Here is a 244,284-nt window from a genome sequence, read left to right as displayed (position 1 = left end):
TTGTCTTTTGAGACAGGGTTTCATTACGTAGCCCTGGTTGTCCTGGAACTCACTATGTACAGCAAGCTGGCTTTGAACTCATAGAGATCCTCTGCCTCCTAAGTCCTGGAATTAAAGGCATGAGCCACTACACCTGTCCCCGTACAAATTTTTGTAGAAACACGTGCTTTCAGTTTTCTCAGTTTGCTAGGTCACAAAGAAAATTTACATTTAATTTTAAGAGAACTACCAACCTCTTTCACATGGTGGCTACACTAATTTTATCCTTACCAGGAATGGAAAAGGTTCTCAATTTGTCTTAGTCCTCAACCAAACTTGTTATTCTTTGACTTTTATTTTATTTTATTGAATGTAAAGCAGCATGACATTGTCATTTTGATTTGCATTTCTCTAATGATAGATGGTGTCAGCCATATTATCACAAGGGTTGTATATCCTTTTAGAAAAATGTCTGTCACCTCCTTGGCATATCTGTTGCTTTGTCTCCCAGGTCCTGCCGTGAATTGTGTGGATTTTTACTCATCTATTGTTCTCTTGTGGCCTCTCGGCTTTGTTTGTGTGTGGAGTTTTTCTGGACTCTGTTCTGTGGGCTGTGGGTAGTTTAGGCAAATTCCACCCAGCTGGGTTGCTGGCTTGCTGGGTTCCCACAGGGTCAGAAGTGGCGGGTGGCTTCACTTTCCCCCACTGAGACACTGAGGACTTCCTGACACTTGACAGTTTCTGACAGAGGGAAAGAGTTTTCTTTATAGATGAGGCCCCTGGGAAATCCATCATGCTGCTTTTGATGACCCCACCCAAGTGGATGGGCAGCACAAACTAGACACAATGGGTTATTTAAAAAACAAAAGACACAAAGAGGGTCAAGAAGTGAGGAGAGGATCTGGGAGGAGTAAAGGGTGGAGGAAAGGGTGAACACGACCAAAATACAGTGTAGGAAATTCTCAAATAGTTAACAAAATATATCATAAAATAAAGGCATCTATTCAAGTACTCTGACCACAATTTGATTGAGATTTGCTATTTTCATTTTTAGTTTTTAAAAGTTATTTACATTTCAAATATCATACCTTGCCAGATATAAAATATGTAGGTATTTTCTTCTATTATATGAATTTAATTTTTATTGTCTTTTTACTGGTTTATATGAGACAGGGTCACACTATGTAGCCTTGGCTGGCCTGGGGCTCTTTATATAGACCAGACTGGCCTCAAACAGAGATATTCATCTGCTTAGGCCTCCCAAGTGCTGGGATTGAAGGCATCTACAACCACTACAGGACTTCTTTCAGTCTTTTTTTCCCTTCCTTCCCTCCCTCCTTTCTTTCTTTTTCTTTCTTTTTTCTTTTCTTTTCTTTTTCTTTTTTCTTTTTTTCTTTTCTTTTTTTTTTTTTGTGTGTGTGTGTGTTCTGAGACAGGATTCTCGGTTTTAGCTCTCTCTCTTTTTTTCATTGGCTGGAACTTGCTATGAAGACCAGACCAACCTTGAAGTCACAAAGATCCACTTACCTCTGCTTCCCAGAGCTGAAATTAAAGGCATACACTACCATACTATGCTCCATTGTTTTTAATTTTGATGTATACACTTTCATTCCTTTCCCCAATAGGCCATCTGTGTATAACAAGTCAAATCTTAATTTATAAAAAAGTAGCTCAAGGGACTGGAGAGATGGCTCAGTGGTTAAGAGCACTGGCTGATCTTCTAGAGTTTCTGAGTTCAATTCCCAGCCGTCACGTGGTGGCTGACAACCACTTATAATGAGATCTGCTTTTCCCTTCTGACCTGCAGGTGTACATGCAGGTGGAGCACTGTATACATAATAAATAAACCTCTTTAAAAGGAGCTCACATTACTCACTTATTTTCAATATCATATGAAATTTATTTCTATATTGTTGTTCCTTTTATTGTCATTATTAACATGAATTATACACTTTCATAGTTTGAGTCTGTAGCTCTAGATTAATAATTATTGCCTTGTAAAGTGTTTTATATATATATATATATATATATATATATATATATATATATATATATATTGGTTTATCGATACAGGGCTTCTCTGTATAGCCTTGGCTGTCCTGGACTCACTTTGTAGAACACTCTGGCCTTGAACTCACAGTGATCCACCTGCTTTCGCCTCCCGAGTGCTGGGATTAAAGGCATGTACCACCAAGCCCAGCTCATAAAGTTATATTTTAAGTAATATTTTTAATAATAAATATAAACTAAGCCAGTACAGTGGTGCATGCCTGTAATCCCAGCACTGGGGGAAGCAGAGGCAGGCAGATCTTTGTGAGTTCAAGGCCAGCTCAGTCTACAAAGCAAGTCCAGGACAGCCAAGGCTAAACAGGGAAACCCTGTCTCAATAAAAACAACAAAATATAAGCCAGGCGTGGTGGCACACACCTTTAATTCCAGCACTAGGGAGACAGAGGCAGGTGGATTGCTGTGAATTTGAGCCCAGCCTGGTCTACAAAGCAAATCCAGGACAGCCAAGGCTACACAGAGAAACTCTGCCTCAAAAAACAAACAAACAAATGACAGAAAGAAATACAAATTAAATTTATACAGTTTTTAAATATTTACCCACATAATTATCGTTACCTGTGTTCTTTATTTCTTGTATGCATTTTAGTTCACCCTGGTGTCCTTTCACACCATCTCAAAATAGTCCTACGGCAACTTCTTATTTTTCTTTCACTTAAAATGTTTAAATTAATTGACTTTATTTTTGTGATACCTTTATGAGGTGTACTGTGATGTTTTCATTAACGTAACATTGAGGAATGGTTTTGTTGTGTATAGAATGCTTAGGAGATAATTTTTGTTTTTCACTGTTGACTATATTAGCCCCCTGCTTTCTAGTTTCTTTAGTTTCTGATGAAAATCAAGTTGATTATACTGACGATCATTTCTTTTTGACAAGTTATATTTCTCTAAGTACAAAATTCCCTTTTTGTTTTACACTTTTGACAGTTTCACTATAGTGAGTATAGGTGTAGATGTCTTGACTTTATTCTATGTGGGTCTTAGAGAGCTCCTTGAGTATAGAGTTTAAGTTTTTTCACTATATTTGAGGAGGTTTCTGTCATTATTTCTTTAAATATTTTTTTCTTATTTCTTCTCTCTTTTCTTTCTGAGACTTCTATTGTTCTATATCTTGATACATTTAATGATGTTTCATATTTTTCTGAGACCTATTTATTTATTTATCCCTAAATCTGATACCAGTTCATCTATTTTCAAATGTGCTGGCTGTTAATTTTACCTCATTAAATCCGTTATTAAGCTCTGTAATGATTTTTTTTTTCATTTTTCTTAAAGGATCTTGCCTCAGGTTTATTTGTAAAAACAGCACGGGACACTGGTCATCTGTAAATAGTGTGTAGTAGGTGTGTCACACCAGTCCATCTGTCCTCATGTAGGCAGAAACCTTTTCTATGAGGCCATCACAGGGGCCTGGGCACCTTTGGGAGCCTGAGCTGCAGTGAACCTGGGCCTTAGCTGGCACGGCGGCCTTTGCCTTGGTTTGAATTTTGGGCTGTGGTTGGCAGAGCCTATGGCCCTTGGTCCTGTAACTTCGAATTTGCTTCTAAGCTTGAGATGAGCGATGAAAATTTGCGGCCGGGGCCCTTTGGTATCTTGGGCTTTACGGCCTTAGGCTTCACAAGGGCTTTAATGGCCTCTGCGCGCACACTCATTGCCTTTGCGTTGTTTGCCTGAATCTTCTTCAGGCCTTTCTTGCTGTGCTTCTTGGCAAAGCACATGTTCCTCAGGAACTTGGGGTCAACCCCCTTAAGAGATTCGTATCTTTGTGACTGGGGTTTCTTGATGCCATTTCTGTGCCATTTGCGGGACTGGTTATGTGTAGTGTGGTTCTTGGATTCGACCATGTCTGCATGGTAATCCACCGCTCCTGCAGTACCTGGGATTGGAAGAGCTGATTTTTCATTTTTAATTGAGAGTGTCTTTGGGTCTATTAAATAATTTATGCCTGCTGATATTCTCTTTACTAAGATCTTTTTTTTTCTTATTTTCATGGCTTCATATTTTCTTTGGAAATTGTTTTTTTGTTTGTTTGTTTGTTTGTTTTTAGATTTGAGAATATTTAAAGTAATTGTTATAAACTCATTCTCTAGTAAGCCTAACTTCTTCCTCTGGGAAATTTTCTATTGATTTTGTTGTTGTTCATGTGTGTAGGTGGTGCCTTTGTTTTTCTTTTCACACCTCATACATTTTGGCAAAAACTAGATGCATCAAATATTTATGTGTGACTTTGTTGTTTCTGTTCCTTGTTTGTTTGTTTTAACAAGTGTTTTAGCTCAATTAATTTGGTAGTATCTATATTTGTTGTCATGTGTAACCTCTAAAACTTTGTTTACATTAACTTAGTGCTCAATTAAAAATGGAAAAATTCATTGAACTTTTGGACCCAAAACCAAACAAACCAATAAGAAACTTTTAATATTTGCATAGGGGTTCTCAGTGTCTCCTACGGTATGCCTTCAATGTAGCATGGGAGTTTCAACTCCGATTTTGTTGTTGTTGTTGTTGTTGTTGTTTTGTTTTTCGAGGCAGGATTTCTCTGTGTATTCTTCACTGTTCTGAACTCACTTTGTAGACCAGGCTGGCCTCGAACTCACATAGATCCACTTGCCTCTGCCTCCCCCAGTGCTGGGACTAAAGGCGTGTGCCACCAAGCCTAGGACTGAGATACAGGGACTATACCCAGCCCTGAGTATATCTGCCTGCTCCTCTAGATTCATTAGGTTTTCTTGGAGGCAATCTAACCCTTATGTGCATCTTCTTTCTAAGCCTTTTCTTCCAAGATTCTTGATGAGTCTATTGTCTTCTGAACTGTTGCCTATTGCCTCAAGCAGCAGTAACTAAAAGAACAAATGTTCTAAACAAATTTCTCTCAGGAATTTTAGCACTGGGTTAAATCCAAGCAGCAAAATAAAGACAAGCTTTTTCAGTGGGTCTTCCAGACAGCCACCAGACAGATCAAATAAGGACAATTCTTTGTGTATGCAATCCATTCAGCTCCCTCTGGTATCAAAAATATGGGATATTTTCAAGGATAGCCTGAGCTGAAGGGTGTAAGATGGAACTGGAGTAAAATATCAAAAAGCTTGCTGTTCTTACTCAGATTCAGCTGCTTTTCCTTGAATAAATCTTTCTCTATTGCTGAACATCTTTGACTGGTCTCCAGCTTTCTGAAAATATTAATTCTTACAGTGTTTTGCTAGTTTCTGAGACTGAGGCACAAAATTTCAAAGTATAAAATCTGCCGACACCTCTCATAGAATGTTAAAGTGAAATTATCTTCATCTACCTAGGAAAGATTTTATTACTGGACAAGTCAAAGCAATCGAGTTCATATTTTGTTCTAAGGATGCAGGTGTCCCCTTTCTACACTTTTAAAATGTGGATATATAAGCAAATCAAATGTCAAGGGGTATACAGCAACTTGAATCCCTTTGTCTCAGTCTTCAAGTGGCTGGGGTTACAGGGTCTTGTTCTCTGGATGTAAGAATCCACTTAGACAAAAATAGAAAATTTGGTGAGGCATTTGTGGTGCACATCTTTAATTGAAGGCAAATCACTGAGTTTGAGGGCAGCCTGGTCTACATAGTAAGTTCCTGGCAAGCCAGGGCTAAATAGTAAGACTCTGTCACACACACGCACACACGCGCGCGCGCGCACACACACACACACACACGCACACACACACAGAAAGAAAGAAAAGAAAAAATTACCTACCCACGGGATAGAAGCTAATGCTATTGTGCTGGATAGTTTTATGTCAGTGTGACATAAGCTAAAGTCATCTTAGAGAAGGGAGCCTCAGTTAAGAAAATACATGTCTCCATTAGGTCAGGCTGTAGGCAAGCCTGTAGGGCATTTTCTTAATTAGCAATAGGGGAGGACCCAACCAGTGGTGGGTGGTGCCATCCGTTGGCTGGTGGTCCTGACTTCTATAAGAAATCAGACTGAGCAAACCACAAAGGACAAGCCAGTGCAAACGCAGAAATCCATAGCCAAACATTAGGCAGAGCTCAGAGAATCTTGTGGAAGAGTTGGGGGAAAGATAGAGGTACCTGGAGGGGACAAGAACTCTACAAAAAGACCAACAGAGTCAACTAACTGAGGACCATGGAGGCTCACAGAGACTGAACCACCAACATGAATGGACTGGACCTAGGCCCCCTACACATATGTAGCTGATGGGCAGCTCGGTCTTCATGTGGGTCCCCTAGCCATTAGAGTAGGGCCTGTCTCTGACATAGACTCTAGTTCCTGCTTTTGGATCACTTTTCACTAGCTGGGATGCCTTGTCAGGCCTCAGGGGAAGAGGATGAGCTTAGTCCTGATATGACTTGATGTGCTGGCGTGGATTGGTAGGGGGCTCCCCTTTTCTGAAGAGAAGGGGATGGGGAAAGGGGAATGAGGGTGGGAGGGTGGGACTGGGAGGAAAGGACAGGAGGGGGTTGCAATAGGGATGTAAATTGAACAAATAAATAAATAAATAAATAAATAAATATAGAGGATATAGAGTCCTTTATATACCCAAGAGTTCTATGGCTAGATCCTGAAAAAAGATCTACTTCTTCACACTTGTTTCTATAGTTTCCACAAGCAGGAAATAAGTGTTCCCTTCTTCCTACATCCATATCAGCATTTATTATTCATTCATTTGGTTGGTTGGTTGGTTTTTGAGACACGGTTTCTCTGTATAGCTTTGGCTGTCCTAGAACTTGCTCTGTAGACCAGAGTGGCCTTGGAACTCATAGCAATCCACTTGCTTCTGCTTCCTCAGTGCTGGGATTAAAGGTGTGAGCCACCACTGCCCAGCTAAACTAGTTCTTATCAAAAACAATGTGCAAATGAAAGCATGATACAAAAAGAAGATTTTCTCATAAGGTATGAGAGATTCAGTAATCTATGCATATAATGAAAGTTTTTATTAAATGGTTCAAGATTATGTTCATTTAGCAGAATAATAGTAATAAGTTCTGGTCTAGGGCCTGTGACCTATCTAGTCACAGGTTCTTGGACCCAGTAATGGTACCAGGTATATGTCCCATCTTGTGGAGTGAGCCTTAAATCCAACTTAAAAATTGGTTGGTATTTTCATGACATTCATGCCACAGTTGCACCAGTGGGCATGTATTTCCAGACTGGTTATTACTGTAATTTACAGGGTTCAAAACTGGATACAATTGTTGGTTACTTTTTTCTTCTGGTAGCATGCATAGCACCTTCCAGCACTACAATACACACCCAGCAGAGATGAAGGTTCCAGGTCAATACCAGCTTCATTTCTCCATGTCCTATGATTCAAGAAGGTATTGTCTTCAGCAATAGGGTCTTACTGTCAAATTTGAGAGGGTAACCAAGAGCAGTGACAATAATAGTCTGTAATATTTGGTGGTCTATGCGGCCTGGCCTTCCTCAATATGCTAGATTATATCCTCAAACTGTGAACTAAAATAAATACTTCCCCTCTCAAGTTGCTTCTTGTCTAGTATTTGGCCAGAATACCATGAAAAGGGCATTGGGATTTTGATGGAGACTACACTGAACCTAAAGATTGATTTTAGTAAAATAGCAATTTTCAAGATATTTGTTCTTCCAATACATGAGCACAGTGGTCCAAAGGTTTTGATCAAGACCATTGCTTTCTTAAAATCCTGCAAGTATTACTTCATTTTCTCATGGTCTTCATAATGATGCTACTCAAGTCTAAGGCATGATCTTTTCCAGTTTTCCTTTTCATGGGATGGTTCAGCCATTCTGAACTAGTGTCACTTTCCTAAGCATGATCCTAACTCATTTTTAGGATCTTTCAAATCTGATGTATCTCTGAATGGAGTATTCTCACTTTCTATTCCTACTCCCTCACTTAAAAAATTTTCTCTTTAACCGGGTGTGGTGGGGCACGCCTGTAATCCCAGCACTCAGGAGGCAGAGGCAGGCGGATCGCTGTGAGTTCAAGGCCAGCCTGGTCTACAAAGTGAGTCCAGGACAGCCAAGGCTAACACAGAGAGACCTTGTCTCGAAAAACCAAAAAAAAAAAAAATCTCTTTAGACTGATGTGTTAGCCTACAGATAATGGACTCTAAGAAGCACTTTATGATCCTAACAGGCTCCCCCCCCCCCCATTTCTCCTATGTGCTTCCATAGCATCCTTAAATATTCTACATAGCCATCGGATGGATAGTAGTAGACAACAGGAGAATGTGTGTACGGCCCAGGTACTGCTGGACACCCGGGGTCTGTGCTTGAGAAGAGAAAGTCAGCTCCATATTGCTGTCTTTAATACCAAGTGACAATAGCCTTATCAGAAGAGCCAATTTCCTGAGAGTTGCTAACATTGATGGAATTTCAGTATTTAAATACCTTGGGACATTCAGATAATGTGCAGTTCATTATAGCAAGGCAAGAGAAATCTATATAGCTCCTTGCCAGTCAATAACTGAGAAGATCTTTTTTTTTTGGTGTCATTTACCATCCCACTATTTTTGCAATGATCATGCCATATTAAAATTGGTTGTTATGTGTCTGTAACAAATATGGGTGACTTTTGAGGATGGGGACTCTGTTTCAATGACTTTTATATCTCAACCACCTAAACAAGTTTTGAATACTTCAGCTTCTTTGAATGAGTAGAACAGCTTCAAAATTAGACTTGGAAAGAACTGTTAAACAAGCAACTTAACAGATCCTTCTCATATGTGTTATTTATGTCCGAGCCTTTAAAAGAATGCCTTGTCGCTAAGAAATAAATGAGAAAAATATCAGAGCTGGCAGAACTCCTTGGGGTTATCAGGGCGGAGACTCACATTTCTTTGACTCCTTCATTTTTGTGCATGAATACTCCATCATTCTTTCAGCCACAACATGGAGGATTAGAAAATATTTACATTGGAACTTTCATTGAAATACTTTGGGTAGGGTTATCAGTTTTAAGCATAATTCCTGACAGCTTACAGATAATATTTTTAAATGGACTATTCAGTGCAACGAAATCCTCCTTGGGAATTGCTTTAATTTTTTAATGCCTCTGAACGTTTCTGAAACATGCTGCTGACGTTCTATATGCTTAGTTAAACCAGAAAGCCATAGCAGCAGAGGAACTATTTATTTTAGTGCAGCATCATGATATTATATTTTTGAGACAAGGTTTCATTGTGTAGCCCCAGCTGGCCTAGAACTCCTCTGTAGACAATGATGGCCTCAAATTCACAGAGGTTCACCGACCTCTGAGTCCAAGGTGATGGGATTAAAGGCATGTGCCACTCAACTCATCATGGTTTTGAGTCATCTTTGTGTTATTATTATAAAAGCTCCAAGATAGCATATGTTTTAATTACTTCTGGGTGAAACAACAAAGTCTACCTATGACATAGTCTAGGAAAGAAGGCCCTCGGTCTGTTTTGACAGCCCCAGGGGTTCTCCTGGTCCTGTTAGCAATCTTAGACTATCCAAATAGGTGCCAGCTCATCAGGGAAAGAGAATGGATTAATAGTGACACTTGGACTCTAATCAGTTTCAATGAGGGGTAGCATGGAATTATTCAATATACAAAGTGAATGCATGAATATTAAGACCCACGTTGAAGAAGTGTCTCATCTGCAAATTGGCTAGTGAAACCTGACCCACTTTATTGAGAGAGATTTTTGCTCTTGCTTGAGAAAAATTTAATTGTATATATTTACAATTGCATTTAGTGAGGAGAAATGCTAAGTTAACAGTAACAAAGCAAGAGCCGGGGCTACATCTCAGCCACAGTGTGTTTTCCTAGAATACCCAAAGCCCTAGTTTTGATCCCCAGTATGGCAAAGCCCCTCCAACCAAAGGGATCCAAAAACAATGAAGTTAGTTTAATGAAATTTCAAGTTCAAAAGAAATGACATTTTTTTATATTCAATAGAAGTTTATTTTGTTACCCTTTTGTTACACTGGGAATCAAAACCACGGCTTTGGCAACAAAATCAATCTTGTCCTTTCTAAGCCATGAACCAGTAAATACTTACAATTGATTTTGACAAGAGGGCCAAGTGAAGTCAATGGTGAAAGAATGGTATTTACAACAAATGGTGCTAGGACAATGAAATATTCCTGTGCAAAATCCTAGTATTTGGTAATAGAAATTTACTATATATCTGACCCTCGTTCTGTCTGCTGACTCTCGTTCTAGAGCCTTCTTAAGACTCATCTGGGGTTTTAGAAAAATTCAATTGGAATTAGTGGTTATTATTTGATTATTTTTAGAAATTAATTTTGTTGCTGCTTGTTTTTAATTATTCATTTATCCATTTATTTTTAAGTTTTTTTCACATTTATATATTTATATTGAGTATAATCCTTTCCAACCACCCCATTTTTGTGTTCTTCCCCCTCCTGCTAGTTTCTCTTATCCTTCTTCTTTCATAGCATGTATATGTTTTTAATATACATGTACACATTTTTATATATACATGTATATATTATATATAGTTTCTACACATGTATGTATACATTTTATATATACATTTTATATACATGTATACATTTTTATATATACACTTTATATATCCAAACAAAATATGGACATCACAAACATGTAAGTTATTTCTTATCAATGTGGATCCAGACATTGCAAATTAGATGTTAATTGTTGAAGATGAGGTTGTAAATGCAAAGTATTATATCTCACTTAGAATGTTATTTTGGCGTATTTTTATTTCACTACTTTAAGTTCAATCTCGGGGGCAGGGGAGATGGTTCAGTAATTAAGAGCACTTGCTGCCCTTACAGAGGACTGGTTTCTGGCACCCATATCAAGTGACTCAAAACTACCTGTAACCGGTTCATGGGGCTCTGACACCCTTTTCTGGCATTTTTAGGCACTCCACATAAACAGAGCACATGCAGACAAGCAGTTACATAATACACAGAAATAAAAAGAAATTCAGTCCTGAGACACTACATACATACAGGTGGTTCAGTGCTTAAGAACACATACCGCTCTTCCACAGAACCTTACTTCAGTTCCTATAATTCATACTTGGCAGCTCACAGCCACCTGTAACTCCAGCTCCCTGTGGAATCTGATGTCTCTGGCCTCCACAACACTTGCACTCACCTGCACGCACCCCCCATAGAGACACACACATGTACACATCATTGAAAAAGTAATAATAAATGAAATAAGCCGATTCAGTCACTCATATTTTCCTTGGAATCTGTTATCATCTTGTTATTTTCCACAGTAACAATTTCAATAATCTTTGACTTGTTCATTATTTCTTAAAAGCTAGAAGTGTTATGTCTTTATTATTCATTCATTTTGGTGTGGCAATTCTCCACACCCCTGCCTCTGTGCGTATGCTTCCACTGTGCATGTCTAGCACCACAATAGTTTTGTTTATAAACATTTTGAAACCATACCACATATGTGAATGAACATGACTTATCTAAAAAATGAATATATACACTTCCATTCTAGTAGGTATATGACTTTAGAAAATTATTGTAAGACTGTGTTTCCTCCTCAAATTGCTGGGCTTTTTTTTTTCCTTTTGGACTCTCCCTTTACTTCATTTCATTATCATACCTTGTAATTGCCCTCGGAGCTTTTCACAATTACACAGTGCGCGATGCTAACACCTAACAACAGCCCTGAACTCAGATTTGCCACCTGCTCTCTGAGTTCCTTTTTTTTTTTTAAACCTAGATTTCAAGTACAGAGTGAGATGCAGTTGTCAAACTGTCTTGCTTTCTTTTTTTTCTATTCTATTTGTCGTGTGTTTAATGCCCGCTGTTTTGCATCATTAATCTTCTAATCAAAACATTTGTCGGTTGAATTTATAGCATCTACACCTCGGCGAGCAGCATATTCCTTCTGAAGTCTTGAAAGTTACTCCCTTTACACTATTAATCTTGTATCAACCCTGAACCTCCCTGATCCTCCCAAACTGCTTTCAGGGTCACCAGCTGGGAGCTGGGCCTGCAGGTGTATGGTGTCTCCTCAAGACACCTTCAAGGCTGCTTACACTATTTATCTTGTATCAATCCTGAACCTCTTCCAGCCTCCCAGACTGCTTTCAGGGCCACCAGCTGGGAGCTGGGCATGCAAGTATGGTGTCTCCTCCAGACACCTTCAAGGCTGAAGCCTTGAAAGAGCAAAGGGTCATTTCCAAGGGGTAGGTTCCTTTTGCTCTTCAGTAACAATAGGGTCATGATCATTATTAAAATACATCAGGCATAATAATAATAATAGCCACCAATAATGTGACATCATCCTCATGGGCAGCTCTTGCTCTAGGCACACTGGTACATGCCCTAAGTAAATCCAAGTCAGAGAAAGAGTTTATATTATTAATCGTTATAAAATTATGATACCTATCACTTATAAAGAATATGTGCTAATGAAATTTAGTTTAAAAGATCAAGGACAGGGCCATGGATCAATGACAGAATGCCTACCTATCTATGCAAGGCCTGGATTCAATCCTTAGCACTACAAAAACAAAACAAACAAACAAACTGCTCCATATAATGAAAAAGATAGTTATAAAGTAGCTTTTTTTCCAGTGAAGAATTCTCTTTGTTCATTAACAATGCTTTCTCCCCTTCTTCGTGGAAGCAATTTCTCAAGAGTTTACCAACTATTCAAATAACTTGTCACTTGCATCCTGGCATCACATTTGTCAAAAGAAAGGCCTACAAGAAATTCCAGAAACACCAATTTACTCTTAAAAGCCGTGTTTCAGGAGAATATTTCTCTCACTTTCCTGGCTTTTAAAATATTTGATCAAAGAAATATTATTTCTATATGGTTCAAAACATCATTTTACTGAAATGTTACTGTGGTTAGTTTTGTCAACTTGATACAGTTTTTAGAGTCACTCGGTGAGAGAGTTTCAGTGAGAGATTGCCTAGATCAGATCGCCCTGCGGGAGATTATCTTGATTAATTTAATAGAGGTGGCAAGATCCACTCACTGTTAGGGAGCATCGTTTCCTGGTCAGAGATGCAGAGCTGTGCAAGGGTGGAGACTAAGAAGCAGGCACTAGCGTGAATGCACAAAATCACTGCTTTTGTCTGTTGACTGGACAGAATGTGACTAGTTGCTTCAGGTCCCTGATGCCTTGACAATTACACAATGATGGACTATATCACCTGGGATGGGGAGTCCACTAAACCTTCTCTGCCCTAAGTTGTTTTTTTGTTTTGTTTTGTTTGTTTGTTTGTTTGTTTGTTTTTGAGACAGAGTTTCTCTGTGTAGCCTTGGCCGTCCTGGACTCACTTTGTAGACCAGGCTGGCCTCGAACTCACAGTGATCTGCCTGCCTCTGCCTCCCAAGTGCTGGGATTAAAGGCGTGCACCGCCATACCTGGCTCCTAAGTTGTTTTTGTCACACTTTTTTATCATATCAATAGGGAAATATGATATTCCCTTTTCATACATTTATATACATGTTCAGTTGAGGTAGAGATTACCAACTCCAAAGCTGTTCGTAGGCATTTTTTTGTTTTGTTCACAAGGTCTGAGAGCTCTTATTCCACTTCCTCATCATTTTTCTACTGCTTATGCCAATTTTGACATCGGTGACTTATCATTGTGACTGTAATACAAAGTTCTCTGATAACTACTAACAGCACATGCTCTTTAATGTACTCCTCAGTCATTTTCATATCTTCTTTTGTTTCTTCAAGTCTCTTGTCCATTTTTGTATAGATTGCTCTGTCTTTTTCATGGTGATTTGCAGGAATTCTTTCTTCTGTATGTGAGTCCATTCATCAGTTATATACATTTATAAGTATCTATTCTTACATACTTGTCTGCCCTCACACTTTTTTTGTTTTTTTGTTTTTTCTGTTTTTTTGAGACAGGGATTTCTCTGTGTAGCCTTGGCTGTCCTGGACTCACTTTGTAGACCAGGTTGGCCTTGAATTTACAGTGATCTGCCTGCCTCTGCCTCCCAAGTGCTGGGAATAAAAGCATGCACCACCATGCCCGGCCCCTGCTCTCAGACTTTTAAAATGAATTTTTGCACAACATACAATGGAATGGGTTTCACTATGACATTTTAATACATATAGATGATTAAATTTTCCTTACATATAAACTTAAACCCATATTCTGCATATAAAGGAAAATATATGACATTTATCTTTGTTTGGCTTATTTTCCTTATTTTGATGATTTTGAGTGCTCTCAATTTTTCTGCAACCACCATAGTTTCTTTCTTCTTTACAGCTAAATAAAGGTCCATTGGATGCATAAATTATTTACTCAGTCATAGTGAATGTGATAGCGCTAATTTTCAACTAGAGAAAAATCTAGAACCTCCTGGGATATAATCCTCTGGTCACGTATGTGGGGAAATTATCTTGATTATGTTAATCGTGTCTGGAAGACTTGCCCATTGTGGGTGACACCATTCCATGTCTGTGATCCTTGCTATAAAAATGGAGCAAAAGAACCAGCAGCGTGCATGTATTCCTTGCTCTCTGCTTCTCGGCTGTGGATGCGATGTGACCAGCTCCCACATGCTTCTGCCATTGTGACTTCAGAATAACACTTCTCTTTTTGTCAGAGTATTTTACCATAGCAACAGGAAAAGAAACTAAGACAGGGGCGGGAGAGATGGCTCAGTGGTTAAGAGCACTGTCTGCTCTTCCAGGGGTCCTGAGTTCAATTCCTAGCAACCACATGGTGGCTCACAAGCATCTATGATGAGATCTGATGCCCTCTTCTGGCATAGAAGTGTACATGCAGATAGACCATTCATGCACTAAATAAATAAATTAATTTTTAAAAAAGAAACTAAGACAATAGACCTACAGGCTGCTTCCATATTGTGTGTGTGTGTTGTTGCTGTAACCACAACAACAAAAAATCTGATAGAAGCAACATAAGGAAAGAAGGGTTTGATTTGGCTCCTAGTTAAGAAGGGGTAAAATTCATGACAGAAGGAGGCTGGTATTAGGAACATGAGGCAGTGTGTTGGTTTCAACAGGAATGGCTCCCTTAGGTTCACTTAATGATGGACATCAGGAAGTGGCACTACTTCAGAAGGCTTAGGAGGTGTGGCCTTGCAGGAGGGAGTGTGTCACTGGGGGAGGTGGGGCTTTGAGGTTTCAAAAGCCCAAGGCAGGCCCATGCTAGGCTACCTCTTCCCGTTGCCAGAGGATCTAGATGTAGAGCTCTCAGCTCCTTCTCTAGTACCACCTCTGGCTGCCTGCTTCCTGCTATGATGACAATGACAATGGACCGAACCTCTGACACTGTAAGTAAGCCCCAAGTAAATGCTTCCCTTTAGAAGAGTTACTGTGGTCATGGTGTCTCGTCACAGCAACAGAACAATGCTTAAGACATGTAGTCACCCTCCCCTTGTTGGGGAGGCCTGGTGGCACTCAGAGAAAGGATCAACAGGCTACCAAAATGAGACTTGGTAGCCTGTGACCACATAATGGGGGAGGAGGTCCCCCTCGGTGGTCACAGACCTAGGGGAGGGGAATAGGGTGAAAGCAGGATGGGAGGGAGGAATGGGAGGGTACAAGGGATGGGATAACAATTGAGATGTAATCTGAATAAATTAATTAAATAAAAAAATAAAAGTCATCTTTAAAGGCTGAAAAAAAACCACATGCAGTCACATTGTGTCTGCAGTGAGGACCGAAGGAGAAAGGGTGGGAAGGAGGGAGAGAGAGAGAGAGAGAGAGAGAGAGAGAGAGAGAGAGAGAGAGAGAGAGAGAGAGAGAGAGAGAGAGAGAAAGGTTAATGCTCAACTCGCCTCCTCTTTTCCCCCTTTTTATTCACTCTTGGACCCCAGCTAACGGGTTAGTGCTTTTCACGTGAAGGCTGGATTTCCCCCAGTTTTAAGCCTCTCAGGAAAGACCCTCATAGACACAGCCTGAGGTATGTCTCCTAGAGAAGGTCACATTGAGAATGAAGATCAACAATCAAACTTATCTTGGCTATTGTGAATAACGCTGTAACAAATATGCATCTGCAAATACCTCTCCGGGACACTGGAGAATCCTTCAGGAATAGAATCTGGAGTGGTATAGCTAGACGGATCATATAGGAGTCATATTTTCAGGATTCTTTTTGAGAAATCTCTGTACTGGTTTTCAGAGTGGCTATCCAGTTTACATTCTTACCAGGAGGGAGTAAGAATAATCACTAGCTTTTTTTTTGTCATTTGTTTTACCTTTCAAACTTTGGTCTATCATGCACTTCTGAAGTGTTTCACACAGGTATGAATTTGGGGCCAAGATTCACTTCCTTTTTTAATTCCTTCTATTGATCCAGCACAATAAATTCCTCTCTTCTCTGCAGTGTTGTCAATGTCATAAATCAATACCTGTGTGCGCTGGGTGTATTTCTAGACTGTATTATAGTTTGTCTCAGATTTTAAAAAATAGCACTTTGGCGTTGTTAATGTAATTTTTATAAAAAATGCTATCTGATGATCTCACTTTTCCTTTTGTTTGCCTACTTTTTAATCGGCTTAGCTATGCTTGGTGTCTTAATTTTTTCTCTTGTGATAAAGGCATTGTGATCAAAGTAACATGGGGGGACAATGGTTTGTTTACTTTCATATCCTGATTACAGGCCATCGCTGAGGGAAGCCAAGGCAGGAATTGGAGCAGGACAGGATACTGGAGGCCGAGGCTGATGCAGAGGCCATGGAGGGGTGCTGCTTACTGGCTTGCTCTGCTTTCTTATAGAACCCGGACCACCAGCCCAGGGGGCAGGGCACCATACCCAGTGTACCAGCACTTGGACATCAATCATTAATCAGGAATTTGATTGGAGGCATTTTTTCTCAGTTGAGGTTCCTCTTCCCAGAAGACTCTGGCTGACACAAATCTAACCAGGACACTTGAGTCTTTACATTACTCTGAGCATTTCACAGTCATGTTGAAAATTTCAACCAAAATAAGAAAGCTCATTGAGATTTTGATTCAATTGTATCACATACACAAATCAACAGGAATGGGACTGAGCTCTTCGGTGTTCAGTCTTCATATCCACGAACTTATTTTCTTTTTTTTATATTTGCGCATATTTATTAATAAATCAGTTTTTCTATTTTCATTGTTCCATCCATGGTTTAATTGCACTATAAATCACTGGCAGCTGGCTTCTTCCTCTTTTTCTACTTCATGAACTTATTTTTCCATTTCTTTGTTTCTACTTCTCTCACTAATATTTTGTAGTTTCTTTTTAAAATTGTAACTTTTATTTGTGGGGTGTGTGTGTGTGTGTGTGTGTGTGTGTGTGTGTGTGTGTGTACATGTCGTAGTGCTGAGATGGAGGTCAAAGGACCACTTACAGAGATAAATTCTCTCCTGCTATATGGATCCTGGGAATGAAACTCAGCTTATTGGGTTGACAGCCAGGGCGTTCACCTACTTGGCCTTCTCACAGCCCCTCCTTTTTTAATATACAGTTTCTTATGTAGAGGTGTTCTAAAACTAATTCCTAGATATGTTATTTCTTTCATGTTTTTCATTTTTAATTATTTTTTGCTAGCACATTAAAATTGATTTTTATTTTTTGAGCCAGGGTTTCTCTGTGAGACTTTGGCTGTCCTGGACTCAATTTACAGACCAGGCTGGCCTCAAACATATAGAGATCCATCTGCCTCTGCCTTCTGAGTGTTGCTGTGTGCCACCAACCTGGTCTAAAATTGATTTTTAATACTGGCTTTTTATCCAGTGAAAATTGCATAATAGCTTGACAATTCTAAAATATAACTGCAGGTTCTACACATACATGTATGTAGTCTAATAGTCTAGGTATGTTCCGAGACTCCACTAGATGTCTGAAACTATGAATAGAACTAATTTCTGTATGTTATAGTATTTGTATATACATATCTGTAATAAAGTTTAACTTATAATTAGGTATATTAAAAGATTGACAAAAATAACTACAAATAAAATACAGTAAGTATAATATTTTTGGGTTTTTTTTTTTCAAGACAAGGTCTTGAAAGGTCTATGTAGCTCTGGCTGTTCTGGAACTCACTGTCTAGACCAGGCTGAGTTTGAACTCACAGAGGTCTGCCTGCCTCTATTTCCCATGTGCTGAGATTAGGTGTGTACCACTACACCCAGCTTATAATACTATCCCTAAAATAAAGGTTATATAAATATGGGGTTTCCTCTTTAAAAATATATAGAATAAGCATATGATTTTTTCCTTTAGCTAAAAAGCTTTTACCACTGCTGTGTTTGTATGTGAGAGTATATATATGTAGTCTCCATTTGATTGCTTTAAGACAGAGAATCTCAATGAGTATGGGATTAGGAAAGCAGCCAGAAAGCCTTAGCAATCCTCTTATGTCTACCTCTTACCTGCAGTGCTGCCTTTCTTCCTGGGTGCTGCAATCTCACCTCAAGACCTCTTTTGTGTAGTATTCCATTGTGTAAATGTACCAGTTTCTTTATCCAAGGCTCGGTTGAGGGGCATCTAGGTTGTTTCTAGATTCTGGCTATTATAAAAAAGGCTGCTATGAACACAGTTGGACAAATGTCCTTGTTGTATGGTGGAGCATCTTTTGGATATGTGCCCAGGGGTGGAATAGCTGGGTCTTGAGGTAGAACTATTCTCAATTTTTGAAAAAGCACCAGATTGATTTCCAAAGTGGTGTACAAGTTTGTATTCCCACCAACTTTCTCCACATCCTTGCTAGCATGAACTGCTATTCATTTTATTGATCTTAGCCATTCTGACAGGTGTAAGATGGATTCTCAGTCATTTGATTTTAATTTCCCTGATGACTAAGGACGCTGAGCATTTCTTTAAGTGCTTCTCAGCCTTTCGACATTCCTCTGTTGAGAGCTATCTGTTTAGCTCTGTACCACATTTTAAAACTGGATCATTTGGTTTGGTGGTGTTTAAGTTCTTGAGTTCTTTATATATTTTGGAACATTAGCCCTCAGTCAGATGTAGGGTTGACCTTTTCCCAGTCTGTATCTTGAAACTTGCAGGTGATGAGTTGGCATGTAAAGGGACCCCCCCCCAAAAAAAAAGAAAAAGAAAAAGAAAAAGAAAAAAAAGACCTATTCCAGTTGCCACTTTTGCAACTAGTCTTGGTACATTTGAGTTAGCAAGATCACTGCTCTTGTGCTTGGAGGTCACTATTAATTAATTAATAATTAAATTAATTAATTTGACATGTATATGCACACACACACCACAAATAAATGTTAAAACTATTTAAAAAGAAACAACAAAATATTAGTGAGAGAAGTAGAAACAAAAATGAAAAAATTAAGTTCATGGATCTAAAGACTGGATACTGTCAATCTCAGTTCTATCTATGTTTATTTGAATATGTAGTACAATTCAATATAATTCAAATAATTAAATACATTGAATTAAAATAATGGCTAATTAAATTGAAACTATGACAATGACATATGACATATGTCATATGACATATGACAATGACTCTCAGACTGAGAGTGGGTGACAAATACGCTGTGGATACACTGGACAAAGGTCTGAGTCACATCACAGGCCAGATGGCCTGAGATAAAAGGAAACTACTGTGTAATTTTTCTATGCCAGTGTGTGTGTGTGTGTGTGTGTGTGAATTTTTAAAAATGTCTATAGGGAAAACATAGCAAAAGGGTACCTCAGGTATGACTACCATTTAAATTAGTTACAGTTATTACTTAGCATTCACGCTCAACGTTATTTATTTCCTGGCTCCCATTTGCCCACTTCTGCTGCCTTTCAAAGTGCTCAGGAAAGCCTCAGCATTGACATCACATATAGTACAAAACAGACAATTGCTATATGCTTAGAAATGCCCAATATTTGACATATCAGACCTGTTTGGGGCTGCATAAAAAAACAAAGAAAGAGCTTATGTACTCTGTTCTCCACTACGCTTCCCGGCTCTAAGTCTAACTGCTTATGCTCAGTTTCAGCGCCTTTAGGAAATGTTCCTTGAGCTTCTGGCTTCCTTGCTGGTCACTGACCACAAGAGGTCACTCAGTGCACAGTGCTAAGGACACATCATCCTTACCTCTGTCTTCTTGCTTCATTTCTTTTTTTTCCTCCTCCCAGTAAAACAAAGCAAACAAAAACAAATCTCTCATACTTTAATGGATGGAAGTAAATGGACGGACAATAATATGTGGAATGTGTATAAAAACAAAACAAAAATAGACGAAAGAACACATAGTGAGATTCCAGTCAGATTTTTCTATCCATCTAAAACAACCATAAACAAGAGAAAATATTGAAAATATTGGTTTTCTTCATTGAAGAAGCAGTACAGGGCTATTATCTCCAACAGAAAGAAAATAACAAAGAAGCAGGCTCTTGATTTTTCCCCAACTGCCTGTCTGATAATATCTCTGAATAGAAGATACAGAAGATTAAAGGCTATCAAGATATGGCGAATTTGAAAGACACAGTACTAGAAATGAGAGAACCAAAAGGGTAATGAGGTGAGATGGAGGTGGTAAGTAGAGCAAAAATGAGGAGGGAAAGTAAGTGGGTAGGAAGAAGGATGAGATAAAGAAAAGAAAGAGGCCAGAGTCACAGAGGGAGATGAGGAAGGAGAAGATTCCCCCAATTTTTAGCTGACTACTGATTATTCTATGTTATTTGCTTTTTACTAATTTTATTTGTTATATATAGTACATAGTTTATTCTCATCATTTTAACCTCCTTTCTCTTCTCTCACTCCCACACCATGTTTTATGACACTATTCCTGGGAAGCCAGGAACAAACATCTATAAACCAAAGTAAGGGTAGCACAGAAGTCCAGCGTGGTGAACCTACAAGCTTTAGTGGAGCTACTTATAGGAGTGTAGGTAAGGGGTTACTTACAGGAGCAGAAATGACTCATAGGCATCTGAATCACCAAAATCCCATGCCAGCATGAATGACAGCTCTTGAAACCAGAAACCAGGAGTGCATTGCACAATCCACAGATATCTGAGCAGTTTAGAGTCCTTTTCAGGTAGCTCGGCTGCTCTGAACCTCTTCCAGGTAGTCTGGCCAGTCTGAAACACTTCCAGATAGCTGAGCTTGTCTGAAAGAATCTCTCAGCAGTGTAAAGTTTATATATGCTTGGGAATAGAGGGGTCCATTGCATCTGGTCAGTTTTAGTGATCAGCTTCCACGAAGCTACTGAGTGGTTTACTTCCAGAGTGTAATGTGCTTTCCTACGGGATGGAATGTCTCATCTCCCCCCAAACCATTCTGTTGTTTCACTTCCCCTTAGGACATTCTGTTGTTTCACCTTCCCTTAGACCACCTTGTTGTTTCATCTTTCATTAATGAGCTTTCCTTATCTTAATTCCACACGACACCCCTGTCAAACCCCCATCCCATTTTACAGGTCTCTTTCCTATGTTCATGCCTTGTGGTTTTGTTTCATGGCCCACTGAGTTTTAACCAGGGCTGGCCTATGTGACCATGGGTTTGGAACTATCATATGGAGCCTGGTGGGCTCACCAGTGGATACACAGGTGAAGACAACGACTTCTCCCTCAGAATCTATCAGGAAGCAATAGCTCAGCAGGGAAGGGTTGAACCATGTAAGTCCCTCCCTCCTTCATCCACAACATTGACAAGCTCAGGAAACAATAGCTTCTGTGAATTCGTGATGGCACCAGCGGTATCATGCCATTGCATGAGGCAGTATATCCCAGCCCTTCTCCGTATCCTCTGGTTCTTACATCCTTTCTGTCCATGATTCCTCCATGTTTTCTGAGCCTTCGCTAAGAGGAAACGGTTAAAAAAAATCCTGTTTTGGGAGCAACACTCTTCCCTCATTCTCAGCACCTTGAGAAGTCAGACAAGAGTCTCTACAGTTACCTCCCATTGTTCAACGCAAAGAGAAGCTTCTCTGATTAAGGCTGAAAGTAGTGTCTTTCCTGTGGGTATAAATATATTCAGAAGGCAGTTTGGTGCCATGCAAATTCAGTTAAACAATAGTAGTAAGGTCACTCCCTAGGGCCTAGGGCCTCCCAATCCATAAGTTTTTAATAGTCTACAGTACTGAGCACAAATATTTTCCTATGGAGGTGGTCTCAAAACCAATCTAAGAGCTGTTGGTTTCCTCAACAAAAGTTGTGCCACCATTGCTCTAGCAGGCAAACTTTTCCTGACAAGATAAGTTTCTAAGGTTCACAGTAAAGACTACTCATGCCTTTTATTTCCCAGCAGCCTGCGTGATACCTACTGGCACCTTCCAAGTTAGGAGGAAGTTTCCAGCTCAGTATCCACTTGATTTCTCTGTATCTAGCAGTTAAGGCTTGTAGTGTGTTCAGCAGTAGGGGTCTATTAACTAGCCACGTGGGCAATCAGGAGAAATGGTAAGAACCAGTGTTGTTTTCAGGGCCAACAACTCATAAAGAGGTGTCTCAGACCTGGCACTTGGATTTTTGTTTAAGCACCCGTGGAACTAAGCTGGGAGATGGAAAGAAATTGGAAGAACAACCTTTAGCACACTCTTGAGCTAAGGGATACTTTGTACTTCTCCCAGGCACAGTGGAAAATTCCATAATTCTGAGCTATAAGATTCAGTGCTCACAAACATATTACTTCAGTAGTGGAGAAAAACAGCTCTAGAGTAAAACCCAATAAAGTTTAAAAGCAGTCTCAGAAGTATAACACAAAATCAAATTAATTTTATAATACTCTAGAAAAAAACTTTTAAAATTCAAATAGATTTTAAGCATTCATCATTCACCAATGAAATGACATGATGGCTGATATCTAATAAAAATTATGAGACATTAAAGAGAGCATAAAAATATGACACACAATGAGGATAAAAGTGAATCAATTAAAAGACACAAGCCAATGAGATAATTACTAGGCATAAACATTAAAGCATATAACTTCTGTGTTTTCCAAAGATAAACATGTGAACATGACAAGAAGATGTGTAGAAACCCTGAGGTAAAGGTTTGAAAATCTGGGATGAAAAGCACCCCATGCATAGGAATAATACTAGATTTGTATTGCAGCGGAAAGACTAGCAGATTTGAAGGCAGCAAAAGAAAAATCCTTACTGAGATACAGAAGAAAAAAAAAGGGTGAAAAAAATTAATGCAGTGCCATTTAGCTCTGTAAGACAACATAAAGCAGAACAATATAGTTCAATGTGAGTACAGAAAAAATGTCGGAAAAATAATCACAGAAACTACATGATGACAAATTTATAAATCTACAAATCTCAAAAGCTCAATGAATCTCAAGCAGAGGAATAGGAAGAAAAATACACCAAGACATATTTTTCACTGCTTAAAACCAGTGATTAATGAAAAATCATAAAAGCAGCCAGAGATCACATTAACATACTGAGACACATCACTTACAGAGGAACAAAGATAAGCCCAACAGCACATTTTTCATGGAAAACAATACCAGCTACAGGAGTGAGGAACAACATATTTAAAGAACCAAGAGAAATCAAATGTAAACCTATACCTATGCAATTATCTTTCAAAGTTAGTGAGAAATACAAAAATGTTTGCAAGGGCTGGAGAGATGGCTCAGTGGTTAAGAGCACTGCCTGCTCTTCCAAAGGACCTGGGTTCAATTCCCAGCAACCACATGGCAGCTCTCAACTGTCTGTAACTCTAAGATCTGACAGAGTCATACCAATGCACATTAAAAATTAAATAAAATATTTAAAAAATGTTTGCAGACAAACAAACAAAACCCTCAAAATTACACCACCTATCATTCAGTTAGTCAAGAACCATCAAGGAGGAATCCTTCAGATGTGACCAAAGGGGCAGAAAAGATAGTTCTAAATAACCAATTCCATGGAAACGTTAAAAGAGACAAAGAACCCATCTAATATAGATCTGTCGGAAATAACTTCATCAGAATTGTGGAAATCAGCAAATTCTTTAGAGAAACCAAGTAAATGGTGAATCAAGAAAAAGGTAACCTTTAAATGCTTTTTGGTGTTTTTACTTCTTCTCAGCCCAATCTCATTTTCTGTTAAAAAATGGTCTTGAAGACAAGAAGCCATGTTTCCACTATGGAAACCTGATCTATAATTCCAAGGAGAACAGAACAGATAGACAGATACCATTCACAAAGTATTGCGGGTACTTTTGATCCATAGAGCCAATGAATTAGAACCTGGAACTTGTCCATCATAGATAGGAGAGATACATTTGCATTTTTAAAATTAATTTTGAAGGCTAGATTACAAAGTAGTAAGTTTCATCATGGTATCTTCATACATATGTATCATTACACCATGTTTTAATTTATCCCCTTCCCAAATGCCTTCCACCATGGCCTTGCCTGCCCAGATGGTTCACTTCATTCCCCCTGTCCCAATTTGCCCTTATGCTTTTATAGGACATGTATTCATTTCATTACTCTTTCTTTCTCCTTTTAAGATCTCTGTACTCCCTCTCATGACCCACCTTGTATTTGTGTCACACATGTAACTACACATATGGGCACACACACACACACACACACACATACACACACAGAGTGTGTATACTGCACCACATTTTCTTTATGTATTCATCTGCTTATGAATATCTAGACTGGTTCAATTTTCTATCTACTGGGAATAGTGCATTAATAAACATAGACATGCAAGTATCTCTATTGTAAGTTGACTTAAGAGTATAGCTCCAAGAATAATATAGCTGGGTCATGGTAGTTCTAGTTTTAGTTAAAAAAAAAATGCCCATACTTACTATTTACATAATGACTCCACAAATTTATATTCTCACAAACAGTACGTACAGATTCTTTCCCCCTTATATTCTCATCAGCATATGCTGTTACCTGTTTACTTGTTGATAACCATTCTGGCTGGAATAAGTTAGGAATTCAATGACGTTTTACATTTCATTTCCTTGATGGTTGAAGAAGTTGAATATTTCTTTAAATATGTATCGGCCGTTGTACTGTTCTTTGGAGAACTATGCACTCAGCTAATTGGCCCATTTATTGATAGAATGATTTGTTTTCTTTGGTGTTTGATTTTTTATACCTCTTTACATATTCCACACAATAATTCTCCCTGATGTGTAGTTGGCAAGGGTCCTTTCCCATTCTGTGAGCGGTCTCTTCACTTTGCGAATTGTTTTCTTGGCTGTAGAGAAGCTTTTTAATTTTGTGTAGTCCCATATGTCAATTCTTGGGCTTATTTCCCATGCTGTTGGCATCCTTTCCAGAAAACCCTTGCCTATTTCTGTACCTGCAAAGGTTTTACCCATTTTCCTCTAGCAGCCTCAGGTTTAAGGTCTTACATTAGGGTATTTTGTTCATGATTTCTTTATTCTTATCCCACTCTCCTATCTTATTTGTGCTTAAGGTTTTCATTTTTACTACTCCAAATTTGGGCCCTTTATTAACAGTGCATATTGTGTTTTAATGATTTTAGGGATTATTCTAGAGCAGTGGTTCTCAACCTTCCTAAGGCTGAGACCCTTTAATATAGTCCCTCATGCTATAGTGACCCCCAACCATAAAATTATTTTCACTGCTACTTCATAACTGTAATTTTGCTACTATTAGGAACTGCAATGTCAATATCTGTGTTTTCTGATGGTCTTAGGAGACCCCAAATGGCTTGAGACCCACAGGTTCTCAGACATTGGTAATTTTGCCAAGCCATAGGACTTTGGCAATATCTGCAGGTACTTTTTGTATTCTTACAGGGAGGTACTAATGGCATCTACTATAAAGAGGTTAGGGATTCTAACTATACAGAAAACAGACATCAAGAACAAAGAATCATCCTCTACCACAATCAATAGTGATATGGTGAGAAACCCTGTTTTAGAAACTCTGACTCCTAACTTAACTCTACTTCATCTTAAGTTCATACCTCCCTATTTTATAAATAAAAACACTAATGATTCCATTATCTTCTCTTGCCAAGTGCCCTATCCATTTCTATACATACCTCTAAAGTCACTGCTACAGTTATTGAAAATAACAGAACAGATGTCTTCTATAGTTGCCCACATGTTTATCCTCTCTGGTGCTCTTCAATTCTTCCTAGAGTCTCAATCTTCAAATAGTCTCATTCCTTCAGCCTAAAGACGTATTACTTTTGTTCACAATTTATTCTCTTGACTTTTTCATTTCCAATGGCTTTGGGGTTCCGAAGCTCCAAGCAGAATGACAAAGTTGCCAGTTTCTCATCCTGAAAATGTACAACTGACCATTTTTGATATTTTCTACCTCACAAAACTTCCAGTTAAAGAGGAAGATATGAAACTCCTAGTCTCAACATAACTAACTGTGCAATTAGCTGATTTTTCTTCTGTCTGGAATTAAAATAATTCAGGCATGAAGTTTTTTTCCCCCCACGGAGAACAGTAATAGCTGCTTACAGAATTCTACAAACTAAAAATAGGAGAGATGTTTCTTGCTCAGATAAAGTTTATATGTGTACAGCAAGCATCACACTTAATAGTCAAGTGTTTCTTTCCTCTGAGACTGGGAATGAGATAAAAATACTGAATGCCACTTTTATTTAATACTGAGTAGAAAGAACACAATAAAACAAGAGATCAGTATGGAATAGGAATGGCATAAGAAAAATAAGTACTATGTATAGTTGTAGAAAGGAAGAAAATTTCCATTATTTCCACATACTCTCCTTATAGATGTAACAACCTAATAAATAACGAGACATAACTACAGAGACTATGTCCTTGGTTGGATATAAAATTAGGCTACAAATATGTACCTAAAAGTCAAGTTCAATCTTATGTTTTGAGCAAGAGAATTGAAAAGAAATGCAGTCATCAGGCTGGGGAGACGGCTCAGTGGGTAAATAACTGATGATAAGTCAAACTGATCTTAAAACAATTCTTTGTATACTTTTTACAGGTAAAAGGAAATTTGCAACTGATGAGATGGTTGGACTTAATCACTTTCAGACAATTGAATATCGTCTGGACATTTATTATTTAGGAGGTATTCTTCAGAGTGGACTGATATTTTGACTAATGCAGAGAACACTTTATTACATATGTACTACAAAGGCATGAGACGTATATTTAAAGCCATTTCAGAAATTGTTGAGTTCTGTCCTAATTAATTTAATGTTTTATTTAGGAATCTCAAGTAAACAACCAGGCAGTAACTTTTAAAATTAAGCATTCTGATGAATACAATCCAAAACTATGCTAACATTATACTTAAATGTTGAGGAATGATGGTAGGAAATATTGAAAATCTATGCTTTCCATAACTAAATCTTCAATGACTGCTATTCTACTCTTCCTCTTCCACATATGAGAAAAGAAAACATAGTTCCATTTCTGTGAATGACGTAATATCTTTCATATATGTTGCCGTGAACAGGAATTTATTATTTTCATGTGTGATTAATATTCCACTGCACATGTGGTGAGTTCAATAGAAATGGCCCTTGTGAGCTCATATACTGGAATGCTTGGTCCCCAGTTGGTGGAACAGTTTAGAAAAGGTTAGGACAGTGGCTCTCACCCTTTCTAATGCTGTGACTCTTTAAAACAGGTCACCATGTTGTGATGACCCTGCTCACCATAACATTATATTTGTTGTTACTTCATAACTGTAATTTTGCTACTGTTATAAATTGTAATGTAAATATCTGTATTTTCCAATGGTCTTTGGTGATCCCTGTGAAAAGGTCATCTGACCTCCAAAAGGGTCACAACCCATAGGTTGAGAACCACTGTATTGGGAGGCACAGCCTTGTTGGAGGAGGTGTTTTACTAGGGAGGGCTTTGTGGTTTCCAAAGACTAGCACCATCTCCAGTGTGCCTTCTCCCTACCTCCTATTTGAAGATCAAGATGTGAGTCTCTTAATATAGTACTGTAATTATTGCTTTTGTTTCGTTTTGTTGTTTTGGTTTGGTCTTTCCAGACAGGGTTTCTCTGTGTTATCTTGGCTGTCCTGGACTCACTTTGTAGACCAGGCTGGTCTTGAACTCACAGTGATCTGCTTGCCTCTGCCTCTGCCTCCCGAGTGTTGGGGTTAAAGGCGTGTGCCACCATGCCTGGCTTGTAGTTATTGTTTTAATGTGTTTGCTTTCTATTCATCATCTTACAAATATGCTTTCTTAATGCACCCTGCTTATAATATTAGAGCTTTTGGATTTTGATATTCACTCCTATCAGAGAGTTTTATACCTTCCTTGTAGGACAGGTGTGGTGGGTAATGCTACTTCAGCCTCTGTTTGAGATTGTCTTATCTTTCCTTCATTTCTCAAAGATGGCTTTGTTGACTATTCTTTCTTGACATTTTTCCCCCTCCAACATTGTGAAGACCTGATTTATCTTCAATTGCTTGTGAAGTTTCAGCTAAGAATTCTGTTGTGCGGATGAAGACACATTCATAGAAACTGAGCAGATAAGAGGTGCTTGCCCTGCAAGCCTGATTCCTGCACCACGACCCCCAGAACCTATGGATGCATTAGTACAGATGTCTCCCTACAATAACATGAGAGGCAGAGACAGGGCAATCTGCAGAAGTGCGTAGACCACCTATCCTGAAACAAGAGGGAAAGTCCTTTGACCTATATGTGAGTGTCATGACACATAGGCTCACACTCACACCCAAAAAGATGCCTCTATGCAGTCTTCATGCAATATTACAAATTTGTATTATTGTACACTCAAATTGCTAGTAGATATGTTCTAAATTGGCATAGTTATTTATTATATGGCCATGAAAAATGTGTGTCTATTTTTAATACTCTTGGCAATACTCAGTGTCACCAATATCCTACTCAAAAAAGGTATGGTTAGGAAGCATTATTTGGCCTGGAACTCACTATGCAGATCTGGCTACTCTTGAATTTGTGGCAATTCCCCTGCTTCCGTCTCCCAGAGTGCTTGAATTACAGTGTGTGCTACCATATCCCACTGACATTATCTGTCTTTACATTTCATATTCTGAAACTTAAAAAAAGAAAATGACCACCTAGCGTCTAGATCTTAGTTTCTAAGATCCATTCTCCAATTAAAGGAAGCATGGACCTATGAAAAAATGATTATCTGCCGGAGTAGGGAAGGTTATCAGATGATTCTGGAAAGCTTGTGGAGTGAGAAATTCAAAGGTTTAGGGGTAGGTGGAATAAGGTCATGTCAAAATGACAGAAAGAAACTACCTGTAGGAGCTGCAAATGGTCAAAGATAGAACAGTTTCAACCACAAAATTATATTACTATTAGGATATAAACTACTGAGTCTATGCTGATAAGAATAAAGGTAAAGAAGTTGGGCGGTGGTGCCGCACGCCTTTAATCCCAGCACTCGGGAGGCAGAGGCAGGGGGATCTCTGTGAGTTCAAGGCCAGCCTGGTCTACAAAGTGAGTCCAGGACAGCCAGCGTTACACAGAGAAACACTGTCTCGAAAAAAAAAAAAAAGAAAGAAAGAAAGAATGAATAAAGGTAAAGAAGTGGAGATATGGTATTTTATAGAAAGCTGAAGTTAAATGACTATAAAAGAATTAAAGAACTAGGGAAGTACAGGCACAGTTGGGAAGGGTATTTACAAGATGTCTCTGTTGAACTTTTTGTCAATGTGATAGTATTTATAGGTGTGCCCTTTAGGAGGTCATTAAGTCCTGAATGTGGAAGATGGAATTTAAGACCTTACAAAAGAAGTATGAGGGAGTTGTTGCCTTCTTTTACCTTTTGGCCTTCTATATATGGTACCAATAGAGAACCCAGAATTATTCTTCTCTACAGAGTACAGAAACAAGTTATAATTTTGACTGCAGAGAGAACCTTCACTAGAAATCAAAGCTGTTGGTACAATGACCTTGGACTCACCAATGTTTCAGAACACTGAGAGAGGGGGAAAAACCCTCTCTATTCTGTATAAGTTAGTCTCAGACATTTTGTTAGAGTGGCACAGACTAAGACAGTCACCATTATGTATTACAATAATAATTGTTACCATTAAGAAACACTGATGAAAGTTAAAATTTGGGGAAAGGGTCTGGTAAAAAAAAAATAGAGTATTTGGTCTTGATGCACTTCTGGAAGACATCTAGTCATTGTAAAGGGGGCAACTTTATAGGGTAGAAGCCCAACAAACAGCATTTACCCCAAATGACCTATAACTGCTCTCCTTATATGACACATGAACAAAGACAAAAGATCACTTCTATGGTTTTTTTTTTAACAAAAATGCAAAACTTCACCTATTTATGAGAAAATATCTGACAAAACCCTAGTTAGAGCCAGAAGTGGTGGTAGATGTGTTCAATTCCAGTGCTTAAGAGGCTGGGGCAGGAGGATCTCCGATTTGAGGCCAGGTTAGGCTACATAGCAAGACTAGAGAGAGAGAGAGAGAGAGAGAGAGAGAGAGAGACAGAGACAGAGACAGAGAGAAGGGGAAGGGAGGAAGGGGGAGAGAGGGAGGAAGAGGAAGAAAGAGTGAGGGGGAGAGAGGGGGCAGAGGGAGAGAACATTAAACAAAAACTCAGGCAAGGAAACTTCTTTGTTGTCACTTATATTTGCTTTTATATGTTTTTTTTAACCCACTCGGGAATTTAACTATTGATTTTGCATATAGTAGTTGCGTTTGTGAATCTTATCAACGTTGGAGACTTCTATTGAGTTTATTAAAGCCCACTTTTGAAGTGTTTCATGTTAGAGTATTTCCAGGGACAATTAGTATGTCAAACAACTAAGAGAAGAAGAACAACCATCAATGATGTGAAGAGCTTGGGTTAAACAAACACTACAGCAGGACTCATGCAGCACACTCTCACTGTCTTTCTGCTTCCGGGCCACTGTGAGGTGGATAGCTCAGTCCCATCACTTGAATCTCACCACCTGCCTTACCTAGGGTCTAAAAGCAACAGAGCAGCCAACCATGGAATAAAACCTGTATTGTGAGGATCAATAAGTCTCCTTTTAAAATGGTTTATCTCAAGTATTTGTTATGGAAACAAAAGGTTTGGCATAATACAGTTCTCTCTTCTTGGTAGCCTCAGTTTTCATGGTTACAGTTATCAGCACTCAACAAAGTCCAAAAATATTAGATAGAAAGTCTTGAAAATATACAACACATACATTTAAACTATGCCCTCTTCTGAATACTGTGATGAAATCCCATGATATTCTACTGAGTATAATCTACTTCATTCTGCACACACCAAAAGGGATGTGAATTAATCCTTTGTCCAGGGTATCCACATTATATATGCTACCCACCAGCTATTCATTTAGAAGTCATCTCAGCTACCAGCTTATCACAGTACTCATGTTTAAGAAAAAGCTTTATCTTATTTAATAATGGCTCCAAAGTGCATAGTCCATAAACTATGGAAGCACACATTAACTCTGGTAGGATATGGTAGTATTTCAGGGTATTTAGGAGAAAAACAAAATAAAAATCCAGCAGATAAAGGACTTGGTACTACCAGTGACTTGCTTTACTAAAAAAAAAAAAATTGCATGCAAAGGATATTAGTTCTTGGGGCAACAAATGTATTTTGTAGGTTTTTTTTTAATGGTAAAACTGTATGCATATACAGATTTTTTGGGGAAAAGTTATTTGTAGCATAGTCTGGCTTGTAACTCACTACATAGCTCAGGTTAGCCTTTGTCAGCAATCTTCCTGCTGTTTGATCCTGAGTTCATGCACTACTGTATCTGGTTCATATTTTAAAATTTAAATTTTAGGCAGTACTGGGGATTGAACCTAGGGCCTCATGCATGCTAAACAATTGTAATACTCCTGAGTTTTATCTCCAGCTATAGAGAGTGGTGATTTGAATGAGACTAGCTGTCATAGGCTCATATGTTGGAATACTTAATCCCTAGGTGGTGAACCTCTTTGGGGAGGATTAGGAGGTAAGGGCTTTATTGGTGCATGAGCTTCATTAGGGGTGGATTTTGAGGTTTTCAACACTCACCCAATGCCCAGTCTGCCTCTTTGCTTCTTGTTTATGCATCAGGATGTGAGCTGTCAGCCACTGCTTCAGTGTCATGCCTTCCTACCTGCTGCCATGCTCCCTGCCATAGTGGTGATGGTCTCCTTTCACTCTGGAACTGTGAACGCCAACCAGATCCTTTTTTCTATAAGTTACCTTGGTTACAGTGTTTATCACAGCAACAGAAAAGTAAGTAATAAAAAATTTTTGATTTAATAGCATGGACTCACCTATGAGAAGCAAAAGAGAAATAGAGTGGCTTTGGGCTTTTGTAGCAGTAATCAGAGATCACACAATACTTATACTAGTCAATGAAATGATTATCTTTTCAAATCTCTATTTCGTTAAAAAGTACTTTTATTTTTTTAAAAATTCATACATTAAAATTCATTCTTTTAATTTTCTGTGTTTTAACAAACACATACATATTATAACTATAAACAACATACAGAAAGTTCCATTAAAAAAAATCCCTTGTACCAACACTTGGTATCTACTGCTTTTTCTGCCTTATTGCTTCACTCTCTCCAAAAAGCACACAAATAAAATATAACAGTAAGCAGCCGTTTGAGTCTGGCTTCTTCTACTTAGCAAAATACATCCAAGATTTATTTATCCAAGTTGTTGCATATATGGTTCCTTAGTTTTTATTGCTGAGTAGAATCTTATTGTCTGGATACACCAGTCTCTATCTTTCTGCACCAGTTGAAAGGTGTCCTCTATTTTATTTTCTCATGCTTTAAGTGGTCTTTAGGTCTAGGAATGAGGAGGTAAGTTTTCCCACCTGAGAGGAAGCAGTCCTTTCTGGGAAGCCTGGCTGAGAAGTATGTCCAGGGCAACATGTGCAAGAGGCTGTAACCAGGATCCGTCACTTCTCATCCCTTAAACTCCATCAAAAATTGGAGCATTAATCACATAAGCAATATAGCAAATGAATAGAAGTTTGACCTGAGTAAAGTCAGAAATCCTCAGAGTAGGTCTGACAAATATTCTGGAAGCCAAGTGTTTGTAAGAATATTTAAAAATTGCTTTAATTTAAAAAATAGTGAAAAAGGTAAAAACCACTCCAAATCACACCACCTAAAAATGTTTACAAGGTGAAGGTGTTTTTCAGCTCATACAGACCCACTTCCATGTTTACAGCTTATATATACATTCCCTATTTCTTTCCTACATTTGTTTTGACATTATCTCTACAAACTATACACATGAACTATTTGCTTAAAAATGTGTCCTTACTACACATACATCTTATACATACATACATCTTATTTTAAAACTTAATACAAAAGCTTAGATATGAGTACAGGCCAGTATAATTCATAGATATAGTCTCCTGTTAGAAGGGCTTCATAGTATCCCATTAAATGCATGTGCCATAAGTCATAAGTCTCTCATGTTAACAGATGGGCATTTGGATAATGTCCAAGTTCCTTTTTTTTTTTTTTTAGTTTCACAGAGATTTAATTCACATACCAAAATTCCTATATACCAAAATACCAACTTGGTATAATCATTGTTATAGAACCATTAGTGCAATTTATGAACATTTTCATCCACTTGCAAAGAACTCCTATCCTCTCTAGTTTTCCCTACCTTCTTTTTATCACTATATATGTATATGTGTCTACATATACATTATATATATACACATACATATATACACATACATACATATATGGACTCTACATATACATAGAATTCTACAATCTGTCACCACCAGTGGCTGGTTTCTTTTACTGAAGAGATTCTCAGGGTTTTTCCATGTTGTAGTATATCGCAGAAGTGTTCTCTGTGTTTTTTTTTTAAACAGCTTGTGTATAAACTGGTTTTCTGATTTATTAAACACTTAGTAGAATTCTAGGATTCAAATAAAAAGCAACTTAAGTCCTGTTATCTTAGTGGGTATCTGTCTTGTTTAACCTATTATTAGGTCTATTCTGACTTCCTATATTTTGTTTTGGTACTTTATTTTTCTAGGAATTTATTCATTTTAAGTAAGTTATTTTATTGACATGAGTATAACAATATTCCCTCATATGCCTTCTATATATCAAAGGTTAGTAGCAATATTCCCTCCTTGAGTTCTCATTCTAATAATTAGTCTACTTTTCTTGCTATTTTCCTGCTTGGATTCATTGCTTTTTCCCTTTTGTATTCTACTCTCTCATCTATTTTGTATGTTTTCCCATTTTTCTGTTTGTTCTAGGTATAGTTTACTATTATTTTCCTACAGCTTAAGATATAAACAGAATTACTATCTGATCTTTCTTCTCATTAAATAGGCTTCTCTCTAAACATTTCCCACAGAGACAAAGGTGGCTGTAAACCACCTGTTGTGGGTGCTGAGAATCAAACTCCGGTCCTCTAAGAGCAGCAAGCACTCTTATCCACTGAGCCATTTCTCCGGCCCTTCTTTTCTGTTTCTTTATTGGCCTACTTGCTATTGAAGGGTCATTAATTTTCACTTATTTGTGAGTTTCCCAGTTTATTGAGACTGATTTGTGACTTCATTCCATATGGGCGGAGAACATGTTTTACATTACTTCAGTTTGGATTTAAGGCCTGTTTTGTGGTTCAGCTCATGATTAAAGCCTAAAGGTGTTTCATATGCATGGGATGAAAATATATATTCTAGCATTGTAGGGTAGTATGGTCTAGAGCTGTTTTTCTGATCTATTTGGCTTACAATGTTGAAATAATCTACCTCCTTGTTTCTCATCTGTAGCACTTTTATTACAAAGGAAGCACTGAGGATCCCAACTTTTTGGAGAATTGCCTATTTCTCCATTCTGCATTTTGCTACTTTGCTTCAGGTTATTTTGGAGTTCTGTTGTTCAGAAAATATGTGATTAAAATGGTTACATCTTAAAAGATTGACCTTTTAAACAAAAGAAGTGGATCTTTCTTGCTAGTACTTTTTCTTTCCTTTCCCTCATACTTTGAGGTATGACAGTTATACAAACTATTTCTACATGTTATAGGGCTATCAATACATTATAATTATCACTTAATATAATTCTAATACTTTTAAGAAGTTGAATTATGTTTACAGCCTTGTAGAATGTAGCCATCTAATTTCTCCCTTTTTTTGTTCCTATGGATTTATGCTATTTTAAAATAAAATATAGCATTATTTCCTACATTTTTGTCTTGTTATTGGCAAATACATTGATTTTTATCGTACAGCAAATACAGTGCAACTATATACAACTTAATACAACTTTTAAATATTAATTAACAAAATTCTAGCACTGGGGAGGTAGAGGCAATCAGATCTCTGAGCTTGAGGCCAGCCTGGTCTACAGAGTGAGATCCAGGACAGTCATGATTACACAGAGAAACTCTAACTCAAAAAACAAAAAATAAAAAATATATAATCTTGCCCAGGCAGTGGTAGTGCACACCTTTAATCCCAGCACTTGGGAGGCAGAGGCAGGCAGAGCTCTGTGAGTTCGAGGCCAGCCTGGTCTACAAAGTAAGTCCAGGACAGTCAAGGTTACACAGAGAAACCCAGTCTCAAAAAACAAACAAAACAAAAAGATTAGCTAACAGAATAAAGAAAAAAGTATTCCAGGTTTTCTTTTATCATCACACAAGCACCTTTGTCTGTTCTTTAAGGCCACTTGCTTTCAGTTTGACAAAGGTCCTTTTGCATGTCTTGTGTGGTCTGCTGGCAACAAATTCTCCAGCCTTTAATAGTTATGTAGACAAGACTTTACCTTTCACTGTCACCTCCACAATTTCTAAGATCTTATTTACATCAATTTTTCTTGGTTTTGGTTTTTGAGACATGGCCCAGTGCTTTCCACAGACTGGTTATAAATCAGGGCTCAATGCCTGCCTCGGCTCCCTGAAGAGCTGAAAGTTCAAGAAGGTACCCAGGTGGCCATCCCTTTCTAATGAGAAGTTAGTTGTTCATCTAGTTAGAGGTCTATGACAAAAAACTCATCAGTTTTCTTGGGTTATTGTCATTATTTTCTATGTCTTCTGAGTTTCAGTTTTTTATTATTATGTAGCTATTGTTTGCATGGCTTTTGCAATGGCTGTATCTTTCTTGCTCAATTTGAAATATTTGTAGCTATTATTGCTTGAAGTGTTTTGTAAATATGTATGTATGTGTTCGTGTGCCTGTGCATGTGTGTGCATGCATGTGTGTGTGTGTGTGTGTGTGTGTGTGTGTGTGTGTGTGTGTGTATGTATGAATATGCTTGTGATAGTATACTTCTGAACATCTTACTGGTATTGGTTCTTTCCTTCTATCATGTAGGTCCTAGGGTATGAACTCAGCTCTTCCTGTTTGGTGGCAAACGCCTTTACCCACTGAGCCATTTTGCTGGTCCTCCAGCAGGATTTTTATATACTCTTCTTTCTTCCTTTTTAAATGGAATTCTTATCCTATGTTGTTTGATGTGTTTAACACAGTTTCCTATATTTCCTTCATTTTTTCCATTGTTCCTTACCTTGGATAATATAATCTCATATAAATAACCCTTACTTAGTAAATGAGATAAAATGAGGCTCAGCTTAAGTGACTTTCTAAGTTTAGGATGGTAAACATGGGTGACTATGAGGATCCACAGGTTTGACTCCAAAGCTGGTACTACCTCATCTATACCATATTATTTGTCTATTCATCAACTCTAAACAAATCATCGGGCATTTGAGGCAGAGTTCTTCTGAAGAACTCTCTTCTCTTGTCCCTGTAGTATTCTCTGCTAGTTCATTCCCTCTCAAAAGTTCATATGCCTAATATTTAATATATATTAGTGGGTATTCCATGTTTAATGTCTATTGTTTTGAATTCAGTAGTATCAAGAGATTAACAATATTTGGGCTTAAAAGATATCAGAAAAAAACATACATTTTGAGACTCTGAAAACTCAGTGTGGAAGGAACCATTAAATATGTTGATAAACTTATAAATCTACCAACTAAAACTATTGAAAGTTCTGACAAAACACAGTGAGTTCTAGTAAATAAATAATTTAACACTGGATTAGTTTTAAAACTTTGTATACAGGAAAGGAGTCCTAGAAAGTGTTATCTCTAGGACTAAACACTGAAAACTGGAAAAATGTTAATGAATTTTCAGAACCTTCAGGAACAATCCTATGTAATATATCCTGAGAATTAAAGGTTTTCATATGACCATAATACTCAGGGTATTATCTGTCCTATATAGTGTTTAATATAATATATTCATTATTTTTAATACTCAGGGTAATGTCAGTTTAATATAATCTTTTTCTATCATATACAGTATTAAATTATAGAAAATATTTTTATTAATTTTCTCCAAATGCTAAGAGCCATTGTCCTAATTTCTGTCTTTCTAATATTTCCTCTTCAATTTTAAACAAATCTCTCTCTCTCTCTCTCTCTCTCTCTCTCTCTCTCTCTCTCTCTCTCTCTCTCTCCCCCCCCCCCTCTCTCTATATATATGTGTGTGTGTGTGTGTGTGTGTGTGTGTGTGTGTGTATAAGAATATGATAAAAGAAAGATCATCTGAGTGTGTGTTTTATACATACACATATACTCACTCAGATGATCTTTCTTTTATCATCTATGTATGTATGTGTGCGTTGATATGGATTTCTAGCTACCACTGATTTCTGTACTGCTATTCGTAGCAGATGTTATAAGGGAAGCACCCTGAACAGCTGACTCTTGCTTTTTCTTCTTTCCAAATTCTATCACCAATATTTTCCCATGGAGTTTATATCCATTTATTTGATGCAATGCTTGGCATGCTATGTCTTTATCTGGAAAAAAATAAGAAAAAATGCATCAAATTACATAAAACTTAATCACTTATTTTATTACAAGTTTAAGTTAATTAAGCTTATATTTAAATTTAATTGCAAGTATAAAAATCATACTGATGTTTGATATTTTCATCGTACCCACAATCCTCAACTTATGTATGTTAGCAAGATTAAATTAATGGGTAATAATAATAATGACAAAAGACCCTCAAAAAGTGTATTTGACTTAAGGATATATAAGAAATAAGGGTACTCCCTATGTAGGGAGTATACTGAAAAAATATAAGTTAAACCTAACTACAATCATGCCTCTACCTTAGATATATTACAGATATGAGAAGTAAATACAAATAAAAGAAGTTACCACATTATTGAACACATTAGCTACTTTTTTTCTTTTGGAGAGAAAGCGGTTGTAGGAATCCTTACTGGGATAATGAACATTTCTTGAAGGTATTTGGAAAAAATGTATATGAAAATATATATAGACAGCAGGAATAGTCAACATGTGAGTCTCAGAGACTATATGTAAGAAATAAGGATGGGGTAGACTTTGGACTAGAGTCTATGTTATTATAAGCAGACGATGCTGTCAGACTGAGATCATTTTGTCTCAGATATACTCCAAAGTTTCAAGTATGTACTGTACCTGTTGGGATTAGTGAACTAGCTCCAGATTAAAAAGTATAAAGCTGGGACTGAAGAGACAGCAATTAGCAAAATGCTTGCCATGCAGGCATGAGGATTTGTGCTCAGGTACCCATATAAAATTCCAGGTATGGGAGTATGTATCTCTAACCCTAGAGGTAGGGAAGACTTCCTGTAGCTCATGGGCCAGCCAGCCAGCCCAGCCACATCAATGAGCTCTCAGTTCAGTGAGAACATTAAGGTGGAAGAGGAACTGAGGAAGACACTGTAGGATAGCTTCTGACTGCCACATGATGCATACAGGTGCACACACACGTGTGCAAATGACTTAATTAATTAGCTTTACATCATTTACTCTTAGATAGATTGGGTGTAAGACAAATATGTATTCTGATCACAATACCAACATATCAACTAAGAATAATTCTATTATTACATGCAATAGAAATAAACAGTACTGTCAACAAAAAGAAAGTAAGTATTGGTAGGTTAGGAAGGAAATGGCAAAAAATGGCAAAATGAGGACACCAAGGTAAGGTGGTTATATAGTATGCACAGAGAAGAGGAAGTAAGTATAGGACAGAGGATCTAGAAATACTGCAAATATATTTTCCTTACTTGCCCCCTTCCATGTGCTAAGGCTGTATCTCATGAACTGACGCTGCAATGGAGTGATTACCTAGATGAAGTTACTTACTAGGAAAAGTGATGAAAGCCTGTCCCCTCATGCGTCCTGTCATCATCTGGAACTGAATTGGTGGTCCTTTTTTCTCTTGGAACCGAGCGAATAATGAGATAAGGTCCCTTTCTTTCACCCGAGGACTAAGGTTCTTCAGATATAGCACCTAATACAAATTGAAAAGTGACAGATATATCACAGAAGGAAAGCAACTTTTTCATCATGGCTTGAGTTACTTTCAGATAAAGATGGGAGACCAAATATTCATGTAATTCTATTCTCTCCAGAAAACTCTAAAACTACAAGGCTCAAAACAACAAGGGAAAGAAGGTAATAGCAACAGTACTCTGGAAGATACAAAATAAATGCAAGAGTAGGAACTAAGTACACCAAAGAAGGCTCAATAGCAAACCCGTAGGGTGGAAAATCCAAGGCCATATTCAATCTTCCTGAAAAGTCTTCAAAAGTCAGGTGTGGGCTAGGGAGGTGGCTCCCTGGGTATAAGTGCTTGCTGTACAAATATGAGGACCTGATTTTAAGTCTCTGGCACCTATGTAAGAAGCTGAGTGGATCCCCAGAGTTTGCTGGCTAGTCAGTCAGTCTAGGTAGTTAGTGATTTCCGAACTTAGTGAGATTCTGTCTCAAAAAGTAAGGTGGCAAGCAATAGAGGAAGATATGTGATGTTGACTTCTGGTCTCTATGTATGTGCATGTACACACACACACACACACACACACACACACACACACACACACGACATTGACTTCTGGCCTCTATATATACAAAGATTTAAAAAGCCAGCACAACGGTAAGAACCTATATTTCTACCAGCTAGGAAAACTGAATTGGGACAAGATTCCAGTCTGGGTAACAGTGACACCCTGTCTAAAAATTAAATAAATTATATAAAAAATAAAGGATGCAAGAAAGAAAGCATGCACAAATAGCTCAAGAATTGATAGCTTTGGGTGCATCCACACATAGATGTAATTAGATAAGGTTAAAATGAGGATGGTAAGTTTAAGGCAGTTGTAAATGGAATTAAATCTTTACCCCCTTCACAATTATAATACTGGGTAAGGGCAATTCACCAATCCTGGTAGAATATTGAAGGTTAATTGTCAGAAAATGTGGAATGTCATATATAGCTGAGGTCAAGAGTAGTGTTTTGGAAAGCAAGGAGACTGCAAAATGTATACTAAATACCAGGAACACTCACGATCTGACAACCACTCTTCTGTAGAACACTGGTAGTTCTTTTCCAAGAACGCCCAGAAGCAGTCACCTGTAGGGGAACTAAACTCCAAGATAGACAAAAATATTGACTTGGGGTAGGGGAATTCTCCAACAAACTATCCAGGCAGATCATCTGGTTTTGTTATTGTCATTTGGCGACAGAGTCTTCCCATATAACACAGGATGGCCTAGAACTCACAATTCTCCTGCCTCAGCCTCCTATAAAACATCACCTTGAATTCAAAGTACACAAAGGCCATGATCTCAGGGCTTCTAAACTACTTTACATTCCTTGCTCAGAAATAACAACAGGGATTATCAAGCACAGGAGAAAGGCTTCTAATATGTAAGCTAGAAAACAGGGGCAAAAAAAGCAAATGATAGAAAACAGAGAACATGAAGAAAACAACGAAAAATCAACAAAAAACAATTTGTGACTAATACTCTCAGGAAAATATTCTATCAATTAGTAATAGGATGCAATTGAAATTTTAATAGATCAAAATATTATTTCACTTACATATTATCAGCTTAAAGCGCCATTTTATTTATAGTAATCACAAAGAAAATACAGAGTGAAAAATGAAGGAAATGCCCACTGGCAAATGGAGAAAGAAAAGGTAGCATATATATAGACTAGAATCTTCTTTAATCTTTAAAAGGAAAAATCCTATTGTGAATGGGATTTTCTGGAAAGAAACCAGATCTTATGTTGAACCCTGTGAAAGGCTGAAAACTAATTAGAACTTCAGTGACCGTGGAGGGATTGGGATGATGCAGGATCAGGGCCTAATTATAATTGTCTTGGGCTATCTTAAGCCACCCCAACCAAATATCCCTTCCTTCCGCACCCCTGTCTGATGTAACATATTTGTGATTATCAGGTGAAATTTTTTTCAGGTGAAATTTTTTTATATTAATGTTACATTCATAACGTTTTGGCTATTTGTATTTGGCAAGCTTGAAGAAAACATCTTTCCTATCTTGGTGAGTCTAAAATTCTGAATGTAAATCAATTATCTATCATATCTAATCTTTATCAACTTAAAACATGTATCTAGACCTAAAAACATCTTAACCCCTAAACGACTAAGCTTAACTGTAAAACTAAACTATCTGGTCTTCAACCCCATCAGAGACATATATTAACAGATTACTAGCTTCCACCCACGGAAACGCTAAGAATGTCATCAGAGAACGTATGAGGCCTAAAGCAGAGATATCTCCAAGTCCACCAATATATTTGAAAATGCCTTGATTTATGATTTTCTTTGTTCTGTTATTTCACAAAACTGTTACCATGTTGCAACATGGATTATTGGGTAATCTGAATCTATGTTACCAGGCCATAGACACTGATATTTGGCTCAATAATAAACTATCCCTTACTCTTTTTGAGGTAAAAGTTGTATTTTTTTCCATTAACACTATTATATGCTATGACAGATGAACTTTTAGTATATGTCAAATGACAGAAGGAAGAATATTACATTACTTTACTCAGAGCATTTAAGTAGTCCAACTTACTGAAGCTAAAAGTATAATGGTGGTAAGCTATTGAGGCTCGAAAGGGAAAATGAGGGGGTTGCTTCTGTCATGGAGGATGACAAAGCTCCATGAGCCTGTTTGTTAAATAACACCATGCTAAAGCCAACAACAGTGTTTTGGATACTTAAATTTTTCTCAGGAAAGTAGATCCAATGTAATCTTTAAACAATACAAAAAGAATGGAAGAGGAAAAAAGAATTATTTTAAAATATTTTTAGCTAAAGCTAAAGAGTTTAAACATTATTAAAATTACTAGGTACTAGAATCTTTAGCTTTAACACTTAACCACAGAAAGGAGTGTGAGACTTAAGAGTAGGCCCAATGCCCAGCAGTAGATGACCCAAACGAAACAAACTCAATGGTATTTTTGTCCCATATTTCTTTGGTTATTTAAAAAATATCTTGACAGCCTTTGCTTATATATTATAGTTTCTGATGTTGTGTTTTGTTTTGTTTTTGTGTGGTGGTGGTGGTGGTGGTAGTGGTGGGGTGTGTGTATGTGTGCATGTAATATGTGAAAAGAAATTATTTTTAATAAAAAATAAATTTAACAGGCTTAAAAGAAGGAGTGTGAGAACAGATTCCAAGTTTCTCAGCAATTACGAAAAGGTCCTCATTGACTTCCTTTTTGACAATATATTTTTATTTTTCAATATTTGAAAATATTTTATGTGTATGAGAGTTTTGACTGCATGTAAGTCTATTCATCACGTACACGCACTGAAGAGGGGACAAGAGCTCCTGGAGCTGGAGTTACAGATTGTTCACCATGTAGTTGCTGGGAATCAAATTTAGGTCCTCTAAAAGAACAGCCAGTGCTTGAACCACTAAGCCATCTTCCCAGGCCCATGATTTAAAAAAAAAAACTTTTTAAAATTAAAAAGGGCTTCTGCCCAAGAAATTGTCTTTAAACTTTCTTGGTTCCATATTATCTGCTACAAAATATGTACATATACCTATATGTGCAGATATATGTACCCATATATCTACAACATACACCAGAAGATAATTGGGAGGCCCTAAAACAGGATAAACATGCTTAAGAAAAGAAAAATTAATCTCCTGCTATCACTGTGTATGTAATAAGTAGTTTTGATTGCACAGTCTGAGCTTTATATAGTTTATATTCCCTGCATTCACTTTTAGCCCTTTTTAAAAGTCTTGTAAATTTGACTTTACTGTTACAACAATTTCAGATGTAGAGAAAATGGAGATTAAGTATAATGTCCTTGTGCTGCATATCTAGTTTCTGACTTAATATCTTATATTCATTAAAATTAATAAACTACTGTTGTCGCATTATTAACCGGAGCCTTTATTTATTTTCCTTAGTTGCTACCTGATGTTATTTTTCTGTTTAAGGCATTATCTAGATTACTGTATTTCTTTTAGATGTCATGTAACTTTAAGCTCCTTTTGCCAATTTTTTTTTTTAAGATTATCCTCATTTTTCATGATCTTGAAAATTTTAGGAATAGTGGTCAGATTTTTCTATAGGATACCCTGATACTAGAATTTTGCTGTTGTTTTTCTTAACATTAGACTAGAGTGATGAGTAACTGGAAAGAAAACTACATCAGAAAATTCAGTTTTGGTCACGCTGTATCAAGCAGAAGTGCTAAGGTCAATGATTTAGGACTGGTGATACTGGTTTCCATCACCTGGCTGAGGTGGTATTGGTCAGAGTTCTCCAGTACTTGCTTGTTTTCCTTTCCAGATGGTCCTCTTGGGAAACAAGTCAACACAAGCCACTCACAACTAATCACCAGGAAATGACATTCCTAAGATTGATCGCTTCTCTCCTTCTTAACTCTTAGAAGTGGTATACAGACAGGGATATTCTATATTTTGAATCACTATTCAAAGTTAATTTGTTTAGCTTGTTGCAGAGATAGTTGTAGCTTTGATTATTGTAGCTCTCCTTCAGTGCCTGTGTTTTATGCTGCTGTTATTTTACTTTGGGTACAGAAAGATGTACAAGGCTAATAATCTTGTATATTTCCTGCCTGAGTAATAGGAGCAGCCATTTATTTCTCCAGAAATCTCATTACATTTAGTAGAGAATGGTATTGGAAGCAATCCATCCTGAGCAAGAGCAAGTTTGTTTCATTGGAGCTTGTGCAACTCAAAGAGGAAAAATATGTTCATATTAACCTGTGTTTAAACACAGATAAATACTTCTACATGTAAACTACCTGTGTCTCCGTTAAGTTAAATATGAATCCATAGTGATGCTCCCAAATTTAAGCTATGACCACGTAGATCATTTTAACTCTCTCCCTTTACTTATCTACAAATTCCAACAATGAGAACCTTAGCTTTTACTATCTGCCAACCATTTCCTTAATGATGCATGTACAGCAGCATCAGTACTGTTAACCAGGAGACACAACCTTAGTAACCAGAGTGTGGTGCTGATGTGCACTTCCCCTGTACTGTTAGTCTTGTGGACTGCACACTTCCAAAGCCACTTAGGTCAGTACCCTTTCTCCTATCCCTTTAGTGAGATCGTCTTATATATTTGTAGTGCAGTAAGATTCTCTTTTCACAACCTTTATTCTTTCCTGAAAGTCTCTAATCACTTAAGTGATTTTTAAATATTTGCACACATGAATAATCTCTTCAAGGATGTCAAATACAAATAGCCAAACACTAAGAATGTAACATTTATATAATTCCTGATTGTGCCATGGTTCTTGTTATAGGTAATGTATTGGGTATATATGTGTAATAATATAAATGTATATGTAAAAAAATAAAAATTAAAAAAAGAAAGAAAAGAATCTCTTTATACTATGTAGTTTTATATATTTTGTCAAATGTACAGCTTGCCTTCAGCATTTCAGTATCATGTAGAATAATTTTATTCTCCAAAAAATGCTCTATGCTTCACTTATTCTCTCCTTTCCCCCAAACTTTGGGTTCTCAACTACCACCTTGATGCCTCTCATTCTGAGCTTTTCACAATACTGCAGAATGAAATAATACAATGTTTTATTCTCATAGTAACATCTTATATTTACTAATAAGCATCTAAAGTTTGTGTATCTCTTTATATTTTTGATAGCTCAAACTTCTTTGTTGCTAAATTATATTTTATTGCATCCATCTGCCAAATTGATCTATTTGGAGGACAATTTGATAGGTTCTAATTTTTTTTTTGGCAATTCTGGATGAAGCCAACACAAACATTCACATCACACACACACACACACACACACACACACACACACACTCTCACGCGCGCACACACACACACACACACACACACACATACACACACACACACATGAACACACATGGTTTTCAAACAGTTGAACAAATAAAATTTCTGGATCACAGGGTAAAACAATGTTTTACTTTGTTTAAGAGACTTTCAAACTGGCTTCTAAAGAGATTGTAGCATTTCAAACTTCCACCTGCAATGACTTGTTGCTCTACATCCATAATGGCATTTGGTATTGTCACTTTTATTGTGGATTTTAGTCATTTTAGTAGGTGTTTAATGGTATCTCGTTTCATTTTGCAATTCCTTGATAACAAGTAATGATAATATTCAATTCATAGGCTTGTCGCATTATGATCTTCTTTGATGAAGCATCTAGTCTTTCACTTTGACCATTTTTTAATGTTGAACTGTTCATTTTTATCAGTGTCAAGTTTTAGGAGTTCATTATATATTCTAGCTATAAGCTCTTCGTTAGATATACATGTGCTTTGAACTATTTTTTCTAATCTATGGCGTATTTTCTGCATATTTTAACATGTCTCTCAGAAAAGTTTATAATTTGAACAAAGTATAATTTATCCTTTTTAAAAATATAAATTGTGCTTTAGGTATAAAATATACATATATGGAGAGAGAGAGAGAGAGAGAGAGAGAGAGAGAGAGAGAGAGAGAGAGAGAGAGCACCAAAGACAAAGCCATTTAGATTTTCTTCTAAATGTGGAGTATTGCTTTTATCCATGGATCTATGATACATTTTCAAATAGTTTTTATGGTAGAGGAAAAGTTTGTGTCTGGTTTTGAATGTGGATATTCATTGTTCTCATACCATTTGGAGAAAAGACTATCATTTCTGCATTGATTTATCTTTGTCAAAGTTCAATTGAGTATATCTGCATAGACCTAATTCTGAAGCTTCTGTTCCGCTCCACTAACCCATTTGTCTTTTTCTCCACACTATACTACATTATAGTTAAGTCCTGAACCTAGGTAGTATCAGTTGCAATGCTGTTCTTCAGTATTGTGTGGGACATTCCAGAAAATGTCTCTTTCAATATAAACTTAGAATCTGTTTGTTAATATCCACAAATAGCTTGTCAGGTTTTCTAGGGGGAAGATTGTGTGAACTCTACAGACCAATTTGGAAAAACATGATATTTTTAACAACATTCAACTTTCAATCAATGAACCCAAAGTTTCTCCGCATTTACTATCTTTTGTTTTTTTCATTAAAGTTTCAGCTCTCCTATACGCAGATCCCACGCTTTGTAAAATTATATTTACATATTTTATTTTTTCTTTTTTGATAATAAACATCTTCAAACTAAAAATCTGAATTATTTATTTCCTATATATAGGTAGAAAAACTGACTTTTTATATATAAGACTTGTATGATCCAAACTATACTTACTTAATAGTTCTAGATTGCTTGATTTTTTGTTGATTACTTGGGATTTTTAACAAAATTACCTGTGAACAGTATGTTTTCTCTTCCTAATCCATGAACTTTCAACTTCCTTTCTTTGTCTTAATACACTGGTCAATACTTCTAGTACACTGTCAAAAAGGAGTGGGTAAAAGAGATATTCTTATTTTGTTCTGAACCACAGAGAAGAGTATCTACTTTCTTCTATTAGGTATGATACACGGTAGAGTAGCTATTTGTCACTAACAAAAAGATGTTCTCTGTTCAAAGCTCACTGAATTTTAAAACATGAATGAATGTTAAGGCATTTTTCAAATACTTTTCCCACATCACATGAAACAAACACATGACTTTTCTTATTTAGTCTATTGATATGGTAGACTACATTGATTTCTAAATATTGAATAAGCTTTGGATATGTATTGATAATGATGTATAATTACTTCTATACATTACTAAATTTCATTTGCTAATATTTTGAGTTTTAAATAAACATATTAATTAATTACATATTACATATTAATAAATTAATATTATTAATTACATATTAATAAATATTAATAACATATTAAAGCATAATATGAGAACATATTAATTAAAGCATGTAATTATATAATACTGGATTTCATTATGACACTCAAAATGTTTTGACTTAGGATTTTTGCTTCTATACACAAGATAGAATGTTGTAATTTTATTTTATTGTAATGTTTTTAACTAGTTCCTGTAATAAGTTTCATCTCATAAAATGGTTTTTTCTGCTTCTGCTTTATAGAACGATAAAATCACTTTACGTTCGTGTATTCTTTCCTCCATGTTTTTTCTTTACATAAATGTAAATTATTAAGCTTCTTAGTTCTCTTAGACTTTGGAGAATAAATTTATTACGACAAATTCTCTACCTTCTTCTTTGAGAAATTGTTACTTTGCTTCAACTGTTTTGAAAGGGTAGGTTATCTGGATAGACTTCTAGGTGGGTAGGATTTTTTTCTATATATAAATATTTCAATCCATTCTCTTCTTGTTTGTATAGCCTTGTGATAAAGGCTGATGTAATTATCTTTGATCCTATACAAAGTATTCCTTTTTTCTTTGTCTTGTCTTTCTATAATTTGACTATGTTACGGTTACATTTCATTTTTGGTATTCATCTTGCTTAATGTTCTCTGAGATTCCTGACTGTATGGCTAGAAGTCTGCTAATAATTTTAGAAAATACTCAGAAATTAGTAGTCCAAATAACGCTCTTCTTGGTTCTTGTTCTCACACATCACACACACTCACACACATACACACACTTTAAAATAAAACTTTAAAAATGAAAAATAAACCTTATAAATAAATACAGAAAATAAAAATATCAAATGATGGGCAAAGAAACAGAAAGTTACCTCACAGATGGTAGGAGAATGGCTAATAAATATAAAAATACATGTATATCTTCACTAGACATAATGAGTATGCAAATTTAAAAAGAAATTACCTTTCCAAACTATTAGGTAAAGTAAAAAGTCTACTATAAAGTCTTGGCAAAGATATGAGGGGAATCTCTGCAATACTGCTTATTAGTTGTGCAGTGGTGGCACTTTTAATTTAATTTAATTGATCAATTGATTGATTAATTAAATGCTTTTAATCCTAGTTCCCCAGAGGCAGAGCAGGCAGATATCTATGAGTTCATAGCCAGCCTGGTCTATAGAGCAAGTTCCAGGAGCAAGTAGCCAGGACTACATAAAGAAACTTTGTCTCAAAACAAAACAAAACAAAACAAATAAACAAACAAAAAGAAAACACAAACAAAAAAAAGAGGAAGAGGAGGAAAATACAAATATCCTGTGTCATATATCCTGTATCATATTAATTTCATTGCTAGGTATGCAACCTAGACTAGCAATTCTACTCTTTGACCAATACTGTCAGCATTCCCTGGGAATATGTTGGAAATGTAATTTTTCATAACCTTCTCCAGATCCACTAAATCAAAAATCTGGTGGTGAAGCCCAGCAATCTATGTTTTAATAACTCCTTCAGGCGATTTTCATGTATACTGAAGTGTGAGACACAATCAAGAGGGATGTATTTCCCAGTATTTTGCCTGAGATCTACAAAAGAACTGCATTAAATACCAGGGCCCACATATAATATTCTTTTCATCGTACTCCCTCATATATATGCATGCACAAAATATAAATGTTTTCAGAAACAGTTATTTATTTTGTGGAATACAATTGTATGGGACACACTTTGACCTGTTATTCTATTCTTCCAATTCATTTACTTAAAAATAAACCCTGCTGGTGTGAACTATGAATTGGAACTTAAGTTTGAAAAATATTGTCTAGGAGGAATGTCTGTACATAGGCAGTAAGAGATGTGCCTGGTAACTACAGCCTAGAATCTCAATTATTTGAGGCCAAGACAGGAAGATCACAGGTTCATGCTTTCTTAGGCTACAAGTAAATTTAATATTAGCTCATGCAATTAGTGAAATTCTGTCTCAACATAATATTTAAAAAAGAAGTCTATGGCTATAGCTCAGTAGTAGAGAGTGTGCCTAGTATTCACAAGGGTTTAGGTACAGTAATGAAAAAAAGATATGCACAAAAATGTTTGTCACAGCTTCATCTGTACTAGTCAAATAATTATCTAGAAAATGAGCAAATAAATTATAGCATACTTCTATAATAGAATACTAAATAAGTCCTTGTAACATTAGACATAAAATTTTAAAATATTGAGTAGATTGAGCCAAAACAGAAACAGAAAACATATGTAGAGTATGACATTATCTATATAGTTTTAAAATGTATAACATTGTATTTATGAATAGCTATGGATATTTATGAATAGCTAAGATGTATCTTGGGTTAAGACAGGGTCTTATCTTGATAAATCCGTTGTAACTTAGAAATATCCTAAGTTGGAAATGCACTTAATATATGTAATCTGTGGAACACTGCAACTTAGCAACCGAGTACTCTAGAGTGTTAGTGGTTTCCCTCACGATATATAGCTGATGACCTGTAGCTGTGCTGCTCAGAATCTTAATAAAATATCATAGCACCACAATGCATATTGCTGGCTTGACAAAAATAAAAATAAAAATTCAGAATCTAGAGTATAGGTTCTACTGAATGCATATTTTCTCAAGCAATCATAATGTAAAGGAAAGTAAATTTAGCTATCATTAGTTAAGGAAAGCTGAATACAGTTTTAGGTAGTAAATATACAAAAATACCCACAGGAACAAAACTAGCAAATTCAAATTAGTGGTTAAACCTGGAAAGAAGAAAGAATGGGATAGATGAATATGTGAAAATTTTCAGGTATATTGATAATGCTTTACTAATTTTTAAAACTCAGCAAATATGAAAAATTATTAAATCTTTGTAAACATGGCTAGCTAAGTATACAGATATTCCTTAATTTATTCATGAAATATTTAGTAACAGCTCATGACAAAAAGTAGGCTACCTACCCTTGGGACAGGAGTAATATAACAGAAAGTCACTCAAAATACTTCAGTATCCCTCCATTTTAAAATAAGGGAACGTTGTTACTATTTTGATTCTGTATCCTTAAACTAGACAAAGATTAAGGCTTTAAGGATTGTGCTGTTAATGCTACCCACAACAAGGTGGTTATTTTTCCTATAATTCAGAGCTTCTAGTACGTATGAGCTAAATCTCATCAGGATGTTTTTAAAAATCTGAGGGGACTTTAGAACCCAAGAAAGGCACACAGAACATGGTAGGAAATAGGCTACTTAAATAGTATGCAGAAAATGATGGTTCAGGTCTAAAACAAACAGAATCAGTATACCTATGTCAGACTGTTTGGCATAATCAATGGTAAATGTAAAATGCTATGTTACTTAGAGGTAAATAAAAGTGAAAACAACCCATGTTGTTTTCTTGATTTGGCCTATACCTTGTTTGGTTCCCCTGGATTATATGAAGAAAACATAGGAATGTTTCGGATCTCCTCCTCTGACAAACGATTTCTCTGGATCTCATCTTCTGGGATAAATTCTATTGGTTGCGTCAGCTTCTTAGGCCCAGTCCAACATTGCTCAGGTGGAAAATCAATAACTTTTGCCACATGGAGACTGGGGCCTTTACCCTGTGCTGCCTGTTTTCCCTTGTCTTGGAGTAGTGATGTGTTCTCAGCTGTGCCACTATCACCCACTGATGTAGCTGAGAGCAGTGAGTGGGAAGCAAAGGGTTCACCTCTCATAAGTTGGAACTCTTCAAGACGTTTTTTCATTATAGTCTCGTGGTAAAAACTTTCCAGGTTGTTCATGGGATCACCTTTGTTCTTCTTTGGGGGTTCATCTGGATCAAGACAAAGAGATATGGAAGTTCTACAAAGCCTCCCCAGTAAACCTTTAAAATTAATAAAAATTAAACTCTGGATCTCAGATACAGAAATTCTTTTAGGAAAGGTCTTTATGTAGCAAATACATGTGTGTGTGTGTGTGTGAGCATGTGCAGCACACCCATGAGTGTGCATGTGTAGTGTATCTTACGACTGTGCATCTCTAGCAAGGCCAGTACATGGCAAAGTGAGTAAGGCACCCAGAAACCTCAAGCTCATGCAATTATACGTACCTCTAGCTCACAAGGACATTTGAAGAACAGAACCAGGATGGCATTTTCATACTTGTGAACTTAGTAATTCCTGTGTATCACTTAACTCCAAGGTTATATTTGAATTATCTTGATTAGTTCAGTGATTTTTTTTAATTCAGTGATTTTTAAATGTTTATTTAATCAAGATCTAAATCCATTTTGGGCTACTATGGCTTTTATATAATTTTTCTGTCCCATCCCTTCATCAACTTTTCTCCTCCATCCATTGATATTATAGAACCATTATCTATTCTATGAACAACTAGATTTAATGAAGTGTTTTCTTATAATTTCTTCCTAATTTCTTGTATTTCTTAATTTCTCGACAGTTAAATCTAATCTAACACAGTATCCATTGGTCACTTGTACTTACTTTTTTTTTTAAGTCAATTTGGGTCAAATTAATGCATTTCAAATTCCCAACATATATAAAATTGCTCTTAGATACCAGATTATCCAGAATGATAAAAACCATTTACAATATTCTAAAAGCTGCATTAAATATGGTTTCTGTAAAGACTTAATTAGATCCATGCAAAATTTTTCATATATAGTTGTGTATTTCCTATTGTGCCCTATTCAAAGGCACATACTGTCTACTGGGCACATTTTTAGTGATGCTGAAATTAATCAGTGAACGTAAGTGGGGTTTGTCATATCTCTCAATTATTATGTACTCCATTCAATTTTTACCTAATGGTCTTTATGTCCATTGGTGATTACTGTTTAGATTTACTAACTTACTATAAATTTCAAAATGGGGCTTCCCTGACTCTTATTTCCTTTTTTATTTTAATCTAAAATCATAATAATCAACTCTTTAGTTTTCCTGAATATAGTTTATATAAGAAAAGCAGCCAGGCATGGTGGCACACATCTTTAATTGGAGCACTCAGGGAGGCAGAGGCAGGCAGATCGCTGTGAGCTTGAGGCCAGCCTGGTCTACAAAGCAAGTTTCAGGACAGTCACAGCTATATAGAGAAACCCTGTCTTGAAAACAACAATAACAACAACAACAACAAACAACAAACAACAAAAAAGGCAGGATAAATGCTTGACTCTATCTCTTCTTCATTATTTATGAGTAAGAAAATACTACTTTAGAAATACCTAATGGTGACCAGTGGCTATTTTTCAGTATAATTATGAAATCATGTATTTTTATATAATGCAGGTTTTTCAGTTAAATATGTTGATTATTTGTAGTCAATGTCCCACTTAGGACCCATAGGTGTCCCAAGTTTGTCTTGCACATGTTCTAACTTGAACCTGGACTTGAACAATGATCCCTTAATTCCTTTTAAAGAAAAGTACTTGGAAACTACTGTTGTTTGGCGTGTTCATTGCTGTTGCTTCTAAACCTTTGCAGTAGACAAAGCTGGGATATTTTATAGGAAAAAAATAGATCTTAAATTTATAACAGCATTTCCAATTCAAATTTAATATGACAAGGTTAGTTTTTAAACTCTGATTTTAGACTTATATCTTTTTTTATTTTGTTTGTTTGGAGGGTTGTTTTGAGCTATTTGCCTTCTAGGTGAGTACTCTACCACTGAGCTCTATTTCCAGTTCCTCAGACTCTAATAATATTATCAAAGTGCTTTATTGGCTTTCTCTAACAATATACTCACATAATTGAAAATTTCACAAGCAATACTAACAACAATAAATGTACAAAACAAATTAAAACAAAAAACCAAAATAAAATACTAACAAAATAACAATAAAATGATTGAATATAATTTTATATTTTCACAGTCCTTAGAGTATATGTTGTTAGCAATAGACATGTGTTACTTTAACGCCACTTCAATAATTATTTTGTGTTGTTATGCTACCAACTATGATTATCATTTGTTTTGGTTTTTTTGCTTCAAGTTGTTTTTAATTTTACAGATTTATTATCTCTTGAGTTCTGTGTGCATAGGATTCTGTGGAATGAATCCAGGGCTTAGTGCATGCTAAGCAAGCACTCCACACTGAAGTATATCCCCCAGCCCTTCTCCCTTTTTGATGAAAGCTTTTATCTCACCTGTAATCACACAAACATCTATATGGCTCTAAAGTGAAAAGGGTTATACAGTACCTTCATGGAAGTAGCATTCCATCTCTGATCCCTTCACTTCATTCCTGCCCTTCCCCATAAGTACTATTTCTTATTAAGTTTGACTTATGGTTCCAGGATTTCCTCTTTTTAAAAACTGAAATGCATTAATTATATCCTTTTTATATAAATACTGGTCTGAAACTTGCTTTTTTGGATTTAATAATATATTCAATAAATAATTCCATATTAATGTAAAAATCTATTCTCTTGCCTTCTTACAGTCACACAATACTTCACTGTGTGTATATATACAATAGCTATTCAGATACTTTCCTACTAACAAACACTAAAATATGGTCTTATATCCAGTCTTATGCTGTTCTGAACCATGTCCTAAAAATTAGCTTTGTGTGCATGTCTGTGCACACGCATGCATGCATGCGTGCACACGCGCACACACACACATACACACACACACAGAGACATACACACACAAACACACACACAATTTGGTATTTTTCAAGCATTTCTTTAAATAAATTCTATGAAGTGAAATTGCTGAGACAAAGAGTAAATGTACATAGTTTTCATATGTAAATTTCCCCTGGTAGAAGTTGTACTATGTCTGTATTTACCTCTTAAGATACAAAAAGTGAACTCAAGAAAAAAAGAGCCATGGACTGAAAGCAAAGGGGAAATACATGGAAGAGGATGCAGAGAGGAAGGGGAGGGGGAAATGTATAATTATATTTTCATTTCCAAACTAAAATGTATTTTTAAAGGGCACATAAGGTGTAATCATTAAGGAAATGACTGCCCAATATAGCTGCAGCAAAATAAAAAATTCCCGATCATCAAAAATATTTTAAAAATGTGCCAAAAATGGCTCAGTGGGTAAAGGCACTTGCCACAAAACCCGATGACCTGACTTCCATCTCTGGGGTCATCCTGTGACTTCTACACACATGCCATGGCACAGGACACCCAATAAATAGAAGTAAGAAAGTTGTAAATAGATAGAAAAACCATGGGATAAGATATTTACTATACGGACAACTGTTAAAGAGCATGTATACTGAATTTATGAAATTCTATATATATATATATGGATATATTTGTAAGAAACAGAGGTAGGCAACCAAGGGGAAAATGAGCAAAAGATTGGAGAATCTTCCATAAAAGAGGAAAAATACATAACTAATAGATACATTAAAAGTGTTGGATCACATCAGAGTTTGGTGAAATGCAACTCAGATAAGGAGTGAGAGCCATAGGAAAAAAAATCTGATGTTTGAAAATCAATAAAATTTCTGGGCGTGGTGGTGCACACCTGTAATCCCAGCACTCTGGAGACAGAGGCAGGCAGATCTCTGTGAGTTCAAGGCCAGCCTGGTCTACAAAGCGAGTCCAGGACAGCCAGGGCTACACAGAGAAACCCTGTCTTAAAAAAACGTAGTAGTAGTAGTAGCAGCAGCAGCAGAAGAAGAAGAAGAAGAAGAAGAGGAGGAGGAGGAGGAGGAGGAGGAGGAGGAAGAGGAGGAGGAGGAGGAAGAAGAAGAGGAAGAAGAAGAGGAAGAAGATTAGCAATGAGGCTGCAGAACTACTGATATTCTATGAGCATTCTAAATTATATACTCAAAAATACTTATGCAGGAGGGCCTACACAAACTGCTGTACCAACCAAGGACAATGCATGCAGTAAATCTAGACCCCCTATTCAGATCTAGCCAAGGGACAGCACATTCTCCACAGTTGTGTAGAGAGCTAGGACTGACTCTGACATGAACTCTGGTCCCTCCTATTTCACGACTTCCCCTTGGTAGGGAGGCCTGGTGGCACTCAGAGGAAGGGCAAGCAGGCTATCCAGATCAGAACCGATAGGCTGTGGTCATATGGTAGGGGAGGGAGTCCCCTTCTGTCACAGGCCTAGGGGAGAGGACTAGGGTGAAAGAGGGAGGGAGGGGGAACAGGAAGATACAAGTGAGGGGATAACAATCAAGATGTAATCTGAATAAATATTTAAATAAAAAATAAAAAAATACTTATTCAATGACCATCATGGAGAGATCAATAAGCAGAGACCCTAGGAACTGAAAGATGGGAGGAACTAGGTGGGGTGGCACAAATTTTTAATCCCAGCACTCAGGAATCAGAGGAACACAGAACTCTGTGAGTCTGAGGCCAGCCTGATTTATATAGTGAGTCTCAGACCAGACAAAGCTACAGAATGAGATCCTATCTCAACAAAACAAAACAGAACAGTCAGAAAAAAAAGTTGGTGGATAACACTTAATGATTTTGCCCTAAAAATACATCATAATGAATAGCTATGAAAAAACATACAGTGAAAAAGACAAGAAGATATTCCTTCCCCAACTCCAAGCACATCAGCCTGGAGAGAGAATTAAGGCCAGGCCCTGCCACAGTGACACCTTGTGCATGCTTCTGCCTGTAGGCCAGTACCTGTGGACTACAGCATGAGAACTCCATTTGGTTGAGGTAGATGCTGTTCCCAAAGCCCTTCCTCCAATCTCAGGAGGCACAGTAAACAGCTGGACTCTATCTGTCCACATGAAAATTGCACAGGGCTTTGTCTCAGAGTTCTGTGCCAAGCCCATCATTGTGAAAGACAGTACTGAGTAGAAACTAAAGGCGCCAAACATAGTTTAGAGTTCAGATGTATACTCTCTAGATGCAGTCCCACATCAGGTATAGACCTGCACATCTAAATGGGAGATACAAGTTTCCACTGTATCAGGTCTGGGCTTGGTGTGGAACTGGGGTCCTCTTACCCAACTTTCAGGACTAGATGAGCCCTGGCAACTCTGAGGCTCAATGTGACTCACCTTAGAATCAGCTTTAGTGGCCAAGGGACTATCTCTACTAACTATACCCAAACCTTGGGCACCACAGCTATCACCACTCCAGTTAACTCATGGCAGCTCACTTCTAGGTACATGCACATCAGTGTGGCAGACTTGTAGTTTGCTGTATATCACTGACACATGCGCCCTGAAGTACCTTAGCCAGGGTGGGCCCTTACAGCTGTGAGACTAAATTGTGAGTAGCTTAGCATGAGTCTAGATGGCTAACAGTCTACTTAGGCCAACATCCTTCCAATCTCAGGCGCCGTAAGATGGTGCTAGACCCCATTCCTGTGGATAGGATTTTCCTGTGGCGCTTACTTAGAGCTAGGCACATAAAATACCATACAAAGTACATCCTATCACCAGGTCTGCCTGTGGTTTCTTTGGAAATTTTAAATGACAAATCACTTGCTAACACACACACACACACACACACACACACACACACACACAAAAAAAAAAAAAAAAAAAGAAAAAGAAAAAGAAAAAGAAAAAGAAACAAAAGATAATCAGAAGAAAAGAAAAAAATGACTGAAATTATGAACTAAAAAAGAAGCATCACCAATTGTGGAAAAGTGGTTATATAGAAATACTGTGAAGAACTTTAAGTCATCGAGATAGAAAATTTATATGTATTGACAAATTCATAGATATAAAAATTATCATTGCAGATTTCAAAGAGGTTTTACCAAACCTTTAACAAGAGGTTGAATTATTAATCAGCTAGCTATCCCAAAGAAACAACCAGGTTCAGTTGGATTCATTGGTGAATTATATCAAATATCTAAATACCCAATACTAATCCTGCACAAAAACTTAGCAGAAGAAGGAATCTGTTTCAATTAATTCTATTAGTAACATAGTCACCAAAAGTAAACAAGGATAGCAAAATAAAACCACAGACCAATGCCTCTCATGAACCTAGATATAAAAATATTAAATGTGATGACATATGTAGCAGTTGGAACACTGTTTGGAAGGGCCTTGAGCCAAAGAATGCTAGTGGTTTCCAGAAGTTGAAGAAAGCTCACCTAATCTCAAGAACCATTTTTAACAACTCTATCTTAGGACTTCTGTCCTTTAGAACTATCCTAGAAGAAATCTCTGTGGCTTTAGGACAGCCTACCAGATGTGGTAATTAATTTTAATGACTGCAAGAAAGCAATGTACCGATCAGAGCTGATACAGAAAACCTAGAGCTAAGATGAATGGTTAAAAACAGATGTTCCTCCCTGAAGAGAACACTTGCTGCTCTTCCAGAGAAGTGAGTTTGGTTCCTAGCACTTACGCCAGACAACGCAAGGCTACCTGTAAGTCCAGCTCAAGGGGACCTGACCCATCTTCTGGCTTCCATAGACACCTTCAAAAACATGAGCATACACACACACACACACACACACACACACACACACACACACACACACACGATAAGATAAACCTTTTCTTAAACAAATTGACTTCTGGACACGACAGGATGGCTGCATTGAGCAACTCCCAGCAGCTGTGGCTACCTGCATAAGACCTGCCCAGCATCAAGTCAGTCAACAGCCGGAAGTCAGTCAGCATGACATGCAGTAGAGCATTTGGCCCCTATCCTTGAGAAGCTACTGACAGCTGATGGCTTCTGTGGGAAGTTAAGTCAGTTTTCTTTAAGGGAAATTAGGAGGGAGTGGAGAGGTAAGGGTGGATCTGGTAGAAATAGAGTAAAGGGCGAATATAATTAAAACATAGGCTAACAGTATTTAAAATTCTCAAAGGATTAATAAAAATATTAAGTTAAAAGAAGATTGGGCCTGATGGAACACTCCTTTAATTCCAGCATTCAAGAGGCAAAGGCAGGTGGACTGGATCACGGTGCGGCCAGCCTGGTGCACAGAAGAAGAAGTTCCAGGAGAGTCAGGACTGTTACACAGAGAAACAAGAGCCAGGGGTGGGGGGTGGGGGCGGAGATGGGAATAAAGCGAAGACACTAACTCTAGTTACTTCCATCCAACAATGTACTGAAGATTCTGGAGAATAGAAGGCAAAACCAAGTAAAGAAACCGTTTCCAGACTAGAAAATAAGTCAAACAGCATACAAAAAATCCAAGCTATCCATAATAAAACCATTAGAACTAATAAAATAATCAGTAAAACGTGTAATTAGATCATGTTAGACTAATATAAGATCAACACAAAACTGAACTTATTTCTGTATTCTTGCAGATAAGAATCAGAAAATAAAACAGAATGATTTTATGTATAAGAGGATCTAAATGAATAAAATACTTAGAAATACATTTAATACAAGAAGTATAAGTTTGGTACACTACAACATATAAATCGCTGAATTAAATTATAGATGGTCTGAATAAAGAAAGAAGCATTCTGTGTTCATAGACTAGAAGAAATTGTCTCTTAAAAATGACATTATTTTCTAAATTAAATGATAGACTCAATCCAATCTCCATTAAGTTCCAGCATTTTTGTAGAAGAAAAAAAAAATCAACAGGGTGTTAACAAAATTTGCATGGATACAAAAGAGCTAGCATAGAAGAAATAAAGTTGGATGTATTACTCTTCATTGTCAAACTCACTATAAAAGTCTACTAGGGATTTCAGACAAAAGCACAGAGATATGGATCAAAGGAACAAAACTGTATAAGGAAATTCAATGGGAAAATGAGTCTTTGTATGATAGTGTTAATTAGTTGATAATCTTCACATGAAATTAAGGATTTAGATCATATAAACAGTTTTCCATGCATAATAAATAGATCTAAGTACAATAACTACAACAGTGCGTATTCTAGAAGAAGACATAGAAGACTTTTTTTTTTAAACTTTGATTTCAGGAAAGATTTCTTAGTTAAGATACCCAAAGCTTAAATCACAACAGAATACATTTCTAAACTGAACTTCATTAATATAAAAACGTTGTGCTTCAAGACACCATTAAGAATATAAGAAAAGATAAACTACAGACCAGAAGAAAGTATTATAAGGGACTTGTCTTCAGAAAACACAAAGAAATCTCAGTATACAATGCTAAAAATACCAATATCCCACCAATATAGAAATGAACAAACACTCACTAAAGAATACTTTTGGTGCTGAGTAATTACATAGAATATGTTTGATAGAGAAAGTATAAATTCCATGTGAAGCTCCACAGGTTCAGAAGGCCTATTCTTACTTACTGGTCACTGTATAGACTTTGGGTGTTGGTTAGAATATCTATTTGAGGCCGGGCAGTGATGGCTCATGCCTCTAATTCCAGCACTTGGAAGGTAGAGGCAGGAAGATCTGTGTGAGTTCAAGTCCAGCCTGGTCTACAGAGTGAGTTCCAGAACAGCTAGAGCTGTTACACAGAGAAACCCTGTCTCAAAAAAAAAAAAAAAGAAAGAAAGAAAAGAAAAGAAAGAAAGAAAGAAAAACTGGAACTCTATAATGTCTACATAAATCAGTTCCAGGTAGATTAAGGACTTAAATAAACCTTTAGAACAGAGAACAATACCTCTCTACTCTCACGAGGGAGAACTAATTAACTGAAACACAAAAAGCCTTAAACATGAAGAAAATATTAAAACACTTTATTCCATAAAGATAGAGAATTTTGTTTATCAAGAGGTATCATGCAGACACTGAAATGATTAGACAGAAAGAGATTGGATACTTTAAACACATATAACCAACAAACTAATTCTTAACTATAATGATAAGAATTCATACAAATTTCCGTACACTATAACTAGAGATTTGGAGATAGAATATTCAATACATATAATGCCTAAACAGTCCTAGCTTCCTCCTTCCAAGCTGAAGCTTACACAACTGGAGACCACTGACATCTACCAAATTCAAGGAACCATGGGACTGAGCTACAGTTTTGATACAGGTTTAAAATGATTTCTGAACCAAGACTATATGAGACACAGGCACAAACATACACAAGAGTGTTTAGAAGTAAATAGTCATTTTCACATTTATTATACAGACAAGTAACTCAAGGCCCATTCACAAAGAAGGCTGCTCAAATGGTTGGTCTCTACAGTTGTGAGAAGCTGCCCCTCAGCACTAGAAAATGAAATTTTCTAGAAATTATCTAGAATACTAAATTAAACACACAATGAAGCAAATAACATAGATTTGAACTCCTGAGAAGTATAAACGTCTGGAAACAAAACAGTATTTAACACAACACACAGACACAGACACACAGACACACACACACACAGACACACACACACACACACACACACCAAATTAAATGCAATGTGTGATCCATGATTATACCCTAGATAAAATGAGAAATCTGATTATAAAATGTATATTAGATAAAATTGTAATAATAACAATAATTTTTCAAGGATGATATAATGGTTGTATAGGAAAATGCCTTTAGGAAAAATATAATGAAATATTTAAGAATAAGCCCTATAGTCTAAAGTGATGGCTCAGTGGTTAAAGGTGTTTATTTCTTTTGCAGAAGACCTGTATTTGTTTCCCATCATGCTTATGGAAGCTCACAGTTGCCAATAGTTATACTCCCAGGAGATTGGATGCCTTCTGGTATCCATGGGCACCAGGTACACACATGGTACACATGCATACAAACACGTGAACTACTCCTACACACACACACATACACATACACACACACAAATCCTATTTTCACCTGATGGTTTTTTCAAATATTTATCAGGTATTCTTTTAATTTTTCTCCATACTGAAAAAATTTCAAAACAATAGGTTAAAGAAAATAACATTTGAAAGTATAAAACCTAATACTAATGATGTTAATTCTTACCATTATTAAGGGAATAAAGAAGACAAGGAAACATAAGTAAACATCTATTAGATTGGTGTCTAACAAGACCCAGTGGATGAGGACATGGAACAGCCCAACCAATCTTCCATGAGTGTTGAGATGTTGACAGATATTAGTTAATATTTATTAAAGTGGAGGAGGATTTGTGAACTCATCACCTCTTAATTCCATCCCAAGGTATAAGCCCTGAAAAACTCACGCATGCTTCCCAGGGTTCCTATCCAAGCATCATGCAGCAGAACTGATACTGATGCTCCATCCAAATGACAATACCCCAAATGCCCAGTTATGGCAAAATAGAAAAAGATCAATGTTTATATAAAGGAATATGACACTTCAGTGAAAATGAATTTACTATAGCTCCAAACTGTAATGTGGATGAATCTCACAAATACTAATATTAATTAAAAGAGGAAGACCCCGTATAGGTACAGTTCAGTTGACTGAAAGAGTATTTAAACATGAGAAAAGTAAAGATTGTTTCTTTGATGGATATAGAGATAGAAGAAAAAATATAAAGAAAGTATTATTACAAGTCAGTTCAGTAGTTACATCTGAACAGAAGGGGGCTGTGATTTGTGAGGGGCATACAAAGGCATTTACAGTTTTTCACTGTCTATTTATTGATCCCATTGAGTCAATGTTTGAAGTGCTCTTGAGAATGATCAATCTTATTACTTGAAAAATGCAGTTTGTATAAAAATGAATGAGAGATAGGGAAGTGGCAGTAATAAACATAGTGGATTGAAGAATATTCCAAAGCCTCAGAATTTAACTTCAAATGAGAATGAGGTCTTTGCAGATATAATTAATCATGATGAAATCATAATAGATTAGGGGAGGGCCTAAGTCCAAAGACTGGCGTTCTTATAAGGAGGCAAATGAAGGAAAATATCATGTGATAACGGAAGTAGTGATAAGAGTGCTATGAGCCAAGGTTTGTCAGCAGGAGTTAGGAAAGAGGCCTTTCTGCAATGGATTTTCCCACAGAGCCTTAAGAGAGAAGCAACTTAACCAACTCCTTGCCATTATACTTTCATACCCATGAGACACTATATTCCTGTTGTTTTGTTATGGCAACCCTAGGAAGCTAATACACGCTTTGGATTAGGAAATGGAATGATGCTGGAAGAATTTTGATGGTTTTCATAATACAAGCCCAAATTTCCTTCAGGAGACCACTGGCAGAAAGGCAGATCTTAAAGCTTCTGGTAAAGTCTTAGACAAAAGTGAATAGAAGAGAAAGCACTTGTAACCCTATGTATATGTATGGATAATTGCACGCATATATATTTATCATGAATACAATGTTGCTACAGATATAAATATTAACATTATTTCTAGAGAAGCCTTAAGGAAGGAATGGTGAACATTACTTGGCACTGGAGGAAAGGTGTTCTTTGTTATGCATGCTCTATATTTGGCTGAAGTGAGTTCATGCTATTGGGGGGAAAACTACCTTATACATGACAAATTTAGATGTGTAGCTGAGACTTCCCAAGTGTAGACAGTAAAGGCTGTTTCTTCTTGATGCTCATAATAAAATCATAACATTAAAGATATAAACTAAAAATTTAATTATTAAGAAGAAAGAAAACAGCATTTGATAATCCGGAAAATCCTACGTCTATCCAGACAGTGTGCTCTGAAAAAGGGACCAAGGCTCTGGCTAGGCAAACCTTTACTGAAGATATGGGGAGTATGACTCATAGAGTCAATTAGCAGCAGGAGCCAGAGTTAGAGACAGGATTATCTGAGAAGGATTTGCAGCGAGCCTCAGGTCTAACAGCATCAATCTCTTGACTTCCTGAAGGCTGACACAGCATCTGATAACCCCACACCAGCAGAACCAGTGGTGGCCTGGCCGGAGACAGGCATGGGACAAAGGGAAGAAAGGATGACTCCAAGAGCAAAGGGCACAAATGCAGAGGCCAGAGGCGCTTAGAATGTGACTAAGGAATAAAACTTGCCCTGTTGGGTGATTAACTTGCTTGGTATCTCTTTATTCCTTCTTTCTTGCCCTTTTAGAATGAGGCTGTCTATCATATCACTGCCCTACTAATACATATTAGAAAGTATGACTTCTTTTCCAAATACACTCGTCTCTGGGTAGGAGATAGAACTTCATCCACACCTGATTTAGATTATTTGGGGGTTGTGTTTAAAGACTGAGTTTCTCTGTTTCTGTAGTCCTAGCCACCCTGGAACTCACTCCGTAGACCAGGCTGTCCTCAAACTTAGAGATTCACCTACCTCTGCCTCTAAAGTGCTGGGATTAAAGGTGTTCACCACCACTGCCAGGCTCAGGTGGTTTACATAATGAAATGTGAGATGTTTAGAGTTTATATGTAAATGCAGTTCGGGATAGGTTATATGTATCTTGCATTACTGGGAAGAATCTAGATTTTTAGAGGGTAGAGGACAGAATGTACTGTGATGCACAGAATACCTCTAAAATTTATCTCTCCTTAGAACCTCAAACTTGTATTATTTAATAGTATAATATTTATGCCAGTTGTTAAATTACTGTAAGCCATACTGTGTTAGGGTGGGTTCAAAATCGAATGACTACTATACTCAACAGGTAAAGACTCAGAGACAGACAAGGAGAATGTCATTTTGATGACAGAGGTAAAGAATGGAATGACGTGTCTACATGAGTCACAGAACATCACAGAGCACCAGCACATACCATAGGCTAGAAAAAGTTATACTATGTGCTAATGAAAGAAGAAAATCTAAGTGCTTTGTTTTTTCAAGAACCTAAAATGCTGAAGGACCCCCCCCCCCCACACACACACACTCTTCCACTTCTCCTGTTCTTTAGATAACAGAAATATGTACTCAAGGGGAAGCTGGCAAATGATGCAGTGATTATTATGTTGAAGTCTTCAAAGGAAAAGAGGGATTACTGAAGTCCCTTGGGAGATAAGGAGAGAATTCAGCACTGGAGTATAAAGATAAGCACTACATAGTCCCCTATCTCTCTGTGAAGTGGGAAGAAAGGAAAAGTTAGCAGGGTGCAGGAAGAGGAAGCAGATGAAAGTTCTTGCTGCTTTGAAATTGTACATAAAGCTATCTGTTAAAAATAATAAAAAAGAGTGCACTAGGAAAAAGGAATGAGTATCTGCAATAGTCCTGATAAGGAATGCAATAGAGAGCTGACTAGGGAGAGAGAGAGAAGGTCTACATTAGATGGCACCAGAGATGAAGAACTTAGTGAAGTACTAATGAATAAAGTGACATGATTTTTCTCCACTAGAGCTTGCAAGGCTCAAGGAAGTCAACTAGTTGAGGCCTAGCTAAGGAGGTACGGCACACAGACAAGAAAGCAAAGAGAATGGCCCCCTGAAGGTGAAGCTGAGCGAGACCAGGCAAGAAGAGGAACCGGGCAAGAGACGAGAGATTACAAAATTAAAAGGGAAAAGAACTAGAGATAGCAGCAGGACTGAAGACATGGTATAACAGGCCGAACAGAAGTCTGAGAGCTGGTAAAGTAAGAAAAGGATTGCAGCTGGCCAAGGCAGTGCATGCCATAATTTCAATACTTGAGAAGCAGAGATGAGTTGACTGTCAGAAGTTCAAGGTCAGCCTGGGCTATATAGCAGTACCAGGCCTGTCAACATTGTAAAGCACGACTCTGTCTCAAAAAAAGAAAAAAAATAAGAAAACAGAAAAATCATGGTCAAAGAGTGTATGTTAGAGTTAATTTCAGAAGCATATTCCTAGAAATAATGCATTTTTGTTTTTCCATGAATTTGATTTTAAAATGATGTTACATAATTCAAAAGAGAGTATGTCTTAAGAGTTGCTCAGTGGCAGAGCAAATGCCTGATATACAAGAAGGCAGAACTTCAACCTCCCATACTGCAAAAGAAAAAAGAGGTTGTTTCAACATACGACCTTTTGAAATCATATACATAAGTGCCATGACCAAAGCATCACTGAGTTTTCTGGAGTTGGCATATTTAAGGGACAGCACAGCTAATCACAATTGTGACTTAGGGAAAGTCACTTATTCTCGTCAAAAGCTCAATTTTGTCATCTGTAAAATATGTGTAACAGTGCTACATCTTATAGAGCTGTCACCAAAATTCAAGGCATCAGTTTGAAAACAAAAGTGTTTATTACAGTAACTGGCATAAATAAGTCTTCACAAAGTACCAGCTGTTAGGGCTTCTGTTTCTAGGTAAGATGAAATAAACACCCTTTACTCTGTCTATCCCATGAAGTACAGTTAAAAAGCTTACCTTGTCTAACCCACAAAGTTGAGCTAGGAAACCTGGCGAGAATATATGGTCCATTTGAAGACTGTCATAAGAAACAGTAACAGCTGGCTAATTGGTTAACGGCCTAGAATCGAAACTAAAGAACTCATTCTCAGAACACATTACATTGCTGAAAACAGAAAGAAAATAAGACTTAGCGGCTTAATGCCAGTACTTGAAAGGTGGAGACAAGAAGAGCAAATGTTCAAATTATCCTTGGCTATACAGTAAACTCAGGGCTGGCCTGGACTGTACATAGCTGTTACCAAATACAACAAGAAGGAAACAAACAGAAAGAAAAAAGTTAAAAAATTGTGTTTTTCTACAATTTAATGTGAAATGGCAGTCTTTTCATATGTAATGGCAACTGTACATATAATCTATGTATGTATGTTATATATATACATATACATACATACATACACACACATATATATAAACACATACATCAGATGAATGTAAATCTCTATCATATGCCAAAGTAATTCAAAATAGTTCATAGACTTAAGTGTGTGAGCTAAAATTGTAGTCTTTTAGAACACAGGAGAAAACTGATATGACCCTGAGTTAAAAAGACATCACCATAGCCTCAAAAACAGTAGTCCTAAGAAGCAGTAGCTTACATGTCATCAAATTCACAAGCTTCAGAGTTGTGAGCTATGCCATTAAAACAATGCCAAGAAAAACAGCAGAGGAGGAACCTTTCAAACATCTCTTCCAAAACGGCAAGAAGAAAATTGTCAGAACCAACTCTTACAATTCTAGAAAATAGTCAAAGGCTTATAACAACCTGGGGACAATTTCGTAGAAATAGCTGGGTCGCTGCAACAAGAACGAGTGTTTCCAGTGCTTTAATCTGCCCTACTTCTATCACCATTCCTATTTTGGTGGTTAACCTCAAAAGCTTATGGTTTGAAATCAAAGAGAGAAAGGAAAAAGAGAGAGAAAGAGAGAAACCAAAAAACCTAAACCAAAAGTAGCAACAGGGCCACCAAGGCGGGGGGGAGGGCAAAGAATGAGACAGCAGCCCCTTGGGAGTACTATACCCAGAGAACTGTCACACTTGGCCCATCTGTTGGCCGTTGGGAAATTCAAGGGACACTGTCTTTTTCTGGGCAAACTCAAAGCTCAGAAAGTGGTAACAACTTGTTATTCTAGGGAACTTTTGGCAAAAATGTTCATAGGAAATTGCTGAATTTCACAACTATCCGAGGTAGAAAACATGGGTTAATAAAAAGCGTTTAAAAGGCAAAATCCAAGCTAAACCCATCTAGCACATGTACAGGCCTACATATCCATACACGGATGTAGCCTATACAAAACAGACTTAGGTTTGGACATGCCCAGGAAAGACCCAAAAAAGCCATGTAGTGTCACTTTTGAGTAACCACGAGGCTTTGTGCAAACAAGAAATGGAAGCTGGGGCTGGAGAGATGGCTCAGCTGTTAAGAGCACTGTCTGCTCTTCCAGAGGTCCTGAGTTCAATTCCCAGCAACCACATGGTGGCTCACAGCCATCTGTTTATACAGGGATCTGATGCCCTCTTCTGGCCTGCGGGTGGAAATGCAGATAGAGCACTCATATGTAAAGTAAATAAATACATCTTTTTTTTTTTTTAAAGAAAGAAATGGAAGCTGAGATTGCAAAGTACATGGGTAAGGGCTGATGATGTTCTCAGCATGCATACAGAATCTCTCCAGAAACATTGGAAAAAACTAGTTCTGGACATAAAGTTCTAGACACAATGAAAACATTACATTAAGGTAGAGAGCACCACCTAGTACATGAATCATTTATATAAAATGTCTCAAATAGGTAAAGCCATAGGAATGATATTTTCTCAGTGGCTGTCCAGGATAGGAGTATAAACAAGGACTGATGGCAGTCTTTGAGGTAAGGGAAATACCCTAAAACTACACTGTTGTTATGGTTGATGTGCTCTATACATCTACTACAAATCACTGAATTGTGCACTTAAGGAATGAGTTTTATGGTATGCAGTAAATGCTAACTCAATAAAGTGGAAAAATGACCCAACTCCATGCCATAAAAGCTCACTCTTTCCCAAATGTAATAGTATAAATAGGATAGAGGTAAAATGATGGCAAGAAAGCAATTCTGGAATGCTAGAGTGAAAATATCTTTAAAAACTGTATCCTAAAAGCAAAAAGAACATTGAAAAAAAAGTCAAAATCAATTTTGGAGGAAAATTAAATGCTTGCAATAAAAAAGAGAGCAGGGTTTCAAAAAAAAAGTAAAATTACTAAGGTTTGTAGCATTTCAAGTGTCCATAATCCCTTCCCTCCAGCTCCACAGCCCTAAAGAAACAAAACAACATTCCTGCCATTATAGAAGCTGTAAGCCAGCATGGTAGCTGACCCAAGAGGAGTAGAACAGTTCTAGAGCATTTTTTAAAAGCCTTTCCTCAGAGAATCTGTACTATTTCATGTGCCTGGCACCCCGTGGGAAAGCTAAATGCTACATTTTGAGGACTTCTCTTTGATCTGACGGATATCCTGCACTGTATGAACAGTTCATCCTTAGGGCATCTGTCAAAATTAATCAGTGAGAGTTGTATACAGTACATCTGCTTGAGATGGAATTAACAGTAGAGACTAACAAGGGGCCAACAAAAAGACAGCCAACATTCTAGTATGGGGGAGCATGGGAACATGAACTCCCATCCCGAGCTGAGGAGTTGTGGGCATTTTTAATGGCTGTTAGGGGAGGGAAAGTCACTTTTCTTAAAGGGTGTGGCTTCGAGGATGTTTCCTATGCTCTAGCACACAGCTCTCTATCAATGCACATATGAGCAGCAGCAATCAAATTCAATGAGGTTATTCAAAAACGAGGGCATGAAGATGGGATGAGGAAGATGCAAGCAAGGAGTATAGGAAGGATAGGAGGGGAGGCACTGAGGGGTGGCTATGATCAAAATATCCTGAATACATGTATGAATTTCTCAAGGAATATATAAATTAAAAAGTTAGAAACCTAAAAAGAAAAACAAGTTTTGAAATACTCAGATGTGTTCCCAAGAATATGGAAGGCAATGAACATATAGACAGGACAACTGGGATCTGAGAAGACTCTAATATGTCACTTTGGGTTGACACTAAGGCTTAGCATGAGTAGCATGTGATATCAAACAAGCAATTGCGTTTTGAAGTGCTCCAAGCTACATACACATGGACCCTTAAGCAAATGATGATAGACAATCTGATTCAAGACATTTAAGGAAATTCCCTTCAGTCATTAGATTATTTTGCTAAGGAGGCAGAGAGAAGACAATTTTTAGAGTTAAATACAAAGGAAAATTACTAAACAGTGGCATCAATAAATCCATGGGGTAGTGATGACGGTAGATTGATTTTCAGACTAACTACATTTTATTATTTAACTCTCTAATATCCAAAAATACAACATATTATAAAGAAAGCAGAAAATACGGCCCATATACAGGAAGAGAAAATCAACAGAAGTGTGTTAGGCTAACTAGACAAAATATTTTAAGTTATTCTAAGTTCTTTAAACAACTGAAAGAGGGAAAAGTCCAACTATCTGATAAAACAGAGACTAAAAATAAGTAGGGAAATGAAAAAAAGAGGCCCTAGTAGAAACTCTCAAGTTGCACATAGAGTAACTGTTAGGAACACTTACTTAAAAACGGGTTTGAGACTCCGCAAACGTGAAGAGAGCACCACTATCTACTCATAGGACAATAATCCAGTCTGGGAAAGGAAAACAAATAAGGACTAGGAAAAATCAATAGCCTCCGAGGATGAAGCAAATGATTAACCCTCCCAGACAGCACAAAAGATCACAGGAGTCACGGAAGTTCAAAGGGGGCAGAAAAAACATTTTAAGAAGCAATGGCTAGTAACATCTCCACCTGATGAAAAACATTACACATCAAAAAAGCTCAACAGAATCAAAGTAGAATAAACTCAAAGAGAGATACACCTAGATATATATATCCAAACTGCCAAAGCAGAATGCAATGTGTGTGTGTGTGTGTGTGTGTGTGTGTGTGTGTGTGTGTGTGTGTAGGGTACATGTGATATAGAAGTTTGTATATGCACATAAGTGATCATACACATATAGGACACAGCACAAACTCATTGATGTGCCTCAGGAGTGATCCACTTTGCTTTTTGAGACAGGATCTCTCATTGGCTTGGAACTCTCCAAGCAGGCTAGGTTGGCAAGGTAGTAAGACTCAGGGATCCACTTGTCTTTGCATCTTCAGACCCAGGATTGCAAGCACGTGTCACTATGCTGAGCTTCTTTAAGTGGGTTCTGGGGTTTGAACTCAAGTTCTCATGTTTACATGGCAAGCACTTTATTGATTAAGCTATCTCTCCAGCCCAAGAAGGAATCTTAAAAACAGCAACTCAAGAGAAGAGACTCATCATAGAAAGAGATTCATGTAAAATTAACAACTGACTTATCAGAAACCACAGAGGCCAGAAGCAGTAAGATGGTATCTTCAATGTGCTAAAAGAAAAAAAAGCTGTGAACCAAAAGTTTTCACCTATCATCTTATGTACATAACCTAATACTTTAAAATAAGCAAATTAAAACCTCAATCAAAAAGGTATGAGGAGCTGTACCCATAAGTTGCAATAATATGGTTGCCTAAACAGACCTGTATGATAAAACCACCAGGTGACATGCCAACCCTTTGTAACACTAAATGGGCTGGGTAGGTTTTGCGTGTGTGTGTGTGTGTGTGTGTGTGTGTGTGTGTGTGTGTGTGTATGTGTGTGTGCATACACACACACATTCACTCACATATCAATTAATATGTTTCTATATAAATGTTGGCAACACTAAGTGGACTGAGGAGGTTTGTATATGAACAAATGTACACACACACACACACACACACACACACACACACACACGCAGAGTCATGAATTTGAAGGCAAATGGGACTTAGTTTTGTTTGTTTGTTTTTGGTTGTTGGACACAGGGTTTCTTTGTGTACTACCCCTGGCTGTCCTGGACTCACTCTTTTTTCTTTCTTTCTTTTGGTTTTTTTTAGAGAGAGGGTGTCTGTGTGTAGCCTTGGCTGTCCTAGACTCACTTTGTAAACCAGGCTGGCCTCAAACTCACAGAGATCTGCCTGCCTCTGTCTCCTGAGTACTGGGATTAAAGGCGTGCGCCACCATGCCCGGACTCACTGTTTAGACTAGGTTAGCCTCAAACTCACAGAGATCCACTTGTCTCTGCCTCTTGAGCACTGGGATTAAAGGGGTGTGCCGTCGTCATGCCAGGCAGGATTTAGCTTTGATCCACTCATTACATTATCTGGTAGCATATTTATAAATTTCCTGTCTTATTGATATTAATTTTCTACCTTTATTCTATTTTAAATAAAAGTGGCGAATGGCTATTTTTACTTTTTCTTCTCTTGGTGACAAAATTTCTGTCTTTCACTACTATTGTATTTTTAACTATTAACACATAAATATGGCCAAATAATTTCTGAAAAAATATAAAGGTAAGTAAGTAGGAGAGAGGATACTCATTTGAACAGCTAAAGCATTCCTAGGCAAGAAAAGTCAATCTCACTCTAGATCTCATATATAAAAATATCAAGCCAAATGGATTACAGGTATACATATATAATGTATAACCACAAGAAAATACCAGAAAAAGTCTTTGATATCACCAGGTATTAGGCAGACTTCTTAATTCTTACAAAGATGTATGTCCACACATACGTTACTTAACATGTTCATGAAAGAAACAAGTGATAAACTGGATAAGAGCTGAAAGCATTTTCTCTGAGGTGGAAGACCTGTACATTGAAAGCTAGAAAACATAGCTGAAAGAAATAAAAAAATCAAAAGATACATAAATAGCAAATAAGCATTTATGATCATTTAGAAGACTTGATATGGTTGAGGAATGGACATTAGCCAAAGCTCTTTTCACTCCCTACCAAATGTCAACCATATAATTTTGTAGAAATAAAACATTCTATTCTAAAATCCACATGGAATCTCAGGGGACCACACAAATAACCAAGGCAGTGTGGAAAACGTCCTAAGTAATACAAACTATTACTTCCTGATTTCAAAACTTACTACAAAAATTAAAAGAGCACTCTACATGCCAAGCATGGTGACACACACCTTTAATCCCAGCACTTGGGAGGCAAAAGCAGGTAGTTATCTGTGAGTTTGAAGCCAGCCTGGTCTATAGAGTAAGTTCCAGGAGAGCCAGGGCTATATGGAGAGACCGTGTCTCAAACAAAACAAGACAGCATGCTATTGGCATAAAGCCAGACACATGGACGATGAAAGAGCCTGGAAATAAAGTCTCATGCATATTATAAATGATCTTTGAACAGAACAGTAAGATCATTCCATACAGAAAGAACAGTCTTCAGAAAATGGTCCCATGCAGCCAGGTGCAGTGACACACTGTAATCCCAGCACTGGGGAGGCAGAGGCAGGTGGATCTCTGAGTTCAAGGCCATCCTGGTCTACAAAGCGAGTCCAGGACAGCCAAGGCTACACAGAAAAACCCTGTCTCGAAAAACCAAAAAAATAAATAAAATAAAATGGTCCTGTAAAAATTGAATAGCAACTAGTGTACTATGAACCTGGATCCTTATCTTATGCCATATGCAAAAATTTAACTCAAAATGGATCAAAGACCTAAACAACACAACAAACTATAACAGCTCAGATGGTAACATAGAGGAAGTATTTCTTGATATTGGATTTGGCCATGACTTCTTAGATATGCTAACAAAAGCACAGAAAGAGGAAGAAAAAAAATAGCTGGGTGGTGGCGGCTCACACCTTTAATTCCAGTACTTAGGAGACAGAGACAGATGGATCCCTGTGAATTCAAGGGCAGCCTGGTCTACAGAGTTCAGGACAGCCAGGGTTACATACACAGAGAAACCCTGTCTCAAAACAAAACAGAAGAAAAATTACAAAACTCTGCATTAAAGACTATTATGAAAAGTAAGAAGCAGATCTATAACAAAAGAAAATATTTACAAATCATGTGATTAAAATCTAGATACTTGAATGGATAGTTATTTATAAAAGATACATCGTCAAATAATATATGAAAAATATACAGGAGCATTAGGTAGGAAAATGCAAATCAAAACTATAATGAGATAAGTCATGCCTTTTAAAGTGGCAATTATCCAAAAAGAGTCACTCCCCACCCCAAAAATAACACGGGTTCCTGCGAATTTAGATAGAGAAACTGGAACTTTTGTGCATTACTGGTAGGAATGCAAAATGGCAGTCTTTATAGAGAACAGTAGGGAGGTTCATCAAAAAGTAAGTATAATAATTATTATAAGATCCAGCAATTCCACTTCTCTATATATGTGCATAAAGAACTGAAATCAAATATCAAACACTTGTACACCAATGTTCACATCAACATTACTCACAACATCTATAAAATGGAAGTAGTTGAAGTGTCCACTGATGAATGAATTGATTAAACAAAGCAGTATCTATATACAATGGAACATATGCAGCCTTAAAAAAAGGAATGGGATTCTGACACATGCTATAATATGAATCAGCAATGAAGACATTTATGCTAAGTAAAATACTCCCATCATCAAGGATAAATATTGCATGATTCTATTTATATGAGGTACACTGTGTAGTCAGATTCACAAAAAGTAGAATGGAGGTTCTAGAAGGCAGGGGTGTGAGGTAAGATAAAGCAGCTTTTAATGTGTTACTTTAAAAGCTCTGGAGATGGACAGTGGTAATAGTTACAGAACAATGTGAATATACTTAACACCACAGAAGCAAATACTTCAAAATGGTTACAACAGTGAATTTTATGTTATATATATATTTTAACACAATTAAAAACATACTGCTAAGAGAATTAAATGACAAGCTCCAGACTGTGAAAAAATGTTTGTAAAGCGCACATCCGATGGAGGACTGTGTTTAGCATATATAAAGGAATTGCAAAAGTCATCCGGAAGGAAAAACAATCCAATGATAAAATGACAAAGATGTGATCAGAAACTTTAACAAGCAAGATACAATGATGGCACAAAAGCAAATGGAGAGATGCTCAGCATCATTAGCCACTAAGAAAAGGCACATTAAAACAACAGGGAGGCATCACTTCACACCTATCAGAACAATCACAATAAATACTGACAATACCGAATGCTGACAAAGATGTAGAGCAAGTGAACTCTCATACACCATTGGTAGGAATGCAAAATGGTACAGCCATTCTGGAAAATGGTTTGGCGGTTTCATATAAAGTTAAATGTGCACTTACCATATGACCCAGTAATCCCACTTCTAGATATTTACCTTAGAGAAATAAAAACTTATGTTCACACAAAAACCTGCACAAGAATGTTAATATCAACATCATTCATAAAGACCATAACCTGGAAAACCCAAATCCACTTCAATACATGACTGGATATGGCATATCCTATCCACACAATGAAATGGGACGCCACAAAAATGAATGAGGTATTGATATAAACAATAACTTGGATGTGCTCAAAAGCATTATGCTGAGTGAAAGAAGCCAGCCTCACAATGTTACACACTGCATGATTCCATTCATATGACAGTCTCTAAAAGATAGAGCAGAAGTAATGGAGCTAGGGGAGTGCCAGGAACTTGGGACGAGCAATGGGAGGGCCTCTAAAGGGGATAGTATGAGGAGAGCTTGCCTAAGTGATGGAGCTGTTTCCTCTTGACTGTGGTGGTGGATACATGAAATCTACATGATTTGCAATTTACAGAATTGTACACCAGAAAAGGCCCCATGCAAGTTTAGTGTAAATCCATTTCAAAATAAAATGCTAGTTTTGATATAATTATTATCATCATCACCAATAGTTATACTGATTAATGATATTCAGAGTTATTTGTGCAATGGGATCTAAAATTCAGCAAGGTCAATGTATGTCTGGTACATTAAAGCTATAGAAGTAAAAACAAAACTAAATGTAAAATCTTGACAACTTCTACTACCTCTTCTCTTCAATATTTCATTTCATATCAGGATCATTTCCTACAAACATTATCATATAGTGAATATGGAATTAAACAAGTGCTCAACTTAGAAGCCTGGGACCCTAGTTTACATTCCTAGATCTAACACTGTAAGAAAACTCTCGACTTGCCTTTTGTGCCTAATTTTATCTTCCTCTTCATTGAGGTCATGTACTTGTCTGCACTGTGGTATGCTGTGAAGGTTTAAAGCAAGGAGTTTCAAAGATAGGAAACAGAACAGAGACACACACACACACTCCCACCCCCCACCCCAACACGAGGCACTGCTCTGATCTCCACGTATTACCTCATTTAATCCTCCTAACAAACGCCACAGCACAGCTACTATGGATATTCTCAATTCACAGAGGAAGTAACTGAGGTACAGACAGGTAAAGTGATCACCACTGCACAGCTAGTAAGGGGGGGGGGGGAAGGCAGGAATTTCCCAGGCAGTCTGCTTCCAGAGCCTGTGTTCTCATATACTATGCCATATCTCTCCACAGAAAGCTGTTCATTTGTTCTTTTCATCCCTCACCACAGCTCTACCAGCAGTATAGCTTGTCTTTAACACACCATTCAAGTACTCATATGACTTTAACATCAAATCGAAGCAGTGATGAGTCCTAGCTCCATAGACCCACTTCTGAGCTCTCTCCTCAGCTTCACTATTTCACTTTGGCTAATCCCACCATGCTCACAAATTCAGCCTGTTCAAATGGAACACACCTTCCTTCCTCGAAATGGCCCCTGAAGACTTCATTTTACCAACTGTTAACTTACACAGCCTTGAAAGATCTGAGTTATCTTGCCGTATTCCTCTCTTCATTCTCAGCCAACAGGGTTTAGCAAGTCTTTTGTCATATCATGTACAACTAATTCCATCTCTCAATTCCACTGCTGTCTTTCCAGTCTAGATATTGATAACTCAATGACTATGATGCCATTCTCTTTTTTCTCTCTCTAATTCTGTTTCTTGGCCACATTAATCATTTCCAAGTGCATTTTTTATCATCTTTCTAAATTCATAGCGCATTAACTGAAAAAAATCAACTCCATATACCTTTGTAATATCAACAAATAAGAGGCAAAAATTTTGAGCCACCTTTTCAAGCTGATCTCTTAAAATGCACCCAATTAACAGTGCTCACAGCAATTACTGCAACTGAAATGCTATTTCCTCTCCGGTCTAATAAGTAAGCTTAAAAGAATATTTAAATCTTACCTCTTCTGAGAGGCCTTCCTCAGTCACACCAATAAAACTCTGAACTTCTGTGGCACCGAGAGCCACTATATCTAGCACTCCTGCTAAAAGGTACATATGAACATCTCCAAGCTGACTAGTACAAGGCTAGGAACCATTTCTTAAACCCTTCCTGTGTGCCTTCCACCACGGAGAATACAAATATCTGCTAGACAAATTCTTTATGGTTAAAACACATACTGTTTATGTATATATATTTTGCACCTCTTTACAGTTCAGTCTAAAGATGCATCACAATCTAGCTTTATTTCCCTTTCGGGAATCAGACATCATTCCTTGCCATACCCTGTTTCGCTACCACACAGACCTTCTCACTGTTCCCTACATATACCAGGTCCTTTCATCATATGGCTCAAATCCACTCACTAGCTATAACGTTCTTTTCCCTTTACATTAAAAAAAAAGCCCATTGCCCTATCAAGCTAGTACAAATGTCAGCTTCCGACTCCCCCAACTAGATTTGGATGCTCTGTGCTCTATACCACCTTGGCATTTGATTAAATTCTCTATAATAACATTTCCATGTTGCCATGCAAGTAACTGTATTTGTGTCTCACTCACGGGACTATGTATTTCTCAAGAGTAGTAATACCTTGTCGTTCACTAATGCCCCATATCTAATGCCCTGATGTCAAATCTTCCAGTTAAAGAGCATTTCAGAGTCAGTGAGAATCCTGTACCTTGGTAATAAAGAGCCTTAAGGAAGGAGTGACGATCAGTTCCCTGAAATAAAGACTTTTCGATCTCCATTTCTCTCCGGGTCAGCTGTTTGCTCTTTGAAAACCTCTGTGGCAGGCAAAGGATGCGCTGGCGCTCTGAGATCCTTTCTTCAATGTCTTGAAGCCGTTTCTGTACTGCTTCAGGAGTTGCCCTCAGCTTTGTCCTCTAAAAACAGGGAAATAAGATGCTTTCTATCAAAAAGGACACAGCACTAAAGTGAATCCGAGAGCTCACATAAGAAAGAAGATGGGAGACAAGGGAAGGGATGGGATAACAATTGAGATGTAATATGAATAAATTAATAAAATATTTTTTTAAAAAAAAAGAAAGAAAAAGAAAGATGAAAAAGGCCCAGACACTCGAAGTGTTTGTGGAAGTTTTAGTTAAGTGTTAGCCAGCAACTTCTCTTTAATCAATGTTTCCATCGTAAAAACCAAAGCAGATTCAGACTCAACACTCAGTTTTCATGAAATAAATGAATATCGGTTCTCAATGACAAAATGAAGCAAACACTATGTTGGGGAGTTCAGCTGCGCCTGCTTGCACAACAGCATCCCAAATCTGGTCAACAGTTTACACACCCCAGCATAGAAGCACAGAGTGGAGCATGAGATTTAGTTCCTGAGCATCCTGCTGCTCTCTACCAACTGGCAATGGTATATGTGACCTGGGAGAGGGGCTAGAGTAGAGTATATATAGAGACCACAGAACACTAGCAAGGGGCTTGTGGCTTTGAGAAAGCCCTCACTGGTGTCCGGTAAGGCTTTCCAGGCATAGCTTGTTGAGAGAGGCATGCCTACACCCCTGTAGGTAGCCCTTTACCTACGCTTTGTAAGGAAGCTCATGAAATCACTGAATCCCCAGAGTGACTTTTGGCAGAACCGTGCCTTAATTTGCCGGGATCTTAGGAGATGGGGTAGATGCTGCTTTACATCTCCCTTAGAGAGAGAATCTTATCAACACGGGCACAAACATACATAAACGAAAATAAATATTTTTAAAGAAAACAGCTTTTGTTTTTACCTTTTCACCTGAAACATGGTTTTTCCAGATCAATATTTCTGTTTCATTGAGCCCTAGTTCCCTGAGAGAAGCAATTTCCTGGTCTTTTTCATGTAGTGTCTGGAACTGGGACAAAGTCATTGTCCCAGCTGCTTCTTTCCCAAAGGGCTTGTACATAGTACTAGGGGCGAAACTCTCTTTCTTAGAGACACATCTGTAAAACACAAAGAAGAGAGTAAGAACAACTTGTGGTTACAATTCACAGTGATGGGGCCTCCTATTATAACAGGCCCAAAGAAGCTCAGAGGCAAAGTCTCTCTCATATTCTACTGCCAGGAAGCACTATGGCAACAAAATGGAACTCCACATACAGCCCCGAAACATCCAGGACTGACTGATAAATGACTAAAGTAACAAATGTTTACTATGTAGCTGCTATGCATTAGATACTATGTTGTGTACTGAGAGTTAACAGTAAAAAAAAAAAAATTCAAGAGGCTAGAGAGATGGCACAACAATTAAGAGCTCTTATTGCTCCTGCAGGGGACCTGGGCAGCTCACAGCCATGTGAAACGCCAGTTCTAGGGGCGCCAAAACCCTCTGGCCTCTGCAGGCACTGGCACACATGTGATTCACACAAATTAAACGCCCCCTCCCTCGCATGCATGCGCAGGTATGCACGCGTGCACGCACACACACACACATACACACACACACACACACACACACACACACACACACACACACTAAGTCTTCTATAAAAATATCAAAAGAGCTACCTCTATAAAAATAGCAGAATAGAGGCAAATAAAAAGTAAATGACCGGAGCTGGAGAGATGGCTCAGAGATTAAGAGTACTATGGCTGCTCTTCCAAAGGTCCCGAGTTCAATTCCCAGCAACTGCATGGTGGCTCATAATCATCTTTAATGAGATCTGGTGCCCTCTTCTGGCCTGCAGGCGTTACATGCAGGCAGAACACTGTATACATAAATAAATAAATCTTTAAAAAAAAAAGTAAATGACCACATAGAATTATAAATGTCATGTTAGAGGAAATGCAAGGCACTATAATAGTAGGATAGAGTAAAAGTACTTAGCCAGGCTCAGTAAGACAGGAAACTTCCTACAGAAAGACACAAATGCAAAATCTAAATTCATATAAAGAGGTCTTTCAAAGAAAGCGGTTGTGTGGAGAAGTGCTCTGATCAGGCTTTAAGAGGGATGCCTAACCTGCAGGGGAGGTCTATTATAATCTCTATTTACAAATCAATACTCACTCTTCAATGGAGACAGAGGTATCAAGTTGATGTTGAAGGAGGCTCTTCAGCTGCCTCTCACCTTCTGTTTCCAGTTCCTCCAGGGCATGTTCTTCATTTTTTACACAGCTATTTACCCTGGAGCAGATGTTTTAAAAACACACACACACACACACACACAAAAAAAACAAAAACCATAGGGAAAAATATGAAAATATATTCCTTATCTATATTACGTATCAGTGATCCATTTGTTCTAAGACATTTATTTCTTCAACACTCTACTGCCTTGAATACTAATTATACGAACATTTGCTAAATGCCTATGTATATACTAGGCACTGTCCTAGCTACTTGTACTGGCTAGCTTTTAGGTCAAATAACACAAGCCATAGTCATTTTGGAAGAGGGTACCTGAGTTGAGAGAATACCTCTACTTTCTTGGCTGATAATTGATAAGGGACGAGCACACTCACTGTGCCTAGTACCACCCCTGGGCTCTTGGTCTTGAGTTCTATTTTTTAGAAAAAGGCAGGCTGAGCCAGCCATGAGGAGCAAGCCAGTAAGCAGCACTCTTTCATGGCCTCTGCATCAGACCCTGCTTCCAAGTTCCTGTCCAGTTTGAGTTCCTGCCTGGACTTCCCTCAGTGATGGTCTGTGACTTGAAAAAATTGTAAGCTAAAATAAACTCTTTCGTCCTAAGTTGCTTCTGGTCATGGCATTTTGTCACAACAATAGAAAACAAAGACACTACTTTGTAAATTAAAGATGTTCAAGGCATAGTTTTTATCAAAAAAAATCTGTAATATATTTAAGGAGAAGTCTAAACACTTGTGCTGTGTGCATGTACCTACAAAGAGAGGGAATCAGGATAAAGAGTAATAGAGAAACAAGCTCAATTTAGTAAAACATTAAATAAAGGGGTAAACTGAGAGCTAAAGTAGTAAAGAAGACTTCAGAAAGGGATTTTTAAACTAGTATTTGAAAGGCTGGGCGTGACAAACAAATGGAGAAGTGGGAAACCAAATATAAAGAGGCAGAATACATACTGTGGGCTAACTGGAACTTCTATTTATACTCAGGCTTTGACTAGCCTTAATTACATGAACTAAGGGATTCTGGACCAGACCTGAGCACATAGGGATTAGAAACCAATTTATCAGGCCATTAGGTGTTGAAGAGGAAGCAGTGTTTTAGGCCATGTGGATCAGAAGATACCTAGACTAACTAGTTAGGAAACTGTTGAGGTATAAGGCAATGAAGGTCCAGACTAGGGCAGAAATAGCAGAAATACAAAGGAAGGATTAAATGACAGAGGTCTTTTGGAGGATCATGTTAAGAAAGTAAAATAAATGAATAAATGAAAGATTCAAATTTCCTTTCAGTTGTTTGTTTGTTTTTCAACACAGGGTTTCTCTGTGTAACAGCCCTGGCTGTCCTGGACTCACTTTGTAGACCAGGCTGGCCTTGAACTCACAGAGATCTGCCTGACTCTGCCTCCCTGAGTGCTGGGATAAAAGGCGTGCACCACCATGCCTGGCCAACACTGGCATGAAGTACACTTCCAAGATGCCGAATCTGAAGTAACAACAAAAGGGGCTAAGAGGAAAGTGAACGATGACATGTTCTTACAGGGAGGACAGCCTGAGGCCATTTGTGCACAGAAGATCCGATGCCATCAGAGAAGCTGTTCTGCAGGAAGAGCAGCAAATACGAAGAGTGTGCACTAACAACTTCTAGCCTAGATGCTCTACAGTGTAGAAACCTGGATCACGGCTGAGAGCCAAGCTCAAGTACCAAGAAATAACACAACCATTTAACCATGCAATGACAGAGTAAAGAAAAACCCACAAAAATGAGTTTAATCCATGAGAAAAACAAATATTATGTTTCTTACAAAACAGACTTTGTCTACTGGGTTTTATAATATAGAAAAAAATCCTATAATTATAAGATTCCTATAAAGACCTGGATCTATGTTGAAGATTTCTAAAATAACTTTGGGACCAAGTTTTTAAAGACCCTTTTTTAAAAAATTATTTTATTTATTTATTTTTTATTATTTTTTAATTTTTTAAAGACCCTTTAAGCCTCTCAGTCTTTATTATTTAGAATCCCAAAAGTTATTGCTAAATTTAATTCGTTAAAAATGAATAAGCATATCTATACACATGAATCTATAGAGAAATGTTGTGTTAAAAAAGCTTGCCACAAGCCGGGCGTGGTGGCACACGCCTTTAATCCCAGCACTCGGGAGGTAGAGGTAGGCGGATCACTGTGTGTTCGAGGCCAGCCTGGTCTACACAGTGAGTCCAGGATGGCCAAGGCTACACAGAGAGACCCTGTCTCGAAAAAACCAAAAAAAAAAAAGAAAAAAGAAAAACGAAGAAAAAAAAAAGCTTGCCACAGAAAAAGAAAAATGATATGTTCCCATTCATATAAGGTTAAAAACAGATGAAACCAGGACTATTTTGTTCAGGGATTAAACTCATATGTGGAAAATGTATTAAGAAACAAAACAAGCCTGGCGTGGTGGTGCACACCTTTAGTCCAGCCCTCAGGAGGCAGGGGCAGATGGATCTGTGTGAGTTTGAGGCCAGCCTGGTCTATAGAGAGAGTTCCAGGACAGCCAAGGCAACACAGAGAAATCCTGTGTCAGAGACTTAAAAAAAAAAAAAAAGCAAGGTAATAATTGGTACAAAATCCTAGATAGAAGGGGGAGAGCCCAAGGAGCTTTTAATGGATTTAATATACATAAAAGATGTCCCACCGCTTACACCTATACAACATACTGCCCTTTGTGATTATTCTTTAAGCTATACATTAGATCCATTCTTTTCATGTATGAGGTATGTCATCACAGAATAATTACAATGTGGTTTTAATTAAGGCAGAGGAAACTTAAAAAACGACAACAACAGAAAACCTTTAAAGGATTCGGGCACTAAGAAAGCAGGAGAAAGCAAGCCTAAACACGTGAGTTGTGCAGCACTGTCCCAGAGTGAAGATTCTCCTGCAGAGTGAATACAAAACTAAAGTAAACTGGGTCCTTTCTGAAGGCTTCCCATCCTGTCAGTAACTGTGACATTCTGGGTCTGAGCAGGGACCATCCCGGCGTCAAGGCCCCCCTCCCCCCCCTCCCCCCGTTAACTACAGAACCTTCCTTCTCCCAAAACACATGGCGCCAGTTTTGTGCTCGATTTGGAGAAACAAACTATCCCTCTTTAACTTTGAAGGTCTCAAAGCACTACGGGGTGTGGCGAGCCGACTATGTCTTTAAAATCCAGGCGATGGACATGACCACCCTGAGACCCTCTGGAGGCTGAGATGCAGATGCGGGGAGGGCTGGTTAGGAAAGAGTGGGCTAGCGCGTCTCCAGAGACAGGAATGTGAGCGCCGGAGCAGCTCCAGCCGCCTCTGCCCCAGGGAAGCATTCCTATGGAAACCTGCTTGCCTGTGACCCTTTGAGAACTTCACCCAGCAGACAGCTCCGGCAAGCCTTCCCCGCCTCCCTTCTCCTTTTCTCCTTTGTCTTCTAGCTGGAGAGAGAACCCGCCCTTCAAGAAGGTGACACGTCCCAAGCAAATGAAAAAAAAAAGAAGCCATTTTCAAAATAAAAGATAAAAGTTGCCATTAGCAACTCGGACATGCTCTTACCTCTTCATATTTCCGCAGGCCCTTATCACGAACTTGGGTAAATAGGCCCCAGACCTCAACTCCCAGAAATACGTGCGGCACACTCGAAGGGCAAAGGAGGTGGAGCGTGGGACTCTGGGATTTGTAGTAACACAGAACTACGTGGTTATGGAAGGAGGAAGTAGGTATTGGGTGCCTGCTATATTGGAAATTAAAATTTTCTAGTACAAGCTAAAGGTAACACCAAAAATATAAAGCTTATAAGCCTAGGATTCGCCTTTGGCTTCTTGGCTCTTCCTCCCAGCACAATAAATCCTAGATATTTTCTAATTGCCTTCTAATTGGTTGTCAGCAAGGCATCTCTTTCAAGGATTTATCTGGCCTACCTGTTTTTTTTTTCCAGACAGCCCTCTGGTCTGACCACATCTCTTGCACTAATGCTTCTCTCTTAGCTGTATTAGATTCTTCTAGGTTCCCTTAAAATCAGAATCAGTATGTACCCAGGCTTTGGAATATCTTGCTGATAAAATACATCGAATCAAGAGGTAGACAGGCAGTTCACAATTGTCTGTAACCCCATTTCTTAGGATCCAACCTATTTCTGGGACGCCAAGCACACACACGGTGGACATACATATATGCAGGCAAACACACTTATATACAGAACAAAATTTTTTTATGCTTCATATAGAATACCTTAAAAGCATTGGTTCTTGGGCTTAGGGATGTAGCTCTATCTGTAGAGTGCTGGCTTGGCATGCACAAAGCCCCAGGTTGGATCCTCAATACCTCACAATCTGGGTCTGGAATACTTGTTTGGTTAGACACTGAGTTCAAGGTTAGCCTGGACTACATGAGATGCATTAAAAAATTACAATAACACCAATACAAAACAATAAAAATGTGTTTTAAAAAAAAAAAAAAATATATATATATATATATATATATATATATATATATATATATATATATATATATATATATATATATGCTCTGTCTTTACACACACACCAGAAGAGGGAATCAGATCCCATTACAGATGATTGTGAGCCATTATATAGTTTCTGGAAATTGAACTCAGGACCTCTGGAAGATCTCAGTGTTCTCAACGTCTGAGCCATCTCTCCAGCCCCAAAGTCCGTGTTCTCAGTGGTCAAAAAATGGAAATGTAAATATTGCTAAACATGAAAAGGAAGGTATTAATTTATAAGATGGAAATTTCAAGCGACATTACATAGTTCAAGGCAAACCAGGTCTACATAGTTAGAGATTCTTTTGCGGGGGCGGGGGGGGGAAATGAACAAAAACTGTAAAACAAAGAAGGACTACCATCACTCCTCCAAACTATCAAAGCTGAATAAAAAGTTCTGAGACTCTGTCACATCTGTGAGAAAACATAAGAAAGATAAGAACATTTGTTATCACCTTGGTGGGAAGCATGGCCGTATCCAGGCAGACATGGTGCTGGAGAAGGAGCTGAGAGTTCTACATCTTGAACTGCAGGAGCAGAACAAGACTGTGCCCCACTGGGCATAGCTTGAGCATAGGAGACCTCAAAGTCTGCCCCTACAGAGAGAAACTTACTCCAACAAGACCACAACCATGAATAGTGCCCCTCCTTATAGCCAAATGTTCAAACACATGAATCTGTGGGTTGCGGGGGGCATTCTTAATCAAAACATCAGATTCCATTCTGTGGTCCCCACAGGCTTGTAGCCATAACAAAATGCAAAAATGCATTCAGTCCAACTTCATAAGTTCCCATAGTCGATCACAGTCTTGACTTGTAGCTCGTTGGAGATTCATGTAATCTCTTAACTGTAATCCTCTTTAAGATCAAAATAAAAAAGTGGAGCACATACTTCCAACATATAATGGCATAAGATTGTAGGATCCTGAAACAAATAGTAAGTAAATGTAAATAAACTATACTTTTTTATTTAATAAGGTTCATTAAATGTGAAAAATATACTGTGCTGCATAAGATGTTAACACTAAGGGAAACAAAGTGGAATGTGTATGGAACAGTAGAGTATGAAGCTTTTATATAAACCTAACACTGTTCTAAAATAAAACTTGCTTTTAAAAAACTTACTATATAGGAAAAGATATCGAATGACAATACGTTCATTTTGTTGACATTCTGGTGAAATGGGCACTCTCATATTGCTGGCAGAAGGATATTTGGCACAACCTCCACTAAGAGCAACTTGATATCACTATTGAAATTTAAATGCACATTTTCTTTAAAGTGGCAATTTAACACATCTACAAATAATACCCCAATACAATAAATCCTCAATCTATGTGCATTACTGTTTAATTACTGACTATAGCAGAATACAGGGGTGGGGGAGATCTTATATGCAAATGCTATCAATGAGATAACTATATAATGATAAAAAGGTTGTAAAGTCCTCTGGATTATTACAATCTTGAAAATATGCCTAGCAAAATAGAAAGCTTCAGAGTAGCATTTGGTATAGCTCCATTTGTGTAAAAGGTGATATGTGTGTGTATGTGTACCTCAATGTGCATGAAGTATTTCTGTGAAAATATGTGACAGCGAATGTGTCAGTTAACAATTCAATGCTTGAAGGACAAGAACAGAAAGAAAAAAATACAACTCTTCATATGTTTTGTCCCTATTAAAATTTTTGTCATTGTATTGATACAGAGTTTTGTATGTAGCTTCAACTGGCCTTGAACTTGGGATCTTCCTGCCTGTGCCTCCCAAGTATTGGGATTGCAGGTGTGTGCCAAGCAATCCTTTGAAGTTTTAACTGTATGACTGTCTCACATAGTTGCTTCTTTTTTAATTAGATAAAAAAAATTCTTATATCAGGATCCAGGTAAGAGAAATCTTGTAGACTTTGGGGTTCATACTACTTGGGTTTAGATTTCAGTTCTCAGTTGCTGACAATATAGCATAAGACGGTTGTACACGAATCTGGATGGTGACTTTTCTTTTGGTATTAGTGGGATAGGAATGTCAGCAAATTTCTTTGACTAGTTTCATTCAGCTTCCTCTTCTGTAAAAGGAGGATAATTCAGCCGTTCTCAACTTGTAAGTTGGAGACCCCTTGGCGGTGGACCAACCCTTCTATAGAGGTCACATTATCCTCCACATCAGATAATAGTTATATTCCAGTTCATAATAATAGCAAAATTACAGTTACGCAGTTTCAACAAAGAATAATTTATGGTTATGGGGGGGGTCACCACAACATTAGAACTGTACTACAGGGTCACAGCACAAGGAAGGGTGAGAACCACTGCTTCAGAAGCATTGGCACCATGGTTTTAAAACTTTTCCATGACAGGGTCCTTATTTAATTAGTCTAAGGTTGTCCAGTTAGTTGACTTGCTCAAGCTCCTTGATAATACCATATACAAGGCAGCAAAAGACCAAAGAGCACCTAAAGGAACAAAACGAAACTTTATAACTGTATACTTCCTGGGAACTTCTAGGAGATTTAAAAGATCGTGGCACGTATGAACGTTAGCTGAAACCTACCCAATGCAAATGCCAGGGCTCTAGAAGCATACCAATAAATAAATGCAAATAGAATTACCCATCGCTTTGTAGCTTTGCTGGAGAATAAAGATTGAAGGTAAGTCTTAGCAAAATATGGGTCACATCAGTCTGGGTGGTAGGCATATTCTTTAAGGTGGTGGAGCTTAAGCCAAACTGTCTGCCTGATGCATTTGTCAATAGGGAAATGGAAAACATAGCAAGGTTGTCAGTGTGCTTGACTTCTTGGACGGATGGAGCATTTTATCACCACAGTAAATTTGTCTAGTTCTAATAAAACTGTCTATTGATACCAGAGTACTACACACACTACATAACAAATCTCCTAGGCGGGATGAGTGGAGGATGAATGGCTAAAAGACAGTTCCATGGCAGTGGAATTGCAAATGGAAAGTAAGGTTGTGAAAAGTGTGCTATGTGTCTGTACATAACTGCAGACAACACAAGTGGTAGATCAGAAAGGGATATCTGGAAAATTTCTCTAGAAGGAAATGCAGTTGTACTTCTGGCTTCACCAAACTAAGGTGTATTAGCTATTCCGTTTTCACAGCATCCCTTTCCCACCTTAAGAGTGTATCCGAGTGGAAAAAGCTTTAAGACCTTTGCCATTACACACCTGATTGTGAGTGAATTTTTAAAACTCACCTCTCACTAGGGGAGGGAGGGAGCGGGTATGAGGGAGGGAGGGTGGAATCAGAAGGCAGGGGCTACAATCAGGATGTAAAGTGAACAAATTAAAAATTAAAAAAATTAAAAAGAAAATAAAGCAAGCAAAACCCCCTCCCAATTCGCCTCTCAAATTTATGACAATCTGAAAAGTATGAAAATCTACAAGATAATATTTTTATATCAATCTACAAGATTAATTTAATTGAGCCAAAAGTTCATTAACAAATGACCCATTTTTAGGGTACTTCCTAAGGTGCTTTGTTTGCTATAAGCTTCTGATGAATACATTAGGAAGCAATTATATTTCTGTCAAATAAGGCTGGAGAGATGGCTCAGAGGTTAAGAAACACTGGCTGCTCTTCCAAAGGTCCTGAGTTCAATTCCCAGCAACTACATGGTGGCTCACAACCATCCATAATGTGATCTGAAGCCCTCTTTTGGCCTGCACGCATACATGCAGGCAGAGCATTGTATACAAAATAAATAAATCTTTAAAAAATTAATTCTGTAATATGAAAAATGTTAAAAAATCAAAATCTTCTCTTGATCTAATATTGAGAGCAAAATACTGCATGGCTTTTAAATTACGTGTGTGTGTGTGTGTGTGTGTGTGTGTGTGTGTGTGTGTGTGTGTGTGTGTGTGTGTGTGCACGCGCGCGCGCGCGTGTGTATTCACTTTACAGACTGACCACAGCTCCCTTCCTCCTCTCCTCCAAGTCTCATCCTCACAACACCTCCCTCTATTCCCCTCAGAGGAGGTTGCCCCCTATGGGTACCAACCCACCCTGGCACATCAAATTACAGCAAGACTTAGTGCATCTTCTCCCAATGGGGACAGACAAGGCAGCCTAACTAGGGTGTAAGGGATTCAAACTCAGAGACAGCCCCTGTTCCAATTGTTAGGGGCCCCACATGAAAAACAAGCTGCACATCTGCTACATATGTGTACGGGCCCTAGGTCCAGCCCATGCATGTGCTTTGGTTGGTGGTTCAGTTTCTGTGAAGATATGCATGGTATGTACTCACTTATAAGTGGACATTAGCCCCAAAGTGCAGGATAACCATACTACAATCCACAAACTCAAAGAAGCTAAGTAAAAAGGATGGCCCAAGGGAGGATGCTTGAATCTCACTCAGAAGCGGAAATGAAATAGACATCTGAAATAGATGGAGGGAAGAAACTGGGTAGGAGAGGGAATGGGGATCAGGTGTGGTGATAACAGGGTAGGGCAGGGGGAGAGAGAAAGAAAATTGATGGGAGGCATCTCTGGGACAGGGAGGCTCCTGGGAGGCTATGGGGAGTGACCTTAGCTGAGACTCCAAGCAGCGGGTTGGGAGTGTTATAAGCCTGAAGTGGCCACCTCAATTTCCTTCTTAAAGTAGAAAAAAATGGCTATGTGTTGAGAAGGGGCCATGACATTACAAATAAAAGTGCTTTCCTTCAGCTAATATTTGAGCAAGGTGACAAAGGTTCCCTTAGCATTGTTCACAAAATGGGGTATTTCTGATCTTTAAAATTAACATTGATTTAAGCAATGTCCTATCTTTTAGACAATTTAGAACCAGAATCAAATATACTTTAGGGGATATTTAGTGTAAGGCTTCAAATTTCAGACAGTACACTGGGGTTACTGGGTTAATCTGGAAGTTACTTACCACTTTCCAGGATCTTTTATGTACTGGGAGTCAAAAATACTACAAATTCCAGTAAAGATAGTGAAAAAAAAAAAACCAGTGTAAAAAGACTTTAGCTTCCTTTCTATAGAGACAATTTGCAATAAAGCCCTCTGCCAGTATTTAAAAAGCAATAAGCCACAGAACTTTGGAGACTTAAAAAAAGTTTATTCTCGGGCTGGGGAGATGGCTCAGAGGTTAAGAGTACTGCCTGCTCTTCCAGAGGTCCTGAGTTCAATTCCCAGCAACCACACGGTGGCTCACAACCATCTGTAATGTGATCTGATGCCCTCTTCTGGCCTGCAAGTGTACATGGAGGCAGAGCATTGTATGCATAATAAATAAATAAATAAATAAATAAATAAATAAATATTTTAAAAAAGAAGCCTGTGCCTCCATCTTTAAAAAAAAAAAGTTTATTCTCACCAAGCAAGGTGGCACACGCCTTTAATCCCAGCACTCAGGGAGGCAGAGGCAGGCAGATCTCTGTCAGTTCGAGGGCATCCTGGTCTACATAGCGAGTCCAAGATAGCCAAGGCTACACAGAGAAACTCTGTTCTGGAAAACAAACAAAAATTTTATTCTCACAAAATGGTTGCCCTGATGAACCAATTTTTCCTTTTTGTAGAGAAAATGCTGCTGCCACGGTGATTTTTTTTTTTTATCTCCAGCTAATTAGAAGAATAGAAGTTTAAAATCAGAATTCATGCAAAGCATTATATTCTCTCTGCTGAGTATGGAACCTCACTTATAGGTGGGCTATTATACAAGAGTTTTATCGGTGGTGGTGGGGGACAATGATGGCTTTTGTCCTTGTCTGGGACATATTGGTAACACTGAACACAAAAAATTTAGAGATTACTCAAGATTCTACTCAAAAGCTGTGCTTGCCTTTAAATGTTTACAAGATTTAGTAGTCTGCATTATTTGCTCTCATAACCCCCACCACCACCACCACCACCCCCCGCCATTCAGTATTAAAGACTGAAGCTGTGTGTGCCAGGACAGCACTCTATGACAGAACTGCAGGCCCAGGCATTGTTTTATTCTTATTTAGTTGAAGTCAGCCTATAACTCAGACTGGCCTTGCTTGAATCTGTGATCCCTCTGTCTCAGCCTTCTAGGCGGCTGGAATTATAGGCCTCTGCTACCAGGTCCAGTTCTTGTTTTATAATTTTGAGTGGTAGCAAAAACTTACCGCAATAACTAGGTATTTCGTGGAAACGTTGGAATAGGAAGTGAGACCATTAAGTTCTAGTATTTATTCTATTCATAAAACTTACCATTACCAGTCATCATTTAAAAAACAATTTTTTTTTCCTGTAACATGAACCCTTCCATGTGGTCATGTGTGGTCTGGACAACAAAGTTCAGTTCAGTCACTTAAAATCTTTTAATCAGTTTATTTTTATTTTTTATTTTTAGGATATCACATTATTAGCGACTTAAATGAAGCAGAAGAGATACAGATGGTTTAAAGCTAAGAAGGAGGCTGGTTTTGCTGAAAAACATTAAAAAGGTTACACAAAACAGGCGTAAATCCTATGCTAAAACAAAATGAATGATAAAAACCACCAGGCTACCCAGGTGTGGTGGCACCTGGAAAACTGAGGCAGGAAGATTTTAAGTTCCAAGCCAGCCTAGGCTATATAGTGAAATCTTCATTAAAAACGAAAACAAAAATGAAAACACTGAGGTATCTATATATTGTCAGAAGTGAGCGAATCACTGAACCCTTGCCCTATATGTAACATAATTCACTGCTGGGTATATAATCCAGTGTGGCACACGTTTGATCTCTAGTACCATAAGAAAAATAAAAGCCCTAATTAAATCCTTAATCCATAAAAGCGTATTACCTTCTCTGAGTTCCTGAAAGAAACTTGCTGTAACTCATGAGACACTTCCTTTCATTGCCCATATTGTTATTATCAGATAAAAACTGTATCTTAAAATTTATATATCAGAGTAGACTGAAATTTTCACTTGATACTTTGAGGTATCCAGCACTTTAGGTGAATGGCCACAAACGCCCAGCAAAGACTGGGTGCATTTTGGCAAACATCTTCCCACAATTAAGCTGCAGTAGGAAGTTGGTGATTAAGATATAGATTATAAACACAAAAATCAATACCTAATAGGCAAGAGCCTGGGCAAGGCGGCTAATGTACCTTTTACTTAATTCTGGGTAAGCCCTCTACAACTCAGCTATGCCCTCAGTCCTGATTTTATTTCATTCTGAAAGAAAGACAATCGCATACTTCTCTTCACATTATTTAAATGGAAAAAAAATGATCGAACCCATGCACAAATTATTGCAATCAAATGTAGATGTAAACACTACTCTATTTAATAGCATCAAAATTCAGAGTAAATGAAGAATCCACAAGGAGCAGGTCGCAGCGATGTTATTCAAGGGTAAGCTTCAGATTATACTCCCGCTCCTTGCTGCGGAATTCCTCAAAAGCCTTAGTGACCTCCTCTACCTTCATCTGCATTATGCCTGCAGGGGGAAAAGCATAGGATCCTCAGTCAGCGTCACATGCCAGGAACATGGCCACACACCCTCCCTTCAACGGTGACCTATAAAACCTTAAATCTGTAATTTGAAACTGTACTTTGAAATATTAAATTGAATTTAAATATAATTTAAAATAAAAATTGTAATAGAAAATGTGAGAGAGAAAACTCATCTGAAAACTGTGAAAACAGGGGGCAAGTATAATCTTTATTTGTTCTCTTTAACTTTGGGGCAATAACCATCTACCTTAAATTTGTGCTTTGTTGGAGGGAGTTTTAACCACTTGTTTTTACTCATTAATGCCCCAAAGTACAATTCAGGGTTATCAATAAATTGGATGTATACATTTTGGTAGGTCTGAGCTATCTATAAGACACAAGTCTTTGGCAATATTTACATTTCTTTTGTTTTCCAGTGATTTATGTATATTGGTGGTTCTTAAATTTGCTCAGGGGCAGTATACTGAAAAATGCCATTAATAGTTACCATATCAAATAGAACTTTTCTGCCATGAAAAATAAACTATTGAAGGAAGCATGTTAATCAGAGATTTTCCACAAAAATGCACAAATAGAACTGGTCATTAATGTTTAGTAAGGGATAAATAGTGGTTGGTACACTAAAGGAAAGAAAAGCTTTGCAAAATAAAAACTAAAATGTAATTGATATACTTTATTCCAGCCAACCAGAATACACTCTCTCTCTCTCTGTCTCTCTCTCTCTGTCTCTCTCTCTCTGTCTCTCTCTCTCTCTCTCTCTCTCTCTCTCTCTCTCACACACACACACACACACACACACACACACACACACACACACACATCCCTACCCCCCCCCCCCCCCCCCGCTCATAGTCATGGTTTCTCTGTGTAGCCTTCACTGTCCTGGACTCAATATTTAAACCAGGCTGGCCTTGAACTCATAGAGATCCACCTGCTTCTGACTCCTGAATACTGGGATTACCAGCCTGCGCCACCACAGGCTGGCTCAGAACAGTCTTTTTGTTAACTCAGTTTTTAAAAAGCATAGTGCCTCATCTTGTTATATGAAGTGAGTACATTCTGCAAGATCACACTCTAAGAATGGGCAATTTAAATCATGGCTATCTGCTGGAGGGACAGAACAACAGTGAATAATGATCTTGACAAAACAAATCTCTTTTTGTTGTGACAACAAACTGCAGGGTGCAGATTCCCCCTGAAATAACTGTTTTAATGTGATGGAAGTATAAATGAGCACTACAACGAACCATTAACTTCAGACTACAGATGTCAGCCGAAGCACAATGTACTAATTTGCTGATTGATACATACTAAGTACAAAGGAATAATTTATAACAATTGTAAAAATCAATAAAATATCAGGGAACACAAGTCAGCATTATTAAGAGAGGCTTACAATGAACATTTTGCCATGTCTTCTAATTGAATTCCCAGGACTATCTCTGTATTAACTCACTTTAAATGTTTTAGGCCCTTCATTCATTAAACAGTGCACATGGTAGGTACTGCCCAGAATTCTGGCCCCGAGACCAGCATCATCGATTGATTTCTGTCAATATATTAAGTTAATACATCACAGTAGAAGTAAAATTTCAGTAGTAGTCACTTGAAAGAAAATATACCATGCACGTTTTTGCATTATTAAAAATATATTGAAAATAAAAATTCTATTGCCCGTTAACAAAAGGTGAGCTGTCTACAAAGACAAGAAGTAGAGTCAAGGTTGCCTGAGACTTAATTGGGGTAGGAATGGACAATAACTACAAGTGGGCCAATAGGAATTTTGGGAGCAAGGAAAATGTTCAAATATTGGAATGCTTAATGTTTGTACAGATCTATCTAAATGGTCAATAGCAAAGACTATGCATTTAGGCATGAAATCTCAACAACACATAATGATGCATAATGATTACAGGCCTTGACATGCTAATGTGGACTGGGAAGATGTCCCAAGACCACACCACTAGATAAAGATCTATAGGCAGCCAAAGGCTGGTGAGAGAGGGAGAGTTTAGTTTTCTGTAGGGATGAGCTTGTTTGATAGTTAATCCAATCCTAAGTGGCCAGCATTGAACACATGCATATAGGAGCAACTCTAAATCAACTCAATAGGTTTTATACACACACACACACACACACACACACACACACACACACACACACACACACGAAAGTTTGCTTTCTTTAACATTCTAGGATCACCTGCCCATGCATAGCATCTCCCACAGTAGGCTGGGTACTGCCACATTAATAATAACTCAAGAAAACATCCTATAGACTTGCCTACAGGAAATCTGATGAAGGCATTTTCTCAAATAAGGTTCCTCTTCCCAACTACTAGTTTGCTACCGTTAAGTTGATGACTCCCCCCCCCCACCTCCTCCACTCCCAAAATAACAACAACAGAAATGGGGCATTTCCCCATCAAAACATTTTGGTAAAACTGCTTCCAGCCCACCTCCTGATTGACTTGGGGATATGTTTTCTTGCAACTTTGGCTGGATTGCAAATATTTTAGACAATGATGTTGAGACTTTCCTAGAAGGTTATAAAAAGAACAGATTCTGTCTTTAAAGTCAGACAGTTTTTTATGTAATTGATATTTTGAAGATGTATTAGTTACACATAAATATTGGCTATTATTATTAAATTCACTGTTGAAGAAGAAACCGTACTCTTGAAAGCATTGTTAGAGAAAGATAATTGGGGCAGTGGAGGAAAAAAATGTACAGGCAAATGGTCAGAAGTACAAATAGGGTGGCGTGCAAATGACTCACAAATATTTAAAAATACTCATCACAAGTAACCAGAAAGATACAACTTAGACCGGAGAAATATTTTTGCCTATAAATTTTGTCAAGAAATGATGGCAGTATTTTTGCTGGTAGTTACAAAGATAATAGTAGAAGGAGTGCAGAAAGCGGGTCGTCTAATGCGCTGCTGATAGAAATGCAAACTAGTTGCCCTTATCTGCAAGAGCACACCGGAAGCTTTTAAAACAACACTGCTTCTGACGTAGCATTTTAACTTGTAAAAACTACATTCATATCCTCAAATCATAGTTTGTATTAAAATCACCAACCGAGGAGCTGGAGAGATGGCCCAGTGGCTAAGAGCAGTTGCTAAACATCCCTGTTTAGTTTCCAGCACCCACAGGGTGGCTCACAACCATACGAAACTCCAGTTCTGGAGTTTCTGACCTCTTTTGGCACTGAATGCTTATGGTGCACAGACATACACACAGACAAAACACTCACACATATAACCTTAAAATAAAATTCTAAATTATTGATAGGTACATTTACTGCAGCACAATTTAAAATAAGAAAAATGTTGAGAACTTTTAAGACTTAATTATGGGGTGTAAAAACTCTTTGTATGTATGTGCATATATACATGTAAGAACAATTAATTTAAGAGGTCATGAATTTGAAAGAGAGAAAGGAAGGGTATATGGGAGATTTGGGAGGAAGGAAAAAAGTGGGGAATGATGTAATTATACTATAATATCAAAAACAGAAGAAATAAAAATAAACACCATGGCATATCCAAATTTTAGCAGTCACTAATAGCATGGAAAAATATCCATGTTTACAAGTTTGTCAGCTACCAGCTTTGTAAAAGCTGAGGGATTGGGAGGGCAGCTCGGTTGGATGAATGCTTGCTGTGTAAGCATGGGGGATTGAGTTCAAGTCCCAACATCCTCGCAAAGGGTGCTGCAGAAGTGAAGAGAGATGGATTCTGTGGGCCTGTTGGTCAGCCAGCCTAGACTATGAGCCCAAGGTCTTAGTGAAAGATCCTGTTTCAAAAGACAAAGTAGTCAAAGGTGAGGCACCAGAGTATGTGAGAAAGTAATATCCCACTCTCCACTCTACTGTGGAGAGTGCTCCGTCCTTTGGCTAGATCTGGTATATACTCACTTATATCTGCATATTAGCCCAAGGGGCATGTCCCACGAAAGCCTTCACTTACCAGGAAACTGAGACAGAGGAGAGGACATTCTAGTGGGATTCTAGATGAGAGAATCATGGGAGAAAGGCAAAGTAGAAGGACCCAGAGGGTCCTAGAAGCCTACAAGTAGAACATTATGATAGGCAGATTTGGGCAGAGGGGTCCCGCTCAAACTAAGGCACCAGCCAAGGACAATACAGGCGGTAAACCTTAAACCCCTACCCAGATCTAGCCAAAGGACGGAACCTTGGAGGGGGAGACCTGATGGCACTCAGAGGAAGGACAGCAGGTTACCAAGAGGAGACTTGATACCCTATGAACATATAGAGGGGGAGGTAATCCCCCTCAGGAACAGTCATAGGGGAGGGGAGTAAGGGGAAAATGGGAGGGAGGGAAGAACGGGAGGATACAAGGGAGGGGATAACCATTGAGATGTAACAAGAATAAATTAATAAAATAAAAAAAAAACAAAAACAAAAACAAAAAAAAAACAAAAGACAAAGTAGACTGGCTCCTCAGGAATGACACTGAGGCTGACCTCTGACCTACACACACACACACACACACACACACACACACACACACACACACACACAAACGCCCGTGCACCGGCACAGGCACACATACAGAGCCATAGCTTCCACAGCAATAGCAATAACAACAAGAAGTTGAGTATATACTGTGCTGGCCACATGTGTCTACTAAACGCTAAGGTCACAGCTACATTTTGGAAATAAAGAAACATTAATGCATAAATTTGATGAAGAAGTTAGAAAGTGAACTTGGTATACCATGCCCAAAACCAAAAATTTATTACTGGAAAATCAGGAAGCGGGGGGGCTTTAATAAAAGCACAATGATTTCATGAGTATCATTCGGAGAGTAGTGTGGAAACAAACTAAAGCAGAGTGAGAAGAGATAGGGGAAGAAGAGCATTCAGGTTTCTACAGTCTAAACCTATACACCCATAAAATATGACTAAAGACTTTTTTAAAGGGCGTAAAAGAGGCAAGCACTAAAACATTAAGGATACAAAGGAGCAAAAACACTTTTGAAATTGTAGTGAGTTTTGCCATAGAACTATGACATTAATAGTACGAGATAATTCCAAATGGCGTTCAAAGGGGAGCTGAGAACGGGATGTGTGCGTCAGAGGCTCACCCTTCCTCTCCTCCCTATCTCAGCTCTGGGTGATGCTCCCTAGTCAAGTTCTGCACAAGAGTCTCCTTTAAAGACTATGAACAAGCTAAGCTCTAGATCACAGATACCAGACCAAGACAAGGACAGGCATGATGTCCTAAAATCAAGGATTACACAGAAGTCTCTGAGAACCTAAGTGTATACCCACAAAGGAGCTCGGAGGTCTACTTCCTTCCCTACAGCTCTAAGAGCACTGGCTTAGCACTGGCCTTACTAATCTACAGCCAAGAACTGCAGATTCTTCTCCAGAAACGTTGACCTGCTAGACAGGAATTCTAAAGCTAGTGGATAGCAGTCCTTCAGTGAAGGGGGAAGGGAGGAATCTAATCAGATTATCCCACAGTAAGTTAACCAACCCAGCTACAAATTGTTTCATGTATCTTTCTCACATGTAAGAATATTTGAGGGAAACTTAATTTGAGAGAGATTGAAATGAAATGGAAAGCTGAAAGCAACAAATTAGGAAGAACAAAATATTATTTGAAGAAATTTATGCCCTCAGGGACGATATTAGGTCTAAGAATCATGAATGAATGCTACTAGAAGCAGACACAACACACATGGCTGTCATGACAGCAAGCTCTTGCAATATAAAAGTTATGGCAGCAAGGAAAGATCAACAAAACGTTTGGAATAAAAAGCACATCCAGAAAACTTAACCAAAATAAAGAGACACTAGGAAAGAATAGAAACAGACATCAGTTCAGGGAGTCAAACATTAGATTAAGTATGTTTCCGGAAAGTGGATCAGAAATAACGTAAGCAAAGAAATTAGCAGAAAGCTCATTTAAGAACAGCCTCAAACAGAAAGAAATGAATTGCTTGACTCACTAATATTATACTCAGTAAATGAAACAGATTCACATCAAAGCATACCATCTGAAATGTAAGTATTCTGCAAAAGAGCTTAAAATTTTCAATAGAAGGGGGGGAAAAAACCAAAATGAAGACGTTCAAAAAAGGTTCAGCATCAGAATGGCCCTCAGAGTTAGAAGACAACGGAACTGCTTCTGCACAACCAGTCAAGTGAGATGGTGGAATACCTATCTTTTCCAGAGATGAACAATATCAAAATATTTACATGCCATACACTCTTTCTGGAAGCTGCTGGAATATGTGCTCTATTAGAAAGAAGGAGACAAATCAAGGTCTGTTAATAAGAGGCATTAAAGAAATGTGTCAGTACGATAACAGTGTAGAATGGGGGGCTTGCCTCAGGAGCACTGCAAGCCAGCAACAATTTCAGAAGGTCCAATAGAGAAGGGCTGAAGGTATAGCTCAGCGGTAGAGCATTTGCTTAGCAAGCATATGCTCTAGGCTCAATCCTGGCACTACTACCACCACCATCACAGGCCAAATCAACAGCCCAGAAAACCATCAGTACAGTAGAGATTACACAGCTATGGAAGAGACAACTCTTGGAAGTTGAACCAGATAATTTAAATCAAAAGCAGGGATTTGGGTACAGGCTTACTGATAAGTATACAGAAAACTAAGCAAAAAGATACAAACAAAAATCAAAAGTAAACAAAAACTTGTAAAAAAGAAAATATAGGGGCTGGAGTGATGGCTTGGTGGTTAAGAGCACTGCCTGCTCTTCCAAAGGACCCGGGTTCAATTCCCAGACCCCAAGATATGACACCCTCACACCAGCACACATAAATTAAATATTAAAAAAAGAAAATATAGTGTGCTAGGCTGTGAACAACACCTGAATGATCGTAATTAAAGTAATAATGATCAAAGTGAAATTTATGATACATGTTTATTGTAAGTTGGTAGAGAGACTTAACATAGGAAGGCTAAAAGATAGTTTTCAACAAACTTAATTTAATTTGAGGTGCCTTTGGCATATCTATTTGCAAATGTTTGTTTATGCAGAGTTTTGACAATGGAAATAAAACAGTCATTCATGAAAGTTATGGCTGGAGATGACAACTGGGGTCAAGCATACTGCTGGCTAAGAGAAATCCCTTTTTAAAAGAATACCATTAAAAACAAGGAGAGGTCTCAAATTAATATTCTAAGTGCCTACCTTAGAAAACAGAAAAAGGACAAAATTAATACAAAGCCAACAAGGAGAGGAAATGATAAAGACAAAAGCAGATAGTAACAGAACTGCAAATAGTATCACCATAGAGGGAAAATCAATGAGCTAAAAAGCTAATTCTTTGAGAAAAAAAAGTCAATAAAATTAATAAACTTCAAGCAAGAGGGAGAAATTTAAGCACAGAAAACATAAATCACCAGCAGTATGAAAGAAACAGGATACACCACTATAAGACTATAAAACTACTTTCTACTTACAACTTCACAGCAATGTACCAATTCACTGAAAAACAACAAGCTTTTACATTTTAACCAAGGTGAAATACACAATTAGAATGGTTTTTAGAAACAAATGAAAATTTCTTCCTATAAAAATAACCAGGACCAAAAATTTCACTGATGATCTGTCAAACATTCAAAGAATTAATACCATTTCCCCACAAATCCTATGAAGTAGAAGATAGTGCTAACAACCAAAACAAGACAAAGACAGTACAAAATCAAAAGAGAAAACTACAGACTAGCACAGCTGCAGAACCCTCAAAGTATTAGCAAAACAGAGTTTAGAAGCAGAGTATTAGCAAAATAGATCCAAATGAAAGTAGATTTTTATTCCACACATGCATGGCTGAATCTGCATTTGAAAAATATCAATGAGTCCATTGTGTAAACAAAGTTAAAAAAATGTAACAATTTATACAGAAAAAAGCATTTGATAAAATCTAGTATCTACTTATAATTAAAAAAAAAATCAGCCCTTTAATCCCAGCGCTCAGAGAGGCAGAGGCAGGCAGGCAGATCGCTGTGAGTTCAAGGCCAGCCTGGTCTACAAAGCGAGCCCAGGACAGCCAAAGCTACACAGAGAAACCCTGTCTTGGAAAACAAACAAACAAATGGGCAAAAAAAAAAAAAAAAATCAGCTAGTTAGGAATCGATGAGAATCACATGAGCTTGATAAAAAGTATCCACCAAAACCTACAGCTAAGATTACTATATTAAGATGAAAGATTGAAAGCTTTGCATATATGATCAGAAATGTACAAAAATGAAAGCAATAAATAAATGATATTAAGGATGTGTGATATTTAAAGGGAAAGATACAAACAAAGATCCACAAAATAAAGACCTCAGGAAAAAAATTCAAGCATACACCAAGGTGATTTTTGATAAGGCAGGAAAATAAATTGAAGTGCCAAATTTGGTGGTTCATGTCTGCAATCCCAAGTTTAAGGAGGCTAAGGCAGGAGGATTGCTTTGAGTTGGAGATCAACTTGGGCTTTGGTGTCAGAGCCTCTTTTTTATAAAGAAAGAAATTTAGACTACTAGATAACTCAACAAATAAGAGTGCTTGTCACCAAATCTGAGGACCCATGTTTATTTATTTTTTTTCCTTTTTTATTAATTTATTCTTGTTACATTTCAATGGCTATCCCATCACTTGTATCCTCCCATTCTTCCCTCCCTCTCATTTTCCCCTTATTCCCCTCCCCTATGACTGTTCCTGAGGGGGATTACCTCCCCCTGTATATGTTCATAGAGTATCAAGTCTCTTCTTGGTAGCCTGCTATCCTTCCTCTGAGTGCCACCAGGCCTCCCCCTCCAGGGGACATGGTCAAATATGGGGCACCAGAGTATGTGAGAAAGTCATACCCCACTCTCCACCCAACTGTGGAGAATGTTCTGACCATTGGCTAGATCTGGGTAGGGGTTTAAAGTTTTATGGCCTATATTGTCCTTGGCTGGTGCCTTAGTTTGAGCAGGACCCCTGGGCCCAAATCTGCCTATCATAATGTTCTACTTGTAGGTTTCTAGGACCCTCTGGATCCTTCTACTTTGCCATTCTCCCATGCTTCTCTCATCTAGCGTCCCAATAGAATGTGAGGACCCATGTTTAATACCTAAACCCTACATGGTAGAAAGAACTGACTCCTGCAAGTTGTCTTCTGACTTTGACATGTGTGTTGTGTCATCTGTGCACGTGTAAACACACATACACAATATAGACAAACATAATAAGGAAAGAAAAAAACTCATTTGTCCAAGGATAGTTTTCCCAATAATGTTGGATCAACTGAATGAGTGCAGGCAAAAACAACAAACAAAAAGCCCTTGATCTAAAACAAAATGGATCACAACCTTAAAGCATAAAATGTAAGATGATAAAACTTAAGGAAAAAAATGAGAGAGAAAGATCTTTGAGATACAGATAATAAAAGCAAAACCAAACAAATGCTGACAAATTGCCTATCACCAAAATCATACTTTTGTTCTGTGAAGAACCCCCATAGAGGACAGAAATAGATAAGATTATAGACTGGGGAAAGTATCTTCAAGCTACATGCCCAATAAAGAACTTATATCTAAAATACATGAAAAATTCTTAAAACTCCAGAGTAAAAAACAATTAGAAAACAAGAAAGAAGCATGGAAGGCATTTCACTGCAGCAAACCAGATAAAAGATGTTCAATATCATGAGACATGTAGGAGACACAAACTGGAACTTCAGTAATATCATTACTCAACCATGACAAGGTTGAAGTGAAAAGAGACTTATAATTAACCAAACAGTGGTGAGGGCACAGCCACATCATGTCACTCATCCATTGCTGGTGCTGATGTAAAATGGTACAACACCACTATAGAAAACTGTGGCCCTTTCTTAACAGGTGGCTGGGCTTCCTAGAGATCACCCAGTGCTTGGGAGACGGAAGCAAGAGGATCAGAAATTCAAAACCAGCCACACAGTGAGCCAGACTGGGTTACATGAGACCCTGTCTCAAAACAAGTAAACATGCAACTACCATAGGCTCCAACAATTACAGTCTAAGACCTTTATCCTAGAGAAATGAAAATTAATATCCATTTAAGAATCTGTCCATGAATGCCTCATTTTTATCTCCAAATATCCTAGATAGATTAATAACCAGTTAAATAAGCTGTGGCACACCTAAACTGGAAAACTACTTAAGAACAGGCGAGTCAAACTATTGACATATTCAGCAAGTCAACTGGGTCTTTAGAGGATTTTGCAGAATGGGGAAAAAGCCATTCTTCAAAGGTCACATGTGGTACAATGCTCTTTATATAATAAATCACAATACATTTCGGCAATACAGACTAGATTAGTAGTTCCCAAGAGTTTAGAACTTATTGGTAAGGCAGGGGATCATATGGAAGGAAAACGGGCATGATGATAAAAATGAAACACGAAGAATCCATTCAGCATGGAACTGCTGAGGACTTTTCCAATTGTGATACATGTAAAATCCTACACACATGTAATACAGCTGCATATAGTTAACATGTATCCAATTAAAACTGGACAAATTTGTCACATGCTGGGTCAACATCAGCATCCTGATGGTGGTGGTATTATATTAGAAATGAGAAAAATAAAGTAATAATAAGTAGGGTTTCTATATTATTTCTTACAACGTTTGTGTGAATCTGAATTGACGTCAAAACAATTTCAATAACAAAAAGGCCAACACATATAAATAAAGTATTTTGTTACTGCCATTGAAACAGGGTTTTCTCTGTAGTTGAAGCTGGCCTGAGGAACTCACTATAAAGTTCAGGCTGGCCTCAAACTTGTGGCCCTCCTACTTTATCCTCCATAGGTATACCGCATGTTAAGGTTTTAGCTACTGCAGAATATATCCGATATATTAGGTTAGGTTGCTTTTGACAATAACTTGGAAATTTTTGGAGTTTAATATAATTAATGTTTTCTTGTAGTTCGGAAAAGGAGAGTGAAAAGAAAAGGAGGCGAAGGGAAGTAGAAGGAGGGAGGGGATGGGGGAAAGAGAATATGAGTTTATCCTCTGACTCGTCATAGCTACTGTTAAGACATTCGGTTTATTAAAATTCAAGCAACATCTGAATATACTTAGGTTCTTGGTGGTATGTACTTCTGGATAGAAAAGGTAAGAAGTACAAAGCTCTCACCTCTACCACAAGAATTTCATCTGGTCTCTATGTTGATATAGTGATAAGACACTACGCTAGCGATAGCACTTCTCTTCACAGACAATTGATAAAAAAAAAAGGGGGGGGGAAAGGTGTCACTGAATTATTGTAGTTAGATTATATACCCCAAGTTGTTATTTTTTACATCTCTATGTGGTCTTCACTTGGTTATCAAAATTATCAAATTATTACTCATTATAGAAGTCTCACTTCAACTACTCTGTCCCAGAAAACTAAAACAACAACAAAAGCCCTGCTGAGCCCTTTTACTCATGCTGTTGTCATTTCTTTACCACACCTTACCTGCCCCCTTTGTACCTGTTGAAGGCAGAGATAACATGGGCAGTTATGCCAGCTCCAGAGTAATGCAGGGCCGTGCCACATAGGTGCTCTTTCTTTGACATCTAGCTAGCATCTAATATTAAAATATCTAATCACATAGCACTGTGGATTTTTTGTATGTGTATGGTGTGTATATACACAATGGGGTGTAGAGTGTTTGAATGTGTGGTGTATGTGCACACGTATATCATTCTTTGCCTTATTCTGTTGAGACAGGATTTTTTTTTTTTTTTTTTTTTTGCCTTATGAGGAGCCAGCTAGCAGCTAACAAGCCCCTATGATCTTTCTCCGCCCCTCCCATCTCCAGGACTGTGTTTACAGGCAGAAACCAGCTTTAAAAAAATATCAGCGCTGGGAATTTGAACTCAGGTCCTCATGACTGTGCAGCAAGTACTCTTACCCACTGAGTCATCATCTCTCATGTGTGTTTTCAATGCCTGTGGACTCTACGTTGGCTCTTACAATATTCTGAGATGGCAAATAAAAATGTAGGAAGGTTTAAATAACTTCTCAGAGGCCCAAGCTAATGAGAATTTAACTAGGCCTGTATAGTTGATTCCTATCTAACAGTACTTTTTCTATTAATGCACCTACTTGTCAAATGCTGTGAATTTTTGAACAGTTATATAATGCATACATATATTGAAATTTCACACCAAATTTTATTAATATGTGTAATGGATATATGGTAATTAAAATAAACTAAATGCTGGGCCAGCAAGATTGCTTGGCAGATAAAGGAACTTGCCACCAAGACTGATGACATAATTTAGATTCCCAGAGTCCATATGGTGGAAAGAAAAGAGCTGATTTCCTCCCACAAGTTGTCCTCTGAATTTCACATACTTACCGTGGAATATGCAGTGCCCCTCCAAACAAAGAAAGACAACAAAAATGTGAAAAGAGAGAAACTAAGGACTGAGCTTGGTATGGTGGCACACCTGTAGTCGCAGCACTTACAAAGCTGAGACAGGATAAGCGCCATGAACTCAAAGGCAGCCTGAGTTACAAAGCGAGACCAAGTCTCAAAAATAAAATAAAATAGGCACTATGCTGGCACCTTAATGGTATTTGTTGTTCCTTCAAACACTGATATGCTTCCAGTTAGGATTGCCTATCTGAATACTATTGGGGGGAGCGGGGGAGAGGGTAACTGAAGAAAAGCCACCAGGTTATCTCATGTTTGAGGTGCCTATTGAGCCTGGCACCCAAAACAGCATTACCATAAGGTTCCAGCTTATTTATTTATTTATTTATTTATTTATTTATTTATTTATTTATTTATTTGCTAGCAGGAGCAAAACTGCTTTGGATAAAAAAATTCTCACAAACAATATAAATTCTGCTATTTGGAAGTGATTTAAAGTATGCTGCATATAATTCATGTGCAGGAGCTCTCCAGCTTGAGGAAATTCACTTGGGCACAAAAAGTACATAAGTAGGATTAGTGAGAAATCTAATTTTGCAGATGTATTGAGGGTATGTCAAATCTGGATTTACATATAGAAAAAGAAATTTTGGGAAGTCAGCTCTGAGAGTGTTAACCAGCATACAGCATTTCTTAACAGAAACTGAACATTTGCTTAATTCTAATGTTAGTCCCCTAATCTAAAGTACAAGATGTTCTTTGGAATTAAGGGACAACATCTGTTTTGTCTTTAAAGAATAGCAGAGATGATCAAGTGGATCATTTCAACAGTGGAAAGATACAAAACACCCTTCAATTAACCGCAATGGGAAGATTTTAAAGTGTTCTGTTGAGTTTAAAATAGTCACTGTACATGAGCAAAGTCCACTGAGTTAGCTTTGTGCTGCTGCCACAGGGCTGGCAGAAGCCATTCAGTCTTCAAGTATCTGAAGTGGAATGTTCAATCCAGAACATAAGAGCTGACCATATCAGCACACCAATGTATCAAGATTGCCCAGAGAATGTAAGAAAAGGCAGAGGGAAAAAGGAACAGCCTCGGCTAGTGAATCTGAATCGGTGTCTATTCTAGAAGATGAAAGAGGAAGAGGGACTCAATTGCAATCTAAAGGCATCTTTTGGCACCTCAGCATTTGGTGCTCTTCACATAAGAGCTGAAATAACTACCAAACATAAGTGTTCTTTTTCTGTTTGTTCATTTTGACACAAGGTTATTATAACACAGGCTAGCCTTGAACTACTCACTTGAATCCCTGAGTCTTCCGCATTTACTCCCCAAGGGAATGGGATTATGCGTTTGCGACACCATGTCTAGCTTTAATTATGTAATTATTAAGTTTATTTGAGACAAGGTATCACTATGAAGCCCTGGCTGTCTTGGAATTCTCTCTGTAGATCAGGCAAGCCTTAAACTCACAGAGATCTGCCTACTTCTGCCTCCCAAGTGATGGGATTAAAGGTGTATGCCACCATGCCTAGTTAAAAATATTTTTAAAACCACTTACTGCCTGAATCAAATCCTCTGTAAAAACATCTAACACCACAAAAATTAATTTGAAACTGTCATCTCAAACAGTAACTATTACTATTGGGCAAAACTGATGCATGATTATAATACATTATGCAAAACAGCTACTCTACAATGACCCTAAAAGCATTTTCTGCAAGAGTTATTTAAATACAGCTGAGGACTAAGAATATTTAGCATAGAAAGTAAGGCACTCATAGCCATAGGGATGTATTTTGGAAATACTATAACAACCCTTAAGGCCATTTTAGTTACTCCGAGTAACTCTTTCTGCCCTAAATAACAACATAAATGTGAGACACTATAGAAAAATTCTTCAGTTCCACTCTTTAGGACCCTGAAATGATTGTAGATAAAGTATCTTTAGTCTTTATAGCTTTGGGATGCTTCATGAAAGAAGTAAGATGCCATGATAATCCTGAAGTTTCATGATTATAATGACCAGCAGAAGTTCTTTTCATAGGCTGCTCCCTTATTATTGGGCTACTTGGTGATGATTCATAGACAGGGCGATGATTTGGTGGCATATGAAGCAACAGGAAACATGGACCCCTTTTCCCACCTTGTTGCTCTGCCAGAGGCAACTCCACATACTTAAAGCAAAAAAACCAAATTGCCAATTGTGTCATAAGTGGTCCCAGAAGAGCTAGAGCTGCCGCAGCTTCAGTGACTGCCAACTCAGAAGACAGATGTGTGACTGCGACACTATCCTCAAGTCAACCTTGAAATCATGCTGTACAGTTTTTATAAAAAGGAAGACAAGAGAGGAAGCACATATTTGGACCTGTGGTTACTAGCCACTCTCAATTATATTACTCAGGAGAAAACAAGTCCATAAGGTATAACAGTGACTAAGCATCACATTTGAAATCCTGCATGTGTTCAAACTCCCCTTAATTTGATGACTTCTGATCCCTTTCTATTTCTGTCCTATCCCTATGGACTGTATAGAGGGTTGAGGACAGAAGTAGCCTTGTTTGCCCTCTTTTTTGTGGATGTTAAAAATTGGACTGGACATTGAATGCAATGTGTTAACATATTTAACATACTTCGATGTTCGATTTCCAATTAATTTGTATTTGTTTATCTCATTTATTTTCCTTTTGAAATACAAGTGACTCTTTAGAATGACTTTAAATTCACAGAAAGATATTTCTCATCTACTCAATGCTCTATCCTCAGCTACCAACATAACACACCAGAGTGCTGCATTTGTTGCCACTGAATAAAACTACCATTACCACCCAAAGTCTAGCTTTCACACTAAGGTTCACTTGCAGTGTTGCTCTTCCTATGGGTTTTAGCAAAGGTATAATACTAGGTATCCATCATTACAGGACCACAAAGAACATTTGTACTGCTCTGTGTCTGCCTATTCATCACCACACCCACTGCTGGTCTTTTTTTTTTTTTTTTAACTATCTCCACTGTTTTGCCTTTTATAGAACATCATATATTTGGAATCACACAGTTTATAGTCTTTTTATTTTAGCTTTTCTCAGTTAATAATATTCATCAAAATCACTTTTAAAGAAATGATTTTTCAGTTAAATATGTGATCTTTTTCATGCAACAGCTGCCGTGTTTTATGATGGAAAAAATTTGTGCCAATATTACAGATATTAAGTCACAAAAACATTTCCCGGAAACCTTTTAAAATAAAGATTTGATTTTATATGAGTTAATGATTTCTCTTTAGTAAAATATAATATTTGTATTGCCAGAATAACACTCATTCATTTTTCTATAACTGCTCTCTGCATGTGAACAAATGGACTCATTTAAGCTTAAAACTTTCAGTCTACAGACCATTTCAGCAGACATGATCCAATTAACTATTAAAAAGCAAACTAAAACAAAAAAAAAATCCTCTCCTGGACAGCATAATTAAACCCTGCCACGCTCCATTTCTTCATCACCCCATTTCCTGATATGAAAAGGAAAGGCTTGTTGGGTATGAATGGGAAAAAAGAAGCTATCAGGAATTAACAGGCTTTCCTATTCTTCAGCAAAGCCCCCATCTCAAATGCAAGCCTCTCAAACAGTGGTTCTCAGCCTTCTGAATACTGCGACCCTTTAATACAGTTCCTCATGTTGTGGTGACCCCCCCCCCAGCATAAAATTATTTTCGTTGCTACTTCATAACTGTAAGTTTTCTGCTGTTACGAATTGGAATATACATATTTTTGGAGATAGGTTTGCTGAAGGCGTTGTAACCACAGCTCTATGATATTTCTCTGCTTCTTTAAGCTCAAATGGATCTTTGGTGGAAAAGGAATTCTCACTAATCATCACTCTACTGTCTTACTCTTGCTACCAATTTTGACTGAGAGCTTTACCAGACACCTAAAATTTATATCCCATCCAAAATATTATCGTATTTTGACAACTCTGTCCTCTACTGCTGTAGAAAATTAAAATGTTTTTATATCTAATGATACCTACATTGTTTGAAAAAGCACTCCGGAATTAAAAATACTGTTTTGCACATGAGGTAATCTGGAGCTTGATCCCAGTTCTTCTATGGTTGGTCTTAGCTGTGTGTTCTAAAGAAGTTATTAAACCTTTCTGGGCCACAATTTCTTCATTTATATAAAGTAAATCCCTTGCAACACTAACAACTTTAATTTTATAAAGGAAACACTGGCTGGGAGCCTTGAGACTTCATTTATGACAAAGAGGATCCCTGCCAAGAGAAAAATCACCGCAATTTTTCCTTATAACATAAATTACCTTGTGGCACCTCTTTAACTCCACCCCCAAACTACTGCTCACTGTAGAAAACTAAGGCACATGCAGGAAAACTTCAGATAATATAATCCTTTGGCACTGTAGGGTTATTAACACTGTCTTACTTCTTGGTTACTCTATCAACTTCGCCATGTAAGTGGCATTTAATGACAACCTACCTGGAACCAACTTGTCTAGATCCAGCTTAATAGGCACCTTTGAACCCCATGACCTTTCATATCTCCATCCCCCATACACAGAGTGCAGAATTTGACAAGCAGCAACTAGTTCTTCCCACTATCATTTACTTACTGCCAACCATGTATTAGGCACTATTCAAAGAAAGCTACCCACTTCTCTTATCTTTTGTTTTTGAAAATAAAAATAAAAGCTTCAAGAGAGTAAGTGCATGCTAAAAGAGGTAGTATTGGCTTCAACGTGTGTGTGTGTGTGTGTGTGTGTGTGTGTGTGTGTGTGTGTGTGTTACTTTTCTATCATCATGACAAAACAGTATGACCAAAGCAATGCATAAAAAAAAACACATTTAGCCATGCATGGTGGTGCACGCCTTTAAATCCAGCACTTGGGAGGCAGAGGCAGGGGGTTCTCTGTGGGTTCGAGGCCAGGCTGGTGTACAGAGTGAGTTCCAGGACAGCCAGGGCTACACAGAGAAACCCTGTCTTGAAAAACAAAATAAAAGAAAACAAATTTAATATGGTACTGGTGGTTGCAAAGGATTAGAATATATGATTATTATGATGGAGAGCACGGCAGCAGGCAAGCAGGCATGGCATGGCACTGGAGCAGTAGCTGATAACACATATTTCAATCCACAGGTTTCAGGCAGAGAGAGTGAGAGAGAGAGCTAGCTGGGAATGACTTGGGCTTTTAAACCCCCAAATCCCACCCCCAGTGACACACCTCCTCCAACAAGACTACACCTCTTAATCCTTCCCAAACAGTTCCACCAACTAGGGTCTGAGGATTCAAGCTATGGGGACCATTCTCATTCAAACCACTACCGCATGCTTCTCCTTATTTTTAACAAACTCATGTGCTAACAGTACAGAACGTAACTTCTCTTCAATGATTATAAACATAGTTTAGGAAGGGACAGGGCATTTCTTCCTCTAAGAGAGGGAAGAAGCAGGTAACAAATGATAAAGAGATTTTCTAAAGAGGAGGACACTGAAGAAATTCACTCTAGTTGATGTCTATTAATTTAAAAAATGGGGAATCCAGGAAGCTAAATAATAAAAAATGATTATTATTTTATGGCTATGTCTTGAAAATGTAGTTGGCTGGTTAAAAGTTTCATATTCTTTTTTCCTGATATAGCATCATATTCTTACATTTAGGAAAAGTTCATAAAATGACTTGCCCTATTTTTTTACTTGCCTTATTTTTAATATATGTTTTACTAGTCCTTTCAGAATTCATACGATATGTTTTGGTTATATTCATCTTGTCTTCCTCAATTCATCCCAGACCTTTGACTACATACACAACTTTGTGCCCCCTTTTCCTCTCAAAATCAGTTTGTGCTATCTAACTGTTCTTGAATGGGTGGTGTTCCACTGTACCATAGTCAACTTTGCAGGGGGCTACATTCTTTTTTTGGGGGGGGCTACATTCTTAAGAGAAAAGTGACTTCCCTCTCCCAGAAGCTAAAAATAGCCAAAAGCTCCATGGCTGGCTAGCACTTTGTGTTCCTTTCCCCTCTTCATGCTCTTTTCTGTTTGTTTGTTTTTTTTTCTTTACTTCCTCCTTGCGCCCCCACCACCCCCTGAGACTGGTTATCTCTGTGTAGCTCTGGCTGTCCTGGACTCACTTTGTAGACCAGGCTGGCCTCGAACTCACAGCAGTCCTGCTGCCTCTGGCTTCCTGTTTTTTATTTTATAGTGTAGGAAAATTTAGAGAACCATAAAAATAATAATATATCTGTATGCCATTCATCTATATATTAGTTCACTGTTTTGCTATAAGTTCCTCTAAATTTTCTAGGAAAATATTTTCTTACACACAGGAAAATGAATACTTTCTTACTATTTAGTCTGTATACAGTTCAAAATCTCTAATTATTTGAAATAACATCTGTTTTAGTTCTGGTAGTGTATTTAATCAATGATAACACAGAGATGATCACCATGTCTCTTTTAATCTATGATCACTTCCTTCATTTTTTACTTTTCATGAGCAACCTTTTTGAATAGTCACAAAAATGATATTTCAGAATGTGTACACACAGAATATATGATTTTGTAATTAGTTTCAGGCTAAAATTGTGGCAATAATACTATATATAAGTGATAACATACACTTATGCATGTCAAGCCATGAGGTATATTAATCACCTTATCCATTACTGGTCAGGTCTGGTTTTATCACATCGTGAAAGTGGTGTATTTACATACTAAATGTGTCTTTCTGGGTCTGGGTTACCTCACTCAGGATAATCTTTTCTAGTTCCATACATCTCCCTGCAAATTTCAAAATTTCCTTGGTTTTAATAGCTGAGCAGCATTCCATTGTATAAGTGGTCAACAGTTTATTCATTCTTTGGTTGAGGGATATCTAGGTTGTTTCCAGGTTCTGGCTATTACAAACAAGGCTGCTATGAACATAGTTGAGCAAATGTCCTTGTTGTATGGTGGAGCCTCTTTCGGGTATATTCCCAATTTTCTGATGAAGTGCCAGATTGGTTTCCAAAGTGGTTGTACAAGTTTGCACACCCACCAGCAATGGAGGAGTGTTCCCTTTTCTCCACATCCTTGCCAGCATGTGCTGTCACTTGAGTTTTTGATCTTAGCCATCTGACAGGTGCAAGATGGAATCTCAGAGTAGTTTTGAAGTGGATATTAGCCTAACATACATGTGCTCTGAGAGTCTCCACTCAGCAGGGGATTGGGACAGGTGCTGGACCTTGCTGCTGGACTCCAGGTGAGAGTGGTATGGAAGACTGGGGACATAGAAGGACTCAGAGGTTTCAGCAGTCCTGCAAGGAGACCATCAAGACTGGCGGAGCTGGACCCAGAGGCGGGAGCCGGAGGGGGGGCAGGGCATGGGGGGAACTGCTCAAAACTGTTGTACCAACCAAGGACAATGCGTGCAGTAAACCTAGACCCCCCTGTTCAGATGTAGCCAATGAACAGCTCATTCTCCACAGTTATGGGGAGAGTGGGGACTGCCTCTGACATGAACTCTGATGCCCCCACTTTGATTACTTCCCCTTAGTGGGGAGGCCCAGCAGCACACAGAGGAAGGGGAAGCAGGCTATCAAGATGAGACCTGATAGGCTGTGGCCATATGGTTGGGGAGGAGATCCCCTTCTGTCAGAGGTCTAGGAGAGGGGAAGAGGGCAGAAGAGAGAGGGATGGAGGAACAGAGGGAAGGAGGGAGGGAAGAAGGGAGGGAGGAAGGGAGGGAGAGCGGAATGAAAAGATATAAGCTACAAGCGAGGGGATAGCATTCAGGATGCAATTTGATTATACTAAAATAATTTTTAAAGTGGTGTATGTCAGATAGCTCTTATAAAAGCCTGTTTTCTCTCTTGTAATTATTACTAATACATGGAGTGATAAATTTTAGGAGTACATTAATCGTATTCCTCAATGATCTTAAACTTTACAGCTTTTACCATTTATAGATGACCCTTGCCTAAATCAGCTACTATAACAGAAATGTAAAAATCATGATTTCTCCATTGACTTGAACAACTAAATGCTGAGTTTCATGGTATGTAAACTTTGCCTCAATAAGACTATTTTTTAGAGAGTTAACACATTAACTTGCAGTCTTTATTTGGCTTGTTTCCTGCTACCATATTTTTCTGCCTAGAAATGACTGTTGGTTGAAAGATTTTATAAATGAGGGAGGGTATTTAAGATTTACTTAAACATATTCCACGGAAACTTGTAATTATAGTTTCCTAATTCTGTCACTTTCTAAAATTATTTGTTGGCATAATTCTGCAAAAATTTCCCCTTGTCTTTTCATTTATCACCCTCACTTAGAATGGATGATTGTGTGCTTATGAGGTTTTTGCCTTTAAAATATTATAATCTACTATTGTTATTATTTTTTATGTTCTAAGCATCCTAATGTAGTAGCGGGAGTCCTATGAGGCATCTTATCCTCTGATAGAACATCATTGGTATTAGAGTGCAAGGGGTGCTGTGCGTTTTCATACCTACAATATGATGTACAAAACAAACTCCCACCTGTATTTTGATTGATCCAGTACAGAGATTCCATATGAGCACTCAGAATCTGGCCGATCTGCTGAAGCTGAAAACACACCCAAGATGCTTAGATTACAATTATTTTTTTAATGTAGTAAACGCAAAGAAAGAAACACAGGAAACTGAAAATAGGAAGCAGCCTTTAATTTTGCTCTGGTAAGTGGTGCACTGACAATAAAGTAAGTGCATATTAATGGTGCTTTGCCATTTCATACTTATGCACTAATTACTTTTATGCATTAGTTCAATCTATTCATTTTGCAACTGTCAGGAATTAGATTCCTATAAATCAATAAAAAAAACTGACAAGCGCAATATAAAAATAAAAGGCATTAAGAAATGTTTCAAAAGAAAACAAATTAATAAATCCACATAAAATTAACAACATCATATTGTCGATCAAATCAGCATTTTTTTTTTTGAGACACTGGCCTGGAACTTAACCATTTATACCAGACTATACTACAGCCTCTTGAGTGTTGTACCAGACTGAATGGCTCCTCAAACTCATTAGTTTAAAAATGACAGTATTCGATAGTCAAGTACAGGTTGATTATTCCATACCCAAAATGTTTGGAAAAGAATTGTTTCAGATTTTCTTTTCAATTTTTGGAACACTGTATTATATATAATGAAATATCTTGGAGATGGGAAACAACTCTAAAAATTGAATTTATATGTTTTACAAATCTTTAACATATAGCCTGAAGGTGATGTTATATAATATTTGTATTATACCTGCAGCTTTTCATGTTTGTTGGTTTGTTTGTTCATTTGTTTCTCCTGTGCTACACAAGACTTTAAGCACTGAACTACACGTCAAGTCCAGTTATGCCCATGTCTTCTGACTATGATCCATTTCAGGGATGTGGACTTTTCCACTTGTGGACCATTTCAGCACTGAAACCAGTTCTAGACTTTAGAGCATTTAAAATTTCAATATTTCATGTTAGAAGCACTCAGTTTGCAAGTAGGAAAAATCAGTACGTCAATATAAATTCAAGAGTAATATAAATTGGCCCAGCTTTCCAAATGTAAATTTTTATGGCATGTGTTAATAGTTTTAAAATATTTATGCCATTTTACTCAGTATTATACTACTTCCAAGGGCCTACCCAAATCTAAATATAACTGGTCATTACAAAGCTATGTTAGTTTGCCCCAAATTTGGAAATAATATCTCTATCAATAAAAATGTTAACTACATTTTGAAATTTGCCTCTAGTGAAATATCTTGGCAACATCAAAATGCATATTGTCAAAAAATGACTAAAATTTTAAGAGAGGACCATGAAAACAGAAGGTAAAAATCAATATAGGTATGTTTCTGAATTTGTTTAAATAGAAGAACCCTTTTTGTCTGTGCGCCAGCACTGTAAAAAGACTAGAAGAGATACACCAATATAAAAGGAAGGGACTGGTAATATTGATATTTTAATTTTCTTTATGGATTTTATAAAAATATAACCGTGTAGCACAACATGATATTTTCAATACAAATGTAAGTATTACTTGGTCACTCTCATTCACCCCAACACACAAGATTTAAAAAAGCCACTAAATCCAGCACTGTGAATGCTGGACACATAGCTTCTACTTTGGTTCCGTGATATAGGGTACACAGTCACAGGACTTGTGATGACTATCACACTCTCTCCGTAGGAGCATTATCATTCAGCAGGTGTGTTTTTCCTGCTTTCTGTCCAATGATTTATGCTAGCTGAAAAGAGGGCTTATTTCTTTCTTTCTTCGTCTTGATATCACACAGTAATTACCCTTAACCCACTCATCTTCAACATCTCAATTATCCCTATCAGGAAAAACAAAAACAAAAGGCTATTTGCTACTAAAACAAATTGTATTTGTTTTACAAAAGCTATTTGCTAGACTATTCACTAGTAAAACAAAATAATCATGGGCCAAGTTGAGAAAATGACAAAAATAAGATTTTACAAACTGCTAACATTTCTCATGTTAATACACACCAGGACCAGAAACCAGTTCTGCACTCTGCTTAAATCTGGTAGAATTTATCTATGCATTGGAAACATATCACAACAAACATTTTTGAATTTTGGAATTACATTCAGGTTCTAATAGAAATGTATGTTGTCAGCTCATGATCATCTCTGTGAACACGGGACAGATGGTAGCATTGGTAATTCCAGACTAATTTATATTTGTCATTGTTCAATTTTAGATTGATGCTAAGTAGGGAATAGCACTAATTTATGACTGAATGGGACTTAAGGATCATTTATTCTATCCTCGACATTTTGCAAAAGAAGGAGCCAGGACCCCAGGAGATTATGTGACAAACAAGATTCTAATAGTTTCTCAACTGTAACTGGCTGTCTTTTCATAATTAAAAAATCTGGTAACAATATGTATGCAGAGAAAGAACTGTCTGCCTCTAACTGGACAAAGAGCTTGCTAGAGAATAGTCACCACTTATGTATATGTTATTCATTCTCATCTACCCTGATCCTAGCCTCACATCCATGCATAATTAATGAGAAAAAAACACAATGGATGCTCCTACAATGGGAGATCCCTCTTAGCATTAGTTCCATTGAGTGAGAGTGGGGAAAGAGGACTCCATCTAAGCTTCTGAGACAATAGGAAAAGATACAGGAAATGAGCTCTTTATAATTAGAGTATAGAAAAATGAAAGAGAAACCCCACTTCTTTCTTACTGCCAAATTGATTCACAGAATCTCAATTCTAACAGGACCCTCAGCCACATATTCCCATAATAGAATGTATTTGCTTTATGAACTAAGTAGTATTCTGCGAGGCAGTTAGAGACAGGATGACAACATTTAACAAAAAATTTCTTTGGGAAAATGTTAAGTTTTAATAGTTAAGTCACTATATGTGAATGATATAAATTAAAGAGTGCCTAAATATGTCTAACAGATCTGGACATATCTGCTCATATTTATATGAGTATGTAAATAATTATGTTATGAAAAATTAACTAGTGAGTAAATGAAAAAAAGTACTAGGACACATTTAATTATGCAGAAAGTAAATGCTGAATAACATCGAAAGACTCATTTATTTTACCCTCCTGGGAATAACTATAAAAACCTCACAACTATAAGCATTTACAAAATGTTTACTGTCCCACTAATCATGCCTAAGAACTTCATATCTTTAGAGGGCAGATAGGGAGCACTCTGGAGGACAGGCAAATGTGACTAATTAAAAGACCTATAGAGGGCTAATTTCATATGAAATCTTAACCATCTAAATCAAAAGAGCAGGAATCATACCGGTTCAGTAGGATCAGCAGGACGAATCAGTGTATTCAGGTAAACAATAATGTCCTTGAGATCTTGAGACATTCTTTTCAGCTCAGCATCTATAAGTTGAGCCAACTGGTAGCTGCAAAAGCAAGTGAAAGAAGCATTTTCTTACTTCTACTGTTACTGACATACAGAGATGTAATTGTCAACTAGATTTATCTCAATTCCCCAACATTCACATTGGTTCCCAGTTATGATCAATGACATACAGCCTTATGGACTCAACGTTTGGAAACTTATTACCGCCATAACCCAAGACTGTGATGGCAAAGGCAAAGCCTCTGGCTAAATTTCTGATGAGTATTACAGTAAAGGAACCTTTTGGGGAAACAAAATATATACATAGGACATTTGGATAGATAGAAGATTAGTGTTTAGCAATATTCAATAACTGTTGAGATTTCTTCAATGATAGAGAACACATAAAATTTCATAGTAAACTTTACATAATATAGTATAGCAAGCAACAAAGGATTTTTTTTCCTCTTTCTTTTTTTGCTTTTTGAGAATTTTTTTTTCTGTGTGTAGCCCTGCTGTCCTGAAACTCTCCTTGTAGACCAGCTGGTCTCAAACGCCCAAAGATCTACCCGCCTCTGCCTCCCAAGTTCTAGGATTAAAGGCATGTACCACCATGCCTGGCTAACAAAGGATATTTTGAGAAATGAGCTTTACAACATTAAAATGTGGATACATCTAAGTTTACTACAAACTGATCAGTGGCCTAAACTCTCAAAAATTCCACTCAAACTACTTATGAGACAAACAGAGCAGGGAGCGGAGACAGAGAAAGGTTGATTGATTTACTCCACTTTATCAATATGCTTACAAGAATGAAAAGTGAGCAGACGATTTCTCAACCTTATTATCTATAAAATTAAAAGACTCAATTAGATTTCTTGGTTACTATCTTGCTTGCCTAAACTGTTGAGAATTCTGGTGAAAGTATTATTGCAATATGGATCTGACTACAAGAGAGCAATTGGAAAGCAATTAATGTTTCTAAGGTTCACCCATCACCACAATCTACAGTTAGTATATCCTAAAAATGTGTTTTAGAAACAAAACAAAAACGACGAAATACTGTTGGGCATGGTGGCACATTCCTGTAATCACAGCACTTGCAAAGTATAGGTAGGAATCCCAAGCTTTTCAGTTCAGCCTTCACTGTTACATAGTTTGTGCTAGATCAGTGAAAGCTTCTCCCCTCCCCCAAAAAAGGTGATAAAAATAGCCAGGCAGTGGTGGCGCACACCTTTAATCTCAGCACTCGGGAGGCAGAGACAGGTAGGTTCCTGTGAGTTCGAGGCCAGCCTGGACTACAAAGTTAGTCCAGGACAGCCAAGGCTACACAGAGAAACCCTGTATCGAAAACAACAACAACAACAACAACAACAACAACAACAACAACAACAACAACAAAATATAGTATGTGTCAGGCTTGGTGGTACATACCTACAATCCCAGCACTTAAGTGGTGGAAGCAGGTGGATCTCTGAGTTCAAGTACAACCTTGTCTATTTAGGGAGTACTAGGCCAGGTTGGTGTACATACAGAGTTGCAAGCTATACATGGATACATAGTCAGACTCTGTCTCAAACAAGGAAATGATGTGTGTGTGTGTGTGTGTGTGTGTGTGTGTGTGTGTGTATGTGTGTTTGTATTTCAAAGAAACAATAGAGCAAAAAAGAAGAGAAAAGAAGGAAAGAGGAAGAAAACAAAGACAGAAATATAGAAGTAGAAATAAAATGGAGGTCAGTATAGATTAGCTGTACTTATCTACATTTAAAATTCCCACAAAAACATTAACTTGCAAGCCTTATAAAAAAATAAGTTCAGTGGCAGAGCACTTGCAGAAGCTCAGCTGGGCACTGTGATATGTGACTGCAGTTCCTGCTACTCACAATGATAAGGTGACAGAATCGCTTTTACCCAGGAGTTTGACATAAAACTGGGCAAAACCGGTAAGAACCTGTCTTCAAACCCAAGGGAAAAAAATCCAAAACATAAAAAGCCCATCTCAATGCACTAACAAGCCATTGGCAACACGAGTCCAGATTAGTCTCAATTTAGATTATGTAGTATATTCACACAACATCTCTTAATGCTTTCTAAACAGGCCTGATTATCAAATCTCAGGTCCAGGAACAGAGTTACCATGGGAACGCTGACAATGAACAGATACAAGGTAAAGACTGAACAGTACACAAATGAAACATACCTAACCTGAAACACTGACAAAAAGCATTTCATTTTTGAAAACCATAGTTTATCCTCAAATTAACAGCCTGTCTTTGAAATATCAAATAATGTATGACTAAAATGACTGTGAATATTTAGGTTTAGATGTGTCACTATGAGGAGAACAGAAATATTCTACAATACTGTGATATCACACATAAGCTTCGTATTTCTAACTTAATAATACACTTGAAAAATATAAAAACTTTATAATAGACAAACATGAGCTTGATATTAATAACAGTGAATGAAATGCTGTGAAATAAAGCTGCCAGAATGATTTCTTCATTTCCAAGCATCAGTTAAAATTAAACATGGAACCGTCAAACAAGCTGATAAATAACAACTAGAAGAGCATGCCCTTTTCTACCAATATTTATTTTCTGCTTTATGAGTCAATTTCTCCCTCCTTCTGCCCAATTCTTCAATCTTTATTTAGTTACTTACATTAGGTGATACTCTTTGTCCACAGATGGCAGGTTAAAAGTCCCACTCTGTTCCTTCAAATAGTCCTCTACAGGAGTCAACATATGTTCCAGTTCCTTCTGCTGTGTCAGGATAAGATCCAGTTCTTGCTCCAGCCTGAATACAACAAGTCAGGAGAAGGGCTCAAGAAAGCAATTTTGGGTAACAAATTAAATGCCAATAAACAGTAAGGGGAAAAAAATGGAACAAAAGTATCTTGAATATTTCAACGAAAAGAAGTCAAAGTTCTAACCTGCTCTGGTCCATTTTCACTTTTTCCACTTTGTTATACAACAGAGTAATCTTTAAAGAGAAATAGGAACAACATGATGTTGATATTCAAATTTTCTCAAGATTTTAGAACAATATACATTTTCTCAAACATGGCTCAACTCCCAAACATTTCCTTCCTAATTCAGGAATGTTTTTAAGCTCCTCATCAATATTGAAACAAGCAACTAATCATAGAACCAAAGTGTACTCTCTTGTGTTTATCTGAAAATACTTGTACAATACAGGAAGATTAATGAGAATATCTTCCTACCTCATTAACAGTCTCAGTCAATGCCTGGTTCCAGGCATTGAATTGGCTGGCCTCATAGAGAAGCTGTTTTTCATGCTCTTGTAAGTCAAGGTTCCAGTTGTTGGCCATACTATCCAGAGGACCGTATGTCATCACAGGAGTAACTATTGAGCTAAAAACATGAAAAAGATGATCACATTTATTGAAATAATTTAAAATAAAAATACAGGAAGACTAGGGAAGAAAAGCTTGTGAGGAGATTCTCAAATCTGTTTTCCAACAAAATCATAACATGTAAAGATGATTTTAAAACATCCAGTTAAATTCTTTGAAAACTATCCTAAGGGAATAGAGCAAATTAATACTTCTTACTATGTCTACTAAATCAAAGTAAAAACAGTAAGGCCTGGACCACAGTCTGCTTCCCCTCTTCCTGCTATGTCAGCACAGCATGCTGGAAGCTCCAGAAATTAGTCATCTTAGTCAAAGTGTGCTTTTGAGTACCAATCACAAAAGATGGGCATCGCTTAGCTACAAGGAGCCCTCCATGGTACAGAACTCCAACTTCCCTGCCATCTGTATTTAAAAAGCTCACCATTGATGGTGTGATCAGGACAGTTAGGCCATACTCTGACTCTAGCATGGATAGCATCAGTGAAGCCCAATGGGAAGTAATAGGAAATACTTTCCTGGCAGATGCAGGTACATTCTAACTTCCTACTGGAGTACTAATAATGGGGACATATATGTACCTCTCTCAAAAGCAACAAGATTTAATAAGAGTAACTAAGGTAGGATTAATCATTAGACCTCTGCATTTGCTCTGGCATCACAGGGATCTAGTAGAGTATCTAATCTCTAAAGACTGAACACATCGAGACAAGTTCGGACTGGTAAGGACTCCCATTTCCCAACACTCTGGAACTCAACAAGACTCCATGGAAAGTTTAACCTCTACGCTGACTGGCCAAACCAAAAGTTGAGTCTGATCAAAGTAGGCCTATCCTCTTTTTCCCACAAGCTTTGTATCCATAAAGCACAGTAGAGGGCCAAGCTGCCATGTCAACAGAGTATCAGTAAGGCCAAAGATGGTTGTATGAGGTAGAGTGGTTGACATCCTGCATCCCCTGTAGTTGAAATTTTGCCTGACCCTATATCGATTAGGTACTGAATCAGTTCATCACTTGCATCTTCATCTGGTGCTCCTGGCCCCATCTGCAAGCTGGGCTTACATTTCTACAAGAGGAAGTGAAGTGGTGTGATGCAGTGTCCCACTCTCTTAGGGAATGAGTCAACAGAGCTAAACGTCCACACCACCTGTGTGCATTGAGGCAATATGACTCACACATCCATTTTGCTGGGGTGCTGAGAGCAAGATCCAGTCGGCGGCTAAACATGAATACACACGTACCCTCTGCACTATATCTCAACAAAGAGACTATCTAATAAAAAGAAAGAAGATATAAATAGGACCAAAACACTCCTAACATCATAGACAAACATCCATGACACAATAAAAACGATCCATATCAAGAACTAGGGAAATCACCACTTGAAAGAGAAAAGACTAGCAACACTGATAAAAACAGTAAGAGGTATCAGATTTGGAGAACTGTCTGAGAGGAAGTTTAAAGCAGCCACTAAAAACATCTGAAGAGGGCAATTTTTAATCCTCTTGGGAAAAAACCCAAAGAAATGGGGGTTATAAAACACAAATGGAAAATATACAACTGCAAAAGAAAATAACTGGAATAATAAGCCCACTTGAAAGGTTTGACACTAGAGTGGAGCTTGCAGAAAACAATCAGTGAACTTAATGGCAGATAATTAAAATGTACAGAACAACAAAGAGAAAAACACAGACAAATGGAAAAGGTCTCAAGGACATAGGAGGACAATCATAAACAGGATAAAAGTATATGTGAGAGAAGTTCCAGAAAAAGAGAATGAGCCTGGATAATTATTGGAAAGAAAAGGTTGCAAACGTCTATAATTTGGGAAAAAACATAAACATGCTGATTCAAAAAGTTAAACAACCCAGAATTGCATAACTTACAAAGATCCATGTTGTGAGGCAACTGTGATAGCCATTATATTATGAAAATGGCGCTACAAAAATCCATGGTAAGATACAGAGTAATTGCACTTCCGGAAGGCCAAGATTTTTTTTTTTTAAATCGTTGAAGCAACTAGACAGGGAAAAAAATGTGATTCAAAGAGAAGCTGGTTTCTCATCTGAAACTTAGAGGTTTGAGAGAAGTCGAACACTTTCAAAGTACTGAAAGGAGGAAAAGAAGTATTCCTCTTGACCTTCATATTTTCAGAAATGAAGAAATAAAGGTATCTATGCAAGTGAAACAATAAGGTAAAATATTGCTTACAAATCTACCCATGAAGACTCACTCTGCAGAAAGAAAATGAGAGGTCTTGTAATGTGCTTCAAAATGGCTGAAAAGAAGCAAAGCATTGTTCACTTTCAATGTGTTTTAGATTGTATTTGATGGTTGGAATGAAAAAACACAACCTTCTGTGGTGGTATGTTCAATGTACATAGAAGAGATACTTGAGACAGCAATACTTACAAGATCAAAGTAGGAAAAGTGAGTAATGAGTTTCTCTATTTGACCCAAAATTGTAAAAATGTCACTATGAATAGACTGTTTTAAGTTATACATGCTTACCTTAAAATCCACAGCAAGCAGTAAACATTTATTTGAAACAAAGTATTAAAAACACCATATACACAATAAGGGGAAACTCCTTGAAAATTTCTAGCAATAAGAGGAAGATTAAAAACAAGAAGAAACAGAATACAAATCAAAAGTAAAAATCAAATAACCAAACAGCAGGAGTCAAGCTCTGATAGTCAATATCTGCTTTACATATAAATGTGCTAACTATAGCAAATAAAAGACAGTGACTGACATTGTGGCTTTAAAGTGTACAACACTATATGGCCTACAAGAAATCACTCCAAAGATATGGATAGGGTAAAGGTAAAAGAATTTCTGAAGGTGTAAAGAAAAGATGATGTTCTATTATATAGGGTAGATTACAGAACAACAAAAATTACCATATTCAAAGTCAAGGGGAGTTACAGAATAGCTCCAAGGAGAGCTGCCAATCTAAATGTATATGCAACCAAACAATAAAGCCTCAAGATACAAGAGAAAATGATAGATACAGCATAGATCATGAAAACAGAAGATGGAACTATTTAGGGGGAAGGAAAGGACCACTAACAAGAAGTGTATGTGAGAAATAGGGGAGAGCAGCAGGGGTGCCAACGAAAGCAAATTATAATGTGTGTGTGTGTGTGTGTGTGTGTGTGTGTGTGTGTGTGTGTGTGTAAATGTTATAGTGATGCCCATTTCTTTGCGTGATAATCAAAAAGTAAATTTAAAAAACTACAAAGAGCACTAAAATATTCTCAATAGAAAAACTGATAGAGCTAAAGAGACAAAATAAGGCAAATTCAAATTATTAAGTAGAGAGCTTCAAAGAGCTACTCTCCACAATGGAAGGAACTAGACTGGACCAGGCAAAACTCCAGAATCTGAAAGTACAGTAACAGAATCTAACAGACATACATAGAACATTACACTCAGTAAAAGAAAACAGAATATTTAAGTTTCCATGGAACATTTTGCAAGATGGGCCATTTCATCACACATAAGAAAAGTCTGAATAAATATAAAATAGCTGAAATCACATGGAACATGTTCACTGACTATAACTAATTCAAAGAAGAAAAGAAAAAATCCCAGAACACTTGAAAATTAGACAACATGCTTCCAAATAATCCTTAGCTCAAAGTGAAATCAGAGCATAATGAAAGATGTGAGCCTCAGAAAAGCAGTGCAGAGGCTATTTATAGCACTAAATGCTGCCCTCAGAGGAAACTGCCTCAAATCAATAGTCTAAGATCATCCGTTAAGAAACTAGCAAAAGAAAATGAACCCAATATAATCAGGACGAAAGAATCAACAGTGGATAACAATGATCCTGAAAACAGGGAAGTTTTACAGAATAATCAATGAAGCAAAAGCTGGTACTTTAGAGAAATATCAATAAAATTCATATAAAAAAGACACAGGCCACCTATGTCAGAAATGAAACAAAAATATCTTTCCAATATAGAAAAGACAATAAGGCGGGACCACAAACAACTTTATGCTCATGAATTTTGGACTTGTTCCTTTAAAAAGCACACACTGCTGAAACTCATTAATGATGAACTAGACAGTCTGGCTGGTTCTGGATCCATTAAATAAGCTTATTTTTAATTTAAAGGATTCTGCATGAGATTTATCTGGGTGTAGAAGTTTTCATTAATGAAATATTTAATGAATCAGTACCAACTTTACAATTCCTTTGAGAAAACAAGAATAAGAATGCCTCCCAGAGCATTTTATAAGTTGTAAAGTTGGTCCTAATATATTAAATGTTAGTTGTGTTATCAAAACTTAAGAGAAAAAACCAAATCCACATGCATACATGCAAATACATAAATAAAAATGCAAAACTATATCAAATATGTATATAGCATAGCCAGCCAGAATAGAGATGACTATAAGGACACGGCAGGACAGGTACCCACGTGAGCTTACAGTAGGTGTGACAGCATGCCCAGGCCTGTGCAAGCCCAAGCCAGTCCAAACCACAACATGCAAACAGTACGTAGGCATGAAGTCCCACCCTTAGCCTAACTGCTCAGAGAGGGACAGTGAGCTTTTCTTCAAGAGTGTAGCTGAAGAGGAAGTCCATACATCCAATGAGGAAAATACGGTCAGGACAAATCTTGATGGGTGTAAAAAAAAAAAAAGAAAAAAAGAAAAAGAATAGAGGACACAAACTTGGGCTAGTAGGATTGGGCTGGATCTGGGAGAGGTTGGAAGAGAGGATGAATATGATCAAAACACAGTATAGTAAACTCTCAACGAACTGACAAAAAATTAAATATGCACAACGTCATTAGACATTAACATTCAAACAGCAATAAGATCACATCTGTAAGAAGCATAAAAAAGCCACAACCGAACAAGTAAATATGGACAATCTATGTAACTCAAACATTACTAGTAGGAACAGGGAATGGCATAGCCACTCTGGGAAAGTGTTTGTCACCTAAAAATAATAAATACACAAATGTCACACTGACAAGCACGTATATGCCTAGACCAGATACATAGGACTTAGGTTCACAAAAACACATGTACACACATGTTCATACCATAGTCGCAAACCTGGAAATCACATAGATGCCTATCAACACTTCCATGCTTAGACAAACCACATTATATCCAGCAGGGAATACCACTCAGAAAAAAACTATTGGGTGGAACTTGCGGAATTATGCCAAATGAAAACAAAAGGCCAATTCTTAGAGGATACATATGTATCATCTGTAGAGCATTTTAAAAATATTGTAAATATGAAAATGAAGAACAGATTAATTACTGCCCAGAGTTAAGGAAAGAAGGAGAGGTGTGCTCATTATAGGGCACCCAGAGGAATCCTTGTGGTGACAGAACTTTTCTGTATATCTTTAAAAATTATTTTTAATATTTGCTTTTACTTTTTATGGGTTTTTTGTTTTGTTTTTCAAGATGGGGTTTCTCTGTGTAGCCTTGGCTGTCCTAGACTTGCTTTGTAGATCAGGCTGGCCTCGAACTCACAGAGATCCGCCTGCCTCTGCCTCCTAAGTGTTGGGATTAAAGGCATGCACCACGACATCAGGCTTATTTTTATTTTTGATGTGTGTATATCTGTGTGAGTGTGTGCACATGTATACAGGTGCCCATCGGAAGAGGGTGTTAGAACCCCTGGAGCTGGAGTTCTGGGTTATTCTGAGCAGCTTGACATGGATGCTGAGGTCCAAACTCCAGTCCTGTGGAATAGCACTGAGAGCTCTATCGAGTACTCTTGCTCTTGTGCTCACTCTGCCAAGATTTCACTTGACTGCATCAATGTCAATATTCTAGCTTGTTCTATACTATAGTAATGCAAGATGCTGTCATTGTAGGAACTGTACAAAGGAAACACAGGATGTTTCATGTAATATGCAAGTTTATGTAAGTTCTAGTGTTTGACTGCTTGAATGATCTATCATGGCACACACATTCCAAAGTGCATGACTATTAAAGGATTGCCTGATCTCGATGTGTCCCAGTCTTCTATAAAACAGGACCCCCAGATAGTATCTATTTTATAGGATAATTGTGAGCATTAAATGATGTGGTGTTCTTAAAGTATTGTCATCTTGCTAAACATACAGAATCACACATAAATTATAGCTCTTAGTAGTACAAGTAACGACTGCATTACAACAGTCTCACAGAAGCCTGTTGACTGTTCTCCTTCCAGAGCTACATTTTTAAAAAGCCTTCCCTGTTCCCTCAACTGATTTATAAAATACTAGTCTAAAGCTACTCATGCAATTATGCCTAGAAGGTAATAAAACAAAAGACAAAGAATAGACAAGCTTACTTTACACTCATAGTAACAGGTAGAGAAGCCACATTAAGTAAACCATTGTTATTAATCCAAGGTACTTCTGGAGGCTTGAAATACATGTTGAAGCAACTTGTAGTTGTGGTGGTGGTGTTGGTGGTAACTGTGGTAGTGGTGGTCGTTGATGTTGTGGCTAGAAAATAAAATAGATAGTATTGGTAAGAATCTACAGTGTTAGTAAGACACAGGAAACTTACCTCACTCAAGATTTTCTTTTTAACAAATGGGGAATCCCTTGTTAATGAGAATTTGAAATCAAAGCCATGGATTTGAACTCAACACTTTTGCAATATGAAGTGACATACTGCACACCAGGCATCTAAATTAGCCTTAGTGCTGAAAATTAAAACTCCTGGAGCGACTCATTGAAATACAAAACATAACTTAACCCACTCTGTAACTATTAAGGGAATTCAATCACTTTTCAAATCTCTTCCCATAAATATTGAAACTCCAGACCCAGATGGCCTCACTGGTAAGTTCCACTAAACTTTCAATGAAAAAATAGTTGCAACACACACAAAACCTCTGTACATATTTTGCATAATAACATGACTCTATCTGAGAACTTAGTACAAACAACATGACTAAATCAACAGGCTGGTATGTACTATATCTCAATATATCTTGTAAAAGTGCCTTACCATTTTGAAAAGCTATGTTCTTTTTAAAAATTTTATTTTATTAATTTATTCAGATTACATCTCAATTGTTATCCTATCACTTGTACCCTCCCATTCCTCCCTCCCTCCTGCTTTCACCCTGAAAAGCTATGTTCTTGTCAGTAGGGGAGAGTGCCTATCTCTCTACATCTTAGCTAACACTGAGCATGCATGTTTGACAACCTGGTAAGCAAAAGTCTCTCAAAGTTTTATTTACATATCAAACCTCTTTTATAACTTTTTTGTTGTTATATCCTGTCTACAATGCCTTGTCCTCTTATGGATTAAATCTAAATAATCTTAAACAGTTTAAGTCCTATGTTTTCTATTCTGTTGCTGTTTTCTAGTCATAATTTTCATAACTTCAATAGCATTATTGATCCTCACTATATGCCAAACATATAAAGAACAATGCAAGGAAATTATGGCTGCTGGGGATTAGGAATCTATTGTTTTCCTCTTTTTGATCTTCTGTAGTTTTAGACATTCTTGGCAATTAAATGGTTCTTATGTAACGTGAAATTTGTAATGAAATATTACTTGTACTCAATGGTTAGCCTATCTTCCCCAATTAGCAATATGTTCAGGGTAATGGCTGTACTATATAACCAGAGAACTCATGGTGCCTGCTAAAATATAGTGACTAGTCTAAGAGAGCCTGGTCTACTCCATTGCTGTTGAGGGAACAGACTTAGGAGCCCCTGCTTTTTCCAGGTAACTATGTCTGTTGCTCCTGGTTGATAGTACATTCAGCTAGCAATGAGTGTGTGAACCACAGGAAGCTGCCCCATCTGTCAGCGGCTGGTGAGAGGACCCGACACAGAAAGCACAAGCTAGCTAGAACAGATCAGAACCGCATTCTCAAAAACTGAGTGACATAGAAGACGTACCTGTCAACCTAAATAAACATAAAGGAATCTCGAATCTTATTCAAATGCTATGAGGACTCCTTTGTAACCTTTTTTTTTCTGTATAGTATTCTTAATTTATTTTCCATGCTATCTTTAAAGGCATAAACTAGTTCTGGTACATTTGAGTAGCAATGATATTTCAGTTAGTACCAAAAGAAGTAATGAATTTCAGACTTTTAGTAGATAAAATATAAAGAGCATAATCTGGGAATGTTCATAAGAAGACACTATAGCAAGGCTCCAACACTTGTCATCCTTTTTGTGTTTGTCATAAACACAATAAGGATTTCTTCCATTCTGGTGTACTTAGAAAGCTTCCTTTCTTATTCCGTTTGTGTTTGTTTGTTTGTTTGAGACAGGGTCTTCCTGTGTAGCCCTGGCTATCCTGGACTTGCTTTGTACACCAGGCTGGCCTCGAACTCACAGCAATCTGCCTGCCTCTGCCTCCAGGGTGCTGGGATTCCACACCAGGCCCATTTTTATTCTTAATAGTTATCTCAAAACACCATAGTGCTAATGAAGTAGATGTTAAATGCATCCTTTTAAGTCATATTTTCTGTGGTTGTTTGAATGAGAGTAGCCTCCATAGGCTCCTATATGACTGAATACTTGGTTCTCAGTTAGTGGAATAGTTTGAGAACAGTCAGAGGTGTGGCCTAGTTGGAGGAGGTGTGTCACTGGGGGTGGGCTTTGAGGTTTCAAAAGCCAATGCCATTCTTGGTTAGCTCACTCTCTCTGTCCTTTGGCTGTGAATCAGATGGAAGCTCCCAGCTGCTGCTCCAGGGCCATGCTTGCTGTCATCATGTTCCCTGTCATGATGGTCATGGACTCTCACCTTATAAAACTCTAAGCAAACCCCAATAGACTCTTTTTTTTTCTATAAACTGCCTTGGGCATAGTGTCTTACCACATTGATTTGAAGGTAACTAAGACATTAACTGGGATAATAGTAAAAAATAAATAAAACTTCACAGCTAAAGCCACAATAATGAGCTTCATGCAAAGCTACTACTGACATCAACAGTCATACATTATTTAAAACAGCGATTATTTATAAGATGCAGGAGATCTATAGCTTCTATTGGGAAACTGAGTTAAGTGGGCTCATGGGAAAGAACAGTAATTTCCTTAAAATGAGTAAAACTTACATGCAAGTCCCTGGGAATCCATGAAGGCAGGAACATTTGGCTTTGAAGGAAACATAGTGCTTGAAGTTTCACTGATGGTCACAGCAGTAGATAGTAGATGCAACCTACAAATCAGAGTAACAAGCAAAATATAGTGACTGGAAAGAAGTCTCCAATGGTAAAACACCAGTACGAGATTCATCTACACAGGGAAATAAAAACAAATGAGATGTCCTAAATTAAAAAGGAATAGTAAACGCCTCGTTTTAAAAATCTTCTGTACTGCCTTCGAAGTGCCTTCTAGCAACCTCAGCTCAAACAGTAAACAGATGAGAAACACCCGCTTCCTGGAACTCCTGTGAAAATATTCGAAACTGGTGAAAGTGGCTTTTTTTTTCTATTGGAAATTATCCTAAGGGTATACAGTGAATGAAGAAACATTTCTTCCAGACCATCTGTTAGAAGTCAGTGATCTCACAGTGATGGTCTAAATATGGCATATGAGCCATAACTCACTGCCTCCTTCCATCTTCTTCCTTGCCTTTGTCCAAGTAACACTCCAGATAAGAGTGGCTTAGAAGACTGGTGCCCTCTGGCCCTGGCTCTGAATCAAGGAAGACAAGCTTTCCATGAGAAAGCCAGCAGCCAGCATTCTCAGCACACCAACACGGATGCGAAGGGCAAAATTCCTGGTGAGTACAGCCAAAGCTTCCGGGACTTGTTTCTTTTAGCCAGTTACCATTCACAGGAGAGAATCCCCATGACACAGAGGCCTCCAAAGAGTAGGTTGGATTCTGATTCCCTCGCCTGACCTCATTTCAAGCTCTGTTCCCCATGTGAAGACGCTCTCAAGATCAGTGGTTGTTACCACTGCCCAGTACCCAATGTCCTAGCTCAAAGAAAGATTTTGCCCCAGAGCTAATAGCTGCTGCTCCTAAGAACAGAGAGATCCCAAACCCTTCCCACAAATAAATGACTTTATGTAAAACAGAACATGAAGTTGTTCCAGCTGAAGGATTCCCTCTAAGAAGATGAAGATTTGGTAGTGAGCAATTAAATGGTGACACATAGCTTTATGATAACAACAAGTTAGGCTTCCAGTCCTCTAGTCTACAGTGATAACAAGGATGAATTAAGCACTGATCTATGCTGTATTATGAACAAATCTGGGAACTAGTAAGCTAAATGAAGGGGAAAAAAGACACAAAAGACAATGTGTTGCCTGATTTCAATTATATGAAGTGACCAGGATAGGCAAAGCCATAGAAAGTGTAGTAGTGGTTGCCAGGGCTGCGGGATGGAGGGGGAGGTGTTTAATGGAGGGTGACTGCTAACTGGTTACAGGGTTTCTTTTAGGCGTAATGAAAATGTTCTCAAGTTTCATGCTGGTGATGGTTGTGTACTCTGTGGCTATATTAAAAACCACTGAATTGTACAATTTCTAAGAGTGAATTGCAAGATGTGAATTATATGTCAATTATACTGTTATTAAAAAACACATTATCATCTCCGGAGATGGAAAAAAACCAGCATTTGACAAAAATGCAATGCCCTTTCATGATAAAAACACTCAACAAACCAGAAAGATATGGGAACATCCTCAACTCTTCCTAGTGATTTTTAATAGCACGAAATAGCAAGGTTATTTATTCTGCCATATGTTGTAAATACTCTCCTACCTCCGTTTGTCAATGGCTTTTAATTTTGTTATTATTCTATAAGTTGCCAAATCTTTCCATCAAATTTTCCCTTTATGGTCTAGTCTAGGTCTCAATACCACATTTAAAAAAGCCTTTCCTCTTAAACAAAAGAAAAAAAGTGTTGAACCTAATTGTTAAGAGAAAACTACAAATTGTCCTTACATCGAGAGCAATTTCACGTAACAGATGACATGAACTCAAAAACTACTAGTGTACTCAATTAAAGACATCAAGAAACGATAAAACAAGAAGCCTCATGGATTTCTAATTAGAGTGTAAAGTGGCATGGCTTTTGTGGAAAAGAGGTGGTCAGCGTTTTAAATATTACAAATGCATCTATCATTTGAGATAGAAATGCTTCATGAAATTTATCTATAAACAACGCACTTTACCACAAAACTACCTAGAATCGACTAATTAATTGTACCCTTAAAGTGCTGAGGGGTTTTTTGTTTGTTTATTGTTGTTTTGTTTTGTTTTATTTGGTTTGGTTTTTCAACACAGAATTTCTGTGTAGCCTTGGCTTGTCTCAGGTCTCACTCTAGAAACCAGGCTGGCTTTGAACTCAGAGATCTGCCTGCCACTGCCTCTGCTTACTAGGATTAAAGGCATGTGCCACCACTGTCCAGGCTAATTTTTAATGCATATTTTACCACACTAAATATGTAAGATGTTCTTGTGTACTTGTGAAATCACCTAAAATAATATCCAAGCTCCAAATGGTAGGGTGAGACACTTGGTAAAAGGACAGAATGGAGTCCTGTAATCTCTACACAGGTGCCACGGCACACAAATACACACAATAAATAAATAAATGTTATAAAATGATACCCATTACTTTACATTACTGTTTGTATTGGCATAAGAGAAAACTAATATATCAATCACCAAAGGAGTAGATATACAAATTCTCGTACATCCAGATCATGGAATACTATGATGATATGAAAAATAGGCTAAAGCATCTCTCAGTGGTGTAAAATGAACTCAAAAGGTTTTAAACGAGTATAGTATAACATTTACAAATTGAAAACGCGAGGTGTGCGCTAGGATATAGGATATATTATCTATGTCTGAAAAAAGATGGAAGATTGAAGCTTCTGGTGTGGCTCAGTGCCACAAGATGATGCAATCCTGAGAACCGGAGTTCTGACCCTGGAAGCCTGGGAGAGAATGGACTAAAAAAAAAAAAAACTCCATGTATGCTATGCCATGTGTGCCAACCCCATCTCTCTCTCCCTCCCCCCACCTCTCTCTCCCTCCCCCATCTCTCTCTCTCTCTTCTCTCTCTCTCTCTCTCTCTCTCTCTCTCTCTCTCTCTCTCTCTCTCTCACACACACACACACACACACACACACACACACACACACACACACATGCACACACATACAAATAACAACTATGATAATCATAATTTCTAAAGGTGGAAGGCTAAGAACACAATTTTTTTGTCACTGAAAAGCTCTGGAAGGAAGAACATTGTGACTGCGGTTAGCTGGGTATAGGAAACGAAGAGGGGTGCAGCACACAGGGGTATAGCACATCTATCTGTAGTATTTATAGCTTTATTTCGAAGCCATTTGCCTATATTATTTACAAATTAGAAATAAGTACATGTTCTTGTAGCCAGTGTGGAAAACATTACTTACATACTTTCATATTCACCTACGCCTTTAAAATATTTATGTACTCTATTTTCTACCATTAAATTGTGCAATATTTCTTATGATTAATATTTTAGGCAAACAACAGTTAGCCAGCTATTACAAGTCATTTATTCAGTTTTTCTACCCTCTCCCCCTAAGGATTTGAAATGCCACCTTCATGCACATAGGTTTGTTTCTGTGCCTTAAAATATTTCACTGATTATTTTTCTTCCTGTGCCTCTTACATAATAGAAGCTCAATAATTACAGCCATGGAATTATTTATTTTTACATTACATACCATTTTAAACTTATAGGCAGAGCATCAACTTATGCATTTTGATATATCTTTCTAAAAGCACTCCATCATTATTTGCCTTACAAAACATTAGGGATGGCAGGTCCCATGCATTTATTCCTCCATTTGAATTTTAGAATCTTTTCAAGTCCTATGCTCCTTTCCTTCTCCCTAAAGAACGACCACGGATTCACCAGACTTGCATTACATTCATAGATTAATTTGGTGGTAAATTTCATTTTTATATCACTGAGTCTGTGAATACAGTGGTCCTATTCATTATTTAGTGTATCTTTTACATGTCTCAGTAAAACTTTGTAGCGTACTCTATCTAAATCATGCGTATTTTCAAAAGTTTATTCCTGGGCATTTCATAATTTTGGTTTAAATTGTTAATGGCCTTTTCTCAGCTATATTTCCCAACAACTATTGCCTAAGCATAATGAAGCTATTGATTTTATATTATTTATTTTGTAAATGGCTGTATTCCTGAAACTTCTTCACTATCTCTAATTAAATTTCTCCTTGATTTATGCCTATATTTTTGAAATCCTGATCATTTATCTCCAATACTGGCATAATTTCAGTGCCTGCCCTTAAATCACATACCCAGAGATAACTAAGGAAGCAAACACCATTTAATATGACTTACTTTTATGTTAAATGAATCTTACTCTAAAATAGGAAAGGATTTAACACACAAAACCTTCTTTTCCGCAACTATAACTAGAGCAGGATTTCTTAACTTGGCACTATTGATATTTTGGGTCTGGTTATATTTTGCTAAGGAAGACTGTCCTGTACACCAGAGGACATTTACTGAGCTCTCCTCAATACATGCCACTCCTGGCTATATACTCAAAGGACTTTATGTCCTACAAGAGAGTCACCTGCATGTCCATGTTCACTGCTGCTCTAGTCAAAAGCTAGGAAACTGAATTAATTTGGATATCCATTTTCTTAGCTAGGGTTTCTATGGCTGTGAAGAGACAGCATGGCCATGGCAACTCTTATAAAGGAAGACGTTTAATTGGTGCTGGCTTTACAGTTGAGAGGTTTATTCCACTGTCATGGCGGGAAGCATGGCTGCAGCAGGCAGACATGGTGCTGGAGAAAGAGCTGAGAGTTCTCTATCTGGTTCGGTAGGCAGCAAGAGGAGAGAATGACACTGAGCCTGGCTTGAGCATCTGAAACCCTCAAAGCCTGCCCCCAGTGAACATTGCCACCAACAAGGCCACACCTACTCCAACAAGGTGGCACTTCCTAATAGTGCCACTCCCTATGAGGCTATGGGGGCCAATTCCATTCAAACAACCACCTCCATCAAGTGATGAGTGGATAATGAAATGTAGTATACAAAATGGAATTTGACTTGGACATGAAACATAAATATGAATTTTGCAGAGAAATAGATAGACTGGAAAATTATACTAAGTGAGGTCACCCAGTCCCAGAAGGACAAATGCTGCACGTTCTCTCTTACAGGTGGATCAGAGCTCTGCATTGCTTCATGTGTTAAACTTGAAACACAAGTTGAACTCAGGAAATTAGAAAGTGGCCAATTGTAAGGGATACATTCATGGAGAGGGGAAAGTAAAATACAGGCAAAAATGCAAGTAGAGGGAGGGAATACTGGGAGTGGAAAGGCTCAATTGGGGAAAATGGAGGGAACATGCGGGGAACCAGGGGGCTGTGGGAGGGTTACTCATTTGCCATATGTATGTAGGCTTAGTGGAACATAAAAAGAAGAGTTATAAAATTGGGAGGTGTCATGTTGGAGGGGTCTGGGGAGAGGTGAAAGGGAGAAATAGTGAGTAGATATATGATCAAAATACAATATATATATATATATATATATATATATATATATATATATAATTTTTAAAGCCTCTGCATAAAACAGCCTAGAGATAAGAGTCCCTGGGGGAGGGGATACTGTTGTTTAGCTAAACTGACATAGCACCACACTGCCCTCTAAATATTTGTTTATACCCATAGACAAATGCCACACTCAGCCTTAGTCGGCGAAGCTTCTCTTTCCAGTGAACATCAGTAAACACAGAGTCTCATGGCTGCACAAGCTTCTTAGACTAAGTGACAGATGAATGCTCACTCAGCCTGAAACAAGACATTTAAACCATCCCTAGTAAGGCTCAGGGAAGACTGCAGAAGTGGAGACAGAACAGAAAATGTAAGAGCCAGAAAACAAAGAAAATGGCTGCCCAGTGATGTCTTTTGTGGTATCAAGACACAGCCGCTGCAATCATGAATGCTGAGCAGCTGTGGATGCCTGCACTGAGTGCTACACAAGTGTCAGCAATGGATAGGGGAGGCACTCAAAGAGACTCTGACCCTCATGGCAAGGCTATTTGTTCCTGGGAGATCCAGGCAGGGGAGGAGCCACTGCCTCTAATTGTGTACCCACTGGTAACCCCAGCAGGTTCCAGGTAACAGCTCTAATACAACGGCAACACAGGTAAGTCCTGATTGAACTAAATGGATCACAAAACCAGCCATGGATCTAAAAGAGGAACTAGTAGAAAGGAGGAAGGTTTGGTTATAATAGGCAGGAGATAAGGACGAGTGGGGAGAGAGAGTAATGAGAATGTATTCTATACATGTATGAAATTGTCAAAGAACAAACTAACTCAACTGTAAAGACTTTAAAGCAATATAGGAAAGACAAAATCAAAATTTAAAACCCAAATAGCAATGAGAAAGGCTGAGGGCAGGGAAAAAAACAGAAAGGGGAAAGCAGGATGAATGAAAGGAAAGTGTGGTGACTCACACCTGTGATCCCAGCACCCGGGAGATGGAGACAGGACGATCAAGAGTTCAAGGCTTGTCTCAGCTACATAGTGAACTCGAGGCCAGCCTTGCATACATGAGGCAGTCTTAAAAAAAAAAAAAGAAAAGAAAAGAAAAAGAAAAAAAAATGAATCTAAAGCAAAACCACAGCTGATGAAATAAAAAAGCAACCCCAGGCCAGGTACACACCTTTAATCCTAGCACTGTAGCTGGGGATGTACAAATTCCACTGCAGCCTGGCCTACAAACCAAGACCCTATCTCAAAAAAGCAAATACTAATAAAAAGTGGATGCCTAAATATCAGATTTAGGCCATAATATAACAATAATTACAGAATTATGTTAAGTGATCTATGTATACCCATTAAAAAGAGAGCTTGAGAAGGATTTAAAAGTCATGAACGGCCATGTCTATAATGTGTATAAAAATTCATTTAAAAAACAATTACATCGGCAGGCTAAGAATAAAAACATGAAAAGATCAATGGACAGAAAGATTCAATGTAGCATGATTAGATAAGTAAATCTTAAAGTAAAGGAAATCACCATAGGTAGAAGGGAAGTTTACATACTATTTAAGGGCCAGTCCTCTAAGGCATCTAGCAGTCCTGTCATTGCACCAAATAATGGAGCTTCAAAACACACCAAACAGAAAATGATATGGAAAGAGAAAATGTCCTACATGGATACTTTAGCACCTCTCTCTTACCAGTTCATAAAACTAGTCAGAATATTAGCAAAGATACAAAAGAACTCAAAACAAAATAAACAAACACCATGAGCCATCAATATCTAATTGATATCCATAAAACACTTTGCCCCAAAATGGAATACACTCTTTTCAATTGCAAAGGTGGAAACAATAACAATATAGATTATATTCAGGGCAACAAAACAAACTTCAACAAATTTTGAAGACTTAAAACACACACACACACACACACACACACACACACACACACACACACACACACAGAGACACAGTGTGTTCTCCAATTGCAATCAAACTAGGCCTATAAGTCATGAAACTAGAAAGGAAACCATAAAAAGGGTAAGATGATTTTATTGGGGAGGAAGAGGTTAGAGGAATACATATAACAGGAAAGTAGAAAAGGGGCCTTTGGGAGGCGGAAGTGAGCCATGGGGGCAGGGTGAGGGGGGCAGGACAGCAGGAAAGGGCAGAAAAAGAAAAGGGCAGAAAAGAAGAAGAAGAAGAAGAAGAAGAAGAAGAAGAAGAAGAAGAAGAAGAAGAAGAAGAAGAAGAAGAAGAAGAAGAAGAAGAAAGTATGTTTGGAAAATGCTATAATGAAACTCAGTACTTTGCATGCTAATTTTTAAAAGTAATAAAATTTAAAACTAAAAGAAATCAATAACAAAAAGATAACAAAAATTTCCAAACATTTGGAGAGCAAGCACACTTTAAATAATTGGTGGTTCCATGAGGAAGAAATTAAAAATGTGCTGAATTGAATAAATTAAAACGCACCCTACGAAAATCTAGGAGAAACAAAGCAGCCTGGCAGACACATTTGTGTTGTAAAATGTGGACATTGAAAGACAAGAAAAACATAATCAATAGTATAAGCTTCCAACTGAAGAAACGTCAAAACAAACCCAAGGCAAGCAGGAGAAAACACAGGGCAGAAATCAATGGCATGAAACACAAAAACGACAGAAGAAAAAAAAATTAGTGATATAAACTTTTGATTCTTAAAATGCATCAATAAAATTTAAAGAAAAAGGCCTGGAGATCTCCTCAGTGGTCCAAGTGCTTGTTGCACAGGCCTAATGACTTGTGGGTCCCCAGAACCCGTGTAAAAGCCAAATGTATGGTGTGTGTCTGTAATTCTAGTACTCCTAAGTGAGATGGGACAGGGAGAATTGACCAGAAGCTTGCAGGCTAGCTAGAATAGCATATGCAGCCTTGCCTCAAAACAGGGTAGAAATAAGGACACTTCAAGCTGTACTGTGACTTCTGAACATACACTATAGCACACAAAAACGTGTAACACGTACATATCATACACACACATATATACACACACACATACAAACAAATAAATAAAAAATTTTAAACATCCAATTGAAAATCACTTCTGTCCTTTGTAAACTCACATTGTGCATTAACATCCAAGTTCCTATACAAAAGGACCCACGTAAAAATATGTAGCTTTTTTTTTCTGGCTGAAGATAGGCATCCACAGACAAGATATAGAGACGAGATATTAGCATTGGAAAAGATATTCAACATCATTAGCCATAGGGGAAATTGCAAATTAAAGCCGCAGTATGGTATCATTATCTACAAGGGAATAAGATTTAAAAAGAAAGATAACAGCAAATGATAGCGACAATGCAGAGACACTGGATCACACACATATTGTTGGTGAGTACGCAAAATGGCACAGTCAACCTGGAAACAGTTTGGCAGTTTCCTATAAACCTGAATATGCAACTACCATATGACCCAGCACTTACATTCCTGGGCATTTATCCCAGGCGTATTTTTGAAAAACATACAAAAAATATCCATAGACGCTTTATTTGTAATAGCAAAAAGGTGATGTTATCATTTGAAATGCATCTCCCCAAACTTATACATTAGAAAATTAATATCTAATGCAAACCAAGAGATGGTCCCTTAAATATGTCATTAGATCTGTCTTTATGAGTGGCTGAATTCATTTTTTTTTCCGTAGGAAAAGGTCAATTAGGACAAGATGAGCTTAGCCCAATATTGTACCTTTTGTCCTAGGAAACACAGCATGAAAACCTTTGCCAGATACAGGGCTCTAGATTTCTCACTTTTCATATTTGAAGAGAAAGCATTCATTTTAAATGATGCAATCACAAATACTGTGTTACAATGAACAAACAGTTAAACTGCAATGCATCTTCATGATGGAATAGTATGCAGCAATGAAAAGAAACAAAGACTTGATATACACAATAATCAGGGATATCTTTTAGTGAGTAAAAAAAAGTCATTCCATGAAGATTATATACTATGTAATTTAGTGGATATAATTTTGCATATTGCCAATATAACCATTTTGAAATGGCAATTATTAATGCAGAACAGATTGATGATTACTAGGCTTACTGAGTGGGGGCAGGAAAAAGTAGATGCCTTTATAAAAAGGTATACTGAGGAAGATATCCTCGTGATGGGGATAGATATTTACAAGCTGGAATCCCATATATGGTATGCAAGATGCCATTTCTAGATATGATATTTTGGCAAGAATATACCACAATGTTTTCATGGGGCTAAGAGTAGTTTAGAAGCAGGTGTGTGGGTATACACCTGTAATTTCAACATTTAGGAGGCAGAGGCAGGGGTTTTGTTGCCATCTCAATGCCAATCTAGTTTAAATAGGGAGTTTTGGGTCAGTCTAGCAAGGGCTGCATAGCAAAATCTTTTCTCAAAAAAGGTGGTTCATAAAATGCCACGTTTGGCAGAGAGCAGGTCTTCACGTTTGCTTCCTGCAGTTTATTAAACAAGACAAGGTTTAGTTTTAGAAAGAAGATCACAGATATAATTTCTAGAAACTTTGAATGTATATTATCTCATGATCTATGGCAAAGTGCTTCAGTATTTACATTACCCCTGGGAAAGGGGGGACTTTACTATAATGGGGTCAAGGAGAACTGCATGGAGAATACCCCAGCAATCGTCAGGTCATCAAGGTACTGCTGAATGATACAGAGCCAACTGCATTTACCTAGATGACAGTGAATGAGTGTCTCCCCCAAATCCATTCAGGCATAGAGGCCTATGCCTTTAAAAGGCTGAGGCAGAAGAATTACCATGAGTCCCAGGCCAGCCAGCCAGAGATGTTGCCTCAAAAAAAGGAAAAAAAAAAAAATAAGGAAGTGGTTAATTCTGAAATGCAAGGGGGAAGAATCAAAATCATTATAATGATTTTAACGTTTTCTCTCTAGAGGGTCACTGGCTAAGCAGCTCCATTTCAGCCTGAGATATGCCTGCCTAAAACTCAGCATCCTCCTTTGGCTCAGAGTAAATGCAGGAGACACACAGACTGGAATTCAGTGTTCTCCCTGCCTCGTATTTGAGAGGATGTCAATTTCTAAGACTCCCTTGGGAATGAGTGGCTCAATTCCAAATTCTGGAGTTAAATGTGCCATATTCTTCAGTAACTCCATCAATGTGCTAACCTTAAAGTCTGTTTCCATAACCCTCAGAGAACCACAAGCTGTTTTGCTCTCATCCTATGGTTCAACTAACGTAGGACTTGATACCGCTGGAGGCCCAATTCTGCCCTCTATGTAGGTGGGTGCAAGGTGGTGGAAAATGACTCGGAAAGTGTATCAAAATGAGAACCAGCCATAGTAAGAGTAAAGCCTGGAGTTGAAGTGGTGAATGTTGTCACTGCAGAGCCAAAGTGAACCTACCTGGATGGGGTACCTACTCCTCCTACTCCTGACTCCAGACCCTAAAAGGAATGAAAAAATGGCAGAAAAAACGAGAGACCTCAATGAGAGATCTAAGTGAATATTTTGCATGGAAGTCAAAATGGAATTGTTTCTTCTTACTCCCCACTCCTATAAAAGCAATTTTGAAATACTGAATGACACATCTTTAAAAATATAAAGCAATGTTTTTTTTTTCCAGAAAAAGACAATCATTCAGATATGGGTATCAGGCAGATGTGGCATTATTATTTATGAATAGAAGGGGAAATTATGAGCAGATATGTGCCTTATCAGCTGGAAACTCAATGATGGCTGGAGGACAATTTGACATGATAGATGAAGGCCAGAGCCTTGTCAAATCAGCAGAGACTTGATAGAACTTTTATACCTGGACAGCTTCTATGGGAGGGCAAAAAACAGTAGGAAGACAGCTCCAAAAGCGGGTACATAGATATACACAGAAAGTCTGAGTCAAATTTGCTTTCATGATGTGAAAACTTCAAGCAAAGCTCATAACATGAAGTTGTTAAGAAACAGGCCAGGAGTGGTGGCACACACCTTTAATCCCAGCACTTGGGGAGGCAGAGGTAAGTGACTTTGAGGACAGCCTGGTCTCCAGAGTGACTTCCAGGACTTTCAGAGTTATACAGAGAAACCCTGTCTTGAAAAATAAAACACAAACAAAGAAACAAACAAACACAGACTCAGGGCCTAAGGAATTTGCCCATGATAGCATTTCACAGCAAGGTCTTCACTTCCTAAGTTACACAGGTTTTTAAAGCCCCCAAAGACTAACTCATATAAAATAAAATCAGAGAACATCCAAGGCAATTGTCTTTAGGACGTAAAATGAGAGAGCACTCTTCCAATGAAGTGGAGACAACACAGTAAGCAGAAGAAAGCACATGAAAATCTGTATTGAATGTCCCAAAGAGCCCAAGTGTCCACAAAACAAATGAAAGTAGAAAAAAATAACATGGAAACTATTCAAGAAATGGATGTTAGCATTAAAAGAAAGAATATTTGAGTCAGAGATCTAGCCTAGCATTGCACACTGCCCTAAGTTTGATCCCCAGCCCTAAAAACATTTCAAAAGATGGATTTAAATAATAGCTGCAAGTAACTGAAGAGAATATAAAGTCAGTGAACTGGACAAGAAAGATGGCAAATGATTGTCAGAACACAGGGTGATTGGAAACTAGAGAGATAGTAAAAGAGAGGGAAAAGGAGGCACACACACTTCTGTACAGGGGACATACAGGGAATATAGAAGGGAAAAACCATGATGGCACAGACGATATTCATGGTGTTAGTAACCGAGTCAACTAGAATCAAAGAAAAGTGATTCCTCAGATTCAAAAGGCCAATAAGTACAAGCAGGCAATCTTCCTCCAAGACACACACACACACACACACACACACACACCCTGAAATGCTAGAAAATCAAGTTTATTCTGAAATTTAATAGAGAGAAAAATGACTTATCTAATATGCAACAACAACCAGCATGACAGCAGGTGATTCATTATCAAGAATAAACGTTGAAAGACAATACATAAAGCATCTCAAAGTGCTATGGGAAGATCATTGTGAATTTATAATCCTATCTCAGTCAAGTAAGAGTGGGATGTGCCTAAAAATCTGCTTTTATACAATAGCTATAAAAGGTAATTTTAAGTAACCAGGTTTAAAAATACTTCATTGAAAGCAAGAGTGCCATTATTTTACATGCCACTGAGAAAGGACAAAAAGAAAAAAAAAAAAAGACACCAACCTGTCATACTTTTAGTCACTTAACTTTTTACTTTTTCTAAAAGCTCTTTTCATGGATTTGTATCAAATGTGTGGGCACTAAGTAAAAAGTCGGGCATGGTAGCACATGCCTGCAGTCTCAGAAATCTGATGTTAGGGGCAGGATGCTCACAAGTTCAACGGCAGCCTAGGCTACACAGTGAGGCCTTGCTTCAAACAAAAGAAAGAAGAGAGGTAGAGAGTAAGGAAGAGAGGAAAGAAGAGGGAAAGTGAGAAGGCGAGGAGAGGAAAGAAAATGAGGGAAACAAAAAGAAAAAAAAATGTAAGTAACCACACATAATTCAATTTTCACCTCAAATTCCCTGGTACTCTGTCCCAAGCAGCACTGTTGAAGACATTAATTCTTTTACATCCTCCCTCTTTTCTCCTCCTCCTCCTTTCCCTTCCCACCTCATTTTGAGGCAGGGTCTCACTGTGGAGCCCAGGCTGGCTTTGAACTTGAAATCCTCCTATCCTTGTCTCCTTAGTGTTGGAGTGCCATGTACATACCATGTGCAGCTGAAGCAGCATTTCTCCTCCTCCTCTTTTTTTTAACAGAATGTTACATGTTTTTATTAGACACAATAGTTATGAAAAGCAAAGTTTATATAAAATATTAAACAGATTTTAAAGACTTGTCTATAAAAGCCATTTATGCATGTGTACATGCACACAGACACATGCACTCAAAGTATTTTCCATCATAAATATTATACATCTATACAAGTATGCTGTTTAAATTTTATATTTTTCCAAAATGAGAGATAATTTAAAAAAACAAACAAAAAATGAATGGAAAGGTAAACTAAATAGTCATTGCATTTAAACTATTACAAACCCATTCTTTAGAGAATGAAGTGATTTTGTTCAAATATCAAAATTAAAGTTTCAGTATTAGGTCCTTATTGTTATTCTTTCATTTTGATAACAATTTAAAACCAAATGTTCTTCTTACCAGTAACAGGTAAGTGAAACCACACTGTGGATTGAATAAGCTGAGCACACAGAGCAGAGGAGCAGAAAACCATATATGATCATCTAGTTATCAAAACCGAGACAAAACTCCACCCAGTTCCCACACTTAAGCCCCAAACTTCTGGGTAGACTAAAATGGCAGCAAACTCCATGAAATTGAGGGATTTATATGCATGTTGACAGACATCTTAAAACAGTTTTCCCCCAACTAGAAACAGCCTTTCTGTACAGAAAAAAAAAAGTCTGGAAATCATTTTGCTATATACTCTTAACCAGCTTTGCAGATATATCAACTAGCCTTGCTTTGTCCCCCCATTTTATTACCCTGATAATTAATCCGTTCAACATATGCTTCCCTCACTTCCCACACCCGCTGTCTCCCAGGAGTCAAAAGCCATCCCAGCATCTCAGGGATTTTCACCCCAGCTGCCCATCATGCAAATTTTGATCCTAGAGATTTTCACATCACCTGTGTGCATAAGGAAGCTTATGCCATCAAGACTGCCACCTGGACAGCAGACGCTCTCAACTGCTCTCCAAATGTGAGGTTAAACTGTGAAGCAGTACATCTTAAAATGGAGTATTACAAACGTGGGTTTGAGAGTAGGACAGCAACTCTACCGTCATCTGTACTTCCTACACCTTTTAAAGTACGATCTCCATTTGGTGATTTCAAGTAGGATAAATCTGTCTCAGAAGGCACAAAGCAGGAGGTGCAAGGAGCAGAGTAAGACCACTTGGTACTGGATTTCATTTGCTATCTCCTGGGGCTCAGGAGCTACGCTGCTATAAATTATATTAGAAATTTCATAGCATGTAATTATATATTTTTATGTTTATAGGTCCTACTTAGCATCATAAAATTCAGATATCTATGATAAAATTACAAAAATTGATAGAAGAACTCAAATGTTGTCAATCCTGATGTCGATAACAGAATTTTGGGTTTGTTTTGTTTTTGTTTTTTTTGTTTTCTGTTTTTGTTGTTGTTGTTGTTTTGACAAGGTTTCACTCTGCAGCCCAGGCTGCCCTTGAATTCTGACTGCTTGGGATCCCAGGTATGAACCACCGCGACTGACTCTTATAGTACAAATTAACAAATGTTCAGATTTATGTATTGTCATTGGTACCTGCAAGACACATTGCAAATGAAAAGACAGTGCTTGCAGACTATGCTTGCAGACAGGAACCTAGCATAACTGTCTTCTGAGAGGCTGCATCCAGCAGCTGATGGAAACAGATACAGGGACCGACAGTCAAACAATAGGCAGCGCTCAAAGAGTTCTGTGAAAGAGTGGGAGGAAGGAATGAGGGAAGGGCCAAAGGGGTCAAGGACACCACAAAAAGTCCTACAGAGTAAACTAAACTGGGCCCACGGAGGCTCACAGAGACGTGAACAACAAACCAAAGACCATGCATGGACTGGACCTAGGCCCCTACACATATGTAGCAGATGTATAGCTTGGTTATCATGTGGGTCCCCTAACAATTGGAGCAGGGACTAACCTTGGATCCCTTTCAGAAAAAAGTAAGGCAACACTCAGTATCAGACAGAAATATGACTTAATGCAATTTAGTAATAAACAGATAGTTTTGTGAAACACCTTTATCAGGAACTAGTCGAGTAAAAACAATCTCAGAATAATCATTAAGATCAACAGTAGTTGGAAGGGAAATAACCTTTGCTTCACAATTTTTAGTGACAGAAGTCTATTTTCAACCCCAAAAGTAATGATTTGGAGAGGATTTTCTATCCCAAGTTTGTAAATTAAGAAACAATTTAGAGGTAAATGCTATAATTTCATAGAAGGATGTTTCACTTACTTGCAAAAGAATAGAAGTCCCAGGTTGCAAGGGCACCTTTTGATGGCTACTCAAACACTGTCCTTTCTTATTTATTTTCTTATTTATTTAAATTACTTTACAGCCTGACACCAGCCACCTCTCCCTCTCCACTCAGTCCCACCCTCACATCCTCTTCCCCCCTCCATCTCCTCTACTTCTTTCCAGAGAAGGGGAGCCCAAGGGGTACAACCCACCCTGGCACCTCAGGAAACAGCAGAACTAAGTGCATCTTCTCCCACTGAGGCAGACCTGTGCTCCTTATGTATGGCTTGCTATCCGTTGGAAAAGCTACCTGTCTGTCTCCCTGCAGTTTCTTTTTCCATGTTACTTCTTTTCTAACCCTTCTATATCTATGGGGCCTTACAGCTTTAAGTAAATTACAGCTTTGCATGTTGAGCCCAGTTTACAATTCTATTTTGGATGCCTCAACAGAAGTGCACACATTCAAAGAAAGATAGCTAATGGTAACCGCCTTCTGCAGAAAACCAACGAGGCCTGGAGAAATCACAGATCACTGTGAGGGCTATTGGAAACAGGCAGGTGTTCTCAGCCTAGCTATAAGATCTAAGGTATCTTAAATTAACTAAATTATTGGAGGGAAATTAAACAGCTCACAGAGTGTGGATTTCTGCCAGACTCTGCTAGACCCAAATGCATGGGTGCATCTTTTTCCTCATTTCTAAACGTTTGCTGGTTCTACTACGTGAGAAATAAAAAAAAATTTTTTTAATAAATTCACTAAGGACTCTCCGCATAAATTACTGTACCTAATTCAATTTAGTGAGAAGTGCTATGTGAAAGCTTTCCAGAGAAGAATACTGGGTTATGTTACCACTGTCAGTGAAGGATCAGGAAATCCAGGGGAATTATGAACTCTCTCTCTGCTGGGCAAGGAATTGAACATGAATTGAATTTCAATTATAAAAATCACACTACAAATTTATCTTATTTATCAGCATGAAAATTAACTACCCAATGTCATTTAACTGACCTTAGGTACACTTGGGGTAGTAGGACCCAGACCTGGGATCAATAACGACGGTACGACACCTCAGACCAGAACAGTCTATCACGTAAACTCTTGAATAATCTCTTATCAGCAGAGACTAATGAGAAAACGTACTGAACCTAAAGGTACTGAATCTAAAATGTCCTAGCTCTAATAAGTCATAAGAGAATTCTGATCACAGTTGTATAGCTGAGGAAACTCAGACACAACAACACTACAATGCCACACAAGTGTCCTAAAGTGAAGCAACCAGTAAGTGAAGGAAAGGGGCACAATAATTGTATTTTCATAATAACCTCAGCACATAAACAGTAGGAAGATAAATATGTGCCTCAGAAGAAAGATGAATTCGAGCCTGAGTGCCTATTAGAAGTCATTTTGGCACCAATGTGTAGGGACTTCTGTGTCTCCTGGTATACATGTTTTGCTTTGGTTATTTGCGCCATTATTTCCCCGCATTTCTTTGACGATAACTGTCGAGGCATAGGCAGCCTAGAAACACAGTCATATAATTTATTAAAAATTGTTCCCACCTTCTTAGAAGCAAATAAGCTATTTTCCTTGGAGATAGCACTCTCGCTCTGAGATGCCTAGTTACCTGACAACCTTTGAGTTCCATGAATACACTTTCCCTCCTCAGGAACATCATGATGAAAGGATCTGGTCAGAAAATACACAAAACGTGACCATCACATAATAAAGTCATTCCTATGGAGAGCAACTTCTAATAGTGTGTATGATCCTTTAGCAAATCATTTACTAGGAAGGCAGGAGAGTAAAAGAGGAAAAATTTGCTGAAGAAAAGCTCTGATTCTACTAAGATATAAAGCCTTATAGAAACACACACACACACACACACACACACACACACACACACACACACACACAAGAAGAGAGTCGGAAACTCACACCACACTGAAGCCTTTATTTACTACTAATGGCCACGGATGCCAACTCTGAATATTCTAGTTCCTGATAGTTTATTTTAAACCAGTCACTGGTGGACAACAGCTAGAGAAAGGTGGAATTTGTACGTATGTTTTGACGGAAATAGGAAAGAATCAAATGTATAAAGTTGTCATTTTATTTGATGTCAAACTAAAATATGGGGCTTCTGAAAATACTGTGCCAGTTCTGGGTTCATATTACATATCTCATGGAGCAGAACCTTCCCATTATCTCTCTCACGAAGCACATTTTCACTCATTTGTACTAGACTGTCTTAAAGCCGTAAGATCAGAACTTAATTTTAAGAACTAGAAAAAGGAATCTGGGCGTGGTGGCGCACACCTTTGTTCCTAGCACTCAGGGAGGCAGCGACAGGCAGATTGCTGTGTGTTGAAGGCCAGCCTGGTCTACAAAGCGAGACTGGGACAGCCAGGGCTACACAGAGAAACACTAAATAAAAAAAAAAAAAACCAAGCCAGCAAAACAAACAAACAAACAAAAAACTTAAAAAGGTAAAACAAAACCAAAAGCAAATAAAGAGAACGAAAACCCCTAAAGACCAAGACACAAAAGCAAGAGGACTACTTAGGGGGATGGAAGGGGACTTGGGGGAGGGGTAATAGGAGAAGAGAGAGGGTAAGGGATATGTGCGATTTGAACAAGTTAAAATATGATGATCATGTATGAAAATGCCGCAATGGAAACCTAATTTGTACGCTACCCAAAATAATAATAATAATTTTTAAACCTCAAAAACAAGTCTTCAAAAATTACAAGTGTGATGCTGGTAGTGGGCCTCAATGTTTAAGACAAAACGTGTGACATTGGAAAAGCTTGTAAATTACAACGCAGCAAATCTCAATCTCTCCTCTCTCCCTCTCCCCCCCCCCTCTCTCTCTCTCTTTCTCCCCCTCCTCGTGAGTGTGTGTGTGTGTGTGTGTGTGTATGTGTGTGTATGTGCGCACACGCATGCGCATGATGTTAGCAGTTAGAATATTGGAAAAGGAAAGACCAAGGTGGTACATACCAAGGGAAGGTAGGCAAAACTAAACATAAAAAGGAGGGGATCTTGGAGACGCTAAACCCAAGAGACACTTGGCAGAGGATGAAGATTCAGGAGCGCCCTGCAAAGGAATAAAGGAAGTCAAGAGCGAACAGGGCATATAGAAGGAACCATGAGGGATTATGAAAGAGTTTGGAGAAGGGGGCGGGAGGTTAAATTTTTTAACAAAATTGGCAAGGAAAACAAATTACCAAACATTAAAGCATGAGAGCTGCAAAGACATGTGGCCATTTAGAAAACTGGTCCCCTAAAAAAGAATGGTGAGAAGGCAGGGATCAAAGGAAGAAGAAAGGAAAAGGAAAAGAAAAAAAAATGGAGAAATATGAAGCATTTCACTGTCTCAAAAATATCATTTTATATCTTACAAAACCAAAAAGATCTAGTTCATAGAATTTCTTAAAGTTAAAAAAAATTTGTGTGTATGAGTGCTTTGCCTGCACATATGTCTGTGCACCACTTGTGTGCCTGGGCTTGTGGAGGCTGGAAGAGAAATCTGATCCCCTGAAACTGGAGTTGCGTATTGTTGTGATCTTTGGTGGGTGCTTGGACTTGAACCCAGGTCCTCTGGAAGAGCAGCTAGTGCCCTAACTCCCGAGGTACTTCTCCAGACAGTACCCCCATTTAAAAAAAAAAAAAAAAGAAGTTTCTGCATCTAATGTTAGCCTTCAACTATATAGCCAAAAATATACGTGAAGTTCTGATTCTTTTGCCTTCTGATTCTCAGCACTTCTACCTCCCAAGTGCTGAGGTGACAAGCACATGTCACTAGAACTCCCTGCATGTTAGGCAAGCATTTTACCAACTGTGTTATATCTCCACCTATAAGGTAATTTTTTAAAGTTTTTTTTTTTTTAGTTTTTTTCAAGACACGGTTTCTCTGTGTTATCTTGGCTGTCCTATACCCGCTTTGTAGACCAGAAAGGCCTGGAACTCACAGCAATCTGCCTGCCTCTTCCTCCCAAGCGCTGGGACTAAAAGCATGCGCCACCAAGCAGGCTTGGCGGTGGGTGTGTCTTCACGGCTGCAGACCACATGCATGCAGTTCTCAGGAAGGCCAGAAGAGGGCGTCAAATACTCTGGAACTAGAGTTCCAGACAGCAGTGCCACCACCACGTGGGTGCTGGTTATAGAACCAGGAACCTTTGGAAGAGCGCTAAGCCATCTCTCCAGCCTCTCTACCTTTTTTTTTTTTTTTAAAGAAATACATTTTCGCTCTGGTCAGTCCTCACTCCATTAAAAAAAAAAAGGAAATTAATATAAACTAGAGGGTTGTTTTTTTATTTTAAAAAGAGTAAAGTTGAAGTTGGATGTGATAAATTTGACCAAAGTACAGTGCATAAAACTCAAAGGATGAAATTAATCTAAAAAAAAAAAAATACATTTTGGGGCTGGAGAGATGGTGTAGCTAAGGGGTTCAGGACAGACTCAGAACATATTAGGCCTTCCTTGGTGTCAAAAAAAATCAGCATCTAAAGAAAATATAGTCAAACTTAAGTAGATATGAAATCTATATTGAGAACCTGAGTGATGGAATATTAACTTATTTTCTGTTTGAAGTATTTTATAATTTTTATGAGGGACTACTAAATGTTCTAGAATATAAAGGGACAAAAAGTGTCTTGTGTGTGCTCTGAAGAGGGAGATGTGCATTAAGGTCAATTATAGCCTTTCTTGTAGTCAACTTAATTGGCTACTTTGTAAAAAAAATTAAATTAAAATTAATAGACATAATCTTTGAAGGAGATATTCAGAAAAAAAAGCTAATCAGTGTGAGCATTATTATGGCACTTGAGTCTCCTTGAGTCTTCTATGCTTCATATATTTTAAAAAATCATTTTGAAAATGTCTATTTGGTTTAAAAACTACAGCCTAACTCGTCTATATCAAAGACACCATAGCTCACTGCTGCTGCTTGAGCATAAGAAAGTAGAAGGCCAAAATCAAACCCCCAAGGGGGACAGAAACCCCCATGCAACTCGAGATCTCCAGCCTTCCCTTTCCGCTTCTGGTTAAGTCCAACAGAATGGAAAACTCAAGTTGTATATATGATTTGAAGTAATTAAGATTTTTATACTGTTATTTTATAGCACAGATAAACTGGAACTAAGTCTTCTGTCGCTGGCTTAGTTGGGCTAAAGAAATTAAAACCAAGCTACTAATTGGAATATTTTAGATTATTAAGGCAAAATTTAAAGAATATCAAACACTAAAAAAGAAAAAATTCCCCAGGATAATATTAAGCAAACACACACCAAACTCGTAAACAAGGCTCAACATCCTGTATAAAATCTGGGGTTACACAGATAAATGTGGGGAATAAGAGTATGGTATGATCCAGGAATGGGTGAATTTTTCATCCTTAAATTCTTTAACTAGTATTGTACAAGTGTTGACATATATTCTAAATGACTATCTAAGTGATATTCCCTTTGTATAGCTAGAAACTCACAGAAACCTTCACATGTCTTTTGCTTCATCTTTTACGTCATTCAAATTTCATTACTGTAGAAGAAGAGAATTAGAAGTCAAATTTAGCTAGCTGTACTCAGGCTAGGCTAGTCAGGGAAGCATTCTGTACTTCCTGTCTTCCCGCTACATCCGTTCTACTATTAAAGCAGGCTAGAAAAGAATGTTGGACTTAAACGAGTAGGAGTATTCTCTCTCTCTCTCTCTCTCTGAGAGCCTCTTCCTGCCATCTTCCTTCCTGGGCGAGCCCGGAGCTTCTCAAGTTTCACAATCTCAAAGTGTCTGTACTCCAGTCCTGAAGGTTCATCGAAGATCCTGGACCTACCATCTCATATATCCTTAACCTTTTGGAAAAGAGTGCTCAGCCCTGGGTTCCATCTTTCAGGGAGGGTCCATTATATCCCTAAAATGTATTTGCCCAAGCATGGGGTGTGGCTGTGCCGGACAGGACTGGACAGGACAGGACTGGACTAAACACTTACATCTGCCATTTCTGGAATATTCGAGAACAATCTGTGTATTTTCATAAATTCAGTAAAGGCATACTAAAGTGTGAAACCCAGCAGTGTTTTAAGGCCAGTATTTTTCACAACGAAAAATAATTTATTAATAGATCATGGTCTATTTTTTTAAGTAATACAATGTGTTAGACTGCATTGCACATAATACTGAGTTTTACAAACGTGTCAATTATATTGTCTCTTCGTGAGATCCAATAATCTGATTTTTAAAAATTTTTTTTCTACTTAGTCCAGGCTGGCCTTGCCTCAGTTTAGTGCTGGGTGGTACAGACATAATCCTTTACACCCAGGCCTTAAAGCGTATTTCTTTCTGGGAGTTATAGTCAAAGGTTTCCAAACCATTGGCTGGATATTTAGATTTAGAATTAATGCACAAAGAGGCACAAGACAAAACAAGCAAACCTACCGAGATAGCAAAACATACACAAGTAGCTGTAGACATATCTAGAGACCTAATAAAATGGACCGCACTTAAACGGTGATCATCCACAGTAATAGAAGGAACTACGGTATTGCTTATTTGCCAGAAAACAACAACAAAAACATTATTTTAAATACCCCACCCTCATAGTTTTCTTTATCTTGGACAATAACAAGCACAATGTGTAAATTACTACAACTTAGCCATATGTGGTGAAGTTGTGAAAGGCGTAGTAGTAGCTGAGGCTCGGGCAGAAAGTAATTCAGTACCTTCGTAATCGAATTCCACTTCCTGGATGACAAAAAGTATTCATTAGAACCGTCCCATGTGTCCTAGCTTACAGCTCAAATCATATATCCAAGTAAATTTTCCTCATTCCTCTGTCCTTTCCCCTTTATTTAAAATCAAACCAAACAATTCGTGGGAAATTCTATGCCTAATGTGAAGATGCTCAATTCCCTATAGGTGGCTAACGGCACGCGCACCTAGGCTTCCCCACTCCAAAGCAGGAGAAGCTGGCCACCCCGCCCAGAGACTTTCTCAGGACTTAGGAGGCATGGTGGCCTTGGACACTGCTCCACTGGAGCACCGCTCCTGCTGATCCTCCGCTTTCCCGGGCCTCCTGGACGGACGGACGGACTTTGCTTCCGTAGGGAATAGAAAGCGCAATCTCACCACCACCTAAGCGCTGCCTTGACCACCACCAGCACCCCGCCATGATTACCACCACCAACCTGCTGCGACCACCACCAGCACCCCGCCGCGACCATCACCAGCACCCCGCCGCCACCACCAACACCCGGCCGCCACCACCAACACTCTACCGCCACCACCAACACCCGGCCGCCACCACCAACACCCAGCCGCCACCACCAACACCCAGTTTCCACCACTAGCACCCCGCTGCCACCACCAACACTCTGCCGCCACCACCAACACCCGGCCGCCACCACCAACACCCGGCCACCACCACTAGCACCCCGCCGCCACCAACAACCAACACCCCTGCCCCCCCCCCCCCGCGCGCGACCACCACCGTACACGCTCCCGTTGAGCTTGTGCCTAACAGGGACAGAGGCACAACACGTGTCTCTGTCACGGGAAAGGGGCGTGGAGAGCGAGAGCATCGCGGGGGACCGGAGCTTCACCTCCAAAAAACCCAGCCCAGCCCGGGATCCTTACCCTTCCGTCTCCGCTGCTCCAGACTTGCTGAAGGTAATGAGTTCATAGACTCGGAATTCATTACCAGGGAGGGGGTTTAAAAAAAAAAAAAAGCTTGATGCGAAAGGCCCGCGGGGCAAATATAAACGTCGAGCACTTACCTCTCTGTAGCTGAGCTAGCTCGCTAGCCCGTCTACGAAGTAAAGGCGGAGGCCGGCGAAAAGCAGGCTAGAAGGGGGCGGACCCGGACCCGGACCTACTCTAGCAGGGAAGCCGCGAACTCCCCGGAGCAAACAGCTACGGACCCGCAGCTCAACCGGGGTCGACCTACTTAACTAGAAAGGGCGGCCTCAAGCCCGGAACGGGACGCCCTGGGATTGGTTGGCGCTGGTAACGTTTCAAAGGAGACTCTTCTGTGATTGGCTAGCAGAGTCAAGCGGGAACCCGAGGTGGGAGGTGGGAGGGGGGTTTTAACAAAGTTGTTACCCGGGCAACGGAGCGACGCACAGCGAGCCACAGTCTATTTTCGGAGCTTAGGCTGTGACCGGAGTACTGACCAAGGTGAGGAAAACTGAACCTTAGGAGGGGAAAGCAAAGGGAGGGGCGTTCTCGAATGCTGTGACCGTCGGAGAAACTAGGGAGAACTTAAAATATCTCAGGGGCTCGGCGGAGGCAAGATAGCCCTCAGGCAAACGTTCCCAAAGTCCCGCCCTCTTTAACACCCCAAGCAGGGTGTTTCTAGAAAAACTGGAGAAGGGCTGAGGACTGACCTACTGTAGGAAAACAGAAATGAACATCTAAATATTTCCCAGTTTTCCTTTCTCAAGTCTCACACGCACACTTAGTGCACCCCCTGGCCCCCTGCCCACCTTTCCGTTAAAAAAAAATTATAGGTAGGTCTGGGTGCTCAGAGTTGGGAGGACTCACTGTAGCTTCCTGTTTATGTGAACAAGCAGTAGTAATTCTGGACCAGCAGGCCCTGTTTAGTAAATGGAGGAAGAGTGTGTTCCGTAACGCCTTTCAGGCAGAGAAAATAAAAATAAAATGGCTCCTGCCACTTGCTATGGAACAGTAATTTTGTGACTGAATGAATGTCAGCGGCCTGAGAGTTCTGATGACATGACGCTGGTCACATCCTTAAGGAGTGGGAAATGGTCTAACCCACATTTACTGAGTTGGAGCATAGGGCACGAAGCTTCCGCTCTGCGTGCCTTAAAAATCTTGCTACGCCACCAAAGGCTGATTAGGAGAGTATTTTGTCATTTGACTATGACTTTGAAAACATACACAACTGTGATTAAGAAAATTAAATCTGAGAAATGGGAAAGAACTGAGTTTGAACAGAGAGATAAAGATCATTAATCTTAGGAGTTTCTTGCTGTGCTACGACTCAGAACATGCACTACAGACGGAAACAAACCCGGCTTTTTTGACCTTAGGAGTACATTTCAAAGAAAAATGACCAGCCAATGCTCTTTTTATATAGAAGTGGTATACGAAGCTGAGAAAGAACAAATTCTTGCCAAATGTATTAAGTTTGCCTGACATGTGCCATATAGGCAACCCACCCCACCCCCTTTTACTGTTTAGACCAGGCTCCCCTAAACTTAAATCCTTCTGACCCAGCTTCCCAAGTGCTAGGATTGCAGGCAGGATGAGTCCTATAAAAAATTAAAGTGTTTCATCTCAGCATAAAAACTCACTTTCAGCTGCAAGCAGTGGCACACGCCTGTGATCCCAGCACTCTGGGAGGCAGAGGCGGGCGGATCTCTGTGAGTTCCAGGCCAGCTTGCTCTACAAAGCAAGTCCAGGACAGCCAGGGCTACACAGAGAAACCAAAACCAAACCAACAACCAACCAACCAAACAAACAAACAAATACCCCACCTCACGTTTGAGCTCATGTAACACCAGCTACTACAGAGGCTGAGGTGTGAGGTTCCTTTGAGCCCAGGAGTTCAAGATCATCCAGCTTGGAGAAGGTCAGAAGACCAAGTTTCAAAACCAAAGCAAACCACCAGGTCATTCAAAGGATGGTAGAGACTCCACTTTTATAAATAACCCAGATAAAGTACAGACATGGGAATTATTAAATCAAACAAGGTTTATGCTTCTATGTTTAGGTAACATGCCATCACTGGGCCCTATCCTCTATTTTTTTTTCCATTTTGAGACAAGGTCTCACTAAGTTAACAGACTGGCCTTGAACTCCGTAGCCTAGACTTGCCTGAAGTGTGTCAGACCAGCTGTATCTCAAGTTCTGGCTTGCATTTATGTTTCTGAACGATTCCGGGTACTTTAAAAAATTCTGTTAATTATATTTTAAGTTTGTGACAGAAACCTTGCTAGGCTTTCACAGTTATGATTTTTTTCATGGTATTAAATGTTAGAACCATAAAAAGAAAAACTATTTTTGTATATTTTAAAGGCTTAACGTGATTTTTTTTCGTATTGAACCCAGGACCTTTGGAGTACTTAAGAACATCGCTATTAGGAGGGAGGGGATGGAATCAGGCTGTAAAGTGATCAAATAAATAAAATGAATGATGAAAAGAACACAGTGGGGCTGGAGAGATGGCTCAGAGGTTAAGGGCACTGACTACTCATCCAGAGGTCCTGAGTTCAATTCCCAGCAACCACATGGTGGCTCATAACCATCTTTAATGAGATCTGGTGCCTTCTTCTGGTGTGCAGGTGTACATGCAGGCAGAGCACTGTATACATAATAAATAAATCTTTTTTAAAAAATAAAAAAGAACACAGCTATTGTACTACACCCCCAGTTCATAACTAAATTAGTTTTGATAGGCAGAGAATTACTGATTATAGATGTAAAAAAAAAAAAAAAGAATTATGTGTGGGTATGTGCACAAGAGGGCAAGTGCTCATGGAGGCCAGAGGTGTTGGATCTCCCTGGAGCTAGAATTTCTGACATTTTTGAGCTTTCTAATGTGGGTGCTGGCAACTGGAATCCTCGGCAAGAGCAGTATGCATCCTTAACCACTGAGCAATCCTACCAGTTTCTCACCCCCAACACATACCCCACAAGAAGTTTTTAAATGGCAGGAATAGTTAGTGTACCATAATAGAACACTTACCTACAAGCATAGGGGGCCTAGATTCAATCCTAAGCATTACCTAAAGTAAAAAACAAAAACCGAAAAACAAAACAAAACAAACAAACAAACAAAAAAAACAGAATACTGTCATTTAATTCAGACACAAGCAGAGATGACAATTTACTTTTTTATCTTCAGAAGAGTTTCAATGTCCAAATTGCTAAATAAGACACTATATAAATAAAATTGTGGAAGCAATTTAAAATGCATTTAGAGAATAAACAGATTTTGGACTATGTGGAGTCCTTCAGTCATCAGCAAAATTTCCCTTGAGGGTATGTTTTTACCTACTTATTTAAGTTCACTCAGGATGTTATCTGATGCTGGGTCTGGCAGCACCTGGAGTTTCTTCAGGGCTTCATCCACATCTGGCAGGCACTCTACCCTTGAGCTACACCCCTAGGTATAGTTGGTGGATTTTTCAGTTCCTGGTTTCGTTTACCGTGCATACTTAGTAAAATAGGTTGGTACTGTTTTTATTTACTTTATACACCTAGTAAAATATCTGTACTATACTAACTTTGAAGTGTCTCCGAGTAGATAAACAGCCATTCTTACTGATGCTGTGTATGGAGGCCAATAAATCATAAGCAAGCAAACAAACAAATAAGAAAGAATAGTGGTGGCTCACACTCCAAGTCTGACCTGATCCCAAAGCTATTGATTGCCTCAGGCCCCTGACTCTCGAGCCTTCTTGGTAAACACTTGCAGTGCCTCACTGGTCCCAGTGTTTTGATTTGAGCTGCTTCTGAACTGTCTATTGTTATTTACCTGGTTAGCAGGAAGATCCCCCCAACTACATTTTTATTTCTTAGGGCTCTGGAGGCTCAGATTGATGTAAATCAAAGCTCTGGCTGGACACACTGCTTTTTGTATTGGCCAGTCAAAATAGACTTGGGAGCGGAAGAAGGAAAAATCACAGCCTTGGAAAATGTATTTTCTAAATGGCCACATCTCAAGTAGAAGATTCTGCTTTTACCGCCACTGCTTCCCACTCAGCCCCACCCCCCAACACTTGCTGAGAGTCAACCTCAGGGCCTCATATAGGACTGTAGTCAAGTACTTTACCAAAACCCCTATTTAAAATATTGCTGTCAAGAAAAGTTTTTTTTAAAAAAAATACAAAATATTCCTGTCAATAGTCAGGCATGGATAGTTCCAATTGGCCTGGGTTAAACTAAACGGCTAACAAAACCGAACCCCAAACTCATGAATCTGGGGGAAGGAACTGATAGAGAGGAGGAGAACAAGGATAGAAACAAAATAAGTGTGGGTGTGTTGAGGAGAAAGTAATCAGAGTTCATTATGTAATTGTATGTATACAATTGTCAAGAGAAACTTAATAAAAGAAGGATAAATGATGCTTTGAAACACAGGCTCAGTAGCTCTAGAACGTTTTACTTCATAAAAATCACCACACTACTCTCTGCCCAAGCAGTCTAGAAATTAGAAGTATGTACTCTAGGATTCAACGGCTGAAAGGTGGAGGGTACATTATTAACAGAATGTAGAGCATATGGAGGAGAAGAACATGCGAGAAGGGCAGAAAAATAGGCGATGCAATATCTTGAAATCAGTGATTGCCAGACTCAAGATTGTGTATCAAATGGACAACTAAAAAACTAAAAAGGAAGCCAGACTCGGGGGTGCACGCTTTTAATCCCAGCACTCGGAGAGGCAGAGGCAGGCAGATCTCTGTGAGTTCGAGGCCAGCCTGGTCTACAAAGTGAGTCCAGGACAGCCAAGGCTACACAGAGAAACCCTGTCTCGAAAAGCCAAAACCAACCAACCAAACAAACAAAAACCCAAAAGCTAAAATGTCATGGTTTATTTTTTAAAATACGATGGTCATGAGAAATGAGCTTTGATAAGCTATCTTTTAATATTATTTTTGACATGTTAGACCTCTAAAATGTTAATAGAATTATATTTTTATAGGATTTACAACTTCTCAAATATTTCTTTTCTTGGCTTTTTTGAGAAAGGGTTTCCCTGTGTAGCCTTGGCTGTCCTGGACTTGCTTTGTAGACCAGGCTGGCCTCGAACTCACAGAGATCTGCCTGCCTCTGCTTCCCTGAGTGCTGGGATTATAGGCATAAGCCACCATGCCCAGCTTCAAATATTTCTTAAAATTGATTTCCTTTTGGGATTTTGGTGTATTTAATTATTCACAAAATATTTGTGATTCTTTTATTTCTCAAAATGTATCATCAGATTTATGATATTTTATATAGTGAAATACTTTTGTAAAAGTATCCATTTTATCAGATTTTGGCTCCAATTAGCTATAATGTGAGTCTATGTGATTTTTTTTTTTTGCTAGTGTAATTTGGAAGTCCAGTTCCTAGTATGTTTCAGGCACATAAAATATTACTAAGAATTTTTGTGAAGGATTTTTAAACACAGACGTATACCCCAAGATGTGGCATCCCTTCAACAAAGTCACTTTGAGTGGTTAAGATACTATTCTAATGATGTTGCGATTACACAAATTGCATTGAAGAGTAGTATTTTTAGAACTGCCTTGAGGCCTGTACCATATTCTTTTTAATATTCTCAAATAAGAAAATCTTCATATTCTGAACATAGATATCTAGATATATCTGGAAATCAGAGACAAATCTGATGTGTAATCAATCTGAATGATGCTGTAATGATATCTATTTTCTTAGTAATACATATGAAGGAAATGTCAAGAGAAAAGAAAACTTCTAAAATATTTTGAGCATTGATGGTATAATTTACATCAGTAGATAACCTTCCAAGGTTACGATTTTGAAATGCCACATTCCTATGAATTTAATCATATTTCATTCAGTATTCATCAACTGCTGACTGAATTCCAGCTGTGGTTTTGAAGACGTTCTTTCTGGATATACGGCTTCTAGGTGCCTTTACTGCCCTCCCTCCCACCCAAGTGCCAGTCACAGCCTTCAAAAGTAACTGGTAGAAACTTTGAATTAATTTGTTTTGTTTTTCCACAATCCTGTCTTCTGTACACTTTCTCAGCCATAAACTTCCTTCATTACCTCCACTGTGGGTGCGGGATGACAGAAAGACACTGATGCAGGCCCTGGCATGGTTACTATTTTCCCTGTCCTAGTCTTAATATTCCTCAAGCTTCCAAACCTTTGACATTTCTCAATAACTAAACCCTTCCTATACCTCCACCTGTGAGCTGAGGTCCTTTGTCACTCTGAATCTCTCTCTCACATCCAGAAAGTCCTGCTAGACAGAGAAGACTGTGTAAAGTAGCTCTTGCTACTGCTATATCGGATGCTATATTTGGAATATCTAAATATCTTTCTTATGGCTTGGCTTTTTAATGGTCTGTTTACTCTTCTCTCTCTGGCTCCCCATTGAAGTCTCTGAAGTCTCATGATCATACAAGTATCTGTGGGTACTATGTTTCAGATAATTATGACCTTATACAGCCTTTCACATTTAAGCAATCACTGTCATTAGTGTTGAATAATTGAAAATCATATTATAAAGTTTGTAGAGTAAGTAATGCTGATGTAGGAAACAATTTCTGGCTGCATTTGTTTCTTGAATACATCACTGTCCGATTTCAAGTTAGGATGCTAATTATAGCTGATATCAGTTGTGTTTTTCCCTTTCACTGTCAAAGGTAGAAAATATTTCAATGAACATTTTGCTTTTTATGTTGGCTAAATGTTTAATGAACACATAATCAAAGACATATTTAAAAATATAAACAGAAGCCTCTTTGTCTAATTTAATATGTGTCAATTATTCATTTCCATAGCAGCCTACCAGACCATACTGTGAGAGAAATTGTTTTGTCACCTTTTATTTCACCTTCTCTATTTAATGTGTTTCCAGTGTAATGATCTTTATCATTAACTTATTCTACATCACTGTTAAAAGTGCTACTCATGCCCAGCAAAGTGAAACTTTTTAAAGAACTAATGATAGCTAATATAGCTTGAGTACTTACTATGTGCCAGGCACTAGTCCAGGCTCTTTTATATGTATTAATCTCCTTAAAACTTGTAATTACTCAAAGAGACAGACACTACTATTATTCCCACTTTACTGATAAAGAAAGTTAGGTAGAGCTAAGAAGTACATGACGAATCCAATTCCAAACAGCATGACCCCAGCCCTCTTATTCTTAGCCAATAAGGTGTTTTGCCTCCATATAAGAATTAGAGAAGTTAGCATTTCTTTCCTTCCCTTGACATTTCCAGTAAGTATCCAAATCAGTTATATATTCAACAAAAGAAAGTAAAAATATTTGTAAAATAAGACTTGGAAAATTCCATCTTCAATACAGGCCGATTTTGACAATTGACTATATCAGGACATTTATTACCAATCTAGGTACAATGAAATTTTTTCATGTATAATTTAATTAAACTTACTAGAGCAATACTCCCTGAGAGTAAAGCTGATAAAATGATGTTTCAAAAATATCTGTAAAATTATGGGAAAGATACCTATTTCAGTTATGTCCAATTTACCAACAGTAAGCACGACTCTACCATCCTTCTCAGGTTACTCATTAAAGTCTGACACCTCTGAGATATGTTTTTTAAAAGATCCTAACTGTCCTGCTGTGGATGTAACTGCAGAGATTATTTTCAAAATTGCTCCTAGGATGATAAGATTCGGTATTACTGTTATAATCATAAAAAACTATGTGTTTCTTTGTTCATGAATTTCACTAAAATGAGCCCATGCTCATTTCAAATGTCATTGTAAGGCTAGGTCTCATCAGAGGTTAATTAACAGTATGAATGAAGCAGAAAGGTACACACTTACCCAGGGCAAATCTGTGTAATGAATAAAGGTTATCTGGGTATATCCCTGAAGCAAAATATTTTTCCGTTCACAAATTGGAATATACAGCAGATATGAAACAGATTTTAAAAAATAGTCTAAAAACTGTGTTCCCTAGTACTAGTACACAACTTATAACAACATGTACTTTCCATCAAGTTGCCAAGTGGGTTCTTTTTCTGTTTTTGCAATGCTGGGAATTGAACCTGGGGCTTTAAGAATGGGAGGCAAGGAGTTTGCAACTGAGCAGTATCTGAAGCTTTTCCCCTAGTCATTCTTAAGCGAACTAAAAGCCAAGAGCCTTTTCTCTAGTTACTTAGTGTGTGCTGGTTAGATTGAACAAGAAGTTTTAGTAAAACAGACCCCAGGTTCTGTGTGGAGGGGTTCATAAGTATTTCCCATTATGACAGAGACAGTGGAGTGACACAATGAATGAAGGGAAACACGAGAAAAGTAAAGTGTGTCTGCTTATCTTTTCCCTCAGAATAGCGAATTGGAAAGCTCAGAAGCTGGAAACATGGAAACAGGAAATATGGAAGCAAAAAGCATGGAAGCTAAAAAAATAAAAAATGACACCCTGTCTTCTGTCTCAGCCATGCAAGCACTGTCCAGTCTACTGTATCCTGAAGAGGAGGGGGATTTTGATGCCGAACAGGTGGGCCTAGATTTAAAGATAAATTAATTGTATTAAAGGAAGTTGTGGAACTGTATTTGAACAACTCGTCCCCACCTTGCTGTGTGAGCAGAACTGTATCATCTGATACATGCATAGAAGGCTGGAAGGCTTATTATGCTTCAGACTATAACCTCTAGTACATTTCTAGCAAACATAATTATATTTTTTTCTACACCACCTGAACACTGAATAGGAAAATAGTCCTGTAACTATGGTAGCAGTAGCCACATTTCAAAATGTTTGTCATTTATATTTATGGTCAAAGAATGCTTGACAAGCATTGCAAAGAGCAGTAGCTAGGATTGTTTATGCCTAGACAATATTTCTACAAAACAAATATTTTCAATTATGCAATATTAATTGATCTCCCAATCCAAGTCTCTCAATTTAAAAAAGCCTACCTATGGAAAAAATAACAACAAAATAATAGGAAAATTAGCTTCTGTCTACTAATAGGGGATTCCCAGCACATGCTTAAATAGATATATAGAGTTTAATCTGGTGATTTCGACTTGGGGATCTGGACAGGTGACACCTTCAAGCCTTGGAGCAGCAAGATGGCCTTCCTGTCGGATAGAAGAGTTACCTATCCAAGGCCACTACTATTGTTCCCTGGATAAGCAAAATAGTGTTATGTAACTCCCTGGTTCCCCCTCCCCTCCCTAAATAGAAATGTTGACAATTGGGCCATCTATTATAATACAAAGTTTGGTGCATAATCATTCTACTATATCCAAATATTTCAATGCAGAAAAGTATTTTAATGAAAGTATATGGACTATGACCACAAATAAACCATATTCTATGAAAGGATAGATTAATTTATCCCTTCAAAATTTGTTGACGTAGAATGAAAACCAAGTATTTTATGAATGGGCCTCAAACCCAGTGGCCCAGATCAATATTCTCTCTCATTAGGTGAAATATCAGAATTAAATAAGATATAAAATGGAAATCAAATTGGTAGAAGAGGGCTGCTGAATCAGCTGGGAGTCACAGTAAGGAGACATGAGGTTTTAGAGAAAAGCCTTCGTAGAGACAAAAGAAAAATTGCCAATGATAATAGCATTAAATATATGCAACACATAAGACACAGGGGAGGGGAGTGTTAGGTGCAATGTGCACATGAAGTTAGGAAAACAAGTTCATTCTGCTACCTAAGTTGAAATAACATGATGCTAACTTTCCAGAGCATACTCCCTAGGAAAGGTGGGCTTATACTGCATAGAAGGAGCATATTAAGCATTTGAAAGACAGAACCCATTAATATTGTTAAGCAAGATTTACAATTGGCACTGATGCAGAGGTAAAATCAGCACTGGCTAAAAAGCATCTTCCCTATGGTGTTTATGTCTAGGGATGTTTATTTGCATCTAGAGGTATTTCTAGGAGGAAAGATGAGTGTTTATGAAAATAGAGAGACTATAACATCATTTTGCTGAATTACACAATTCATAATAGAAAATTACCATAATAATATATGATTGTGTGTATGTGGGTTATAAGCAATTTTGAGATAATTGGTCACTCAGACATCTCAGTACAGATAGCATTAGAGGGTATAGGATCAGAGATTCAGTACGATGGGAGAATAATTAATGTTGCTACTGAACTATTAATTTTTTTGGAGAGAAAATGCCTTTCATTTTTAACATGTATTAATCCTGAGAACAAGGAAATGATTACAAGAGTGATGTGTTTTCTAAAATGGACTCTCTGGAAAACAGCAAGAGAACTGTTGCATACACATTGGTTCTAAATGAATTGTTAAGTCTCTGGGAGATTGGGAAGCGAGACTGCTGTTTTTCAAACTCCTGAGGGGAATCTCAAGACTTATGGGAAATAAGAGCCCACCAATCTTCAGACACTGTGACAGGGATGCTCAAAATCTCTCCGACATTACAAAATGACATGGATTGAAATGACAAATTGCTCCGATAATTGGCTGTAGATACATGAAACAGGCTTAAATGATGCCCTTATAGGAAACAATTACCAGGTGGTATTTTATTATTTCCCTCTACCTTCTCACTTGAAATTTTATTTTTAATCATTTATTTTCATTAAGTTAATAAATCGAAACTCCCCTCCACTCTGATATGCTCATCTGATCATAACTGGCCATGTAGAGCAGATCCTCTTTTGCCAGAATGTTCACGGTATCATTTCTACTGATTTAAACTTTCTGTGGAAAGAGACACTGCAAAATAAGAGGCCCTTATGTTCCAAGAACCGCTTTGCTCTGATTGACTATTAGTATTCCGATGATTAATAATTTAATAAAAGTACCACACATTCACGTGACCTCAGTGATTAAAAAGAGGGAGGAAAGGTTCAGAATGCTATTGGGAATTTCACTTTAAAATATCTGCAATTTCTTAAGTCAGCACATAGAGCTTTTGAATCTCCTTTTTGAAAAACAGTAGTTTACTGTATCACACACTACTGAGATGTTACATATTATTTTATGATTTATAGTGGTTGGGATAGTTCAACATAATAAAGACCCAGGAGAGCTTTTCCAACAACATCCAAGGACAGACATCACTCTACCCACCCAAATGGGGCTTAATAACTTTCGTATGTGTTTGAAGTATTGGATGATGAGGGCAAGGACTAGAAAAATAAAAAAATGACATAGGGGCAGGTAGAGGTGGTAGTTTGTCAGGATCCAAGAAAATAAGATATTTTAACTTTTAGTAATGGAGTGAATCAGAACGTTGGAGTCTGATGATAGAAAGAACAAGTAGGAAGAAATTGAGTTTGTCTTGAAATAGCAAAGAATCCCTGAAAGAGGTCAGTGAAGTGAGAGGGTAAATATGTGTTACACTGGCTTGGAAGGAGTGAAGATGGTCCTGCGAGGTTGTGCAGGCTGATAAAAATGTAATTAAAAAGATGGCAAAATAAGCATATGGCTGTATGAAATCTGAAGTAGTTTGCCATTCATCTGACACTGAGTTGGGAGCTGCTGCACTAGGAAATGTGGGAAGGAGAAATATTTCATCCCCAAAGTAGAAAGAAAAAAACAAAGGAGTTACTGGGACTTTTAAACGTATCCTTTGATGTCTAAATTCTTAGCTTCTGTTTACTTTTATTTCAGTAGCATGTTCCTATAAGACTGTCTTTTACCTATCTCTAACCAAACACTGACCAAACCCCCAAATGCCAGTGCTGTTCTACTAACACTTGGTTCTAACGTGGCTCATTCCTCCTCTCCCAAGGGATACTTGATTCACTGGGCTGGAACCAGGAATTTAGTTCAACCAAAAAAAGATCAATTCAGCCCCAGAATCTATTAAACTGAATACTTTTTTGAAAGGACAAGGAAAGCACATTGAAAATAATAGCTGACATCTGTGTCTGTGTTGTATAACAATAGTGAATAATTAAAGTGGAACTCATTACAAGGTGTGGGGTTTTTTTTTTAGATAGAAAGCTTATCAGATTTAAATTATTAGTAGTAACATAGGCTATACAAGTCATGGTTACAGAATATTGGACTTCTTTTCTTCTCCCGAAGGGACAATGCTCATCTGCTGTTGGAGCCATGGGCCCTGGGAATATTGGACCTCCTAAAGCAAAAGAGGCCAAAGGTAAGTTATTTAATAAAGTAATATAGATAAATAGAATCAATATAGTATTTTCCTCAGCAAAGTCAGAGAGTAATAAAAACTAATATTTAATAAGATGAATTCATTAAATGGCATTGTATTAGATACCTTTGACTGCTATAAAGGTACATCTTAAGTGTTTTCACCACAAGCAAATGATAAATAGGTGAAGTAATACACATGTCTTGATTTAGTCATCCCACTGTGCACACGCACTTCAAAACATCATATTGCACATGACAACAAATTGTTAATTTGTTCTTCAAAACAAACATGTGATTTCTCAAAGGTGAAGAGGTGAGCTAAAGCAATGATGCACATGCTGAGCCATCATTTACGTATAGCTGTCATTACATAAAGCTGTCATTTTTACTTCTGCTGCAGGTTAGTAATTTTCTAATAAGAAAAATAATTTTGCCTCCAACTGTCTATATTCCTTGGTACATTCTCTGAGATAAAAGCCTGGGGAAATCATTCATGCTTAGGCTTAATTTCAGGCACATTGCTTCTCTTCTGTCGCAACCATAGGACCACCAAGACCTTTAGATTCTTCACTTTTCACTCTTGTATAGTGTAGAAAGTCCCTAAAATCCATTTATTAATACAACTTCAACAAGTATTTATTGGGAGTCTGTTATATGCCAGGCAATTTGATAACCTTTGAGACTATAGCGGAAATCAAAGATCTGTTCTGAAAAAGAAAGTAAAGCAAATAGCTACATAATTTTATCTTGACGTTGAAATGCTTCTAAAGGGAAGTTTATGGGGTTCCTTAAAAAAACATACTGGCCCAGGAGCTAGGGTTGTAATTTAGTATTAGAATCCTCACCTACTACTATTTTAAAAAAGAATTCAAACAGATAAAAAAAATCAATTTTTGTGACTCTCAAGCATGTTTGTTTATACTTTCTCACAGAATTAGAATTAAATATTTTACAAATCTTTGAAAATGTAAAAGCCTTAATTCTGTTGTTCCTGCTCAAAGTTACCAGAAGATGACCAGAAATGAGAAGCACGTTTTATTCATCAAATTAATTGATTTAAAAGATAGTGTATAGAAAAATGTTTAAAATAATGGATAAAATGAGGTCTGAGGACGGTTTTAAATTTTTAGTTATTATTACTGTGTCTACTCAAGAGGCTCTTTGACCCACTCTAGAGATAGTCACTACATGACAGGCTAGTGCATATCTGGATGAGTTTCCATCCTGCCGTATTTCTGATAATGTAGGTCTAATAGTCTCAAAAATTGGAGAGCAATGAGTAATATGTAAAATGTTATATATAAGCCTGCATTTAGGCTTTAGAAGGCTAGTGCTGGATAGAAGTGGATGCTTTACAAAGAATTGTGGAATTGAAAACCTGACAATCAGGTGCATTTCTGGGAAAGCTTAAAGGACTGAAAGTAATGTTCTGAACCTAATGTGGGTCTCCAATTGATTCACCAATGGAACAAATGCAATCTGGGCTTTTGCATGCTTACTAGAACCTATATATTTTTAAGCATTTAAGAATGATACATAAAAACCCAAGCACCTGCTCGGCTTTGCCTAAAGTACAAGTGATAGAGATTTTCTTTAAAGTATGCATATGCAGTAGGAAAATACTACACTAAAAAGTAATTACTCTAGATACTGTTTTTCATTTCTTTAATTAACAATATTTTTAAAGATTATATAATGTATACACAGGAAATGTATCAAAGGGCTTTTATAGTAAAACACAATGCAAGATAATATAACTCTATATAAATCAGAGTGCTTGCACTTCAGCTTTCTCTTTTACATAAATATTTTACAGAAGATTCTATTTGTCACCTCCCCATAGTGACATAGTGACAGTGGGATGGTTGGCTACCCCAGAGCTTATGTCAACTCCCCATTGATCCAAAGGCTGTATAAAAATACTTGCTTCTGTGCAATAAAATAGATCTGCACTCAATGATGATCTCCAAAGTCTGTTTCCTGGCTTGGTGACACCATTTTCCTAATCCGCTCCTGGATCCCAGTTCCCATAACCACCAGCCTATCTATACTAATGATCTCAATATTATTTAGTTGTGGATTATCATATTTTCTTCTTTTGCTTAAGTGATTTTTCTACAGTTATTATTACATTTATACAAAGTATTGTTCTATGATGATATTAAAGATAAATTCTAATTTAGTTTTTGTGGACAAAAAATGAGTTAGTGATTACAAATAAAAACATTTTGATCAGTTGTCCCAAATGAATATGAAGAACATGAAGAAGCAACAGCTTCAGTTGTGTCTTCTCTTTTCTTCACAGTCATTCCTAAATCCAGTGGTGATGAAAGTGAGAACATCTGGAATCCAGAAGAGGTTCCAGAAGGAGCAGAGCATGATGATATATGGGATGTTCGAGAAACCCCAGAGTAAGTCAAATGACACCAGGAATGTGTTTAGATAGTTAGGTTCAATGTGTCATTTGATACTATTATGCTTTTATAAAATTCACAAATAACTTGTACCACATAAGAGATAAAACTACAAGGCCATAGAGAGCATGTGCAATTGATTACAGTTCCCATTATAGAGCAAAAACAAATAATTAGAAGCAATGGCTTCCTATTAGTTATTATCTAGCAATAGTGAAAAATATAGCATTTCCATTATTAAATTTATATTCAATTTCAGTTTTGTTTAATTTAGAACTGCCAGAGAGGAAAAACAGCCATTAAATTATAAACATTCATACAAACCAAATTACAATACCATGTTGGTGTGTCAAAGGTCTACTTTTAATTACCAGTATTCTGTAGTTTCAGTAAAAGGCTATGTCTTCCTTTCAATTATCAATTATTATGCAGACATATTTACTAGATGTTTCAGGGCTATGCTCAGTATTCAGTATATTTTGCAACTAGGATTCAAACTTTGCTTTGCAGCCTTTCATACAAAATCTTTTCATCCTGATAAAAAAATCACTCTTTTAAGAAACTGAAATAACATTTACATACATAGATAAAATTTGTGGTTAAAAAGACTTTAAAACATATACATTTATATCTTAAAATCTTCAGCATTTAAAACACCCAGAAATATAAAACAAGTAATTCCTAATTATAATGTACTTTATTATAGTACACTATACTAGTTTTGTATAGTACATTATACAAATGTATGATGTATAAAGACTCTACTGCCTAAGCTAGCCTCAAACTAAGGATCTTGTTTTCTCTACTTTGACATGTGAATCTTCCTGTCTGGCCTAATTTATTCTGAAAGACGTTCAGGGCAAGTGATCTGACAACATTTTTACATCTGACTACAAAATTGTCCAATACATATTTTTAATTATGACCTTATGTTAGTTCTAAAAATAAAAGCAGTGGTAGATCAAGATAATTAACTGACAAGAAGGATACAGCTTTCAAATAAATAATGCCAAAGACGTGTAAGCTTTATTTAAAAAAGAATTGAAGATTTAAAAACATTTTATATGACTTTTTTTCAAGGTCTATGTCCTACTTAGGATTACTATTGCCATGAGGAAACAACATGACTAAAGTAGGTTGAGGAGGAACGAGTTTATTTGGATTACACTTCCACAGCACTGTTGATCATCAAAGGAAGACAGGACAGGACTCACAGGGCAGGAACCTGGAGGCAGGAGCTGATTCAGAGACCATGGAGCAGTGCTGTTTAGTGGTTTGCTCCTCACTTCATGAGCAGCCTGCTTTCTTTTTATCTTTTTTTTTCTGCTTTTGGTTTATTTGTTTTGTTTGTTTGTTTGTTTTGTTTTGTTTTCAACAACAGGCTCAACTCAGCCTGCTTTCTTATGGAACCCTGGTCAGCACCCCAGGAGTGGTACCACCCACATTGGGCTAGGCCCTCCACATCAATCATTAATTAAGAAAATACCCTACAGGCTTGCCTATGGCTTGATCTTATGGAGACATTTCCTCAACTGAGGCTCCCTCCTCTCCAGTGATTCCAGTCCTTGTTGACTTAAACTAGCCGCTATGGTCCATTTCTTAGCCAAGCCAAGGCATGTGTAAAATACACCTATAAACATTTTTTCCAATGGCCATTCTTTAAAATCTGATTATAAAGGCATCTTAAATTTTGCAGATAACCTTAATATCTTACTCCTTACTTGGGAAATTATCTATCTCTCTATTTTTAGCTTAAAATAAAATTAAATTAAATTAGATTTGGTACAATACTTGGTAAATGATTTAAATGGTTCAAAAAGGATAAAGTTTTTAAAAAAGTCAGAGTTCTTATTCTGCTTTGGATACCCTATTTTTTAAAAATCTACTTTTTCAACATATGGTTTTTAAGATAGGGTTTCTCTTTGTAGCCTGGGCTTTCCTAGATTCCCTTTGTAGACCATGCTGGCCTTGAACTCACAGAGATCTGACTGCCTTTCTGCCTCCCAGAGTGCTGGAATTACAGGCATGTGTTACTGTGTCTGGCTAGGGTACCTATATTTTAAATCCATTTGTATTGAAAATCATTTTTTCATATAATATACCCTAATTATGGTTTTCCCTTCACTTTATTCCTCCCAGTTCTTCCCCCACCTCTCCTCCAATCTACATCTACCCCCTTTGTGTCTCTTATTAGAAACCAAACAAGCTTCTAAGGGATAATATATTATGTAATAAGATTTTTAAAAATAAAACACATCAGAACAGGACAAAACAAACAGGAAGAGAAGATCCCAAGAAAAGGTACAAGAAACAGATGTAGACAGAGACCCACTTGTTGGCACACTCAAGAATCCCATGCAAACATAAAACTGGAAGCTATATTATATAGCTCTACAAAAGACCTGTAGAGTAAAAATGAGGGAAAAGTTTTAAAAAGATAAAATTAAAAGAGAAGAGAAGCCCCTGCTATGATATTTTGAGACAAAGACCCTCCAGAGTTGCTGTTGAGGTCATTTTCTGTTGGCTATCTACTGCTGGGCATGGGGCACATTTCTATGTCTAAAGAATGAATAAAGTAAACCTCAAGTTTTATGATGCCCACATATCTATATGAAAGTCACTCATTTGTCATATTATAGAATGAATGTCTCATATCCCTATGCAGCCAGCTCCCAACTAGAGTCAATGTCCACTTTTCATCTAGACATTTGAAGTTCTCCAGAGAGAGCATCTGTCAAAGTTCAAAGTGAATAATAACTCCAGTCATGACATGAGCTTTACAAGATTTTTTCTTGATGTTTTTAACCTTATGGAAATGCACTTCAAAAATGTCCTAATGGGTAAAGAGGAAAATGGATAATGAACACAAAGTTCACAAAGAAGAACTGCAAATGACCAAATGGAAAGTAATAATGGCCTAAGGAGAGAGAAATAAGGCTCAATACTTCAGGGAGTTTGAAGGAAGATTTAGTAATTGATTAGATATGAAGGATGGGAAGAATGCATGAACAAGGATGCTGAGTTTATTATTTAGGATTATAGATGGGGACAAAATGGTTTGGTGTTGGAGACATAAACTCTGAGATGCCTTGGGGACCTCAAGGCAAATGTATGTAGTATGAAGTAGGAGAATTGTACCTTTAGCTCAGAATAAGTGCAGAAATGAGAAATTTCATCTTGGAGTCGCACACATACATTTGAGTTCATTTTGTTTTGATTTAACCTGGATTCACCTTTATAAGTACTTAGTAGACATTACAGCTTATTAAGGGAAAGGTATTCCATATCAAACAGCGACCTATTGCTCATCCCATTCAAACTCAGAAATTTCTTTTTCATTCTTTTACTTTTAAGTTTACATATTGTTGGAAATTAAATGTAGCCTTTAGCCTTCTAATCTGCTTGTCACACTATTTCCTTGGTTGAACACTTTCTAGCATGTGTGTTTGAGGCCCCCACTTAGATCCCAAACACTGAAAGAAGAAAGGGGGAGGAAGAGGAGAGAGAAGAAACAGGAAGGGAAGAAAGAAAAGGAAAGGGAAATGGAGGGAAAGGGGGAGAAAGATGAAAAAAACCCTTGTAAATCATTGTTTGAATCTATTAGAAAAATGGTATGAGCTTCTATCCATTCTATTCTTAGAACAAAGCGAATGTTTGTGAAGTGTGTGTGTGTGTGTGTGTGTGTGTGTGTGTGTGTGTGTGTGGTGTGGTATGGTGTGGAAAGGAAAGGAAAACCTTTCATTATTAAGAATTCCACTTGACTTGAATCTAAACTTCGTAGTCAAGCTGTCACAACTATACTACCACTGTTTCCTCTGTGGAATTTTAGAAGCACAAACAGCCATAGAGATAGGTAATTCACACTCGTGTCTCCCATAAATCATACAAATTTAGAAGGCAACATCCTGTGCATTTGTAACATCACTAAGGTCACATAATTAATGGCAGGCAATACTGAATCTAGATCATCTTTACTTTGTGGTTTCAAATCAGCAAAGAAAGTTTTCTATCTTTCCAACAATCCCAGGGGTAGTAGGTCCAGTGTTTTTCTGAGAAAGTGTAGTCAAAAAATTACTTACTTTATTTGTAATTTTATTGGGCCTGTACTAGAAGTTCCTTCAACCCACTTATTTGGCATAGAGCTGAAGCAGGTAAGCTTTTTTTAGAAAACAGTCCTGGCCCTCAGTGTTTACAGTGTTGACTACATTTCTAGACCCTGTTCCTTTGTGTTCTAGTACGTATTTGAAAAACACTGAGCACTTCACCTATTTTAGTCCTTTCCTTTCTTTCTTTTTTTGTGCTAACATAACCTCAGAAGTTTCCAGTATGTTTTGTGTGATGTGACAGGAAATTGTTCTTTCACCTGAGTATTGTCACTAATATTGATATTTTTTTCAGTTATGAGATTGTATTCCAACAAACTGTGGGAACTGAGGATGTATACCTAGGGCTAACAAGAAAGGATCCTTCAACAGCATGCTGTGAGGAGCTGGTGGTAAGGCTCACTTTTTTCCCCCCATTTTGTGTATGACCATTATAGATAACTGTTATTTTCATAGTATTGTAAACAAATATGTGAACTACAAATAGTGGCTGATAAAAGATATCAAGGGATTGATGAAATAATTTAAAATGGACCACATCAAAAAATCACCTAAGCTTATACATGTTAGACAAAATTTACAAAGAAACATGATCAAGTTGTATGACCCAAAACACTATTTCTAGTCCTAGTGACACTACCCATTGGCATACTGATTATTTTTCAGTTCTAGTTCTGTCTGCTTATCTGATCATTTGTTACCTTCTGATGTACTGACAAGCCAAATAGGAGAAAATATTTCCTTCACTGAATCTGTCTTTTCTATTATTCCTCTATTCGTGGGATGACTCAGCTTATAATGAGGAACTACAAAAAGTGTTTTCTTCTTGATTTTCAGATCTGATTTTTACTGCTAAAAATAACTGTAAAATGATGCTTAGTTCTCTTATTTGCATGAAGACAGAACACATCAGGGACCATGTCACCATTTCTATCTAACAACAATAGCGATGCCAATAACAGCAATGATAGAACTGCAGCGTTACTTATTCGATCCTCACAGTGATTTTGTTGAAAACTCTGAGTCAGCCCTAGAATGTGAAATACAATTCACTTTGACAACATGTACTAGTAATTGGTGTTATAATTTTATTTTTTAGATCAGGGGCTATTTTTTTTTTATCCGTTTCCTTCTCTTACATTATCAAATGCTGAGGTACCCTCAAGAGATGCTTAATATCTTTTCTCAAGAAAATGATAAATGGACTCTCCTTTTGGCAGTAGCTTGAAGTTTTCTCTTATTAACAAAATCTAAGACATTCAATCGAATCAAGTAACATAATGGGAATAGTGACTTTAAGGACCTCAGGAGATTTTTTTCCAAACTCTAATGAGTTGAGATTTCAAGTGATCTTGAAGTAATTAGCTCCCAGGGTCTTACCAGTAATATTCAAATTTCTCTCCCTTAAATTACTGTAAAATTAGGTTTTTAATGTCTAGTGCTGGGGATTGCTCTAAGCTCTGGAGAAACCATAGGCTCTAAATAAATAAAACTGTTGCAAGTCTATCCGTTTTTCTTATGCAAATTATTATCAGTTTTAATATTAAAGATAACCTGAATAAAGGATCTTAGAAACTAAATCACATCTCATAACAGGCATATACAGTTTATCTAAAACAAAGTAAAAATATATAGAGAATATTTGTGTCTTCCCTGTAGTGAATCTATAACCAACTAGGAAGGAAAACCTAATAGAGATAAATTGATTTTATTATTAGCAATTAAACTCAGTGTAGGCAACTGTAAGTCTAACAAGGAGTTCAGGTTTGGATAAGGCATGGACCCCAATGAAAAATAGCATCAAATAAAACATTATTCATGTCATGGCACTTCTCTCTCTCTCTCTCTCTCTCTCTCTCTCTCTCTCTCTCTCTCTCTCTCTCTCTCTCTCCCTCCCCCTCCTCTCTCCCCCCTCCCCCCCACTTCTCTCTCCGTGTAGGCTGGAGGACAATTTTGAGTGTCATTTTCATCTCATACACACCACCCATCTCTTTTGAGACAAGGTCTTTTATTGGCCTGGATTTTACCAATTAGGCAGAAATGCTCCTGTCTCATCAACCTCCTCAGCTATGAAATTACAAGCATGTGCCATACCACACTTGGCCTTGTTATGAAGTTTCTGAGGGTGGGGGTCAAACTCATGTCTTGGTGATTACAAGGCAAGTGTGTTATCAACTGAATCATATCACAGCTCCACATTTGCCACTTCTATATTCTTCTTATTACTTTTCTTTCTTGTCATATTTATTCTTCATCTTTAAATACTTAATGAATTCTACTACATACTAAACTCTGTCCTAAGTACTAACATTCAAAGAGAAATCAGAAATAGTTCGTTTCTGAGAAAATTACAGTTCAGGTGATAGATGTCTTTTAAAAATAATCTCCAGGGTTCTGTATGGTCAGTCCGTATGTGGAGACATGTAACAGGTGCAGAATGCTCAGCAGAAAAAGATCAGTTAACTCCATCTGGATGAATAGTATTTCTGTAGTGGACAACATGCAAAGAAAGACCTTCTGAGCAGAGATAAGAGCAGATGGAAAGGTGTGCAAGCATGGCGTATTTGAATAAATGGGGACTGGAACAACAATCAAGAATAAGTGTGGGCAAATGTATGATGGTAAACTGACTCTCAACATGGAATTTTTTAAAAAGCCCTGACTTGGGCTGGAAGTGTGTAGATCAGAAATAATGGCAGAAATAGAAATGTGCAGGAGGTCATGGGTTTGATTAGCTACATAGTAAATAATGAAATTCCTAAATATTAGCTTGAAGTTTTTTTCTGGGAGTAAATGAACAGTGACAGCCATTCTCATTGCTTAAGTCCACTGATAAGACTCAAAGTAAAGAGACTATTGACCCCATCTGTGCTAGTTTGTTTTTTTTTTTAATCAACTTGACACAAACCAGGTTCATCTGGGAAAAAGAAACCTTAGTTAGGAAAACGCCTCCACCACATTGGCCAGTAAATGAGTCCTTGTGTGCATTTTTTTTCACTGATGTTTGATGTAGGTGGTCCCAGCCCACTGTGGGTGGTGCCAGTCTAGGGCAGGTGGTCCTGAGCTGTAAAACAAAGCAAACTGAGAACCAAGGAGAAGCAAGCCAGTAAGCACTACTCCTCCATGCCCTCTGCATCAATCCCTGCACACAGATTCCAGCTCTGTTTTCCCTCTGTGATAGAATCTGACATGAGAGGTGAAAGATGAAATAAACTCCTTTCCTTGGCAAGTTGCTTCGGTCATGGTGTTTTATCACAGTAATAAAAACTTAACTAAGATAAAGATTTCTTGCTCAATTTTATGTGCCTATTTTTCCTGTTGATAATATGGCATTTTTGAATCTAAGACATCTTTACATTATAAATATGCCATTTTCTTGATAAAATGCTTTAAAGGAAAGATGATACTTATATGAACTATACACATCAATTTTGAGATGCAGTCCAGTATCAGAAATACTAAAACATGAAGAAAATTGAACCGCAGCATTGGTTAACTATTTGGAGTAGGATGAAGTATAATAATCTAATGCAGAGACTTTCAAAAGAATACTTTGTCTTTTGTCCTTACTTAATGGGAGGGCACTAAACAAAATTCTGAGCCAGGAATATGAATATCTTTATCAAACCTAAAGAGTGCTGTTGTCCAATTCTGAGAGCCTATTATTATTCCCCTACTACCTACTCCTGAGTGTGTAGCTACCAAGTCTCCCTTGTCTTAATCTGTACTGAAATATTGTTGAGCTAGAGCTAAGTGTGCTTTACAGACTTGTTTTGTTTTGTTTTAGCTGTCAAGATTTTTCCAAATGCACATTATTATTATATTATTATTATTATTATTATTATTATTATTATTAATTTTTATATCCCAACCAGTTTCCCTTCCCTTCTTTCTTCCCAGTTCCTCCCCCACTTCCTCTCTGCCCCTCCTATCCACTCTTCTTCAAATTCACTTTTATGAGAAATCTCAACACATTGATGAAAAAGGTACCATCACCCATTAACTATCTATTGGATATTCAAATGGAGCACATTTGAATAATGTTAATCTAATCTTGTCTTTTTGTATTATTATATTAAGTTGGAGCTAGTGAGGTATCAAATACTCCTAATGAATTAATGAAAGAATGTGAAGAGAGATAGAGTTTCTTACTCATGGGTGGCATAGATGTCTGAGTTACTTTTCTATTGCTGTAATGAAACAGCATCACCAAGACAACTTAAAAAACAAATCATTTAATTGGGTGCTTTCCTACAGTTTCATAGGGTAAGTCCATGATCATTGTGGTGGGGAGCATGGTGGGAGGCACACTAGCATGATGCTGGAGTTGGAGCCGAGCACTCACATCAGATCCACAACTTGCATACAGAAAGAGACTGGGCCTACCCCAGTGCCACACCTCCTCCAACAAGGCCACACCTCCTAATCCTTCCTAAACAGTCCACCAACTGGGAACCAGACATTCAGATATGTGAACCTGTGGGGGCCATTTTCATTCAAACCACCACAGATACATTTCTCCACACCCCACAAGCAGAAGATCCCATTTTAAAAAATTATATTGTCCTTTTTACAATTTTCTTTTTTCTTTTTCTTTTTTTAATTTGGAGACAGGGTATCTTTGTATAACAGCTCTGGCTGACCTGGAACTTGCTCTGTAGACTGGCTTCGACCTCTGCCACCCAAGTGCTGAGATTAATGTGCTACCACTGCTTGGCTCCTTTTCCTTCTTTATATTCTTTATTCCAACCCCTCCCCCAGGTCTCTACACTATGGTTTTTCTATAAATATCCATGACAACGTCATTGTTTGCTATGATTTATGAATTCAACAGATGCTCCAAGAGAACTTCTTTATGACAGATGCTATATTGATGGACCTCACAGTGGGTAAACAAAATAAACAAATTTCTCCTTCTTTCTTACTGACAAGACCAAGCAGTCCCTAAGCAGTGGTGCAGTGGGAGCTGGTAAGCTGACTGAACAGAGTTTTCACAGATTCATCAATAGGAAAACAATGACCTCCCAAAGGAAGTAGATTATTACTTATGCAAACAGTACCAAAAGATCACTCTTCAATCCGCTCCTCAAATCCTTCGCTCACAGGTTAATATCAAACTAAAAGGGTCCAGATGGCATGTAACCTGAGCAGTGGGGTAGACTATTGCTGTGGCGTTAATTCTGAGCGACAGCTAGCTCTACTGTATAGCCTGCATCTGTACTCAGGGTAACCGAAATGGCAAGTTCTGTGTTCTTCTGGAACTAAGAAGTAGTGTGAGAAACTGTCTCATGGCAACCTCCTACAAGACTAAGGACCTCCAACAAGGTAGAGAGGCAGATGATAAACAGCAGAGAGGCAATTCCTCAAAGGTTACTTACCTTCCTACTATTCCCAGAGGACCATAGAACCTTGCTTACACGGCCTGTGTGGATACTGCAAGGTCACTAGAGTAGCAAAGTAGAGATATTTCCCTACAGTATGAAGAAATGATTTTGTCTTGCTGCTTTCTTTCACTTGATACTAGGAATACTAGCAAGTGGTTAATAGACTGTTGATTACGTGCTAGGCATTTCTCTAGAAGCAACACAGACTGCCTTCTTAATCACCACACCACACCTGACACAGAGGTTGTTATGACTCCCATTTTGTAGGTCAGGGTATAGAAGCACAAGTAGCTATTATGTTTAAGAAAATAGTTTTAAAGTCTGGTGGAGGCAAGTCAGTCGGAATCTGATGGATAGATGTGCAGAATGATATGAATGTGAAGAAAAGAAAGTCCAAATTATTTAGCAATGGAGATGACATTCAACCAGGACATTTCAAAGTGAGATGGTATTTCTTCAGGAGCAAAGGATGAAACACATTCTAAGCAAGGTGGTGGGAAAGAATAAAGTTATGACACAATGAGTGCAGGTAGTGTGTTTTCTCTTTCTTAAAAAAACTTTATATGTATTTTGAGAACTATGTGTGAAGTTCTTGGGGCGTCAGAATACATGTAGACAGGAGGAAGGTAAGGCAGAATAGCTGAAGCAGGACTAGGTGTGAAAGCCATCGAATGTCATACTATGCTTTGGCTGGATAGTGTACCCCACAAATTCATATAGGGATACCCTAAGTTTTCAGCATGATAAAATTTGAAGATGAAGTCTTTAGGAAATAGGTTCAGGCCAGATCATGTGAGGCTTTCATGATGGGCTGGGTGACTTTGTCAGAAGAGCCTATGGAAAGTTTGCCCACTGTTTTTCTACCATGTAATGACACAGGGAGCACTTATACATTAGGAAGAAGGTCCTTACTATAACCAACCCTACTGCCATCCTAATTTCTGATTTCTGGGCTTCAGGGCTATGAGAAAATAAAACTGTTTTTCTAGTGTTTAAGTTACCAAGTATTTTGCCATGGAAGGCAAACAAGGATAAAGGACTATTCGATTTCAACTTCTTTCCTGTTTAGTTAGTAAAGGCATGAGCTAAATGATGGTCTGTGTGTTTCTGAAGAACTCCAGAGGCGGTATGAACATGCCTCAGTTTGGGAATGATGACAGGAGAAAAGGGTGAGTTTGGAAAAACATGGGGATAGCAGTTGTACTAGTCCAAATGAGTGTCTCAGCTGTGACAGTGAGGTTAGGAAGCAAAGGATGAGTTCAGTAAACACTTTGATGTTAATATTAATAGGGCCTGGCCTGGGCAGTGGTGGCACATGCCATAATCCCAGCACTCGAGAGGCAGAGGCAAGTGATTTATGAGTTTGAGTTCAGCCAGGTCTACAAAGGGAGTTCCAGGACAGCCAGGGTTGTTACGCGCAGAGAAGCCCTGTCTTGAAAAACAAACAAACAAACATAGATCTGGAAAGTGGTGAGTGTAGCATGTAAGGGAGAAACAGGAGTGAGGTTTCTAACGTGAGTGACCACAAAAATGATGATGGCTTTAACCAAGATATATGAAAATAATGAGGTCTCTGTAAATTATACCCTTAGATACAGATTCTTTCTCTTCTAGCTCACCTGAATTTTTCACATTTTTGCAATTACCATCCAATAGTTTCTACTGTTTTGTTCCTATGTTGCAAGGTGAGGTATGGAATGGAAAACAAAGTAAACAAGGTTCTAAGACAGAGGTACATTAAGTTCGTACTAGTTTGAACTTGAAACACAGTGAGAAATCTTGTTAGCAGTGTCTAATAGGCCATTATATACAAATCTATATGGAACTCCAGAAGAAAAAGACTGGAGTTGTTGTTTTTCAGAGTTGATGGTTTTTGCTCTCATTGGGTGTTAGAATGTGTGAGCACAATGTGCTAACTGTCCATCATACTTGAAATAAGGTTAGGTATGATTTTACACTGTGTATACACACACACACACACACACACACACACACACACACACACACACACACAGTGTGAGGGATTTAAGAGATAATGAAACTTTGCCAGGGGGAGGGGGGACATAGTACCAACAAAGAGGCATAAGAGGCTGTTAGGATGAAGTGAACCATCAGAATTTAGAAACATAAATTCTTACTCCAGTTTTAGACTACATATTGGAAACCAAGGGGAATTATTAGATCAGTGAAGTGAGGTTGGGATTGTGGTGTAGAATTAGAGATACACCGATGATGAGAGGGGAAGAATATCCATCACAGAAACAAGGTAGGAAAGAATGGGAGCTTGCCTAACGCCTGAGAACATGACGAACAGAGGCACTACGGTTGACAAGTGAGGAATGTGGTGGCGGCGGCAGCGGTGGTGGTGATGGGGGTGGGGAGAACTATGGGTATCTGAGATATGCAGGGAGATAGCCTGACTTCTGCAAAGAACTATTTGTCAGGAAGCAGGTGGGTACATTGAGGCTTTAGGTCAGTAAATTTCCATTTTCACTCGTCTCCATCTTTAATATCCAAAACTGAATGGGCCTACAGTTGTTCTGCTAAGTGATTATTTGTTCTAGGAGAGGGAAAAGCAGGCTTCTGACAGTTTAATATTCCTCTAAACTGGAGTTGGTGCATAATTCTTTTGTACCCCTACTTTGAGGGATCTATATTGATAAGGAAACAATATCACATGACCTAACAAACAAGCCTGTTTTTGTTTTTGTTTTCATGGTCATCTCTTCAGAGTGTTAGCTACGCTACGAGTCTTCTTCCCATCCTTGAACTTCATTGAGAACAGGGAGGGATTCAGGGATGGACTACAGATCAGTCACCATCCAGCAGACACAACCAGGAATCACATGTTCATCACATATATTTATTTCAAAGAAGCTGTCGATCATCCTAAGCAGCTCACTAAGAATTCACTTGCTTGTTGAGTAGTGTGCTTCATTAATACTGATTTGTGTCTTAAGGTTAAAACAGTCATATTCATTTGCTCCTAATAAATAAATAGATTTAGCCTCTTTAGTAATGAAGTTGATTATGTTTTTTTACATTGAAAATTCTAGAGGACAGACACCTATTTTCTCTTGTTTGTTGAGCTTCCTGATTATGCTGACCTTGTTTGATTGGTTACATATCAAGCCATGTGTCAGGGAGAAGGATATTTGAGCTGTAATAGGATTCCTTATTATCAGCTTGAGGCAGCACAGTACACCTTCAATTAACTTGCTAATAGTTCTTTCGGTAACACATACATTTGTAGTTAGTATTATAGCATTAGTTTATAATGATCACGGTGGTGGGAGAGGATAACAAATACCTTCTTAAAAGCTAATATAATTGTACTGACTTAATATATTTCTGATTATGAAAATAATATATACTTATGATGTTAAAATACCAATATTTGCAGAGTAAAAAAAATGAAAGCCTTTCACAGTGAGATACAGAATAACTCTAAGAAGGGCTAAAAATCAGGGATGGAATAAGGGTACAAAATGTCTTATATATATTACATAGAAATAAAAATCACCAGTAATTTTACAATTCAATGATGCCATTTTGATGTAGTTTCATCAAATGATCAAAATCACATGGCCCATAATTGTTGAGCCAGAACTGGCAGAAACATTTGATTACAGACAAGCAGTTTTGTAACTTGAAAAACACCAAGATTTAAGGCAAGGATGAACAAAGGAAGACACGTAGGATATAAGCAATTATACTGCAAGAGTAGGAAGGTTATTTACCAGAGGCTGGGGAGAGTGGAGGGGGAGAAGAATGGGGAAAGGTTGGTTAGTGGGCAGTAAATTATAGTTATACAAAAGCGAGAAATTCTGGGATATTATTGCACAGCAGGGTGACTACAGGCAATAATTATGTACTGTACATTTCAGAAGGCTAAAAGAAAGGATTTGCAGTGTTTTCACAATAAAGAAAGATATGTACTAGGGGAGAAAGATAAGTTTAACTTGTTTTAAGCATTACACGGTATATAAATGGATCAAAACATCATGTAGTACTTCATTAATAGGAATACTTTCTAAATATTCGTGTGTGTGATTTGTATGTGTGTGCTGTGTATGTGATGGGTGAGGATGTATGGGGTCCGTGGCACACATATGGAGATCAAAGGAAAACCTCTGGTGTTGGTCCTTACTTTCCACTTTGTTTATTGTTTGCTTCTGTATATGCAGGGTGGAGATTTTTGTCTTTGCCTCCCATCTTGACATAGGAGTATTATGATTACAGACATACTACTGCACCTGGCCACACATGGGTTCTAAGAATTTAAACTCAGGTTCGCACCAAACCCTTTGCCCAGTAAGCCATCTCCTTTGTCCAATATGTACATTTTTGCAAAGTCCAATATGTACATTTTTTGTAAAGAAGTTAAAATAACTTTAAAGGAAACAAAGAAGAAAAAAAGATTAAGAAGGATACTCAGAATTGTAGGGAACACAGATGTGTCAGATAAGAAATGGCCAGCCCCCCCAAAAAAACAAACAAAAAAACAAACAAAAAAATGAAAAGCTCACAAAAACCAGGGGTCTGTTTTTGTGTTGGCCAACTGCTTCTTGGCATTCGACCTGCCTTCGGACTGTTGTTGATATACCAGTGACACTCTACTGGAGAAAACTGACTTTCCTTTTTCCAGCAGGTACCGATCGCAAATAGCCTTCCGGTTAAGGATGGAGAACTTTGTGTCCCCTTCCTTCCCCATGATGGGATTTTGTGGGTTTTGAACCTAGGCAGGTCTTGTGTGTGCTTTTGCATTCTCTGTGAGTTCATATGTGTATCATCTCAGTTGTGTCTGGAGGACACTGATTCCTTGGGGTCCTTTGCCACCTCTGGCTTTTACAGTCTTTCCGCCTCCTCTTTCATATAGATCCCTGAGCCTTGAGTTTGATTAAGACATCCCATTTAGGACTGAGTGCTTCAGAATAGCTCAGTCTCTACACATTGTCTAATTGTGGGTGTAGGTGTTAATTACTATCTACTGCAAGAAGATTCTCCAATGAGGGTTGAGCAATGCATTGAACTATGGATATGTCATTAGGAGTCATTTTATTGCTATGTTCCTTTAGCACAGTGGGTCTAAATCTGTGGGTCTTGACACATTTGGGATGCCCTATCAGATAATCCTGCATATAGATATTTACATTATGCCTCATAACAGTACCAAAACTACAGTTATGAAGTAAAACAAAAATAATTTTATGGTTGGGGTCAGCACAACACGAGGAACTGTATTAAAGGGTCACAGCATTGGGAAGGTTGAGAACCACTGCTTTAGCAAAATAATAGTAGTAGGTTTTCCTCTAGGAGCCCATGACCTATCTAGTCTCAGGTATTTGTATTTTTTTTCTTACTAGGGTTTTTTTTTTTGTCACTTTGTTTTGCTTTTTGCTTTTTGGGTTTTGTTTTTGAGACAGGGAGAGAGAGAGAGAGAGAGAGAGAGAGAGAGAGAGAGAGAGAGAGAGAGAGAGAGAGAGAGAGAGAGAGAGAGCGCGAGCAGTGAAGTCCAGGAAGTTGTAGGGAGGTAGTGAGGATTTGAGAGGATTTTGGATAAGGGAAAGAATATGATCAAAATATATTGTATGGAAAAATTAATAAAAAGATGTTACCAGCTCTGAACACATGTACATATAAGCCATACTAAGTGGACTCAGCAGGTTATATTTACACACCACACACACACACACACACACACACACACACACACACACACGGATATGTTGATGTTGTGTGTAACAATAATAATTAAAGAAGAAAATTTTATGAATTTGAGAGGGACTGGGGAGACACAGGAAGAATTGGAGGTGGAGAGGATGGGGTACAAATTATGTAAATACAGGACTCATGTATGGATCTCAAAAAATAAAATAAGTGTTGGTCTTTGGAAGAAAGCAGCTTCAGTGTCATGAGTAATGGCAGACTGAGCAGACCCAAGGAAGTGAGGAAGAAAAGTATGTAAGGGGGGCTGGAGAGTTGGCTCAGTGGTTAAGAGCACTGTCTGCTCTTCCAGAGGACCTGGGTTTGATTCCTAGCACCCACATGGCAGCTCACAACTGTGTGCAACTCCAAGATCTGACACCCTCACACCAATGCACATACATTAAAATTAAATAAAAAAATTTAAAAAAAGAAAAGTATGTAAGGAAGTTTAGTATAGAAGATGTAAGAGAGATGGAGGGCTACGTGGAACTTGGCGAACATTCTACAAGAGGGTTGTCTTTAGTGTGCTTTTAAGCTGATGATAAATATCTATCCTTTTACTAACATTTATTTTTTTTCCCTATCGTGTGTCCCTAGATCTAATAAGCAAACACTAAAAAGGAGTCTTAGTTTAAGACTTTAAGGAATGTCTAGGGAAGAATGGACACATTTGAAGAATGGACACATTTTCACTTACTGTTACAGGATATTATCATTTTTGTCCCCAGGGGCCAGGGATCATTAAGGCCTGCCTTGAGAGGGTCAGTCCTAACTGTGTGGATTCAGCTCACATATGTTGTGCTTGCTGAGAACATTCCAGACCAGAGATCCATCCTTAGCAACCACCAAAGGATAATCCTGAAAACTCAAGAATTCCTTTGCACAAACACGCCAGAGCTGCTTCCCTCTGAGACTCCCTGCTTAGAAGAGGACAGTTTGTCTGCGTGTGGTAGTGCATGCCTGTAATTCCAGCACTCAAGAGACAGGGACTCACCACTCTGGAGACAGAAGGATCACCCCAAGTTGGAGGCCAGCCCGATCTACATACTTGTGATAAGCTCTGTCTCAGAAAAAAAAATAGCAATAAAGTACAATGGGGGAGAATTTAGCGATATAAGGTGGCCACTCAGCAGACTTCCACTCTGATTTTTTTTCCTCTTTGAAACAGTTTTTCTCTCTGCTTTGATGACCTAACTCCTAGTTTTCTTCCCACATCACCATACATTCCTTCCTCCCTTTGCTCCCATATCACTGTTTGCAGTTCCCTTGAGCTTTGACCTATATCCTTTTCCCTCTAGCTGCTCTTTTCGGTTTAGTCCCTTGGCTCACTTCCTGTTGTTTTACTAGGTGACAGAAACCCAACATGTCCATAAAAGAACTCATAATTATTTTCTCTGACATCTTTCTCATTCAGCATTCTCATGGCAGTATTACTTACTGGGGATAATATAGCTAAGAGATAAGCACTTGCCAAACACATAGCAGGCTCAAGCTAAAACCCTTACTCAGCTCTCATTCCTTTCACTGGTATTTCATAGCTGAGCCATCAGCAAGTCTTATTTGTTGTACTTTCAAAATATACTTTAAAGTCCACTAATTTTAATTACTACAGCAATTGATTTTATGTTCCAAAGTGTCACCAATTCTTGCCCGGTCCATTTTGATTTCCTCTGATTCATCTCTGTGTTTCAACTGTAGCCGTTTGACACACAGTGTAAGAGCTCTTTAAAAACAGGACAGTCCCAGCGCTTTCTAGGTCAGGAGAGGATACATAGTACATTTGAGGCTGGGCTGGACTATATAGAAAGATTGTTTTCTGAGAAAAGATATCAAACAAATGTACAAAATTAGATCACACCTTTCTTCATATTGGCCGCTAACTGCCTTCCTACTGCACTTAGAACAAAACCCAACAGAGCCAACTAACCAGGGCCCAGAGGGGCTTACAGAGACCAGCCCAAGACCATGCATGGACTGAACTTAGGCCTCCGTAGCCAATGGGTAGCTCAAGCTTCATGTGGGTCCCTTAGTAAGGGGAGCAGGAGCTGCCTCTGACATGGACTCTGTTGCCAGCGTTTTGATCACTTCCTCCTTGGTGGGACTGCCTTGCCAGGCCACAGGGGAAGGGGACACTCCCAGTCCTGATGCGACCTTATGAGCTATGGTGGGTGGACAGTAGCACCCCTTTTCCAAGGAATATGGGAGGGGGAAGAAGAAAGAGGAAGGAGAATGGGTCTGGGAGGAGAAGAGGGAGGGGGCTATGACTGGGATGTAAAGTGAATAAATTAATTAATTAATAAAAACTACTTTATTTAGACAGAAAATGAAGAGAATATTCAAAGAGGTAAGCATGAGGAAGGAGTGAGGCACTGTGTGGTCCACTGAACCTAACAGAAGACATTGAGGAATCCATGAAGTGTAGGAAACAGCAGCACAAGAGATATGAATAACCATACAGTATTTATTAGGTTATAAAGAATGAGAATTCTCATTGCTGGGGAAAAATGGAGCTAGAAGCATAATGGCTTTGCTTTGGGTTGTATCAAGGTAGATAGCGGTGGTGCCACTGACTGTGAGGCCAAAGTTGGCTGTCTGTGGGATTATGGAAATCTGTAGAAGAGCTGAGCTTGCCTTTTTATTTAATTTATTCAGATTACAACTCAATAGTTTTCCCCTCACTTGCATCCTCCTGTTCCTCTCTCCCTCCCTCTTTCACCCTATTCTCCTCCCCTAGGCCTGTGACCAAAGGAGACTTCCTCCCCCACCTATGGGGGGAGCCTATCAAGTCTTTTTTTTTACATTGTGTCTCGCTATGTTTCATACTCTGGCCTTGAACCTCCTGCCTGTCTTCCAATGGCTGGGCTTACTGGCTACTTCCCCATACCTGAATCCAAGCTTATTCTTGACTCCCATGATAGAAGAACAGTTATATTTCAGGGACATATTTTTTTAAAGGGAAGGAGGCATGGCAATGTAGTACTGAAATGTTTAAAAAGATAATGACATTATAGAACACTTACATGAATTGAAACTGTGCTTTATTGATTTTGTGCCCTTGTTTTGGAGAATACATGTTTCTATATATGTATTCTTTAGAGATGAATATTTATGTAAATTCAAGGTAGGGATCCATCATCGTTTTTGTGTTTTTCATTTTCTACAGATTACTGTTGTTCATGAAGGTTTTTCATAAACTACTGTGGTTGCATGGAAAAAGAGCTCATGTGTTTCCATAGCTCAACAATGGGAAATTAAATTGTTCAGGCGATTCAAAATAAAGCCTACCCAAGTCTCTGTCATCACAATTTCCTGATGTCAATTTATTTCATAGTGAAACTCAATTTTACTTTTTTAAAGAATCAAATGTATCATGAATAGTGTTCATACTTCTGAAAAATAGAAGTATTTTATATCTATAGCACTTGGATTAATTTAGAATAGTTTTTAAAATACCAGCACAAAATCATCTGTATATATTAAGTTTTCTTAAAATTCAGTGAATAGTATACACTAGCCAAGTTACATATAAAATATTCTAAAATTATTCTTTTTAAAAAATACATTTTAATTGAAATGAGTTATATCCCTTTTCCCATCCCTTTCCCCCTCTAACCCTCCTATGTTCCCCTTAAGTTGTTAGATTATTATTATTATTATTATTATTATTATTATTATCATTATTATCATTATCATTAGTAGTAGTAGTATTGTATATGTACATATATGTATATGCACAACTACATATAAGTACACCCTGCTGAGTGCATTTTTTGTTTGTGTGTATATGACTTTAGGGCCGACCATTTTGTGTTGGGTAACTAATTATGGGGCTCGTGCCTAGTAGAGACTGATTCTCCCATCTCAGCCATCATTAATTGCTTGTAGTTCCTTGTCTAGGGTGTGGAAGCCCATGGAACTTTCCCTCTACAGCATTATCATGTCTATTGATAATGTCATTGTTCAGATCTTGTTTGTACAGTCATTTCTAAATGAATTCAGTTTGTAAGCTATGTAAAAGGACCTAAAATCCTTTGTTTGCTCAGTGGTACTCCATCCTTGGCAATGTTTAACAAGTTAAGCCTTTCACACAATAAGAGGTCAACTATTTTCCAAGTACTCATTGAGTATACCAATTATTAAACAAGTCTTACTCATGTTTCAGGAGGGGTTTTCTGCTAAGATTACAAGAGATCTTTTTTTTTTCACTTTTAAAAATCCAAGCAGCTCAAAGTAAAGAAACAGTTGTATCCCTTGATCCATGTGACAAGGACAAGTCCTTCCAGTTTTCAGGAGGGAATTTTCTGTTAAGTTCCCCATGGAATCCTTATCTTGTGAGATATTGGTGTGCTCCGTCCCACCTAATTTGTCTTTTCTCTTGGCCCGCCTTTGAAATATTGTAGCAGACACTTTTAATTTTCTTAAGAGGAAAAATTAGTGAGCTGTTTCTTTGAATTATCTTTCACTGGAACCACAGATTATTATAATAACCACTTTGAAGTTCTGCCTAGAAATTCTATCTAAATTTCACATACATCATCATTCTTTCCTTTCTCGATTATCCCCTCAAACTGTATGAAACATCAGACCATCCCCCAACATACTATTTCACTTTTCAAGACCTAAACATTTCAAAGTTAAGAAACAAATAGTTCTCTCCCTTGACCCATTTGGAGTATGAGTCATTACAGGGCATCTCCAATTGACTGTCTGACTAGAAAGTTATCTCAGTAAAAGTGGGACTCCTGTCCATCTAATGCTCATTTATTTTGCGTCAGAGTGCCTAAAACTGCTTCTGTGGAAAATGTGCTCTTTGTTTCACTAAGGCATCTCTAATTAGATAAATTTAATTTCTAAAACGTATTTTGGAAGGTAATTGTTTGAGTAAAAGTTAACCATATGAAGTACTTAAATGCCATCACCTCTAGATTGCTATCATAATACTTAAGTACAGATTTAATAAAGAAAATATAATTTAGAAGTATCTATTGATCCACACACCTCACACTATGGAAACACCATTGTGTGTTGCGCATCGTAAGAGGAAATTCCAGTATGTCACATTATTTCATATGCATTTCCCCTAAAGCGTGCAGTTACCCTGGCAATTTCAACACCTGGACTCTCAAAATAACTAAAACATCAGGTTATCAGTTTATTTTTTTTAAAGCTTCATAATTTACCTGAACTTTGGATTCCATTTTTTGTCCCTTCATTTACAGAAATTATATGTCCTCACACATTTATGTGTATATATCACAGTATGTGTCAACTCCTGTCTCAAAAAGAGTAGATGTTCTTCTGGCTAGTGTCTGTCACCTTGGCACAAGCTAGAGGCATTTTTGAAGTGGTAACCTCAACTGAGAAAACTTCCTACCAAATTGGCCCTTGGGAAACCCTGCTGTGCATTTGTTTAAAAGTTATGATTGATGTAGGAGGGTCCCGCTCACTATGGATGGTGACATCCCTGGCCAGGTGGTCCTAGGGTACATAAGAACAGCAAGTCATGGTGATCAAGCCAGTAGCAGTCTCCCTCTGTGGCTTCTTCATCAGTTCCTGCCCTGGAGGATAGTGAACTACAAGCCTGTTCTTCCTCAAGTTGTTTGTGGTCATAGTGCTTTATAACAGCAATAAACCCTAACTAAGACAGATGTAAATTAAAGAAGTACAATTTTGTGGTAAAATATACATTTATCATTGGCGACACCTGGGGTATTCAAAGTGCAGTATAACCCTCATTAATATCTATTTCTAAGTTAGTTTCACATACCTAAAAGGAAATCTAATACACATTAAGCAGACCCCACTCCTCTCCACCCCCCAGCCCCTGTCAAACTCTAGTCAACATTTTGTCTCTGGACTAGCCTATGCTGAACATGCCACATACATAGATTCCTACAAAATGAACCTTTTAATGTTTGGCTTCTTTCCTTTAGTGTAATGTGTTCAGGATTTATCAATAAAATGTACTTTGTCAGGCTAGAGAAATGACTCAGCAGTAAAAGGTGCCGGTGGTTCTGGCGGAGGGCATGGGTTTTATTTCTAACACTCACATGGCAGCTCACACTTGCTTCTAACTCTAGTCACGGGAGATTCAGTGCCTTCTTCTGACCTCTAGAGACCAGGTACACACGTAGTGCACAGACAAACATGCAGAAAACACTCATACACATTTTAAAAATTTAATGCACCCTGTCCTTTTCTTCACTGGAATAATATTACTCTGTGTGTACATGATACACTTTATTATTCATGCCTCAATTGATGCATATTTTGCTTGTTTATGCCTTTTGACTATGATGAATACTGCTATTATGAACAAAGCCACGTAAAATTTTTTTCTTCTATTTTTCCCTTTTGTCACTGCTGTTGTTTTGAGGCAAAGTCTCCTGTAGCCCAGGCTTCTCTCAAACTCAATACGTAGCCACAATTGGCCTTGGGTTCCTGTTTTCAATGCTTTTGGATATATAGCCAGAAGTGAAACTGCTTCTGAGCCCCTTGGTAACTGTGGTGAGGCATTTATAAGTGAAATATTGATAAACTGGTAGGTAGTCCCTCTTGGGAAATGGTGCTTATATTTCCTTTGTTCATTTAACGTTTCTTGATGCCAATACTTCCCTGGGAAATGTGGTAATGGGTATTTTCAATAAGACTGCAAATTGGCATCATCAACCTACACTTGACACTGTTTTACATTTATATGAAACCTACATATGTAAAGGTGGTCAAAGATCCCCACCAAGTGTAGTGGTGAGTCCCAAATTAGTCACACTACTGATGGCTGCCCTTTATCCAGTTACTACACTCCTCTGTCTCTTCACAAGTAAAATGGGGATACTAAACTGTTTCTTAAGAACCATAAAAGGAAATCATAGACTGGGTGTGGTGGCGCACACCTTTAATCCCAGCGCTCGGGAGGCAGAGGCAGGCAGATCTCTGTGAGTTCGAGGCCAGCCTGGTCTACAAAGTGAGTCCAGGATAGCCAAGATAACACAGAGAAACCTTGTCTCTAAAAATGAAAGAAAGAAAGAAAGAAAGAAAGAAAGAAAGAAAGAAAGTAAGTCACAGAGCCTGGTACATAGTTGGCACTCATTCCTCATATATCCTAATGCTTTTAAAGGTAACTGCTCTCCAAAATGATAGTATTTTCTTACTTTATCTTAGGTGAAAATTAAACTGCCTGATACAAACCCCTCTGAAATTCAAATTGACATCCAAGAAATGCTCCTTGATCTTCGCACTCCTAAAAAGTAAGTCAAACATAAGATTGAAATAGAATATTATGAGATTAATGAGTCATTACAATATTTCTTTTTAAAGCATAGTATTCATCAACCTTAAAATCCTTAGGAAGGTGAAATTTCTATTGATGACTCAGATATTTTTGATCTACAGAATAAGTTGAATATGGGGGCTAGGGTGTGACTGTGGCAAAGTGCTTGCCTAGCATGCACAGGACTCTGTATTCAGTCCAAAAGTGTTTGAGCATACCTAGGCTTCATATTTTGTATTTGCATATTAGATGTGGCTAGATATCATTGGAACATAATCCTTGATGTTCTAATATAATTCTGTCTATCAGAAAAAATAATAAAACAGGTAGAAGTGAAATTGTGCTAAGCTGTAAGCATTGCTTACATACTAATATAAAATTTGGTACACTGGTTATATAAAATAAGCTTTATCTTTAATTCTTTTTGGATGTTAGTAGGCTTCTAAGATAAAATTTGAGTATGTTCACTTTTTAAAATGCACACAATCATTCTTCTCAGTTCAAGTCATGTTCCTTAACACATACAGAAAAAATCTTGCAAATATTTCACCAGAAACATAGATAAAAGGGAGGAGGAGCTCCAACCGGGGTGTAAAGTAAATAACTTAGTTAATGTAAGAAACAATTATGCCTCTTAAAACTAGCTCTTTAAAAAGGATATTGTTGAAACCTAGTGGGTATTAGATGAACTTTCTAAGTATGTCACAAATTTGTTCTGTTTCCATGTGGATGTGCATTGCTAAGTGCATACCAGTGGTTGCTGTGGCCCTTTCTCTGGAGCTCATCACTACTTCCTACTGGGTTTAGGAAACAAGTAGTTATTGGAACAGTCTTTTCCCTTATTATCAATAGCTACACTTTTCTTTTGTTGAACTTAGTTAGGGCTTTGAGAAGATAAAAGCAAAACAAAACAAAACCCGCAGTAGATTCATTTAACACAAAATGATCTTCAGATGAATATTTATCTAAACTTTCTTCTGATTATTCATACCATTTAAAAATGTATATTCACAAAAACATTTCATCCTACAAAAATTAGATTCACCATTTTTACCATGACTCTTAAGGATTTAATTAAGTTTTACACTCCATTTTTATATGCGTTTGTTCTTTCTACAACATTTGTAAGGAAAGTTAGTTAAATGAACAGTCAGTCAGTCTTCTGTGATATTTTCATGCCTGCTAAAATTGCATGCATATCTACACCCTGCGCAGTTAATTTCCGTTTCTCTAGCAGTTCTCACTGTCTCCATCAATCTTGAGGGAGCTGTTTTAGCTTCGCCATCATTCCAGATATCCATCAGAGCTCACTAAATGAAAGTTTCTCACTGAGGTAGTTTTCCACATAGAACCTGGGCCGCACTACATCGTTTGTATACTCCACTTATATGTTACATTATCTACATGACATGTACAAATGAAAAATCACATACATATTGCCTGAGTTTGCTTTCTGTTGTGGCGGCAAAACACTGACCAAAGCAACTTGGGAGTGAAAGGACTATTTCATCTTTACAATTCTCTGGTCATAGTCAATCTTTGAGGAAAGCCAGGCCAGGAACCTGGAGACAAGAACTGAGGTAGAGGACATGGAGGAAGGCTTCTTACTGGCTTGCTCTTCATGGCTTCCTAGACTGCTTTTTTTAAAAAAATGTAAACCAGGACCACATGCCCAGAGGTGAAACCACTCGCAGTGGGCTAGGCCCTCCCCTATTTATTACTAAGTAGGAAAATGCCCTAAAGACATACCTACAGGCCACTCTGTTAGGCAATTCCTCAATTGAGGTTCTTTCTTCAGGTGACTCAACTTTGTATCAAGTTGACAAAATTAACCAGCACATGTACTGTTAGTTATATATTAAATATTCAGTATAGGGAGAAACATCTCTTAAGCAAACTTAATTAAAATAGAAGAGAAATATAGAATTATTTGAGCACCTTTTAAAGCTATGCTGTTACCTGAAATTGTATAATCAGAAATATGCTGTGGCTTGAGTCTAGCCACATCCCATCCTACTTCACTTAATTTCTATCCATAATATTCTATGGTGTTATTTTATGCCCTCAAAAAAGTTTTCATGGAAAGCGTTCTATTCATGTATCCAAAGGTAGAACAAGTAAATTAATTTTAATTAAATCGACCAATGATTTTAGTCAAACAGTAAGAAGATGCATTGTAATATCCTTAAAACCCGATATTTAGCATTCGACCAAAAGAGAGGTTTGTTGAATTTTTTATTTTTTATTTTTCTATTGGTTACATTTGGCTTAGCTAGAAAAGAGGAAAGATTTGGAATTAACAGTTTCTCAGAATTTCCTGAATTTTGTCTACATATTGAGGTTTCATTGGTTTTATAATTTAATTCTTAGAATATTATAAATAAATGCTTTAATCATTGAAACTTTTATAAAGAAACTTACAAAATTCAGTTTCCAAAAAGTGTCCCTCTGCCCTTTAAAAAAAACCCAGATTCCTAAGGGTTAAGAGAGCTCAAGAAGCAAAGGACTTGGCACAAAAGCATGAAGGCCTGTGATCTGATGCCACATAAAAGCCAGGGACAGAGCTTGCTGTCCAGTTCTAGGCACAGTGAGAGGCCTGTCTCAAAAAACAAACAATCAAACAAACAAACAAAAACAAAAAACCCACCCAAAACCAACCAACATAAGAAAACCATGAAAAGCAATTGAGGAAGACAGTTGATGCTAACCTCTGGCCTCCATATGTACTCCCTTGCATATGTACCCCCCCACACACCCATAAAGAAACACAAATACACACACCATATACATACATGTACACACATACAAAATGCCAGATTTCTTTACTGAATTGGATTCAAGAGACTTTTTCTGGCTGCCTTAAAAAAGACACTTAAGCCCTGTCTACTGAGAAAGTGAGGTTAATAAGTGTTTCACATATTTAAATTTCTTCAGGTATCAGCATGTGTTGACGCTATACATAATTCAGATTCATACCAGTATGACAGAATTATGGTTAGCTTATCACAGCAATACATCTGAAAGCATACAACTATCCAGCAACTGAGCCATAAACAGCAAGATAAACCCAGGAATCTATCACAGCAAATTTTTTGTCAATGTGTAGTAGAAATAGCCAGAGGCAAGAAGAAAGAAATATTTTCACTCATCTGGCATTGAAATCATTCCAGGGCAAATATTCAGAGTCTACACATGTAGTAGAGGTTCAGCCTAAGATGACGTTAAAGAACTTCTCCAATTTCAGATTTGTACCTGCTGGCTGCATTCCACCAGAGTAGCCAAACAAACTCAGAGGCATGATGCCATTTCTATGCCTAGAGGCATAACCTAAGACTGTTTATACTATGCAAATTGGGGTCAATTTAAAGCGAGAGAATCAGTCAAAATAGCTGGTTGGATTTGTAAAAATGAGACAGAGTCTTGCTATGTTGCCTACACTGGCTTTGAACTAGGAGTTTTTCTGCCTTCACATTCAGAGTGTTAGGATTCTACATGCACCTTACCTGCTTACAATTATAAGGAGCCAAACTGGAATGTGATCTGTGTTATATAGGTATAATTTTGGTTCAGTATTTATATTGTCTAAATTCTTTCGTGGGAAAATCAAACATCCTGGTGATATGCATGCATGCATGCATACATACATACAGACATACATACACACTGCCTTATTGAAAGTGTTATATTACTTTAGGAAGCTAATTCCAGCTTCTAACCTTATTCTGTTTTATCTTATCTCATTTTTAGGAAGCTGATAGTAAACTTTCCCCAGCCTGTGGAAAGTAACAGTGCAAAAGCATCCTACATCTGGGAAGCTGAAACACTTGAAGTCAGAATGGCCCTGAAAAAGGAGTTTGATTTTAACCTTTCCTGAAACTGCATGAATAAGAAGAAGAGATGGAGAAAATTCATGGCAGGGATAACATTTTTGTAACTTTGAATACTGTTTGTTTGTGTTCTATTTTTTTTTTTCTGTAATGTTTTAGAAAGGTTCTGTGTTTGAGTGGCGTTTTCATCATACGCAGTCACTGTTAGGAACCATGCTTGTCTCATACAATAAGGTGCTTTTCCATTTTTATAGTGAGAGATGAAAAAAAATTTACAGGTTAACCAACTACATGATCAATCACACAGCAGAGCTATAGCCATAAAATAAGTGATTCACTTAAATCAGCACTCCGAAGATCTTAACTTTATTAATTATACTACCATAGAATCTGCTACATAAAGATCCATTATTATCACCAGAAAACTTCATTTGATTGCTTTTTCATTGACTTTACCAAATGATTTAGGTTATTTTCAGTCTAGGCCCTCAATATTGTTCTGGAACATACAAGTAACACAGGACTATAAATAATCTGCTGTGTCATATGAGCCACATATTTACTTGAAAAAGTAATATTTGTAGATTCAATTTCTCTCCTTTTTATATTTCTAATTGGGCATTCTTATTTTTATAAATTATTTCAGTGTTCCTTGCATTTTCTGTACTGTTGGATACATTGATTTAAAAACTTTATTAAAAAGTCACGTATTATCAGTGTTGTCGCTTGACTTCGCATATCATTTTAGAGCTGTGAGACTGAATGGGAGTAAATCTTGAAAAGAGATAAGCAACTGAAATATGTTTACCATGTCTATGCTAACCATCAAAAGAATACTCAGTAAGGTATTTCCTGGAGTTACTTAGTATCTGACTACCAGGCTTCTAGTTTGTGTCTAGATCTAACAGAAGAATTAGGCAGAAGTTTTGGAAGAAGTGATTATCACAGCGTTAAGCCAAGAGACTCTGACATTTAAGTTACCACCATGACTGTGCTCTGTGAAGGGAAATGCTGAGGGAGGGAGGAAGGGAGGGAGGGAAAGAGGGAAAGAAGGAGGGAGGAAGGGACCCAAAAGAAGATAATGTCTGTAAAGGTCAGTCATTGTTGTTGCAGCACCCAAAAGTCTCTTGCTTTGCATCCTTACCATCTTCTTTGAGAGTTATGTTCTAAGAATTTAATATAACAAAACAGGCGGGGTGGCAGATGCCTTTAATCCCAATACTCAGGAGGCAGAGGCAGGTGGAGCACTGTGAGTTCAAGGCCAGCCTGGTCTGCAGAGTGAATCCATGACAGCCAGGGCTACACACAGAGACCTTGTTTCAAAAAAGAATTTAATATCACAACCCGATATGTAATCTCTGGGGCAAGATTAAGTAGTAATGAATATTTTTTTCTATTCTAGAGAACATTTGTGACTCTGAAAAGCATGTTTCTTTTCGTCCCTGTAGCACTGGCTCTAATTATGGAGATGATTATTACTCCAACTAAATGCATTCAAGTTGTCCTTAGAAGAGGAGATAGAGCATATTTAGGCCAACATGACTTGGCCTTTGGTTATGATGTGCTGTATCAATTATATAATGAAACAGAGGTCTATAATTATGCTCATCTAGAAAGCATCCTCTTTTACTGTCCTTGACATTCAAGTAAAAATGGCATTGGTTATCCTGTAGCAAATTTGCAATGCTTTCTTCTTTTGTTTCTTCTTTTTTTGTTGTTATACGTTTATTGGTGATTTTCCTGCATGTATGTCTGTGTGACTCATGCTCAACCTGCTTTCAGATCCCCTGGAACTGGAGTTAACAGTTGTGAGCTGTCATGTGAATGCTGGGTCCTCTGGAAAGGCAGTCAGCATTCTTAGCCTCTGAGACATCTCTTTAGACCCAAGACATTTTTTTAAATAAAAATAGTTCACTAAATGAAATGTAGAAATAACAATAAAACAGAAAACTTATCTTGTCACCATTTTTAATGACTCATGCCCACTTTAAGAATTGTGACTTAAAACCACAATTGTAGCATAGCATAGCCTACTATTTATTCTGCCTTAGTTCTCTTGCTATGATGAAACACCAGGACTGAAAAGCAACTTGGGAATGAAAGGATTTATTTCACTTATACTTCCACACCACAGTCCATCATGTAGGAAAGTCAAGGCAGGATCTTGGAGGCAGGTACTAATGTAGAGGCCATGCAGGAAAGTGGCTTACTGGCTTCCTCTCCACTGCTTGTTCAGCATGCTTTCTTATGCAATCTGGCCAGAGGTAGCACCACCCACAGTGACTGGGCCCTCCCACATCAATCAGCAAGCAAGAAAATGCCCCCTCAGACATGACCACAAGTAAGTCTGACGGACACAATTCCTGAGGTTCCTTCTTGCCAGATAACTCCAACTTGTGTCATGTTGAAAAAAAAAGTCAGCACAAATACTTAAGACACACAAGGTCTTGAGGAAGGCACTGTGTGTGTGTGTGTGTGTGTGTGTGTGTGTGTGTGTGTGTGTGTGTGTGTGTGTACATATGGTTTAGATAGTAAATACCCCCAAATGCTTAGTGGCCATAACATATGGAGGTTAGGAGAGCCTTAAGGATGTGAGGTCTAGTTAGAAGAAGTTTGGCTGTTGGGGAATTAATTTGATGATTCAGCATATGTCCTATGGATACTCAACTTTTCTGAAGAAGCTAGAAATACATACTGGAAAAAGATAGCATCTTCAACAAATGGTGCTTATCAAACTGGATGGCTGCATGTAGAAGAATGTAAATAGATTATACTTACCACATTGCACAAAACTCAGGTACAAATGGACCAAAGACCTCAACATAAAACCAGATACTCTAAACCCAATAGATGAGAAGGTGGGGAATAGCCTTGAACTCCCTGACACAGGTAAAGACTTTCTGAGCAGGGCATCATTAGCACAGGCACTAAGATCAACTAATAAATGTGAAGCTCATGAGACTGAAAAATTTCTGCATGGCAAAAGACACTGTCACTCAGAAAAATCAGTAGCCTACAGGATAGAAAAGATTTACTAACACATTAGATAGAAGACTAATATCTGAAATGTATAAAGAACTAAAAAACAACAACAATAGAAAAAAAAACAACTAGATATCAAGCAAACATATAACCCAATTTAAAGATGGGGTACACATCTACACAGAGACTTCTCAAAGGAGAAAAGTCAAATGGCTGAGAAACAATTAAATGTTCTACAACTTTAGCCATCAGGGAAATGCAAATCAAAACTACTTTCAGATTTCATCTTATACCCATCAGAATGCCAAAGATCAACAAAAGAAGTGAAACACTCCTCCATTGCTGGGATTGCAAACTTGTACAACCACTATGGAAATCAGTGTAGCAGTTCCTCAGGAAGCTGGGGGTTGATCTACCTCAAGATTCAGCAATAACACTCTTGTACATACACCCATAAGATGTTCTACCCTACCACGGAGACACTTGCTCAACCATGTCCATTGCTGCTCTGTTCATAATAGCCAGAAATTGGAAACAACCTAGATATCCTTCAACAGAAGAATGGATACAGAGAATGGTGTACATTTACACAATGGAGTATTACTCAGCGGTTAAAAATGAATTCATGAAATTCACAAGTAAATGAATGGAGCTAGGAAAAAAATTATCCTTTATGAGGTATCTCAACCCTAGAAAGACAAATATGGCATGTATTCTCTTCTATGTGGACATTAGCTATTAAGTCAATAATAATCAAGCTACAGTATGTATGGTCTCAGAGGTTAGGGGCTGGGGTGACAGACTTCACAAGGAAAGGGAAACAAAGTAGACAGCTATGGATAGGAATACTAGAACAGGAAGATCAAGTGAGGAAGGGGAGGAGAGGATGAAGGAGTGAATTTGGAGAGAGACAGCTAAAATTAAGGGCCATTTGAGGGTAGTATGGAAACTTAATACAGTATAATCTTCCTAAAATATATACATGTGAAAGCAATCTAACTTATTAACAAATAATGGGGTATCAGAGCCCCAACTGATCATCTCTTGTCACTAAATGAAGTTTCTTATCCAGGGATTGGGATAAGTCTAATTGAGGTTTTAGCCAAAGGGCTCTCATGGGAACTCCCAAACAACCAAGGCTGTTGTTGCCACGGCTATAGGTTGTTCTCTACAAACCCCATTTAACATGGAGAAATGGAGCTGTTGCTACCATAGATCCTTCACCCCTCTATTCTAGCATTTTTGGTACAGGAAGGTATTTTGTAGACTACCAAAAGAGAAATGTAAACACCAACCCAGCCATAAGACTTTGGATCAACAATGGTGTCTTGCCAGCAAGATATGTTAGTGGAATGGTGACACAAAACTTGTGGGACTAACCAAGCAATATCTGATTTGACTTAAGGCCCACTTTAGCAGATGGAACCCATACCCAACACTGCTTAAGTGACCAAGAATATTAGACTAAATAGCTAGGAAGCTAGGGTAAAACAAAATAAAATGACCTAATGACATTCTGCTATATGCATAGCTCATGTCTTGCACAGCCAGCATGAAAGAAGCTTCCTCCTGCAGCAGATGGGAACAAATACAGAGACCCACAGCTAAGCATTTTTGGGAAACGAGAGATCTTGGAACACTCAGCCCTAAAAGGAATGTCTTTATCAAATCCCTCCCCTCGGGGCTTAGGGAACCCCGCTGAGGAGGAGGCAGAAAAGAGTATACAAGCCAGAAGGGCACCAAGAAAGCAAGGCCCTCTTAAACCTCTGTGATCAAAGCACTTCTGCACCATGTCCGTTATGTATATATTACAGCTTGCAGTTTAATGTTTTTATGAGGTTCCTGAGTGTGTGAACGAGTGAGTCTCTGTTTCTCATGCCTTCTTTTGGGCTCTTTTACTTCTGTTTGTTTTATCCAATTCCAATATGTTAGTTTTTGTTTTATCTTATATTTTATTCTACTACTATCCGTTAGAAGCCTATTTTTTTAAAGTTTTAATTAATTAAACATTTTTTGTTTTTTACATATACATTTATATTTTTATACATATACAAACAACTACCCATAGCAAGAAGAACCATGTCACAATCAGGAATTATATAAATGTTACATTCTTAGTGTTTTTGGCTATTTGTATTTGACAGCCTTGAAGAAAACATCTTTCCTATCTTGGTGAGTCTAAAATTCTGAATGTAATTCAATATCTATCATATCTCATCATTATCAACTTAAAACATCTGTCTAGACCTAAAATATCTTAACCCCTAAACGACTAAGCTTAATTGTAAAACTAAACTATCTGGTCTTTAACTCCATCAGAAACTTGAGAAGGAATAAAATTGATTACCAGAGTATACCAGGAGTGTATGTTAATAGACTTCCAAATGAGAAGATGACAGAGACAGTTTGCTACCTGAATAGTCACCCAAAACTCTCTATAACGTTGAAGCATCATCTTCAGTCTTCTAGCCCAATATATCTGACAGACATATTTGTGAGGCAGGAACTATTGAGGACTTGCCTATCTGTCTTGGCAGAGTTTGGCCGTCAACTCTGCCTGCATCCAAGCTTGCCTTTTTAAAGGCAGAATTCAGTCTGTTGTAGAAACAAGGACATTTTGCTTAGTGGCTTGCTTGCCACATTTGAAGCCAACTCCATAAGGATGTTCTTTGATGCTCATCATCTTCTTTGAAGTAGGCTGGATGTTGTCAGGAGTTAACTTGCCTCACTGTCAGCGAATCTTTAAAATACTAAAAACATTTTTAAATGCCATATTCTGCATGTCTGTGAGGTTTTTGAAGACCTTATCTAACTATCCTACCTTATCTTTATATAGAATCATATCTATCTGCTGCACCTAAAATGTATATTCTTGTGATAAAAATAGATTAGCTGTTAATATGATCATGATTTGATCAACTAACAATAGTACTTTCAAAATATTGGAAGTAAACTTTGTATTATAATTGAGTTATATGGGCACAATACCTCATATTAGAGTAGAAATATATCAAATGTGTATGAAGAATAATCTTACATTTCAATTCTATACCACTGTAGCTAGAATTAAACTTATTTTGCGTCTATATACAAAAGTCTATACCAGTGAATTAAAAATAACCTTGTGAGTGACCATAGAGGCTCTAAGTTGAGTAGATAGATTCACTAATCTACTTTTTGTTCTATTTTCCCTATATATTTCTATATTCCCCCTTCTTTCTTTTCAACCCGTATCTCCAAATCTAAGAATGTAAGGTAAAGGAAAAGAGACATCGGTGAGTCTAACCAATAATAACATGTAAGCCTGTTTGGTTTTTTTTAAAGGAGAGACAAGAAGGGAGTAATCTGGATGGGGGGGGGGAGGTGGGGAGGAGCTGGGAGGAATAGAGAGAGGGGAAATCTTAATCAGGATATATTATGTGAGAAAAATCTATTTTCAATAAAGGAAAAATAAATGAATAAATAAAGGATGCACACTGCTATTCTTACTCAGCCTAAGCACAAGGAGTTAAGTCAACCACATAATCAGAAAATCTCATGAATCCACCATGTTCAATTCTTATTCACTCGTAGGGCTCAATAGCTACTCCCCAAAACACTCTACAATCTGAAACCCACTGATATGTAAGCTTTGATATAACGTCCCCAGAAATAAAGACATAGAATTATTTTTATCAAAGGACATTAGAGACATCTCCTTGAAAGTGATTTGAGCTTGTGGCCTCTTGGTTTTGTTGTTGTTGTTGTTTTACTTTCCAGCCCATGATGTAAACAGCTTTCTTCCACCATCCAAATGCACCAGGATTTAGCATGAAAATGCAACATGACTAAGTAAACAGCCTGAAAACCCTGAAGGCAAAACAAACCTCTATAGCTTGTAAATTGATTATTTCATATGCTTTGTACCTCAGACATAAAACATACATGTTCTCTCCCCTCTTCTCCATCCCATCTCTCTCCTCACTCTTCACTCTGCCTTCTGCTTGTAAGCTCTCAGTTATCACTGTAGAGATGTGCCGGCTTGTTAGCATGCTCCCCGCCATGATGGACATGGACTCATCCTCAATTGAATGCTGTCTTTTATAAGTTGCCTTGGGGTCTTATTTACTATGAAAATCAAACAGCAACTGTAGCATATTTTACACTGTTTTTTCCCGGAATTTTTTTTTCCTTTTAACTGTCCTTACAGAATTTTTGGCAGGTCTGGAAATTAATCCTATGGCCTTGTGTTTACATTCCAATCGCAGTAGTAGTCTTGATAAGTTCCATGTTTATAGGATAGCCTTTAGTCTGCTCACTTATTTTCATCCTAGTATCTTAAGCTTTTTAATCTCTTACTTCCAACTGTATCCATCTGGAATTTATTTTGAAATAATTAATTTTTGGCTTCCTAATTCTAGACTTGATCATAATAAAATATGTTTAAAACATTCACTGTCACACACTGCCTTCTTCCCATTTATTTTTACCATGAAGTCATCCATAAATTTTGCTGCTAGAAGAGCAGTTGATGATTTGTGATGTATGATTTGTAATCTATTAAAAAGCAAGGGAATTTGAGTGCAATACACTTTTAGTCAATTCCCCTGACATGATAATTTTTAAATGTTTCTATTTGACTTTAAAATATATTGCGTGTGTGCACACACACGCGCATGCACACACACACACACACACACACACACACACACACACACACACACACACACAGAGTCCAAATTTTAGAAGTTGCTTGAGAGATGCTGAAAAGCAAACTGTTTTCCTCATCCTGCCAATCATTTAAACAGGTTTTCTTTACTTCCTACCCAATGCAGAAAAAAGACAGTGATACCTTTCAAGCTAAACAAGGTTATTATTTCAAATATATTATATGAACAATACTGAATGAATGAGTAGTGGGGGTGAAGAATAATTCGTTTTCTTTAGAACCTTTAACAAGTTGATAACAGAGTACAGAGAAAGGCAATGGCAAAGTTAACATGTAAAAAGCCTTCCTTCCTTGTTGATGAAAGATCACCATCACAGACAAATTACAAAAGGATCTTCCATTGTCCTGGAGAGGTGAGTTGGGAAGAGATAATCAACAGCATATGCAAGGCACTTTTTACTTTGCTTTTCCATATTGCTCAGATGCTATTTATCCTATGCACCCTTTGCTGCATCCTCCTTTTAACATTTCTTGTTCAGTGTTTGCTACATTCTAGTCTTTAAAGGTCAGGGGAGAAGTCTGAAGGAACCTGTAATTTAGTTACTGGTGTTGTAATAATGTGGGGTTTTTTTTCAGCTTTAATCCTTGTACTTCGATTATTAAGATATTAATATTAGGTAAGCTGAGGAAGGGGAGTATGACAGCTCTTTATATTTTTGCTAATTGTTGTAGGTACAAGATTACTTTAAAATAGTTTTTGTAATTAGTTGTTGAAAAAAATCAGCTAGATTTTTGATCCCAATTCCATTGCTGTCCTTCCTTTGTACTTCTGAACTCCATTTTCTTTGCCATCTTCACCTATCATATGTTTCAATTTCTTCTTCATATATGGTACCATGCAAGGAATTTGCTTATAAACAGCTGACTTTGTTTTCAAATAGTCTGTTCCACCTAAAGATATAAGAATTAGATGCAATCTCAAATCCAATAAAGTGCATTAATCTACTTTGACAAACACTGTGAGAAGTATACAGCCAAACAGTTTAGCTTGGAAGACATGACTGGTATACATAACTAAAGAAAACAAGAAAATGTGTAAATGTTAACTGTGCACTGTATGAAATTACCAAAACTGGGGTAAGAGTACCTGAAAATCTTCTCTTACATAAAAGCCAGTAGAACCCTATCAAACTGTAAAAAAAAGTTTCATACCTTTTCACATTAACCAGAAGATTCTCATGATCCAGACAGTGTTAATTCAGAAAAAAAGTGACTGACTGAATCTGAGTAAAAAAACCCAGCAATGTTTATGAATCCTCCCTTACCCTACTATCACCTCAAACTCTCCCAGTTCTGTAGTAGCTCAGAAATACCATGGGCCATTTTTGTGGTAAATCAAGCATCTTGGAAACCACTGTAGGGAGCAGAATGTGAGTAAAAATCCGTGGCCAGACTGATATTCATATGTTAAACCAAAGGAACCAAAGACAACATTTAAATTGGACTTCATCAAAATAAAAAATCTTTGTCCTTCCAAAGGATGGTATCAAGAAAAGGAAAAGATGGGACTGGACGTAGTGGCACAAGCCTTTAATCCCAGCACTTGGGAGGCAGAATCAGGCAAATCTCTGAGCTCGAAGCCAGACTGATCTATAGAATGAATTCCAGGACAGCCAGGGCTACCCAGAGAAACTTCGTCTCGAAAAACTAAAAACAATACAAAATAGAACAATAAACAAATAAACAAAAAATACAAAGGATAAAGAAAGTGAAAAGACAACACATAGAATGAGAGAAAATATTTGCAAAGTCTATGTCTAATAAAGAAATATAATTCAGAATATATAAGGGACTGTTATAACTCTTTGCAATATATGGAGATCATTATAGAAAACCACAACCGATCAAAAGGCAGAGTTGTGGGGCCCAGTCCCAATATATCTACAAAACAACTCCAGTACCTAAGGCTCAGAGATGATTGCTGGAGAGTAGACGGAAAGACTATAAGAGCAATGGGTGTTTGCTGTGAGAACGTGACTCCTAGTAAAATCAGAAGCTATATTCATAAAAGTCTTACCAACATGACTCCTCAATCATAGGCTGAACAAGGACGATGACAAATAAACATGAGAAAGTGGACAGGAGAAAGATCACGAGGCTTCAACCGCACACAAACTACAGGCAAATGAGAGAAATAGTCTTACCCAGAGGAGAGCCTAGCCAGTACCAAGGGCTCAGCCCTGAAAACAAACATGCACGTAACAGTGTACAGATTGTGTTAGGATTCTGCTTCAGTCTGCCTACCTGTGATGTCACTGCTTACCTGCCATGGGGGTGTGGCCCTGCCCAGGGTCATATAAAAGACAGACCCTCCACATGAGCGCTCTCTCTCTCTCTCTCTCTCTCTCTCTCTCTCTCTCTCTCTCTCTCTCTCTCTCTCTCTCTCCCTCCCTCCCTCCCTCCCTCCTTTCTCTCTCTCTGAGGTACCCTTCCTCCCTTTCCCTCTCCCCCCATGCTCATTTAATAAACTCCGTGTAACATAACATCTGTTGAGCAGGTTATACTTAGGAATATATATTTATATACATACATGATGTAACAGCAATTAACGGAGAAAGGGGACATTCATTTGAAGGAGAGCAAGGAAGGATATGTAAGAAGGATATATTGGAAGGACAAAAGAGAAGTCAGAAATGACAACTATATTAACCTCAAAAAGTTAAGGAAATAATACTTTTTAAAACTCTCTTGGGTAGCACAGACCTGTGACTGAACCGTAGCTCAGACTATTTCCATCACAATTACAGTCCCCTTCCTACTTCACAGCTCTGAAGTTGGACCTTGGGCTTTTGGTAAAGCAAAACAATATCAGTTTCTCATGTTAACTGTGCTTTCTGCTTCTTAGAGACATTCTTCTTTCATTTTTTGAGGTTTTCTTTACAATTTTTTAAAAATTTCATACATAAGGACTGTACTTATTTCAGTCAACCTAGAAATATCAAACGGTCAGGTTCTGGAAAAGATTGATAGCCTGAATCTTAATTATGCATGAAGTATTTAGAAAGCAACAGTAAATGCACTCAGTAGGTTGTGTATGTATGTATGTATGTATGTATGTATGTATGTATGTATGTATGCATGTATGTGCTTATATATGCATGTATTTTCTATATTACATATATATGCATTCAATGGTAATAAAGAGCCCATGAATTTGGAGAATGAACACAAAGTTTGTGGGAAGGTGGGGAGATGTAGGTACAGTATTCATATACAAAGTTATAAATAAAATAAAATATTAAGTATTTAGAAAAAACTGTGCATTTTGAAATGGTTTGAGTTAACTTGAGCTTAATTTTACCTCCCATTGATTTTCTAGGAAATAATGTTAGGGCAATAATATGATGCACAGAGTACTGGGAAATTAACTTTGTGATTAAATTTTTTTTTAGAATTGTATATGTGAGTATTGTATTTAGATAATTTCTACCTCATTCAATTTTGTTTTTGGAGCCTTTTGGACTCCCCTGACCAACAAGGGCATTTTCCCAAGCCAGGAAAGAAAAAAGGGACGGGTGGGGGCAGGGAAAAGGAACTCTGGGGACAGGACTGCTGCTGTTCAGGCGCTAGAGGAGCTCTTGAACCAGAGAGAGGGTGGAAGGATCAACAGACAGGAAAGGAGGGAAGTAAATAGCACTAAGGATATTTGGGAAAGTCACAGGGAAACACATCCATTGTTGTCTTATTTCTGATTTTACTGGAAATGTTTTGACTTTTTCTCCACATAGATTGAGGTTAGCTGAAGCCTACCTGTATATTGCCTTTGTTATGCTAAGATATATCCCTGTATTCCTAGTTTCTCCGGGGTTTTAAAGAAATATATACTAATGATTCAAGGAAATAGAATTTAAGAGAACATAAGTAATGGTGTTCAAGGTTATTCCTTACAGGCAGGCATGGTGGCAAACACCTGGGATCCTAGCACTCAGGCAGAGGCAGAGGCAGAGGCAGAGGCAGAGGCAGAGGCAGAGGCAGAGGCAGGTGGATCTCTGTGAGTTCAAGGCCAGCCTGGTCTACAAAGCGAGTCCAAGACAGCCAAGGCTACACAGAGAAACTCTGTCTCAAAAAGCCAAAACTAGACCAAAAAAAGCTTATTCTTTACATACAAGAGTGAGAGAGAGACTGTGATGGTGATAGCAATGCTAGAAAGCACTTAATGTGGGCTCTGTTCTAAAAGCAGTGTAGAAATTCTATTCTTCAACCTTCCCATAGGCCCTTGGAGGATGAGAAGATTGCCCAATATTAAGAGATGTGGTTATTTGTTCAACATCACAGGGCTAGTAAGCACAAACTCGAAGACTGAGCTATAAATGATTTGTGGGCTCTTGTCTGCAGGAGGAGGAGATGCTCCATCCAGGTAAGCTTCATGCTCAGACATAGGTGAGCCTTACCACTTGCTGGCAAAACCACCCACCAGGCCCAACTATGTTAAAAGGCTAGTTCCTTGCAGGGACCAAAACACAGACCCTCACCCACACAAAAGGTGTCAAAACCTGGCTCTTTGAAGAAAAACCATATCAAAGGTGCCCTGGAGACAAGCCCCAGGAAGTGTCCTGAGAGTGGCTCAGGCAATTCAGTCACCCTTGGTTTAAAAGCCCAGATCTGGAGTGGGGGGCATGGATTTTTCCCGGTTTTTTCCTTCTGTCTTAGTCTCTGTCTTTCTTTTATCATTAAGCTTAGTGAATTAAAATCTAGCTCTTTGACTCTTGACTGTCTTTATTTTAATCAAGTGCAGTGGGTTACCTGGCCTTCCACAAGTCAGAGGCTCCCTTCCCCCTCTGGAAGGAAGGCAGATTTCCATTGTCTCAACCCAGGCTGAGCTTGGCTGCCTTGAGCTCCTGCTCCCTCCCTGCCCCTAAGGCCTTTGTGACCAGGTTCTCAGGACAGAACCTTGCTCAGCTAGCCTCCAGAAGGCTAAAGAAAACTCTGTGACCAGATTCTCAGCCCAGCCTCCCGGAGAAAAGAACCCACAAGACTGACCTCAGACCTGTACTTTTAAGAGAAACACAGATAGGCTGCATATAGGTTTGGAATTGTGAAATCTGCAGGGACAAAGTGAGATCAGTACAAGTGGTATTGAAAGCTTGGGAAGAACAGAGGCAACTTGAAACAGCTGCTCAATGTCCATAGGCAAGGAATGGAAACACTATAATATAGAAAACCTAACCGAGATAGAAGACATGAACCGTGCGCTATGACGTCACTTGTTTGCAGCTTTCTTTAATGATATCCCAGGAGACGAGATAGGTTACCAGAGCCAGGAAGATTACAGGACAAAGGATTTTACACTGTTGCTAAGTACCATTGTTAAAATATTTGCTGGAATGACAGAGGTAGGACTCTTGAAAACTCCACCCCTCCATTAAAACAATGAAACACTGGGAAAAGCAGGCAGACTCAACTCTGGAAGTTAGACGAAGGCAACAACCCAAGAAGCATACATTTATCTGAGCTGCCATGTCTCAGTAAGAGCACTGGGTTTTATGGCATTTTAACTTACTTTATTCAGTTGAACACAGCTCTCCTTGTATCCCATTCCATTATTTGACCCTAAAAGCCTGGTTTGTAAGATCCTTTATAAGTAGCATACTGCTAACAACTTCTGTTCAGTGAGCATTTCTCCAAAATATTCAGAGACAAGTGTTTAATGGCATGGATGCACAAGGCATCAGTTAAGAAATTAATATTCAGACTCGATAAGGAACTCATACATATCAATAGCAAAAAGACAATTATTCTGTTTTGTAAAGGAGCAAAGGACCTGGATAGACATTTTATCAAAAGATGCCCAAAAGTTGTTCCACTATAAGTAATCATCAGGGAAAAGCAAACCCAAAGCACAATGAAAAAGCAGCTAATACTGCTTAAAATTTCTGTTACCAAAAAGTAACAAAATGTAACAAAGATGTTAGTCCAATGACTGGTCTAACTTGAGGCCTATATCCCAAAGGGGAGCCCATGCCTGACACTGCCTGTATGGCCAGAAACCAAAGGCTGGATAACTTAGAGACATAGGATAAGCGCGCGCGCACACACACACACACACACACACACACACACACACACACACACACACACACACACACAATTGGACAAAAAAAAAGCCAATGAAATGATTTCTAATGATATTCTACTACACTCACTACTCCAGAACCTGGCACGCCCTCATCAGAAAGGCCTTCCTTCAGCAGCATCTGATGGGAGCAGATGCACAGACCCAAAGCTACATACTAGGCAGAGCTTGAGAAACCCTGCAGAAGAGGGAGAGAAAGAATATAGGAGCCAGAGGGGTTGAAGACACCAGGAGAACATGGCTCTTGGAATCAAGCTCATAGGGACTCACACAGACTGAAGCAACAGTCACAGAGCCTGTATGGGTCCCACCTTGATCCTCTGCATATATGTCATTGTTGTATAGCTGGGTGTTCTTATGGGACTCCTAACTAGTGGGGGTAAGGGGGTGTCTCTGACTCTTTTGCCTGTGCTTGGGACCCTTGTCTTTCTACTGGGTTGCCTTATCCAACCTTGATAGGAGGGTTTGTGCCTAATTTTACTGCATCTTGTTATGGAATGTTTGGTGGATATTCCTGGGAGGCCCGCTCTTTTCTGAAGGGAAACTGAGGAGGAATGGATCCAGGGCAGAGGGGATAAGAGTGTGGACTGGGAAGAGTAGAGGGGAAGGCTATGGTTGAGATGTATTGTATGAGAAAAGTATTTTTTTAAGTCTTATGTAGGATAAAAAAAAAATAAAGGTGTTGGCAAGGCTATGGACAAAAGGGAACCTTTGCTCTCTGTGGGTGAGAATGTAAATTGGTACAGTCATTATGGAAAACAATATGGAGTTTTCTCAAAAAATTAAAAATAGACCTACTATTCAGCAATCACACTTCTTAATATATATTCAGCAATCCCATTTCTTGGTGCACAGCCAAAGCAAATTAAATCAGTACCTGCAAGAAATATTTGCATACTTATGCCCATTGCAACATTATTCACAATATCCAAGATATAGAAACAACCTAAGTGCCCATCAATAAAGAAATGAATAAAAGAAATGTAGTATATAATGGAATATTATTTAGCAACAAAGAGACAAGTAAAGGCATTAAGGCAGAGTAAAACAGTGGTATCCAACATTTGGGGAGAGGAAATGAGACATGTCTGCCAAAGGGCGCAGGCTTTCAGGGACAAGATGAATAAGTTCCAGAAATTAAATATGAAGCAGGATGATAATAGTCAATAATACTATATTAGTTATTTGAAATTTACAAAGATAGTCAATGCTATCTACTGCACACAAGAGCATGCACATGCACACACACACACACACACACACACACACACACACACACACACACACACACACGATTAACTGAAGATCGTAATGCACAGTTTGATGTAGGTTTTATCCCAATATTCCATGTGTTAGAAGTCTGTTTTCCCCAATATGGTAATATTGGTGGTGGGGACTTTTAAGAAGTGGGACCTAAAAAAAAAAAAAAAAAAAAGAAGAAGTGGGACCTACTGGAAGATCATTGGATAATTCAAGGAGTTGCCCTTGGAGGGGATTTATACAGCATTCAATAGAGAGTTGTCATAAAAAGAACAAAACTGGCTAGGATGTAGCTCAGTTGGTAATGTGTGCATCTAACATACAAAAGTCCCTAGGTTCAGTCCTCAGCACTGTATATACTGGCATGGTGGGACATGCTTGTAATGCATGCTCAGGATGTGGAGGCAGGAGACCAGGAGTTCAAGATCAACCTTAGCTGCATAATGAGCTCAAAGATAGCTTGGAATATATGAGCCCGTGCTTCAAAACCAATAAAATTAAACAAATAAGCAACAAAAAGAAGAAACATGTCCCCACCCAAACTTCTGCCTTTTGTCTGGTTATATTTATTTTTCATTTACCTACTTACTATAGCCGTGACAACATCTACCATTAAGCATTCACCAATGCTGAACTTTGAACTAAATTTATAAAGTAAAATAGCCTTCTCTTCCTTCTACCCTGGTTATTTCATTTTAGAACAGAAAATGGGTAAATATAGAGTGCTAATTAATTTAATGTTGGTAATCATGTCAATATATATATATATATACACATATATAGTCATTACTGTGTATTCCTTGAGTATATACAATTTTTGATAATCATACTACAAAAAAGCTAGGAAATGAATAAAAAATTACAATAGAGAAAACAAGTGAACATTAAAAGGTAGACCCTTCCTCTTTAGCTAACCTCTCTGGGTCTACAGACTCTAGCTTGATTATCATCTACTTAATGGCTAATATCCACTTATGAGTGGATACATACCAAATTATTCTTTCTTGCTCTGGGTTACCTTACTCAGGATGATTATTTTATAGTTCCATCAATTTGCCTGAAATTTTCATCATGTTGCTTTTTTAACAGCTAAGCCATATTCCGTTGTGTAGATGTACCACAGTTTCTTTATCCATTCTTTGGTTGAGGGGCATCTAGGTTGTTTCCAGATTCTGGGCATTATGAATAAAGCTGCTATGAATATAGTTGAGCAAATGTCCTTGTTGTATGGTGGAGCATCTTTTGGCTATATGCCCAGGAGTGGTATAGCTGAGTCTTGAGGTAGCACTATTCCCAATTTGCTGAGAAAGCGCCAGACTGATTTCCAAAGTGGTGTACAAGTTTGCAGTCCTACCATCAATGGAGGAGTGTTCCCCTTTCTCCACATCCTTGCCAGCAAGTGCTGTCACATGAGTTTTTTTATCTTAGCCATTAAGATGGAATCTCAAAGTAGTTTTGATACTCATTTCTGTGATTGCCAATGATGTTGAGCATTTCTTTAAGCATTTCTCCGCCTATTTGAGACTATTGTATTGAGAATTCTGTTTAGATTTGTACTCCATTTTAAACTGGATTATTTGGTGTTTTAGTATCTAGTTTCTTGAGTTCTTTAAGTATTTAGGATATTAGTCTTTAAATGGATGTGGAATTGGTGAAAATCATTTCCTGTTCTGTAGGCTTCCGCTTGTTTTTCAGTTTAATGAGGTCTCATTTTTAACTGTTGATCTTAGAGCTTGCACTATCAGTGTTCTATTCAGTAAGCCTTCTCTTATTCCAATGTGTTCAATGATATCCCTTACTTTCTCTTCTATCAAGTTCAGTGTATCTGGTATTATGTTGAGGTGTTTGATCCCTGTGGATTTGAGATTTGTGCATGGTGATAAATATGGATCTATTTGTATTCTTTTAAATGCAGACATCTAGTTTGAATAGCACTATTTGTTGAAGATGCTGTCTTTTCCCCAGTGGTATTTCTGGCTTCTTTGTCAAAAATCATGTGTCCGTGTGTTTTTGGATTTATGTCTACATCTTCAATTGTATTCTACTGATCAGTGGGTCTGTTTTATGCCAATACCATGTGGTTTTTATTAATATACCTCTGTAGTACAGCTTGAAATCAGAGATGGTGATACCTCCAACAGTTATTTTATTGTTCTGGACTATTTTAGCCATTATGGTTTTGTTTGTGTGTTTGTTGATAAGAAGGTAAGTATTGCTCTTTTAAGGTCTGTAAAGAATTGTGAAAAACAAAAAACAAAAAGCCGGGCGTGGTGGCACATGCCTTTAATCTCAGCACTTGGGATACAGAGGCAGGTGGATCACTATGAGTTCGAGGCCAGCCTGGTCTACAGAGCAAGTCCAGGACAGCCAAGACTACCCAGAGAGACCCTGTCTCAAAAAACTAATAATAATAATAATAATAATAATAATAATAATAATAGTAGTAGTAGTAGTAGTAGTAGTAGTAGTAGTAGTAATAATAGTATTGATATTTTGATGGAGATTCTGTTGAATCTGTAGATTGCTTTTAATAGGATCGCCATTTTTACTGTATTGATCCTACTGATCCATGAGCATGGGAGATACTTCCATCTTCTGATACCTTCTTCAATCTCTTTCTTCAAAGACTTAAGGTTTTTAATCACCAAGTCTTTCATTTGCTTGGTTAGAGTTACTCCGTCATACTTTATATTCTTTGAGGCTATTGTGCACAGGGTAGTTTCCCTAATTTCTTTTTCAGTCCATTTATCATTTGTATATAGGAAAGCTACTGATTTTTAAAAGTTGATCCTCTATCCAGCCATGTTGCTGAAAGTGTTTATCAAATTTAAATAATACCTGTCTACTTTATCATGGAATATTTTGTTTTCTCCATCTATGGTGATTGACAGTTGTGCTGGGTATGGGAGTCTATGCTGGCATCTATGGTCTCTTAGAGTCTGCAGCACATCTATCTGTCCATGCCCTTCTGCCTTTTAGAGTACCCATTGAGATTCGTGTGTAATTCTAATAGGTCTGCTTCTATCTTTTACTTGATCTCTTACCCTTGCAGCTTTTTAATATTCTTAGTATACTTTGTCTTTTCAAATTTTTTATGATTATGTGGCAAGGAGACTTTCTTTTCTTCTCCAATTGATTTGGTGTTTTTTATGCTTCTTGTAACTTTATAAGTATCTCCTTTAGATTAGAAAAAAAATTGTCTAAGATTTTCTTAAAGACATTATCTGGGCCTTTGAGCTGGATTTCTTCTCCTTCCTGTATGACCATTATTGTTACATTTTGTCTTTTCATAGTATTCCAGATTTCCTGGATGTTCTGTGCCAGGAGTTTTTGGTTGGATTTAACATTTTCTTTGACCAATGTACCTATTTCTTCTATCATACCTTCAACACATGAGATTCTTTCTCCCATGTCTTTTTTTCCCCACATCTTCTCTCATTTATTGAGAAAAAAAATTTAGGAAATGGCAGCTAATAAAGGGCACAAACAAATCCACAGAAACATACTAGTGGAAAACATAGAGAATATACAAATAAAAATGCCACTGGCTTCTTTAATTGGTTAAGAGCATAAAATGTAACAGGCAGATATACTTTAAACAAATTAAAAGCAATTTTGTATTTTTTAAAAATAATTCTCCCCAAGTCAAATATATATATATATATATGAATGTCGTCACACAGAAAAAGCTGTATCCTGGGTTTAAGCAAAGAGTTGTAGAAGCAGGGATTACCACAGAGTCAGCAACAAGTTAACAACACCTACTCCCCAGCAGGGCCTGGCTCTACAGGCCAAGATGGCCTCAAACTCAACCCCTTTCCTCAGCCTTCCAAGTGCTGGGATTACAGGCGAACACTTCCATGCCCAGAAGGTTCTTACAAACTGAGCATTCAAATGTTGCATGGCACAAAGCTATACTGTATAAAATAATATTAAGTACCAAGGAAAAAGGATGCTTAGCTTTTTACAAAAAAAAAAGTTTCTTAAGGAAAACAGCACAAACCACTCAGCAGACCAAGGGGGCTACAGCAAGTCATCAAAGATATAATAGCATATCTGTGCTAGGAAATTCCCAGCTTGGACGAAACAGGGGCATTCTTAAGATGTCATACTTGACCAAATTTAAGCTTTCTGTTTCTTCCCCTACCCATCAGTAACTTGTATGGCTTAGCAGAAAGCTTTTAGAATTGGCTACTTTATTTTTCTTTCTGTCGAGAAATTGTCATGGAGCCTGGATATTTCAGGTTCATATGCATCCATAACCAGTGTCCTGCTGTGGTCAAGTAACTTAGCAATAGACTTGGTGAACTCGGCTTCTCGCTGCCGCTTTGTCCTCCCACTGATGAAGGTCAACTTCAGGGTGTATTTGTCATCAAACCTTTTGAGGCTGGAGAATAGTTGCCAAATGTCACCAGGATCTATTCCTGTAGGATGTTTTCTGTGGGCCACAAGAAAGATGCTCTTCTCCTTCTATGAGGTATAAATGGTCAGGATCCCCATCATCACAAAATAGGACATGAGCCACAAATCCAAAACCGGCTTGGACTCTGGAAAGGGGTGCATGTAATCCCAAATCAAAGCCACTATGGCAAAGAAGCAGGAAATGGGACAGATAGTGAGGCAACCATCAATTAGACCAAAGTTCTCCACATACTTGCATTTTTCCAGGAGCACCTTTTTGGCAGAATGGTCCAAAGAGTTTTTCACTGCTGATCCATTCCATGTATCAGTTTTTACAGGGTTATCATCAATCTTCCAATTATCCAATGAACCACTGCGGCTGCTGCCTGTCCCACAGCTGGGGCCACCACTAGCTGCACTACTGCCTTTGCCACCTCTGCCTCTCCCTCTCCCATGTCTTATGTTCTGTTGGTGAAGCTTGTCTCTGTAGTTCCTGTTAGAAGTTCTTAATTTTTCATTTTCAGAATTCCCTGGAGCCAGGCGTGGTGGCACACGCCTTTAATCCCATCACTCAAGGAGGCAGAGGCAGGCAGATCTCTGTGAGTCCAAGGCCACCCTGGTCTACAAAGTGAGTCCAGGACAGCCAAGGCTACACAGAGAAACCCTGTCTCCAAAAACAAACAAACAAACAAACAAACAAAAACCCACCACCAACAACAAAACAAAAAACAAAACAAAAACCAGAATTCCCTCATTTTATGTTTTCTTTATTGATTCTATTTCCATTTTTTTTCGGGTTTTAATCTGTTTTATTCGTTTCCTTCAATTGTTTGCGCTTTTCTGGCTTTCTTTAAGGGATGTACTCATGTCCTTTTTAGTAACATCTCCGATCTTCTTATTGAGGGGTTGGCTCTTGCAAAACAAGAAGCAAGGTTTTAAGGTCTTGTGCTTCATCTGTGTTGTGGTAGAATTAGCTGGCCTCTAAAGAAGACATGGTGCCCTGACTCGTATTGATTGTGTTTTCACACTGGACTCTAGGTATCTGGGTTTGTGATGATTACATGTCTAAGTGCTAATTTCTGGATTTGTCTTTTTGGGGGGGGGGGTGTTTTGTTCCTTGGTTTCTGTTTCCTCTCTGGATTTTTGTGATGGCTGTGTTGCCTGTTTTTCTGGCCTGGTCAGCTGTTGCTTTCCAGGCAATGGCTGCTGATGTAGGAGGCTGGGATACTGAGATAGAGTTGACTTGGGGAAAGGAAGGTTGAAAGAGAAAGTGTTTCTTGATCCATTGGGGATGCTATCAGAGAGGAAGGGAGGACCACAGTAGGTTTCCTGTTATAGAGCTGGGAATGAGGTATAAGTGGGGATTGGGTCTAGGGGAACAGGAAGGAGAAGTTCTGTGGGCAGCCTACCCAGTTTTCTGGCAGGTGTGGTCAGTGGTGGAGTACGGAGTACCTGCTAAAGTTGGGGGCTAGGATATAGGGACAGATCGGGGGAGAAAGGCTAGTGGGGTGGTCTATGGGATCCACTGGTGATATGGGCAAGCAAGAAAGGAGGCTGCAGTTGGCATTCTGTTGCAGTACCAGAGGTGAAACTGACTGAAGGATTGGATGTGGGGGAACAAAAAGCAATAGGAAGAGACTGTTTAAGGAGCAAGCATTAGTGTAAGTTTAAGGGGTAGGTTGCTGCGTGGTTTAAATTTGACACTGAAAACAACCAGGGCGACAGCCTTGGGTTACACTCTCCGTGGTTTCTAGATTCCTCTCAACCTTTTCTGACCCATCTCGGGTTTTAGCCTCATCTGCTTTGCTATTGGCTGCCTCCCAGCTTGCCCTTGCTACATGCCCAACTCCAGTGTACAAACTCTGTGCAAATCTGTTATCCTTCCTGCCATTTCTAGACTAGCTGCCTTTTCAATGATCCTTGTAATGATAATTCTATGTTGAACTGTTTTCCCCAAACTTCCAAACTGTTTTTCACACTGGCTATGCCACTATGCAATCTCAAAGCCATGTATGACGGTTCAAAGGCACCAACAGACTCTGTACTGAAAAGAAACCTTTAATTAGTTGGCCCCATCACCCTGGCGTATTGAAAACTAAAGGTTATATTCTAAATTGTACACATCTCAGCTATGAAAGATAAAGTGCAGAAGCTGGAATGGATCTTCAACTGCATTGACAACTGAGATGAAAATCTCTGAAAGAATTGCAGATGATTGAGGAAAGAGAGATTGGTGTCCTTTGACACCCTTTCATTGACAGAATTCAAATTTATCCCTGTGGCAGAATCTGCAGCCTTGATAGAAAGGTTAACGTTTCATAGATCACTTAACAACTCTGGCCATCACCGTGGAAGTGAAGAGGTCAGCAGACTGGGAAGACATGCCACTCACAGTCTGAGGAGCTCTCTTTAGTTGATTATTTTAGAACTTTCTGTGTGATACAATTTGGCCATTTCCCCCTATTTTTAAAGTACTCAAGCAATTTAGGCATTTAAATGTCCTTCCATCTGTAAGAGGTTTAATCACTTAGCCCTGAATTTTCAATCTTCCTGAATCAATTGAAGCCTTACAAAGTGTTCCTTTTAGCTGATGTTGGAAAGAGAACAGCAGCCGCTGAGCCAATGCTAGTATTTGGGATCAGAATGGAGACCAGTTACTGAAGTAGGCTGGGCTGCCACCAAGCTTCTATTCCATGCCGCATATGACTCAAATCATGGCCCGACTGCCATGTGTAACAGAAACACCTGAGGGTCTTATCTTAAAATAACTTATCCCCAAAGTAATCTGATCCATCATAAGAGTTTTCCTAGCACTGAGGGATTGCTTAGTCCTAAAACTGGAAAAAACCTGGACACACCAAGATGCATGGTTACGCTATTGCAGACTTGCTGAATGAGATCCACTGTTTCCTTACAAACACTGAAGTTTGAGAATTACTACGATGATCAAAGAACCCCATTTCCATTCCCCACTGAGAACCAGGTCCTCACTGCCACCATTAGCCCACAGCTTCCTCTGGCATTGCTTTCCCTAACTGCCTTAGCTGTTATCTTTTTCCATTAGCTCATTTAGGCAGCATGAGTTCTTCATTTGGAGGGCAAGCAACAGTATTGAACCTGAGGCAATTATAGAGGGCTCTTTCTCCATAATTCATTCCATGACTATTTATTGAGAAACTTTCTATATGCTATAAGTTGCTCAGAGAGAAAAAAAGGACTAGCATTGTGAGCATATGCATGCATATAGGAGGATATATTTAGTGTATTTATGAATACAGATGAAGAAATAGACATATTCCAATGACTTTTTGGAATATTTTCAAATCAAGAAATATTTATTTTGGACCTTCTGTGAAGCAGTACAATGATAGGCTGCAGAAAGCAAGTGCATGTCAGTCCCTGCTATCTTGGAACTTACATCCAGATAAGAACAGGAAGAAATATATAGTGATACATACCTTGATAATTCCTATTGGGGTGGGAATACAGAGAGCTGAAGATGGATCTTGGTTTTAGGGCATTTTCCTAGTATGCATAAGGCCCTTACTTCAAACACTGACAATAAAAGGAAAAGGCAACAAAACATTGGTGTGACTGAAATGAAGGATTTGGTTGGTACAGGAATTTTCTCTAAAGAAGTGGTGTTCAGGACAAAACTTGGTTGGTAAATTGAGCAATTTGAAGGCCCCGAAGGGGAAATGGTGTTCCACGTCTTTGGCATAACTATTATACGAGCATCCAGGGAGGAAAGGAGTTGATATGTTTAAGAAATCACAGAAGGCTGGTTTGAAAGGAATGGCAGGAACAGTGGGAAGGCTTATTGCACAAGACATTATTAGAGAGGGAGGCCATCATTATGGAGGTCTTTGGGCTTTCATCAGGGACGTGGCTGGCGGTCTGATACACAGTATTTTTTTTTTCAGGAGAGATATTGGAGGGTCTCAGGCCGAAGAATGGAGTGATCAGCTTTATGAGAATAGACTGTAAGAGGGTGAAAACAAAATGCCTTTGGGAGACTATTGTCGGTGGACAGTAGAGAGGTGGTTGTAGCTTTGAATAGGTGGTGGGAAGCACAGTGAGGGAAAAGTCTATATGTATTTTGGAGCTATGGTGACTAACTTTGAATGGAGGGTATATAAAGAAAGACAAGACCCTAATGTATTCTCAACTTTGGCCTAATGGTGGGCTTATTCGCCAAAACACAGACCACTCAAGAAGTGCCTTGGGATAAGGCATAGCCAAAACTTAGAATTCATATTTAGATATGAAAAAATTGAGATGCTTGGGAAAAAAGAGAGATTAAATAGTAAGACACACATATTCCAAGTTCAAGATCATCTCAGAACCAGAGATATTAATAACCTTTGCAGTTAGACACACATACACAACCTTTAAAACCTTGGGGATGCAGGGCATTATCGGAAGATTTAAACAAAGAAGACAGTCCTACAGGCCAGATTATTATTATCCCCATTATACAGGTGAAGAAACCAATTCAATAGCCTAAGACCACAGCTTAGAAATTGCAAAACCTTAATTAAAACATGTCTGGGGGGTTGGAGAGATAGCTCAGTGGTTTAGAGAGCTTGTTGCTCAGGCAGAAAACTTCTTCAATTTCCAACACCCACAGTGGTTCACAAGCCTCTGTAACTCTAATTCCAGGGAATCTGATACTCTCTTCTGTCTTCTGCATATGCTATGTGCATGTGGCCCACAGACATACATGCAAATTTAAAAAAAGGAATAGTTTAACGTCTGCCTAATTCTAAAGTTTCTGTTCTTATTAAACATACTCAAAAAAAAACCACACACACACACACACACACACACACACACACACACGGATGCCAAAAGTCTGAGTAAGTGTGTGAGATAAGGGAAAGAAGATAATGTTTTAAATGTTGTGCATGCAACACACAGAAGCAAGTTAGAATAACATGGGAACGTGCGGGAATTAAGGCCAAGAAATGAGTGGAGAGAAAGGTCAGTGCTGAAGCAGAAGGACATCTGGAGGCAGCAAGGCAATTAAAGGTCCCCATCAGAATAAGACTGATTACTGAAGAGCTATAGGGTCAAATGGGATCAAAGATCTTCCTCCCCACATCTGACTTTTTTTTTTTACAGTTTTTCTAACCCTTTCTTTCTTGTTGAAATTTTAATTGAAATTTTTGTAGATTTGTATACAGGTATAAGAAAACAAGAGAGAGATCACACATACACTTTACCCAGTTTCTCCAAATGGTAACAACATGCAAAGATGCGGTATAACGACACAAAGTTGATCTAAGACTTATCTTCCTTAGAGTGTTTTCTATTTTACCTGTAATCATTATGTGTGCTTGCGTTGCCTGCCTTACTTATAACTTATAACTTGTGTATATCCATGTACCGCCACTGAGAGAAATAAATCTATTATTTACAAGTTGCACGGTCTCAAGGCCTTTGTAATAACAACACAGGACAGGCAAAGGTAGTGCCTTATAAGCAACAGACAATTGTTCCTTACTGTCCTTGAGGCTGGGAGCCTGAGGTCCGGCTGTCAGTCAAGATAGTCAGGCACAGATGAGACCCTATTCAGATCAAGCACTGTCAACCTCATGTGTCCTCACGCACTTGTAAGAAAGAAGGTTAAGAATGTTCTCTGGGATGCCTGCATCTTATTTATTTGAGCATTACATTCATGGCCAAAGGCACTGCCATACCTCCTAAAATCAGGGCTTCAACATACAAATTGGTGGGGGGTGGCGCTCATAAACAGTTAGCCTATAACATGACTACTGATAAAAGCTGTGCTGAACATATGTGTTCAGGTTCTGTGCGAGTATAAAATTTCATTTCACTGGGATAAATTCCCAGGCATAAGTGGCATTGCAGTTGCATACTTAGTTGGGTTTTTGTCACTGTGGTTGCTAACTCTTTGACAATTTTGTGCACACATACATGCTTATAATTTAGGTTTTGGTCCTTTTTACACCCCCAATGGCCCTCCATTATCCCCTTCCCATCTTCCCACTCCTCCCTGAACCCCTTTTCCCTTGTATTTTAATGAGACTGCCCAACAATTTTCCAAGGTGGCTATAGCATTTTACATCCCTCCCTCCCAGAAATGAGTGGTCCAACTTCTTTCCATCTTTGCCAGTATTTTGTAGAGTCACTGTTTTGATGCTTGTCATTTTGATAGGTTTACAGTGATAGCAATCTGTTATTTTTCACAGAGGCAAGCTGGTCAGGAGAAAGTATTTTGAAATTTCTTTAGGCTGAGATCTCTTACTCTTTGCAAAGCTCCTCCAAACTGGTTTTGCCTGGGAAACCATTTTGAAATTTTGCAATAAATGATCTTCGTGCATCTGGGAGCCAGTTGCCCTAAAACCACAAAGCAATTACTTATCTTCACCCAAGGCTACAGAGAAGCCAAGAATGTTAAGGAGAGTCTTCTGGGGAGCCTGGAGAAAAGATGGAGAGAGAGGCTCTGGGACAGTGTGTGCAAACAAGTTTTACATTCTGTTCTATGGCTTTGTTTAAGGGTCCAGCAGCCTGATATAAATGACCCAGGAGAAAGCTGCATTGCAGACGTGGAGGAATGAGAGCTGATTATGCACATCTGTGCCCTCCTTAGCAGCATGCATATCAATTCTATGTTCGGTGACCATACATCGGTAATTCGCAATCTGCCCTGGTGACAGAATTTACAAAGTGGAAATTTAGAAACACTGAAGATCACTTCAATTTATTTTCTAAACTCCAAGAAGCTAGTTGGTATTTACTATTGCATTACTGTGCATTTCATTGCAGAATACTAATATTCCCTATCATTATGACCCAAACAAGGATGTACCAACAGAAATGCTATCATGGATGGCGGGCTCAAGCCTAGACAACAAACTACAGCAACTAAGGAATCCTGAGAGCAGGCGAAATTGTCTCCTCCTCAGTAGAACATGCCAATCAGTTCTCTAATACCAAATGGTCATCCCTGAAATTATATATATATATATATATATATATGTGTGTGTGTGTGTGTGTGTGTGTGTGTGTGTGTGTGTGTGTACACACACATGCACACATGCCAGTACCACTATACAGATGGAACAGGTTATATTTTTGTGAATAGGAATACGCACGCACACATGTGCACATGCCGCCACCAACAACACCAACACCAACACCACCACCAACAACAACAATTTTTACAAAAAGAGGCTATGAGTTTGAAAGAGAGCAAGAGAGTGAACATGTAAGACTTTGGAGGGAGGAGAGGGAAGGGGGAAACAATGAGACTTTAGTATAATCCCATCCAAAAAATTTAAAGAACAAGAGATTGCTAGGTACAATTAGATAGGCTGCCACACATAATTCTCCTGACAAATTTGTAGATGTTCTTCTCCCCATATTGTAGATAAGGAAACTGAGATTCAAACCCTTATGTACTTTATCACTGTTTACTATCAGGCAAATGGCAAGACCCATATTCAGAGTTGAGCTTGAGCAAAAGATAAATCTTATTTTTCTCCCCATACACCACATTGGCTCGCTAAAGGAGAAGAGACATTGAGCCAGAGAGAAAGAATGAGGCAACACTTTTTAAATATTTTTTTTAAATATTCTGGGTTGTGAGCCTATCCTTTAATGGCTAAGCCACCTCTACAGTCTGAGGCAAACCCTTGAAAATATTTCTTTGACTAAACAGAAAGAAAGAAAACTTAAGGAGGAAAAGGTCCTTGGCATTATGTAGCACATTAGTTTATCTAAATTGCATTTATATTTTTAATCTTAATTATATTTATATATGTACAGTCCTGCTGTACTGTACGTGCTGATTTTTGCCTTTCACATATGGTTTCCTAAGTTTCCCCCTTGTGGTTCCCCTGGAGAGCACTTTCCCCTCTCTAGGTGACTGGAGCAAAGGTTGCAATTAGAGAGCTCTGGCCTCTGCAGCCACAGATAATACCAAGCCAATTAGGAGTCTCTCTTGGAATTTTCTACTGCGGCTGGAGGAAACTTGAATGTCTGGTTTTACTGCTTGGCTTGCTTACCTAGGGCACTTGTGAGTCTGCGGCTCAAACAGAGTCAGGGGTACTTCAGGCTGTCTCTACTCTCCATGTTACATAGTATTTGAGGTGGCTTCTGACAGTTTCAAATATGTCATATAGAGGTCCCAGTAAAGTCCACCGTTTTTTTCTGCACATAATGCATGTGTTTGACTAAGCTAGACTAGTTGTGTTTGCATCATTTGTGAGCAAGATTCCCATTTGCTATAGGACTATCCTGGTCAAGACTTTTCTTTGTACTAGCTCTATTCAACAGGATGATAATGTGAACCATATAAATATCTTTAATTTACCTAATAACTACATTTTTTTGTCTTTTTCAAGACAGGTTTTCTCTTGTAACAGTCCTGGCTCTTCTGGAGTCACTTTTGTAGACCAGGCTGGCCTCAAACAGTGATCAGCCTGCCTCTGCCTCCCGAGTGCTGGGATTAAAGGCATGCACCACTACATTTTAAAAAAATTATTATTTTTACATATACATTTACATTACTACAGATATATAAAATAGACTACATACAGCAAGAAGAACCACAGGACAATCAGGAATTACATTCATGTTATGTTCATAGTGTTCTGGCTGTTTGTATTTAGCAACCTTGAAGAAAATGTTTTCTTATCTCAGTGAGTCTAAAATTCTGAATGTAACTCAATGTCTATCATATCTCATCTCTGTCAACTTAAAACATCTATCTAGACCTAAAAACATCCTAACCCCCAGACAACCAAGTTTAATTGTGAAACTAATCTATTTGGTCTTCAACCCCATCAGAGACTTGACAAGGAGCAAAATCAATCACCTGAGTAAACATAAAGTGCAGGTTAGCAGCTTCTATATTAAAAAAAAAAAAAAAAAGAAATGACAGAGACAGTTTGTTGCCTGGAGAGTCAACCACAGCTCTCTATAATGTTGGATAATCATCTTAGGCCTTCTGGCCCAGTATATCTGATCAACATACTTGTGAAGCAAGAGCTATTGAGGACTTGCTTAGGCTGTCTTGGCAGAGCTCGGCTGTCAACAATGCCTGCACCCAAGCTTGGCTAGTTTTAGGCAGAATTCTGTCAGTGGTAGAAACGAAGACATTTCCCCATTGAGTGGGTGATTTGCCACACTTGAAGCCATCTACATATGGAAGTTCACTGATGCTCATCATCATCGCTGAGGTAAGCTAAGTGCACCACATTTTAATGTACAAAAAAGGTAGAATAAGCTGGCTGTGGTGGCACACACCTTTAATCCTACAACTCAGGGAGGTAGAGGCCAGCAGATCTCTGTGAGCTTGAGGCCAGCCTGGTCTACAAGGTGAGTCCAGGACAGCTAGGGTTACACAGAGAACCCCTGTCTCAAAACAAAAACAAAAACAAACAAAAAATCCCTCTAACAATAAAATAAGTGGAATAAACAATAGTATATTTTAAAATCTAATGTGTTTAAATTTATAATTTTAGCATATAATTAATAGAAATATTTTTGTAGTAATGGGAATTCAGTGGAGGGCTATGTGCATGCTAGGCGAGCACTTTACTATTGAGTAATACTCACAGCTTTTATTATTTAATGAAAAACTCTCATCATGTAGTTCAGACTGTCTTTGAACATATTAGGCATTCAGGAACTCATTATGCAGCCAAAGCTGTCGTCAAACTCTTGATCTTCCTGTGTCAGCCTCCTAAATGATGCCATGCCATCACACCACCAGACAATAAAAAACATTCTTAATATTCCTATGTTCCAGCTTCATAATTACATTTTTGTTTTATTTTATTTTATATTTTCCCTTTTTACTTTGTTTTTTATTTCATTTTTTATTTAATTAATTTATTCAGATTACAACTCCATGATAAACTGTTAACTTCATTCCAGAATTGGAGATTTGCTGGGCCCAGGGAAAGGTTATACATATATACATGCGTGCATGCTAACATATATGCACTGGCTATTGGTCCAACTGGTATTTATAACACTATGCAGTTGTGCAAGTGCTTATGAATGATGAAAAAATAAATTGACCTCCAATTTTGAAATGAAAAAATATTTCTATGTTCCTTTATTGGCATAATTCTAAATCTGAAATCACATACACATTTTACATTATAGTGTTACTGAAAGTAGTTACATGTCAGTTATTGTTTAGCTATTTAGTGGTTGAGGCTAGAGAAACAGCTTAGTAGTTAAAAGTTAAACTGCATGCTGGAACTCAATCTTTGGGATCTGACACAGAGACACACATATACACATTTAAATAACAACAACAACAATATTATTATTATTATTATTATTATTATTATTATTATTATTAAATATATTTTAAAATTCTGTCATTTTTGAAAGCATACTTAGGGTTTTATTTAGGACCATTGTAATGGTACAAGTCTAGAACAAGGAGATTTTTTTTCAGTTGGGGACAGATATTAGGTTTGACTCCAAATACATCCTGAGAGTTTCTAGCCAAAGAGCAAGCAAGGGATAGTGGATGGAAAATTACTAGGCCAGTAACATCAGAGATCCAGAGGATTCTGGTCAAACCAGCCTAACAGGATTCTTGCTGAAGAGGCCAGGGTGATCAGCCACTTGTCTTAGCAGGTTAAGTTTACAGATGGGCTGAGAGGTTCAGAATTCTGTCCCCAGTGTGCCGAGCAGAGACTTTGTGAGTATGTGATGTGGAGGGTGGCTACTATAGATCCTATAGATTTATGCTGTACGTAATAACTCACCGTCACCTATCATTGATAGAACAGTGTATGTGTAAATACCTGATGCTCCCACTCAACATATAAACCTCTTGAGAACTGAAATATCACCTTAAAATTCTTCTGTGACCCTCTCATTTTAGTATGGTACCCATACTAACAGTAATTCTGTGACTATGTGATTTTTGTGACTGCATTCCATGAGCGATGGCATCTAATTCCTGCCTTTAGTAAAGAAATGGGATTGATGAGAAGAAAACATATTGCAAATCCAATGGAGATATGTCAGGTATCGTATGACTATAGCAAATGTTTCTCTAAGAGCAAACTATCACACTCTAGGCAGAAGAGATAAGGACCAAAGTGATAAGCATGCCTTATGCTTCTCAGATGAAAAATGTTAAATGCAAAGTGTAAAATGAGTTCAGGTTTACTGCCCCCCTTTTTCCAAAATACATGAGCGCAGAAGTCTTTCAGATTTTGAAATAATTGGATAGAATTTGGGGCCTTATACTGTGTGCAAGCAAGCAGGTCTGGACTTCAGAGGAGCTCAGATTTCTGGATTTTTAGAATACGAACGCTCATCTGTAGCCATTCCCAGTACTATTCAGATGATAATATTAAAGTGCAATATGAGTGATTTCTGCCTCTGATAACATGTAACCATTAAATAATTAACATCGTAACAGAATCTCTTTTGCAACATATCATCACTCTTTTTTATATTATTATTAAAGATGCGAAAACAGTGACAGATGGAGGGAGGAACAGGTAGGGGAAGCTAGGGGTCATCTTACACACCCTTTCCACAAGTATATACCTTCCATCCTTACTCCAACACACAATGCCTATCAATATAACCAGCATCACACCAGAGTACAATGGATATCTCAAATATCTAGAAATCTTCCTGAATCTTCTCCCAAGCCCCTATACCCATTCAGTGTCAAATGATCCATTAAATCTCTCAGTCTCTCTTTCATTGAGTGTGTATTATGTACAATACACTCTTAAGGGGTAGAGAGACAAAAGACTCTATATTTTCTCTCATAAAGTTCAATCTATTGTGAGCATGTGGGGGATAATAAAAAGCAAACGGTGGAAAAGAAGATTGCTACCAATGATGACATGAGGTAAACACGATAGAATGGCGTGTGTTCAGTGCTACTGTGAACTGCTACACAGCAGTTATGACAATGAAATGTATTCACAGATAAATCTCTGAGTATATTGTTTCGATTAGCAGACTGCTCTGGAATTATAGTCCTTGGATCTGCAGCTTCAGTTCACCTGAGAATAGTTCAGAAAAGTCAATTCTGGAGCCTCAACTAGACCTACTAAGTTAGAAACTCTATACATGAGAACAGCTTTAGAGTGAGCAAGACAACACATTGGATTAAGAAGCCTGCTGCCAAGCCTCATGACCTGAGTTCTATTACTGGGAGTTGGCCTTTGGGTCTGTCATGCCCAGGACATCAGTTCTTCCAGATAAAGGGGAGCATCTCGGGAGAAGCTGCTTCCTAGTTTTTGAAACGTAGCATATAATAAACCTGTTATGTTCGCTCCCCATCACCAGCTTCAAGCCTCAGCAAAAGCATCACACTGAGATTCAGAGTCCAACTGAAAGGTGCTGGGATGAAAATGCGACCACCTTTCCAACACAAAGAAGTTGCCCTCCACCTTGTGTTTTAATAGCAGTGTTGATCTATCTGAGAAGCATATTAGGGCTGCTGAAAAGCATGACGCAGAGATCGCTATTGATTCACCCGCAGCCAGACTCATTCAAATTCAAGATGGAAAAGCCCTGGAGAGCCATCCATGTCCTTGTCTTCAAGCATCCACTGATAAACAATTTTGGGGGAAGAAAAAAAAGCTATGCCCTTTAGAAGGCCAAGGCTGCATGCTATTCTCTCTCTCTCTCTCTCTCTCTCTCTCTCTCTCTCTCTCTCTCTCTCTCTCTCCCTCTCTCTCTCTCTCTCTCCCCCCCTCTCTCCCCCTGTTTCTCTGTCTCTGTCTCTGTGTCTCTCTGTGTCTCTCTCTGTCTCTCCGTCTTTCTCTGTGTCTCTGTCTCTGTCTGTCTGCCTGTCTGCCTGCCTGTCTGTCTGTCTGTCTGTCTGTCTGTCTGTCTCTCTCTCTCTCTCTCTCTCTCTCTCTCTCTCTGTGTGTGTGTGTGTGTGTGTGTGTGTGTGTGTGTGTATGTGTGTGTGTGTGCTCACGCACGTGTGCATGTTTGGATCTTTTTAGCTGATGAGGCTGGTGGGATGTGACAGAGGAAAAATAACAATAGTAAGATTCAGGCAGAGTCAACCAGAGCACGAGGATGGCCTTTTCAAGCTATAAAGATAAATAACTCAGTAAGCAGCATTCTGAGGAGTTTGTTTCCAGTAAAGTGAATCTGTGGAGAAGGAAAAAATAGTAACATTAACCTCTGACACAGCTTTCCAGGCAAAAGCTTTCATAATTAAGGGCCAATATTGTGATGGCAGAAAAAAGCCCTGCAGAATGGGCCAGATTGCCCTATATAATCAAAAGGGGGTAAGGAAACCAATAGACTGGGGAGATATCGCTATCATAAACAATCACTCTCTGACAGTTCAGAAACTAGAGGAGTGGGCTGATGTGTCCCCAAGATTGCTGAGTTGAAAGGCTGTAGAAAAATGGTAAGTGCAAAGTTTCTGCTTCATTCTGTAAGGTCAGAGATGGAGAATCAACACAATGTTCTAGGCCATTTGCATTCGAATCCTGGGTTCTTCAGGCTGAAAGAGCTTCCAGGACCTTCGGTGTAGCAGAAAGCATCAATGGGTTAATAGAGAATAGTAGAATTTGGAGATGGAAGAATTCTTCTTTGAAAGAATGTATTTTATTCGGGTTAAGAATGTTGGTCTGCTGTAAGCATTTATGTAGGACTTCACTCGCTGAAGCATGCCAAAGCTTGTAAAAGAACTCAGAGGACTGATGATTTGTCTTTACATGGAAATTCTGTGAGAATTCCACAAAATTGGGGCACACAGCATTTTAACATGTTAAATAAACCCTTATTGTGTGCTGTGATAAATCATCACCATCACCTTGACAGGAGTTAGGATCACCATAGAAACACAAGTCTGTGTGTGTCTCTGAGGGTGCCTCCAGAAAAGTCTAACTGACCAGAGAAGATCTGCCCTACAGACAGATGCCACTATCACATGGGCTGAGGTCTTTCATTCCTTCAGTGACTTCTGTCAGGTATTTTGTCACATAACCAAGAGAATACAGATGTCTAGTGCATGCACTACGTGACATTGAGTACAATAACAAATACAATGACATGTATGTCAAAAATACTCACAAGGAAGTTGTAGGACAATAATGGAAAAACAGTAGATGGTAAGTCTCTCTCTCTCTCCCTCCCCCCCTCACACATACACACACACACATGTACAATGGTGTAAGAGCAATGTATATTTTAATATCAAAATGGTGATATAAGCAAAAGGTAAATGAGAAATTTTTGTTGATTGGACAAGCCTGAAAATTTTCCAAAGAATGTAAGAAATTAAATATCATCTTCATAAGCAAAAAATATATCTAGAGCTTCTTGGGTCTGTATTTAAAAGGCTCGTTATGACATTAGGTTTTAGATGATGGCCACTGGTGATCAATATAGGGCAGAATAGGAATGTGAGAAATTGTTTTACTTGTCTTCTTAGCCTAACTCTCCAATGGGTAGTGTACTCCTGATATGTAGGAGAAAAGGATTAACATCCAAGCCAAACTCTACTTAATTCCACTTACCTACCCCATATCATGCTTCTCTCAAAGTTTGCCTTCAGCTCAGATTACCAGTTAGTGCTTACATGATAAGGATTCACGATGTCTTATCATGAGCACTTTTCTGATCTGTACTGCTTATTTTTCAGAACGTCCTGGAAGGAAAAGTTGTGTTCTTCCCATGTGCCATATGTACAGAAAAGTACATTTGACAAGTGAAAGGCAGGTTTTTACATTGACAGCATTGTTTCAGTGACTTAACCAACCTGGAAAATCCCAAATACTAGTCACACTAAGTTTTTTGTTTGTTTGTTTAATGAAATCCAGAAAATGCCAGTGAAAATGGCAGAAGAGCATGGGACTCTAATGGCTCTTTCCTGCCATATAGGGAGAACAATGAAAAACTGGAAAAGCTATCCTAAATAACTTTGTTGGAGCTCTAGAAATTAATCGAGTGCTCATAAATAGCGAGCAGGCCAGTGTTTAATAAAGAGAAAGTGGCTGGATCTTGAAAAGAGAGCTTAAAGATATTTTTCTTCACTAACTGAACATCAATAGAACTTAACAGAGCCTTTCATTGCCTGTTACAACAAAAAGTATAGACTTCACAAACTCTAAACAGCTCCAAAACACAATTAAGAAGAGCTGCAAGAAACAGCAACAACCCATGAAGACGAGGGACAGTAGGATTCTCATAATTATCACATCAGTTTTTAAATGTCCAGCTTTGAACAAAACATAACAAGAAATACAAAGAAACAAAATAGTAGGATCCATACCAAAGGAAAAGAAACAGAAGCCATTCTTGTGGGTGGCTAAACATGGCATTTATCAGGAAAAAAATTTTTGAGTCAATTATCTTAAATATTCTCAAAAAGAAAAGAGAACAATAGGATTCAAGTGACATCAGCAAAGTGGCAAGATAGGACATTTCATCCCTTGTCCCAAAACATTGATTTAACACACACATACAAATAAGTATATTTTTCAAAAACAGTATCTAAAATGACATTGATGAACCTTGAAACTATTATGGGAAGGGAAGGAATCCAGACACAAAAGACACATACTCTATGGTTCCATTAAGTTCTTCAGAAGAGGTAAGGCCATAGAGAGTAAACAGACTGGGGGGACTGACCCAGTCTGCAAGGAGAGAAAATTGAGAACAACTGCTCGGATGTGTGGGTTCATTTGTTGGTTGATCAAATCATTCTGGAATTAGTCTTGGTTGTTGCTTACCATTGTAAATATCCACGAAGCCTTGCGACCTGTAGTGTGGATAAAGTAGAGAACTCCATCTTATGTACAGCTTTCAAGTTTTTATTAGCGTACTTTATTGTACAAAGTGGTAGGAATCACAAAGTTGTTCTTTATTCAAGTATTTTATAGACATCCTGTGAATTTTACCCCCAGGAGATGTGTAGAGATGCAGAGGATTCTTCTGGTTGCACCGCTAAAATGGTAGCCTTTCTGACTAAGGGAAACTTCACAGCTATGGAGAGCGTAGATAACCGGTTCCAAGCTACAACAATAATGAAGGACGGAGGTTGGCAATCTACAGCCTGTAGGTCAAACCTGTCGAGTGGCTTGCTATGAGGAGCTGAAAATGTTTTACCCATTTCAGTAGTGGTTAAAGGCAGTAATGGTAACAAATAAGGCTCTATGACACAGACCCTTTGAGGGGGGAAAGTGCCAAAATTATCTACTCTTTATCCTTTTACTGAAAAAAATAATAATAACTGCCACTGGCCTTCCATAATGATAAAAAGCAAGCCATTATATTATATTAAGTACTTCCATTTCCAGTTGCATCTACCTTTTTTTATTTTTTTCCTTAGCTGACTTTCAAACCAACCCTGTGAGGTGAATGCGGTCATATTCTTCCAGGTGGCAGGGAGAAAATGATGCTCTGCCACACAGCTGAACTCACATGGTCCGAATGTTAGTCAGGATTTTGCCCTTACAGACCCCTGCCTCTCTCCAGGAGAGTGAGTAAAGACTGAAAATGCAATGTGATTTCACCTTAACAGATCCTATTGAGGCTGAGAAAAAGGCCAAGAGAGCTTTGCCTAACTGTCACTGGGATCTCTTTCAGCTTTCTATCTCACTGCCAATGGTCATATATTTTTTTTTCTAAATGAAATGCCACCCACATTGAAGGGCTCCGGTACTGTCAGGCCAAATCTTTCAAGTGCCATAGAGTTGGGCCGTTAGCTATATTTCAAACACGTCAGGACAAATACTATAATAAAAATTGACTCCTTTGTGATGCACCCTTCTGTCAGAGCTCTGACATTCCCTCCTTTCCCTAAATATCCTGCATCCAACCTGCAGACCGCTTCCCTTCCACTTGCTCTTTCGCCTTCCCACCAATTTGCCGGGGTGTCATGTTTCCCGGCCTAGAGGAACAATGCAATCCTGTGCAGTTGGGGGAAGGGGCCTTTGCATCAATACTGGCCATTTCTTAACTCTTCATGCTGGCCTTCAGGGCAGAAGAAAATGCCGCATCAGTCCCCAGCTTCGAAAATGGTCTCTTCACCTAAAGGCCGTTGTTCTCTCCTTAAGCCTTTCATGCCACGCACACCTGGCTTAGTACGGTTTCCATGTGCAGCTCAGACCTGATCTGAAATTCTCTTCAGATAACGTCAGAGGATGGTTTGATATGGAGGGGAAGGAGCACCGTGTGCAAGGTTGGTTCAGGTACTCAAGGCCTATGAAGGAAATAGCTGTCCCACCGGAGGCACTGTGATCGGATTGTGGGGGACTTATAATTATTTCCTTCCATACAATTCACTTAATTAATCAGCCCTTCCCACACACTGCCATTAGGTTCTCACTAGGTAGGCCATTTTACTCACAGCATGTAACCTCTACATTCTGTTCCCTTCCTGCCCTCTTCTTGGGGCTCAACTCAGGGACCAAGAGAACCTCTCTCCAGGCGTTCCTTTTTAAAAACTTCAGATAGATGCCAGATTACTGGCTAAGGCCTTGTGTTATGAATTTAATCACGTGGCCAAACTCCAGTAAATCGACTTCATGCCCCTTATTGGGAAGAAGTATCTTCCGTTCCCTAGCATTTTAATCATATCCACAGACTGAATGCTAAGGAAATGAATGTTAAACAGTTTCCTCACTTTGACTACTATACCCTAAGCCCCCTGCCTAGAACCCTGGGTTCTAAGTGTCTTTAGGGAGGCAAATATTAATACTTTCCTTCCTCTAGAAGGCAGCCCCAAACCATGGCCTTTTACTTGCTTGCATTTTTCTTTTCTTTTCTTTTTTTAAAACCTTATGGGGACCCTATCTTGCAGGGATCACCAGAGCATGTTTTCTAACCTCTTTCTATAGATTCCTGGCATTCTTTCAACATCCATCTGGACATCCTGCTTGCTGTTTTTAAACTCTCCCTTATTTTTCAGGGCTTAACTCCTTTTATTCACAGTCATGTGTCCTTGGGCCCCAATGATCCTGGCCCCATTCCGGGCTTGGGTTAAGCCTTACTCCGTGACATTCTTCTATCTTGCTTTGGTGCCAGCAGAAAACAATCTTTTTTATTTACTCTAAGCAAAAGTCATAACACCAAAGTAATGTTCCAGCAGGACTCCATTCCCATCTCTCCTAATATTTATTTAAGAAAAACTCTGTGTCGCCTCATAGGATGTACAGGCTTGTTCTGGTGGGGGGACAGCTGCCATGTGTCTCCACAAAATTTGTACCTGGTGGAGAGATGCTGAGAAGGAGGTCAGGTTGCTGGATTGTTTTTGTTTGTGTGTGTGTTTGTTTGTTTGTTTGTTTGTTCTTTCTGTGGTGATTTTTAGAGAAAGAACAAGTTTCTGCTCAGGCTTTTTCTCATCCAAACTCCCAAATCTTGGGCAGTTGAGGCGGAGTTTTCAGCATAGATTATTGCCAACTAGACGTGAGTTAATTATACCTTAATTCTGAAAAGCTGTTCTAGTCCATTTGTGGACTGCTTCTCTTCTCTCCCCAATGTTTAAGTGCCCAGCTGGGACCCAACTTCATTCTTCAGGTTAAAGAGGCCCCCCCCTCATTATTTGTTTATTTTTGATTTGTTCACTTTACATCCCGATTATAGTCCCCTCCCTCATCGCCTCCTGGTCCCACCCTCCCTCCTTTTTCCCCTTCCCCTCCTCCCCTAGTCCTCAGAAAGGAGAAGCTAGCATCTGACCTAAGCCTATCAAGTCTCATCTGTACTGTCTGTATCCTCTTCCTCTGTGGCCTGGCAAGGCTGCCCCGCCAAGGAGAGATGATTCATACTATGAGGTGTGGGGACTGATTCTCACATAATCATCTGTTTTTAAAGGGATATGGTTTCCATGACCTTCTGGAATCATGTGCAAACCTTTTTGGGGGACATGCCTTTGCTCTCTTGTGTGCCCTTATCTCACTACCCTGAGTGTGGCCAGAGAAGCAGGATTCAATGATAGCTTCAAGTTGTGCTACTGATATGAATCCTGGGTTCTAAGCTTGCGGCAGGCTAGTGAGCGTTTAAAAATTAAGAATGGGGAGATAGAAGGACCCAGAGGGCCCAGGAGCCATATAAGAAGACCATCAAGGCTGGAGAATCTGGAACCAGGAAGGCCCGCACAAACTGCTGTACCAACCAAGGACAATGCATGCAGTAAACCTAGACCCCCCTGCTCAGATCTAGCCAATGAGAGGCGCATTCTCCACAGTTGTGGGGAGAGCACGGACTGACTCTGACATGAACTCTGGTGCCCCTGATTTGATCACTTCCCATTGGTAGGGAGGCCTGGTGGCACACAGAGGAAGGGGAAGCAGGCTATGGTGATGAGATCTGATAGGCTGTGATCATATGGTGGGGGAGGAGGTCCCTTTCTGATAGAGGTCTAGAGGAGGAGAATAGGGTGAAAGAGAGAGGGGGAACAGGAAGACACAAGTGAGGGGATAACGTTCGGGATATAATCTGAATAAATTCTTTTTAAAAGTAAAAAAAAAAAAACATTAAAAATGTTTTTTAAAAGTAAGTCAAGACTGATCAGGCTCCTAGTGAAAACCCTTCAGGGTCTTTCTATTGTATCTTGAAGAAGATCCAAAGAGCTTTCCCTGACTCTGCCTACCTTTCTGATCTCTCATCTTTTACTGTTCCTCTAGCACTCAAATTCTTCAGATGCACAGAACTTGTTGTTCCCATCACCCTGCCTTCCTTTCTGCCTCATTGACTTTAGACTTAGCCAGCATCTGCTTTGTACTTGTGCTTTTCTGCATAGTGCTTTCTCTCCCAGATCCTTTTATGGCTGGCTCCTTCTCACTATTTACGTATCAGATCAAATGTCATTCTTTAAAAAGACTTTTCCTGACTACCCAATCCAAAATTTAAAATAACTTTTGACTCAAGACATTTACTTTTATGTCATGCTGTTTCGTTTTCTTTGTAATAATTGTTATATCTATGAATTGTTTTTACCTTGTGCTTATTGTGTGTCCCTAAGGAGAATGTAAACTTTATGAAAGTAGAGATCTGGTGCACATTGCTTATCCAACGTTTGGCACATTGTAGACCCTCAACAAATATTTAGCTCACTGTAAGCGTGACGAAATGACTTTTGATTTTATTGTCATATAATTTTTGACACTTCAGAGCTTTTGTTGTTTTTAGTAACAGTTCCTGGATGTTTGTTTATAGACTTTTGGATAATTCACTTATTCAAACAGCTACTGTGCTGATCTTTGAGAATAGAAAAGCACATAAGATTACAGTCTCTGCCCTTAAGAGTCCATAGTTCAGTGGGAATATGTATGTATATATATATATATATATATATATATATATATATATATATATATATATATACACACACACTAAAGTGGGGTAGACACTGGGATAGACAGTTGAATTGAGTGCTACAGAAGCACTGAAGGAAAAGGTCCCTTTTGGTGTTGGAACATTAGGTGACATAGCCATTGAGTGGTGTCTTAATTGAGAAAGAAGGGGAAGAAAATATCCTAGCATTTGACATATGGCAGAAAAAGAATATGGGCTACTCTGGAGATGAAAGATTAACAGGCATACTGGACCTCAGAGGATGATTGTAGTAGGTAAAGGTGGAAAAGGAAGCAGATACCTGTTAAGTTGAAAATAATTTCTATCCATTCTTTACAAGAAGATGACAGCTGTACAATGCTCCCTAAACAAACTCTACCTTCTCACAAAAAGGGAAAGAAAGTTAGAGGTAATGGTTGCTAGTTTTAGTTAAGATATATATTTTTTTTGTGGAAATTAACCATGACTGGGTAAATGTGTGACCCAATCTGGGAAATTTTGAGAGCCCTTATAACTCTGCTCAAGGTGAGCTATGGCAAATGTGAGGAGACAGGATTGAAATGCAATTGTGATTTTTGTAAATAGATACCAAATTAATCGTTTTATAGACTGCTTGCAATGAATAGAAAGTAGTTGGCCAGCTAAATGCAAAGTTACCAGCCAATCTTCACCCTACAGAGCGATCTTGGCTAAGTGGACTCAACATTATGGGTTTCTTGGCAAGGCTGGCCCTGTAGTTGATGAGAGTGCTTCAAGTTGCCTAAGCTGAGAGACCATTCTTAAGATCAACTAATTCTCCCTGTTCTGATTTTATGCTCACCAAGCAATCTGTAGATAATTTACTTGGCTCACCACACAACTTGCCTACAAGGAAAGAGTGCACTGATCTGACTACTTAAGCATTTTGGCCTGCTTAACAATTGCATTTCTCATTGTAAATTAATAAATTGGATATATATATATATTCAGAAAGTCCATATATCTTGACAATAGATTATAAGTATATGAATGCAAACTTAAAAACAGGTCTCTATATATCAAATAGGCTTATGAGCCTGTTTTATTCCAATGACTCTGTCCAGGCTCTGCTCTTTAGCCTTGCACCTCAGAGACCCATTTTTATTTCCATATTTAGAAGTTAGCAATCTCCTACCAGGCTTTCAGAAGAAACAAACTAGCATTCCCCAGGTGAATGAGGCCTCAGCATTGCTAAGTCCTCCGCTCCAATTTTACCAAAGGGATAATGTTCACTTTTCAGTGGGGTTTCCAATATATCATCTGTATTAGGCAGTTAAATTTGAGAGAGAATGAACATTGATTTAAAAGGGATGTCAATAAAAGACACGTTTACTTCATCTTGTTTTCTGTACTTTCAGTTCTCAAAAGCAGACCTTAAGTAAAAGATTTAGACACAAGTAGATATTTGAGAAGTAACTTCAGAAACACAAGAAGGAAACAGGGGAATTGAGACAAAAAGAAAAAAGCAGACAATGAGTGGGTTAGCCTGTGACCAAGTGGGACTAAGCCCTCCCATGTATGCTGTGAACCTGTTTTGAAGTCTTTGGACCATCCCAAGGAATGATGGAGAGTTTATAATACTTTTCCATGAAGTTCCATCCCTAGTATTTTATGGTCAGCTCTCAGCCCTTGCGTGGTGTGATATTGATTTCTTACACTTCTAAGTTGTAACTGTTTATAACCAAACAACCTAGTATTGCTCCCCGAAAAGTCTTCAGGAAAAGAGTCTAGCCACCTGAGATAGAACACAGTTGTGCCGATGGAAACCAAAGCAGGAAGTGGGCCAAAAAAATAACGGGTGGGTCATCCTTAGCATTTACTACATTATTAGAGATAAATAAAATGTACCTTAAGGGTACAGTAGACCAATAGGCAAAGGACATGGACTGCTAAATTGTACACAAAAATAAACATGGGCAACAAATACAGTTGTAAACACTTAACCTTGGTGGTAATCAATAAGTTATAAAGATGAGATAATATTTTTTGCCTGTCAAAGGAGCAAAAGGGTAATTTTAATTAATAAAACTCATATATTGAATGGGGTACACTTTCATTAGCTGTAAATGAGATTGTCAATTGGCACAACCTTTCTGAAAAGCAAGTTTTCAATACAACAATCCATCTAATCATGTTTTCAAATATCCTGTGCCTCTGAAAATGTTGAGATCATAATATTAAAGTCACAGTACAAAACATATAATGGCCTCAATTGTTTTTCAATCCAAATATGATAGAGATTGTGGTATGTTGGTTTATCCATAGCTTTTAGGAAAAATACTTTTTTTCCATCTTTCAAAATAGGGCTTTCCTGCGTAGCCTTGGCTGTCTTGGAACTTCTTCTGCAGAGCAAGCCATTCTCAGACTCACATAGATTCATCTGCCTTTGCCGCCCCAGGGCTGGGATTAAAGGTGTGCACCACCACTGCTCGGTGGAAAATACTGCATTGAATGTATCTAAATTTGATTCTGCTAACAATAACAGTTTCTTTTCTTTGTCTTGTTTATTATTATTTATTATTCAATTATACTAGCTAGAAATCAATCTACAATTCTTGAAAGTCATCCAGAAGCTTCTGACAAATAGATATTCGGTGCTTGAGTGATAGTCACCCACAATGCATGCAGTGGTCACAACAACATTTTCTAGCTTGAATTTTTTATGCTCTATTCCAAGAGATTTGGCAGTTTCTCCTGCCTTTAATTGCATTATCTGATGTGTGACAAGAAATTTCCCACCAGATACAATAATTTTTTTCATTTCAGTGATGCATCATAGTATAATTTTTAGAGGATATTTTAAATGACAATTAGGGAGAAAAGCAAATTTAAGTTAAAACTTTAATCATGAGTATACCTACCAACTCAAATAACTCAATTGAAGCGACAATCAGATGGCATATTTCCTCTCAGTACAGCTGAACCTACACACTTATAAGCAATGCCAATAGTATCACACTAGATTCCACTACTTTATGATTTGATGATCATTTTTTACATCCATTATGAGATACACATTGACTTCAGATAGGGAGAACATATACATTAGAATACAGGAAATGTAGCACAAAATATGGCTATACACACCCAAAGAAAAAAGACCAAAGTGAAATGTATCATAATACTCACATTAGCTAACTGTGGGTGGTCCAGCTGCAGGTTGTATATATTTTGGCTCATCTTTAGTTTTAAGGTATCTGATATTAGCATATATTACTGTTATATAGTGAAAATCAAGATAATTAGAGGAATGATCTTTGTATTTTGAAGGCTGTTATTCCAAGTTATAGAAAAGAGATGGAAATAATGAATGAACGTGAATCTTACTTGGCAGGGCCGTACTAACCTTTGGACCCAGCAGAATAGTCAAGTAATTTCAATTCAGAGATTCTTTGAAGGTGAAGAAACAAACCCAGAACTATGAGGCTATATTTGTCATTCTAATGCAGTATCTGGTTTGTCACATAATTTTGACAAGTTGCCTATTTGTCATATCTGTTATCTTGCTATAAATGGAAAAGTACTGTGTATCTTTTCTTGGTTATGGCAAGAAGGGGGCTGAAATATTTGTTAACGTTTTTAATTTTTTCTTTTTTTGTTAACGTTTTTAGAGACCTATTTATTTTTATTCTATGTGTATGGGTGTATTGCCTGCATGTTTATCTGTGCATCACACGTGTGATGGCCATGAAAAGATGCCAGATCACCCAGAACTGGACTTATAAACAGTTGTGAGCTGCTATGTTAGTGCTAAGAATGAAACCAAGGTTCTCTGGAAGATCAGCCAGTGCTCTTAACCACCGAGCCATCTTTCCAACCCCTGAGGAAAAAACAGAAACAAACAAACAAAAAAGCCCCAGCTTGCTCAGCATTGTGGTGCACACCTGTAATCCTAGCACTCTGGGAGGCTGAGGCAGGTCTATGTGAGAGCTTGAGGGTATCCTGGTCTACAAAGTGAGTCCGGGACACCCAAAGCTACACAAAGAAACCCTGTTTTAAAAAACCAAAATAAATAAATAAATCTTATTTAAAAAACAACAGCTCTATAAATTACTTCACAATTATGTGTGCCCATAAGCAATCCAAACATCTTAGAAAAATCTCATTAGGAAATGTCCTCAAGGGATAAGTGGTGGATGGAAGAAAGGAAGGGAGGGGGAAGGAAGGAAGGAAGGAAGGAAGGAAGGAAGGAAGGAAGGAAGGAAGGAAGAGGGGTGGAGGAAGGGAGGATGGGAGAGAGAGAGAGGGAGGGCGGGAGAAAGTATTGGGGAGATGATGTCCAGAGAGTCACAGGCCAACAGTCTGTTTGGGGGGCTTGAAAGAAATGCTAGGGCTTTTATAATTTCTGTCACTAGGAACAACTGAATGAATTCTATACTGGTAGCCCTTAGGGATATTATTCAGCTGACAGAACTTAATTTCAGCTAATTAAAATGGTCCTGGTCACTCTCTACCTGCTGATGGGGAAAGGGGCCTAGGGAATTGCCTTTACTGTGCACACACTTGCTATTTTACTTCCAGTCCTCACTTCCAAAGCAAGCCAGGTGACAGGGAGATGTGCTGTCAATGAGATGCTCTGACTAGACCAGTGCAACTACAGTGGGATGTGATTCCGGGCAGCAGAGCTCCTAACACCTCACTCCATGCAGCCCAGAGGAAATACAGGTTGCTGGATCATAATGTGTTAGTTCCCAAAACCTTCCCAACAGTGGGAGGAGAAGCATCATGGGACTGGGAACAGCCTGAACTGCCAACATAGTCAAAACAGTGAAAAAGCAGGAGTTACTGTCATTCTCAGCATCAGCACCATAATTGCCTCCACTGAAAGGGCCTGCTGATCAATACTTCCTCCAGGCCCCTGTGGCTGCAGTTTCTACCTCCACTAGTGACTGTTCATCTATTCTTTTCTGTTCGGAGGGCCATTCTGCGATAAAGCAGTAAAGACCCTTTTAAGACACAAGTGCTTTATGAGAGACGAGCTATCTTGAGCCTTTTTGATTCAACAGATTTCCAGGGTGGGGAAGCAGAAGGCATGTATGCTGGCTCCAGAAAACCTGTGACTCATGACAGAGAGGTCAAAAATGAGGTTCCTGGGCCACAGGACCTAACCAGTCAACAAGATCTGGACTACAGGTAGCTGAGCAGTGGAGGAGACTGAACCGAGATTGAAAAACAGATTGGATCTTTGCCCCCGGATATAGGGACCTGGAATATGAGAAAGGAAGCTGTGAGTCAGAAGGAGCCTGGAAAAGATGCCAGAGTCAAGAAGATCCACCCAAGCTACTAGCAGTAGCATAAGACCTTAATTCTAACATTCAGGAAGCTAAGGCTGGAGGATCACAAGTTCCTGGCTACAGAGGGAGTTCAAGGCCAGCCTGGGCTACATAGTAAGATCCTGTCTCACAAAATAAAAGGGAACCAAATAAAAAAAATGGTACCTAGGGTCTGTGAGAAGACAACTTTCCTGAGCTCTCAGTGCCTTGAGGTCTGGGGGCGGGGGAGCGGGTAGTCAGTGGGAAGGGAGGTTTATACTCACTAACAGCAAGCTGGATGGAACTTTGGACAGGCTGGCAAGACACAGTAATTGATTGCCTTCCTGCTGCAAAAATCAAAATGGCTTTTGATGCTCAGCCATTCAGTGCCAAAACTGAAATAATAACACAATTCATTTTAGCTGCAGCCCTGAAAATGGATGACTTTAATAATAGCTAATTTGGGATGATGGATGTGCCATTTGGGGGTGACACTAGTGCTGAATAAGGAGACGGGTGGACATGACACACAGGGAGGAAGGGATGAGCTCTACAAGACTGGCCATGTTTGCTGACTCTTGAGCCTGACAGTTCTTCCATTGTACTCTGTAAGTATGAACTGAGCAAAGCCCTGTTCTCTCTACCTAGGATGAGATTTGGAAAAGATTTTGAAGACACATGTTTAAGGGTGGCCACGTGTTCTGTTTTTCCCAGGGACAGCACTAGCTTTTGCTAAGGTCTGGTACAATTATTAATACCATCTGACCCATGCTGTCAAAATGGTCTTTGGTTTGTATAATAAATTATATTGTCATTTTGTGTGCTTCACTTTGCTTTCTCTGAGTACATGGCCTTTCTGGGAAGATAAGTCTTACTTGTGCTCATGGAGCAAAGCCAATACTATATAATCAGTAAGCCAGCCAAATAAGCTCAGGCACACCAAGTGGTGCTTCTGAGTTTCAAAACATAGGGGAGCTATGGGTTATACTTTATACTTTAATGATGCCTGTGCATGCTCAGAAATGGTGACGTCCCGTTTTCTAGAGCATCACAGCAACCTGATGTTACCTCATATTACAGATTCATCAAAGAAGCAAGGGAGGAGGGCAGTGTTTATGGCTACAGACAGAGCATAGGGGTTGCAATTTGGACCCAGTGGTATTTTAACTTTTTTTTTTAATTTTTCCTTTAGCACAGACTGAACAGGCATTAGGGGTTTCTAGAATGACTAAGGAAGCACATAGAGAAAATGACTTATCTTCAAAACATGTCCTCCAGTAAAGGTGAACAGAGTAAAAAAAAAAAAGTGGAAGGTGCAAAGTTGACAAGAAACAATCAGGAAATTAAAAGAGGTGATGGATAACAGGGATGATTTGCAAGGAAGCTGAGTTTTTGCACTTCAAATTATTGCTGAATAGAGATTAATAGAGATCAAAGAAATGAATTTTGTACAATAAGAATGATAGCCTCACTTCTAAGTGTGGTTTCTATGGTGTGTGGAATTAGGTGGGAATGAGTCAAAAGGAGATAATTAGGAAAGTTTTAATTCATTTTTAAATGTATTTCTTATTTATTCACCTTACATCACTATTGTAGGCTCCTTTCTTTTCTCTTCTTGGTCCCACCCTCCCTCTTCCTCCTATATCCCCTCCCCTCCCCCCACCAACCCACACTTGAACATAACAAGTCACATCAGGACTGAAGACATCCTCTTCCCCTGCGGCCTGGTGAGGCAGCCCCACCAGGGAAAAGTGATCTAAAAGCATGTATCAGAGTCCATGTCAGAGACAGCCCCCGCTCCCCTTACTAGAGGGCCCACATGAAGCCTGAGCTGCTCTTCAGCTACAGCTGTGTAGGAGGCCTAGGTTCAGTCCATGCATGGTCCTTAGTTGTGCTTCAGTCCTGTAAGGCCCCCTGGGCCCTGGTTATTTTGCTTTGTTGGTCTTCTTGTGGTGCTCCTGTCCACTCCCTTCTATCCTTCCCCCGTCTCTCCCACAAGTCTCTCTGTGCTCCACCCAGTATTTGGCTATGAGTCTCCACATCTGTTTCAATCTGCTGTTGGGTGGAGCCTCTCAGATGACAGCTATGCTAGGCTCCTTTCTGCGAGCATGGCAGGGTATTGTTAATAGTGCCAGGGGTTGGCTCTCTCCCATGGAGTGGATCTCAGGTAGGGCCAGATATTGGTTGGATATTTCCTCAATCTCTGTTCCATCTTTATCCCTGCATATCTTGTAGGCCGGACAAATTTTGGGTCAAAGTTTTTATGGGTGGGTTGGTGTTCCCCTCCCTCCACTAGGAGTTCTGACTAGTTAGAGGGTGCCCTCTTCAGTCTTCATGAGCCCTGCTACTAGGAGTCTTAGCTAGAGTCACTCCCAATCCGCCCAGGAGCCTAAAGTTTTCACTCTTAAACATGGTGATTTAAAACAATGGGTGCTTCGCTCATCTATTTTCATGGATTCACAGTATCTAGGACATAACAACAATTTAGATGCCCATCAATAGGTGAATGAATAAGGAAATTATGGCACCTATATACACAACGGAAGTTTATTTATCCATAAAGAAAAGTGAAATTATGAAATTTGCAGATAAATAGACTGAACTAGAAATATGCTGAGTGAGGTAGCACAGACTCATATGTAGATATTTACATCAAGCATTTAGGTGTGTGTGCGCATGTGTCTTTTTTTTAATTTTTAAAAAATATTTTGTATTAATTTATTCATATTATGTCTCAATTGTTATCCCATCCCTTGTATCCTCCCATTCTTCCCTCCTTCCCATTTTCCCCTTACTCCCTTCCCCTATGACTGTGACTGAGGGGGACCTCCTCCCCCCTGTATATGCTCATAGGGTATCAAGTCTCTTCTTGGTACCCTGCTATCCTTCCTCTGAGTGTTACCAGGTCTCCCCCTCCAGGGGACATGGTCAAATATGAGGCACCAGAGTTCGTGTGAAAGTCAGACCCCACTCTCCACTCTACTGTGGAGAATGTCCTGTCCATTAGCTAGATCTAGGTAGCGGTTCAAAGTTTACTGCACGTATTGTCCTTGGCTGGTACCATAGTTGTGCATGTGTGTCTTTAATGTGAGAGGAATATTTAAAATCCAAGATATTAAAAAGGACCATTGATGCGAAGGGAAATATATATTAAGGAAGTGTGATTTGAAGGGGAATAGTAGGAAGGGAAGTTTAAGCCGGGAGAGGAACAGGAGATCAGAACAGAGGAAGGGAAGGGATAATTAACACCAAAGATGTTTGAAAAATCCATATGAAACCTATTTTAAAAGTTACACACACACACACACACACACACACAGAGAGAGAGAGAGAGAGAGAGAGAGAGAGAAGAGTTTACTTGGAACTTGGATTTATCCTACACAGGGCCTAATATCCTCCCAGAAGCCATAGATTGCCAAATAAAAAGCCTGGTGCCAGATGTGGGGTGCCTCCACATGAGTTTTTGACCAGGGGAGTCTCAGAGACTACTTACAGCCATTATAGACTATTGCCATTGCTCTTGGTTGCACATCTAAATCTGATGGCAAGATCGTGTTGCTGAGATACCAAATACTTTGGTCATCGGACATGGAGAAATCTGGGTAGTATTGGCCAGGAATGTTCCAATGTACCTGCTAGCTTTCATAGCACCAGAGGTGCTACCCATACAATAAAATATATATATATCAAACCCCCAGTATGAGGTTCAGTATCATGCTTTGACAAAAAGAAAACCAACAGGAAGAACAACAGCAAAACTGGCCTTCTGCAGCAGCTGGCATGTTTGTTAAGGAAGATGCATTCTTAATTAAGGGGCGGCAGGTGAAAGCCTGGGGTTTGCTACTCTGTTAGGACCAGGAAGTGCTTCTGCAGTATGTTATTGAGCCCTGGAGATTCTCTGCTGGCCTACGTCCTGAAGCCAAGGCCCCTGGAGCAGGGGGAAGCTGAACCGTCTACATAACCTTTGTCGTTTAAAGCTTTCCACTCAGTGGCAAAAGCTAAGAGAAGTGCCCCACAAAGATATTTGGCATTCGCAAGCTGAGTTTTGGGGTGTGTGTGTGTGTGTGTGTGTGTGTGTGTGTGTGTGTGTGTGTTTCCTGTCCTGCCTGACCCATTCTCTATGGTCCTATGCCCTGGCTGAGTGGACATCCTGAAACCTGGGAGGTATCAAACTGGGAGATCAGTCAGGCTTGGTGGAAAGGCTGCGAGTTCCTCTCCTGGCTCCTCCCCTGAGTTCACCTGGGTGCTTGCTGGATATGTCACAGGCTGTGCTCCCAGGAAAGTAGACTGCGCTTGAACGAGCGAGAGTTTTATAGGAAGAAGAACACAGGAAGCAAGGGGTGAACGGACACTTTCTGAACTGAGTGCCAACTTCTCCCTCCAAGCTCACCCTTCATTGCATACACGACATGATGAAGCATTTGTTCCCATCACGTTTTCCCAGAAATCTCTCTTCCTTTTCTCTGTGACTTCAAGTAGGCCATGTCTTTCATGCACTTATGAGCAGGTGTGGGGAGAAGGGAAGGGCTTTGGAGCCAGACCTCAGCTGGAATCCAGGTCCAACTTTGATAACCAGTGTGACATCGGGCAGGAGGCTGACTGACTGAAACTCTCAGACGCTGTCACAAGAAATGGAGTTATTAGCTGGGGGTGATGGCACACGCTTTTAATTTCAGCATTCAGGGAGGCAGAGGCAGGCCCATCTCTGTGAGTTCGAGGCCAGCCTGGTCTAAAAAGTGAGTCCAGGACAGCCAGGACTGTTACACAGAGAAACCCCTTCTCAAAAAACCAAAAATAAATAAATAAATAAATAAATAAATAAAGAGAGAGAGAGAGAGAGAGAGAGAGAGAGAGAGAGAGAGAGAGAAGGAAGAAAGGAGAACACTAAAATAAACTTTTCCAAATCTCAAAAAAAAAAAAAAGAGAGAGATATCTTCCCCCGTTAGGTTGTTGGATGAAGCAAATGAAATAATTCTAGGGGAGTTTCATATAACTCAGTGAATGAAAAAAGGAATTAAAATTTAAAAAAGGACATGACTGTTCCTAGGTACAGTGGAGGAGTAGGTTTATTGTGGGGGAAACAGTCAGAGGCAGGGACACCTGGGAGAGTCCAGAGTGAACATGACCCTGAGCTATGGGAGGAGAGGGCGGAGGGGAAGGGAAAAGGTGAAGGCACCAGGTGCAACAGCCAGGAGGACAAAAGGTGAAAAAGAGTCAGATAAGCAAATTGGCCAGGTTATATAAGGAAGAGCCTCTTGGGGGAAGGGCAGTCCAGCCCCTGGGTTAGAAACTTTAGGGTAGCAGGCAGGGTGAAGGGACTGGAGCCAGCCCGAGCATGGCACACATGGCTCTGGCAAGCCTTGCCCTTCTTCCCCACCCCCTTTGCCTTGCTCAGAACCATTCTATTACATCCCTAAAGCTAGCCCCCGAGGTCTCTTCCCTTATTTGACCACTTCTTCCTCCTGAGATCCAGCTACCAAAGTATTGAAGTCCAGCAATAAGCCCCCTAATTAACCTGTCCAATCAAAATTAAGCACCTCATCCTACCGTGGGGTTTCCCCTTTTACCTTTCTAAACTTCCGTTTTCCTTTGTGCCATGTCTGTCTCCTCTCTATCCAGAGACAGTCCATCATCCCTCTGGGACAAATAACCTGTTCCCTGTCTCCCTTATTCCTGTCTTTGTCTCTTACTCCCCGCCTGCTCTCCTCTGGGGTAGATCGTTCTCCTTTATGCTGAAAACTTGGTCTTGGGGTGTTCTGAGGGTTCCTACATGGGGTATGCTCGTCATACCCTGTAACAGGTAGGGAGGGACTGAGGGATGCAAGAAGAACCCGACAACCACTTCAATATGTGAAACTGTCACCTCAGTCAGCCATTTGTCTCAGCAGCCATTTGTCTCAGGTGTGAGACTTAACACTCAGCAACCCTTAGGTCTCTACCCCCTCTGAACCCAAACTACAGAATCTGTACACTGGTTTGAAAACGAGTTAGCAATGCAGAAATGCTGTGTGTAAATTGGTAGAGATCTCGCAAACTCTTAACACTAGGGAAAAACCCTTGGCAACGAAATCCCCAGTATATGTTGAAGCTGCCCCTGGTCTGCCTGTCTCTCACTGGCCCAGGCCCCTCAGTCCTCAGGGCACAGATTACTTCATAGTCCCTCTGTCAAGAAGCACCAGGGTGCATTGCTTGGATTTTTCAAGCATGCGCATTCTCAGCCGCCATTTGGGGCCCCAGTCTGTGAGTTACTGTAGGTAGTTCTCAATTGCCACTGCTCTGGAACTTGGGGTTCATCAAGGGCCACTAGCTCCGGGGATAATTAGGGCCCTAGTTCCCTCCACCACTCTCTCCTCATGTAGGAAGAGCAAGACATGGCAGCGGGGAGTTTTAAAAACACACAAGACAGGGCAGGGCTTCTGCCGTGAGGCCTTGGGTTTAACTTGTACTCTGCAACTACCGAGACTCCGGAGTAGACGGCTGAATCCTGCCTGTGGCCAGCTGGAACCTTCTCCAGATCATGTGACTCAGTCTTCGTATCTGCGCAATTTTCGCCAGCTCCAGAGACCCTTGACCCTCAGGTCTCCTCCTCCGCAGAGCCCCTAAGGCTGCCTCTGGTTGTCAACATGTTTACTTCAGACCGTCAGCACCTGTGCCACCTGGGGGAGTAATCTCACACCACTTCTGGCAATTCTGATAAGGGCCTAAATTTGGGATTTGCCGCTGGCTTTAATTACATGAATCATGCTACAGGCACAGGGTAGATACAATTTACTTGCTTTGGGGGGGTGGAGGGAGAGGGAGGGCCTTCGAAACATGATCTCATGTAGCTCCAGGTGGCTTGGACTTGCCAGAGAACCAAGGATGACCTGGAACTCCTGATTCTCCTGCCTCTACCACTATGCCAGGCTATTATTTGTTTCTTCATCTTCACATTTCCCGGCAACTTCTTCCTTATTACACAGGAGAAATCAAAGAGGATGGAAACACGCTGATGTGTATGTTGGGGGACAGCGGGGGTGTCAATGCCATATGGAAGTTCAATTCCCAGCAACGACATGGTGGCTCACAACTATCTATAATGAGAACTGGTGCCCTCTTCTGGCGTACAGGAAGAACATTGTATACATAATAAGTCTTTTATTTTTTTTTAAAGGCTAGGGACAGAAACTGGACTGTAACCTATACAAGGCAGATCTGAGTGAGGAAGGCAAACCCAAAGGCTGCATAGGGTAAATAGAATGACAAAAAGCATAGCAGGAGCATGGGCAAAAAGATGCTGAGAGGGTTATTTAAAATGAGCCTTTCTCCATGGGCCAATAGGCGCCCCCCATAGCCACAGTTTCATTTGCCATCGTCTCAGTTACTCGCAGGTATCTGCGGGATGAAAATATTAAATAAAAATTGCAGAAATCAAGAATTCCTAAGATTAAAAATTCCCCTCAATCCGAGTAGCAGGATGAAACCTCATGGCCTCCTTCTCCCTAGCATATCCAGTCCTCTTAGTTATCAGGTCTACGGTCATGATTTCCCGGGGATCCCATTCAGGGTTCAAACCTCTCCATGGTTTTAAGCCTCTATTGAATGTCTTGGAACACACTCCGCTGGAAATGGTGGAGGGGTAGTGTATAGAAGAAAGCATGGGTCAGATCTCAAAGGACCTAAATCCAGCTTGACCGATGCACTTTAGGGTTCTTCCAGTTCTCTTCATCTGAACAGGAGTCCCTGTTTTGCCTGCCTCACAGAGTTATCATCAGGCTGGATTTAAAACAAAATGAAACAAAAACCAAGAATTTCTATACAATGCTGATGCAGTCACAAGGAATGGCCTAGTAGTATTTTTTTTAATGGACTTGCTCAGGGATGCCCCCTACTGAAGTGAATTTATAAAAATTGTCAGCTCCGGATTATAAAATATGAGATTCCATTTTTGGTAGGCATGGACGGAGTCTGTTAATGTTTCCGAGTCTGAGCGACAGCATTCTCCAGTTCTCCATGCCAACAGCCTCTCTTTCGTCAGCCAGATACCAGCGTGGTTTCTGGGTCCAGCATAATATTGAAACACACTCAGCAGGAAGGAGACTTGATCTTTGTATTGACTTAGGGGCCACTTCCCACTCACGTCTTTCCTGCAGCAGCCCTCTCCTGTTCTTCACACGTGCCTTATGACCTTGTCTATATTCTCAACCTAACTTTTTAAAGGGATATTCTACAAAATGGAGAAGCTAAATCCTTTGGATCATTG

General features: G+C 38.4%; 3 protein-coding genes and 1 pseudogene across 6 annotated transcripts; 1 reads left to right on the top strand and 3 right to left on the bottom strand.

The window, feature by feature from the left end:
* Nucleotides 1-32,259: 32,259 nt before the first annotated feature.
* RBM41 (RNA binding motif protein 41) lies at nucleotides 32,260-82,073 on the bottom strand. The gene is made up of 7 exons (XM_084790556.1): nucleotides 82,007-82,073; nucleotides 78,371-78,487; nucleotides 77,114-77,306; nucleotides 76,051-76,255; nucleotides 50,382-50,785; nucleotides 39,034-39,181; nucleotides 32,260-37,685 (listed from the first exon to the last, which is right to left on the bottom strand). Exons 1-7 carry the CDS (start codon nucleotides 82,012-82,014, stop codon nucleotides 37,519-37,521), a joined length of 1,242 nt encoding a protein of 413 aa, XP_084646682.1. The 5' UTR covers nucleotides 82,015-82,073; the 3' UTR covers nucleotides 32,260-37,518.
* A 7,181-nt stretch (nucleotides 82,074-89,254) lies between these two features.
* NUP62CL (nucleoporin 62 C-terminal like) lies at nucleotides 89,255-150,490 on the bottom strand. Of its 2 annotated transcripts, XM_084789243.1 has the most exons (10): nucleotides 150,319-150,490; nucleotides 149,266-149,287; nucleotides 127,091-127,194; nucleotides 124,346-124,502; nucleotides 117,878-118,028; nucleotides 117,587-117,636; nucleotides 117,316-117,450; nucleotides 114,598-114,709; nucleotides 111,299-111,365; nucleotides 89,255-90,366 (listed from the first exon to the last, which is right to left on the bottom strand). In XM_084789243.1, exons 3-10 carry the CDS (start codon nucleotides 127,143-127,145, stop codon nucleotides 90,272-90,274), a joined length of 822 nt encoding a protein of 273 aa, XP_084645369.1. In that variant the 5' UTR covers nucleotides 127,146-127,194; nucleotides 149,266-149,287; nucleotides 150,319-150,490; the 3' UTR covers nucleotides 89,255-90,271. The 2 variants fall into 2 exon arrangements, with proteins under 2 accessions (XP_084645369.1, XP_084645368.1); XM_084789242.1 differs by lacking the exon at nucleotides 149,266-149,287.
* DNAAF6 (dynein axonemal assembly factor 6) lies at nucleotides 150,123-191,711 on the top strand. 2 transcript variants are annotated; one of them, XM_084789245.1, is made up of 7 exons: nucleotides 150,123-150,211; nucleotides 158,566-158,736; nucleotides 162,278-162,350; nucleotides 164,658-164,763; nucleotides 169,165-169,261; nucleotides 187,124-187,209; nucleotides 190,980-191,711. In XM_084789245.1, the coding sequence occupies exons 2-7, from the start codon at nucleotides 158,599-158,601 to the stop codon at nucleotides 191,104-191,106; spliced, it is 627 nt and encodes a 208-aa protein (XP_084645371.1). In that variant the 5' UTR covers nucleotides 150,123-150,211; nucleotides 158,566-158,598; the 3' UTR covers nucleotides 191,107-191,711. The 2 variants fall into 2 exon arrangements, with proteins under 2 accessions (XP_084645371.1, XP_084645370.1); XM_084789244.1 differs by lacking the exon at nucleotides 150,123-150,211 and adding an exon at nucleotides 150,601-150,718.
* An 18,550-nt stretch (nucleotides 191,712-210,261) lies between these two features.
* LOC311601158 (signal peptidase complex subunit 2-like) lies at nucleotides 210,262-212,263 on the bottom strand (annotated as a pseudogene). The gene is made up of 2 exons: nucleotides 212,250-212,263; nucleotides 210,262-210,976 (listed from the first exon to the last, which is right to left on the bottom strand). The product of its transcript is annotated as a signal peptidase complex subunit 2-like (transcript).
* Between the last annotated feature and the right edge of the window lie 32,021 nt (nucleotides 212,264-244,284).

This window comes from Acomys minous (genome assembly GCF_964271855.1).
Source record: "Acomys minous genome assembly, chromosome: 7".
Classification (NCBI taxonomy): Eukaryota; Metazoa; Chordata; class Mammalia; order Rodentia; family Muridae; genus Acomys; species Acomys minous.
The sequence above is the reverse complement of the archived record's forward strand: the minus strand, read 5'-3'. Positions and strand labels throughout refer to the sequence as shown.

Bases quoted from the DNA above. Each gene is read 5' to 3' on its own strand.
- RBM41 (XM_084790556.1), bottom strand. The intron at 50,786-76,050 runs GTACAGGATTCT...GTCTTGATCCAG, and splicing joins TAAGGCTCTTTATTACCAAG to ATGAACCCCCAAAGAAGAAC. The intron at 37,686-39,033 runs GTAAGTAACTTC...ATTTTTTTCCAG, and splicing joins GGCTTTCATCACTTTTCCTA to ATAAAGACATAGCATGCCAA.
- NUP62CL (XM_084789243.1), bottom strand. From the start codon at position 127,145: ATGTTTCCTTCAAAGCCAAATGTTCCTGCCTTCATGGATTCCCAGGGA. The intron at 118,029-124,345 runs GTAAGCTTGTCT...TCATGTTTTTAG, and splicing joins CCTGTTACTATGAGTGTAAA to CTCAATAGTTACTCCTGTGA. The intron at 117,451-117,586 runs GTTAGAACTTTG...TGTTGTATTCAG, and splicing joins GTGAAAATGGACCAGAGCAG to GCTGGAGCAAGAACTGGATC.
- DNAAF6 (XM_084789245.1), top strand. From the start codon at position 158,599: ATGGAAACAGGAAATATGGAAGCAAAAAGCATGGAAGCTAAAAAAATA. The intron at 162,351-164,657 runs GTAAGTTATTTA...TTTTCTTCACAG, and splicing joins TAAAGCAAAAGAGGCCAAAG to TCATTCCTAAATCCAGTGGT. The intron at 164,764-169,164 runs GTAAGTCAAATG...TATTTTTTTCAG, and splicing joins GATGTTCGAGAAACCCCAGA to TTATGAGATTGTATTCCAAC.